General features: G+C 37.3%; 1 protein-coding gene across 1 annotated transcript; it reads right to left on the minus strand.

Annotated features, from left to right (window-relative positions):
- Nucleotides 1-2,624: 2,624 nt before the first annotated feature.
- Nucleotides 2,625-148,592, minus strand: LOC309791555 (bifunctional heparan sulfate N-deacetylase/N-sulfotransferase 3; the record flags this gene model as incomplete). The annotated part of the gene is made up of 13 exons (XM_082600396.1): nt 147,379-148,592; nt 100,443-100,530; nt 93,201-93,355; nt 76,205-76,390; nt 70,469-70,597; nt 34,476-34,658; nt 32,208-32,304; nt 27,936-28,059; nt 23,378-23,552; nt 20,206-20,376; nt 18,675-18,784; nt 8,119-8,221; nt 2,625-2,744 (listed from the first exon to the last, which is right to left on the minus strand). The coding sequence occupies exons 1-13, from the start codon at nt 148,399-148,401 to the stop codon at nt 2,625-2,627; spliced, it is 2,664 nt and encodes an 887-aa protein (XP_082456522.1). The 5' UTR covers nt 148,402-148,592.
- Nucleotides 148,593-288,358: the final 139,766 nt, after the last annotated feature.

The raw sequence follows: 288,358 nt of genomic DNA on the forward strand, positions 1-288,358 counted from the left end.
AAAGGAATTCTATACAAAGCTAGTTTAAAATCACATTATCTCTCAATCTTTTCCCATATGTATTTATGTTCCTTCCAGAAGAGCATAACAACCAGCTGGAGTGTACAATGCAGAAATTATGTGTCCTCTAGAATTTGAGTTGCCTCCCAGATATACTGAGTGGTCAAGATTCCTTGCAAAGGTTTGCTGCTCTAGGTAGCATAATATCTGTACTATGAATGAGTAAATTTTGATATGATCTCTTCTTTTTTCTCCTTTCGTTACACAAGCATCCAGTGTGTTTTTAACATTTCTTAAAGGGTGAGCTGTTTAGTTGATTCAGTGTACCCAGGCAAAATTATGCCAATAGCAGCTTTGTTTAGAAGTCTAAATGCACACCTCATCCTTGAAACATAAATGCGTTCTTTTTCTTTTTTTTTTAAATCAGTAGAACTGTTGCTGTTGAAATGAAAACATAATACCATATGTAATTACTGGGGCGTATTCTCACTATGTATGACCCTCTTAAGCTAGTTTTCTGAAATTAGTGGAGATTAAAGGCTGTATTTATTTTCCTGGGATGCTGGGCATGTGCTGCTTCAAAAATGGTAGCAGTAAGCATGAAGACTGACTTTACCATGTTTGTCCAAATGACTTTGATTTTGCTTTTACTGTCAGGAATCTTAAAACCTGGTTCTTTGTCTAATTCTTTCTGCTAATAGCTTGTTTGTTTTAAAATTAATATATCATTTGGGTATATAAAACAAAGTTAAATTAATAGTTATAATGCAATTAAAAAATTTATAGTTAGTGGAAGTGTCTCAAAATTTGTTTTCTAATTAATGCATAATTGATAGAGTTTAGTTTCACACATTATAATGGCAATGAAAATATTTGGGCATATCTTTTTTTCCCTAATCATACTTTTTTTTTTTTTTTTTTTCCGTACGCGGGCCTCTCACTGTTGTGGCCTCTCCCGTTGCGAAGCACAGGCTCCGGATGCGCAGGCTCAGCGGCCATGGCTCACGGGCCCAGCCGCTCCGCGGCATATGGGATCCTCCCAGACCGGGGCACGAACCCGTATCCCCTGCATCGGCAGGCGGACTCTCAACCACTGCGCCACCAGGGAGGCCCTAATCATACTTTTGATAACATTTCATAAAGGCTTATGTAATCATAGCAGGGAATTTATTTACTACTTAAATTTTTTATGTGCAGAGTACATTTAAAAACTAAGTAAATATAAGCACAGGAAAATAAGTATGACATTCTTTTCTTTTTTTGAATACTTCATTAATCATATAATCATTAAAAATTTAAGTGTAAATATATTTTAAAACCATGCCTCGCTCATCTTTGTACTTCTTCCATTTAATTTAGTAGATAACTCAAAAATTTAACTGTGTTCTATTGTCTTCCATGAGAGTGATGTATGAAATGTTCTTAAAAAATCGGACTGGGCTTTGCTTATCTTTTTCTGCCTTGTATCATTGCAAAAATCATATGTTAGTTTGTTTTCTGTAATAAATCTCTACATTACACAATTTCATTTTGAATTATCTGAAACGATGTAGTTTTTCTATAATTTAAATGTAAATAACCTAACATATCATCTAAAGAAACGTCCTTAGTTTTCATTTAATAGGTTTTGTTCTTGGGAACGTTAAAAAAAAATTATTTACATTGAAAAGTCAGTCTGTTTCTGGAGATGACACATATGTCAGATTCTATGCAAGCGTTTCTGTAGAACCAGTGAGGACTACCGGAGTTGATCTGCAGCTCACAGAAAAGGGACATAGTTTGTCAATCAGATATCTTACGACCCCTACAGTTTCTCCCTTTTAGAGGATTTAGTCAGTACACTTTCCATTACTTCTTACTGTTTTGGTATACTTAGTGTGTTTCTATTTCCAATCCAATGGCTTTACAATGCATCTTTCAGAATAACAATTATGATAGAGAAGTTAGTAACTTTTACATAAATGTACTAGACTATGTGGATGAAAACTCACATTTTTTTCTGCTATAGCACTTTTTTTTTTTTGGATGCAGATAAAGCTCATATATAACTTTTCCGCTCTTTGATCTAGCACAAGCTGTAATTTATAATTCTAAATACTTCAGTGGATTTACATTTTGGCAAGCATTTTTCATTTTTCATGGATGTTAGGCCTTTAGCGTCTTATGCTACATTGTGATGTTTGCTTCTTGTTTTGTAGGACACTTTATAGAATCGAAGAATAAGAAAACATTGTACAGGCAAACAGCAGCCTAAAAATCTACAGAGACCCAATCTTGGTTGATATATAAAAGTGTAAATATTACTACAAAATGGGACAGTTCTGCATTTGTGTTTGATATCTATATTGGTTGCTATTGATTTCCACATGAGTGCACAGTAGTCTCCAATGACCCCACAGGCTCCAATGTTAAGAGAAAGGCCATAGGCCTCAAGGCTTGTAACAGATACTTCTTTTGTTTGTTTGTTTTGTTTCTACTCATCCACATGCCAGCATATGGAAGGACCTTTGTTCTTTTTTTCTCATTTGAAGAGGTATGTTTACAAACCGCCTTTTGGTAGCCCCTGGAAGCTCTGGGAGAGGTGAGCATTCCACGGAGATGCATTCTCCAGATGTCTCTCAGTGCTATCTCACTTTCTGCAGCTCCTGTCTCAGCCAGGACGGCAGGGGATGCCCCAGTCTGTGCAGCAGCTTGGAGAGTTCCACGTTGTGGTCCCGATAGTAGCTGGATAAAAACACTCTGCTCTGAGATGGGAGGAGGAGATGAAAGGACATTTAATTTTGTTTTTTAAAGTATACTTCATATACTTTGACGATGTTTACATCTGTGTCAAGTAAACCATGCTGGTTTAAAACTGATATTAAGCATGTGGACTATTTGTTTAGCACAATATAAACACAGTGACTCTGTTCTTCAAAATACACACTCCAAACACATATGCTGTTTTCACTAGGGAAAGGGTTTTCATATTAAACATGGGATTTATTTGTGCAGAATTAAATGTTCAAATAACTAGATTGAATTGCTAGAAATATAGCTGTAATAACTGATTGAGTCTAATATTATGCTCTATTAAAACTATCCTGGCTTTGGAATAAGAGTTGGGTTGGTAAATCTATAAAATAAAATACTCCTTTGGCATCATTAATTTACATTTAGCTTTTAAAGGAAATATTTTCTTAAGAGCTCTTTTAAGGCATACACAAAATATTCACTGCTAAAACAGTACTATGGTAAACCTTAAAAATATAATAGGTAAACTAGGTAAACCTATAACCTGGTATATTTGTACTATTTGACCCAAGGAAGGAAAGGAATGCCTTGTAAACTATCCTGACTTATAGGGAAGTAGATTTCCCTTCAATAAAGAAAAATAGTTTAATAATTGAAATTGTCAGAAATGGAAAGTGCTGTATTGTAAGATGGTGTTTAGTGGGGTTTATATGTAGTTTAAATGACCATTGTTGGGAATGTTGTGAAGGACGGATTTCTAAATCTGTATTTGTACCTCCCTGCTTTACACTATTCTGAGGTTTTTATTTTATTTTATTTTTTATTTTTATTATTATTTTTGGACCACACCATGTGGCATGTGGGATCTTAGTTTTCCCACCATGGGGTCTTAACCACTGGACCACCAGGGAAGTCCCTATTCTGAGGTTTTTAGTTGAGTTGAATCTTTAAAAAGTTTTTATTTAATTCCTTGTGCTAGTCTTTTAAAATGTCATATCTGGTACCCCATTTTAAAGGCCATAAAAAAACATCTTGTTTTATACTGATAATTGCTATGTAACATAGTGGGTTTTTTTTTTTTTTTTTTTTTTTTTTCGGTACGAGGGCCTCTCACTGTTGCGGCCTCTCCCGTTGCGGAGCACAGGCTCCGGACGCGCAGGCTCAGCGGCCATGGCTCACGGGCCCAGCCGCTCTGCGGCATGTGGAACCTTCCTGGACCGGGGCATGAACCCGTGTCCCCTGCATCGGCCGGCGGACTCTCAACCACTGCGCCACCAGGGAAGCCCAGAAACATAGTGGGTTTTGTAGTCATTATGATCACTGGAACCAGACTGACATTTGTGCTATATTCTAACCATCACTGAGATCAAGGGAGAACCCAAACCTTTGTCTCACTTCTGTTTTTGGTCTTCCATGGTCATTAGCTCTAAAACCACTGACAGGCCCAGCTGGTACACCCAGGCCAGAGAGAGGTGGAGACAAATCATATTCCCAGATACTCCATCTGGGGGCCTGATCATTTTGTGCCTCCTTTGCTGCCAGCCAGACCTGGAATCCAGGGCTGAGCCCTAGGCCTTTGTGCAGAGGCTAAGTTTCCAAACTTCCCCACTGTGTTTTCTCTTAAGGTCTTACTTTGCATTGTTCCTCTTTATGAGAGAAGCCCTGGAACAACAGCAGCCCCGGGGCTGCCCAGCGCCTGCCCTCTTGCTCCCTAGTATTTTCCATATGGCAAAGGATTCTCCAACATCTTAACTAATTTTAGAATTGAACTTCCTGGGATCAATACCTACCACACATTCCTTTGCAGTTTGGATCGTACCTCCTGATACTGAGGATTATCTCAACTATACCTCAACTTTTTGGTCTTTTTGGCATTATTTTCAAACCTGGCTGCCTGTATCAGTGCTACCTCTGTAGCCAAACCCTTGTCCTGTGCCCTATTATTTGTGTATGTTGGTTCCTGTAATCATGTCCCTATAATCAAGTACCCTTTCTTCTTGTTGCTCTGCTCTCTCATATGGCAAGATAACTGATATGAGATTTGTAAAGTACAACATGTCCTATTTGAGAGTCTAATATATTCAGGCCAAAAGTTACTAGGACAGAACTCAGTGATATGCAGGATTTATTGTACATACATTGTTATCTGACCATCATTCAGAAAGGGACTATTTTATTTTATTTATTTATTTCTTTTCGGTACACAGGCCTCTCACCGTTGTGGCCTCTCCCGTTGCGGAGCACAGGCTCCGGACGCGCAGGCTCAGCAGCCATGGCTCACGGGCCCAGCCGCTCCGCGGCATGTGGGATCTTCCCGGACCGGGGCACGAACCCGTGTCCCCTGCATTGGCAGGCGGACTCTCAACCACTGCGCCACCAGGGAAGCCCCAGAAAGGGACTATTTTAGATGATAAATCACAGATAGGATATATGCTAAGTATGCCAACATAGTCTACTTCATGCAAACTCATGAAATTAATGTAATAAGAGGGAATAATAATATATGGTAAAAGAAGGAATCGTATAATAAATTCAATATCAGGTGGTTTATTGGCCTATTATTAAAGAATCTATTAAATGCTTTTGATTTGGAGAGGTCATAGACTTAGTGGTTCATTTAAAATGTCAGTTTTTATTCCCTTTCTACTATATATATATATATATATATATATATTTTTTTTTTTTTTTTTTTTTTTTTTTTTTGCGGTACACGGGCCTCTCACTGTTGTGGCCTCTCCCGTTGCGGAGCACAGGCTCTGGACGTGCAGGCTCAGCGGCCATGGCTCACGGGCCCAGCCTCTCCGCGGCATGTGGGACCTTCCCGGACTGGGGCACGAACCCGTGTCCCCTGCACCGGCAGGCGGACTCTCAACCACTGTGCCACCAGGGAAGCCCCTCTACAATATATTTTGATAAACAAAGTCAAAGTGGAAGTAGGGTAACAGCATTCTTAATTTCCAGGATCAAATGCATCCTATGATGTTTTGGTGATACTTGTGAGGAAGGGTTTTGGTGTTTTTCTGTAACAGAAGGAGAAGCAAGCAGTGTGGTGACAGTACTGCCTATTCTAATCTGTGTACACATTTGTGTTTCCATTACCTCCAGGAAGGACCCTTTACTCTTGCCTCCTCTCTGGGCACTATTTGCACAAAATCAGCTATTCTACTCCCTCAAATAAATCCAGTATGTATATGATATTGTGATATAATAAGAAATATATATTTGGTTTTTGACTCTGGTTCCTGGCACAGAGCTCCTAAATCCTTTGTAATTTCCTGAGTGACAGGGGTGTAAAGAGTGTCTTTTCTTATTTACAATAAGTTCCTTTAAACCTTATCTGAGTTTCTGAGTTTCTGCTAATGACGACTCTTATGGGCCCCCAGATAGCTTCAGATGGGAGCTGGTTGCTATAGAGGAACCAAACATATCATTAGAGGGTTGGAACTTTCAGCCCCTCCCTCCGACCTCCAGGGGAGGGAAGAGGGACAGGGAATTGAGTTATTCACCAATAGACAATTATTTAATCAACCATGCTTGTGCAACGAAACCTCCATAAGTCAGGGTTGGTAAATGCATCCATGTGCTGGGAGGGTGGTACACCCCAGACTCCACAGGGACAGAGAAGCTCCTGTGCTCAGGACCCTTCTGGACCTTGTCCTAAGTACCTCTTTGTATATAATAATAGGAAGTAAAGTGTTTCCCTGGGTTGTGTGAGTCATTATAGCAAGTTATAAAACCTGATGAGGGGGTCATGGGAACCCCTGATTTGTAGCCAAGTTGGACAGAAGTGTGAGTAACCTGGGAACCCACTACTTGTTACTGGAGTCTGAAGGGGGCAGTTCTGTGGGGCTGAGCCCTTAATCTGTGGGGCTACACTAACCCTGAATAGTTAGTGTCAGAATTGGATTAAACTGCAGGATACCTAGCTGGTGTCTGCAGAAAACTGGAGAATTGCTTGGTATGGAAAACTCACACATTTGGTGTCAGAGGTGTTTGAGAAAAAATATCTTAGGGATGTATTACACAGTAATCTTGTTGGGAGATATGGAGATAATGATATCCTGAAAAGTTATGTTTTTCTTATCTTTCTCTACCACAAACTTAATATTATGTCTCAGTATGTGTTTGATAGGAGTGAAATAAAATACTAAGAAAGATGTTCTACAGTGTCTTGAATGTTTTAGTTTTAATAAATATATAGAGAGATAGCTTTGACATACATGAAAATGAGATACTTTATATTACTATCTTGAAATACAATGGGAATTGCCCTTGAATATTTATTAATATGTAAGGATTGTTTTCATAGTGCTCTGAAGGTATATTTTAATAACCCACCAAAGAAAATTGGAGTTCTGAGAATGCAATTTGTTTATCAAAAGAACAAGAACCTCCACAATGCCTTTTAGATAGAATTTAATTGTGAGCTTAGTGAGCTTAGCTTGATAGAGGCTCTGTCTCTATCAGGTTGGAAAAAAGGTCCTTAAAGTCTTCAAGTATTAAAAAGTATCCAGACAAGTTCATACCATGTTAGGATTCTCAGACCACTGCAGGATTCTTAGTTACCATAATATATTAAACATTGTGGGAAAACGATGCCAAATAATGTCTTAATTTTTGAGTTAAAAAATTTTTTTTACAAAATCAATCTACTTGCATTCTTATGTCCAAACTATATGTTAACTGGACTGATTATGAAATCAAAATAATATTAATAAATTTTAATATATGTGAAATAAACTTTAAAGTAAATATATAGCATCTACAAAGTGGGAAAACTGTAGCTTTAAGTGATCACTATGTCACCATTTGGAACAGAATAAACACAAAACGCTACATACCTACTGCTAAGTTTGGGTGTCTCCATTCTCCAGAGCCTAAATTATCTGCTAGTATGTTATACATTTGGGAAATATATTCATTCTTTCATCTTATTAATGTATTAACAGTTCAAAACTTAGTATACCAATAATTAATATTATTATGCAGGCCACACACTTACTACTAGAGAGTGACTTAGACAGTGAAAATAAAATCTTTTGGGCCTATTTTCAATTTCCAGTTGATATATTTCCTGCCTTGGTTTCAGTTAACATTTTTAGTGCTAAAATTTCTGTGAATGTATCATTCTTTTTGGAATGAGATGTTGCCTTCTTCGTTCTGATTCAAAATGGCAAATTCTATTGTTTTCTTTTCTTCTTGCATGACAGGTAAGATAATCACTGGAAAAAGCAAAACAAGCAACCTGAATGCATTCTAATCCAAATGTCACTTTTAATTTTTATAAAGGGTGAATTTTTATTTTAATCACTTTTCTAAGAAAATAGATATATTTTTATGTATCATTTTGCTTATTTAGTTTGTATTTTTAAGCTCTATACTTACCTCAGGATCCATTGGAGGGTATTTTCTTCCTTTGCTCTTTCCAAGGCATTTTGTTTTACCTTCTTCCAGTAATTGACACCAGAAACCTTTATGAGAATCAAACCTAAAAAAATAAAAAATACAAAGAACAAAAAAGTATTTTTCAAGCAAGTATTTTTAATTATTTGGATATTAATCTATAACCAAGGAAACTGGCATATTTTTTGACTGCATCACTTTACATAAAGTCTTTTGGCATACTTCTGAATTCTCAGTCCATCTGTCATATTTGTGAGTTTGCCAGATTTCTAATAGAAAAACTGTCAGCAGAAGGTCTCCTATTAATAGAAATTAATAAGCCTACCTCCTTCATCTGGAAGGAAAAAGTTTTATAAATTTCAAGCCCATTCTTTCCCTTTGCAGGTTTTAAAAATGACAAGTCAGTCTTCATATCTATGGATTTACACAGTACTTGTACCATTCAGTTACAGGTTAATAGAAGAAGAGGTTTTGGTGTGTCATGGAGTGATGAATTTCAGGAGTCTCTAGCTCTAATCCATTAAATTTTTTTCCAGAGACACTTCCTTATTTTGGTATGAGCTCTGTATTAAAGTAATAACACCTATAAAAAAGATTTTCATGACATAATTGTAATAAACGTAATAGTAGCACATTAAACTTATATTTTAGTTTACCAAAATTTTTCATATAACCCTTTCTCATTTGAGCTTTTCTTATAACCCCTTAATGATATGGAGTATAGCATTTGTCGCATTTAATGGCACTTAGCACAGCGTCTGGCTCTTTGTGAACACTCACCAACTGTTAGTTGAATAAAAAAATGAGAAAGAAGGAAGTGCTTGTCAAGGTTTATTTACCTTGGACTATATACTTTTTCAGTATGCAGGTGACAACTCAAGTCTAAGCCTCCTGACCCTAGGTAGAGGGCGTTTTTTCTTCACTGGTCTCTGGGTATGTTCTGTATTATCATTCATTATGAATAAATAGTAATTTCCATGCTTGAATATAAAAGTGAAAGTAACAGCAATGATGATTCTTTCACATGGCTTTTGTTATTCAACAATTCTATTGCTATAATTTTTTCTTCATTAGAAAGAATTATCATTTAGGGCCACCTTTTCCTTTTGTCTTTAATTCATACTACTTCCCAGAATGCTGCTTCCAACTTTTTCTTAAAACTATAGTGTAAACAATGAACAACTGGAAATTGAAATTAAAACATTTAAATTAGCATAAAAACATGAAATACCTAGGGATAAATTTAGCACAAAATGTATGGAAGATCTGTACAATGAAAACTACAGTTGTTAAGTGAAATTACAGAAGACATAAACAAAAAAGAGCTATACCATGTTCACAGATCAGAAGACTAAATATTTTAAAAATATCAGTCTCATCTCCAGATTTATCTAGATATTCAATGTGAGTCCAAAACTCCAATGGACTTTTTTTTTGGTAGAAATTGAAAAAATGATTATAAAATGTATATGGAGATACAAGCTAATAATTTGTTTTAGACAAACTAAAACAATTTGAAAGAGAAGATCAAAGTTGGAGATCTTATACTATTTAGTTTCAAGATTTACTATAATGCCACAGTAATCAAGGCTGTGTAGTATTGGCACCAATGGGTCAATGAACAAAATAGAATCTAGAAACGGACCAACACATCTACTGTCAACTGATTTTCAAAAGTAGGTGCCACAGTAGTTCAACGGGAAAGGACAGTCTTTTAAATAAATTGAACTGGAAAAATTGGATATCTATATGGAAAATATGAACACTGACCTCACACTGTATATGAAAATTAACTTGAAATGAAATCTCATTTCATGAATGAGCTAAGAGCTAAACTGTAAGAATTCTGGAAGTAAACATAGGAAAAAACACATAGAAAATTTTTGGGTTAGGCAAAGACTTCTTAGGATGAATGATAAAAGAATAATGATAATTTTGAATACATCAAAATTTAAACTTGCTTTTCTAAAACACTTAAGAAAATGAAAAGAGAAACCACATGTTGGGCAAAAATATTTGTAAAATGTTAATCTAATAAAGGACTTATATTCAGAATATACAACTGAACTCAATAAAAAAAGATGACATTACCAATAAAAATTGAGTAAAAGATTGGAATAGACACTTTATCAAAAACATAGATGAATGACCAATAAACAAATGCAAATTTCCTCAGTATCATTAGTCATTAAGAAAATGCAAATTAAAATCACAAATGAAATACCACTAGATACTAGAATGACTTAACTTAAAAAGACCAATACCAAGTGTTGGCAAAGATGTGGAACAGCTAGAACTGTTACACCTTTTGGTAGAAATTTAAGATATTACAGACACTTTGGAAAGTTTCTTATAAAGTTAAATACGTAATTACTATATGACCCACTAATTCCATTTCTAGGTCTTTATCCAAAAGAAATGAAAATATATGTCCACACAAAGATCTGTACACAAATGTTCGTGGTAGCTTCATTCATAGTAGCCCCCAAGTGGAAGCAACCCTATGTCCATCAACTGGTGAAAGGATAAACAAATTGTGGTATATCCATAAAATGGAGTACTACTGAACAATAAAAAAACCCCAATTACTGATAGATGTAACAACAAGGAGGAATGTCAAAAGCATTATGCTAAGTGAAAGAAAGTAGAAGAGTGGTTGCTAGGGCTCAGGGGTGAGGGGAAAGGACTGACTGCAATAGAGCATGTGGAAACTTTGGATTAATGGAAATGTTCTATATCTTGATTGTGATGGTGTATACAACAGTACACGTTTGTCAAAATTCATCAAACTGTACAATTAAAATGGGTGGATTTTATTATATGTAAATTACACATCAGTAAAGCTGATTTAAAATTATATTGTGATTGAATGTGTGATTGGAGAGTAGTCTTTCTGTAGCTAATGTTGTAGACTTTGTAACTATAGCCCTATGAAAAGAAGGCAAACCTATATCTCTGTCTCTGCCCTGCTTTGGATATTAGAGACACTAAAGGATTACTCGCATCCTACTTGTGCAAAGCCCATTTCTGATCATTATTAAAGCAATTGTGTGGGATCAAGACACAATATGATATATCTCCATGTTGTTTATATTCTTGTTTGCATCTGTAAGGCAACTGAATAAATGTTTCATAGTCAGAGGTTTAAGAAAGGAGAGCATTAATAAATCAACTAACGTCAATAAAATCAATAAATTTAAAAAATAGAGACGATGATTGAAATAATCTATACACGAAAGCTGGGAAGCTCTAACACGTCAACATTTCTGGAAGTCTGCTATTGATAAAACATTTTTCATTAACATTTTGATATTGGTAATTTCCATAACTGAATTATGACTCATTTTAAGTATTTAAATGATCAAAATCCAGAATCCAGACTAGCTATTATGTTTTTTTTTTGCTAATATACCTAACTATAGATACATGTCTGCAACATACACATGCCTTATGTTAAAATGAGCAGATTTCTGACAGAATGTTTCTTTAAGAAACACTAACTTCACACATATTAAAATTAAAAATCAAAAGAAAAATAGGTTTTTCTTTCACCTCTGCTAATTGATTACATCTCATGCAGTGGGCTGTCATGCTGGGCTTTATTGATAAAAATGTGTGTCTGTGGAGCTGACACCTAGCCCAGACATCTGTAAGTTCTGTAAGCATAAGTTCACAAGCAGTGGTGTAACCATATCATAGTGGAAACAAAAAGGAGAGGAAGGTAGAAGGGAGATCATATTATTTTTCAGGTTGCCTGAGAAGGTGAGGGATTGATGATGATGAAGGACCTTGTGAGCAATTCAGAGCCCAAGTGGAGAAGCTTGACATGAGATGGAGAAAGATCTTCTCCCACATCTTTTCAGAATATCAGCAGTGTCCCTCTGAAAATTAGCCTCAGGACTACTAATATCTGGTAGAACAGCAAGGAAACAACCTTTTTGTGTAGGCACTGGCAGCTAGTCATTTCGTGTGGTAACTAGTAATGGCTAGGATCCTCTTTAAAGGCTTTCAGGAAAAGAACATTTTGGAGAAAATTTTATGTGTTGTTTAGTGTCTCTCCATGGTTATCCCTTCCTAGAGGTAGGGATACTTTATCATTGTGTACCCAGAGTCATGCCATAATAGTCATTCAATAAATCTTTGTTGAATTAAAGAAAAAGCGAGAAAGCACTGGTTCTTAAGTTTGTGTGGAGTATTACCTGGGGATGTTTAGAAATAACTGGAAGAGACTTGTGGGCATGAACAATCAAGATTCTCCAGTGATTCAGCCTCCAACTAGTAACATCTCTATATTAATGAAAATGTGACCTTCATTTTATCCTTGGGCAGGTGAATCCCAGGGAACATTCAGATTACACTTAGAAGGTGCAAGAATGTTTGAAATGTCTTTACATTGAAATAACATTTCTGTGAACGAATACTAAATTGTGTGGATATGCCAAATTTTCTTAAATCCATTTATCAGATTGATTCCAGCTTTTGGCTATTATGAATAATGCTGTGGTGAGCAATTCTTTGTGGACCTAGGTTTTCATTTCTTTTGGGATAGATTCCTAGGAGTGGAATTGGATTATTTGTAAACTTCTGTTTAATTTTTTAAGAAACTGCAAAACTGCTTTTCTAAAGTGGCCATATATTATACATTACCATCAGCAATATATGAGGTTTCCAGTTTCTCCACATTCTTACCAACATTTGGTATTGTCTTTTGGATTATAGCCATTCTAATAGTATCTCAATGTAGCTTTAATTTGCATATCACTGTGATTACACATTTATTATGCAAAGTGACAATGTGTCTGGAGATGGATTATTTTTATTTATTTTTTAGCATGTTTCAAAATTTATTCTTTTTTATTGCTGAATAGTATTCCATTGGATGTACTGATATATATCACATTTTTATTTGTTTTTTTAAATTGAGGTATAGTTAATTTACAATGTTGTGTTAATTTCTGCTGTACAGCAAAGTGACTCACTTATACCTACATATACATTCTTTTTTTTTTTTTTTTTTTTTTTTTTTGCGGTACGCGGGCCTCTCACCGCTGTGGCCTCTCCCGCCGCGGAGCACAGGCTCCGGATGCGCAGGCCCAGCGGCCATGGCTCACGGGCCCAGCCGCTCCGCGGCATATGGGATCCTCCCAGACCAGGGCACGAACCCGTATCCCCTGCACCGGCAGGCGGACTCTCAACCACTGCGCCACCAGGGAGGCCCTACATTCTTTTTTATATTCTTTTCCATTATGGTTTATCCCAGGACATTGACTATAGTTCTCTGTGCTATACAGTAGGACCTTCTTGTCCATCCATTCTATATGTGATAGTTTGCATCTACTAACCCCAAACTCCTAGTCCATCCTCTGCCCTCTCCCCTTCCCCTTGGCAACCACCAGTCTATTCTCTATATCCGTGATTCTCTTTCTGTTTCATTGATAGGTTCATTCCACATATAAGTGGTATCATATGGTATTTGTCTTTTTCTTTCTGACTTACTTCACTTAGTATGATAATCTCTGGTTACATCCATGTTTCTGCAAATGGCATTATGTCATTTTCTATGGCTGAGCAATATTCCATTATGTGTATATACCATATCTTCTTTATCCATTCATCTGTCAATGGACATTTAGGTTGTTTCCATGTCTTGGCTATCATGAATAGTGCTGCTATGAACGGCTGCATGTATCTTTTTGAATGATAGTTTTCTCTGGATATATGCCCAGGAATGGGATTGCTGGATCATATGGTAATTCTACTTTTAGTTTTCTGAGAAACCTCCATAATGTTTTCCATAGCAGCTGTACCAACTTGCATTCCCACCAACAGTGTAGGAGGGTTCCCTTTTCTCCACACCCTCTCCAGCATTTGTTATTTGTAGACTTTTTTTTAATAAATTCATTTATTTTATTTATTTTTGGCTGCATTGGGTCTTTGTTGCTGTGCGTGGGCTTTCTCTAGCTATGGTGAGTGGGGGCTACTCTTCATCACGGTGCACAGGTCTCTCACTGTGGTGGCCTCTCCCGTTGCGGAGCATGGGCTCTAGGCGCATGGGCCTCAGTAGTTGTGGCTCGTGGGCTCTAGAGCACATGCTCAGTAGTTGTGGCTCACGGGCTTAGTTGCTCTGCAGTGTGTGGGATCCTCCCGGACCAGGGCTTGAACCCGTGTCCCCTGCATTGGCAGGCACAGTCTCAACCACTGCGCCACCAGGGAAGCCCTATTTGTAGACTTTTTGATGATGGCTGTTCTGACTGGTGTGAGATGGTACCTCATTGCAGTTTTGATTTGCATTTCTGTAGAAATGGATTCTTTTTATAATGTCTGAGACAACTTAAAAAGCTCATTTTAAGGTTTCAGTTTTTTAAAGGAAGTATTGATACCTCCTCTTGTTATATTATTCATTAGTAAAAATTTACAATATTGTTTTTCTCTGGTTCTTGTGCCAATTTTTAAAAAATATTTTACTTATTTATTATATTTTTATGGTGGGCATGGGGGATCTTTGTTGAGGCATGATGGATCTTTCATTGTGGTGTGCAGGTTTCTCTCTAGTTGTGGCGTGCAGTCTCCAGAGCACGTGGGCTCTGTAGTTTGCGGCATGTGGCCCCTCTAGCTGAGGAGCGCGAGCTCAGTAGTTGTGGTGCGTGGGATTAGTTGCCCTGTGCGCGGCATGTGGGATCTTAGTTCCCCGACCAGGGATTGAACCCATGTCCCCTGCATTGGAAGGTGGATTCTTTACCACTGGACCGCCAGGGAAGTCCCTCTTGTGCCAATTTGAAGAGCTTAATAAATTGGCAGTGTAGGCTCCAGAGGAATGATTGTGTTTCAATCCTGCCTCCTCAACTTACTTGCTGAGTGACTTTTGGCTAAGCTTTTCTGTGCCCCAGTTTTTGTAGCTGAAAAGTGGAGCTAATAGTGTCTATCACATAGTATTGTTATAAAGCAATATATATAAAATATTTAGAACATATAAACATATACTGATTTTGAAATGTTATAAGCACTTTTAAAAACAAATTTATATGAAATTGGAGTAGATTATTTTCTTCTTTTTCACTTCCTAGCATTTCTAGCTGTTTCATAGGTAATCTAGAGAACCAGCAGATTTTAGCTACTATGGCTACTGTTTTTTGCTACTAAAAAAAGTTTTAATTTGGCACAATTTTACTCAAACTCATCTAAAAAGGGAAAGAATTCCTAGACAATATAAATTTGGTTGCCAGGGGAAGTAATGTTAGAAACAGCTGAAGCAGCTTCAGTTCTTTATGACTTAGTTAAGCCCCATCCACAGAACAAAACAAACAAACACAAAATCTTCATTCAACTCCTGGCCTTCAAATCCTTATTGTCCATTTATTGAAATTTTCATTGTAAATTATTATTAAAAATTCATATAACTCAGTCTGGTTTCATTCATGTTAATAAACAGGTTAATTGACTGAGAAATAAAGATGTCAGGTTCAGTATTCACTAGTATTTAACTAGTACTTGTAAGTGGGAAGACTCCTGTCACAGTCATTGATGTCTGGTATAATTCTGAATGGATATATTCATGGGAAAATTAAAAGTTTACATTTTTCATTTTAGTTTATACAAATTAGCACAATTCCATGCTGAGCATTACTTTTCCTGCTTTTTCTTAAATGATTAGACAGCTTTTAAACACTAAAAACATAATATGCAAGCTAAAATAATGTTAGTATTATCAATGTTATTTATAATTTAGGGATTAGGGTTATGTTGAACAAGAATTGTAAAATGTGAATTTACTTAATTGAATGAGAGAGTTCCCATTTATATTTTTTAAAGCTTAAACTGCTTATTTCAGATCACAACCACACTCACTAAGAAAATCAGATTTTTACGGATTCAATATATCATTTAAAATCCATGATGACAGTACTAAGTGATTTTAAGATATCATAGACCATCCATGACTGTGTGAAATTTGGAAGTCTTGAACACTTCTGTAGTGATTGTGGAAAAGAAAAAATAACACTCTTAACAATAGAAATTTATTGCCATTTTTCTTGAAAATAGTTTTGAAATTGGAGCTTTTTAAATATTGAAGAAAATCAATTTATAGATCTCTTAAACTGGAGTACTCTTTCATGCCAAGACTGTATGGTAAAACCTTTGCATAGACCTAGTTTCATTCATTTATTCTACTGTGTGCAAAGAACTGGATTTATGTGGTTAGTTGAGAATTCATATCTGTTTGCAGTGCAGTACATTCTTCGAAGGCTTTAAATAATTTTTTTTAAACTACCAAAGAGGTAGTCTTCACTATCATTAGCAGGAAAAATATGAAGCAATAAATGACATTCCTGTGAACATACATTTTCTACACCCAGTCATCTCCAACATCTCCAAGTAAGAAACAACTTACCAGTACAATTAGTTTAATAAGAATAACTAAATTTTGAGGGCAGGATTCAGAACAATTGCAAAGGGCATGGATGAAGGAGGATTTAGACCTAAGTCAATGACATGAAGTTCCAAATATTCTACAACAGGTACAACTGCTGGTTTTTACAAGGTGTGTCAGGCTAATTGATTGACAAGAAAATATAAAAAGAAACGGAATGGCAGTACATTATCTATCAACAGGGTGAGTAGGCAGCCCTGCTGGACCAGAAACTGTGGTTTCAGAGACTACACACATCTTATCTTGCTACTTCACCCACTGAGCCCCCAATAAGGTTACAGAATCATATAAGGGGTAATTTTAGCCAGATACATCCCAGGTGCAAAGTGACCCATAGTCCTTTGTATACAGTACGTTGCTTTGATATTACTTCTCTTAAGTTTACACTCCCTTTACTTTACCCTTGGAGGTGAATAAAAAGCTTGCTGCTGAGCTGGATGCTCAGGGGACAGATACACAGCATGCAGGTCAAGGACCATTCCATAAGAAAAAGAGATTATGTTTTTATATGAGTACTCCACTTCTTTCTGAAATACAGTACTTTGCTATATACTCTATAAAAAAGACCCAAAGATAAGCCAACTTGAAATAGAAAACTGTTTAGAAAATAAAAACTTTCTTTTCTAAGAGATACTTAAAAGGATATAAAGCAGAAAGTGGACTCTAATTTCTAACTAAAGCTGAATTCACTCAGCTTTCTTTAAGGTCAAGCTGAAAGTTAAATACCTAAGGCTTGTGTCTGTGTTGGTACTTTAACTAAGCTCTCCAAATCTCTGATAGGATTCACACTATAGAAAACAGAGAGGTTAGAAGGTTAATAGTAACAACAAAGTAAATGACTCTCAGGAAGGAAGCGCAAAACTCTCGAGTTCCACCTACTCCTTTGTCCTCTAGATCAACATATCTCTCTTACATGTGTCTCTACATATGATTTATGCAAGATGTACACAGTATTTGATGGTTTTCTGCAAACCTTTTTCTGTAAGGGACAGTGAAAGGTAAAGGAATCTTGTCTCTCACTTTCTAAACTGCTATAGCATAAGGAGTACAATGAAAAGAGAAAATCAGCTGATCTACAGAACTGAGTTTTATACTGAGAGATACAATGGAAGAATTCCACACTGCAGTCTTAATCGGTTTTTTTAAGGCTCAGTCTATGACCCTAAAATTAAATATATATATTACAGTGAGAGCCAAGTCCACAGTTCATCCAGGTCAGGATCTCCCAGTTGCTTGTTCCAGTTGCACGTGAAATAGGAACAAACACAACCTTGAGACATAGGATTGCCAACCATTATAAATGGACAAAGTCAGATGGAGGTCTTATTTAAAATGCTAAATGAACCCCAGAGTCAGGATTAAGGTGAGGCAAGAGAGGCACCTTGGCTGAAAAATTTTAGGAGCCGCTTACTCTCAGGTATTTGTGGGGTCCTGAGGGTGAGTGCCTCCTTAAATTCTAGTGCTTCTCTTGCCTCACCCTGGCCCCCACCCTGATGGAGTTGACTATCTAAGAAAATCAGTGGGAACCAGCAAAAGAAAACCAAACCAGAGCTGTAACTGCTGAGGCCTCTGAAGAAGAGGTGGCAGGGTCAGTCATACAGTGGGTAAAGACCAGCAAAAAATGGAATTAAGTGTAGAAGTAATAATAGCACCTTTCTCTCTGCCTGTTCAGTCGCCTATTGGGCTATTTCTTGCTGTATGACATTGGTTTTTGAAAATTACACAGAAGAGAGAGGAGTTCATAAATCACCTAGTTCAAGAATTCTTTTTAATACTTCCAAGAGGTCTCACTATTGTCTGTTAAATAGGCTCAGTGCTTACCAACTTAAAGTAGCCTCTTTTAAGGTTAGTTGTTGCTATTAAGATTTGCAACTGTTTTGTTCCTCTCTTTTCCTTCCAGGGGAAATCTTTCCTAGTTAGAAATCAATAGAGGATTTTGGACATTTCTTTCCAAACTGTTGAAATGTTCTTTCTCAAGTGGTTAATATCAACTGGAAAATAATCAGTGTGTAAGGAACAGCTAACTTGACAGCTGTGTCACCAAACTACAATTTCTTTAAAATCAGTTCTCTGCTGAAACTTCAATAAACTAATTAGAATATAAACTTACGTTAAAGCTTCTGAGTAATTATAATGAGGAGAGACTCCTAGAAACTTCTGTACTTCATCCATCACTGTAGCAGGATCAGTTCTTAGCTGTTGCCCATCAATAATTAGCAACTAAATTAACAAGGAAATAAAAAAAACAATGCACATTGAAAAAAGACATGTAACTGCATAATTTAAAAATTCTGCACTCTGAATTTATTCAATGAGAGACTGAGGGGACTTGTGTGCATTGTTGTTAAGACTTAACCAGGCCATCCTCATTAATGACCTGGAACAAAAAATAAATCACACTAATTAAATGTGCTCACGTTTTGTAGTCCGAGAAGTCCTGCAAACACTATGAAAACAAAAAAGCCATTTGAGGGTAACAAGAGAGCTTAAGAAATGTGACTACAAAATCACAAATGGAAACCAAGTTTAAAAACAGATAAAACAATGATTCCATGATTCAAGGTGGGAAGGAGCATTGCAGGAAGAAGAAAAGTGACCAGATCAGGTACAGTGAGACAGAGGACATGGCCATTCTCCATGATTCCAGTCAAAGGAGTAGCACTGTAAAGTTTTAAGAAATATTTTGATAATCCATTTGGAGAAAAAGATAAGACTCCCAGAAAGCCTGAAAGGAAACAGAAGTTCCTCAACAGACTAAAGGCAAGAATTTGCTTGTTACTCTGGTGAGGGAAGGGGGTGGTCCCAGCAAGATAAAATGACAGGAGGCCATGATGAAGGGCCATAAAGCCTGGAAAGCAGCTCTTGCTCACACCTCTTCTCCAATATTTCTATTTAGTCTCTACCAGCATCGTTCATTAGAACTTTCTCTGTTGATGGACACGTTCAACGGCTGTAGTATCTAACTGGTGGCTATTGAACATTTGAAATGTGGCTAATGTGATTGAGAAACTTAATTTTATATAATTTTAATAAAAATTTAAATAGCCATATATGGTTGCATATATGGTATCATTATGGCTAGCATGTTTCTAGACACACAGGCATATACTGTGTCTGATGTGACAAGACTGCTTTATGCAATCCAGTAGGGGCTGATTTTGTAATCTAGGCTAATGCTAGGCAAAAGAGAGAAGCAAGGAAGCCAAGGAAAACATAGGACTTGTGAAAAATACAGCAAGGTGGTTCAAAGGGAAATAACGGCACTTAATTAAGCAAAACAATATTTGCCTTGTTTGGTTAAGAGGTTCTCAAGCTTTATTCTCAGAATAAGAATCAGGAGTATCAAGCTTCTGATGCTCTTTACAATCAGGAAGGGTATGCACTAGAAAATAGGGCAGGGAGAATTAACCTGAAATACTTCTAGAAAGAAGAGTAGATAGTTTTTCTACCTCTGCCTATTACTGTTTGCCAGAGTCTCATTTACAACTAAAGAGTAAAGGCTAGTAATGTTTTAATGAGTAAAAATTTCCTCTAGCCTAGAGGCAAAGTCACTAGCCTAGAGGAACCAGCAAAAGAAAACCAAACCAGAGCTGTAAACTTAATGAGATTGTAACATGATGTAGATTCTTATTGCTCAGTACCTGAAAGGGAGGGAAATAAATAAGCCATCTCTCGATGTGGCTGGCATACCACCCTGGGACCAAACATCTCTTCTGCAAGGCTCTAAGTTCAGAGGATGCACGGGGCCCAGCTGAGATCACTTCGTAGAAGCTAAACTTCAGAGCTGCGGGGTCTTCATGTGATCGCTGATGCTATGATGAAAAGGTGGATAATTAAACCGACTTGAATCATAGGCATAAATAATTAAAAATCAATCTCTGTGACAAGTCTCAAAGCTAAAGGAAGGAGTGCCTCACTGCTGGAGAGTTATTTGTTTTGCAATTAATAAAGGATGAAAATGTTTGCTTGGAGCATCAGGATTAAAAGTTATGACATTGATGAGAGTATATATTTGAGAATTAATTGGTAGAGGTAGAATTCTTCTTCATAGGATTCCTTAACCAGTTTTTCTGAGTCGTTTCCTTAGTGTATACATATTATTCTGAAAGTAAACTTTTGAAAGTTGCCTTAATGCCCCCTTTTCAGCCCATAAGAAACCATTTATCATGTCCAGTGAATATCCATAATGCACAAAGCGCTCTACTAGTTCTGCCACGTAGTTTTGCTCCATCTAGTAATGCAGTTTTAGATTAGAAAAGCCCTATCGGCTATTTAAATGGAGAAATTACTGAAAACGCTGACGTGCATTATCTGAAACCCACAGCTTTTATAATATACTACCTAGCATCTCAGAGCCAAGATTATTTTACCTAACGGTAACCTTTGTGACGAATCAGAATCGCTTATTGTACGGAAAATGCAGAAAGCAGCAATCCAAATAGGAAAGCGTTTCATAATGGCTCAGGCTCACGCCCAGGGGTTTGAGGAAATCACCTTTCTCCTAAATTGACCAAAAAATATTCAGGCTTAGTGGTGGGTTTGTGGATGTTTACCACATCTAGTTGAATAGCAAATTTGCTGCAATTGAGATTCAAATGACTATACTACAAACTCCACTAGACTTTGTGAAGCCCTGCATTTTGCCACTGTGGTGCGATTTATTTGTAATATTTAGGATGTTTTGTTAGCTTGCAGCCTTGAAACTTCCTTTTTCAGCAAATTCTCAAATTTTCAGGGGCTAAGTGGTTGCCAAGCTCCAATTTTCTTGTTTCTTGTTGAGTCAATTAAGGCTTATTTCTTTTTTCTCTAGATACCTAGTGGAAAAGGTAAAAGGTGCAATATCAAATCAGTCAGTTTGCAATTTGCTGTATTTTTGATTTAAAAGATGGCTGTAGGAGTTGGGCATGACTGATTCATGTGGAGTTGTGGATTCCAGCTTTCCAGGATGTCTCATTCCCTATCACGCAGATCATTATCAATATGCCTGTCTAAGATCCCATGACCTTCCTCCAGTCTGTCCCAGCCACGAAACCTTTCCTGACAATCCGTGCTTCCTTTTGTGAACATGGAAAAACTGCTTTTGTTAAAAAAGACCCCATGCTGAGAAACTTTATTCTCTAATATCATAGATTGTCAGGAATTTAGATGTTTGAAGTCAGTGAGAATGAAACATCCCAGTCTTGCCTGGAGGATCCGAGCTATGTGGGTCACTTTAATACAAAGAAGCCTTATTTCCAACCTAGGTGCAGAGTTTCAGGTAAGTGATTTTTGGATGTAACATTCCACATTTATCCTAACTTTATAGTTTCCAAGGAAATTGGACCGTTAGTCTGCTTTTCAGCCCTAACCTACTGATAACCAGCTTACACACAGCCCTGCCTGCATCTATCAAACACTTCATGTTAATTTTACCTAAATTTCTCCCCTTACAAATCCTTCCCTTCTTTAGGGAAGTGCCCAAATAGTTCTTCCAGTGTTCAGGCTCCTCTGCTGGAGCCAATTAATATACCTAACTTGTTGTTCCTGGTTGTCTTTATCAGATGGGCTTTATCACTCTGTAGGAGTCTACCTGTCACTTAACACTTTCTGATTTATACACTGGTTATTTACACATATTTCTCCAATTAGACTGAAAGTGGTCTCAAGTGTAGCATCCACATTTGTTAAATTTACCTGTAGAAGATACTTAGAACAGTACTTTGTACTGGTAGTCATTAAAATAATTTAATGAATGGATGAACACATGAACATTAGAAAAGTGGTGTTTAAATTACAAAACCGAGGAATGATAACTAAGGATACTAGAGACTAAACACACTGACTCTATTAATTTTGTTATGCTATTATATTTAATTTTGACTGCTTTTTATTGAACTTTTTCCACTTGATGATTAATAAAATATCACTGGGGCAGTTTTTTTCCTATTATTTTTAGTATTTATTAAAGTAAACATATATTTGATGTGTAAGTTTTATTATTAGAGTCTGTTAAATTATCTCAAAGTGATCGTTTCTGTGCTAGGTTCTAACCAACAACAGAAGCATAATGGCAACCCTGGAGTGTATGAGAAAGAGGCTTAGAACAGGGAACACTGGCTGGGTTTTCAAGGATGAGGAATTCGTTCTTATATTTAGTTTTGCTACTAAGTTATTTCTTCAGTACAGCAGTTATTTAAGCTCTTTTAGAGTCAGGGTCATCAATCTATGGCTAAAGTTTGCTGTTGCTTGTTTTTGTAAATAAAGTTTTATTGGAACACAGCTAGGCTCATTAAATTCCATATTGTCTATGGCTGCTTTTGCAATACAATGGCAGAGTTGTAACCATATGGCCTGCAAAGCCTGAAATATTTACTCTCTGGCCCTTTACAGAAAAAAAAAAAAAAAAAAAGACCTGTGATTTTTGCTTTGGGGAATCAGTTATATTCCTTATCTGTAAAATTGAGATAATAATAGCAGCATTATACACATATTAGATGAAAAATAATGATTTTAAGTTGTAACACTTTACTTTTAAAATGCAGATATATAGAAGCAGAATACATACAAGCATATACTATTTTATTTGCTCTATTTTAATTTCTTCATTGTATTAATACATTTTATTATATACATGAATTAAATGAATGCAAAATTAAGAAAAACTTAAGGGGAACGTTTCTCCATGGAAACAAAGAAAAATTTATTTACCTTCCTGAAATATAAAGCTAGCAAGTCTCTTCTGTTAAAACCCGAGGTGGTGGCTATTGCTGAAAACCACCCTCCCTTCTCCATACTCCTCTTCTGCTTGCTGGATTCTGTCTGTATTTTCCTTACCTGGTACCAGGAATATGCTCGGTCTGATGGGTCAATGAGAATGGTGATGATCTTGGCTTTGGGGACCAGAGAAGCTGCTCTTTTAGGCGCTTCCTCTGAGTGGAAGTAATTGGCGCTCTTCTCAAACAGAAAGTCAGTGGTAACATTAGATGGGACTGGGAAGAAATCCATATACCTAGAAAAGAAATATTTCTCAAAATAAGACTGGTTTATACTCATACCCTGGTGACTGAAGATGTTAAAAATGTCCCACAAACAAAATTCATTTGTTTCCTAAACAAAAGCCTTTTTCTTTAAGGCATTTGTCCCACAAGACTGTTGGCAAGAAAAAATATATAGAACACTAATAATGTATTTTGAAAATGCTTTTCTAAATACATTTTCTTTTTGTTCTACTTAATATCAAGAAAAAAAGGTATGGGAGATAACAAAAATGTACACACAGAGTGATCAAATGGCAATAATAATCAACCTAACTGTATAAAATATATCTAAATGCAGAAATATTTTACAGAGAAAAATGTGAGTGCTCAACCAAGAAGAAAATTTGATCGAAACAAATGATGTGTTCAGTTCAAAGGCATTTTGAAAAATCTTAGACAAAACAGTTTTTACTTTGTCACAAGAAAAAATAATTTCATTCCCACTAATGTATTGTGCTGCTATTATATTCAACTATAAAGTATCAAAGGGCAGAACAGATCTGATATAAACACTGCCCATTTCCTTAATTTTTTCCCATATAGAGCCATTTATATTCTTTAGAAAAATTATAGAAGTTTAAAAAGTATGTATATATTTTTAGATATAAAATACTATCAAATTTTCCAAGGTCAGGTCCTGTATCCTTAAGTGTGGTGAGAATTCAAATCACCAGCAGAGTGAGCACAGGAATACCTGTAGCCTCAAGCACAGAAAGGTAGGACATAATGGGTTTTGTATAATATTCCATTTGTACAAAATGTCAAATATAAATGAATTCAGCGTATGATAGTAGGTATTTCTAAAGCACCAAGGAACATCTTTAAAGGAAAAGGGGCCTTTTTAGAAAGAACATGCAAATTTAACTTCTAGGGTTTCTTACATTTTATGATAATAGCCTCACACTCCACCCACACCTTCTTCAATTCATAAGCCACTATGACTTTGGGTTACCAAGACAAGGTAGTTCAGTAATTACTGAACAAGAGAATCATTAACATTTATGTGACGACTTCTTTTTGCAGTGTGTTGTTTTTAGTCACACAATAAAGCTTCTAGTAGGATTCCAGTTGTTACCGTATTACAAAGTTTGGCTGATGCAACAAAGTGATGTTTTGAAACTCAGGGCAGTAAAAAAATCCTTTTATGTTTTCTGGAAATTGCCTTGTTGGTGATATATCATTCTGGCATCCCTTTCTTTTAGGGGTAAAGACATATAAACATTTCTGGAAAGTCTGATCTGTTAACTGTTCTGGTGTACACTCTATTTATAGAAAGTGCCATATTTCAGGATACTTTTTAATTTAGATGCCCACACTTGTTCCAGGGGTGCTAAGGTTATATCAGGTGTCTAGTGGTATCTTATTTGGTCCAAGCTTGTCTCAAGCTTGCTTATTCTCAGCAAGGGTCCAAGAATCACAAAAGAAGGGCAGGATAACTTTTAATTTCTAAAAACTGTACCACCTTCCCAGTAGTCCTCCATACCTACAACACTTTGGGCCTTGAAAACTTCCTCCAGCAGTTCTGGATCTTGGACCCACAAGGCTCCAGAGGCTCACAGAGAAAGCAGGGGCCAGTTCCTGTTTGCCTATATGCCCATGTTTTTTCTAATATAGTGGCTGGTAGTAATAAGCACTTGAAAAATGTTTGATGAATTCATAAGAAAATAAAGAATTCAGCTTCATATTTCCAGGGTGGAAATACGTCCATGTTTGGAATATGAATTCAGGTTATTCAAAGAATTGGTGAGCAAACTAGAGTGGTTTAACAATATGTAGGTTAAAAGCGAATGCCGGCCTCATTTAAGCTTTGCTACTCCCATAACAGCTCAGCGATTTTTTTTAACTGAAAGACATGATTTTTTGCAGCACTCCACATTTATTTGTTTCTTGGATTGACCCTGTATTTTTACGTGATTTTACTCAAAGCCAAATTAAGATGTTTAGAGGTTCCAAGTGTTAACAGGATTTTATGGCTCTCCATGTGCCACTTCAACCATCCACTGCCTCCCCAGGTAATTATAAAAAATAACACCAAGCCATGAAACATAAAACTTAACTGTATGCATAAATCAAACATTTTTCTTAGAGATTCTGATCACAAATCTTGGCTATTTAATCAAAGATGGAGTTTTCTCATTTTCATTTGCCCTGCTTTGCTTGTGCCCTAAGCCTGTGTTTAGGCTGCCTGTTAGTTAGGGCAGCCCTGGTTTTGCCCAGTTCTCCAAGAAGAGCAGATCCATGTATCCAGATTAACTAACTGTGCCTGAGCTTCTGTAAGTGACCTTGGCATGCTGAGACACATAATCTTCAACCTTGTGGCTCTGTGGTCCTAAAGGGACTGCTGAGGTGCTGATGCTTCAGGGAGGGGTAAGGCCAGACCGAAGACTGAATACACTGATGTCTTTGAGAGCAAAGCTCTAGTTATTGCTAATAGATTGACATTTGCAGTTACCATTATTTGCTCTTTGTGTTAACTGCCTTTTATAAACACACAATTGTCAATCAAAAGTGTTTACAATTGGGGTATTTTAGTGAGTTATAATTAAAATCTTTAATTGTCTTTAGTTTTCTACTTATTTATGCCATCTCTTTGTAGACTACTAAGGGACTTTTCATTTCTGTTATAGTGCCTGTACACATTACTGTCTAAGAACACCTTTTTTTTTTTTTTTTTTTTCGGTACGTGGGCCTCTCACTGTTGTGGCCTCTCCATTGCGGAGCACAGGCTCTGGACGCGCAGGCTCAGTGGCCATGGCTCACGGGCCCAGCCGCTCCGCGGCATGTGGGATCTTCCGGGACCGGGGCACGAACCCGTGTCCCCTGCATCGGCAGGCGGACTCTCAACCACTGCGCCACCAGGGAAGCCCAGCTTTTTTTTTTTTTAATTGAATATTCTCACAGATATTCTTAAGTCCCAGGGAATCCAAGTATTATTATTTTTTAAAAATTTATTTATTTATTTTTGGCTGTGTTGGGTCTTCATTTCTGTGTGAGGGCTTTCTCTAGTTATGGCGAGTGGGGGCCACTCTTCATCTCAGTGCGCGGGCCTCTCACTGTCGCGGCCTCTCTTGTTGCGGAGCACAGGCTCCAGACGCGCAGGCTCTGTGGCTGTGGCGCACGGGCTTAGTTGCTCCGTGGCATGTGGGATCTTCCCAGACCAGGGCTCGAACCCATGTCCCCTGCATTGGCAGGCAGATTCTCAACCACTGCACCACCAGGGAAGCCCTCCAAGTATTATTGAATTCCTCTCCACTTCCAAAGCAGTTTTTAATCACCCCCTTTAGTCCTGATGTGAACTGTATACAAGCATGTATATTGATATTTGAGTCAGTGGGAAAATAGTGGCTGAAGTAGTTGATGGGTTTCTTGATTCTCACAGTTGTTATTTAACACTACTGCAATTAATCAATATCAAGCACTGTACTGAAGAATTCTCAGGGAAATATATAACAATTAGAATATATGTAAATCCTAGTAGGTGCTCAACTTATACTCAATCCATTTCTTCAGCTTTCCGTTTGGATGACTCACAAGCAAAACTTGAGGGGGTTGATACATATAAAACAGAGATTATGTGATTTGACAACAGAAGTTAATATACACCTTTTTGCTAAACTACATGCAGAATGTTTATGTTCATGCTCTAGAGTTATTGTAAGAATTTACTCTTTTATACCACTTTCTGCCCAGAATTTATATCTTAAAAGAAAGACTTCTAGATACATTTTATGATTAACATGTCTGTTTGCAACATTTATTCCTGCTCCATCACATATTTTGTGTATATTGACATTTTAACTTTTAATTTTAATTTAACTCTTTTACTTAGATGGTTGATATGGTTCTAATTTCAAAGGCCAAAAATTAAATTTTGTATACTGTTGATAGCTTTTTTATAGCTTTCACTACTCATAAAATGCATACACATTTCTAGTTCTATTTATTTACCTTTTGTACCAAAGTAAAAATTGAAAATTATATATGTGAACTGTAGCATCACTTAAATGCAAAGTGCATAAGAACAGAAAGTTATGAAAGTGTTTTCTTAAGCGTAGAGAGAAATGAAATTCCTGTGTATTAGGTATTTCTCTGACTTTTTATCTGTAATTACCATCAAAGATAATTAATGCAAATTAAAATTACATGTAAGTCTCTTGAGGCGACAAGTCCCTTCATAACCTGAGAAGAAGTTTGTTATGAATAATTTACGTGCTTCTTCTATTCAATCAGTTTCTAAGGCATGGAGGATGACTTTTATTTGTGGCTACAAACTTAAATGTTTATAATTATAAGCACTAATTTTATACTGTGCACAGTACATATACTTTTAGATTTATACTAATAACCCATCTTACCAATCAATCCCCCTGTGGTAGTTATTTCTATTAAAGAACTGTACCTCCTCAAAGGTTTTTGGGCTGGGGGAGTTACTAAGGATGGAAGGATGCATAACCAGGAACAAATACAAAGCAGTGGTTCCTGAAAAGATAATAGAGGTTCAGAGATTAATTAAACAAAAACACAGTTTCCTATTATTAGCATTTCAAAGTCATTAACTAAGTGTTTCAATGATCCAAACAGATACATATAAATACTCCTTGAAATAAATTGAATAGATAACCAGCATCTTAAAAGAAGCAAATTCTAAAAAAATGAGGTCAGTGTGATGTGAGAAAAGGCCTGTGCAGGAACTGGGAGAACTGGCTTTTGACCTCAGTTCAGTCACTGACTTGGTCTGTGTCTTCGGCTTTTAGCTTCTTTGTCTTGACTTATTAGTGGAAAATCTCCTGCCTTGATTATTTCCTAGGCCTTCTCTGAGGACAAAAAGACATATTGTATCTGAAGATATTTTGATATTAATAAAGTACCATATAAATGAAAGCTATCATTATTTAATATGAGATGTTACATTATCAAATTAATACTTGGGTTTCCCTATAAAGTTCTTCCTGAGGCCTATGAAAGCTTATTAATTTGAGACAGAATTTAAACTTTTAACCAGTTTAAGTTTGAATGCATTTACATACCTCTAAAAAGTAGTGCCAAAATTGTTTAAATTGCTAAATTTGAAAAGAAATTGGTGCCCTTTGTTAGTGACATGACAAAATTTGCATTTTTGGGAAGAGAATGGCACATCACAGGTACTCATATAGATTTGTTAAAATAACTGTCAACAGCAATATTCTCTAAAACAATGAATTGGAAGAGGCAGTGTTCCTAGATTATATCTGAGCCAAACAATGAATATTTTATCTACAATCACAGATAACCTATGATATACAAGGTAAAAATGTTCTTCACAAACTTGACTTAAAACAGTGCTTCTCAAACTTTAGCGTGCATCATATTCACCTGGAGGCTATTTAAAACAGAGAGCTGGGCTCTATCCCAGTTTCTGATTTAGTACACTTTGAGAATCACTGACTTAGAAGAAATATGGGACAAAATCTAAAACTTATTGGGAAAAAAAAAGTTCCATTACTTGGAATCCATAGTAAAGCTTTCTAGAGCATGATCTTTATTTATTTATTTATTTATTTAATAAATTTATTTATTTTTAAATTTTTGTATGCGTTGGGTCTTCGTTGCTGTGCTCAGGCGTTCTTTAGTTGCTGCGAGCAGGGGCTACTCTTCGTTGCGGTGCGTGGGCTTCTCATCACGGTGGCTTCTCTCGTTGCAGAGCACGGGCTCTAGGCACGTGGGCTTCAGTAGTTGTGGCACATGGGCTCTAGAGCGCAGGCTCAGTAGTTGTGGCGCACAGGCTTAGTTGCTCTGCGGCATGTGGGATCTTCCCAGACCAGGGATTAAACCCGTGTCCCCTGCATTGGCAGGCGGATTCTTAACCACTGGGCCACCAGGGAAGTCCTAGAGCATGATCTTTAGAGTCCGATAACTTCTAGGATCAAGAGTTTTATTTCCAGCACTTACCAGCTGTGTGAACTTGAACAAAAATATCTAACCTGAGTCTTAGTTTTCTTATCTGTGTAGTGGGGAAGAAAATACTTAGCTATCAGGGCTCTCTGAGGGTCAAGTGAGATAATCTACGTGAAAGTTACCTAAATAGCTCCATATCTAAATATTAGTAAGGTATTTTTAAAAATAATTTTATTGAGATAGAGTTCAGTAATGCATTTTTTAAAAATTGAAAAGAATATAGTATTTGTAAAGACAGAAAGAATAGCTATTACAATGTGAAAAAAGAAAATAGATTAATTCCGTTATCAGATCAACTGATAACATTCTTTTCTGAATTTTATTTTTAAGAATTGTATTAAATCATGTTATTTGCTTTTAATAGCATGATGAGCATTAATAAAACAAAAAATGAATAAGATCTAATCATTTGTATAGTCAGTAAAAGGCATACTGTAATTTATCAGTGGTCAAAAAATTGTTAAGTTGTGGTGTTTGAATTCTGTCTTTATCTACTCATATTCTTGGGTCTGAATAAACTGTCCTGTGTGTTTGTGTGTGTGTGTGTGTGTGTGTGTATCTCAACTGCATAATCATAGACACACATGTTCAAAAAAAGCTTCAGTTTTTATATTTGTTAGTTTCAACACTAAAAATATTTGAATATCCAGATGACTATACATCCATGCAAAATTATTCAGAAAAATACTTTTGGCAAAACTAAAGATAAAAATGAAGCTAATTAATTTTTATGGAACTGATATAAGAAGATATGTTTGCCCATTTAAAAAATAATCTCATAAAATATCGATATAGGGCTTCCCTGGTGGCGCAGTGGTTGAGAGTCCGCTTGCCGATGCAGGGGACACGGGTTTGTGCCACAGCAGTGAGAGGCCCGCATACCGCAATAAAAAAAAAAAAATCAATATATACAACAATATGGATGAATCTCAAAAGCAATATGCTAAGTGAAAGAAGTCCAACACAAAAGGTTACATATTTTATGATTCCATTTATGTGAAATTCTAGAAAAGGCAAAACTATAGTGGCGGAAAGGGGCTGTGGCTGAGGATGGGGGAGAAAAAGACATGGAGATCACGGAAAAGACTCTGACAAGTACAGGTTTCTGGTAACTGACTATACTGCTGAACTGAATGAATAAGCATTTTCAGAACTCTAATAGAAAACTGATGAATTCATAAAAGTGCTAACAAAAGGTCAAGATGAAAAAAAATTAATTACATGGGACTGAGTGAACTGATGAGGATGATTATAATTTTTGTGACTTTCTGTTTGAATTAAAAAAAAAAATCCCCCAAGGACTCAGAAGAAAAAGACATGGAGAAACTTTTTAGGGAGACAGAAGTGTTCTAAATCTTTAATGTTGTAGTGGTTATACCACTGTGTGCAATTTCTAAAATTCATCAAACTGTGCATTTAAAATGGGTGAATTTTACTGTGTGTAAATTATACCTCTATAAAACTGGGAAAAAATTCAATTTCTATAAAAAGGAGATAAAAATCCCCTTCCAAAGGTAAATGTCATCTACAAATTGTAACATAAATATTTGGAAACCCAGATGAGTTGAAGATGACAAGTAATTATGTCATCTAACTATGATATTAAAATGTCTGCATACCTAGCACAACACAAGAGGAAGCATATCCTGCAGGGCTTTCTGAGGCAAACTTGATCTGCCAAGCTTCAGAGAGATGTGATTTGTTAATGACAAAGCTATGTGATGACAGTGGGAGTTCGCTAAAGAGACTTTAAATGTCTTTCTAGTTGCTTCTTGACTTTAAATAGATAAGGACAAGCGAAATAAATAAGGATAAGAGAACTATTTGTCATATTTATTATTGTTTTCAGATTGATATTTGTAAATGGGACTAAGAGAAAACGAATAGGCTAAACTTACTGTGTGCATTACGTAGAATTCTCCCCAGTTATTTCTAGAGAAATGAGGAAAGGGAATGTATTCCCCTTAGGAAGGGTTGAAATGGCTGTTTTCGGTGAAGCTAGAAATGAAAAGCCCCAAATAATTTATCATGCAGGATACAGCTTGAATGTCCGGCATTTTAAAGCTTCCACTGGGCTTCATTTTAATAACGATTCTTACAGAGACAAGAAGTTTAAGGGAAAAAATTGCACACCAATTTAAGAAAAGGTGCCAAAGATTTCTCCTGGGTATGAATAAATATCTTTCTTAGCACAAAGTTTTGTTTACGTCTAGGAATTCTGCTTGTCAAACATCTTTTATAGACTTTTAGAAAATAGTCATTTCTGCAAGAAATAGTCTAGAAATAAACTATATCAGGAAGATGGCAGGAAGAGGCTAAATTTCCAGAAGAGTTATAGGTACTTACATGTGTCCATTTTGACTTTTGATGAAATCCTGTCAGTCACTCTCCAAACACATGATTAGTTTTGATTTTAGAAATGTTAATAACACCACTTTTCAATTAAGGTCTTTGGAAAAAACATAACTTTTGCCACCACATTGACTGCTGGATATTCAAACTGTGTGACATCTATTTTCATCCTTTTTACTTTAAAAAACACATTATTGAGCTAAACAAAGATTACGTCGGAGAATAAAATGTTATTCATTCATCAATATTTATAGGCAGTTTGAGAAGTCATTGTGACATGAATTCACTGTCTTCTCATCAGGATTTTTACAGTTTGGTTAATTATAACAAAAATTTCTCACCAGTTTTCTGGGGTCCTATTACCAAGAATTTTGGTAAGCGATCACAGGTTTTTTCTTTAGACCAAATGTCTCTGTGGCGTTTGTCATCACAAGGATTCTAAACAGGAGAAGAAAATAGAGATGTATTTTTGTGGGTGCCCATTGTGTGCTAGAGTTTTTCAACTTCTGTCCTTGAAAAGATATCCCAGGAAACAAGGCTATGTGTCTCCTTCTTTTAGTGAAAGTCTTGAAGTGGCATCATGGAAGATTTCAAAGAACTCCTTTCCATACTGAAGTTGAGTGCCTACTGAGGAGGTGAGGGAGGGGAGACATTTCCATTATGGGAAAACAGCTTCATAGCACTGCAGGTTTAATATTTTTTCTGCTATTGGCAGTTCTATGTCTTAATTGTGGGTGTGTGGTTTAAGTTTTAAAATAATGAGCTTGTTGGGCAGAGACTGTGCTTGCGCTAACCTAAAAGAAGATACACTCTCAGCATTCAATAAGTAACTGAAATTTAAGGTGTCAGACTTTTATTCTAAGTAACTTTGAGCTTTTGTGCTATGCTTTTAAAGGGAGATGGATCTGGCTGTAATAATATTTAAAGAGACAGCAGATTCCTTTCAGCTGCCTTTAAAGGTCAGTAAATGTATGTCTAAAACTATAACTTTACAGACTGTGATACTAAAAAGCACTAAATTTCAGTGAACGGGTAAAATGAGGGTGAATTACTACCTTAGGGAATCTGCTTTTGGTCTATAGTAGTTAAACCAAACCCACTGTGCAAGATGTATCTAGAACATCCTTAATTTTAACCTCTAAGTGCATATTATGTAAAGAATTAACAGCACCTTTTAATATTATTCAGGAATAGGCAAACAGGACAACACTCTATTTCTATTCAACTAACACTATAGATACGTGCAGTTAAATAAACCTGCTTATTTAGCCTAAGCAACAGATTTTAAGATTAAAGTAAGGGTATTCTTTTTGGCTGTTGGTTTAGAAAAAAAGTGGTTTGACCTGAAATAATAATGATTTCAGTTTAAAAATAAGGTGTTAAATTAGCAGGAAAGTTTCATGTCTTTCCAGTGGCTAACACCAGGTGATGTTCTGTAGTGGTTAACATAAAAAGATGGGTGTTTTAAAATCTTAACTGCAAAATAATATGCAGTGATAATTTTATAACCACCAACTTTAACCTACTAAAATGTGTAGTTACGTTTCTTCTTGGGGTTATCTGTTTGTGCCCAGGAGGTAATTAGCTCAAGTTCAGAGCTAAATGAATAGAATATAAGTGCAGAGCTTACTGTAACTTCAATCTGTGAAATTTACTGAATTCTGCTTCTGAAGATCATTATTATTATACCATCAGCTCTGTCAGTAACTCTCATTTAGAACATTGATTCAGAGCGCAGTGGCCTGGAATTCTTTCCCACTCTGTCACATAGCAGCTGTATGACCTTGCTTAAGTGTCTCAGCCTTTCTGTGCCCCAGTTTCTTCATCTGTAAAATGGCGATAATAACTATACCTACCTCAAAGGGTAGTTGTGAGGATTAAATGAATGAACATATGTAAAGAACCCAGTCAGACATGTAGTAAGCACTATGTAGTTATTTGATAAAGATTATGACTTTCTCCAGATCATGGTGTGGGGAATCTAAGCTCAAAGTATGTTTTTGCAATTCTAGACACATGAGAGTGTAAGCTTTGAAATCTGGCTCATGCCTGGAACAGTTTGAATATGCCATGTTTATGTGACATTTTCTCTTAAGAAGCTCAGTGATTTTGCCACTAAACACTTTCCTCATGTCCAAAGTAATTCCCGATAATACTTTTGAAAGCTGACTATATTCTGCAGCTGCTGGTGTACCTCGTGGTTCAGAAGCAGATGTCAGTTCTGAACTCTTCTCACCTACCCCTGTAATGTAATTTAGTCATGAGAGGTGATGTGCTCAAGGCTGACCAGCTGGCTACCTGTCTAACACACGCCTAAACCATCTTCTGCTCTTTCAGCCTATTGCAATCTGCAAATTGATCCCTCAATCCTGATTCAAAACATTATATCCACTGAACATCTCACTGAGCTTTCAGAATTCCATAGTTTCTAATGGGAACAGGAACAGAGAATATGGCCCACTATGAAGTTTCTCAAATCTACTAACGTACAAAACATACGTTATTTTTTCCCCAGGATGTCTTCACTTTTCAGATTTGGATTACCTCATGAAACTCCAAGATATGTTTGTGGGATTCATTAATAATACCAATCATTGACCCAATCTTACCTGCCAGAGAGGGTCTTTTTGATCAGGAAAGAGCTCAAAATATTTATGAGCCAGCTGCACTGGAGGCAGAGTCTGAAGTCGTAAGTTGGTCCAGCTCTGCACGAAGTTGGCTAGATTGACAAATGTATATAATCCTAGTCGGTCATTCCCATAGTTAGACAAATGGGTCATGAAAATGCTGATCTGGAAAAGGCAAATGAACTTCAATGTAAACACAAGTTATCTTAACCCTAGGGGGCAGTGCAATCACAGCAATGCTAGTTTTTCTTAAGAAGTCTTTGCACAGGGTTTCAGTTCATGAAATGTTTTTGAACTTTGGACATATCTCAAATACTCTCACTATATTAATGCACTCTGGAGGATGTGTTATTAAAAAAATGAGCATTTTTTTCCTAAGGTTTTAATGTATTTCATAACAAAAAATGAGTCTAACTGCCACAGACCCACGTTGGTGCAATTCAACTGATGCTGAATAACACATCCTAGATGTTCACACATAGTGGCTTCATGATATGTGAACTATTCCAAATTTGAGGCAGCAGGAGGTTGGGATTTTGTAATTTCAATCAACTTAATCTGATTTGTAACATAGTATGTAGAATTAATAGATATAAATAATCAATGAATTGTGATTATTAGCATTAACTGAATATCCTCTGATTTGTATTTATTAGAGGCCATAATGACAAAAAACTAGTGAATGAATTTTTACTAAAAGAACTATCAACTATTTTCCATCAATGACACTCTGAAACCCTTTTCCATATTTATTGAGTCTACTATTTCCAATATCAAATACCTCCTTTAAGAAAAGTTTTCAGTGCTCAGCTAGATAAACTATTCCTATGGAAGCAGGTGTCCTAGATTGAATCCACCCATTGAAAAAAAATTATAGCAAACATGGGGATCTTTTTATAATAAAATAAATTTGAATTCTTTAGGAGTTGGTCAGGAATGTAGAATGGGCTTTTTTTGTTTGTTTTTTTGTTTTTGTTTTTTTGCGGTCCGCGGGCCTCTCACTGTTGTGGCCTCTCCCATTGCGGGGCACAGGCTCCGGACGCGCAGGCTCAGCGGCCATGGCTCACGGGCCCAGCCGCTCCGCGGGATGTGGGATGTGGGATCTTCCCGGACCGGGTCACGAACCCGCGTCCCCTGCATCGGCAAGCGGACTCTCAACCACTGCGCCACCAGGGAAGCCCAGAATGGGCATTTTTAAAGCTACTGCTTAAAGTGAATGCAAATAGCTTTTGTTGGTTAGTGTTGACAAATGGAAATAATTCTGCATGAGATTTTCAATGGCAATGAAAACCACTGTGGCATTTATGCTGCTATAAAGAGATCATAAACGTAATTCATGGGGTAATAGTATGCTCCTAAAATATATAATGTCATATGAATGAATAGTAATAATGGTTATTATAATCATCAAAATAATGAATATAATAGGTTCATTCATTAAGAGACTGGCTGAGAGAAGTATTTAAGAAAATTTATTGAGGTTAAGTGGCAGAGATGAGAGAAAGTTCTGATATAAAAAATCAGAAAAAATATAATTACTTACAACTATGAATAAAAGGAAGCAGTAATATCCTATATTATATAGAACAAATCACAGACTTTAACATGAAAAGCTTCAAGTGTGATCAAGAATATTTAATCATGTGTCTATTCACTCTGCCTGAATATATTTTAAATCTTAGAACTTTCACAGACAAAATACTTTAAGGGTGATTTTAAATAGCTACCAACAGACTGATGCAGTCATGGAATTGATAAGTAAGACTTTTACCATTTGGGGTATTTGTGAAAAATGAGACTTTTAAAACCTAACCTTCTGGTTATTTTTTATAGTAGGTTCAATTGTTTGACCTTTCTCACCCCCTCCTTTGTTTCCTCCAAAATTTATCAAAACAGTAGTCTATTGAGAGATTTAAGAAAATCATACTTAAATTTGGAAGTTCTTTCCTGATAACCATTCGAAGCAGTCTTTCATCATTTGTTTTATATGCTACATTTTTCAGTGTGGCCCAATTACAATGGCAAAATGATACTTCAAGTGTCTTTCTATTAAATTTTTTTCATACAATGTAAAAAAAATATGTTAACCTAGTTAGCCACTAATTCAAATTTATCGCTTTATTTTTCTGAAAGATTTATCAAAAAATCTGTGTCTATATTTCACCTTAATATCTGCACTGGACAGAAAATGAAAAACTTAGAGATACTGTTTGACTTTCTGATACTAATACATTTGACATCCCTTTGAATTTACTTTTCAACCTTGGAAAGCATTTTATGCTGTGACATTTAAAGCAGAGTGCCACTTTTTTACTTGTATGAGTGTAGAAAGTAAAACATGCTTCTCTCTCTGGTAAAAACAGAAGTGGCCCAAAGTGAGTATGAGCTGGTTGATGACATTGCTTTTGCTGAAACTGAACCTGACTGGCAAGAATTAAGGTAATACTTATAAGATGTTGAACTTAATCCTGTAAAAGAAAAGCTACTTAACCTCCAACCAGGGAAACTTTCCTAGGTTTTCAATTCTATTTTTGTATATCAACTTTAACATAATACAAAGTGTACCATAAGCAAAAGTACTGCTTCAAAGTGATGGTTTTGTAATGCATGTCACCTCATGACACTTTTAGGCTTTGGACTCAAGCCTGGGATTTGTTTTGTGCTCCTAAAGAAATACAAGGCCATAAAAGGAATATATAATTGTTCAGGACATAAAACACTTCAATTTCTTTTTAAACTTTTATTGGGGGGTGAATCACAATATTCTCTCTACACATGGAACATTGTACATATCTTTTGCTGAACATGTCACCTCTCCAAATTTTCTTATTATTTTTGTTAGGAAGGTATGCACAACAAGCATCAGCACAGGTGGGAACAGATATATAAAGAGAAGGTTTTGGTCAAAAATTAGCTTGCTTTCCAAATAGTATTTCTTCTTCTGTTCTAATCTGTGACAACTATAGTGTCACCTTACTTCTTGGCACTTCCTCATCTGACAACAATGTCTGCATGGAATAGAAAGAAACAAAGAAGCAGCTTGAAAAGGTTGCTATTTCAGGGAAAGTAGATATTAGTCGTTTCCTAAAGAAGATGCCTTTATAATTTTAAGAGTGTTTCAGAACTAAGGGGTTTTGTTTTGTTTTTTAAAAAAGGATTGAATGTGTCAAAATAAGTTATCTTTACATGCAGAATCCAGTGAGAAGGAAAATGTCAAAAGAAGTTACAATTGCATTTCTATAACAGTTTTTTGCTGTAAGCAAACTGCAAACAATTCTCCTTGTTACCCAAAAGACTAATCAGCTGCTTAAAACTCAAATCATTGGAAACTGCCAAAGACATAAAGTTTATCTGATTAACAGCTGAAAAAAATTCTAGCCCGATAAACATAGTATTGTATAACAAGATACTTATCTATGATTTTTTTCTATAAGAGGCAAATGGTAAATGCCAAATATCTTATATACTGGCATTTATGAGAAAGGAAACAGATACCAGTTGTAAAAGTATGGCTAAGGGAAAGATGTGGGAAGCTTTATCTATACTTTCCAGCCTCTGATAAGTTCCAGGTATTGGAGATGGATGAATCACTACCAAGAAGAATAAGGAGCGAAACATGGGTCCTGGTGCAAAAGCAGTTGACAATGCAGTAATTATTCTGTTTGTTTTGAGAAGGTCAGGGGGGAGGGGAGAGGAAGTTAGGGTATAAAAAAGTATGTTATAATATTTGCTATAAACTATGCCATTTATGACCATGCTGCTTAGTTAAAATCCATAAACATTTTTCTTATCCTATTTGCCAGATGCTCCGATTGGTTCTGGAGGGGTGCAAATATAAATATGATGCTCATTCTTTTTAAGTCTTTTTTGTGAAAAAATTTAGAATTCAAAAGACACAAAAGAGTTTACAGTGAAAAAACTTTTTCCTCCTACCTCCATCCTTTAGCCAACCAGTTTTGTTTTGTTTGGTATCCTTCCAGGTGACCAAAGGTTCAAAAGCCTTAGCATATATACAGATCACCTAGGAAGTTTATAAAAGTTCAGATCACCAGGTCTTACACTCAGAGATTCTGATTTTCTAGATCTGGAGGGTGGCCTTGTACCTGCATTTTAGAGGATCATCCCTAGTTGTCCAGATGCAGGTGCCACTGGAATATGATTTGAGGAAAACTGGCCAGACCCATTGTTTATTCCCATAGAAAAGATTTTTTTTTTTGTTCACCAAAAGCCATCAGCTTTTCTGTAGTGATCCTTTTGAATACATTTAAAAAAAAGAACATGTAAAGTTTATGAATATTTTGATGTTCTAGGCTTAGAGCTAACCATGGCACAAAGAACAATTTGGTAAGTGCCCTTGGCTTTGCCTTTGGAGGGCTTCTGCACTGCTGACGTATGTGTGGAGACACAAAAGAGAACTGGTCCGTATAGACATGCGCAATTGGTTCCTAAATCCCCTTCAATCCTGTGTTGTTTTTTTACCAAAGCAAAATTCTTCTCTGTTTCCTCATGTACCTCTCAGATACATATTGTCTTATAACTTCTCTATTTAATAGGCTGCTTTTCATGTTCATTTTTACTTTATTTCATAGCATTTAAAATATTGTCTGGAAGAGGACAAGCATACTGTAATTAACTTCTTTAGGGGAAAAATAAGGAAAACAGTTTATTTTTTATGGGGTAGTGATCAAACTGTGGAAGTTTTATTACCATGAAAAATATATGAGTTTCACCACTGTCAAGAATGGTACTTCATTGCATGAGTTTGTCTCTTTCTGGAAAATAAGCTAAAAATTCTGAGGAGAAGACTCTTCTAATGAGGCATTGGGCCTGAACCTCCAATTCTATAATTTCCCAGTTCAAACCATCTAATAGTTCCTCACTGCTTTCTGAACTAAGTAAAATTCAGGATGTCATCCTAAATTACACCATGATCTCAGGTTACCTTTCCAATCTTATCTGTGCTCCGGGTACCAGTCAGTTGCTTTGCTTACTGCTCCCCAGTGTTCCCTAGACTCACCTACCTCAATGCTTTGTTTATGCAGTTTCTTCTCTCTAGAATACACTGCCTCACTTTTCTACTTCTGTCTGTCCTAGGTATCCACAGGGTCACATCTACCTTTTCAGATCTTTCTAGGCAAATGAAATCTTTAATAAATTTGAGCCTCAGAGCATTACAGTTTAGTCTTTCTGACATTTTCTTACTCTGACTTGTATTATGCTTTTAAAAAGTGCTTGTTTTATTTGTGTCTAGATTGTAAGTTCCTTGGGGGCAGGCATGGGGCTTTCTCAACTTTATTCTCTGAGCTGCCTATGATATATAGTATGTGCCTTGAGTTGGCACCAATTAAAAAGTTGGGAAATCTAGGGTCAATTGTTTTTACAGTGCCATTCATTCTGGTAATCCTTTAGCACCATTCAAATTGTGAGACTCCTCAAGGATTTATTCTTGTCTCTTCCAACTTTGTCCCCGTTCGCTCTGTACTCTTTCCGCGGAACTCTGGCCTCCCAGTCTCCGTTTATTTATTTTTTTTACCACCCATTTCCTTCTGTTTCCTGTGAAACTTCCTTCCTTTGTAAATAAACGATATCTTTAGGACTTTAACTTTGACCTTCATGGTGGTTAAGAAAGTGGGCTCTGCCACATACTGATTTAACAAGTTATTTAAACTCTCAGTACTTTAATTTACTTAATTAAAAGGAAAAAAAGGGGTAGAATAATAGTAACTACTTCACACGGTTGTTCTGATGATTAAATGTAATAAAACATTTAAAGCACTGCTTGACACAGTAATTGCTTAATAAATATTGCTTTTGCTGTTATATTACTATGGTTTTGCAGGAACATCATTTCTCATTTATAGCTTCCTTCCAGCAGCTCATCAACCTTATCTATACCTCTAGTCTCTTAATCCCTTCATTTTTTTCTGCATCTGTCAATGTTCATCTGATCACTTCCTCCACCAGGCAAGATTCTAGGGTCAATAATTTGAACTTCTCTCCCACTATCACCCTCAGATTCCCAACCTTCTTTCTGCTTTCAATGCTCTGCAGGTCTGAGACTTTGGATTAATTTTCCATTCAATTTCTTCACACCCACATATGAACTTTTCAGCACAGCTAAAGAAAAAAATATACAACAGGAGCTATTCAGGTCACGTAAGCTCACGGCCCCCAATTTCAATGGAATCCTCCATACTACTGGCTATTCTTTTTATTCATTCTTTATCTCCTTGCTCTTCAGTTTCCTTCAGCAGCTATTTCAAAATCTCATTCTTCCCTGAGGCCTTTTGCTCAGTCTTCACTCTCCCTAATCTCCCTAGTTTGTCCCCATGATTAATGGGGAGTAACGGTCATGAGGCAGGAACTCTTTCAACTTCCTACCCCTCTCCATAGATATTTGTCTTCTAAAAATTCCTCCTGACACCTTCAGTGTCAGGCAGCGGTGTTCCATTTTGTTTTCAAGACTAATATATCTCCAAGTGCTTTTTATCCCATCTACTTTCAACTCCCAAGAGATCTCATTCTATCACTTATTCCTGTGTTTTCCTCTATTTTTAATCCTCTCTACTAGTCCTTCCCTAATGCCTGAAAACACGCTTGAGTCTCTCTCATCTTAGGCTCTGAGTTTTTTTCTTTTCTAGACACTGTCCTTCCCAGCCAAGGTCTTCAAAGGAGCAGCGTATACATGCTGTCTTTACTCCTCATTTCCATTCACTTTTTAGTCCTTTGTAATCTGTCTTTTGTTCCCACCATTCCATTGAAAATGCCTTGTCAAAGGGGAGCAACTCCAAATATAACATCTACAATCTTAAAAATCATTGTGTAATTCATACATTAAACACTTTAGATTCATGGGATATAATCATTAAACTAACCCATCGCTTTTTTGCACTGTCCCTTTAACGTTTATTCAGTGTGGGCGGTTTTCCCCTTATCCCTGGATGAAGGCTAGGGAAGGCAGCATGGCCTCCCTAGTTTCTTCAGTGAACAGAGAGCTCTCATGCAGCTTTAGGTTGCTAACACAATCTTGATTTAGTAGTTTAAATCTCCTGGTCCAGAAAATAAAACTCCAAACTTGTTGCAATATTAAATCTTCTCCTGTCTCTAAGCTGCGACCTGGTATAGGAGAGAATCTGCAAGAGAGGCTGGGAAGAGAGCCTGATTGATTCTTCTCCAGTGGGTGATTTTATTCTTCATCTTGCTAGCTGAGGCTTCTGATCCCTTAGTGTTTGGGACATGGAGATGAAGGAGGGAGAGGGAGACAGGGATTTTTTTTTTTTTTTTTTTTTTTTTTTTTTAATTTTTTATTAGTTTCTGCTTTATAACAAAGTGAATCAGTCATACACATACATCTGTTCCCACATCCCTTCCCTCATGCATCTCCCTCCCTCCCACCCTCCCCATCCCACCCCTCCAGGCGGTCACAAAGCACCGAGCTGATCTCCCTGTGCCATGCGGCCGCTTCCCACCATCTATCTACCCCACGTTTGGTAGTGTATATATGTCCATGCCTCTCTTTCGCTTTGTCACAGCTTACCCTTCCCCCTCCCCATATCCTCAAGTCCATTCTCAAGTAGGTCGAGACAGGGATTATTACGTGATGGATAATGTGTCAAAAGATGGCATATGTGTAAAGCCATTTGAGATCTTTGGAGATATTCCTCCTAGCCCCCAGCAATGCAATTTCCTTTACAAGGCTAGTGCCTCCCTCAGTTCCTTGTCAGGAGCCCTTTTAAAAAGATTCCCAGTTAACATTCCTACTAAGAATTCTACAGCTGGGCCCTGAGATTTAGGGGCCTTTGATCTGACTGTGGAAAAGAGGGCACATACTCTTAGATGTGGCTCCCTCCTCTTTTGACAAAGACCATTTTAGCCAATCTCTCTCTCATGCTTTAGTTTTATGAGTCATGAGGCAGACAGCAGCCCAATATGTCCCTCTTCTGGGAACACATACCAAGAGCTCTCTGACTGTTCTGGTGACCCTCGTGCCAGAGCTGAGATAAGCAGCAGGGCAGCCCTTCACCCTCTGCTCCCCAGTGGGGAGAAAGTGGTGGGGATCACGCTCACTGCACAGCACAGCTCTCTCCAAAAGTCTTCCTCACAAATTCTCCTTATTTCCAGAAACTTGATCATTTTATCTGGGACGTGGGTGAGACATTTGAAATTTTTTTCACGGTGGTCTCACTCACAGCTCACTTTGTTGCTTATATCTTCCATATTTTTGTGCTGTTACAACTGTTTTACGCTAAAAATCATTTTCATTAATTTTGTCACCTTGCCCAATGGAAGTAAAAAAAATGTCACTTTCATTTTTAAGACTTAAATTCATTGAGTGCCATTTTTCTACCTGGCTTGTGCCTTAGTCATCATTTAAGAATCTCAAAGGAGGGCTTCCCTGGTGGCGCAGTGGTTGGGAGTCCGCCTGCCGATGCAGGGGACACGTGTTCGTGCCCTGATCCGGGAAGATCCCGCATGCCGCGGAGCGGCTGGGCCCGTGAGCTATGGCCGCTGAGCCTGCGTGTCCAGAGCCTGTGCTCCAGCAATGGGAGAGGCCACAACAGTGAGAGGCCCGTGTACCGCAAAAAAAAAAAAAAAAAAAAAAAAAAGAATCTCAAAGGAAAGCTCAACTGCAGAATAATTTGGCAAGGGACCCTTAACATTTTGAATCTGGGATCTGATGGGCTTTACAGGGGAGCTGGAAGGGTAAATCAATTGCTCTCAATTAGGGACAGGTTTCAAAGGTACAGTGATGAGGTCAATGTAATTTAAAGCAATTTAGCTTGGAACATTTGTCTTTTTTATAACATTTATGTCTCTCACTTAATTTTTCTGGCTATACATTCAGAACTGCAAATTCAGCCCTTTTATTACAAGCTAATGATTTAACATTTCTTTCGGGTACCAGAGGAAGTAATTCTATTGGTTTAATGCATTGCCATTACTTCAGCTGCTGAACAAATGTTTACACGCACAAGAGTGCTTACAGCTCTCAGACCACCAATTTTCAGTGAATTTTGCATTGTGTACCTTGGGTGTGCTGTTCTGATATTGTCTCTGCATTACTCTGAAAGACTCTGTTGCAGTTATTTAGAGACTAGACAACAGCTGTTCTTGTTCTATTAGACTTACAAAGTGACAGGATAATGAATAGTTACAGCTTATTATAGATTTAAAAATGATTAATTAAGAGAAATCCTTATTTAAGCAGCAATGTAGTACAAAGGTTATATTTAATTTTGCAATGAAAACCTTTTTTTTTTCCTAGTGGAAAACACTTTGTTTCTTAGTTTTAAAGCACTGCCTCCACAGCATAATGAAGATGTAGAGAGGAGATGAAATTAAACCTCCCTTAAGGTGTTTAATTTAACGGAAAAAAACCTGACAGAATTAAAAAAAAAGAATCCTTCAAGTAAATGGACCCACATGAAAATCTGATTTTGGCTATGTGAATGAATTACATTTAGGTAATCACAAAGATCAGCTTCTGATCATCAGGAGGTTTCAACTAGCTGTGTTTGCTCATAAAGCTGAATTCACCCTGGGGGCAAAAATAACCATGCCAAAGAAGTATGTTTATTTTGTAGAGAAAAGCTAGGTTTTTAAAAGCTAGGAACTAATTGTTGTCCTTTCTGAATATTCAAAAACATTAAAAATTTTCTTTTTAATTATTTATTTTAAGGCAGGTCCTCTAATAAAGTGATTTGTAAAATGCGGACAGATTTTGGGAGCATCTATTTTGTACAGAAATTTATGAAGACAGTGAGAACTCAGAGGACAAGAAAGAACAATACTAAAGAATAAACACTCAACCAGGTATTAACTGAGTCACTGAGGTCTCTATACCTTCAATGAGAGGAAAAATACCAGGGCTTGCTTGACAGGCCACAGCTTACTATTTTGACTAAAAAAAGACATTTTAAGAATAAAATGTTTGGCACAAGATAGCAGAAGTGAAGTAGTTCTTTCAGGGCTTTGAAGGAGACCAACCCAGATATAAGAGTCAGCTAAGGTGCCTAATGAAACTTAATTAAAAGCAAGATAACTAGAAGGGCATTTCTGAAGAGATGGGTAAAGAGAAGAAATAGAAAGGATTCCAAACCCTTATGAGTCAGCACAGCTAGAGGCCACCTACTGCCAAAGCTGCTGGCAGGTGGAGGGCCTCTTTCAACTGTAATGAGAACAATACCATGACAGAGGTTTCTAAAAGGTGATGAGGTCATAAAAGATTGTAACTAAACCAAGTATCTATTTAAAAAAAAATTGTAGTAGGAACCCCACATTTGGTCTATAGTTTCTTATTATAGCTATAAGCTGTGAGTCCTTTAAAATAACTTATTTATAGATACAAATCTATAAGTAAGACTGTTATGTAATGAGGAGTTACATTTTCTAAAAGTGAATTATCTGAGGAATTAAGTAAATCAGCTTAAGAAGAACTGGAGTTTTAAAATGTTTCCTGTCAACCCTTCACACAGCAGCAACTACCCAGAGCTACACATAACAGGTACAAGGAGATTTAATGAGGTTATGAAATTTGAAGTGTAGGTTCCATCTTCTACTAAGGTCAACATTTTCATAGTGACTTAAAGGAAAATTCTAAAAATATTTGCCTGGATATCATCGTCATCATCACCATCACCATCACCATTACAATCAGGCAAGCCTCAGACAGAACTTTGAAAGAATTGCAGGGGTTTTTAGAAATGGTTTCATTAAACACCAATGTCTAGGGAATAGTGCCTGCTGAATAAGAAAATTTGCCTTATTTGGTGGATTACTAGGCAGAGGGGAGGAGGGCAGGTTTCTCCTGTCCCTTCCAACTATGAAGGGAATTTTCTATACTTTTCTAAATATTGCTCCCATTTAAAGCTTTACATAGACTTCTACTATGACACTCACTTGTTACTTTGGGTGAAGCAGTAAACTTCCACATGTTCAGATGCTTCATCTGTAAAGATGGGATGATAATTATATTCCCCAAAGGCTCAGGCTGCAATGCATGATTTCTTAACTTCTCTCTCTGCTTAAAGCGCACAAACTAGTACTAGACTTTCCACATATTTCTGTTCTTGGACGTCTACATTCTTCCTTTATAAAAGTTTATCCCTCACTACCAACTTCTGATACGTTCTCTCTCTAACCGTATAGCTACCACTCTGACTTTAGGCCTCACTGCTTTTAAAGCTTATTTTGGTTAGGTAATATTGCGTCGTATAAAATTCTAAAGGCACAACAAGGTGTACAGTAAAAAATCTTCTTCTTCCTCCTGTCTTTCAGTCACTCAGTTCTTTTACCAAGAAGCCACCAATATCATTGGTGTGTGTGTTCTTCCAGAAATATTCTATGTATACAAAACCAAGTATGTATATGTATTCCTCCTCTTTTTTAATTTTTAAAACACAAATGGAAGCAAACTGTACACACAGTTTTATGCCTTGATTTTTTTTTTTTTTTTTTTTGCGGTACGCGGGCCTCTCACTGTTGTGGCCTCTCCCGTTGCGGAGCACAGGCTCCAGACGCGCAGGCTCAGCGGCCATGGCTCACGGGCCCAGCCGCTCCACAGCATGTGGGGCCTTCCTGGACCGGGGCACGAACCCGTGTCCCCTGCATCGGCAGGCGGACTCTCAACCACTGCGCCACCAGGGAAGCCCATGCCCTGATTTTTTTAAACTTAAATCTTGGAAATTGTTCAATGAGTGCATAAGGGACTTCCTCATTCTTATTGTATAGATGTACTATAATTCTGTTGTATGGATTGCTCTAATTATCCAGTGAGTCCTTGTGATTTTTATGCTACTATGAATAACCTTGTGGGTGCATCAGTTCACTCTTTTGCAAGTATATCTGAGCATAAATTCTTGCAGGTAGAATTGCTGAGGAAAATATGTGCATCTGTAATACTGATAGATGTTGCTAAGTTGCCTTTCATAGAGATTGTACAAATTTACACTCCTACTAGCAATGTGTAAGGGTTAGGCCCTGTTACTTTTTGCCTGAACCACTCTAATAACTTCCTGAATGATCTGTTCACTTTTATTTCTCCCAACTCTGTTATATCCCTTATGCTAACACCAGAAAAATCCTCCTTAAAGCAAAACTCCTTTGCTTAGAAAATAGTAACAACTCCTTATTTTCCACTAAGTTAAACTCCTTTACCTGGCACTCAGAATCCTTGATGAAACAGGCCCATATTCCTTCTTGAGTTTTATCTTCCCCCACATATACTCTCTAAGGAACAAATGGAACTACTCCTTATTCTCCAAATGCTCATGCTTTAGGCCAGGTATCCATTTCCTCTGTAAAGGATGCTTCTTGGGACTTCCCTGGTGGAGCAGTGGTTAAGAATCCACCTGCCAATGCAGGGGACATAGCTTTGATCCCTGGTCCGGGAAGATCCCATATGCCACAGAGCAACTAAGCCCATGTGCCACAACTGCTGAGCCTGCGCTCTAGAGCCCACGTGCCTAGAGCCTGTGCTCCACAACAAGAGAAGCCACCACAATGAGAAGCCCATGCACTGCAACGAAGAGTAGCCCCCCACTCGCTGCAACTAGAGAAAGCCCACACGCAGCAATGAAGACCCAACGCAACCAAAACAAAAACAAAAACAAACTTAAAAAAAAAAAAGAGAATGTTTCTCTACCTATGTGTCTTTCAGGCTAAATTCTATCCACCTTTCAAGGACTATCTCAAATATTACCTATTTAAAGGTCAAAATTGATCAGCCCTTAGACTTAATTCTTTATTCTGCTAATAGTCAGTGTACACTTAGAATTGTTTATTCTAATAAACATTTCTATTATAATCATTGACTTTTGGTTCAGACATAATTCAAACCTTCCTGGTTGTATAGATGCCTAGATCACAGATGACAGGAAGGAAGAGGTCAGAAGCAGGATGGTGCAAGGTTTCTAGTGTGAATGTTGTAGAGGGTGGTGACAGGGAACACATATATATTGAATGCTCAATATGTGGTGGCTATTATATATTTTTAATCTCATCACGCATAAGGAGGTGGATATTACAATCCCTCTTTTATAGTCAGACAAGCCAGATACCTAGAAGACAGCTGAGCTAGTATCTAAACCCAAGCCTATCTGGATGCAAAGCCTAGACTGTCTCACACTGCACTACACTGACATATCTGGCAGAGAACAGCAGCCAGAAATGGCTAATATCTTGAGCTTTATCTCTGAAGATAAAGAAAGAAAAACCTACAAAAAGCTGATATATGAACATTAGCATCACTGACTGGAACCATCTAATGTAAAGTGCCCTATACTCTGTGGATGTCAGTTTATTAGAGCACAAGGAGATAAGCAAATTATGTGCAGAACAGTCCGAGTTAGAAGGCAGGGAAAAGTTTACTGTATCTAGCAAGACTTCCATTCTATTTTTTAAAATGACATGTGAATGAGTTAACTGTATCTGGAAAATGAACTCACTTGTCTGTCATTTTGTAAGCAGAGGATCAAATGGGTAGGTTGTGTGTGTGTGTGTGTGTGTGTGTATGCTCTTGAGTTTTTCTCTTTCTCTTTGAGTGTCTGTTTGTATGTCTTGAGGCCCATCTGCATAAGTGAAAATCTTCCCTATTTACACGTAAACTGTTATCACTATAAATTGGGAGGTAAGGCTGCTCAACTTCAGAGAAATGTTAGATACATAGAAAATAGAAGCAACGATAATATTAACGTTATTGGGCTTCCCTGGTGGCGCAGTGGTTGAGAGTCCGCCTGCCGATGCAGGGGAGACGGGTTCGTGCCCCGGTCCAGGAAGATCCCACATGCCGCGGAGCGGCTGGGCCCGTGAGCCATGGCCGCTGAGCCTGCGCGTCTGGAGCCTGTGCTCTGCAACGGGAGAGGCCACAGCAGTGAGAGGCCCGCGTACCGCAAAAAAAAATAAAAACCAAAAAACGTTATTATTATTAAATTAAAAAGAAACTGAACAAAATTAAATAAATATTTCTAGAATTGACAGTTTTTTTGGAGTTAACAGAAAGTGAAGTTAAAAGCCACTTTAATATGAGGCCAAGCAATTGTATACAGGTATAGAGTGAGTGAATGCTCAAAACCGTTAGGTTTGTTGACTCTAATTTCAGATTAAACTTGTTATAAACAACTGCACTCATGTAAGAGTTAGTTCAGCTAACTCTCCTTGCCTTCCAAACTTATCAAATCCATTGCTTTTAAGTTCTAAATGGTATTAAAAAACCAGCTAATAAGAAGTAACAATATCTTAGAGCGTTTTTTTGTATTTATAGATCTATATATCTAAATACACATGCACATATATGCACATTTATATATGTTATAAAATTATATTTTATAATAAATATAATAAAATTATTTACCATTTTGATTTAATCTTGTACTTATTGACTTTAATTGACAGAGATTTATCATTTCAAATCTTACATATTATGCTAATTTTTGGTAGTTGATTTCTTTTCCTTTTTTTTTTTGGCGGTACTTGGGCCTCTCACTGCTGTGGCCTCTCCCGTTGCAGAGCACAGGCTCCGGACGCGCAGGCTCAGCGGCCATGGCTCACGGGCCCAGCCGCTCCGCGGCATGTGGGATCTTCCTGGACGGGGGCACGAACCCGTTTCCCCTGCATGGGCAGGGACTCTCAACGACTGCGCCACCAGGGAAGCCCTCTTTTCCTTTTAAAGTGAACTAAATTTGGTAAGCTTTTCTTATTTATAAAATAATTAAAATGAATAGAGACTATTAAAAATGTTTTAGTTTGCACATATACATAAAGTAAAATGCTTTCTAGAATATTCAATGAATATGATAAAACACTTCAAGTATTCCTTGAAATTCAATAGGCATTTAAAAATACACTTTAGCATATGTATCCATTATGTTTCAATTACATTTTAATGAGCTTTGAAGATGTAACTGAGTGGCTATTTCCCATTACATGTTTCTTTAGCATTGTTACTTCTTAAAAAACATAAGAAACCAATAGGATATTTTGTATAGAAATTTGGTGATTCATACTTACTGTCCTTGAAGTAAAGTATAGAAGTCTTACTTCTTTGTGCCTCATTTCATTTGCCAGTTGAGTAAGAATGCAGGAAAAAAAAATTGATAAAGAACAAGGCACTTCATGGGAAATGTAAAGGCCTAGAGATGGTTTGTAACCATTCTGCTTTCATGGTCAGAGGGCTCAGGTGAGAATGCAGACCATAAATACGGACATGCTCATTATTAGAACAGGTAAGTATAATTTATTTCTTTGGTATGTAGAATAAAAGCGCATTTATAGTAATCAATTATGGACACTTGATATTGTGTTATTACACAATATTGAGTGTATTAGTTAGCTTTCTCCAGAGAAATAGAACCAAAGGACATGTTCATGCGCATATGTGTGTGTGTGTGTGTGTGTGTGTGTGTGTGTGTATGGTAGATGGATATATTGGAGGCATACCAGTATACAAGGGAAGAGTTGCAGTTTGAGTTCAAAGACAGTCTCCTGGCAGAATTTACTCTTTTTCTGGCCTTTCCTCTTCCATTCAGGCCTTTAATGATCAGATGAGGCTAACACACATTATGAAGGGTAATCTGATTTAGTCAATCTACTAACTTAAATGTTATCTCATCAAAAAGTATCTTCCCAGAAACATCTACAATAACGTTTATCCAGCGTTAAATGTTATCCTGGCCTACCATGGAATTTGTAAAATTAGCCATCACAGAGAAGATGATACTTTTTTTAAAAAGGGTTCATCTTCTCTTTCAATACCAAGTGTAACAAAACAATTCATTAAACTATTTTGTGTCATGTGCTTTCTCCTTAGAACTAGTTTTATGAGAGAGTTTTGCTAGGAAAGAAGAGGGAGAGAGATGTGCAAAACTCTGCAAAACTCAAACTAGGACAGAGGCTCTGTGAGTGAGGAGGTGCCTTAGCCACACTTTTACTACCCTGGGTAACTGGCAGGACCTCCCATTTGAGCGAAAGCCTCTGTGGTACATCTATGCAGACTGGGGCCTAGGCTTCTGAGTTTCCAAACTCAGTCCAGATTCCCCTATCCCAGCCTGACAAACATAGAAGCCACAGCCTGACAAACATAGAAGCCACAGATCTGCTGGATTTTGCATAATCATGCAGCTTAGCCAATGAACAATTAAGAGGATGTGAAAATGCAATTATTTTAGTTTCAGTTTCATCTGAGGTCCAAAGATAAAAGCTGTTAAATCCTAAATTTCAGAGTGAGAGCCTGGACCATTTGTCTTGCAAGGGAAGTGGTAAAAAAATCTTTGGCTATTCACCATCTTGAGGATTGTTGTTACTAAAGAATTTGACAGATCTTTGTCTCTGGTTCCTGGGAGGAAAACTCTAATCCCTTAGAATTTCCCTAGTGATAGAAGTTCTTTGTTATTCATGGTGGGTCCTAATAGTTTATGCTTTGGACCCTACATAGTTTATGCTAATGAGATGACTCCAAATAGGGATAGGCTAAACCAGAAAGACCAGTCATGTACTTAGAGGGTTTGAAGCTTTAACCATGTGATATCAAACTGAGCTCCTCTGAAGGAGAGGGCTGGAAATTGAGATCGATCATGTGGCCAGTGATTTAATGAAACATGCCAATGTAATGAAATCCCAATGAAAACCCTGGGTACTGAAGGTCAGTGGAGCTTCTTGGTTGGTGAACACACTGATGTGCCCAGAGGGTGATATGCCCTGATTTCCCCATGAGCGGGCAAAGAAGCTCTGTGTTCTTTCCCAAACCTTGCCCTCTGTGTATCCTTGATAGTAAAACTGTAATCATAATTGTAGTGCTTTCCTGAGTCTCTGTGGGTCATTCCAGCTAATTATTGAACTTGAAGAGATAGTGGGGACACCTGAATTGGTAGCCAGTTGGTCAGAAGTATGGGTGGCTGGGGGATGGGGGTGTGTCCCCTGGCCACTTGGGGCTGGCATCTGAAGTAAAGGCAGTTTTCTTGAGAACCAGGCCCTTAAACCTGTGGAGTCTGATGCTAATGCCAGGTGGTTAGCATCAGAACTGAATTGAATTACAGTACACTCTGTTCAGGTGGACGAAGAATAGGATATAAAAGAGACAAATATTGAAGTAATTGAGGGAGTTTGAAAATTAGAAATTTTCTTTAATGAAAATGATCAGTGTACCATGAGTGCCCTCCTTCTGACTCCTGTGGAGGAAGTGGTGCTATTTCTTTGTCTTAAGACTACAGCATCAAGACCACACGGAGAAATTAATATATATTTTCAAAATTAGGGAACTGCAAGTGAAAGCTTAATAGAAGAGACAGCAACTTTTAAACCAGTGAAAATGGTAAAAGTGGGCAATACTTGGTGATGGATGAGTAATAGTTACTAATATATGATATTGGAAGAAAGAAGGGAATTACATGGAACTGAGAGCAAGAGAAGCCTTAAGTTAGTAAAAGAATGAACACTGAGTGAAAACTAGGCAAGATAAAGGTGTGAAAAAGAAGAAATCAGAAGAAAAACTATCACTTCATGGTTAAAGGGAGTTTAGTTGGTAGTACTGGCATGGATAGGCTATTAGATAAAAAAGGCAGACAGATTCAGGTGGAAGTCTTTAAGTACTCTCTGTGAGGCAAGAAAACAATCAGTGAGATCAAGGCTAAATGCTGGAGCACTGAATTGATGAAGTGAGCCGAAGGGTGTATAGCCAAATCTGAGAGAGGGCTGAGGGTAAATATATGGTATATTATAAAGGCAGCATGAAGTCCTCCGTAGACTGTGAGGAATGACCAGGGTTCTGGGTATGGGTTTCAGCTGTTAATCTTATGAGGGCCATGGAATGGTGGTTCAGAGCAAAAGAAATGTCAAAATTAGAGGTGACAGTGGGGAGGCAGGTAGAAAGGAAGTCACAGAAAGGGATTCTTAAAAAGGCTACTGAAGGTGAACTCAAGGATATTTGCATCTGGATGAGTGTCTATGCTGAGGCTCAGAGAGTCAAGGAGAAGTAAAAAATCAGAATGAAAACTGTGCCAAACATTTTGTGAATGCTCATGAGTCTTCCTTAATTGGAAAGAGTGGTGGGAGCAGTTAAACACAAAAATGACATCCGACAGAAATGTTTAAGTTAGCAGCATGCTATCAAAATATTCCATCTCCTTTCACTTGGAAGCATAAATGCTTAGGAGCATACTGGGCAGCGCTGTTGAGAGCTCTGTTCAGTGATGGTTAGTTCACAGTCCAGGCAGCCATTCAGAGTTATGAATATATATTAAAAAATTCTGAACAAAATGGTGTGCTACTTCCTATATATCACTACTTCATCAGATCTGATTTCTCTTGTAAATATAAGCAGGGATCATTTGCAAAATAACACAGTAGAATTTCCTGTGCAGACAGATGCTTTTTATATTTATAAAGCTTGAGCTCCTTTTTTTTTCTTCTTAATGCTCTGGGAAACTGGAAACTGATATGATATTTTTCATATCAAGTTTAGTTTAACATATGGCAAAGAGCTCTGTGAGACTATCTCCAAACTTCGCAGTTAACAGTTTCCAGCCTACACAGGAAGCGAAGCTGTGCTTCTGACGCATTCCCATTATATGGGAAGACCGCAGAGAACAGCCTAAAGTTAAACCACAAAAATTGTGTTTATACAAGCGCAACATTCAATTGAAACCACAGTAGCACAGAAAGCTTCACTTGATGTTTCAATTCCATTTCTACATTGTTCTAGCAAAATATTTCAAGGTATATCAATAACTAAGTAGCTGTTAAGTCTATTCTTGGCTTTTACTTAAACAAAAAACAAGTTCTATATTTGGATACTGTCTATTCTGAGGTGCCTCAGTTTAGTAATCACCTTGTGTTTGTGAGTCTTCTACTAGATTCTTATGTATAACAAAAACAGCAAAAGCAAACACCTCATCCATTCAGAACCCTTGGAGAAGAGAATTAGGATGACCTTTGTGCAAAATAACTTGTAGGTACTACATTCCTCCTGTATTACAGAGTATATGGAAAATAAAGTATTGAATATAACAATTACCTCAGCATTGCATAGAGTTGTATGTCTTGTCATAAAGCTGTTCTATACTACCACATAACTATGGTTTTTGAGTTTTTGGGTGCTTTGTAATAGGTGGGTTTTTTTTGGGGGGGATGTCCTACTCCTTTGTCAGCTTTCATTTTCCACTGCCATTGCTCTAGTGTTCTTTCTCTCATGTTCAAATGTTTGTGTGTAATATGTCCCTTAGGATGAGAAACCAGACTAAGAATTGTGGCTTAATTCTGTTTAAAAATGAGGCTATTCAAGGCTCTGAGTGTGGGTCAGGGGTATTCTATCAATGAAGCACAATGACAGTAGAATGGAGGACCTTTCTCTTACTATATGTTTATCTTTGGTCAGATTAGGGAATCTCTTTGAACCCCAGTTTCCTCATCCATGACATGCCTCATAGGATTGCTGTTAAGGTCAAATAAGATGATATACACAAAGCCTCACGGAATTGTTGCTAGAATGAAATAAGGTCCCTTCTAAAAAGCATGGCCTAGTACAGAGCAGGTTCCCTTTGTCTCCTTCCCTCTTGCTCAAGGGCCCTTCTTGCTTATTGCCTTGTTCTTGCTTCAGTCCATACACTTGTTAAAGGGAAAAAGCAGAATTACAGAAATATAATTATTAGTGTTTCACCTCTTATCCTATGGAATTTTACAAGGTGTTAATATTTTGAAATTTGAAGAAAAAGATACTCAAAAAGTACTGCTGAACCGAATTCCCTAATATGATACCCTTGTCTTAAAATAATTTGTTTAAATGGTAATTCATAATTAAACTGGTTTGATCATTCTCTGCTAATAGGAACTCTTGTGTTAGTACTTTAAAAATCAGTGCTTTACACTTCTTATTAAAAAAGATGTTGGAAACTCATTAAAGAAAAATTATAGGACGAAGTGAGAGAGTAGCAATGACATATGTACGCTACCAAATGTAAAATGGATGGCTAATGGGAAGCTGCTGCATAGCACAGGGAGATCAGCTCCATGCTTTGTGACTACCTATAGGGATGGGATAGAGAGGGTGGGAGGGAGCTGAAGAGGAAGGGGATATGGGGATATATGTATACATATAGCTGATTCTCTTTGTGGTACAGCAGAAACTAACACAACATTGTAAAGCAATTTTACTCCAATAAAGATATTTTAAAAAAGAAAAATATAAAATACAGAAAAGCAGAAAGAAAAATACCAAAATTTCAACATCCAAAGATACATTTCTTTTCAGTATGTATAGTTTATATATAGTTTTTTAAAACAAAATTTTGATACTTTTGTACCCTATTTATACATAATATATCTTTTACTTCTTATGTTATTGCCTAATTATTCATACACATAAATTTTAAAATCTGCATAATAACCTAAGTGGACATAATTTATTTCTACATTTCCGTTCAGTTGGACATCATTTATTTCCATTTTCTTTCCTCATTACAATTAACACTTTTTTCTAAATATAAGATAGATTCCTAGAAGTGGAATTACAGTGTTAAAGGATATGAAGATTTTTTTTTTTTAAGGCTTGCCAAATTGGAAAATGGAAATCTCAGAATTATAATTTTAGTACAGACGACACCTAGCCAAGCCTACCTGGCATTTAACTGTCCCGTTTCCTCCAAATGATTGTCTTAGCCTGTTTCACTACGGATAGCAATCTCACCTGGGGTTTGCTCACTTTACTGATGCCAGTACAGTGAACATTCAGATAGCCTGGTTATATATATATATATATATATATATATATATATATATATATATTTTTTTTTTTTTTTTCCCTGTACACGGGCCTCTCACTGCTGTGGCCTCTCCCGTTGCGGAGCACAGGCTCCTGACGTGCAGGCTCAGCGGCCATGGCTCATGGGCCCAGCCACTCTGCGGCATGTGGGACCTTCCCAGACCGGGGCACGAACCCGTGTCCCCTGCGTCAGCAGGCGGACTCTCAACCACTGCGCCACCAGGGAAGCCTGGTAATATTTTTTGAACTTTAATTTCTAATGTCTATTAAATATCTGGCTTCTAATAAGAGGTACCTGGGTTGTTGTTATTATTAGCTCATTGGCCCCTTATCTGGCTGTGAGTTCCTGACACACTGAATTTACCAACAAGCCCTACTTAATACATTGTTCACTGGTTTGGAAGGAAAGATGTGGCCAACCTACTCATCTTGGAAATCAAAAGGCCCAATTATCTGTGGGACTAATACCTCCCCTGAAAACAGTATCATATGACCTTCAGAAAGAACCACAATTCTGCTGAGACCTAAGACCAAAACATCAGGAACAAATATATGCAATGAAAATATGGCTTCTGTGAGGGCCTCCAGCCAAGACAGGAAATTACTAATGCCTGTGATAGGCAGCACCATGGTGTAGGGCCACAGGCAAGGGAGGTCCAACCAAACACTGAGCTTTAGCCAAAGGCAGCCAAGCAAGAAAGCCAGTGGGTTAAATCCTGCAAAGTAAAATCTTGTTAAGAACCTACTAGTTACTACAGGGCATGCTTAGACAATCTAAACTTCAAAACCAATACAATACAATATGCCTTGGAGGTAAGATTGAAACGATCCCAGGCATCCTGAGGGGAATATCAAATAGGTGAAATTCCAATATGAATGTAACTGGGAACCTTCTTAAATTTTCCTGGCTGGATCTTTTCCCTTTCCTAAACAGAATTCTCAGGTATTTTGGGGGGTAGTGAGAAATGATCTGGCTTTGACTGAGTTCTTCTAGGGCTGAAGTTCCTACAAACAAGAAAGAAGTGAGTAGGCAGGGAACTGAGGTTTCACATCAAACCAGAAACAATGCGTACACAAAGATTTATGAAGAAGATGTTTAAGAGGCATCAATTAAAATAGGACATTGTAAACTACCTGCTGTTTCTAAAACATGCCAAGCACACTCCCGGGGCTTTTGTACTTGCTGTTCCCTCTGTCTGGAGATAATATCAGGGAGGTAAGGGTTCGGGTCACACAGGTCCTGTAGGTCATGGTAAGGAGTCTGGCATCTACTCTGAAGAGAGAGGTTTGGAGGATGTGAGCAGAGAAATAATGTAATAGGACTTACATTATTTCCCACTCAATTATTTGAGAAACATGTTATAAATCTATAGAAAAGCAAAAAATTAGGACAGTGGACATCTGTATATCCTTCACTTATTCTCCAGTTGCTTACATTTCACTACATTTGCTTTGCATTTTCTGTGTTTCTTTCACTCTTAAATATACCTGTTAATTTGCTAAGTCGCTTGAAAATAAGTTGCAGACAGCAGGACACTGCCACTAAATCCCTTAGCATGCATCATCTAAGAACACGTACATTTTACTGTAAAATCAAATATCATCACGCCTAGGAAGACATATTTCAGTATCATCTATTGTGCAGTCCATATTTAAATTTCCCTAATTGTTCCATAATTGTCTGTGGTAAATTATATTTTCCAAAGATGGCCTCCCACAATTTCTCTGTCTTCTAGAACTTTGTTACTTCCCGTAAAGAGATGGAATCTAATTCTCCCTTTGAATGTGGTCAGGCTTTCGTGAAGCAGAAATGCTGCTGTGACTTCTGAATCCCAGGCAGTTTTGCTTCTGCCTTGGTTGCTCTGATGCTTGATGAGCCCTAAAGCCGCATGACTGCCTGAGGCCCTCCTGCTGTGAGGAAGCCCCCTAGAAGCCCTTGGGGAGAGATCACATGAAAAAGCCCTGAGACACTGTGAAGAGATGTCCTGCCAGCTCGCTGCCTGGTTTTCCAGGTCCAGTCACCGTCTGACTGCAACCTCATGAGACACTGAAGGCCAGAATCACCACCCAGTCCAGCCCTCCCTGAATTCTGACCTACAGAAATCATGAGTGATAATAAAGTAATTACTGTTTTCTTTTTAAGCCATTGTGTTTTGGGGTATTTTGTTACCCAGCAGTAATAACTAGAAAAGTGATTTTTATAGATATATTAAAAAAAAAATTGAGGATCCAAAGAAGGCTTAAGATTTATAAATTGTATTAGATTATTATGTCTTTTAGTTTCTTTTAAACTAAAATAATCCTCCTTTCTTTGTTTATTTTTTTGTAAATTTATTTATTTTATTTTTGGGTGCGTTGTGTCTTCGTTGTTGCACACGGGCTTTCTCTAGGTGAGGCAAGCAGGGGCTACTCTTTGTTGTGGTGTGAAGGCTTCTCATTGCAGTGGCTTCTCTTATTGTGGAGCACAGGCTCTAGGTGCACAGGCTTCAGTAGTTGTGGCTTGCGGGCTCTAGAGTGCAGGCTCAGTAGTTGTGGCACACGGGCTTAGTTGCTCTGAGGCATGTGGGATCTTCCCAGACCAGGGCTCGAACCCATGTCTGGCAGGCAGATTCTTAACCACTGCGCCAACATGGAATCCCTTCTTTATTTTGTTAAACGTGATATTTTTTTTGAAAAGTCTAGAACATTTGTTTTATAGAATATACCAATTTTGGGACTTGTGAGATTGTTTCTTCATGATTAGATTCATGTTTAAAATGTACTGTCAAAAATACAAAAAGGTATTTTTTAAAGTTCTTTCACTTTTTCAGAAAAAAAGACCTGTACTCAGAAAACTATAAGATACTGATGAAAGAAATCAAAGACGACACAAACAGATGGAGAGATATACCATGCTCTTGGATTGGAAGAATCAATATTGTGAAAATGACTACACTACCCAAAGCAATCTACAGATTCAATGCAATCCCTATCAAATTACCAATGGCAGTTTTCATAGAATAAGAACAAAAAATTTTACAACTTGTATGGAAATACAAAAGACCCTGAATAGCCAAAGCAATCTTGAGAAAGAAAAACGGAGCTGGAGAAATCAGGCTCCCTGACTTCAGATACACTACAAACCTTGCAAGACAGTTATCAAGACGGTATCGTACTGGCACAAAAACAGAAATATAGATCAATGGAGCAGGATACAAAGCCCAGAGATAAACCCACGCACCTATGGTCACCTAATCTATGACAAAGGAGGCAAGAATATACAATGGAGAAAAGACAGTCTCTTCAATCAGTGGTGCTGGGAAAACTGGACAGCTACATGTAAAAGAATGACATTAGAACACTCCTTAACACCATACACAAAAATAAACTCAAAATGGATTAAAGACCTAAATGTAAGGCCGGACACTATAAAATTCTTAGAGGAAAACATAGGCAGAACACTCTTTGACATAAATCACAACAATATCTTTTTTGACCCATGTCCTAGAGTAATGAAAATAAAAACAAAAATAAACAAGTGGGACCTAATGAAACTTAAAAGCTTTTGCACAGCAAAGGAAACCATAAAAAAGATGAAAAGACAGCTCTCAGAGTGGGAGAAAATATTTGCAAATGAAGCAACTGACAAGGGATTAATCTCCAAAATATACAAACAGCTCATGCAGCTCAGTATCAAAAAAAACAACCCAATCAAAAAATGGGTGGAAGACCTAAATAGACATTTCTCCAAGGAGAAATGTCTCTTCTTTGGAGAGACAATGTCTCTCCAAAGAGAAATGTCTATATGTGGACTCATACAGATGGCCAACAGGCACATGAAAAGATGCTCAACATGACTAATTATTAGAGAAATGCAAATCAAAACTACAGTGAGGTATCACCTCACACTGGTCAGAATGGCCATCATCAAAAAATCTACAAACAATAAATGCTGGAGAGGGTATGGAGAAAAGGGAACCCTCTTACACTGTTGGTGGGAATGTAAATTGATACAGCTACTATGGAGAACAGTATGGAGGTTCCTTAAAAAACTACAAATAGAACTACCATATGACCCAGCAATCCCACTCCTGGGCATATACCTGGAGAAAACCATAAATCCCAAAGACCCACGCACCCCAATGTTCATGGCAGCATTATTTACAGCAGCCAGGAGAATGAAGCGACCTAAATGTCCATCGTCAGAGGAATGGGTAAAGAAGATGTGGTACATGTATACAATGGAATGTTACTCAGACATAAAAAGGAATGAAACTGTGTCATTTGCAGAGACATGGGTGGACTTAGAGACTGTCATACAGAGTGAAGTAAGTCAGAAAGAGAAAAACAAATATCATATATTAATACATATATGTGGAATCTAGAAAAATGGTACAGATGAACCTATTTGCAAAGCAGAAATAGAGACACAGACGTAGAGAACAAACGTACAGACACCAAGCGGGGGAATGGGGGGGTGGGATGAATTGGGTGGGAGATTGGGATTGACATATATACACTATTAATACTACGTATAAAATAGATAACTAATGAGAACCTACTGTATAGAACAGGGAACTCTACTCAGTGCTCTGTGGTGACCTGAATAGGAAGGAAATCTGAAAAAGAGGGGATATATGTATACATAAAGCTGATTAACTTTGCTGTACAGCAGAAACTAACACATTGTAAAGTAACTATATTCCAATAAAAATTTTAAAAACATTTGTGGCCAAAATTAACATGAAATCTACCCTTAGCAAATTTTTAAATGTACAGTACAGTATGTGCACATCATTGTACTGCACATGTCTAGAGCTTTCTCATCTTGCATGGCTGGAACTCTATACCCACTGCATAGCACCTCCCCATTTTCCCCTCCCTCTAGGCCCTGGCAACCACCATTTTACTTTGTTTCTATGAGTCTGACCACTTTAGACACCTCAAACAAGTGGGATCATATAGTATTGTTCTTTTGTGACTGGCTTATTTCACTTAGCATATAATGTCCTCAAGTTTCATTCATGTTGTAGCATATGACAGGATTTCCTTTCTTTTTAAGGCTGAATAATATTCTACTGTACATATGTACCATATTTTCTTTATTCATTCATCTGTGAATGGACAGCTAAGTTGTTTCTACCTCTTGGCCATTGAGAATAATGCTGCAACAAACGTAGGAGGGCAAATAACTCTTTGAGATCCTGTTTTCAATTCTTTTGGACAGATGTCCAGAAGTATGGTTGCTGGATCATATGGTAGCCTTATTTTTAATTTTTGAGGAAACTCCATACTGTTTTCCATAGCGGCTGTACCATTTTGCATTCCCTCAGTAGGGGTTGCACCACTTTGCACATCCACTAGGATGTATGAGCATATCTGTTTTCCCATAGCCTTGTTAACAGAATATTTTACCAATCTTTTGAATTTTTGGCAACATGATGGATAAGAAATGGTATCTCAATATGTTTAACCTTGATTTTTCTTCCTATGAGTGAAACTGACCATCTTTTCATAAATTTAATGACTTTCAAAAGGATCTCCCTGGATGCCATGTTGGGAGAAATGAAAGCACAATAATGCAAACTCTTGAGTCAAGTGAATTCTGTGAATAAGTATTTCCAAGGCAACTAGATTTTCCTTCAAAGGATAGTACATATACATGCATGGCAAGTTAATGCACTGTCATTTATTGAGAGCCTACTATGTGCTAAAATTTTGCATATATCTTGATTACAAAATAAATAAGACATGATGCTTTCTATCAAGGAATGCACAAACTACTGGATGAGAAAGATAACTGATTATAGTACTGGGGACAAGTTATGTTAGGGTTATGCCTGGGTGCTATGAGAACACAGGAGAAACTGAAGAGTTGGGGGAGGTCTTCTGTAAAAAGATGACGTACGAGCTCGGATTTGCTGGAAGGCATTCCAACCTGAGGCAGTAGCACTCTAAGGCACAGAACAAGATAACAGGTCCTGTTTAGGGAACTACAAATTCTTCGGTATGGGTGGATTGAAAGGTGCATATATGAGATTATTGAAAACAGAGACCATAAAGGTGGGTAGGAGCCAGACTTAATTTTTTTTCCAAGTGAAGGATTTTTTGTTTGTTTGTTTATCCTATAAGTTATCTGAAACTATGAAAGGATTAAACAAGAATAACATAATATTCATTTCTCTAACTTAATATCTATTTTCTTAAATTTCTTAAAAATATCCATCTCAATGGCTTGAGAGTTTATCATACTCCTATTTTTCTTAACTGTAGAATCAAGACAATCATGCTTTCTTATAATATTCTTAATCTCACAGTGGCAAGTAATTATATAAAACCATAGTTAATCATGAAGAACACTGATAGAAAAATAGGGCTGATATGGAAAGCAGGAAATAAATGAAATAAAGTGTTTTGGCTTTACAAGTTTAAAAGTCTAATAAAAAATAAATTTTAAAAAAATTTAAAAAAGTCTTATCAATATATAAGTAACATCAATAAGATTTATTGTTTTAAGATAAAAAATATATAGCTTATTATTCATAGTTCTTTAAAAGTACATTTGACATTTTCCCTTAGCTATAACTGCTTATTATAGCTTTTTTCCAAAAGCACTTATTTTTTGTTTTTTACTCCATATGGAGATGGGTTGCTTTTTCTAAATAATAGCCAGAAATTTTAAACCATTTGCACATTTTCCTGGTACCAGGTAACTGAGTCACATTAACAGGTAATGTGCGTCACATTAAGGCCAATTTACCCAGGAGTACAGAAGCAGCATGTTGTAGTGGTAGAAGCACCAAACTCAGAGTCAGGAAGGCTGGGTTCTCAACAGAAAAATACAGAAGTGACCTTGAGCCTAAAATTAGGTGATTGAGTAGATGAATTCTGTGGTTCCTTCCAGCTTTAATTGTCCATTGTTCCATGTCAGGCTAATTCATCATCACTTGTAAAAACCTGCCAAATGTTTAGGGCCACTTGAAAATTTCCTGGATCCTGAATTTCACTCTCTTGAAAGCAGAGAATCTGCCAGAATGTAGTTTTGTTAAAACCAGGCTTGTTATTATTCACATTTGGATAGGCCATAAGTCAAGTGATGCCCCTAAAACATAACTTCTTACATTTAGTCAATCATTTAAAAAACATTTAGTGACCATTTATTAGATTTAAAACATTGATCTAGACACCATGGGAAGCACAAAAATGAAACAAACACAGATAATTCTGCAAGAATGCCCCCTCATATAGGAGAAATGATGTATATGTACACAAATAACCATGCAGTGAGGTAGGTGTTAGGTGATATACGAGACAGATAGGGAACAACTGGAACTGAGTAAATACTAATTCTACCCCTGATATATCACTAAATAAATAATTGCATTTTACGTCCTTCACTGTTAGTGTTAGATAATTTTTTATTATTGTTTTTAATGTAGCATTTTGCGCGCGCGCGCGCGTGTGTGTGTGTGTGTGTGTCTGTGTGTCTGTGTGCTGGTTTTAAGAGTAATAGACAGGGCTTCCCTGGTGGTGCAGTGGTTGAGAGTCCGCCTGCTGATGCAGGGGATGCGGGTTCGTGCCCCGGTCTGGGAAGATCCCACATGCCACGGAGCGGCTAGGCCCGTGAGCCATGGCCGCTGAGCCTGCGCATCTGGAGCCTGTGCTCCGCAATGGGAGAGGCCACAACAGTGAGAGGCCCGCATATCGCAAAAAAAAAAAAAAAAAAAAAAAAAAAAAGAGTAATAGACATTTAATGTAGACATATTATAAAAATCAAACAAACATGACAAAGAAAATCATCTTTAATCCTGTTATCTAGGGCAACCATTGCTAACATTCGGCTGAATTCCTTCTAGTTTATTTCCATGCTTGCATCTAATTTTCTAATAACATACTTTTTCACTGAATATATCATGACTATTTCCATGTCATCAAAAATTATTATACAATGTGTTTTTTTGGTTTTTTTTTTGTTTTTTTTTGCGGTACACGGGCCTCTCACTGTTGTGGCCTCTCCTGTTGCGGAGCACAGGCTCCAGACGCTCAGGCTCAGTGGCCATGGCTCACGGGCCCAGCTGCTCTGCGGCATGTGGGATCTTCCCGGACCGGGGCACGAACCCATGTTCCCTGCATCGGCAGGCGGACTCTAAACTACTGCGCCACCAGGGAAGCCCACAATGTGTTTTTTAATGGCTGAATGTATTCCTCTATGGGGGGGAACATAATTTGCTCTTTTAATATCCCCATCCCTGTTGTTGGACATTTAACTTCATTCATCCACTTATGAAATATTTTGTTAGCACCTGTGACATGCCAGGAACTCTTCTTAGTTTGAAGATGTAGAGTAAATAAAACACAAGACGTACATGCTGTCTTGGAACTTGCATTCTAGAAGCAAGATAGACAGTAAAATGATGAATGAAATTAATTGGTCCTATATCTAACAGAACTACTCACTTAAACTTTACAAGCTTCAAACTTAATCTTGAGGCCTTCTCCAAAAAGGTTTAGCTTCCTCCCAAATCTCTGGAATTGGCTGAGACCATACTGACTATTCCCACAGGATTCAGATTCAGGCTAGACAGCAGTCATAGTACCTGCCTCTTCCAAGCTTTTGCTGAAAGGATAGCCCTTAGGCAGCCCATTGCCCAGTCATAGTGTAGAATGGAGATTGGAGGTAGTTGTGGGGTGCCCATAGCCAGGAGCAGTCAGTTCACAGCAGGCCAGGACTGATATTGGCTGACTCAAAAAAGTAAGCTGGGACAAATAGATTCCCTTGCTTGGGAATTTGATCTGCGACACCACAAGAGGATGAGATAATTAGCAAGTTAGAATTGAAGCTGAATGTTATATGGAAAACATTTGATGCAGTCACATTGGGTCATGTGTAAAATTAATTAATGAGGGCACAGAAGCCATTAAACAAGCAGCACTTTTGAGGCAGACATGTAATATATAGTCAGTAGTAGAAAAATGAGACACTCAGACACGTGAAAAGCACCTGTTGTGTTGTATTAAAGCACTAAGGCAAGATCAAGATCAGTAATTCTCATTTTTATGGGCCCTGAAACTGCCTTGGACTCAGAAGAACCCTCCAGGTCCAATGGACTTTGATTGTTCTGCCTTCTGGAGTCCCACACTTCCATTATTTGAGGTAACTTGAGTGGGTCTCTAGTTCTTACAGCCAGAGGAACTCAATGAAAACAAATCTATATAGAGAAGAGACAACTACATATGTGAAGAGTACATACAACAGTACTTAATTCAGCCCCATCAAACTCATGATACAGGTTTTACTTATGCTTTTGATTCAAGAATTATCTTACCAGGACCCAGATGTCCTTTCCTTTCAGATTTATTGTGTTTGTTTTTGGTATCAGGCCATTAGAAAAGTCAGTTTCTCTTCCTTAATATGTGTTAAATAAAAACTAGGTATAAGGCATCATGTTTAGGCACTGGGATGATTTTGGAGATGAAAGACACATTTTCTGCCTCAAGAAGCAAAGAGCCTAACAGCAAACCCACAGTCACAATGCAAGATAGTAAGTACTTAGGAAGAGTCGGCAGAGGATGCTATGGGAACACAAGAAGGTACTTCTAAACCAGAGCAGAGAGTGTTTCCTGAGGAAAGTGACCCTTAAGCCATCCTTAAAGGATAAACAGGAGTTACCTCTATTTTAAACTCCAGTTCAAGCTAGAGTTCTCTGGTCATTAAGAAAAAACATTCATTCTCATTGGTTTTTAAAAAAATCTTACTGCAGATTTGGACTCATTTTCAATTCTGATACCTTGACCATAGGTCCACAATTTCTATAGCAGTTTTTGGTAATCTTCGATTACCAAAATTATTTCTCCATTTTCTTTCTCTGCAGTATTTCCCAAATTTGCCTGATCATAAGAATCACCTAAAGTTCATGATAAGTATGCAGGTCCCCAAACTGTCCCCTGCAGGTTCTGATGCATTAAGTCTGGACTTTTTAAAATCAGTTGTCCCAGGTAATACTCATTATTAGACATGTTCAGGAATTGTTTTTCTACTATCCAAAGTTGTTGTTATTATTAGCATTTATTTTTCAATAAAGAGTTTTCTGTTATCACAATGTTTTCCAGGATTAGTAAATAAGAAAAGAAAGAAACATAAAATTTCCCATTAGGAAAAAAAGCTGTTTTCTTTTAGATGAATTCTATAGATAAGCACACATAAGCCATATACATGTAAATTATAGTTTTAAAAAAAATTTCAGTGTGGGTTAATTTCTATTTATACAAAGTATCTTGTATGAATTCTGTTGTTTTACTTTCATTGTAATTCACTCATGTGTTACCCAGTTTGAAATAGTCATTCTACTCACCATGTGTAATTGTAATTAGAGAAATACAATTTAGATTTAGCTTTCAGGGATTTGGGTAGGAGGGTATGGAGAGTATGGTGTATAGATGCTATATCAAATTGAGAAACATAGAGACAAAAAGCATTTAATGAAACATGGGCATAAGGGGATTAGCTACTGTTTGTATGGGATGTTTAACAGTTTGATGAAGGAAGTATAATATTGCTATGCTGTCAGGGATTTGCTCCACTTGAATTCCAAACAAGTGTGGTAAGAGCATGAATCTTGTGGCAATCCACAACTGTTCTGGATTAATAAGTAAAGTAAGCACTGAGTTTATTATCAAGCATGTTGGAGGGAGGCACAGATATCGGTTGTTAAGGACTCAATACCTAGAGTCTGTTTATTGAACAAGAGTGTAAGCAAAGACTCAGACGTTTTGTAATTAGAAATAAGAATACTGGAGAAGGAAGGGGACATCCTTTTTCAGAGCAATAGAATATAATATGGCTCCCAAAAGAGGAACAATCATGTCTAATTCAGAACTATTCCATTTGTCACACTACTTAAGTATTATCACATTTACCTAATGTAGGCAGAACTGGAAACTCACATTAAAATGGACAGTATACTCTTAGTAGTGTTTTTTTTTTTGTATAAGTATATATGTCATAAATTTATAGGGTTCTGTTTATTGAGGGCAGGTGCAGTCACTGTGAATTAATATTTTTTGTCATCTTCATATATTTTAGTTCTTAGTACCCATCTACATATTATTTTATATAGGTATGTAAAGTAAAGTAGACTCTTTCTCACTATTTTTTAAAGTATATACAAGGGTACTTGGAGCATTATGAATTGATCAAGAATATTGTGTGTGGGTGTATTACATGTTTGTGTAGAAATTTTGTGCTTCTACCAGGCGTAAGGTAGCTAGCTAGTGGGAAGCAGCCGCATAGCACAGGGAGATCAGCTCGGTGCTTTGTGACTGCCTGGAGGGGTGGGATGGGGAGGGTGGGAGGGAGACGCAAAAGGGAGGGGATATGGGAACATATGTATATGTATAACTGATTTAATAATAAAAAAAATAAATAAAAATATATTAAAAAAAAAGAAATTTTGTGCTTGTGTGTGTATAGCTAACAGTGACTCTGGGATAGTTCTAGTGGCTCTCTCCCCTGGTATATCCATAAGGTAATTCATTACCTTCCTGAATTAATCAACAAACACTTCAGGGCCTGTTACTTAGCCTGATGGGCTCCAACACCTGATTGAGTACACTGACAGTGTCCATTTCTGGGGGGCAGAATCAAATTAGCAAAGACAATTGAAACTGATAAATAAAAACAGAATTTCATCCATTAGTTTAAAATGGAGAATTATATATTATAGACGAACTGAAATATTAAAATATATACAATTGGAGGGTCCTCTCCTGGTTATCAGGTTAAATGGGAAGTATTCACCAACTGAAAGATTTATAAAATTGTGCTGCAAATTACTGTTCTAGTGAGTACAAGTTCTTATGATGGACATATTCTTTTCCTATAGTAGGATTTATATAGGAAAGCAAACTATATTCAGGAAGTTGCTGGTTGAGTTTAGAATCAGAAAGGGAATTAGAAGAATTGAATTCTTAGTGGTCTCAGTCTCAGATAGCCTGATGGGCCCACCTCTCAAATGCACCTGAACCTCAGCGTCTAATAAAATCTCTGCATCCAACCCACATCCGTGGTGTGTGGCCTGTGACACTGGAAATACTCATTTGGAAAAGGCCAAGGTTTTCTCTCTCTTATGCAGTGCTAACATTGTCTTTGAAACTCTTTGTGTTAAATTTCCAAGGTTGACACTTTTTTTCTTTAGCAGTGAAAACTACTTTGGTAACAGTAGAACATTTCAGGCCAGAGAGTTACTCTGTTTAAGGAACATACTTATCTTTGCTGTGATTTATTCTAGTTTAACTCTGAGAGGTACTTCATTGTAACCACCTCTCACCACAATACTGGTAAAAGTTATTGGAATACCTTGATATTATGTTGACATATAGGAAGAAAATTTAGAAGCACATTAAATAAAATCCTGCTTATACTTTCATTTTCAACTCATTCAAATATATTTGAATATATTTAAAAGCCATATGTATATTTCTAATGCACATCTCCCTTTTTGAAGTAAACAGCAAACTCATTCAGCATTCTCAGAAAATGATACTTCTAATCGAGGCCTGGAGTATTACTGAAGCTCACAATGGCTATCTTTCAAATCCACTATAATTAAAATTCTTATCTTTCTTGCGGCTAATATCTACTTTGATTCCATCAAGGGTTTCTCATTCTCATTCTGGCCTAAAAAGAGTGTCATCTGCCAAATTACTAGTATGCCTAACTGCACCTGGACCTTTCTTAATTTTAACACAAACTTTATCTAAACATTTAATTTTGGGATGTAGAATTCATAGGAAACAGACCACTACTCCTCACTCTGTTCTGCAAAGCAAACATCACTAGCTAATGATAGTAATCTTTCCTTGGGTAAGACTTGGGCTGAGTCTAGAAGTGGGCTTCTTAACCACAAATCTCTAGGGAACTACAGTTGTTTCCAAAAATCGTAGTTCACATGCCAGATGAAGTTAATTTGGATTCCTTGCATGTCTTATGGTGTCTAACAAGATCTGTCATTTATTTTGAATTCCAGCATTTATCTGAAAGTAACTGTCTACTGAAAGTTTTCTGAATCAGAAAAGAACAAGTTCATGAAGTTTATTCTCCCCTTTATTCCCTGTGGATCTCCTCAGCAAGACAAACAAAATTGCCAAATATTATTGATAAAGGCCTGAAAAGTAGCAAGGTTTACTAAACTTTAAAGTGTTTGTTCAGTTAGTTTAGTCCAAGTCAGTATCCAAGAATAACATAAGCTTTACCACAAGATCTTTTTTCAATTAAGAAAATACTTTGGGGCTTCCCTGGTGGCGCAGTGGTTGAGAGTCCGCCTGCCGATGCAGGGGACACGGGTTCGTGCCCCGGTCCGGGAGGATCCCATGTGCCACGGCGGGGCTGGGCCTGTGAGCCATGGCCACTGAGGCTGCGTGTCCGGAGCCTGTGCTCCGCAACGGGAGAGGCCACAACAGTGAGAGGCCCGCATACCGCAAAAAAAAAAAAAAAAAAAAAGAAAAGAAAATACTTTGGTTTTTAATTAGTAAAAAATATAATATTTATTGTAAATCTACTGAACATGAATGATCTTATTTTGAATTTCTTCCATGGTAAATAAAACTAATTTGGTTTAGAAAGTTTTGAAATTACAATACCACCAGGAATTTCTTAAGTGCCAAAGCAACTATTGGTTAAAAAAATCAAATAGATGACTTACTTGTTCACAGTTGCTCTATGATGAAAGGAAATATAAAACATCAGAATTTTACAGATTATAGATTAAAGAGTCTTAAAATTATTGATGAAAATGTTACCATATTAAGAATATTATAACTGAATTTTCAGTTCATCATTAGGCATTAGTTTAATTCTTTTGCCTGTGTGTTACTGGCTGAATTGATAAAAAAAGAGAACAAAACCATATGAGATGATTCCAAAGATACTTCCATTTGTTAAGAATAGAAAAGTTAGAAGAACCAGATTATTTCTGATATATAACTCAGAATTATTTATATTTTTTTGGGGTATGAAGAAGTTTATTAACTTCAAACTATGGTGATTTTTGGATAGACATGTTGATTTTGCCCAAAGATGAGTTACTCTTACTTCTGTCTCATTTTCTAGGAGCTGAGAAATAGATAGCGATTGAATACCAGTAGATAATGAAAAATATCTGAAATTTTATTTGCAAGACCTGTAAAATTAAGGTCAAGAGAGGGGTCTTTCAAATTTTATTCTCTTTATCCCTCTCTTCTCTAACTTTTATGCTGATAGAATTTTTTTCACATTTGGAAAATTACTTTTTTTTTCATCTTGAATATTGCTAACATCAGGGACAAATTTACTATAAATAAATACAGCTTTACTTTTTTTTTTTTTTTTTTTTTTTTTTTGCGGTACGCGGGCCTCTCACTGTTGTGGCCTCTCCCGTTGCGGAGCACAGGCTCCAGACACGCAGGCTCAGCGGCCATGGCTCACGGGCCCAGCCGCTCTGCAGCATGTGGGATCTTCCCAGACTGGGGCACGAACCCATGTCCCCTGCATCGGCAGGCAGACTCTCAACCACTGCGCCACCAGGGAAGCCCCAGCTTTACTTTTTATGTCAGTGATCTTCAGAAGGGAAATAAAAATCCCTTCTTTTCCTTATACACCTTACTTCAGTTAGTTCGTTTTCTATACAACTTTATAACACTGGCCTCAAGCAGAAATAAGTACAAATGGTTCATTTGGGAGCTGGCACCCTAGTATTAAGAAGTAAAGGAGGAAGAACAGTAGCCCAATAAAACAGGCTGCTCTGCCCTGGCCTGAGATGCAGCAAGATAAGATCTAATGTGAATGTTCCAACAGTGACCCTATTTGCTTATCTAATTCCTCTCCCATTTTGCTTCTACTTTTATTTTAAATAAGAAAAAAATAGAATAGTCATCTAAATGAAAAACTGGTCCCATTGGGAATTGGAGAGTTTTATAGGTGAAAAATCTTACTCTGCATAAAAAGCAAGAATCTCTAAATTTTGATCACTTTCCAATGCAGAGGAGGGTTTGCTAGAGCACTTCCTTGGCTCTTCCATAAGTTCCTCATATCATTACTACTTGTAGAATTAGTTTGCCCCCATTACTAGATGTGGTTCCATTTAGTTTTTAACTACTGTTTTAGAACTGAAACTTCATCTTGATTGGCTGATAACTACCAAAACCCTGGCCTCTTTGTCATTTGCCCTGTCATTTTTCATTATTTATTTGGAGAATAACTCAAAGTACTTACTGGGTTGAGGACCACAGTGAAGAAAAGTTCACCTCCTTCGATACTCTTGTCCAGCTCTTTAGGACCTCCTGGATATTCTTTATAGAAAATTGTGTGAGTGAAAAGCCCACAGGTTTGTCTTGGAAGAACCTGAAGGAAGAATGAACAGGTAAAGAAAAATTTCCTTTCAACCAATTAATATGTTGAAACTTAGCTTTTTCCCTCATGGAAAATAATGTACAAGCTGGTGTCATTATTCAACTCTTAACTAACACCCCCAAAGTTCTTCACAATGTGGGAAAATGGGGATGACATCATGACAGCAGGAATACTGAAGAGAGTGGAAGAAATATGTTAAAACTAAGATAGACTTTGAATTATTTTAGCCACTTATCTATTTTAAATCTCCAAGTCATTACTTCTGTTTTGAAGCCTAGTATGTTCCAGCATCTTAAGAAATAAAACAAACAAACAAAAAGTACAAATTAGACTTTAAAAATACTGGACTTGGGCTTCCCTGGTGGCGCAGTGGTTAAGAATCTGCCTGCCAATGCAGGGGACACGGGTTTCGAGCCCCGGTCTGGGAAGAGCCCACATGCCGCAGAGCAACTAGTCCCGTGAGCCACAATTACTGAGCCTGTGCGTCTGGAAGCTGTGCTCCGCAACAAGAGAGGCCGCAATAGTGAGAGGCCCGCGCACTGCGATGAGGAGTAGCCCCCACTTGACGCAACTAGAGAAAGCCCTCACACAGAAACAAAGAGCCAACACAGCCATAAATAAATAAAGAAAAAAATTAAAAAAAAATACTGGACTTGCCTGTGCTGCATTGTAATTCTAGTAGGCAAAATTTTTAAGGATAATACTTCTATCAAATTCTACGCGTGCATTAGAAAATGAAGTCAATTATTAACTTAATGTGATTCTTAGGAAATGACATTTTAAATTAGAACAAATATTTGAGACACAAATCATAGTTCCTGTTCTACTCTGAAAGGACTACTGTAGGTTGTAGTAATTGCCCCAAATTCTAAGTCTGAAGCCTGCCAGTTCCAAAAGTAAGAAAGAGATGATGCATTTGGCTAGTAATTTTTATAAAGTGTCAGAAACAAAATGATAAAAAGGTCACTCAGTAAAAAGTCTTCTTTGCATCCTTTGTATATAAAAGCCATTATTTACTTCAGTTATACATATTTGTGATAAGGATTTTTTTTCAAATTCTTACAGCTTTCCTGGTAAAATATCAGTACAATTATAAAAGAAGGGCTGAACAAAAGCTGTGCAAGATGGTACAAACTTTAGCTAAATTTTATATAATGACTTCTTTATGAAGTCATTACATAATTTGTCATTTGTCATTACACCCTTGAAGTAGCAGAAAATGAATTACTATACTTTGGAGGGATACAAGTTTTATAGAATCTTACACAGGCAGGTCTTCTGTTTATTGTCCTAAGCAAATGGATCTTCTTTTTTTTTTTTTGGTCTTGATTCTTAAAGCACAATTGATTCAGTAAGTGCTTTCAAAATGTTACCTGTACAGGAATCCCCATGTTTTGCAACCTACTAGAAATACACTGAATATGTATTTAATAAATTTCAATCTAGTCCTTGGAAAGTTTTCTTAGAAAACATAATTCCCAGCTCAATCAATAAACTACATATTCAGTGTAAATCAAAACTGTATCTATCCTATTTATTTTGGTAAACTGGTGAAAGTTATATCCTTAGAAGCTATTTTATCTTGATGAAATCATTCCAAGAACTTCAGTTTAATTGCAGAGTATTAGCTCTGATGATGTTTATGTTTAAAAGCATTATGCATTCTCATAACGTTATGCACAAAATCAACAACAAAAAAGAACTAAGTGCAGAGGTATTCTAACTGAATCAAATATATCCCCTAACAATTCATGAACATGTAATTTCCTGGAAATTAAATTTTACATAGCAGTTATTTATTTAACAAATACTTATTCAAAATTCTTTGCAAGTCCAGGTGGGAGAACACAAAGATATAGCCTTTATATTCTTGAAGGATTTAAGGTATATTGGGATAAAGAGAAATACCCCAAAGCTAAATAATGAAATGCCTACATGTAATTAAACGCCAGGTTGGTTTTACATTTTAACGTGCATTATTCTGAATCGCTTTTAGGATTCAGTTTGAATATCTTGCTTGAAAAACTATGGCAACATACAGAGCCAACTTTGGGATTTGATTGCCTAGCTGATTCTATGCAAAAGGGAGAGAGAAGTGAAAAGAAATTTGAATTTCATTTATTTCTCAAATTATTTGAGTTTGAACAGAGGGAAGGGGAAGTGTCAGGCTTTACCCTGCAACTCTGGGGAGGATCACACTTGTTGAGAGGATGAGTCACCATGAGCCCTAGGATGGTCAGTGGACCACCAAAGGAGGCTGAGGAGATCATCAGAGTGTAAGAGAAGAGGGTCATATCCCATTGCCTTGCTCCCTAAATCCAGTGCTACAGGACACTGAACATGTTCCTTGAAATGGCTCTCTTGTGTTAGAGAAGGAATGAGAGGTTTTAGGCATTCTGCTGTGAACTGCTCTCTAGAACTGTTTCTGGGAGTGTAATGCTATCAAATTCAAACTTTGAGATATTGATGAGCCCCTGGAAACCTTTTAGCTCCTGACAATAACTAGGAGATGGTTATGAAAGCCATAGTCATAAGAATCTCGGCCAGTGGACCTAAAGCCAATATCCTGTACATAAGGCTTGAATCTAGCTTTTATGTTCCTAATGGGGTTACAAGAGGATGTGTTATAAGAATTCAGAGGAGAATAAGATCAGTGTAGGCCTGACCTAGGTATTGAGCTGCTATATATATACCAAGGTGCTTTACATTAAATTATATAAGATATGGAACTTGATACTGAGGAATAAAGGGAATAGGAATAGGTAGAGAGTGATCAGAAAGTGGTCTTTCAAGGTGGAAAGAATGACAAAGGTATAGACACAGTGATATTGCTGCAGACCTTTTTGTCTGGACTGAGTCTGTGTTAGCTACGGGACAACAGGAGATGGAAAGGTAGACAGTTTAAATTGTTTTCAGGTCCCTGAAGAGCAAGTTAAGGCGTATGGAAATAACTGGAAAGAATCAGGTTAGGAAGGCAAGATGAGGCAGCATTTTAGGGTTAAAAGGTTGGCACTTGGGCCTCCCTGGTGGCGCAGTGGTTGAGAGTCCGCCTGCCGATGCAGGGGATACGGGTTCGTGCCCCGGTCTGGGAGGATCCCATATGCCGCGGAGCGGCTGGGCCCGTGAGCCATGGCCGCTGGGCCTGCGCATCCGGAGCCTGTGCTCCGCAACGGGAGAGGCCACAACAGTGAGAGGCCCGCATACCGCAAAAAGAAAAAAAAAAAAAAAAGGTTGGCACTTTCCATGGTATGGACTGCAGTGAGTGGTGGATAGAAGCTGTAAATAAACGAAGTAGAAACCAGCACCATGGTTTACAAATGAAAGTCAAGGCAGTGAATTAGGCTGTGGGAAAGGAAGTGAAATTTAAAAATATTATGAAGGAATTATTGATGGAATGTAGAGACTGATTGGAAATGGGGGGTCAGTGTGATGTTCAAATTGCAGAACTGAATTAGGGATAGCAGGACCAATAGCTAGTTCGAAGGGAAGATAATAAGTTTCATTTAAGGCCTTATAAGTTTGATTTGTGAATAGATCATCAAAACCCAGTTTCCCTCATTCATACAACAGGGTATGGGTGTGATCTAAGTAACGTTTGTTCCTCAGTTCCCTGCTCTTTTTTCTTTGCAGTCTTTCCCTAGGAGGGCATATTGGCTATTGTGGTCTCCACTTACAACTCTATTAGGATGACTTCAAGCCCTGTCTTCTCTAACTACACATCAACTTGGAACATTTCCCACTAGGAAATTCTCATACAAGGGTCCACAAAGCAAACAGAGCTTCCACGGATTGCTGCATAAGTGGAACCTCAGGGACAGTTCCCTCAAAACAGGAAATCTGTTAGAGCCTTTAATACCTGCCAGATTCATGCATTTATAATACAGGTAAAATATGTTTTCAGGAGAAACAAAGATGAACATATGTCATGGGACATATCCAAGCAAGTTTTCTGGCACTACAGAGAGAAACAGAAACAAAAGAGAACACCATTGAATAAAGTCCTTGGAGACTTAAGTTTATTATTGTACTAAGACTGCATATGATTTAAACATGACAGGAGAGTACTGGCATACTTTTATTTTATTTTTATTTATTTTTTTTAAAATTCTGTCTCAATTATCCTTTATTTGTAGTTTACCTTGAATTACTCTGGTAACCTATTGAGGTTTTTTTTTTTCTCCAATTCGCGCTGTCTCGGCGCACGTACGTGTCACCAGCTCTTTTTTTTTTTTTTTTTTTAATTTATGGCTGTGTTGGGTCTTCGTTTCTGTGTGAGGGCTTTCTCTAGTTGTGGCAAGTGGGGGCCACTCCTCATCGCGGTGCGCGGGCCTCTCACTGTCGCGGCCTCTCTTGTTGCGGAGCACAGGCTCCAGACGCGCAGGCTCAGTAATTGTGGCTCACGGGGCCAGCTGCTCCGTGGCATGTGGGATCTTCCCAGACCAGAGCTCGAACCCGTGTGTCCGGCATTGGCAGGCGGACGCTCAACCACTGCGCCACCAGGGAAGCCCCCTGGCATACTTTTAAATTATAATATAACCCAAGTCAAAAGACTGGCAGCTTGCGGCACAATGAGTTCATTTTCAGTAAGGAGGAATGGCAGGTAGGATAAAATGTGGCCATTATGTCCCCATATAGCATTTACAACAGTTTTTATTGAGGGAAAAGTTAAGGTGGAAGTTGATCCAAGTTCATTATCCTATCTGTAGTAATACAAATGTCATTATCCAATCTGTAATTTTTGCTGACATAGGAAAACTGTCTGAAAAGGAAGTCAGTTACACCTAATTCTAGAAGGTAGACATCTGTTCAAACACAGTTTGACAGTGTGATGGTGCCTGACCACATAGTGTTCTGTGTGGTGTTCCTTTCCAGTGTGTGTCTAAATCAGGAGGCCTACTCCTAACTTCACTAGTGCTCTTTAGATTTTCTGATTTCGGAAAAAATTAGGATTTAATTACTTACTTTGAGAGGTCTCACAAAGTATTAGGTAATATTATATCTTGACAATATACATTTGTCACCAGTGTAAGAACACAAAACAAAATGGAGAAGCTCTGGAGAGAATTCGACAATGAATAGAAATGACTTCATTAACATCATCTCTCATTTGTACTCTATATTATGATCTGTTAATGATTATGCAGGATATGTGGCTTCTTGTTGTAAATGGTTTTTTTTTTTTTTTTTTTTTTAGTCTGATATGATAAAGAGGATACAACCTGGCAAGAGCGGCATGGTTTATATATAGAGAGATGGTGTTAGTTTTACATGCTAAATAACTTTTTGAAGAAATGATGGCTTCTGTAAATTATCTGCAAGTTAGGTGTAATGTTTCCTTAGTATTTTAATGTCAGTGCCTGCTTAATAGCAAGAGTGTTAGTCAAAAACATTTTAAAGTTATATTTGAAGAATTGAAAAGAAGTGACTTTGATGAAAACGTCCTTTGCTTGGGTATGAAAAAAATATGTTTCCTGCTGTGTGGAGCATTTCCTTCTGTTAAGCTTTTAATATTTAGTTCTTCTCTTTTGTTCGTTCTTCAAATGAGGAATTAAGTCTGGCAGAATGAGGTCTACCCTATGCATACCAGAGGAAGCTCACCATGATGTTTTTGTGGATGAAGCCCCTCCGGTATCTAGCTGGTTTCAGGTGTGGGTATTCTTCAGTGCTGGTGATTCTAATATTCCAAACCTTCTTCCAGGCCTCGTACAGCTGAATGTGTACAGGGTAGACGCCCGAATGGTGAGGGGCCACCGCGTAGCCCATGTCAGTAGGAATGCCATGCTCCTAAGGCCAAGCAAATGTTAGTTAGCATGTGGGAAGATTTATCTGGATCCTATTTTTATCCCAGGATTTTCAAATGTACTATAAATACATTTGTTTCACTCCATCATTATTTAATTGTATGGCAAAATTAAAGTGATAAACATTAAGACTTCTAGACTTCATGAGGCCTGATAGCCACTCCACCAGTTTTGATGATGATACATGTGTGATACATGTGTGTTTAAGAGGTGATGGGACAGGACATTTAATGAATAATGTGAAAGAGCCTGCATTCAGTGCATCCTGCCACAGTCACCTGTGACTCACCTATCCTCACGATCTCAGTAAGTTGAATGACAAACACTCGCTACAGACAACACTCAGCACTCCCCACAAAATAAAACCAGCATTTCTTAGAGGGCAGAACACATTCTGCATTCACTAGACTTGCTAACAGGATTTTATTTTTTCTATAGCCCAGTTTCTACCAAGTTTGCCATGTTTCTGTTGTTCCCTCAGCAAGAGGGCCAGTAATAGACAATGTTCCCTGCCTTGTTAGAAGCACACACTTTTGATTAGAAAATGTGGTAAAATTTTATAGAGCAATTTTCTTTGAAGCCAAAGCCCTGGTTATAGTGAAAATAGGAGGTACTGAATGAGCCAAACAATCTGGAAATTTAGTTGATTTGAAATCCAGCTTTAGTATATAAAATGAGTCCAGTTTTAAAAAAATCATTTCAAAATTACTCTCTCTCTCTCTCTTTCTCTCTCTGTCTCTCTCTCACTACTTCCTCTATTCACTTGGTCCTGACCAAGTCTGGAAATTCTGAAAATAAATCTACGTGACAACTAGACTATTTTGGAGAGGACTTGGGGAAACTTTGTATAATTGTGATTATTCTTCTTCATTTGAGATGGTCCATTATTCCTGATAAAGTCTCTTTAGCATAAAAGATGAGATGTCTTTTATTAAAAGAACACTCATGGTGTCAGTAGTAGACATGTATTTTTTCTCCTGAATGATATTTTATTTTTCTATCTGTATTTTTCAACTGCTTTATATTCTTCAAAAGTTCTACCCAAATAGACTTCCTCTGACTTGGTCATCGCTTGTCTTCATGCCAAAGTCCAATTTCACATACAAAGAACCATAGTATTAAGCTGCTAAATGCACTGAATTGTAGAAATATGGATATGGAAGAAGTGGAAAAGGCATGGCTAGCTTTGTTTCTCAACCTAAATAACAGGAGGTGAAGGAAGTGTATGAGCACTTGAACGCAGAAGAAACAAGGGTTGCCATTACCTAAGTATCTGTCAGACTCCTTCAATACGGCATAAAAGGCTCACAACCAACCTAACATAGCCGATCTCCTGTCAGCATTCATCCTCCCCACCCCAGTTTCTGATGATTTCTTTCATGTCTTTGCTGTACACTGTACATATTGTCCACCCAACTGGAATGCCCCTTTCCTCTTATCTTGTAAACTGTTCATCATTCAAAACTCAGCTCAGACAGTTGTAGTTGAGGATGCTGGAAAGGGGAGATGCCACACTGTTGCTATGAGGAAGAGAATGGGTGGAGTAGATGATACTTGTGTTCCTGAAGGGTGAGAGGGAAGTTTCATGTTCTTCATTTTATTTTCATCTTTGTTAGAAATTACCATAACTAGGCAATTATTATTATCATTTAGAATTTCACTACAAAGTGAATTGAAATATCTCATTGCTTTCTTTCCCCCGTTTTTAAAAACTCTAAGGCAATTTTTTTCAACTAAAAATTACTTACCAACACATACTTTGTGTTAGAAAAGGTCAGTGAAGTATTCATCTGAAGTGGTTTAAGAATAGGGGTGCAGTTATAATGGAACAGTTGAAAGAAAATGAATTTCAATCACAGAAATTTAAAGAAAAATTGTGAAGAATTATGGGTTATCAGTTTTTAAAAGGGTATAGGAAGAAGCAAGAATGAAATTCACAATGACAGGAACTACATTATAAAATTCAAATATCTCCAAATTTGTGAGAAATTATGCTGACAGAAAGCTCAGGGTAGTTTTAAATACCTGTAAGTGGTGAGCTATCTCTTCAGAACACTATGTAAGAAAAGGACGGTCCAGCACAGCAGAGACATTTCCCTTATTTTGGAATATTCCCAAATATTTGCAAACCATCGTATACAAAATTTGTGTTTTTCTTTTTAGCTTTTAACACTAAAGAAATACTGAGGTTTTTCAGTCTCATCTTTTATTTGTGTGCTGGTGCATTGTGGCACAGTGGCAGAAAACTCCCCCCCTGGAGTCAAACACAACTGGCCATGTCACTCTTGCATTTACGAACTGTGTGGCCTTTGGAGAATGATTTATGACCGCTAAGCCTCATAAGAGGTTAAGAGGAAATTAAATAATATAATACACGGAAAGCATTTAGTGCAGTTCCTGAAACATGATACACATTCAATGAATGTTGTTTATTATTGTTGTCATTACTGGCCTGCCTCCATTTTAAAATAAGCTATCATCCTACTTAACTCTAATGTGGAAATTATGAAAATACTGGGCCAACCTTTTTTTCAGTAAAAGAAAAGGGTAGATTTGGGGATTCTCCCTTGTGAGGCTTCTGTGACTTCTATCCCACTATCCCTTCTTGGGCCTGCTTTCCGCCTGATCCAAATACCCACAACCATGTGCCTCCAGCTTGTGAATCACTGAACATTAGCTAGTAGGTGGTCTCTTTTAAATGAGATGAAGGCAACATAAATTGGCCCCCAAATTTGCATTCAATACCAGGGAGAACACCTGAAATCTTATTGGGTAGAAGACTTGGGGCTAAGATTGCAGGTCTGTATGTTCTGGGATGCAGACTATTATGTTTCAGAAGATTTAGTCCCAATGCTAACTTCTTTTTAAAAATTTTTTTTATTATTTTTAAATTTATTTATTTAGTTTTGGCTGCATTGGGTCTTCATTGCTGCGCGCGGGCTTTCTCTAGCTGCGGTGAGCGGGGGCTACTCTTCGTTGCAGCGTGTGGGCCTCTCATTGCGGCAGTTTCTCTTGTGGAGCACAGGCTCTAGGTGCATGGGCTTCAGTAGTTGTGGCATGTGGGCTCAGTAGTTGTGGCTCGCGGGCTCTAGAGCACAGGCTCAGTAGTTGTGGCGCACGGGCTTAGTTGCTCCGTGGCATGTAGGATCTTCCTGGTCCAGGTATTGAACCTGCGTCCCCTGCATTGGCAGGCGGATTCTTAACCACTGCACCACCAGGGAAGCCCTGCAATGCTAAATTTTTGACTGATTATTCTCTTCCAGATTTTTAAATTTGAAATTAAGTAATTATTATTTTGGACTTGGGGACAAAAATTTTAAAAGAGTAGATATTTTAGCTTAAAAAGTTAATTCTCTTTATTCTTTTTATGAGTCCTTGATTGAAACTAGCATCTTAGATCTAGGAACTCTGTAACCTATGTAAAAATTTCCCTAAAAAAGGAAGTGGACCAAAAAGACTAGGGAATATGGCTATTTACTATAAAATGTATGTTAAATACTTAGAACACAAGTGGGATTAATTATTCTCACAATTGAACCCTTCATCTCCACCTCTCAGCTCTACCAGAAATGCTCTTTCCCCAGGGTTCCTCCATGCCACTAAATGATGTGATTAATTGTCAACCAACTAGTTGCCATGTCAAAAAGATAGAGGCTATTCTTGACACCCGTTTCCTCATTCTCTCCTAAATCTAGTTCATTATCATGTCCTATCAGTATACCTCTAGTATAAATCTTAAATCTATCCACTTTTCTCCAGTTCTATCATCATCATCACCATCACCCTAATCCAATCTAACATTTTATCCCAGGTTCAAGCACAGGTTCCTAACCATTCTACCCATTTCCTCTCTTGCCTGCTTCCAATCCATTCTCTACATAGCAGCCAGAGTAATACTTAAAAGACCCGAATGTGACCATGTGACTTTCTACTCAAAATCCTTCCATGGTTTCCCCTTGCACTTAAGATAAAATACAAAATTCTTAGGGTGGTCATGAGCCTTGCATGGTATGACCGTGCTTCTCTCTCTTGCCTCATTTTGCACTACCCTCCACCTTTCACTGTATTTTAGTCACATTAATCTTTTCCCAAAACTCACCAAGCAATTTCCTACCTCAGCATCTTCCCATATGTGGTTTTCCCAGACTGGAATTTCCCTACTCCAATTCTTCACTTAGATAAATTTGGCACCTCTTTTAGGTACTTTATTCTGTGATACCTTCAGAGAAGCCTCCATTGACAAGTCTCAATGTAAATGAAGTCCACATTAAGACTTCTCTTAGCAGCATTCATTTGTTTTTCATGGTACACAGCACAGTTTGTAAGTGAGTATTGCTTCATGTAATTGTTTTTTAATGTCTCTCTTCCTCATTAAACAATAAGCTCCATGAGTTCTGGGTTCTGTCTTATTCACTGCTATATGCCCAGTGCCTTGCCAACAATAAGCAGTCAACAAATATTAGTGAACAACTGTGTGAACTGATTCTGACTACCTTCCTCTCATTCTGACTTTCACTTTCTCAGTTATCTCAAACTGTCAGTTCATCTGCAGAATGGACATACAGTAACTCACAGAGAAATTTAACATCTAGATAAGTAATAATTGAAAACACTTTTGAGACTGTAGTTACAAATGATTCAAGTGAAAAACAGACACTTATTATAATGAATTTATATTTAAATTATACTGTATAGAATTAAAAATTGCAAGATTTTCCTAAATTGTTTATTCAGATGTTTCCACATGGAGAATGTGAAGATAACACAATTTTATCAAGCAAAGAGTGATATTTGATATTCAATAATGATATTCAAAATTTGTTAGAAAAACTTCCCCAAAACTAAAAAAAAAAAAAAATTGGCATTTAGGTATTTGAGAAACACAGTAACTTCATTCCTGAAGAAATCATTGTTTTTTTTACTATCCTTGATAATATTTCTTTATTTAAATTCTTGCTAGTTATCAAGAATGACACTTTAATATTTTTTTCTATTTCAATCTTTCTAAAGAGAACATTTTAAATTTATGCTAATGACCTGAAGATTTGTTGTCTATCTCTGTATTTCTCAGATTAGCAAGAATACAAACTAATGTAATTAAAAAAATGCACAGTGATAGGAAGTCAAACAGACATTCTATACTCTACAGTCGAAAAAATCTAAAACTTCATTACCACATAATTTCAAAATACTTCTAAATGCTTTCCTATAGTACATTTGGGTTAGAATGTCCCATTTCCTCAGTATGTAGAAGTTCATGCTTTGGTTAACTATCTGATAGTATTGAGAATTTACATTTACAATTAAAAATGGACTTGCAATAAAGTTTCCCGATGTTTATATTTGGTGGTATATTTTGGAGTTGTTTCTAGAAAAAATTGCTTTTTAAAAATAGATTTTTAAAGTGACTTTCTTAAAAGCTGTGGCTGTTTGAGATATTATTTCACATAGGAAATAAAACATTTTTCCAGATAATAGGAGCTCGTTTGGAGAGTGGAATTAGAACCTTTTCACTAAAAGACACATGCATACACATACACATATGCATGTACATACACATACACACACAGTATATGAAGAAAACAAATTTATGAAACTATTCCCTTGAATTTGAGGAGCACTTTAAATCTTCTAAAGACTGTTTTCCTAAGGTAATACTAATGAGCCACACATGAATTTTATGAGAAACTGTGGGGCCTCTGGCACTTAAAGGAGTCCTATAGCAGTTGCTGTGACTCAGGAGAAGTAAGAAATGGCAGTGATGGTGACCCAATGTACCTAAAGTTACTATTTGAAGGAGTCTTACTTCCTTCTTCATCTAGGACAAAACCAGGCAAGTCAGGATTTATCTTTAGGTTAGGGAATTAGGTTTGGTACTGAATGCTAAGAGTGTAAATATTAGAGTATGTTCCTGTGATAAATGGAAGTACTTCTGGCGTGGTATGAAATGAAAGATCCTGAAAGAAATAATTACCTTAGTATAAGAATCTGATTTTTCATTTTTTTCAACTGTGAAATAAAGGGGCTGTACAAGTAGTCACTAAGATTCAGATTTAAAATCCTATGTTTCTTTGACATAATCTTTGTGGTTTTAGAAGCAGTCATATTTGGATGCTAAATATAAATGCACTATTTTTAATCCATGATCTAATCTTAAACTAACATGTGTACTTTTCTTCCTACATATTTAAGTAAGTGATAATGCTCTAAAATGTGATAGGCATATTTACATAAATTTGGTTAATATTTATAGAACTGGCCCCTAGATTTCTTTCTAGTTTTTTTTTTTTAACAGGGTGCTCTTTAATTCATAATATAAATTCTGTTTGCCAGCTGGTATGTGAAAAATCTGCAGTGATGATCATGTTGTTTTTAATAGATTTGGTTTAAGAGTTTAAAATCATCCTCTGTTGACAGCTGTTGTATAATTAAAAAGCTGGCTGGTCTTTATCATCTCTGGTTGCTGGGAGGTAAGCCCTAAATCCTTTGAATTTTCTAAGTTATAAGAATGTCTTGTTATTCATGGTGGGTCCCTGAGACCAAGGATCTGAGTTTATGTTAACAGAATGACTCAGTTCAGAGTTTGGCCATGCCAGAAAGACCAACCATTCAATTAGAGAGTTGGGACTTTGAGCTAGTTTATATCAGACCTCTAGGCAGGGGAGGAGAGTTGGAGATTGAGTTCAATCATGCAGTCAGTCAGTCATCATGTCTATGAAATGAAACTCCAATAAAAACACTGAACGTCAAAGCTGAGGCAAGCTTCCCTAGTTAGTGATATTCCTATGAGTCCAGAAGCCCCAGGAAGGTGATATTCTTTGTCTCACAGTTTGGATTTTAAAAAAACATGGCTACAGTAACAAAAGGTACAGAAGTCTTTGGATAAAGGTGTTAATAATGAGGTCTTGTGAAACAGAATGTCATTACAGTAACTCATAAAACAGAAGTATGATCTCGTCACTCTGAAGTCAATCAGATCTGGAGAAGAGTCTGTAGTGTTTGATTAACTATATAGTGAGAAAATAATCTTATTTTTTCCCATATTCAAAGAGATTCCGGGAGGGAGGGATGGATTGGGAGTTTGGGTTAGCCGATGCAGACTATTATACATAGGATGGATAAACAACAAGGTCCTATGGTATAGCACAGGGAACTATATTCAATATCCTGTGATAAACCATAATGGAAAAGAATATGAAAAAGAATATATATGTGTATAACTGAATCACTTTGCTGTACAGCAGAAATTAACACATTTTAAATCAACTATACTTCAGTGAAATTTTTTAAAAATGTAAAACAAAGTCAAACTCATGACAATAAAATGATCAGTATCTATCAGGGAATCCTGGGGATAGGGAACAGTTTAGTATCGTGGAGGAAGCACACATTTAGAAGTCCTGGGCTCAGTCTCAGTGCTGCCCTTCATTAGTTGTAGAATCTTGGGCAGGTTATACAACTTCACTAAACCTAAATTTCTTTATTTTCCAAGTAGGGGTAATAAAACAAATTATCTTACTGAGATGTAGAGAATGAAAGATATAAGCAACATTATAGATCAAGTGCAATTTAATTTCCTTTCATCTTATTAATATTATTCTCTTTCTTATTGAAACAACAAGTAAAACACGGGAACAGAGGTAAACTAAGAATCCTTCCACCATCACTTCCAGCCACTGCCAAAACTCAGGATTCTTATTTAAGAGAAGACATCCCTTAAAAGAAGACACACGGGACTTCCCTGGTGGCACAGTGGTTAAGAATCTGCTTGCCAATGCAGGGGACATGGGTTCGAACCCCGCTCCAGGAAGATCCCACATGCCGGGGAGCAACTAAGCCCGTGTGCCACAATTACTGAGCCTGCGCTCTAGAGCCCGCGAGCCACAACTAATGAGCCCACGTGCCACAGCTACTGAAGCCCGTGTGCCTAGAGCCTGTGCTCCACAATAAGAGAAGCCACCGCAATGATAAGCCCCTCGCACCACAATGAAGAGTAGCCCTCGCCTGCAAATAAATAAAAGATACACTCTCATTATCAGCCTTATCTAAAAAAAGTTTCACCAAACAGTATACATTTCTTCTGGAAAAAGTAATTGATATTATGTATAAAGTAGGAGGTATAAATATCCTTGGTGAGTCCTTTCCCCTTCGTAGACAAGTTCATTTGTATCATTTTTTTTTTGCAAATGAAACAACAAAGGATTAATCTCCAGAGTATCATTTTTAATAGACTCCTCATATAAGTGATATCATATAATAGTTCACTTTGTCTGACTTACTTCACTCAGTATGACAATCTCTAGGTCCCCAAACTTATGGTTATGGGGTGGGGGCAGAGGGGGAGAAGGGATGGTTAGGGAGTTTGGGATTGACATGTACACACTGCTGTATTTAAACTGGATGACTAACAGGGACCTACTGTGTATAGCACAGGGAACTCTGCTCAATATTATGGAACAACCTGAATGGGAAAAAATTTGAAAAAGAATTAAAAAATCCTCGGTGAACCATGAATTTGATAAGACCATAACAATGACATCAGCAAAAGCCCTTTCTTGACACTACATCTTCCCCTTCAAGTACTACCCCAAGTTAATAGCTGAATTATTTGAAGAACTTTAATGAAATTTAGTAAGCCAAATGCATTAAGAAATTCCAGAAACACGTGTAAAAACATCAAATTACTATGTTGTGTAACAGGAACTAAAATGGTGTTGTAGGTCAGTTATACTTCGAAAACAAACTCATAGAAGAAGAGATCAGATTTGTAGTTACCAGATGTAGGGGATGGGGAGGAAAGTAGTTAAAAGGTACAAACTTCCAGTTACAAGATAAAGGAAGTACTAGGTATGTAATACATGGCATGATAAATATATAATGAAAGTTGTTGAGACAATAAATCCTAGGAGTTCTCATCCCAAGGAAAAACATATTTTTTCTGTTTCTTTAATTTTGCATCTATATGAGATGATGGATGTTAGCTCGCTGTGGTAATCATTTCATGATATATGTAAGTCAGATCATTATGCTGCACACCTTAAACTTATACAGTGCTGTGTATCAATTATATCTCAATAAAACTGGAAGAAAAAAAAAGAAATTCCAGAAATGAAAGTTAAGCTAATAATTCAGTACCAATACAGAAAAAGGTTTACAAAAGGTGTGTATACTCAGCTTTAACCTTCATTTTCACTTGTAACCTCTCAGAAAGAATTATTTCGGGGAGAGTGACAGATTTTCTTCTAGTCCTCCCCAATAATTATGTAGTTTATTTCAAGTTAGTTTCATTTAACAGAGCATGCTGTTTTCCTCTCTTAGAGTTCCCTTCAAATGTTTGAATTATCATCATATCTTTGTTGAGTGTCTCATAACTAAACACACCTCTAAAGGGTGTGCTTTTTTAAGAATACTCAAAAGACTGATGTAAACACTTGTACTTTGCACAGGCCAGGTTGATTTTTTTGAATTGCTAAAATTTCTTCAAGTAAACACATGAAGGAGTTTGTAGAAATGTAAAAAAATGAATCTATGAAGGTTTATTTTTTTATGCTATAGCAAAATAACTGAAAATGAAATTATCTAGAGACGTAGTGGAGGAATTGAAGCATTTAGTCTAATCCAGCTTTCTCAGAGTTTGAAGCCATGAGTTTAACATGGACCTTTGGGGTACTTGAGAGGTAATAAACCTATAAATAATTCAGACACAGGCTTAAATTCCCAAAGTATTTGCAAACACATTTAATCTTTCTGAAAATATATAAAAGGTTGATTAGACTAGGAGTCTTTAAGTCTGCATGGTATTTTAACTGAAGTAATATTACTGACAGAATAGAGAAGTTGATATTGATCTTTGTTTGTTATAACTATTGCATACTCTCTGGTATTTATAATAGCCGTCAGGACAGTGATGTTGCACCATACTTGTGTGATGGTTGCACAAACACAAGAAATGACATGAATCATATAAACAGCGACTAAAAGAAAAACATTGTAAAAGTCAGATTTTAATGTTCTGAATTTGTTTAAAAAATATAACTCTTCAGGAAGTAATAACATTCTGGTTGTGAGGTTTTTGTAACAGCAATCGATAGCAGTATCAGTGGCATGGCAACTTTCAGTTACCCAAACCACGTTGGTTATGGTGGCTTTGGAACTTGATAGACCTGGGATCAAATCCTTTCGCCAGCTTTCACTGGCAACGTGATCTTAAGAAAATTACATAAGCTCTCTGAGCCTCACTTTTTGCATTTTAAATATGGGAATAACTAGGCTCACAGGTGGTTGTGAGGATTAATTGGGGATAGATGCGTGGAAAGCACTAAGCACAATGTCTGGTAGATATCTGGAGTTCTCTTCCTACATTTCCTCTGGAGAGTCAAGAATCTTTCTCACTGAAATGCAAGGTTCTGTTTCATATAGGGAAAACAGGATAATAGAATTTCAAGTTTCACAGTTTTCCCTGATCTGAGCATAAATTAAAGGAAAAGAATGCGGAACTGGGGAGACTAGTTTGGATGCTGCTGCAATGAACCAGATGTGGGATAAAAAATTTGGAAGTGGAGTGGGGATGGAAAGTTTTGAAATGGAGTAGGATATGGTACAAAAGGAAGAATTCACAGAAACTACTGAATGATTGGGAACTTGGAGTGGAAGATACGAAAAAGCCAAAGCAGACACAAAGTTAGCAGTTGTGAGGATTTTACTTTCATTGATTGATTAATCATATTCAGGGGTGACATTCAAAATATTTACCAGCCAGCATGCCATCCACTGATCAATCAGACCTTTTGCCAGCTGTAGAGCTGGAGCTGGATGTTGGAGACCACAAGCCAGGTCCCTTCAGTTCCCAACTGAAGGTATTGACGCTTTTCAATATTGTAATAACTGGCATTGCCATACCAGTACTTTTAAGTTTAATATTAACCCTGATAATATATCCCTTAGTCTTCTCTTCTATTTCTTTCTTTTTTTTTTTTTTTTTTTTTTTTTTTTTTTTTTTTTTTGCGGTATGCGGGCCTCTCACTGTTGTGGCCTCTCCCATTGCAGAGCACAGGCTCCGGACACGCAGGCTCAGCGGCCATGGCTCACGGGCCCAGCCGCTCCGCGGCATGTGGGATCCTCCCGGACCGGGGCACGAACCCGTGTCCCCTGCATCGGCAGGCGGACTCCCAACCACTGTGCCACCAGGGAAGCCCTTCTCTTCTATTTCTTGCCCTCTCCTAGTTCCTTCAGACATTCTTTTTGTGAAGTAAATTATATACTTCACCATATTGGTCATCCTGCTCTGAATAATGGCTAGTGTCTTTCTTAACTGTGCAGTTTGCATTAGTCCAGAAATGGTCTACCAGCTCAGACTAGACTTTGTGCATCCTGAGTTGAGCTCTATTTCTATTAGGACCATTAGAATTATACTTTGTTTTCAATATCAATAAAATGAAAATCTAATGTCCCTTTTTTTATAAAGTGCTTCTCTGAAGTAAAAATGATACTATTCAGTCATTCTCTAGCTGGCAAGCAAACTAATTAAAAGATTATTATATATTCCTTAAGCCAGCAAGTCTTTCAATATATTTTAAATTATATTTGATACTATAATCTTTATTTCCATTTTAGAAAAGTTAATGTGCTCACTAACCTAAGGAGTTGCATAATTGATACTAGACATTTCAGCTAATGTAAATTAGTGGGTTCTGCTGAACTTGGAAAAGAGGGGGGAAAAGGATACTGTTTGAAAGAATAATGATAATACAATCAAAAAGTACAATCTTGGGCAAGATTTTATGTTTTCAGGATCGGGAACATTGTTTCACTACTACTAATTTTAATGGTATTGTCTGTAAACAGTGCTAAGTATCATTGATATTGGCAATGAGTTGTATGATAAAATTTCTAATTATTTTATCTCTAAAAATTAAACTACCATAATTCACTAAAATGTAAATCCAATTCTCTAACTGAGAGTATATATACTGATGATATTTTTTGAGGTTTAAATGCAATAAGTTATTTTATTTTTCCAATGGAATTTTAAAAACTGTATAATAGATATTTCTACTGTGTTGTAGGTCAATAATTAATGTTACAATTAATCTTTGCTTCAAAAATGGTACCTTTCCAAAAAAATCCCCTGTTGAAATTTCATTTTAATAAGTGAATTAGCCCATATTTGATAACTAAAAATATTTTTCTAATCAACCTCTAAAGCTGTATTTCCTGATGGCTGTAATCATCAAATGCAAGTTTGCTTAAAGGATTTGCTTGACCTTCCACAGTAAGCAATTAGACAGAGCTTTCAAAGTAAATTAAAACAGACATTAAATTCCCTTGAGAGATAGAAGTGTCCACATTGTGCAAAAGGATTAGTAGGTCAGATACGTTTGCTAAAACTCAATGAAAATAGCAGGTGTTTGCCTGTAGATGGTGATAGAGAAGGCCCAACCAAAGAGTCTTACATCATAGTCTCAGATTCTCTGAGCTGGAAAAGTATTTAAGTGTCCTCTAACTCAATCACTCATGTGAATACTACATTTTATCCATGGCCTCTAGTCTTGTTTGAACACCTAGTTGCTTCTTTGTATGTCTTTCAGTTCCTTCATTGGGAAACACGCATGTTCATCTTTAAATTTAGAGCTTCCAAGCTGGTGGAAAAAAGCAGAACGTGACCCAATTTAGAAATGCAATATCAGCACAATACTGCTGGTTCTTAGATCTAGTGAGACGAGAGTTGAGGCAGAATTCCTCCAAAATAGTTTCTTTGAATAAGAGTAGACTCTATATCCATACATGATAAATGATAGTCATGTGGAAAGTTCCTCAGATTCAGTTGTTTGTCTCCCTTCCCAACATTGTAGAACCTCTGCCTACTGTAGGGAACCTTTGGGAACCTAAGGGAAAAGTTGCCCTATTAGTTCCACCTCTAGCGCTCAATTCCTCTTATGTTAGCAGAATTACCAGATACCCCCTTGGATTACCAGGCAAAAGAGAAATCTAGACTTACATGTGTGAATTGGTTTGGGAGGCTAGTGAGGAAACTTGGAGATCACAATTTATGCAGTTTTAGAAAACCAGGATTTCTCGGGTTTTCTGTTTGTTTGTTTTGGCTGCGCCACGTGCCCTGTGGGATCTTAATTCCCCCAACTAGGGATCGAACCCGTGCCCCCTGCAGTGGAAGCATGGAGTCTTAACCACTGGACCGCCAGGGAAGTCCCCAGGATTTCTGGTTTTAAATTCTACGACTAGTGAGCTTTATCATCATGAGTGTGTCACTGTATTTCTCTGACTTTTCAGTTTTATTCTCTATAGTGTGAGAATAAATATACTTACAATTCAGGGTTGCTGTAAGAATTAAAGGAAATAATACAGATTATATAAAAAAAAGAAAATAAAACACTTGAACTTTTCTTATTACATCTTTAAATTTAGCAGCAAAGCAGCTTTGTAATCCTAATGCCTTAGTGGGAAGTAAAGGAGTTACCACACATTAGAAAATGTGTAGAATTCACATGAACCAAATGTCTTTCCAATACAAAATAAGCTTTTAAACTTGAGGATTTTTGTCCCTTTTACCTGTCACTCTAAACACCTCAGGAACCTAGGTAAAAACTGAAGATGGCAGTTTTATGATACTGAATATAATGATAATAAAAACAACAGCTGTTATCTACTGAATGTGTGTTATGTACTAATCACTGTTCCCAAATGCTTTTGTTCTCTTTCACATTGTTATGTCTGGGGAGGGACTGACCCTGGATTCAACCTCTTTTCATGTGTGTCCTCTTCTGACAAAAAAGCAGACCAGTTCTGTATTTGATTAAACTTTTATGAATGTTCTCTACTGCCTCAAGGACCATAATTTGGCTTGTCAACCTGAAGCTAGGAATGACATTTTTAAGAAATATCTTCTGCTTGGCACTTGAGGTTAAGAATGACTAAATTTCAATTTTGAATTATTCTTTCAATTCATGATGCTCTGTAGTTGAGAATTCCAAAAAATGTATAACTCCTGTGCATCGGTTCTTACTGTATGTACTTTCAAGTATTTACATTTGTTAGGTGTAACCATAATATTGGCATGCATTGATTCATTCATCCAAGTCATAATAGAATACCATTATTTTAGATAGTGTTCTATTTTCAGGAGAATATAACAGTGAATGTCATGTCTTTCATCAAATCTGCCTTGATAAACTTTTTTTGAAGGCTACCTAAACAATAACAACAAACCTAAAAATCTTCCTCCTCACTTCTTAATTTATCTTTTATTGGCACACTCTTTTACTTTATGTATTTTCTTCTTTTACAAATTCCTCTCTTTCTCCACAGATTTAAAAATAAACTACAAAGTAATTTTCTTCTCCACATCCTCTCTTGCTGATTAATGTTGCTAATATTGGCAGTCTTTTAGACTTCTGAAGATCATAGAATTAATGTTTGCTGCATTGAGGGGATTTTTAGTGCTCTGTATTACAAACTGTGGCAATGTTTACCCACTTTCACATGCTGTTTACTATTCCTGTTTATACTTTTGGTGAAAAAATACTGGCTCTCCATCTCACAGGAGTTTGCAAATACTGTCAAAATATATACACAATATTAGCATGTAGGACACTATTCTTGCTTTCTTGACAAAATATCAATGCCTGGCAAAGGTATACTTGAAGCTGTCTATTTTGGGGAATAGACTGAAGTTAAAAGGTAAGTATGAGCTCCTGATACTACCCATAAGTATTTGGTCTTCTATATCCTCATGGAAAAAGCAATATATTTTATAAATTCTAACCTTTTCTTGTACAAATTTGAGTAAGGTATCATGTGTTTCAACTAAAACATCTTGGAGCTTTACAAGTTTATGTAGAATACATTCCATGGTAAGTGGGCAAGTGGGCATCAGTACTTTCTTAAATTCTGACTAGCCAAAAAAACTAATAGTTAACATGGCTGGGTGGCCAGCCAAGGGAGATGTAACACGTGCTCTTGTTTCCACAGAGTACAGCCACAATCTCTCTACGCCATTTTAGAGTATAAATATGTTAAGGGCAGGTATGTATGGAAATAGTATATCTTCAGGGTTTAGGAACTATAACGTTAGGAAAGGCATGTATGTGTAGGAAATCTCAAAATTGAGCAGATTATACTTCAAATCAGTCATTTCTAGTTTTAGGGTCAGGACTTCAAATCTCTAGAAAAACATTTTCTGTCTGTCAGTGGAGTGGTTATATTTTAGAATTTTCCAACTCATATCCAAATTAACCAGTGTAGTGTATTTTAATTATTTTGCACTCTAGGTTTAGTCTACATTTAGTAGAATTTACCTAGAAACATGATTTGATGTTTTTAGATTTATTAACAACATAATCTGTGAACATTGTAATGTAAGTTTTGGGGTTTGCAAATAAGAGAAATGCTGTAATACATAAAGATATATTACACTTCACTTGCTTTTTGAGTGGTAATTTCTGCTGCCTTGATCATTTATACTACACATACTCACGGAGTACGTTTATGAGCAAGGAACTGTGATAGACAGAATATAGTTCCTGCCCCCAAAGTACTCCCTGCCCAGGGAGGGAGAATGCTGAGTAAATAAACAATTACTTGTCTGGACTCCCTCTACATGTTTGTGTGCCCATTAGAATAATTCATAGAAACAAAGATAAAACATCTTCCCCACCCCAAACATAAGCCTTATTGGCTTGTTAATCACTGTATACTGTCTCCGCTCATCACAAGCACATCTTACAATGTAATGTATGTATTAGAGCTTTTACTGTAAATTTTCCTGTCCAGAATCAGAATCCCTATAGTATAAAACAGTGTATCCTGCTCAGTCAAGTGAATGTTCCATCCTATATTATAGGTGTGATGTCTTTGAAATAGTTTTCTTCCCAATTCTATTGCCTTTCTGGATCGACTCTTCATTACCTCATACCACAATATGGTCTTCTACCTGGTGTTTTCCCTCAGCCTCATTTAACTACAAATCCTCCCTGACGCTTAAATCTTATTCTTATTTCAGAGTGTACCTAAACTCCTATTTGCACAGCATTTCCCTGGGCACTCCCAATGACACTTACTTCTCTGAACTGTAGGTTTTATGTCTACACGGTTTGGTACTAGGTCCTGGAATATCTCATTTTATTGGAGACTTTTAAAAAAGATTGAACTATAGTTGATTTACAATGTTGTGTTAGTTTCTGGTGTACAGCAAAGTGATTCAATTTTATATATATATATATATATACACACATATTCTTTTTCATATTCTTTTCCGTTATGGTTAATTACACGATATTGAATATAGTTCCCTGTGTTATACAGTAAAACCTTTTTGTTTATCTATTTTATATATAGTAGTTTGTATCTGCTAATCCCAAACTCCTACTTTATCCCTCCCCCATCCCCTTTGGTAACCATAAGTTTGCTTTCTATGTGGAGAATTGTTTTATGTGTATATTTTTCTTTTGAAGTGCAGCAGGAAGCTCCTTCTGGATGGGAACCATCTTTTATGAGCTCTGACTATAATGTCATGTAACTGAGTCCTGTGAGTGTCTTGCGAAGTTCCTTTTAAAGTAGACCCCTCAAAGCATTAAGCATAGTGATGAGCACCCAATACAAAGTCAAAAGTCACATACTGAAAGGATGCACTACCAAACTGTTCCAATGATCACATAGAAAAGCCTGCTTAAAAAGTGCAATATGCCAAAAATCTCTAAGACATTCTCAGTATAAAAAGCTGGTCATTTCTGTAGTCATTGCACATTAGTTCAATGTAGTGTTCAAAGTGAGTTACTTACTAAGGCAAATTTTTTGTTAAGAATCATCTGCTCCACCAAAGATGACTCATTATGGAAGAGGTGGGGCTGCATGTGGCTCCACATATGTGGAAACCACCAGAACTCATCCACAGACCCCAAAAGACGGTCATCCCCTTCATCTTCCTCTTCAGTTCCTTGGGTGGGGGGGGTGGAGAGGAGAAAGATTATTCAATTAATTTTAGTTATACTGATTGTCTCTTTATCTGTATATCTATCTGTCCATCCACCCATCCGTCCATGCATCTAATTATGTAATCGTATATATATATTTAGAAGGTACCATTTATACTATCTTAGATACATATAAGACTTGGAACATGAAATGTAACAAAGGAAAATCTGTTACTTGAGGAACAACCAGAGACTGTGATACAACTCTTTTTAAAGTTTTAAAACATGAGACATGGATATAAAATCACTGCAAGATGGAAGTACACAACCATTCCAAAGGACTTTAGAACTTCTAACTTTTAGGATATTTATATAATTTGCAGTTTGGAGAGAATGGGGGATAAGTCGGGAATGTAGTCAAGGGAATATGAGTGAGGAAATGTGCAGCAGAGCTCTAATGGTTGATCATTAGACATGGGTTGTGACACAACAGTTGCAACAAAACAATTCCATAATTTATTTGGGTTACTCCTTAAGTCTGAGAAGAAGGTATTTAGTATATATTTAGTGAAAACTAAGGCATAAAAAGGAGAAAAAAGGGAAATGTAGGAATTATTATTGAGAAAATGAGAGAAAACTGAAGGAAAGAGAAAGCAAAGACAGTGATAGAAAGAAGGTGAGAAGTGGTGAAGTCACTGTAAAACAATCCAAGTACCACCATGCTCCCTGGTGCTACTTATGTTCCTCATGTTTGCCCTTTCTCTCAAGTTCTTGGAAGCAAACTTTCCATCAAGAGACCTCTATTTCCTTGAGAGTCAGCTTTGTTGTTGTTCCTCTGATTTTTCATATTTGAGCTTGTTTTAATGCCTCCCTTTTCCACGACCTGCAGTTTAGTTGAGTGTGAGAAATTACACAGTTCTCTAACTTATGTGAGGGGGTAGGAGTCTCTTTTTGTATTTCCCCAGGCAGAGTTTCTTTACTAAAGCATGAAATGAGAGCAGTGTAAGGTGCCTGTCCTGTCATATCATAAAATGATATTAATCATCACAAAATTATGCAGCCACACTTTAATTTCAGCCACAACACTGAATCCAGTAAGGTCCTAGAACAGGGGTTTCTTCAAATCATGTCCCTTCTTTGTGGAGAAAAAACCTCCTCTCATATTTTCAATAGCAGTTCTGATGTGACCGGTTCTAATAGGGTGCTAGGGGCTAAAGATGGAGGGTGGACTGCTTCCCCGGCTCAGCCAACTGAGCCCGGTGCTTGTTACCACTCTTCTTTCATTTAATTTTCCAAGAGAAGGAAGGCAGAGCCTATTGATAGGAAAAGAATCAGATCCTATGATTTACTGTGCAGTGAAGGAGACCAAAGATAAAGGTGTAGTATGAGGCTGTATGGTTGCTCCACTGTATGCAGGAAGAACAGAATTAGTGATATAGACTGAGTGGAATAAAATAATCTTTCAACAAGGAAAGTCTTCAATTTCACTTTCATATACTTAAGTATCAATACTCTGCTGATATGAAGGAAATTTTTCTCTCTCTGTAAAGGGCATCTTTAACTTGAATCTGTTTTATTTCCCTTATTTTTTCCTCTTCATCATACACTCATGTTACCACAGTGTAGTTGAACAAGTATAGCCTTTGGAGTCAGAAGTGTTTAGTTTATTTGTAGTTTCCAACACATTTGAGTTGTGTAACTGTGGGCAAGTCACATAACTCCTTTAATGTTGGTATTCATGTAGGCAAAACACACGGATAGCAATACCTATTTTATTCTATTTGGGAGGAAGTGTCTACACAGTCCTGGCACATACTGGGTAATCTAAAATGCCCACGTCTTTCCCTCCTGTATTTCTTGCTCCTGTTCTTCTACATGTCTCTGTGTTTTTTTTTTTTTTTTTTTCACTATAATACTGCATGGGGGGGGCACTGACATGAGTGTTATGTGGCAGAGGGAACACTGTATTTAAGAATGTAAGAACTGATCAAGCCATTATATTAACTGACTGGCCTGATAAACGAGTCACCCACATCGAGCATTCTTGGGGCTTCTGAGTGATTATCTTACAGCTCTGGGAAGCCATCTAGAGAGGAATGCAAAGGAATAGGAAAATGGAGGTAGGGGCTTAGAATATCTGATGACCCCAATCATGGCAAAGTCTTGCACCCTGCTACCTTTTAGGTGGTAAATAAGGCAGCCCTGGTAAAGAAATATTAGCTATGTGCGACTGGTGATGCTTAAATACATGTTGGGTTTTTTTTTTTGTTGTTTTGTTTTTACATAAGGATGATGTCATTTGGTTTCCCTGCAATTAAACATCTCTACTTACATACTCTCCTCTTGTTTAACATTTTGTTTGTCCTCAGGACACCGTATTAGTTAAGATTACAGTCAGTTACTTGTTGCAGTTTTACTTTCCCATACTGAAAATAGGCAGATGTCTCTTGGGGTTTCCCAGTAATCAGTTCATTTCTGATTTCCACCTCCCCTGGGAAAAGTGAGCTGAGATTTCCTAGTTTATGAAAAGCCACCCTTCCTACTACTTTTAATCTTTATTCCCCGACTCCTATAACTCCTATCTTTACCTGCATCCTTCTTCTTATCTCTTTATTTATTTTTCTAGTTGGCCTTTACCCAAAGTTTATTTATGAGGACAGCAAAACAGATTTCAGAATTCTTTGGAAAGATTGCTCAGGTATTTGGTGTCCTTTCCTGAATATCATGGTGAAATCTGCTATTAAAATATTCATACATTTTAATCATGCAAGAGTCAGACAAACAATGTCTGCCCTCTGACAGACATATAAAATCATAGTAGGCATAATTGTATGCCTTTCCTTTTTTCTTTATAACTCTCTCTTATCTGATTTCCTTTAATCCTACTTTGGGGATGTTTTACATCAGAATTAATTATATTGAGAACAAGTGTCTTTGCCTAACACTTTTAAACATCATGATAAAAAACAGCTGAAACATAATTATTCATGGTTGGATTGTGCTGGCCTCTTGCCACTCCTTTATTCCTCCACTTTACACACTTTTGCCAGAACTGGAGAGAGAAGAACTAGAAGTCAAATTCCTCAATTTTAAGTGTCATTTCTTAAGTTGTTACAAAACTACACTGAAATTTTATAGTTAATGCAAATTATTATTTTATTATATATCTATTTAAATAACTTATGTCTCTTCAGTATTTTATCTGTAGTATTTCCTACTCTGATATTATATTAAAAACCATTATTGATTGAGACTGTCTTAAGTGTTTTTCAAGTATAGTCTCATTTAATTCTCACTACAACCCTATGCGCTAGGGGCTACTGCTAATGCCATTTTACAGATAAGGAAATTGATATTTGGAGAGGCAAAGTAATTTGTCACAAGTCACTGGGAATACTGGGATAGAACCTGAATTCAGAACCTGAAATCTAACCCATATTACACAACTCTAAATTCAGGACCCTTAACCATCATTCACTGACCAAATGTGGAGTTTAGAAATAAGATTAGCATTTACTAATTCATGTAACATTGCTCTTCACATTGTTAATTAATTCTGTGATAGAATTTACAAATACTCTCAGTGATTTGGGAAAATATACAAACCTAGAGAACCTATAGATAAGGGGAAGGAACCTTTTGCCATTCAGCTTCCTTAATCAAGGATTGCCAATTAAATGATAAAAACCCATTTTTTTTTCTAATACATAAGACTTGGGCTCTGACTTACCTTAAGAGTATTTTTTGACACTTAAGTAGCTATATGACCTTGGGCCCCTCTAAGTTTCTCTGTTATTATCTACAAAACAAGGTAACACATTCTTTAACTCCTAGGATTCAATGAAAAGGTACATGAAAAGTGCTTAGCTAAGTACCTAGAATATGGTGCTGCTCACTAAAAGGGAACTATAATTTTTATCCTTTCATCTCTCTATTTCTCACAAAATGCACAAGTCTTTCAAAAAGTAAAGTACATCAAACAAGATGAAACCCTCTCCTGAAATGAAGTCTTACTAGTATGACAGTGCTGTTTTTCTCCTTCCCTTAAAGACTGAATAAAATAGAATTTTTAATAGAAAAAGGAGTTACTCATTTAGAAAGGAAGGCCATGTAATTCAATTAAACTTTACAATATTTAATTTTTGAAGGATTCAGAGTATTAAATTTTATATCTGTTCCCATTGAAAACTGATTTTACTGGTTTTAGACAAGTCTAGCTAAGTTTTTGTGGAAGCTTGCAGGTCTTATACAGACAACAAAACTCTTTTCAAGCCTTCTCCTTAGATTCCTCCTGTGTTCTACTGTCCTTGGCTTACAGAGAGGATATACCTACCTACTGTGAGCTGTGGGAAATACCCAAGTAAGGAAAGAAGACAAATCTTTCAGAAACAAGAATGAAGGAGAGCCACTGGCTACAGTCATTCTTAGCATTCATCACTGGGCAAAAAACTGAGTTGCCAGGAGTGCTTTATTATATTTCTATTATGTTTGGGAAAAAGTTTTAATTATTCTTAATATTTAGAGTGATTTTCTTTTATAACACAACATGGTCACATTTTATTCTCTGACCTTGTTCCATATAAATACTAATAGTTAAAATAAAGGTAATTTCATTTTCATTCAATCATTTATTCATTAACTCATTTTTTTTCAATAGGCACTGTCCTACTTGCTGGTGTTACAGCAGTAAAGCCTTTGTAGAGTTCATTTTAGTGAGGGAAGAAAGACAACAGATAATTTAAAAATAAAGTACATTCAACATCCATTCATGATGAAACATTTAGAAATCTAGGACTAGAAGGGAGCTTTCTTAAGCTAATAAAGACTTTCTATAAAACTGTCCATTGAAAGAATTCCCCTCAAGAAAAGGTAGAAAACTACTGAAGGATTTCCCCTGAGGTCAGGAACAAGATATGAGTGTTACTATCACCATCTTTAATGTTTATGGGAGATCCAAGCTAGTGCAATAGGCAAGGAAAAGAAAAAAATTCATAAAACTTAGAAAGAAAGAAATAAAATTTTTACTATTCAAAAATTATATGATTGAATAGGTAGAAAATCCAAAAGAATCTATAAACTATAAAATTAATAAGTGAATGTAGCAAGGTTGCTAAATACAAGATCGTATACAAAATCAATTATATTATTATTATTATACTAACAACAGAGAAATGGAAAACTTTAAAAAAAGACACCATTTACTATTGCATCAAAAAACCCCACCAAGGAATTAATATAAAAACAATAAAGTTGTATCAAGTGTAGTTAAAGAGGTCCTAAATGTGTTCAAGAATAGGAAGAATCAATATTTAGGATAGCAATTCTCCCCAAACTAATTAATAGATTTAATGTAATTTAAATAAAAATTTAAGGTTTTAAATTTAAATAAAATAAAAAATTTAAAATAAAAATTTGAGGTTCTTTGTGGATATTGGTAAGCTGATTTTAAAATTTACATAACACTGCAAAGGGCCAAGAATTGCCAAGGCAATCTTGAAGAAGATGAACAAACTTAGAGGACTTACAATAGCAGATATTAAAATTAATTATAAAATTACAGTAAATAAGACAGTATGATGACACAAATGGAACCAATGGACAGGGGAGTACAGAAACAGAGTACACATATATATGGTCATCTAATTTGTGACAATGATGATACCATGGTACAGTGAGAAAAGGATGGTCTTTTCAATACTTGGTACCAACTTGACATCTTTATGGAAAAAAAGAAGGTATCTTGGCCCTTATCTCACACATACACAAATTCCAGATGGATCAATTCCAGATGGATCTCAGATACATACATTTTAAGCATGTAGGAATATATTTTCATGATCTTGTGGCATGCAGAGATGTCTTTAAAAAGACACAAAAAAGGAAAAAAAAAGATAAATTGGACTACATTAAAATGTTTGTTCATCAAAAAATACCAGTAGGAATGTAAAAATGATAAACCACACATTAGGAGAAAGTATTTGCAACACAGATAACTGACAAAGGGCTCATTAAGAGTATATAACGAATTTCTACAAATCAATAAGTAAAAGCAGACAACTCAATAAAAAAAAAACACTGAAGTATTTCAAAACAGAAGATATCCAAATGGTCAATAAATATATGAAAGAAGCTCCATTTCACAACTTAGTGAAATGTGCATTTAAATCATATATAATGTGATATCTCTACTGCCCACCAGAAAGGCTAGAGTTAAAAAGACAAATAATATTAAATACTGGTGAGAATGTAGAGCAACAGGAAAACTTACATACTGTTGGAAATAAAAACTGGTACAACCACTCTGAAAATCTGTTTGGCATTTTCTACTAAAGCTGATCATCAATGTACCACATAACTAGCAATTCTAACTCCTGGTTGATAACCAACAGAAAAGAATACATATGTCCTCTGAAGGACAGGTACAAAAATGTTGTTAACACAACTATGCAAAAAAAAGCCAAAGACTGGAAACAACCCAACCATCCACATTGGAGGAATGGAATAAAGAAATTCTGGTAAATTTAAAAAATGGAATACTACAGAACAATGACGATGAAAGAATTACAACTATACACAATGATGTCTGCAAAACCAAAATAATGTTGAACAAAACAAGCTGTATATAGAAGAGTCCATACTATATAAGAGTCCATACTTTTATACACACCTCAAAGCCAGGCAAACTAATTTATGATATTAGAAGTTAGGATAGTGGTTTTCTTTGAGGGAAGCTAGTGACTAAGGCAGCACAAAGGAGGGGGTGTGTGAGATTCTGGAAGTATCTCCTTCTTGATCTGCATGCTGGTTATGGAGCTCTGTACACTTTGTGAAAATTCATTGAGCACTATACCTATTATTTATGCAGTTTTATATATGTAAATTATAGTTCAATAGAAAAAAGCCCATTAAATAATAATATGGTGAATAAACTTTCCAACTATTAATTTTGTAAAGGTGAAAAAATAATAGGTTAAATGAAATTGAATAATATGAAGAAAATAAAGTAGGGGAGAGACACAGGGAATACAGGAAGGTGTGAAGAGGGGTCATAATTTTAAAAAGAGTGGTCAGAGAGGCTTTAATGAGAATAGTTAATCTCCTTTTTCTTACCTGTATGGTAAAATTTCCCTGAAAATCCCAGGTTGAATGTAAAATTTGTGATTTGTGCACGCAAAAGATTCTGAGTATCAAGCAGGGCCTGAAATACATAATTAAAAAAATATATATCAGGTAGAGCATGGCCTTGAGAAGATATCTTCCTTTAGCATTCAAAAGGTAAAACTACTCCTTTAGACATGAGAGAATTAAATGATGGAAAGTGGTTTCTTTACCACCTTACAACTAGCAAGAAGCTTCTGAGATTACATAAATACATACTTATATTTATCCTTTAGCTGCAATAAATCAGCAAAAAATGTCAGCTATAAAAAGGAAGTTAAATGAAAAGTTTATTCTTCATGTATCAAAGGAAGTAGTACCTAGTACATAAAATACATCTCCCTTTACCCCTCAGGGACGTAGTTCACCAGAAGGACATTCTGTTTAAGTGAAACTATGCAAGAACATATATTGAAAGAAACAGATTGTTTTTTTTCAGATATATCTTTGGTCTTCAAAATATAAGACTTTTCAACCTTTAAGTCTTAGATTCCCCAAAGATAGTGATTATTCTTCAAAAATGGATATCATGGTAAAGTAAATCTATAATTTATTCCTCTCTCCCCCTCCCCCAGACTCTGGTAGTTGAGTGCCCACCTCAATGAGGCAAAAAGTAACACTAAATGGTAGATTTGTAAAGGATCTTAGTCAACATTTCTTTTATATATGAAGAAACTAAGGAGAAATGACTTGCCCATTTTCAAAGATAAAATTAGTGGTAGATCCAAGGTTAAGGATATAGATCACCTGATTCCATATTAGGTACTCTTTTTACTCTACCACACCAAATCTTTCCCCACCCTTCCATAGTACTGCTGGATCCACAGCAAAATCTTTTCTTAATAGTGTAGCTGATATCTGGAAGTTCTGCCCCATCATGTTCACGGTCTCAGTGTTTTTTTGGGGATAAACAGATATACATATTATTCAGAGACCCTCTCATGATTGTATGTGTTCAGCAATTATTAGTTGCCACCCCTCTATTATTGCTGCTGCTACTATTACTACTCCTAATATGGTTGTTGTTAGTGATAGATAATACATATCATCTCTCTGAACTTTTCCCTTCATTTATTAAAGTCGAGACAATTATCTAACTCAGAGAATTATGATGAGGAATATTAAAGAGATACTATATGTGGAAGTGCTTGATAAATTTTTTTAAAAGTGGCATAAAATAGATAAAGAAGATGTGGTACATATATACAATGGGATACTACTCAGCCATAAAAAGGAACAAAACTGGGTCATTTGTAGAGACATGGATGGACCTAGAGTGTCATACAGAGTGAAGTAAGTCAGAAAGCGAAAAACAAATATTGTATATTAATGCATATACATGGAATCTAGAAAAATGGTATAGATGACCCTATTTGCCAAGCAGAAATAGAGACACAGACGTAGAGAACAAATATATGGATACCATGGGGGAAAGGGGTAGGGTGGGAGGAACTGGGAGATTGGGATTGACACATATACACTATTGATACTATGTATAAAATAGACAGCTGATGAGAACATACTGTATAGCACAGGAAACTCTACTTAATGCACTGTGGTGTCCTAACTGGGAGGGAAATCCAAAAGGGACGGGATATATGTATATGTATGGATGATTCATTTTGCTGTGCAGTAGAAGCTAATACAACATTGTAAAGCAACTATACTCCAATAAAGATTAAAAAAATATTATCAGCAATATATTATATATTAATATAATTATATGTATATAATTATATATTACTGATAATTATATCTATAATTATCTATATCTGTATATATATCTGTATATTATATATATCTCATCTACTTATTTTTTTAATTGAAATATAGTTGACATACAATATTATGTTAGCTTCAGGAGTATAAAATAGTGATTTGACATTTATACTATGAAATGATCAACACCTGAAGTCTAGCAACCATCTGTCGTCCCCACACAAAGTTGTTACAGTATTACTGACCATATTCCTTATGTGAAAATTACATCCCCACGACTTATTCATTTTATAATCAGAAGTTTGTACTTCTTAATCTCCCTCACATATTTCACTCATTTCCCCCACACCCCTGCCCTTTGGCAACCACCCATTTGTTCTTAGTATCTGCGAGTCTGTTTACATTTTGTTTTGTTTGTTTGTTTTGTTTTTTAGACTCTACATATAAGTGAGATCATATGGAATTTATCTTTCTCTGTCTATTTACTTCACTTAGCATAATACCCTCTAGATCCATCCATGCTGTCCCATGGCAAGATTTCACTCTTTTTTATGGCTAATATTCTACTGTATATACATACCACTCTTCTTTATCCATTCATCCATCAATGGACCTTAGGTTGCTTCCATATCTTGGCTATTATAAATAATACTACAATGAACATAGGGGTGCACATATTTTTTAAATTTATTTTATTTATTTTTAACATCTTCATTGGAGTATAATTACTTTACAATGTTGTGTTAGTTTCTGCTGTATAACAAAGTGAATCAGCTATACATATACATATATCCCCATATTCCCTCCCTCTTGCGTCTCCCTCCCACCCTCCCTACCCCACCTCTCTAGGTGGTCACAAAGCACTGAGCTGATCTGCCTGTGCTACGTGGCTGCTTCCCACTAGCTATCTGTTTTACACTTGGTAGTGTATAAATGTCAATGCCACTCTCTCACTTCGTCCCAGCTTACCCTTCCCTCTCCTCGTGTCCTCAAGTCCATTCTCTACATCTGCATCTTTATTCTTGTCCTGCCCCTAGGTTCTTCAGAACCATTTTGTTTTCTTAGATTCCATATATATGTGTTAGCATTTGGTACTTGTTTTTCTCTTTCTGACTTCACTCTGTATGACAGACTCTAGGTCCATCCACCTCACTACAAATAACTCAATTTCATTTCTTTTTATAGCTGAGTAACATTCCATTGTATATATGTGTCACATCTTCTTTATCCATTCATCTGTCAATGGACACTTAGGTTGCTTCCATGTACTGGCTATTGTAAATAGAGCTGCAATGGATATTGTGGTACATGACACTTTTTTGAATTATGGTTTTCTCAGGGTATATGCCCAGTAGTGGAATTGCTGGGTTGTATGGTAGTTCTATTTTTAGTTTTTTAAGGAACCTAAAAAACTAAAAACTAAAACTAAAAACTAAAACTATTTTTAGTTTTTAGTTTTTTTTAACTGTTCTCCATAGTGGAGAACATTCCCACCAACAGTGCAAGAGGGTTCCCTTTTCTCCACACCCTCTCCAGCATTTATTGTTTGTAGATTTTTTGATGATGGCCATTCTGACCAGTGTGAGGTGATACCTCATTGTCGTTTTGATTTGCATTTCTCTAATGATTAGTAATGTTGAGCATCCTTTCATGTGTTTGATGGCAATCTGTATATCCTTTGGAGAAATGTCTATTTAGGTCTTCTGCCCATTTTTGGATTGGGTTGTTTGTTTTTTTGATATTGAGCTGCGTGAGCTGCTTGTATATTTTGGAGATTAATCCTTTGTCAGTTGCTTCGTTTGCAACTATGTTCTCCCATTCTGAGGGTTGTCTTTTGCACATATGTTTTTGAATTAGTGTTTTTGTTTTCTTTGGGTAAATACTCAGAAGTGAAATTGCTGGATGATATGGTAGTTCTATTTTTAAGTTTTTGAGGAAGCTTCGTACTGTTTTCCATAGTGGCTGCACCAATTTACAATCCCACCAATAGTATATGAGGGTTCCCTTTTCTCGATATCTAGCACTGGCTATTTCTTGTCATTTTGATGGTAGTTATTCTGACAGACATCTTTTCATGTGTCTGTTGGCCATCTGTATGTCTTCTTTGGAATAATGTCTATTCAGATCCTCTACCCATTTTTAAATGGATTGGGTTTTTTTGGTATGGTATTGAGTTTCATGAATTTTTTATGTATTTTGGATATCAGCCCCTTATTGGATATGTCATTTACAAATATCTTCTACCATTCAGTAGTCTGCCTTTTCATTTTGTTGATGGTTTTCTTCAAAAAGCTTTTAGTTTGATATAGTCCTACTTGTTTCTTTTTACATTTGTTTTCCTTGCCTGAGAAGATACATTCAAAAAATATTGTTAAGACTGATGTCAAAGAACGTACTGCCTATGTTTTTTTCTAGAAGTTTTATGGTGTCAGGTCTTAACATTTAAGTCTTTAATCCATATTGAGTTTATTTCTGTATATGGTATGAGAAAGTGCTCCAGTTTGATCCTTTTGCATATAGCTGTCCAGTTTTCCAAGCACCATTTATTAAAGAGGCTGTCTTTTCCCCATTTTATATTCTTGTCTCCTTTGTCATAGATTAATTGACCATCTAAGTGTGGTTTATTTCTGTGTTCTCTATTTTGTTCCACTGTTCTATGTGTCTGTTTTTGTGCCAGTACCATAATATTTTGATTACTGTAGCTTTGTAGGACTGCATGAAATCAGGGAGCATGATACCTTCAGCTTTGTTCTTTCTCAAAATTGTTTTGGTTATTTGGGGTCTTTTGTAATTCCATGCAAATTTTAGAGTTATCTGTTCTAGTTCTGTGAAAAATGTCATTGGTTTTTTGATAGGATTTGCACTGAATCTGTAGATTGCCTTGGGTACTCTGGAGATTTAAACAATATTAATTTTTCCAATCCATGAGCACAGTATATCTTTCCATTTGTTTGTGTAATCTTTAATTTCTTTCATCAGTGTCTTAGTCTTTGGAGTACAAGACTTTTGCCTCCTTGGTTAGATTCATTCCTAGGTATTTTATTCTTTTTGATGCAATTGTAAACGGCATCCTTTTCTTAATTTCTCTGATAGTTCATTACTAGTGTCTAGAAATGCAACTGATTTTTGCACTGATTTTGTATCCTGAAACTTTTTTGAATTCATTTATTAGTTATAATAGTTTTTTTGGTGGAGCCTTTAGGGATTTCTATATAAAGTATCAAACAGTGACAGTTTTGCTTCTTCCTTTCCAATTTGGATTCCTTTTATTCCTTTTTTTTTTGGTCTCTTTGCTGTGGCTCAGACTTCTGATACTATGTTGTGAGAGGGGCATATCTTTGTCTTGTTCCTGATCTTAGAGGAAAAGTTTTTAACTCTTCACGGTTGGTTCTGATGTTGGCTGTGGGTTTGTCATATACGGCCTTGAGTATGTTGAGGTACAGTCCCTCTATAACCACTTTGTTGAGAGTTCTTTATCATAAATGGATGTTGAACTTTGTCAGAAATATTTTTTGCATCTAGTGAGATGATTATGTGATTTTTATCCTTTATTTTGTTAATGTGGTGTATAACATTGATTGAGTTGTGGATTTTGAACCATCCTTCCATCCCTGGTAAAAATCCCGCTTGATCATGGTGTATGATCCTTTTAACGTATTGCTGAATTTTGTTTGCTAATACTTTTTGAAGATTTTTGTATCTATGTTCATAGTGATACTGGCCTGTAATATTCCTTTTTTTGTGGTGTCTTTGTCAGGTTTTGGTACCAGGGTGATGCTGGCCTCATAGAATGAATTTAGAAGCGTTCTCTCCTCTTCAGTTTTTTGGAATAGTTTGAAAGAGATGTTAACTCTTTAAATGTTTGGTAGAATTCACCTGTGAAGCCGCCTGGTCCTGGAAATTTTTTTGTTGGAATATTTTTGATTACTGATTCAATTTCATTACTCTTCTGTTCAGATTTTCTATTTCTTCCTGATTCAGTCTGTGAGATTATACATTTCTAGGAATATATCCATTTCTAATAGTTTGCCCAATTTGTTGGCATATAGCTGTTCCTAGTAATCTCTTAGGATCCTTTGTATTTCTGTGATGCTAGTTGTACCTTCTCCTCTTTTATTTCTGATTTTATTTATCTGGGCCCTCTCTCTTTTTTTCTTGATGAGTGTAGCTAAGGTTCATCAATTTTGTTTATCTTTTCTAAAAACCAGCTATTAGTTTCATTGATTTTTTCCTGTTGTTTTTTTAGTCTCTATTTCATTTATTTCGACTCAGATCTTTATTATTTCCTTCCTTTTACTAATGTTGGGTTTTGTTTGTTCTTCTTTTCCTAGTTCCTTTAGGTGTAAGGTTAGATTGTTTATTTGAGATTTTCTTGTTCCTGGGGTAAGCCTATATCTCTATAAACTTCCCTGTTAGAACTGTTTTGCTACTTTCCATAGATTTTGGAACACTGTGATTCCATTTTCATTTATTTCAAGTATTTTTAAATTTCCTCTTTGATTTCTTCAATGACCCATTGGTTGTTTAGTAGCATATTGTTTAGCATTCACATGTTTTTATTTTTTGTGGTTTTTTCTTTTAGTTGATTTCTAGTCTCAGTATTGTGGTCAGAAAGATGCTTGCTACGATTTCAATTTTCTTAAATTTACTGAGACTTTTTTTCGTGGCCTAGCATGTGATCTATTCTACAGAAAGATCCATGTGCTCTTGAAAAGAATGTGTATTCTGCTTTTGGATGGAATGTTCTATATATACATCTACTAAGTCAATTTTATCTAATGTATCATTTAAGGCCAGTGTTTCCTTAGTGATTTTCTGTCTGGATGATCTGTCCATTGTCCCCTACTATTATTGTGTTACTGTCAACTTCTTCCTTTATGTCTGTTAATATTTGCTTTATGTATTAAGGTGCTTCTATATACTTACAGGTGTTTGCATATATACTTACAAGTGTTATAGCTTTTTGTTGGATCGATCCCTTTATCATTATGTAAGCTCTTCTTTGTCTCTTGTTACAGTCTTTGTTCTAAACTCTATTTTGTCTAATATAAGTATTGCAATACCAGCTTTCTTTTTGTTTCCATTTGCATGGAATATCTTTTTTCATTCCCTCACTGACAGTCTGTGTTTTAAATCTGAAATGAGTCTCTTGTAGGCATATATATTTGGGTCTTGTTTTTTAATCCATTCAACTCTATATCTTTTGATTGGAGCATTTAGTCCCTTTACATTTAAAGCAATTATTGATAGGTATGTATTTATTGCCATTTTTTATTGTTTTCTATTTTTTTTTGTAGTTCTTTGTTCTTTTCTTCTTCTCTTGCCCTCTTCCCTTATGATTTGATGACTATTGTTAGTGTTATGTTTGGATTCCTTTCTCCTTATTTTTTATGTATCTATTATAGGTTTTTGGTTTGTGGTTACCATGAGGTTTATATATAACAACATTTATGTATGCTTATTTTAAGCTGATGATCTCTTAAGCTCAAACACATTCTAACAGCCTTATATTTTTACACACCCCCAGATTTTATGTTTTTGATGTCATATTTTACATCATTTTATTTTATGTATCCTTTAATTACTTATTGTAGATATAGATCATTTTACTACTTTTGTCTTTTAACCTTCCTACTAGTTTACATGTGATTAATCCACTACCTTTGCTATATGTTTGCTTTTATCAATGAGATTTTTCCTTTCATACTTTTCTTATTTCTAGTTGTGGCTTTTTCTTTTCTGCACAGTAAAGTGCCTTTAACATTTCTTGTAAGGCCAGTTTAGCAGTGATGAACTCTTTCAGCACTTGCTCATCTGTAAAACACTTTGTCTCCTTCAACTGTGAACTTTAACCTTAACGGGTAGAATATTCTTGGTTGTAGGTTTTTTCCTTTTGGCACTTTGAATTATCATGCCACTCTCTTCTAGCCTGCCAAAGCATCTGATGAAAAGTCAGCTCATGGTCTTAGGGCAGTTTCCTTGTACATAACTAGTTGTTTTTTCTCATGCTGACTTTAAGATTCTCTCTTTAATTTTAGTTAAAATGTGTATTGGTGTGGACCTCTTTGACTTCATCTTCTTGGGAACTCTCTGTGCTTCTTGAAACTGGATGTCTATTTCCTTCCCAGGGTTAGGGAAATTTTCAGCTATTTTTCTTTTCTTTTTTTTCTTTAATATTTATTTATTTGGCTGCATCGGGTCTTAGTTATGGGATCTTCACTGAGGCATGTGGGATCTTTCATTGAGGTGCATGGGCTCTTTGTTGCGGCACGCGGGCTTCTCTCTGGTCATGGTGCACAGGCTTCTCTCTAGTTGTGGCGCATGGGCTCCAGAGCGCATGGGCTCAGTAGTTGCGGCATGCAGGCTCTCCAGTTGTGGTGTGCAGACTCTAGAGTGCACAGGCTTAGTTGCCCCATGGCATGTGGGATCTTAGTTCCCCAACCAGGGATCAAACCCATGTCCCCTGCATTGGAAGGCGGATTCTTAACCACTGGACCACCAGGGAAGTCCCCGGCTAGTTTTTCTTAAAAAAAGTTTTCTGCTGTCTTCTCCTCTCTTCTTCTTCTGGGACTCTATAATGTGAATGTTAATATGCTTGATGTTGTCCCAGAAGTCTCTTAAGCCATTCTTATCAAAACAATTTTTTTCTCTTTTCTGTTCAGCTTGGGTGATTTCCACTACTCTGTCTTTCAGATTGGTGATCTGTTCTTCTGTATCATCTAATCTACTGTTGATTTCCTCTAGTATATTTTTCATCCCATTTATTGTATTCTTCAGCTCTGCTGGGTTCTTTCTTATATTTTCTAATTCTTTGTTGTAGTTTTCACTGTGTTCATCCATTCTTCTCCTGAGATCAGTGAGCATCTTTATGATCATTACTTTGAGCTCTTTATTGGGTATGTTGCTTATCTCCATTTTGGTTAATGTTTTTACCTGGGATTTTGTCTTGTTCCATCATATGGAACATATTCCTTCATCTCCTCATTTTGTCTAATTCTCTGTTTTTTTCCTATGTATTAGATAGTGGTATTATGTCTTCCAATCTCAGAGAAGTAGCCTTATGTAGGAGACATCTTATGGGGACCAGCAGAAAGCTCCCTGCTGGCCACCTAAGATAGATGTTACAGAGGTGTCTCCTATGTGGGCTGTATGTGTGCCCTTCTGTTGTATCAGGGCCGACTATCATGGCTGTGCTGGTAGGTGGAGCTGGTTTCTGGCCCAGCTGGTTGCCAAGGGCCTGCTGGTGGGCAGGGCAAGTCTCCCATGATAATGGGCTAGAAGGTGGATTCCAAAATGGCACTTGCCAGTGCCTGTGTCAGCACTGTACAATGACATTTCAAAGACGGCTGTTGCCAGAGTCTCATGGGGAGTCTCAGTTGCCTTTTGCCTCTCTGAGAGGCTCTCCAATATCAGCCAGTGGTTCTGACCCAGGCACTTCTCAAATTACTGCCTCAACACTGGGACTTGGACTGTGTGAGATTTTGTGGGTGCCCTTTGTGCATGTCCTTTAAACACAGAGTTCATTATCCTATAGAACTTTGGCTCTCCTGAATGTAAGCTCTGCTGGTTTTCAAAGTCTGACTTTCTAAGGGCTTGTCTTCATAGTACAGGACCCCTGGGCTGGGGAGCTTGATATGGGGCTCAGACCTCTCACTCCTTGGGGAGGGGAGGAACTCCTGTTTATGGGTCATCAACCAGGGGGTGTGGGTCTTGACTAGATAGCATCTCTGCCCTTCCTACCCATCTTGTTGTAGCTCCTTCTTTATATCTTCAGTTGTGGAAGCTCTTTTCTACTACTCTTCAGGTTGTTCTATAGATAGTTGCTCTGTAAGTAGTTGTAATTTTGGTGTGCCCATGAAAGGAGGTGAGTTCAGGGTCTTCGTACTCCATCATCTTGAGATCTTATTTATTTCTTGAAGGTTTTTTCCCCTCATTTTATTTACCTTCAGTATCCTCCTACCCTTCTTTCTCCCCTTCTTCTTGCTTATTTCTTCTACTCAGCTGAATATTCTAGTTGGCTCTTCCTATCTTTCCTTCCCCTTAGATCTTATCTTTCTTCTTCATCCATCTTACTTCATTTCATTCTCTTATTTTTCTCCTTTCATTGGTGAAAATATGTATTCAAAAATCCATTTTAAAATCATTTCTTGTGTGTTCACTGCTTTATTCTTAAAGTTAGAAATTTTTTCTTTTTATATCCCTGAAAATAAAATCCCCAAACTACACTTGAACTTTACTTTGTGATTCTAGATTGTTTTTAAAAAATTTACATTTACAATATTTAATAGGAAAAAACCCAAACATATCTATCCTATGATTAGACCTTGGAAGCAACTTCAGTACCCGTTAACTAACCTCTAAATCAGCTACAATACACTGACTCAAATTAATGAATTAGCTCTGATTTTGCAGGCTTGACTTGGCATTTTACATATTTATTCAATGTTCTAGAAATAAACATTAAAACACATAAAAGATATATTGAAACAGATGGCAGCTACTAATATTATGACTACGTATAGTGAAGAGGGAAGTTTATTTCTAGATAATAATTTATAAAGTTAAGTAGTAATATTTCTTATTTTTTACATTGCTTTTATGAACCAGATTTTGGGAGTGTCTATGAGAACAATGTTATATATTCTCCCATTATTTCTGTCTTTTCAAAATATGCTTTTGTGCAGGAAGCTTGAATACTCAGTATATTCTTAAATCATATCCTTTTCATTAAACTCTTCATTGCTAGAATGTTTTTATTCATCATTATTCTATTTACAACTGATATAGTCTATTATTCCTATGAACATTTATATAAAATGATATAAAATAATACTTTATGTGCAACATGTCTAAAATGCTTTATCCTTTATGTGCAACACATCTAAAATGCTGTAATAATATCTAAAATCTAATCATAATAATCTAATTCAATATTCCAGTACCAAATTCAGAAAACCACATGTATTCTGGGCAAGGAAACACTCTCTGGTATGCAAACTACTTTGGCCATGGAGGAGGTAATTGATCACTGCCACATGCAGAGGTATTATTTACTGGTCTCCTCCAATCTAAGAACCCTAAGAACATAGATGTGTACTGTCAGAAATGGTCTGATTATTGAAAAATGGTACTTTAAGTGTTCCAAAACTTTGAATATATTTAGCAGGATAATTCACAATTCTACGTGTCAGTGATTATCTTTAAAATATCACTTTTTTTTCTAATTAAAATCATTAATAAATCTACCTCTCAGGATAAATTAATATTATGATGTAATCCCATCCCATTTTTACCAAAAACTACATATACCTATGTATATGTAGCTATATAGATGTATAAGTGAAATTAGAGCCATAAAGTAAAGATTAGAACTGTATCAATTATGATTAAAAATACAGAGTTTTGAATTTTGCCTTTTCCATTTAACAGTATATCATGAGCTTTTTCCTGTCACATTAACCATCCAAAACCAAAATTGTTAATGAATGCTGAATATTACATCAAATGGATATACTATAATTTTTTAAACTATTTTATACTACTGTTGTACATTTAGATTATTTAAATTTTTTGTCTAATATAAACACTGCTCTGTGTATCAATACATATTTATATAGCAAAGAAGTAACCATTTCTGCAGGAGAAAATAATTTTGCTTACTCTTCAGTAAACAAAACAGTTTCTGAGCAAATTTGAAAATACTTATAAAAAAGATCTAATTTAAAGGAATTGAACTCTTGAGAACTGAGCAAAATGGGAGATTTTATATATCTTTGGATTTTCTCCAACTTTCTTAAACAGAATGAATATATCAATTAAAGCAAATAGAAGAGACAGAAATTTAAAAATAACTGCAGAAGAGTTTTACATGGAGATTCATGTTAGGACTCATTACATGTGTGACATTCTGGGGAAATATCTGCTAGCTTTTCGTTTCTTATCTGAGCTTCTTAGATTATATTATTTTGACCTATTTTATATTTTGTAAGTTAACAAAAGTATTTGGCGACCAAATTAAGACTGGGAAAGACAAATGGATAAAAAAGATGTGGTACATATATACAATGGAATATTACTTAGCCATAAAAAGGAACTAAATTGGGTCATTTGTAGAGACGTGGATGGATCTAGAGACTGTCATACAGAGTGAAGTAAGTCAGAAAGGGAAAAACAAATATTGTATATTAATGCATATATGTGGAACCTAGAAAAATGGTACAGATGAACTGGTTTGTAGGGCAGAAATAGAGACACAGCTGTAGAGGACAAACATATGGACACCAAGGGAAGAAAGTGGCAGGGGTGGTGGTGGTAGTGGGATGAATTGGGAGAGTGGGATTGACATATATGTACTAATAGGTATAAAATAGATAACTAATAAGAACCTGCTGTATAAAAAAATAAATAAAATAAAATTCAAAAAGAAAATGACTGGGAAAGAAATTTTAGTGTTAAATATGGTTTTTCAGCAGTAGGCAAAAGTATGTTTCAGCACAGAATTTTTAGAGTTAATATTTCCTTAATCAACCAAATGATAATTATAAATATATATAATGTATCCATATCTGCTAAAGTAAATGAAAAGAATTTGGCAGCTAATTATAAGCTCCTGTATCTATTGTGTGTACACACACAAACACACACACACATACACACACACACACAGGCATCAGAGATGCTCATGGGTATGGTATGAAGATCAAATGTGAACGTGGACACATGGCCCTAAAACCTTTTCTAGCACACAGAAGCGGAGCTTTAGCCCTATGAATGGAATTCTTTGTCCCTTCCTCTGTCAACCTTAATATTTCCTTATCATCTTGTCACAAAATGCCATCTTGTATTTCTTACTGCTGCCCGCTTGGAGTAAAATCAGGCATATGCCTAAAATTTTAAATATTTTCAAATTAAGCCTTGGCACTTTTGGAGTTATCTAATCAGCACTGAGGATTTTAAACAAAAGAGGAAGATGGTTCAAGTAGCTATATTATAGTAACTTTCACAAGGCTTTGTAATTCTTTCTAAGTGACCTTACTGAATTCTTTATTCTCCATTGCAAGGTTCATGTATTTTATTGTTTGTATTGGAGTAATAGTGGAAGGACAAAGGTTTTTGTGAAAGCCAAGGAGAAAAGAGTAGCATAGTAATCTTGAATTATTTGTTACATACTTAAACTGTCAGAGCACACATTATACATAACCTCTAAATTGTACAGGTGAGAGATGGTTTTGCTAGAACGTTTGTTGAACTGAAATTGGTAAATAATGATAAGTGAGTGGGAAAACAGAAAGCAGGTAAGTACTATTCTCATTAAGCATTCATTTGAAATTGTTATACATATTCTATTTAGCTTATGGTTGATATACTTAGTCAAAATACTAATGTACTTTTTTAAAAACAAAGAAATAAAAATAAAAGGTAGTGGGCTTCCCTGGTGGTGCAGTGGTTGAGAATCTGCCTGCTAATGCAGGGGACACGAGTTCGAGCCCTGGTCTGGGAGGATCCCACATGCCACGGAGCAACTAGGCCCGTGAGCCACAACTACTGAGCCTGCGCGTCTGGAGCCTGTGCTCTGCAACAAGAGAGGCCGCAATAGTGAGAGGCCCACGCACCGCGATGAAGAGTGGCCCCCGCTTGCCACAACTAGAGAAAGCCCACACAGAAACGCAGACCCCACACAGCAAAAATAAATAAATAAATTAATAAAAACTCCTACCCCCAACATCTAAAAATAAATAAATAAATAAATAAATAAAAATAAAAAAAAATAAAAGGTAGTTCACAGTTCCTTACAATGCAGCATCTTTAGGCAACTGTAAGTTATATCTCACTCATTCAATTATAGAGAAAAGGTTTTTATGTGTTGTAATAAACATAATTTTAACACCTTAATAATTTAAAATACTTGCTTCGAGCAGCAAAGAAGGAGAGGTATAAGATTCCATATGAAGGGACTGAAGCATCTCAACCCATGTACTATTATTCCAGAGCAAATTAGGTTTCCTTTAACAGTTGCAGAGTTATGTTGGAAACCCCTTAAGTAGCATATCTGTTCTGTTGAAGAAGTGAAAGTGCTAAATACTTAAACTGATAAAATGTTCCCTAGTCACCACTCCCCACCAAATAAATTTTGGGTTATATGTTAAAAACAAAATGTGAGGCTGGGGCCTCCCTGGTGGCGCAGTGGTTGAGAGTCCGCCTGCCGATGCGGGGGATACGGGTTCGTGCCCCGGTCTGGGAGGATCCCATATGCCGCGGAGCGGCTGGGCCCGTGAGCCATGGCCGCTGGGCCTGCGCATCCGGAGCCTGTGCTCCGCAACGGGAGAGGCCACAACAGTGAGAGGCCCGCATACCGCAAAAAAAAAAAAAAAAAAAAAATGTGAGGCTGAAGCTAGACTATAAATTCCATGAGGTAGTGACTCTGTCCAATTCACTTTTCACCACTAAAGTTCAGCATGATGTCAGGAGCAGAAGAGGGGCAAGTAACTATTTGTTGAATGGGGACATTAATGAATTTCTGATTGATCTTATAGTGTAATAAATTAATAAAGACAATAATATTGTGGAACATTCTTTTGCTATTCTACTTTCATAAGCTGTTTTGAATCTTGATGAATTAATTTCAACATATTTCATATCCAAAAAAGTAATTATAAAGCATTTGATTTTCAAATTATTTGTAAAAGGGCTAAAATAAAAGCATTCCCTATATCAGTGCTTCTCAAACTTCTGTGTACATGAAGATCATCTTAAAAGCTTAATAAAATGCAAATTCCTGGGTTCTAACCCAGAGATGCTGAACAATAGTGTCGAAGCAGGCCCAAAGCATCCCAGATGATTCTGATATAGGTGACATTATACCACACTCTAAGAATCACTGTCCTATTCCTTGATTTCAAATAGCTCAACACAGGTTCTCATTTACTTATAGGCATGTTTTTTCTTTGAGAATATGAAATCTTTGATGTCCACTATATAGCAAAATTCTTGGTACACAGGAGGCATTCAGCTAGTCAATGATTTTACAAGCCACATAAGTAATGGGTACTATGAATTCTAAAATCAGAAATATTCTGGAATACCTAATACCTAAACTCCTCAACAAAGGCAAAACTGATGTGTCAAGGAAGTTCCTAGCCACTTTGTTCTTTATTTCTCTGTTTGAAAATATGTACGTTTTTCAAAGTGGGCTTTAGAAAGGCCCTCCTTGCAAACAGACGAGAGTCTTTGTGTTAGTTTGAATACAAACATTTCAGAGATTAATGAAGTCACACAAACTGACAAAAACTAAATTACAACTTCTTTGGTTCGTAAGGTTGTTACTACAGATTGTGTAAAATTAACATTCTAAGAAACACTGTAAATATGCTGATTGGACTGAGAGTAGAAGAGTGTTTCTTCAGGGAGCCGGGTCCTGGGAGCAGCACAAGGTAGAGCTGGTCACGTCCTGGCCACGCCCCATTTTGAGTCAGCTGAGGAGAGCAATGGGCACTTATTCAGATCATTTTGAGCTTCATATTTATTTGTATTCTGTGAACGTTAGCTTGCTTGCCATGCACAATTAGATGCCCTAGGACTAGCCTAGGGAAAAAAACATATATTTTATTTTGACCATGGTTTTAGTCACTGCAGGTAACCTAAAAATCTGCTTTTATCAAATTCTGAATAGTATTATTTTGATAAGGAATGGTTTAAAACACTATTTACAATTCTCTCACTGCTATTATTTTTATTCTCAATATTAAAAAAAAAATTTACCACTGGAGCTTACCTAGATGACTGTCATTTCTGTGATTTGACTGGTACCTTCACAGAAAACCCAAGCGGTGATTAAGGTTTTATTGTCAATGGTTCCACTTATTTTCAACTTCACTCTGAATAAGGATGGGAATTGAAACCAAAGAAAGAAAATGATGTAACATTATAACTCTCCTCTAACAGCCCTAGTATGATGAGTTTCCTTATGTCTGACAACATCCCACAGGTTGTACTTGGGAAAGCCTATCCTAGTTGAGAACTGTTACGGTCAGTCAGTCTCCCTTCCATGAAAATCTACCGAACTTGGAATTGTCTCTCCTCATAGAAGTAAGTCTGGATTTGGCTATAAGTGTGCACACTTTTATTGTCCTCTGTATGCTGTCCTTTGTAACATAGAGAGAAAGCCTGACATGCAGATTGAAAAGAATCTCTAAAAAGCAATCATCCTCAGTACAATGATTTATGCTTTTCAGAGATGCCCCCCACTCCCCTAACCTACCCCACCAAAACAGGCCATGTATGAACACTGGAGAAGGTATGGGTTGGCAGCCAAAGTTCCGGTTCTAATTGGTGGTGATGATTGGTGTCACACACTGAATTCCTAGGATAGTATGGAATTGAGTAGGGCTACTCATGGCTGAGAGAAATGCATACTCTGAGATATTATGGTAGGGTGTCTGGACAGCCTCAATGGCACTTTCTTTGAGGTTCCATGAATTTGTGAATGCGGGGGAGGGGTGGGCTGGTAAGAAAGAAAGGAAGAGAATATGGAATACACGGGACCTCCCAGGATCCTCTATCAGCTAGAAAGGGTTATTATGACTTTCCCAGCCTTTCTAGTGATCCTCACAACTGCAGCCAACTCAGGGGTCCCATCGCCAACCCTGAGAAATGCCAAAAACTACAAAGGATACAAAAGAGAGAAAGACTGAACTGGCACTCTATATTTTGTGCCACCAAGAGAGTAATGACTGAAGATACTAGAATGCTGCAATTCTGATTCTGAGATAAAGATAATATAACTTTACATTTGTATTATTGCTTATAATTCTCAAAAAGCTTTCATTTATCATCTCGCCTGACCTTTACAACAACTTAAGAAAGTCAGGGTAAGCACTATTATTGCCACTTTAAATTTAAGGAAAGTAAGGCTCAGATATGTGAAGTGACTTGCTAAACCCACACAGTAAATAAGAGGCAGAATAGGGGATTTAAACCCATATTTCCATATGGTATAAGCTGTCTTGTCTAGAAACAAGAAAATGAAAAATATCTTGACTAATATGCTTTCCAGGTATAATATCTTATACAGAAAAGTCTTTCAATTTTTTTTAAGACTATGAAACAGACTTTCCTGTCACAAACCATGTCTTTTAAATCTTCCCACACTTAATATTTTTGTACTGCTGAGGAAACATAGTGTGTTTTGTTTGTATGTTTATTTATTGATCTATATTCTCTCCCTGTATTCATTTTCTCTCCCTCCCTTTCTGTGTGTGTATGTGTGTGTGTATATATTTATGTAATCTTTCTTGCGTATGAATTAGCCTTTCACTTATCTATCACAAAAAAAGCATTTAAAATGGAAGAAGCTTAGACCAAACTGATGAAAGTACAGCATTTATAAGTTCACTCATTTATAGTATAGAGTATAGATTAAGGCTTGATATCCTGAGAGTTAAGGTCTTAAAAGTCCTCTATTGTGATTTTCCACAAGCAAGAATGTCTTTCACATTGACATGAAATGTGATTTTCTGTCCTCAGGCCAAGTTGGTAGGCAGATTGCTTTTATGTAATTCCTGTGAAGCTGGCAGGAGGTGACTCATATACATAAATGCCTCTTTCAATCAGGAAGAAGGTGTCAGAGGGCGGGTGGGTGGTGTCTGAATGACTAAGTTTTAGGATGTTAGGCGTACTGAAAAAAATCTCCTAAAATGAGAGTTTCTAGGGAGATGCACACATGAGGATCTGGATCATGTCAATGAATCAAAGGAAAACTTTGAAAAGATTTTACTACATTGTTTGAATCTCAGTCTTTACTTCATAACTCAGTGAAAAGAGAAATTCCCTCAACTACTCATAAATTAAAAATAGCTCAGATTTTAAACAATCTCTTGGAATGAGACTTGATTCTAAGAGGCTCAAATTGAAATATTAAGTAGATTGTATGAAAGGGACAGAGGAGTTATGGGTATGAAAAAGTCATGAGAAAGTCACAGAAATTTTTAGAAATAACCACAGTAGAGGAAGAGTACGTTCCTGAGAAAATAAGTGACTACTCACTATCTCATTCAAGTAAAATAAAACTTTCCTACAAATGGTAGTGCTATGGAACAGAATAAAAGTCTCTATTGAAATCCTTGAAAGGATTTCAGATAAATGTGAAGTAACAGTATGGCCAAGTATCTAGGTTGTAGTCCATAATAGCCGATGTTCTCAGTAAATGCTCAGTGGAACAGATAAAAGCCAATACAGTAATTGAACTCCTAGGGAAAGCTGAACAGGTCGACAGAGTGAAATTCTTCATTTCATGGCTTTATGTTTTGGTTTTCTCACAAGGCCATGTTATATATCTGATGTTTCTTCCTCTAAAAAATTTAGAGGGGGCAGAGCAGAAAACAACAAGAGTAGAGCATGTACGAAGTTGTTGACAGTAACCAAGAGCGATCAATGTGAGTGGGAGTAGGATCCTGGATTAAACAACGTTACCAACAAAAGGCTGCAATGCTTTTTTCACTCACTTATCACTCTGTGTGTTATGTTGGTTGACTGGCTTTCCCTATATTATAACATCAATTTATTATTTTCAGGGACTATATAACTACTTTCAATTAGAGCACCAGAACAGTTTCTATTAGTACTTTTCCCACCTTCATATCTGTTTAAGATTATATATGAATTCTAAATTTCTTCGGCAGTTCTGGACTGTTGTCTAAACTTTTCTAACAGACTTTTTTTTTTTACATCTTTATTGGAGTATAATTGCTTTACAATGGTGTGTTAGTTTCTGCTTTATAACAAAGTGAATCAGTTATACATATACATATGTTTCCATATCTCTTCCCTCTTGCGTCTCCCTCCCTCCCACCCTCCCTATCTAACAGACTTTAAAAAATTTTTATTTTGGAGTTTTCTTGAAGTGGTGAATTTCTGAGAGAGCTCAAAGTATTATTTCAGAAGACTTTTGATATGGTCTACTAAGGTCAATAAAGATTTCAGAAAATACAGAATCTTAATTCTGCAGCAAATCTATAGCAAACTTTATTCCAGTGTTAAGAAGCAATCATTATTTTCCACAGCCTGATTTTTATATGAGTTGCTTTAAAGAATGTATAATCGATTTTCCATGCAGTGTTCCTAAAAAAAAAATTCCTATGGAACTGTTAAAAAGGCAGTTGACCTTTATTTTAGTGTAGCATTAGGAGTCTATCTTCTAAAGTTAAAAGTGAGTTTGTATGATTTACCTGAATGAGGGTTTTGTTATTATTGCAGGCTTATCATAATTTACTTTTATAATTTCTGTTTAATGTAATGGCTCTTAAAAAAGCCAACATACTACAGAAGTTGTCATGCTTGCATTTCTCAAATATGTCACACTGTCATTAAGATTTCTTTTTTTTTTTTTTTTTTTTCTTTTTGCGGTATGCGGGCCTCTCACTGTTGTGGCCTCTCCCGTTGCGGAGCACAGGCTCCGGATGCGCAGGCCCAGCGGCCATGGCTCACGGGCCCAGCCGCTCCGCGGCATATGGGATCCTCCCAGACCGGGGCACGAACCCGTATCCCCTGCATCGGCAGGCGGACTCTCAACCACTGCGCCACCAGGGAGGCCCTGTCATTAAGATTTCTGAGAGAGATTTGAAAATGAGTAAAACCAGGAATCATATATTCAAAATGACTGAGAAAAACATGTTGATTGAGCCTATGAATCTGGCAGTAGGCCATGGTACAAAAAGTGGCATTTAGGCCAGAAGTCCAGCTCAAACCTAGCAGGTTGCATATATTATTGTTCCTAAAGATAGGGAGATAGTTGAGGGAAGTAAGATCAAATAGTTAAAACTTAAAAAGGCACAGAGTCAGACTAGTCAGACAGGGTTTTACCCCTGCTCTTCCATTTACAAGCAGTATGACCTTGATAAGTCTGAGTCACAGTCTACTCTTTTGTAAAATCATACCTCCTTTATAAGAATGCAATGAAGAATGATTGAAACAATTCATGGAAGCACTAGATCAAATAATCAACCTTGGGGAGGGATAAATTAGGAGTTTGGGAATAACATATACACACTACTATATACTTATAAAATAGTTAACCAACAAAGACCTACTGTATAGCACAGGGAACTATACTCAATATTCTGTAATAACCTATAAGTGAAAAGAATCTGAAAAAGAATATACATATAAAAGAATATATATATATATATATATATATATATATATAACTGAATCACTTTGTTGCACACCTGAAACACAACACTGTAAATCAATTATGCTTCAAGTAAAAAAAAAAAAACCAAAAAAATCCCAGCAAAACAAATAAAAACAAATAATTAACCTAAAACACATAGCAGGTCTTCAGAAATGCTAGTTCCTTTTTTCTCTCCCTATTCCTGATAAATGCTTCAACAGCAACAAAAGGCAAAACAGCACCCCCAAGATACATTTGGAAATGGGTCCAATGGTGTTGGTGTAGTAAAAGAGGTGTTTTAAGTACCTCTCATCAATTGCATTTATAGCCAGTTCTAATTAAAGCTAACATTTATTGATCAATGGGCATTTAATGTTTACTAGGCTCTGTGCTAAGGATGGACAATCTCATTTAACCTATTCAGCAACTCACTGTTATTGGATTATCTCACTTAATCTATTCAACAAGCAGATACTATTATTTAATTCATTACACACATAAGGAAACTGAGGCACACAGAGGTTAAGTAAATTAAGCAGAAATTAAAAACTGAATCTTAAGGCTTCCCTGGTGGCGCAGTGGTTGAGAGTCCGCCTGCCGATGCAGGGGACACGGGTTCGTGCCCCGGTCTGGGAAGATCCCACGTGCTGCACTAGGCCCGTGAGCCATGGCCGCTGAGCCTGCACGTCCGGAGCCTGTGCTCCACGACGGGAGAGGCCACGGCAGTGAGAGGCCCGTGTACTGCAAAAAAACCCCACAAAAACATCCCCCCCCGAATTTTAATTTAGTTAAAAAAAAGAATATGGGGTATTCCTTTGCAAGAGGACTTATGTGATTTGGGGATTATATGTTCATAGCACTAAATCCACCTTAACTTTAAAAGGATGTATTGAAAACATTAATAAAATGTAACACAAGTCCATGAAGAAAAGCTTCGTGGTGTTGGAAGACAATTCTCCATGGTATTCTTGCATGCCTGCATGTCTTGTGAGCAGAGGCATTGACTGCCCTTGCTTGGAGCTGTCTTTTCAAGGATGTTTATAGAACAGACAGCTTTGTAAAACAGAGATAGTATCTTCCTTCAGAGCAAAGGGCAAGTTGCTTACTTTCCAGTATAAACAAGATCTTGTCTACCCCCCAATGCAAAGGTCATGCAGGATATCACCCATTATAAAAGATTCGGGTTCCTCAACATTAGGGTTCCTCTCCTGTAATGCAACCCACTGCATGTGCAGGTGTGAATCAACTAGACCTTTTCACATCACCCTATAGGAAGTGGGACTTGGAGAACCAGCTCAGATGTGGATACTCTGGCTGTTGCTATTGCTGTGAGTAATAATATACTTTCTCTCTGACTCAGAAATCTTGTACCTTCTAATAGCATCCATGAGACTGTGGCAGGCTGACTTGCTGGCTTGCAAACAGGATGAAATCTCTGCCACTTCCTAGTTCTTAACAAGTGGAGAAGGGAAAATTGTAAACATGCAAGGACAGGAAAAGATCCAGTTTATTTAAGGTGCTATCTAAAGCAACTGCATGAGGATGTATGTGGGAAAATAATCATTCCTGAAGGCCGTGTTTCACGATGAACCAGAGGGGCTTTGGGATAGAAATTTGTGTGTGTGCATACAGAAAAACAGGAAAGGGCAAAGAAAACATATTACCTGAAACCATGGAAAACTAATAAATATACATGACTGTAAACAACTTTCTAAAGACAGGTACACTGTGCTGCACATGATTTATATGTTTGCTCCTGGCTTAAAAATGAGTGCCAGTACTAGATTCACAAAAGCTGTTAAATTCTTCTGATGTTCAAAGCTGCAGGAAATAGTTTCATATCCATATTCTCATGAAGCCAGTAGGCTGGTTTATAACTTTACGCAACTATTTTTTTCTGGCAAATTGAGCAGAGAAAGAAGGGTTAATTTACTATGAGTTATAATTCATAGTTAATAAATTGTTAACAGACAACAGTAAGTAAAGCTTAATGGGGATATAGCAAAGAGGCATTTTTTTCACTTTAATTGAACTTCATTAACAGAGTTCATCCTCTGGGGGGCAGGCAATAATGAGACCATAACAGTCCTTGCTGTGGATCTTGCTAAGTCTGTTTTAAAGAAACAAACAACCTAATTTAAAAATGGGCAGAAGACCTGAATAGACATTTTTCCGAAGAGGAAATGCAGATGGTCAACAGGCACATGAAAAGATGCTCAACATCACTAATCATCAGGTAAATGCAAATCAAAACCACAATGAGATATCACCTCACACCTGTCAGAATGGCCATCATAAAAAGGAACATAAATAACGAATGTTGCAAGGCTGTGGAACCCTTGTACACTGTTGATAGGAATGTAAATTGGTGTAGCCACTGTGGAAAACATTATGGAGGTTTCTCAAAAAACTAAAAATAGAGCTACCATATGATCCAGCAATTCCACTCCTAGGTATATATCTGAAGAAAACAAAAACACTAATTTGAAAAGATACATGCACTACAATGTTCATAGCAGCATTATTTACAATTGCCAAGATATGGCAGCAACCTAAGTGTACATCAACAGATGAATGGATAAAGAAGATGTGGTATATATATACAACGGGATACTGCTCAACCATAAAAAGAATGAAAATTTGCCATTTGCAGCAACATGGATGGACTTGGAGGATATTATGCTAAGTGAAATAAGTCAGACAGGGAAAGACAAATACCGTACATTATCATTTATAAGTGGAATCTAAAAAGTACAACAAACTAGTGACTAAAACAAAAGAGAAGCAGACTCACAGATATAGAGAACAAATTAGTGGTTACCAGTGGGGAGAAGGAAGGGGGAGGGGCAATATAGCAGTAGGGGATTAAGAAGTACAAACTATAATGTACAAAATAAGCTACAAGGACATATTGTATAACATGGGGAATATAGCCAATATTTTATGATAACTATAAATGGAGTATAACCTTAAAAAATTGTGAATCACTCTGTTGTACACCTGTAACTTACATGATATTGTACATCAACTATACTTCAAGTGAAAAAAACTAACCAAACCAAACCAAAACAAAACAAAAAAAGCAACAAATTACTGGCCAGCACAGATGTAGCTCTTAACCCCAGCTGCAATTTTCTGCAAGCCAGACAAGTGCAAGGTGCTGAGGAGGTGGTTCAAGATGGCAGCATAGTAAGATCCTGAACTCACCTCCTCCCACAGACACACCAAGTCTACAGTTACATATGAAATAACTCCCTCTGAAAAAGACCTGAAAACTAGCTGAACTGTTCCTCTGCAATAAAGGATAAAAGAGCTACACTGAGATGGGTAGGAGAAAGAGAGATGCAGTCTCACCAAACGTGCCCCCCTCCCACCCAGTGCAGCAACCTACAGTTGGGAGGGAGCTCACAAAAGTGGCACTTCTCCTTGAGGAGCCAGAGGTTTGTGCCACATGTCAGGCACCCCAACCCTTGGGATCTGCACTGGAGAGACAAGCCCCCCAAACATCTGGCTTTTAAAACCAACAAGGTTTATGTCCTAGAACCCCACAGAGCTGTAGGGAACTGAGATTCTGCTCTTAAAGTGCTCATGCACAGACTTACTGGCCCCAGGACCCAGCACAAAACCAGCAGTTTGAAAAGCACCTAGATCACATGTGAAAGAGATTCATTTGCTAATCTTAAAGCATCTGTTGGAGGGGCAGGGGCCTGGAGGGACTCTCCCTGGGCACTGGCAGGTGTCATTTTTTCACTCTCTTTCTTCCTTGCTAGCTCTGGCGGGCATGTAGTCACAGCTCTCTAGGCTGCCCCACTAAAGCCAGCAAGCATGCCGCACCCCTGAGCTCTCCTGCTCTTGCTAAAACTGGCTGGTTATGTCCCAGCCCTGTGTTTTCCCACCGCCTTGATAAAACTGGCAGGCATGCCCCAGCCCTGTACTCTCCTGCTGCCTTGCTAAAGCCAACAGGCAAGTGCAGGCCACACAGGGGACACCCCTTGAACATCAGATTGACCTAATAGATATATATAAAACATTCTATCCAAAAGCAACAGAATACACATTTTATCTTCTCAAGTACACATGGAACATTCTCCAGGATAGATCATATGCTCAGCCACAAAACAAGTCTAAATAAATTTAAGAAGACTGAAATCATATAAAGCATCTTTTCCAACCACAATACTATGAAACTAAAAATCAATTACAGAAAGAAAACTGGAAAAATCACAAATATATGGAGATTAAACAACATGCTACTGAACAACCAGTGTGTTAGTGAAGAAATCAAAGGAGAAATGAAAAAATGCCTTGAGACAAATGAAAAATACAACACACCAAAATCTCTGGAATGCAGCAAAAACAGTTCTAAGAAGGAATGTCATAGCAATACAGGCCTACTTCAAGAAACTAGAAAAATCTCAAATAAACTAACTTTACACCTAAAAAAACTAGAAAAAGAAGAACAAATGAAGTGCAAAGTTAGTAGAAGGAAGGAAATAACTAAAATCAGATTGTAAACAAATAGAGACTAAAAAGACAGTAGAAAAGATCAATGAAACTAAGAGCTGGTTCTTTGAAAAGAAACAAAATTGACAAACATTTAGTGAGACTCACTAAGAAAAAAAGAGAGAAAGCTCAAATAAATAAAATCAGAAATGAAAGAGGAGAAGTTACAACTGATACCAATAAATACAAAGGATCATAAGAGACTACTATGAACAATTATAGGCCAACAAATTGGACAACCTAGAAGAAATGAAAAAATTTCTAGAAACATACAATTTTCCAAGACTGAATCATGAAGAAATAGAAAATTTGAAATGACTGATTGCTAGTAAGAAGACTGAATCAGTAATCAAAACATCCCAACAAACAAAAGACCAGGACCAGATGGTTTCACTGGTGAATTATACCAAACATTCAAAGAAGATTTAATACCTTTCCTTCTCAAACTGTTCAAAAAGCTGCAGAAGAGGGAATGCTTTCAAAACTTATTTTATGAGGCCAGCATTACCCTGATACAAAAACCAAACAAGGACACCACCAAAAAACAAAATTACAGGCCAATATCTCTGATGAACATACATGCAAAAATCCCCAACAAAAATATTAGCAAACCAAAGAATACAACAGTACATTAAAAGAATCATACACCATGATCAAGTGGGATTTTTACCAGGGATGCAAGGATGGTTCAACATTCTCAAATCAGTCAATGTGATACACCAAAATAAAGGATAAAAGTCATGTGATTATCTCAATAGATGCAGAAAAATGTTGACAAAATTCAACATCCATTTATGATAAAAACTCTCAACAAAGTGGATATACTCAATGGTGAAAAGCTGGAAGCCTTTCCTCTAATATCAGGAGCAAGACAAGGATGTCCAGTCCCACCACTTTTATTCAACATAGGATTGAAAGTCCCAGCCAGAACAATTAGGTGAGGAAAAAAAAAAGTCATCTAAATTGGAAAGGAAGAAGTAAAACTGTTACTCTTTGCCAGTGACATATTATATATAGACAACCCTAATGACTCCATCAAAAAACTGTTAGAATAAATGAATTCAGTAAGTTCCAGGATATAAAATTGACACACAAAAATCTATTGTAGTTCTATACACTAATAATGAACTATCAGAAAGAGAAATAAAGGAAACAATTCCCTTTGCAATTGCATCAAAAGAATAAAATCCTAGTAATAAATTTAATCTGTACATTGAAAACTACAAGATGTTAATGAAAGAAATGGAAGAAGACACAAATAAATGGAAAGTTATTCTGTGCTCATGGATTGGAAAAATTAAAATTGTTTACATGTCCATACTACCCAAAGCAATCTAAAGATTCAGTGCAATTCCTATCAAAATTCCAATGGAATTTTTCAAACAAAGAGAGCAAACTCTAAAATTTGTATGGAAGCACAAAAGACTCTAAATAGCCAAAGCAATCTTGAGAAAGAACAAAGTTGGTGGTGTCATGCTCCCTTATTTCAAACTATATTACAAAGCTATAGTAATCAAAACAGTATGGTATTCCATAAGCACAGACACATAGATAAATGGAACAGAATGGAGAGCCCAGAAATAAACCCACCCATATATGGTGAATTAATTTACAACAAAGGAGCTAAAAATATACAATGGGGAAAGGAAAGTGTCTTCAATAAATGGTGTTGGAGGGGGCCTCCCTGGTGGCGCAGTGGTTGAGAGTCCGCCTGCCGATGCAGGGGATACGGGTTCGTGCCCCGGTCTGGGAGGATCCCATATGCCGCGGAGCGGCTGGGCCCGTGAGCCATGGCCGCTGAGCCTGTGCGTCCGGAGCCTGTGCTCCGCAACGGGAGAGGCCACAACAGTGAGAGGCCCGCGTACTGCAAAAAAAAAAAAAAAAAAAAAAAAATAAATGGTGTTGGAAAATGAACATTGACATGCAAAGGAATGAAATTAGACTAATATTTTACATCAATCACAAAAATTAACTCAAAATGGTTAAGGACTTGCATGTAAGACCTGAAACCATAAAGTTCCTAGAAGAAAACAGGCGGTAAGCTCCTTGACATTGGTCTTGCTGATGATTTTTTTGGATTTGATTCCAAATGCAAAGGCAACAAAAGCAAAAGTAAGCAAGTGGGACTACATCAAACTAAAAGGCTTCTGCACAGCAAAGGAAACCATCAACAAAATGAAAAGGTAAACTACTGAATGGAAGAAAATATTTGCAAATTATATACCTGATAAGGGGTGCATACCCAAAATATATAAAGAACACATACAACACTATAACAAATAAAAAAACTACATAAAACAATCCAATTAAAAAACAGAAGATCCGAATAGACATTTTTCCAAAGAAGACATACAGATGGCCAATAGGCACATGAAAATATGCTCAATATCGCTAATTATTAGAGAAATGCAAATCAAAACTACAATGAGGTATTACCTCACACCGGTCAGAATGGCCATCATCAAAAAGTCTACAGATAATAAATGCTGGAGAGGGTGTGGAGAAAATGGAACCCGCCTACACTCTTGGTAGGAATGTAAGTTGCTGCAGCCGCTATGGAAAACAGTATGGAGGTTCCTTAAAAAACTAAAAATAGAGCTACCATATGATCCTGCAATCCCACTCCTGGGCATATATCCAGACAAAACTATGATTCGAAAAGGTATTACATGCACCCAAATATTCATAGCAGCACTGTTTACAATAGCCAATACATGGAAGCAACCTAATATCCATCAACAGATGAATGGATAAAGAAGATGTGATATATATATTTACAAAATATATAAACTTATATATTTTATAAATATATACATTTACAAAATATATAAACTTAAATATTTTGTAAATATATATATTTGTAAATAACTTATATGAACTTATTTACAAAACAGAAATGGACTCACAGATGTGGAGGGCAGGCTTGTGGTTACCAAAGGGAATAGTGGGAGGGGGGGATAGATGGATTGGGAGTTTGGGATTGGCATATACACAGTGCTATATATGGGGTGGGTAAGCAGCAGGGATCTGCTGTGTAGCACAGGGAGCTACACTCAGTGTCTTGTGGTAGCCTATAATGGAAAAGAATAAAACAAAAGGAAAAAAAAGCACAAATTACTACACACGTAACAAGTCTCACCTGTTACATATGAAAGATCTTGTCATATATATATATTTGATTTAGAAATAAGTAAATTTATTTATGTAAAACTAAACAGCACATTTTTATAACTCAGTGTACTTTTATATCTACAGATAACACATAATATACTACTTGCATGCATCATTTAAAAAAACTGCATTTTATATGTATGTAATTGTGATGAATATGGAGAATAATGAATGCATAAGTGCAAAAAACCTTCCATTAGGTTTTAAAAAATATATATATAAGGCAGTATAATTTTTTAATATTAATGAATTAGATTTTAATTATAACCATGAATAAATCTCAAAAATATAGTATTGAGTGAAGAAATTGCAGAATGATCAATAGACGATGATACCATTCATATAAAATCTAAAAAGAGAAAACAATATGTTGTTTATATATATATATATATACACATACATAGTAGAAAATATAAAAGCTTGTTTGGGAATGATACACACCAACTTCAGGATAGTGGTTACCTCTGGGGGAAATGAGGAAGAAGGGGAAAGGAATTGGGAGGGGGTGCTTTTCCCTGTATCTGAAATATTTTATTTCTTCCACAGTAACAACAAAAAGATTTAAATCAGATACAGCAAAAAGGTAATTAATATCTATTTAAGATGTTGAGTACTTGAATATGCCAAATTATTTTCTTTATAGTTTAAAAAGTTAAAGAAATGCTTATTCACTGTAGAGTTAAGAATGAAATAAAACTCACATGCAATCTCACCATAGTGAGATTTAAATCTAACTGACTGAAACAAGTTCCAAACTTTTATCAGAGGCCATTCTCAGTTAAGTGATACTGTGTTTAAGGGCTGTCAAGTTGAATTAGTTTTTAGAAGATAAGGCAGTATAATTTGTAGGAGAGAAAAGGAAATCAACGTGTGAGTATCAAAGCACAGTCTCCTTTAAACTTCTTCAAATTTTATTAGGTAGGTATTATCATCATCCCTACTTTAACGATGAGGAGACTGGGGTTCAGACAGGTTGAGTAACTTGTTCAGGTCTCACGACTTGCATGGATCTGAGATTTGAGCACAAGTTTGCTTTAGTCCAAAACCTCATTATCTTTTCATTTTAAATCTATTCCTTGTGCAATAGAGAAAGATAGATTCTAGGAAGATAAATTTATTCATGAGCCGGGATTCCTGTTTGGTTTTCCAAAGGGGTCATATATATATTTTTTCAATTAAACTCTTTCAGTTAATGTTCTTCCTTAGAGCAAAAAATTCATGTCCTCAGCAACCAGTCCTTCATATGGTAAGATGGAAAAGACAAATTATTCATTATAATTCTTTAAATATCTGATATCCAAGAGACATTTATTGAGAGCGCCTATGTGTATTACTCTGTAGTAGAGACAGAGAAGGACATGAAAAAATGTATGCCAGATAATCTTACCATGAGGAGCCTATAATCTGATGGAAAAGCATATATGTGAAATGGGAAATGGAGGACAGTTTGTGATCCAGAATGAGACTTTTATGAATTAATTTAGGAAAAAGATGTATCTAAAAATAACAAGTGAGATAGAATTCATTCAGACTCTCAGCCATTTCTCTGACATCTAAATTTATCAGAGCTGTGAACTTAATGGTGAAGCGGCCCAGGGCGGGTCCTGTTTTATTCTCTTCTCTACTGTCTTTTCCTAGGTGATTTCTTCCAGTGCCAGGACTTTAAACGCCATCAATATGCTATGCTAATGAGCTCTCGATTTATATCTTTCCGCCTGACCTCTCCCTGAACCCTAAGCCTGCACACCCAACCTCCTGCACATCTCTGCTTGGACACCTAAAAAACATCGTAAACAAGTCCGAAAGAGAACTCTTAATTTTTCTCCCTTAATAGTAACTAACACCAGGAGACAGGCACTGTCCTAAGTGCTTATAATTATTTAATTAAATTATTTAGTTATTTAATCCTTAGGGTACATCTATGAGATGGGTGCTATGATGGGTCTAATTTTACCCAAAAGGAAACTGAGGCACAGAGGCTAATTAATTGTCCAAAGTGATGAAGATGCGATTCCAGCTCAGCCTGTGTCCACAGTGCCTGCCCTCACAGCCACTGCAGGATACTCCTCTTCTCGCTGTGGTCCCCAACTCAGGGTACACACCACTGTCAGGCCAAAATCTTAGGAGTTATCCTTGATTCAACCCTTTCTTGAAGCTCCCCACATACCATCCATTGGCAAGTTCTTTCAGTGATATCTCCAAAATAGATCTCAAACCTGCTGTTTTCTTATCATCTTTCTTTTTTTTTTTTTTGCGGTACAAGGGCCTCTCACTGTTATGGCCTCTCCTGTTGCGGAGCACAGGCTCCGGACGCGCAGGCTCAGCGGCCATGGCTCACGGGCCCAGCCGCTCAGCGGCATGTGGGATCTTCCCGGACCGGGGCACGAACCCATGTCCCCTGCATCAGCAGGTGGACTCTCAACCACTGCGCCACCAGGGAAGCCCCTTACCATCTTTCTTACCACCATTAGTACTTGCCTGTCTGGCAGTGGCCACTTACCTGGGTTCTCACCTTTATTTTTCTACAGTCCATTCTCCATACAGGCAGTATGATTTTTTAAAAAAAAAAACCCTAAATTTGACCTTATTACTACTTTGCCAAAGATCTCCAATGCCTGCTCTCTGAAATTAGAATAAAACCCAAGCTCCTCTCGAGGAGGAAGGCAGGGGCCTACCTTTCTGAACTAATCTCACGGCAGGCTCCTTCATGGCCCCTGTGCTCCACTCACACTGGCCTCCCTTTTCTCCCTCTTGACCACATGCGGCTTGTTCCACAGCATCCTCTGCATGGAATTCTCTTACCCTAGGTCTTTGATTCATTCCTCTTTCAGGTCTCAGTTCAAATATTCATCAGAGATGATTTTCCTATCCAGCTTCTTCCAAATCAGAACTCTCCTTGTACCCTCCTCCCCGCCCCCGGCCCCTGCACCTTCCACCACTCTTGATCTCACAGAACCTGTTTTATTTCTTTCATAGCTCTCTTATCTCTACCTGAGATTATTTGTTCATTTGTATACGTGTTTATTGTCTGTTTCTCCTCATCAGAGAGGTAAGATGTACATGGGCAGCGAACTTGTCTGTCTTGGCCACCACTACATCACCAGCTCCTAAAAGAATGCCTGGCACATAGTAGACACCAATCAATATTTTTTGAGTGGATAACCAAAAATGATCTCATTTTCCTCTAGCTGATTTTGTATCTCTCAGGTATTTAGAAGAACTAATTTTACTCATTTTAGAATTTTATCCCAAATGCTGCTCAAATATTCTCTCATTGTGCATGGTGTGTTCATAGTAAAAAATAGCTTAAATTTATTGAGGGTCTACCGAAATTAGGCATTTGACATACACTGTCATCCTCACAGGTGGCATACATGCTGTGAAGTAGGTATTGTTCTCATTTTAAAGATATGGAAACTGATGATGAGAGAGATTAAGAAACTTGCCCTGGGTTACTCAGCTAGAAAGGGACAGAGTTGAGATATGGACCCAGGCTGATTTGTCTGACTTTAGGTCCCAAACTATTTTCACCAGGAATATTATGTTCAGCTATGCAACTTACAAGAAAAAGTAAATAATCAGAAAGATGAAATGATAAGTTTTCCAGTCTATGAAAATGTGAAAGCCAAAAGGAGAATGGTTGAGGTCTACAAATGGTTGAGATTGAACAGAATGATCAAAGATTTCATAAGAGCTCAGGACTGGGAAATTTATTTCACATTAAGAGTAAGCTTACAGGGACTTCTCTGGTGGCGCAGTGGTTAAGAATCCGCCTGCCAATGCATGGGACATGGGTTTGAGCCCTGGTCCGGGAAGATCCCACATGCCATAGAGCAACTAAGCCTGTGCGCCACAACTACTGAGCCTGTGCTCTAGAGCCTGTGAGCCGCAACTACTGAGCCTGCACACCACAACTACTTAAGCCCGTGCACCTAGAGCCCATGCTCCGCAACAAGAGAAGCCACTGGAATTAGAAGCCCGTGCACGGCAACAAAGAGTAGCCCCTCTCGCTGCAATTAAAGAAAGCCCGTGCACAACAACAAAGACCCAACACAGCCAAAAAAAAAATTTATAAGTAATTATATAAATATTTTAAATGTTATGTTATAAATGTATAGTAAGTTATTCAAGGAAACCAGAGTGTCTTGGAATTATATGTCTCACCTGAAGAGGCAGAAGTGTATGGAATGTGAAATAAAAGGAAAAATGATAACTGACTAGAGAGACCTATTAACATAAGGAAAGTAAATCCTCCCTTTAATTACATGAATGAATGAAAGTAACTTATGACATGTTAAATTGGGGGAAAAAAGGGAGAGACTATCACTTGGTATCTGTCTTTTTCTTTGTGAAGAGATAGTATGCTACAGATCAATAACAAAAATAAACACCTTAACGGAAAACTAGATAAAAGGTAATTCCCAAAAGAGAAATGCAAATGGGCAATAAAAATATGTGACCAAGTTAATCTGCTTTCACAATTAAATGAAGTTAAAAATTAATGAAATAAAATTTTTTACCTATCACATTTTCAAACATTAAAGAATGACTAAATCCAGTGTGTAGTGGGACTTAGGGGAGACTATTTTTTTGCTTTCTTCTTTATAGTTTTCTACATTGTTTGATTGTTTTTATTACAAAGTGCATGTATTATTTACCTACTTGAAAACGAAGAAAATTTATTTTTGTTTTGGACAAAATGAACAAACAAGCCTAGCCCACTCGAGCTGTAGCTTATTAGAGACAAATGTTTAAAGCTTCCTAAGAAACTTTAAACCTTTTCTTCATTCAAAAGTACTCCACTTCTTAATGATTTTTAAAAATCATCTAGTGGGGTACCTCTATTCCACCTATAATTCAGCCCAAACCTCTGTGATTTCTCTGATATCGTATTATACGCACATTCACTTAGACTTGAAACGCAAAGAATATATCTCACACTTCTCTCCCTCTCTCTCTCTCTGTCTCTCTCTCTCTCTCTCTCTCCCCCACCCTACTTCCTGTCTTTCTTTGGTCCTTTTTTCCTCTCTCCTCTTCCCTTCCCCCGCAAAATACCACTTATCCTACTTCTTATAAAACTCTTGCTTATGGCCCTCTTTGCCTCTGGAGTCCTTCTTCCTGAAAGATCACAGAAGCAATGTACCTCTCATTACTTTACTTTGTTAAAATTATCCATTGTCTTCTTACTAGGCCACACTAAGCCATCCATTTATTGGAATCACTTTCTCAAATCCTCTGCTTCTTGTGCCTTCATATAAAATCTACTTTATTCAACTCCACAAGAAGTTTCACATGTATACACATTGACTAAAGTATTGTTGAACAGTCTTGATGTATGGCTCAAAAATAAGTGAAAATAAGAACTCTTCCAGCATTAGGTTGAAATCAGGCACAAAACTATTAATTCTATTATGACCTCTTTCCATTATATATATGCTTATATAGAGAGAGTTATTATAAATATTTTTATACAAAATTATTTTAACATGCTTTCTTCACAGAAAGATAATAGGGCCCATGTCTTTGTATTTTGCAGTAATACTGAATGCAGTTTTTTTAAACCAGTATTTCCCCAAACTTGCTTGTCTGCCATCTATATTAGAATCATCTAGGTGAGCATATTAAACATAGATTCCTCTGCTCTCCCTAAATCTACCAAGTCAAAATCTGTGAGTGTGTGATTGGGAAATGTGCAGTTTAAACAAGCATTTAAAATGAGTATTTTGCCTTTTCTGATTTGGAAACTCATGAAAATGGGTCTCATCTTGAAAAGTGATTAAATACATCTAAATATCTCTGAGTGAAAGATTGTCAAGATGAAACTAGTGGCAAATTCTTGGATTGTTCCTTTAAAAAAATACTAATAGCACCCTGCTTTTTGTTCATTTACAAGTTATATGTTGTACATGGTGACTTTAAAAGTATCTCTGTTTTAGGCTCATCAACAATAGAGTTATAAACTGTTGACTTTTGTTATACATAAGTGGCTTAAAGGGGTAGCTTAAGTAATGATTTTGCTCCTTAGAGGCATTCAATTATAATAGAGAACCAGTGTGAAAATGTAATGGCTTAAAAAGGAAGATGTTCAGTGAATCACCTTCCTAGGCTGCCCTTGCTCTTGAAGATGTTACATTGACATTGTATCAATTTCCAAGTACACAGCACTGAACACTGGCCTCTACTAAGGCTCTGAATTATCCTGAAGGGTTGATGAACAGCCTCCTGTCACTGGCATCCATTAAAGATTGATCCCATTTAGGGAAATGGAACTTTTCTGAGTGCAATAAGCTACTGGGTCTTCACTGAGAATGGCGTTTGAGTATTCATTAGCTCTTGTGAAGTTGCAAGTGATAGTGATTTTGGAGATCTAATTCTAGCAATAAACTTCTAACAAGAATGAAAAATACAGCTTTCCTTTTCCATTATTCATTTGCCCCTGAGTCAGACCAATGACAGTGCTCCTGTATCAGATAAGAAATATCAAAATTGGGGAAGTGTTTTCTCTTCTCCTTTTACTCTCTTTAAATGCTTATTACATTTCTAAAGCAGATTAGCAAATCAGGCAAAAAATATTTTGAATATCCACCTAAACTATTTTTTGGCAAAGCAAATACACTAGAATTAAAATCAGTCTTCATTATAATGCCTTCTTTCTCTTGAAAATATTGTCAGATAATTTTTGTTAAAAATTTTGTAACATACAATATCTCTTAAAGGTATTTTTCAGTAGTGTCAATAGATCAGAAATTCAAGTCTGACAAGATACAAGTGTTAACTATTTTTGATGACAGCAACTCTAACCTTTGAATGGTTTATTGTCAAAACCACTCAATTCAGTTACTCAAGGGTATCAAGTAAGTTGTCTTTCTAGGTGAACTCAAATACCTTGTTTCTTAGGATTCCTGAACAAGGAATGACTCTGTTATATGTTGTTCTGATGTATATATTGATAGATTAATCCAAAATGAAGAATAGAATAGTGAAGAACTATTTTTTTCTTTTTTCTTTTTTCCCAAATAGATCATTGTTCAATGCCCCAACCAGCTGGCTTAATTTCTACATGCAGTTTTTTCTTTTTTTGGAAAGCTGATTCTACTCAGTATATATAGTTCAGAGAAAAAAAACAGAGACAGTAAGTTACGTAAAAATAAATATGTAAATCTAAAGGGGGAGAAAATGAACCATGGCTCTACAAATCCAAACACTGGGAATCAAAGCAGGGGAGTGGAGGAGAGAAAGGATAAGCAGATGGAATAGAATTCCACTGTTGTTTTTGGATTGGGGTAATTAGAGGAAGGATTCTAAAGAGGGAAAAGCGATAAAATAAGGGCTGAGGTAGGTGCAGGAACACAAGATATGTCAAAGACAATAAAATGGAGAGAGAAAAAATGTATGATAAAACTGGTGATCAGTGCTTAAGTAACTGTGTGGTAGTCCTAATAAACTGGCTTTTAAAATTGTTTTTTAGTTAGTTTCATAACGGATGCACTTTTAGAAAAATGACCTTGGAAACGACTGAAGTAGTGAATTGGTGATAGTCACAAACTGCTCCTACTGAGCAGTCTTTGGAGAGCTAAATTTCTTAAACTTCCCAAGTGAATAAAGGGTTACTTGCTTGCCGGTGTCAACTTGTAGAGTGTAAGGGGTAGGAAGAGTTTATGAGCACAATAATTTAATTTTCCCTAATTAATTACCATTGACTCAGCTAAATTTATTGTTCGATCATAGGTATGGCATCAAAGTTTCATTTCCCAATGAGAACAGTAGTAAAGTGTTTTGGGGGATTGAGCAGCTGTAAGAATTGCTGACATGACTACATGAAGAGCATAGTTTGTGGCAGAATAATGCTTCCTTCCTCCCCTTCCCTCCCCAAGATAAACGAGTACTAAGCCCTGAAACCTGTGAATATGTTATGTGATATGGCAAGAAGGATTTGGCAGATGTGATTAAATTAAGGACCTTCATATAGGGATTATGTGGGTGGGCCAATCAAATCATGTGGGTCCTTAAAAAGTGGAAAACCTTCCCAGTTTTAATTAGAGGTAGATGTGGCTATGAAAGAAAGGCATAGAAGGATGTAACGTTGCCAGCTTTGGAGATGAAGGAAGGTAACATGAGCCAAGGAATGTGGGCAGACTTTGGAAGATGGAAAAGGTAAGGCAATAGATTCTCCCCTAAAGCCTCCAGAAAGGAACACAGCCCTGCCAATACCTGGAACTTAACTCAGTGACACCCATGTGGGACCCCTGGCCTCCAGAATTGTTAAGTGATAAATCTGGGTTGTTTTAAGCCACTAAGTTAGTGGTACTTTGTTACAGGAACAAAAGGAAACAAACACATTTTAGTAATTGGTATATTACTGGTATACTGGTATATTGCTATATATATATATATATATTTTTTTTTTTTTGGCTTTGTTGGATCTTCATTGCTGAGCATGGACTTTCTCTAGTTGCAGTGAGCAGGGGCTACTCTTCGTTGCAGTGCACGGGCTTCTCATTGCGGTGGCTTCTCTTGTCGTGGAGCACGGGCTCTAGGCACACGGGCTCCAGTAGTTGCAGTGCATGGGCTCAGTAGCTGTGGCTTGCGGGCTCAGTAGTTGTGGCTTGCGGGCTCTAAAGTGCAGGCTCAGTAGTTGTGGCACATGGGCTTAGTTGCTCTGCGGCACATGGGATCTTCTTGGACCAGGGATTGAACCCATGTCCCCTGCATTGGCAGGCAGATTCTTAACCACTGTGCCACCAGGGAGGGAAGTCCCAGTAATTGGTATAATTAATAATTATAACTATTATTATGTATAATCATTCTAATTATTAATATGAAAATGAAGACACCTAATTTTTAAGGTAAAATTCCAATATGTACCAAATGAGTAATTTTAATACTTTAAACATTTTAGCCCACTTTGAAGTTTAATAAAACCAGTTAACTATGTTTCTGTTGTCTATAAATAGTCCATAAATTATGTCAAGTAGATCTCGTAATTTATTTTATATTTACATTGTGATTTTAAGAGCTATTTAGTATCTGAGGCTACAGTTCCATATGCATAAATGGCCTATAAAAGTTAAGAATAAAAAGTGTTTTAGGGCTTCCCTGGTGGCGCAGTGGTTGAGAGTCCGCCTGCCGATGCAGAGGACACGGGTTCGTGCCCCGGTCTGGGAAGATCCCACATGCTGCGGAGCAGCTAGGCCCGTGAGCCATGGCCGCTGAGCCTGCGCGTCCAGAGCCTGTGCTCCGCAACGGGAGAGGCCGCAGCGGTGAGAGGCCCGTGTACCGCAAAAAAAAAAAAAAAAAGTGTTTTAGCTATTAATTAATGTCTCCCAGAGACTAAGACAATATACCAGAATTTACTTCATTTAAAAAAAATGTGTGTGCTTAAAAAAATATTAGGAATACCTGTATAACGCATAGTAAAATATCATAGGGACTGTAAAATCTGAACGTACACAGAGAGAAAAAGTTAAATTATCTGAATTATGGAAAATTTCTGTACTTTAATTGAGCTAGCACCAAAAGTATCTGTCATTTTGTCACCCTAATTCAATCAAAACTGCTTAAATGATGACAGTTACCAGAACTGAGGCAAAGTGCCTGGAAAAAAGACATTAGTGCATAGGAAGGTGAACTTGTTAACTCAAATCTTCAAGTAAAATCTGCCTTGGCCAAATCACTGCAGTTACTTAAGTCCAAGGCATTTCAAGAAGTGATTGATAATTTTTTCCAAACTTATAATTAAATCCAAGGCAGAGCTTCAGATATGACCCATCAAACTATAATAGACTCTGTCTTGGATCTAATTTGCTATAAAGTAGAGTAGGAATGATTTGATATGGACACCACAGTACTGTGTTAGGGGGCAACTGGGGAGTAGTGTGCGGGGGAAAGCTCAGCTTTTGGAGCAGGTGGAGCTGCATCTTGTATCCTGGGACTGGCTCTTGCTGGTTGAAAGATCTTAGGCAACTTAATCTTAGACTGTGAACTTCAGTTTCTTCATATGAAGTGATGGTACTTACAATCATTGTTTTATAGGATTTTTTAATGAAAATTAAATAATAAATATAAAACACAAAACAATGTATGTACTCAGTGTTACCCCTCTTGGGAGTAGCTAAGTACCCCCAAATATATCATTATAAAATAATTACATCTTTTATGTAATTATTATAAGCCATCAGTACAGAAATATAAAAGAAGACCCATTTATATTTTGACTTATTTCCAAGAATTATGGAATGTTTGAAAAAAATCAATCCAAAGAAGGAAATAACCCAGTAAAATTTTCTCCTTTGTTCTTCACTTCCTTTATAAAAAACATGTTTCATTATTCATCAATGTACCCCTTGAAATCCTTATCACGGCACTTAGAGTAGATGTTCATAATTCTCTGAACTGAATTGAATATCTCTAGCATCTAAATCTGTACTGAGAGTTTTCCCCTTGTAATCTTCTGCTCATCTAGTGTGTAAAACTTGTCATTGCCTGGTTGAGCTTTAGTACCATCTATGATTGCCCTGCTCTTTATCCTGCTTGGGAAGAATTCATCACATCGGACCTTTAAAAATGTAATTAGTCACCAAATATTGTTTATATATTCATGTGGTGTTCAGAAACATCATTTTTTCTCCTTTAAATAATTTAAAACTCAGTCTTTTAGAATGTCATTGTGTAACAAATGACTCCTTGATATTAATAGTAATAGAGATACATTCCATCTCACAATGTAACAAATTTAATAAAATTTATTAAATGTAAGTAGATTATGGAAACAAAAGTTTTTCCCTTTGCTAAACTATTTTCTTATTTCCCCATGTTAAATTATTGCCAAAACCTATTTCCAGAAAATTATTTCCTTAATATAATTGTCTTTATAGCTGCTAGCACACTATGGCTATTTAATTTTGATAATAATATTGAGAATGATGTATTTTCTTGTATATTATAAATCACATTATCTAAAATTTAGAAATAAGTATTCTACCAAACTGAAAGAGAAACATTTCATATACGTTCATAAGAACAGTCCCAAATTGCCTAACTTTTTGACAATTATAAAACAATATAGGGCCCAGAGGGATTCAGACACATTTTACTACCACAAACATTCAGGTGACTTGTAGGGAGCCCTATTTTTCCTAGTATGAGCAACAATGGTTATACATGAAGGAACTATCAACTAAGCATTGTAAATTCAACAAAACTATCTTTCAAAGACAAGGGTGAATAAAAACATTTACATTTCATAAAATCTGAGAGTTTACCATGAATAGACTCTCACTAAAGGAACATCTAAAGGATATGCTCCAGGAAGAATGGGATTCATCCACTCAACAAATATATAAGGAGCCAGACACACTTTTAGATGCTGGGGATACCTCAGTGAACAAACAGATGAAAATCTTGTCCTCATGGTGTTTACATTTTAGTAGCCAAAGTCACAAACCAACAAAAATAGGTAATTACATAGAGTCTGTCCAGTAGTGTGCTATTAAACCTTTAACAACTGGCTCTTTGAAAAGAAAAAAGCCTGAATTTATAGAATTTGCCAGTTTCTGTGGTAATACTACGCCCATGCCAAAATGCCAAACTACTGGCCATGTTATTGAAGCTGGGAAGAGATGTACACAATTGACCTGGTGAGCATGTGCCAATTTCAGCACACTATTGATGATCATAAGTGCTAGGGAAAAAAATTAGGAAAAGATGGGAAGACTTAGAGTGTTGCAATTTTAAAGAGAATGGTCAGAGAAGACGTCACTGAGAAGGTGACATTTGAGTAAAGACCTGAAGGAAGTGAGGAAGAGAGCCATGCACCAATTTGGGGGAAAAACATTTTAGGCAGAAAGAACAGCAAGTACAAAACCCTGAAGCAGGAGCTGGAACAGCAAGGAGGCTAGGGAGGTTAGAGTGAAGAGGAGGGGAGCAGGACATGTGATCAGGGAGTTAAGGAGAGGGTATAAAAGACTAAGAATTTTGGCTTTTAGCGTGGGTGAGACTGGAAGTCACTGGAGGGTTCTGAGAAGAAGGACATGATCTGAATTATATGTCAATGACATCTCTCTGGCTTACCTGTTGAAAAGGAGTAGGCCAATCTCATTAAACCATGATGGTAGTAAAAACAATAATGTCTAATAAACAGCCATAACATAGAAAGGCTCATTGTGGGGTGGGGAGGGCTTGGGAGTTTGGGATTAGTAGATGCAAACTATTATATATAGGATGGATAAACAACGAGGTCCTACTGTATAGCACAGGGAACTATATTCAATATCCCGTAATAAACCATAATGGAAAAGAATATGAAAAAGAATATATATATATATATATATATATATATATATAAACTGAATCAGTTTCCTGTACTTCACAAATTAACACAGTATTGCAAATCAACTATACTTCAATAAAATAAATTAAAAAAAAAAAGAATGGCTTATCAGCCGAAGGAGAGTGGACATGATTGGAGACAAAGTACTTTGCACTTTTTGACTGAGGTGTGAGAATATTAATATTACCCCTTGCTTATTAGCACATATGTTTAAATTTCTGGAGAAACCACTAGTTTGATATATATTAAAAATAAATATATAAAAAATATATATATTATATATATATATTATATATATATATTTCAAACCGAGAATGGGTAGAAAAGAGAAGGAAACTGACAATAAAAGCAATAAAGGACAGAGAGAAAGAAAAGAAGATACAGAACAAGTGGGACAAATATAAAGCACAAAATAAGGTAGCTGAAATTAATCCATACACATTGATAATCATATTAAGTGTACATAGACCGATCTTGTTAATTAAAAGGCAAATATTGACACAGTAGATAAAAAGCAAAAGTCATAGAAAGTTGTTCTCAAAACTAATTTATAGGGCTTCCATGGTGGCGCAGTGGTTGAGAGTCCGCCTGCCGATGCAGGGGACACGGGTTCATGCCCTGGTCTGGGAAGATCCCACATGCCGCGGAGCGGCTGGGCCCATGAGTCATGGCCGCTGAGCCTGCACATCCGGAGCCTGTGCTCCACAACGGGAGAGGCCACAACAGTGAGAGGCCCGCGTACAGCAAACAAACAAACAAACAAACAAAAAACTAATTTAAAATGTAAAGACATGATAGAGCAAATATAAAAATGAGATAAAGTATAATTTTTAAATAGTATCCCCCCAAAAGCCAGTGTAGCTCTACTAGTATTAAGATAGCCATAGAATAATAAAATATTAAATTAATATGTAAATATATACACACACACTTAATTAACATAGCTTCAAAATATGTAAGGGAACAACTGACAGAAAAACAACGAAATATTTACAATCCACTATTAGAGTTGGAGAATTAAACATACCACCTTTGGTAACATCAAGTAGTACACTCTATTCCTTCCTCTCCATCCAAAAAAAGATCAAAACAGGAAGAATACAGAAGCTCTGAACCACACAGTTAACAAAGTTGAGCTAATAGATATACCTTGACTGTACAATATATGTTCTTATAAGAATATTGTATCCAGTCATAAAGTGATTCTAGCAAATGGAAAGTATTGGTATCAAAGAGACACATGCTTCCAGAGCACAATGCAATTAAAGTGGATATTAGCAAATAAAAAATAAGAAACATCACAGAAAATGGAAAGGAATTAGAGAAATATGAGTTTAGGGGGAAACAAAGATTGGTGCTATGTACATGCCTTAACATCCATCAATAGTGAGCTATCTGGAGAAATGTTTCCTTTCTATTTTTACTTATGACAGAGTAACTGGTTGCAGTTGCCTTTTCCCTGCAAACATTTGGTGTGTCAGTTTCTTTTTCAATGACTTTACGAAACCTCTGGCTTGACCTTAGCTGGGGCAAGGAAGGTTCTTGTGAGAGGGTGAGGTCAGGCAGCACGAAGCTCCCCTTCACTGAAGCTTCCATTTCAGCCTCAGGGGGGTCAGCTCCCCCTGCATGACAGAGAAGTCAGCTAAGTCTGTCTTCTGAGCCTGATACCACTCACTTCTCAGAGCTTTACGGCGTCCTACTTCTATTTTCGGCACTTTCTTTTCCCTAGGCGCTCTGGGACCTTCAGTTAGCAGGGAAAATAATGATAAAGTCACTCATAGAGAACTGTCCTCTCTTATGAGGCCACTTACAAAATGTAGATTTAAGAGGTAATCAACAAACAGCCAAACTAAGGAATAGTGAAGCATAAGGGAGCAGTGGGAAAGGTTAGGGTAGTGAGGACGGGGAATGGTTGCTGAGTCCCTCCAGTCATGCTCAGGCCCCTGTTTAGTGTGCTCAGATACAGCTGGGCTGGTTCTTCATTTTCTCACGGATGTTAGAAAGTTTGTCAACGTTAGAAAGAGCGCGTGTGCCTATTCTAGAAGGAGAAGGAGGGAGAAACATAGGCATGAGAGTGATAGCCAGCTCTTTTATTTGTTGCACGTATACCTGCAGAGAGTTCAGTAAAACCCTTAAGACCACTTTTATCAGAGCCTCCTCCCTGTTCCACTTCCTACCTATCTTAGGGCTGAAATGTTATACGAAACGGTCTAAGTCTAAAGGTATAATGCATCTTAGGCCGAGCGAATCCATTCTTCTAAGAGAGAATTTGAAATTGTTAGTATTCATTTGGTCATGCTGTGCTTTCATGTATAACTTTAAAATGCTTTAATGGGAGAAGTATCTATTTATATACCCACTTTCCCTCTCCAAAAAGCCTTTCTCCAAAAACCACTAGTCTCAGGATGTTTGAGGACAGGTGTTAGAACACTAGGAACTTGAATTTTCTAACATCACAAAACTAGTCCATGGTAAATTTGAGAAAAGTCTTGTCCATTTAGTTCAATACACACACAGACACACACACACACACACACATATGTCCTTCCTGACTTCAGTTTTACTGAATGTAGTATAATATTTGTCTACACTATGTTCTTTGGTTCTTTAAGGGCTATGGCTTGTGGCTTGTAAGTTCTCCAACTAATGAAGATAATACCTTAGGTTCATTATTTATCTTCTTCCTCTTGAAGAGTCATATATTTTGTGCCATGTCATAGTTTCTTCTGTAGCTTTGAGGCTCTTTGAAACGTGCTCATATTATTCAGTAGCAAGGCAGGTAAAAACTGATATTGCATTGCTAATTCTAATCTTCCGATTAAATAAGGAAACACAGTTTTTTTGTCCCACATAAGGAAAAATAGCACGTTTGCAGTGATTAGCATCATAGTTAAAATTTATGTGGTATGCAACCATCCTTCTAATTTTGCAAGAAACATTCTATGTCACCTTCAATTTCCTCACATTCTTTTTAATTTTCCTAATACATCAAATAGGGTAAGTATAATACTTGTTATTTTTAGTGGTAATAATTAAATAAAAGAGCTTTATGAAAATATTTCTATTAATTATGTACTATTAATCACCACATCCATGACCTTTTCTTAGACCACCTGCTCTTGGATCTTCCTTCCTAGGAAAAAATCCTTCCCTTACCCTAGTTAGTTAGGGAGACCTAGCATTCCAGTTTGCCTGGGACTCTGAATTTTAGCATTGAATGCCCTCAGTGTAAGTAAACCAGGATAGTTGGTCCCTCTAACTCTAGCCCACCCTCCAGCTAATTTCTCTTCTCTCTTTTATATCAAAATTTCTCCACTGAGTACTCCACGTTCTCCTTCTTCGTATCTTAACCCCCTAATTTACTCCTGAACTTACTTCAGCTGTGCCTCTGCCTCGATCATTCCATTACCCTGGATCTTGTAAGAGTCCCCAGTGACTTTTTGTCTTTTGCCAAAGGAGACTTGCCATCTCTTACCTCAGTGGACCCTGCTATTAGATCACACCCTCACTGAAGCTCTTGACTCCCAAGGCTTGTATAGCATCACAGCTTTCTGGTCTCCGACTATTCTGACTCTTATTCACAGGTTTTTCTCTCTCCACTTATTTTCTGACTCTTATTCACAGGATTTTCTCTCTCCACTTATTTTCTGAAAGATGATTTTCCTCAAGATTCTACACTCTATCTTCTTCTCTTGTCACTCTATAAACCCTTTCCCTGGCTGATCTCACATACTTTCATGCTGAAAGTGAACCATCCCCTAATTAGAATGATAACTTCAAAAACTACACTTGCTACCCAGACTTCTCGGGAGCCAACTACCTGTTAAACATCTATACCTGTATGTCCCAGATGCACTAAAATAAAACTGAAAATTTTAATATGACCTCTAATGACCTTCATTATGATCTTCTTGCTCTCTCCTCTTTCTTTGTTGTTGGAATAATCAACTATTATTCAACTACACTAAATATCATTTTTTAACTTTAAAAAATTTTTATTGAAGTATAGTCGATTGACAATGTTGTGTTAATTTTTATTGTACGGCAAAGTGATTCAGCTATACATATATATATATATATTCTTTTTTATTATGGTTTATCCCAGGATACTGAATATAGTTCCCCTTGCTATACAGTAGGACCTTGTTGTTTATCCAGTCTATATATAATAGTTTGCACCTGCTAATCCCAAACTCCCAATCCTTCCCCCTCCCCCTTGGCAACCACAAGTCTGTTCTCTATGTCTGTGAGTCTGTTTCTGTTTCATAGATACGTTCATTTGTGTCATATTTTAGATTCCACATATAAGTGGTATCATATGTCTTTCTCTTTCTGACTTACTTCACTTAGTATGATAATCTCTAGATCCATCCATGTTGCTGCAAATGGCATTATTTCATTCTTTTAATGACTAATGTTCCACTGTATATACATACCACATCTTTATCCATTCATCTGTTGATGGACATTTAAGTTGTTTCCATGTCTTGGCTGTTGTAAATAGTGCTTCTATGAACATAGGGGTGCATGTATCTTTTTGAATTATAGTTTTGTCTGGATATATGCCCGGGAGTGGGACTGCTGAATCACATGGCAACTCTATTCAACTACGCTAAAAATCTTAATGTCATCCTTGATTATATTCTCTTTCATCTCCATTGATCCAATTACTAAGTTTTCAACTTTACCTTCAATATTGTTCTGATATTGGTCATTCCTTCTCCATTCTTATTCTCATTTCCTAGTTTCAAGAAATCTTCTTTTGTCTGAATATCATCTCTACAGCCTCCTAAATCATTATATCACTATAGCTTTGCCTTCTAAATCTGTTCTGCTTAATAGGACTTAACAGTTCTGGTACACAGCACACAGTATAGTGTTTCACACAGCATTACTTACATAAAACCACACAGGCACTTTTCCTATTGTACTCACCATATTGCAAGCTATCTACCTATTTATCACTCCCACTCCACCCCTACCAAGACAGTGGTACACTCATTAAGGGGGAGCCATGCTTTATTTATCTTTGTATCCCTAGTGCCTACCTCCATGGCTGGTGTGTGATATGGCCGTTCCAAGTATTGAGCAGGAAGATGCTCAGCACAATCTTCACCTGTGTGCTTTCTGAGCTTCTCTAACTTTACCCTCCCCACCCTCTCTTCTAAAGGGATAAGACCATGGTGTATGTTTCTATTTACATATCACCAAAACTACTTCACATGTAGGACATGCTTAATAACTAGTTACAGAATGAATCAATGAAGGAATGAATGAATGGATGAATGACTATGTCTAGAGACACAATCACAGATACAATTTAGAAGTAGTTCAAAAACCCAAATAATTCAAAACATACTTTCTTTTAAGCCTTTAGGTTGGTTAGAAAATATATTCCCATCTAAATGTGAGCAATTCATAAAATATTTTACACGTTAAATTCTTATTGAATTTATTCAGTAAGGTTTTAATTTTTTATAACACTTAAAAATGGCTTAACCTTAGGAGCACTAAAGGCATTTTGTATAATTTTAGAGGATATAGTAGAATTTGCATAAAAAACTCGGAGATTTATCTAGCATATTTTTAATGACATAACAACATATTTTGACATTTTTAAAGACTTGTATTTTAGAAATAAAGCCTTAAAATTTTTTTATCATAATATTTTGAAATGGAAAAATTAGAGAATTATATATTGTTTGTAATTTTCAAGGATATAATAAATGTTTTTTTCATAATAAATGTTTAAACTATCAGCTTCATTTAATTTAGCTACATTTTCAAAGACTATTTCAAAAGACTAATGAAAACTTAAGTACAACTTCATTAATTAATTTATATTGACTTAAAAGGAAGAGTCTAAAACATTGCCAAGAATATGAAAGGTTTTTTTTTCTTTTCAGTCTTCACACTCTCTTATGGTAACATTTAATAGTCCTTCTGGTATTCTTAGCTCATTTAAGTAGTGTGATGAACATTACTATTATTTGCCAGATGCTTAGTGTCTGGAGAAAAGAATGCAGTTTCAAGACTTTTTTTCCATCTGATTCAGTACTTTATATTTTACCAAAAGGTCAAAGCTATATAGAATAAAAATTATGTATCAAAATCTCTTCTTTCACTTTTATGCGAAATCAATATGTAGTATAACAGAGATAGAATCCAGTGGCATTTCGAATGGGAAACTAAGATCAATGTAGATCATTTTAATCTTAAATTCCATTAATATTAAACAGCCAGTTGTTTATGTAATATAATCCCTTCACAATGATAACCAACTATCTTCAAATAATTGTTTTCTATCTAAGGGCAGCAGTTTTACACAGTAAGAAATCTAATCCAATATAAATGTAGCATGATAGGTTTCATATATGAACCAGAAGTGTTCAATGAATTTTGAAAATTAATGTAAATTCTTATGTGTGTATGTGAATAGGTATGCTTGTGTATTCATAGCTTTCCATATTTAGTAGTGCTAATTTTCAGAGTTTCAAAAAAGTAATAAGAGAAAATGAGTCACACATTTGACTTCCAGAAACATCTGAACTTGCTACTTATGAGATCTTTAATTCTTGAAAATTTGTGGGAGTATTTATTTTCATTAAAATAAATTCACCTTGATTTCATAGCTAAATGGACTAAAGTCTTAGATTAGTAATAGTTTACTGAGGTAGATAGTTTCTGGAAAGTAATTAAACAAAGTGGTTTCCACTCTGTAGTTTTAAATACACACAGAAATGCATTTCAGGATTCTGCCACACTCAATCCTTTAGTACAATCTTCATTTTCTTCTTGATTCAGAGAAAAATGTATTATCTACTTAGTTGTTCTAGGGCTGAGATATAGCCCCATATCTCAAAAATAGCTGAGGGTAGCCAACTCATCCCAGTTTGCCTAAGAATTTCCAAATAAAATAAAAATCCTATGTCCCAGGAAATCCCTTAGCCCTAGACAAACCTACTGAGAGATGAACCAAACTTTGAGATAAAGAGCCTTACCTTAACATCATTGGTGTTCATTCTTGTTCCTTCCTTTCCCACAAAAATATCATCAATATCCACGAGAATGTACCTGTCCAAGGACAATGTGAGCCTCTTCCCTGACAAGAAGGAAACAGCATCTATGAAGATGAGCTTATGCAACCAAAAGTTCAAGTTGCTGCCAAAAAGAACTCTGTGAATTCCATCATGGAGCCCCAGGTCGTGTATGACAGTGGCATAAAAACTGCCTTTAGGGATGGGAGGAGAAAGGTTTTCTGGGGTCTTTACTTTGGCAAATATTACTGGTTGGTAGGCTGAGTGATTAATCTGGAAAATGGTCCAGTCAGTTCCAGGTAAAGAACCTTTTTCAAGCTTAGAAGATTTGGTCACATGAAGCAATGGAGAATGAGGATTAATACAGCAATCTTTTACTGCAAGGTTTCCATATACAGAAAAAGGGAAACCTTTCAACTGAAAACTCTGTAGGCTCTTCTCACTAGTTTTGTGGAATCCAATGACACCCACACCATATTCAACACAGTATTTATCTAAAAGGCTTCGATTCCAAGAGTCCATATTTATATACTTTAAAATATTCTCATAAATAATGAGAATGTATTTGCCTTTAGTTTTTTCTATAAGTGCTGGGAGATCCCCTTTTCCAGGAGCAATTTCAATGTGATAATGGAATCTGCTGGATTCTAGAATCATAACGATGTCTTGACCGAGCGATGAGTACTGGCTCTCCACAAACACCAGGACTGTGGGTTCTGTCCTTGAGGCATCAGAAAGCTTCCTTGTCTTCACTTCCATCAGCCTGTATGGTAGGTGCTGGAAGTCCCCACAGTCTACTTCTGAAGCCATCTCAGACAGTTCATTTTCCTGTTTGTAGCCACTGTACAGGTAGTAAGCAGAAATAATAATGCTCACCATACAGAATGTGGCAAGCAGAATCACCGTCCTTTGAAAGTGTCTGTGCAGCTTCATGATAAAACTCATGTTGTATATACTTCCCTCAGACTGTTCCAATAGAGGCACCATAAAAAAATAAAAGAAAAAAAGAAAAGATGATGTTTCAGACACTTTTCCAGCCTCAATCAATAGTTTATGTCACCATTGCAGCACATTTGTGTCACTTGATCAGGACTCACAGAAAATATAATCTGAAAAGTAGAATAAAATGCAATAGAATATCAAACATTCAGTCTGCAGCATTAAAATGAGCAAGTTTTTATACTTGTGACTGGCACAAGTGGCAACCTGTTAGGCACATGAACTGGTGTTTGGTAAGTAAGAAAACCACTCTTTCCTTCTCTCAGATCTTAATGAGGATGTGGGAGGGGCACAAAGAGGGAAAGGGCTCCATTGAACAGAGGTCTCTATCCCTAGTATAGAAAAGATGTTGGACTAACAAGGAATTGCCTCTTACTCCTTGAGCTTTGCATCAAATTCTGCAGATCATATAGACTTAAGATCACAGAGAGGTCACCTGAGCCATACACTGCCATATCATGTAATATAGGCTCAAACTATTTGTTTTTAACTGCATACACTGAAAATTCATAAAAGCTTGGATATATTTCATTAAATGCTACTATTAAGACAACAGTTTCTGCTTTTTAGAAAAAGTTCAGTAATTATATAAAAAACTACCATAAAAGTGTTTTTAAAAAACATAACGAAAACAACTGCAACTTCATGAAACACTTTGTTATGCTATAATTTCAAATCCTTTTCAAGTTTCAGTAACCTTTGAAAAATTTAGTAACTTTTGAAAAATAATAAGAAAGAAACATGGGTGCTTTTTAGATTAGAAGTTTATTAGAGTCTTACAGTCCTGGCACTTTTCATGGAAATATCATGGAATATAAAAAAATTTAAGAAAGGTATTATTATTGTCCATAAGGCAGGCTAAAAGCTAGCTGAAGACAGCTGAAAGCGCTAGTGGAGAACATCGTAGTTGACGTTCTTCATAAGATTAGGGTTTATTACACTTCTGTCTCATATTAATTGTCACTTTGGTCCTGGTATCTTCTAAGTAAAATGATAAGGTTAGAATAAATGATCACCAAGAACATTTTGGCTCTAAAATTCTGTGATATTCACCTGTGAAATAAGCAGTGAGCAATATTTTGAATATATATTTATCTTTATGAAGAATATAATATTCTGGAATGTAACTGCAGGATATTTATAGGATAAATATCTTATTTAAATTATATATTGTGCTTCATTCAAATATTTAGGGAATCTATATCATTCATTCAAATAGTTATGGGATACTTATCTTTCTATTTAAAATATAAACGTTCAGCAGAGTGACTTTCTTTAAAGGAAACAAAATTATAAGGTAGAGACAGTGACTAGAATGCAAACAATAATGTATGGGTTGTTGATTGGAGACAAACGATTGGCACAGGATGAGAGAACACAGACACCATGGCAAGTGGGGGAGTCTGCAATGTGTCGGGGGTTGGATTTGGGCAGAGCCTTGAAGGATGAGGGTAAAATGAATAGGCATCTGAGACAGAGGTAATTTTACAGAGGCAGGTGTGAGTACAATACTGGGTAAGGGACACTCTGATGAAGAGTTGAAATAAAGAGTGAGGAACAGCTAAAAATAAACTGAATAAAATATGGGTAACTCAGATTATAGAGAGATTAGAGAGCATAGAAGTTCATTGTTGAGAAAGCCTGTAGGGAGCCATTAAACTTTCCTGATTTGGGAAATAACACGATAAGGGTGAGATTTTGCGGGGTCGGGGGGAATGAATTAATCAAGAATGTGGAATATATCCCAGAGCAGTGTTAGAGTCAACTCTGGCAAAAGCCAGTATAGGCTCATTTCTCACAGTCCAATCACGGACTGTTAATGCTCACACAGCAGACAGAATGTAGGCAGGGACAAGTCTGAGGGACACTGCAAAGAAAGGAGGTGTTGAACTTCATATTTCATGGGAGGTCTCTGGTACACCACCCTGCCAAGTAAAATGCCATTAAGGGCTCTGACATGGTCTCAAAGAAATCCTACTCTTTTAAACATTCTCACATAGGTTTAGGTGTAACTTAAGCAAATCAAAATTACCAGGACAACAGAGAGTTTTCATTGTAACTGTAGTTATTTCATTTTAAAAAGTAACTGTACTTTTAAAGTTAGGTACATGTTTATGAATACTATAATAGTCTGAGGTATAATAGCAGGATACAAAATCTCACATCTCTCTAGGCCTCTGTTTCAATTTTAGCTGTGAAGTGTTTTTGACTGGATACAAAACGTATTACCACATTTTGCATTTCAGATAGCTGTGTCTCATAGTTTGTTCCTATTTTCAGAAGTGAAAGGCATGTAATTCATAAAATTCTTACCTATGATGAGGCAGAATGGTGAGGAATATTTGGTCTCACTATGCAGGACGATTATTAGGAACCTATCAAATTATCTTCTCCATTAGCAAGTATAAAATACTGAAAGACATGTCTTTTCCATTAAACGCTTCCAGTGTCCTCCTGAAGCCAAAGGGAATTCCAATGTGTACGTCCCTGAGCATAGGATTTGGTCTAACATATTTAAATGGATACATTAAGATTCTCTAAGTTTTCTGCAAACCTTTTTTGGCTGCACATCTCACTTCGCTGTGGTCAAATTTAGTCTTTGGGGTGGACTCTCAAAACTTCCTGTTCCTACTGCAACCTCGTCCACCACCACCAACTTCCCATGCTCTCTCTGTCTCCGTTAGCTCTGAAAATCTCGGGATGGACTGAATTGTTGCTGTTACTCCTTCTTCTGCATTAGATGGCCCTGTAGCAGCTTCTCCTGAGCCTTTCACCAGTGGGGCATCACTAAGAAGACAGTTACATGAGGAAAATTAAACTCCTCCACACAATTCCCTTGTGAAAACTTCTCAGCGTGGAGCTGACCTAAACATGGTAAGACTCAGCAGTCACACACAGCCATTGTGGAAAATATCTTTCCTTTGTACTTCTTGACACTATTATAATTAAAATTCTGTTTAAAGTCAGTCTCCCCTGTTTATCTGTAAACTCTAGAAGAGTAGAGATAATGCTTCTTTTGTGTATCACTGAGCCCCTAGGGTCAGGCACAGAGTAAGCACCAAATGGCTATTTGTGGAATTAGTTGAATACAATGGCATATTAACCTTAAAGGTTAATTTGACCCTTCTACTTTATTCTAATGCCATAAATTATTTTTAAGGCTACACATCACTATTAATGGTTACAATTATCCATAAATTTGCTGGATTTAATGTCTCTGTTTTATTCATTACTAAGAAATATATTCATACCATCCCAACATGGGACAAAAGAGCAACTATGGTAGATATTAAGTCTTCACCCACCCAAAGATACCTTTCAATTAATCATTCTGCAAGCAGTCTTTAGGTATTTATTGAACACCTGCTTTGGGCTTAGTGCTGTACTAGGTGCTGCGGACACCACAGAAGTAATTTTAGGAATGATTCTTCTCTGTAGAAGCATGGTCTCTATGGGGGAAATGAGACTTGTGAAACAGCAGCCAACACTATGTTACCCATAATAAGTAGTGATTTGTGCTCTACAGACTATATCTATTATAAGTTTCAGAAGAAAGGGCAAGAGAGAGTAATGAAAGGAAAGTCAGTGGCACTTTCTAAGAGACATGGTGCTTGAGGGGGACATGGCATGATGGGCAGGATTTGGGTACCAGGATGAGTTGAACACATCAGGCATAAAAACCTGGCAAAGTTGAAGAAGTGAAATGGTTACAGTGTGTTTATCTGAGAGTCAGCCTAAACTAATTATAAGGCACTGTGTGTTGGGTTGAAAATGGGAATAACATGTGATTGAAAGAGTACTGCAGATTGACAAACATCCTTGGAAGTGACTGTGAACTCAAGAGTGTGAAACAGCATTGGGTGTATCTGAACAGAAGAGAGACAATAAAAATAGTGTTTACAGATAATTAGTGTAGCAGTGACATCCAGAATGGACAAAGAGCAGTAATATGAACAGAGAGAGTACACGCTGCACTGCACGCAGTGAAGAAGCAGGTGGAGTCTGGGTAGTCCCAGCTAAGATGCTGCTGCATAATCCAGGTTGGGGGTGGTCTGAGTCCAGACCAAGGTGGTTATCAGGGAGAATGAAAACAAAGAGAGACTTGGGAGGAAAAGAGAAAAGGAAACGATTACTGGTTGGGGAAAGGGCCGGCTGGCTTTGGGACTAGAAGAATAAAAGTGCCAGTAATAAAAACACCTTGGAGCAGAAACTGACTTGAGCCAGTGATGGACACTTAGGGTTCAGGTGACTAAATGATGTGTGGGGAGAGAGCAAAATCACAGTGTTCTAAAAAATAGTTGGATGTTGACAAATAAGAAAGTCAAGGAAATGTTTGAAATTGATGGGTCACAGGTAAATCTCAATATGCTACACAAACTCAGTTCCTCAGAAAAGTCTTTCTGACCAACTCCACTCCTCTCCTCTTTAGGCCAGGTCTCCAGATTATATACTCTAATTATAATTACTTTTCCCTTGGGGCCTTTATCAAAACTCTTATTAATATTAGCAACATGATTTGTTTAATGTCTCTCTGTTTTGTTAGACTGAAATTTCCAAGGGTATAGGATTTGTGTTATTCCCAGTGATCTTTCAAACAAGACAAAGGATAAAAACATATTTAAAGGCCAAAAAGATCAACAGGTAAACCCTTTAGTATAATGACAACAGTGTTCTTGAAGTGCTCTCACAAAAATATATTGAAAATTACAGACTTTTGCATGGTCTGAAGGGTTCTGTGAATGACTAAAGAACAGGCACACGAGCCTGCATGTCAGAGAGTTTCCTGGACACAACTGTCTGTCTTAGAAGCATAGAGCTGACAGCTGTGGTTGGACTTGGCCACCCATTCGACCTATGATGAGGAATATGCTGAATGACCAAGAAACTGATTATGAAATTTAGAATATCAACAAACCATTTAGGCAGGCATTTTGGAAGAGTGACAGTAGATACAGGAAAGTTGCAAGGTTGGGCTGGTTATAAGCCTCACCACCTCATCAGGATTTCCTATAAGGCACACTGAAGGAAATTACATCCTGTGGGAAGGCAGAATAACAACAGCAACCCAGCTAACATTAAAGAACACTTATTATATGCCAACACGGCCTTGGGCCCTTTAAAGGCTAAGTAACCTGCCCAAGATGCCTCAGCTTGTAGTAGCTGAAGTGATTTCGAACCCGACAGCCTACATCAAAGATACCGTCCACCTAGGAAGAGAAGTGCAACACATCTCTTTCATGCTAGGGACATGCAGGAAATGGTTATCAAGCACCTCTTCCCTTTAGATGCTGCCGTTTCCTCATGAAATGGGGGATACTTGTGGTACCTACTTAATAGGGTTTTGATGAGGGTTATGAGTTAAAAGTATAAAAAGCTCTTAGAAAATTGTCTGGCACAGAGAATGAATATATTAAATGTTACCTGTTATAATGATGATGATGATGATGATGATGATGGTATAAATAACATAGTAAATGAGAGCAATATCCTGAAGATGGCGAATAAAAATGTATTAAGGGTTCATACAGGGATAGCTACAAACATTCTAGTATGAGCAGAGTGGTGGGAAGTACAGGAAGTCCACTTCTGATGCAGAAATCTAAAGTCAGATGGATCTCACCTCAGAGTAAGAGGCCCAATGAGAGGCATAATTGGCACCGTGTCCATCCTTGGCCTTCTTTTAATCCCGCCTCCCCCTTTCCTAGATAAGCTCATATACTCCCTGGCTTTCATTACCCTCTATGCTCCCCCAAATTCCAAATGTTTATTTGTAACTCAAACCTCCTTCCTCTGAGCTCCAGGACTCCAAATTGAACTATCGATTTGGTATAATAACAACTCACAGTAACTGTGCCTTTTCTTATTATAGACCCACCACTCCTTGGCTCCACTGGAATCATGTCACAAGCAAGCTCAACCTGTCCATAACTGAATTTGTGATCCACCCTCTAACACCATCTTCATCTTCCCACAACCATCTGGTGGCTCACCCTTGACATCTTCTCTTCCCTCACTCCTGCTTATCTAAATAGACCCAAGAGCTCTCATTTCCATTTTCTAAAACTCATCTGACCCAGTGCTTTTCTCTCCTTTTCCAGGCAATGTCCCTCTCACCTGAACTACTACAACCACTAGCCCCGCCATAAACACTCTTGGCTCCCTCTACACTTTTTTCAATCCAGCATCATAGTACAAATCTGATTGTTTCTTCCCAGCTGAAAATACAACAATGGCTGCCTATCTCACTTACGGATTAAAACCCAAATTCCTATACACATCCCACAACACACTGAGGTATGCTTCCCACTCTGACATCTCAGGCCTGATTCGATGGTGTGCTCCCAGCTAAGCTCCAGGCAGGAGCTCTGCCTGGAGCTCTTTACTGACTCAGGGTCTTCTTACATGCTGTCCTCTTTGTCTCGAAGTTTTCTCTGCTCTTCTCATTTGGCTTCATTGTCCAAATCCTGTGGCTCTAAGCATAAATGTCCCTGCCTCACAAAAGCCTCCCTGATTCCCTAGATCTGTCAGGGCTCCCTGTAACACACTCTCACATCACCATCTACTTGAACTCTGCAGCACATTCCATAGTTATAATGTGATTAGTCATGTTCCATAGTTAGTCAGTCATGTGATTTTCTGCGTAATATTTCTTCATAGTTGGGAAGAATCTGTAAGTACTTGCCCTGTTCACTTCTGTATTCTTGATATCAACACAGTGCCTGAAGTTAAAACATCCCACTGAATACTTGAAAAATGAGTGAAAAAGAGCCTCTACTAAATTTTACAAATAGCAGCTGCATTCACAAACCAGAGCAGTCACGAAGTCAAACCATCTTCCATGAATGAACACCCTCCATCAGTCATGCTGGCCTCAGTCAGGGTGATAACATAAACACCGTGAATGGCAGTGACCACATTGACCACAGCCACAAACCAGGCACATCCACAATGTGCCTTTTACTGACTCTTACTCAAATACCGATTTCCCCCTTTCTGATATTTTTCAGAATTGAGAGTGGTTAGGGTTGTTTTGCAATGCATCTGTTTTTAAAAAGGAAAACATCTGTTTTCCACTGAAAACAGTGTTTTCCACTGTTTTCCATTATTTAATTATCTACATTAATGAAAGGCAGAGGGAGCAATTATTTTTTTGGAATCACAGGCCATGTCATATACATAGTGAAGAACTGACTACATACAAACATACAGTTTGCAAAACATTGCAAAATCTGCAAGGAGAAGCACCTACTTGTCACTGTAACCTAATCTTTTTTCTTCCACTAACACCCAACATCATCCCAAAGTAAAAATCAATTTCCAAATGGAATAGAATCATGTTGGCAGCACAAGAAATGTGAAAAAAAGATTGCCATCTGGAAAATGAGTATTAATAACTAAAGAACTTCAGGTTCTAACATAAATGAAAGAGATTTAAAAGATCTTGACAATATTCCTCTTTCACAAAATTAACCATATTTTATAGTGTTGAAAAACTCATTGGGAGGCCTCAAATACATTACATGAATTTGCTAAAAGTAATTCAGTGATACTAAAAAATTGACAAAGAACATGCTTTTCTCTGAGAAAGAATGTGTGAAATTGTGTCATATTTATTGAATCCTGCTGTGGTAGGCAAGTAAGATGCTGATATGCATGGAGTACAACCAAGAATAATACCCTGTCACTAGAACTGGTTTTTTTTGTTTGTAAGATGGATGGGAGAAAAGCTGCACTTGGGGATATTAGCTTTGTTTGATATATTGATGGAAAATGACTTTCTAGTGCAATTTTCCATCCTTCTGTGTATTTTCCATCCTTCTTATGAAGGAAAGAATACATTTTGTTCAATTCCCTCAGTGTTATGCCATCCAGTGAGGCAAGAGAAGAAAACTATCCCACTGCTGCTTGCTGTTTGCTCTGCCTGTATGACTTATAGGGGAAAAAGTCTGCCTACATCCTCTTAAATTCAGCTAGAATGTATGCATCAGTGCATGCCTAACAGCAGGGCATTATGATACTGCAGTGCAGTTTTCAGGATATAATCTAACCCTTGTCATTTAAATCCTCTTCAGACACTTGGGAACAAGAGATTATTAACCCAGTCTCTTACAGTTTGCCTAGACCATAAGATGTAAAGTTACATAAAAACTCTCCAGAAAGTAGGCATAGAGGGAACTTTCCTCAACATAATAAAGGCCATATATGACAAACCCACGGCCAACATCATCCTCAATGGTGAAAAACTGAAACCATTTCCACTAAGATCAGGAACAAGACAAGTTTGCCCACTCTCACCACCATTATTCAACATAGTTTTGGAAGTATTAGCCACAGCAATCAGGGAAGAAAAGGAAATAAAAGGAATCCAAATTGGAAAAGAAGAAATAAAGATGTCACTGTTTGCAGTGACATGATACTATACATAGAGAATCCTAAAGATGCTACCAGAAAACTACTGGAGCTAATCAATGAATTTGGTAAAGTAGCAGGATACAAAATTAATGCACAGAAATCTCTGGCATTCCTATACACTAATGATGAAAAATCTGAAAGTGAAATTAAGAAAATACTCCCATTTACCACTGTAACAAAAAGAATAAAATATCTGGCTTCCCTGGTGGTGCAGTGGTTGAGAGTCCGCCTGCTGATGCAGGGGACATGGGTTCGTGCCCCGGTCTGGGAAGATCCCACATGCTGAGGAGTGGCTGGGCCCGTGAGCCATGGCCACTGAGCCTGCGCGTCCGGAGCCTATGCTCCGCAACGGGAGAGGCCACAACAGTGAGAGGCCCGCATATGTCACACACACACACACACACACACACACACACACACACACAGAGAATAAAATATCTAGGAAAAAACCTACCTAAGGAGACAAAAGACCTGTATGCAGAAAATTATAAGACACTGAAGAAAGAAATTAAAGATGATACAAACAGATGGAGAGATATACCATGTTCTTGGACTGGAAGAATCAACACTGTGAAAATGATTCTACTACCCAAAGCAATCTACAGATTCAATGCAATCCCTATCGAACTACCAATGGCATTTTTCACAGAACTAGAACAAAAAATTTCAAAATTTGTATGGAAACACAAAAGACCCCGAATAGCCAAAGCAATCTTCAGAAGGAAAAACAGAGCTGGAGGAATCAGGCTCCCTGACTTCAGGCTATACTACAAAGCTACAGTAATCAAGACAGTATGGTACTGGCACAAAAACAGAAATATAGATCAATGGAACAGGATAGAAAGCCCAGAGATAAACCCATACACATATGGTCACCTTATCTTTGATAAAGGAGGCAAGAATATACAATGGAGAAAAGACAGCCTCTTCAATGAGTGGTGCTGGGCAAACTGGACAGGTACATGTAAAAGTATGAAATTGGAACACTCCCTAACACCATACACAAAAATAAACTCAAAATGGATTAAAGACCTAAATGTAAGGCCAGACACTATCAAACCTTTAGAGGAAAACATAGGCAGAACACTCTATGACATAAATCACAGCAAGATTCTTTTTGACCCACCTCCCAGAGAAATGGAAATAAAAACAAAAATAAACAAATGGGACCTAATGAAACTTAAAAGCTTTTGCACAGCAAAGGAAACCATAAACAAGACCAAAAGACAACCCTCAGAATGGGAGAGAATATTTGCAAATGAAGCAACTGACAAAGGATTAATCTCCAAAATTTACAAGCAGCTCATGCAGCTCAGTATCAGCAAAACAAACTATCCAATCCATAAATGGGGAGAAGACCTAAATAGACATTTCTCCAAAGAAGATATACAGACTGCCAACAAACACATGAAAGAATGCACCACATCATTAATCATTAGAGAAATGCAAATCAAAACTACAATGAGATATCATCTCATACCGGTCAGAATGGCCATCATCAAAAAAATCTACAAACAATAAATGCTGAAGAGGGTGTGGAGAAAAGGGAACACTCTTGCACTGCTGGTGGGAATGTAAATTGATACAGCCACTATGGAGAACAGTATGGAGGTTCCTTAAAAAACTACAGATAGAATTACCATATGACCCAGTAATCCCACTACTGGGCATATACCCTGAGAAAACCATAATTCAAAAAGAGTCATGTACCAAAATGTTCATTGCAGCTCTATTTACAATAGCCAGGACATGGAAGCAACCTAAGTGTCCATCAACAGATGAATGGATAAAGAAGATGTGGCACATATATACAATGGAATATTACTCAGCCATAAAAAGAAACAATATTGAGTTATTTGTAGTGAGGTGGATGGACCTAGAGTCTGTCATACAGAGTGAAGTAAGTCAGAAAGAGAAAAACAAATACCGTGTGCTAACACATATATATGGAATCTAAAAAAAAAAAAAATGTTCTGAAGAACCTAGGGGCAGGACAGGAATAAAGACGCAGATGTAGAGAATGGACTTGACGACACGGGGAGGGGGAAGGGTAAGCTGGGACGAAGTGAGCGAGTGGCATGGACATATATACACTAACAAACGTAAAATAGATAGCTAGTGGGAAGCAGCCGCATAGCACAGGGAGATCAGCTCAGTGCTTTGTGATCACCTAGAGGGGTGGGATAGGGCGGGTGGGAGGGAGGGAGACGCAAGAGGGAAGAGATATGGAAACATATGTATATGTATAACTGGTTCACTTTGTTATAAAGCAGAAGCTAACACACCATTGTAAAGCAATTATACTCCAATAAAGATGTTAAAAAAAAAAAGATGTAAAGTTACAGATCAGTTTGGCTGTTTTAGGGCAGGTTACATGAACCAGAGAAGCAGAGGCAGCCAATCTGCAGAGTTGATAATGCAAAAAGAGCAGAGAGGAGCAATGAAAAAATATGATAGGGAGTCCTAAGGAGTTCTGAGGTCCTGGTTCTCTTACTCTCTACCCTATGGATGCATCAATGAAGAAGTCAGACAAATTCTTCCTCTGTTGCCTTTGGCATCTTTTAGAACAAGTGACACAACTCAATTGGGGAAACGAGGAGAAAGAAATCACCTAAACTAGATTATATATACCCCATTAGGGAAGGCACCACATATTAGGGTTCTGGGAACCGCTTTAAGTCTGGTACAATAATAGGTGCTAAGTAAATTTTTCTTGAATAAATGAATGATCATTTCATATGTAAGGGTAGAAGTGGTGGAAATAACTAGAGTGGTACATGAATTTCCTATGTTATATCAATAGGCATATCAAGCACAAATATTTGAAACATAGAGTTACAATGTAATTTAGTTGTTAAGGGCATGTGCATTGGAGCCAGAGTCAAACTGAATCCCAGCTTTACCACTTGGCAAGGATGCCATCTTAGACATGTAGGTAACCTCTCAGTGCCTCAATTTCTTCATCTGTGAAGTGGAAATAATTACAGTATCTACCTCAAATAATCTTTGTGAAGATTGCATGAGCTGAAAATTAGTAAAGTGCTTAGAACAGTGCCTGGTACACGTAACCATTCTGAGTGTTAGCTGTCATTTTAATGACTTAACATATCTACTACTAAAATTCTAGACTGTAGTACTCAGTAAGTTTATTCTCAATAAGTTATTCTCAATAAGTTTAGTTTTGCATTATTCTTTACTTTTTTTCATGTCTTTTTGTCCTGTACTCCAGAACAATTTCCACAGTGCTGGGCAATAATGAGGATACGAAAGGATCTCTGAGATCCTTATTTTCCAGGTGAGGGACCAAGGCCCATAGTCAGCAAGGGAGTTGTCCAAGACTACAGCTCTCACGGCAGAACCAGACCTAGAATCCAGATCTAACTTCATGTTATTCTCAAACATTGTAATCAAAGAAAAAGATTTAAAAGGGAAATGTTTGTAAAATGGATACCCATCACAGAGATGCTAAAAGGTTTTAGTATAGAACTTTAATACTTGATTTTTTGGCAACAGGTAGTGAAGTTACAGCCCTCATTAATTTGTAGGAGTTTTTGTAAAATAATTTATTATACAGGATACTTGCAGCAGGGCCTGACTTTTTTTTTCTAGTTATGTAACTTACGTGAAATTGATGAAAAATGTTTAGCTCAACTTGAAGCGATAAATCACTCATTGTGATGTCCCAGAGCCTAAGAATATAGTTTTTATTAAAAACAAATAAGCAGACAAATAAGTCAGTAGGTTTTCTAAAACCAATTCTTGGGTGTTCTAAGAGAAACTTCAGTTATAAAACAACTGTGAGCATTGTTCACAACTGTGAGCATTGTTCACACTAGTTACCATTATAATGCAAGCTCTTACTTTTGTGGGCTGGCAGCATCCTCGAATATGGACAGGTGTTCAGAGTTCGTGCATTTCAGCGTGAATGCTCATCGCCAACAGCCACAGCACAGGATAAGTAAACTTCCAGTCTTTCCCCTATTGTCTAAACTGTTAAGCAATTAGAAGTCCAAGGCATTTACTTAGTTGAGAATAGTGTTTTTATCACCAATTCTATGTCCCCGTTTTTCTAGCGCATACAAATCACCAAAGTATTTTAACCTCAAATTTTATTTAAATTTAAAAGTTGCCATTAATCACCAAAGAGCAGTTGAGATTCAACCAGGATTCAAGGAAGTCATATAAGATTCCCCGAATTAAAAGAAAAATTTGTAATTTCTTTATCATTTTAAAATTCTTATTGACAAGTCAACCTTTGAATTTATAGATTCTAGCTCATAATAACTTCTTCAGCAGGATATATTGTTCAGAAAAAAAGAACCTCAAATGCCTGGGTATCTCTTCCACTATATTTTTTTCAACAAACCTTTCAGTTATACCACAGATTACTCTAATATTTGCCATAATCTTCAGAAACAATAGTTTTCTCAAGAAAATGTATTAAAAGAAATGGTATACTATAACTCAACTGAACTGAACTATAACAAATTTCTCTAGAAAGAGATAAAAGTTTTATTTTATCTAAAATATTTTAGTAATGTGAGAATCTTTATTCTAAAGACTATGAAGAAAATTAACTCATGTGACCAGTTTAATATCAATATTTACTTAGACAAAGAAAGAAGGCTTCTGCTTTACCATCAAGACCATAAAGAAAAACAATAAAAATATCAGAGAGGTGGCAGATACTGTCTGTGTTAACTGGAGAAAGAAAAGGAAAAGAGTTTCTGTTAAGGCAAGCCTCTTGATATGTTCAGTACTATTTTCCAAAAGAATATCTTTCAAATTTACTTTTGAAATCTGCTTCTCAAATACAATGTTAATAGGGAGCTATGGCTAAAGAAAAAGGGAAAAAATGCCCTTCAGGTGAATATCAGATGTTTGAGAGTTTCTCTTCCACATCACTCTGCTCTCTAGTGGTGAACAGCACTGTTCAATAGTTGATAATGTATTTTCTAAGAAAAAGAAAAAGTGGATTTGAGGTCAGTTTCTCATGTGTCTCAATATCTGATTTGTATTTTAATATTAAGATTTAGTTGTTTACATTACTTAGGAATGAATTCCTTTAAACTCTTCCAGATTACATATGTTGCCATATTCCAATATGTTTATAAAGAATATGGATAAATTTCAACTTTAAATGAGTTTGAGGCTTAAATAGTTTCCAGATATTAGAAGAACTAGAAGAACTAGTTGGAAGATGATCTAGGTAAACCCCTTAAAAAAATGAAACTTAGTTCTTCCTCTTCAAAAAAAGTGGATATATTAAATGGAAGAATATGTATTTTCTTTTAATTTAAAGCTTCTGTATTCAATACTTAGGCTATTTCTTGCCAGTTGCATTTAATTTTATTAACTGTACAATTTTAAATAATGTTTATAAAATGAATTACATCAAATAGAAAGATTTGTTGAGGATCATTACTGTATAGTTAAATAGGTATAGTTTAAATCTCTGATGTTGCTTACAAATTTCTAGTCCATCAAGCAACAGACATTTGTTCTGTCTAACTAATCTACTGCAGAATAATTACAAGTTCTTGGTGGAGATCTTAAACAATTATAAGGGATCATCCCCTTAACACTTTAATTTTATAAAAGAGAAGCTTTAAAATTACACCAGGAGAAGACAGTTCTTTGTTTCACTCAATTTAATTACATGCTCTATTTCTTCTATAAAGATAAAATTAGGCACTTATTCAATCCTGAAATTCTTAGATTAATTAAAAACAAAGTTGCTACTCCTACATTTATGAGTGAGCCATTAATGTATAGTATAAATAAATAGATACACTTACCTGGAATGAAAACAGAAAGAGCTGAAAACGCTTGAGAAAGTTTCAATAGATAGAAAAGAAACTGAAACAGCAGTATCCACTACCACCGGCTCAGCCTTTTGGCTTTTGTAAAAAGTGGCAGCAATAACCAGTTCAGGCCCAGTACCCTTGTGTTATGTAACATCTCATTAATATTAGCCATCAAACTGCTACCAAGCTGCTGAGGCACTAGAGGGCAAGAGTGTCACATGCAAGACCGGTCGCCAAGGGACAGGTTTGGGTACCACTTCGGGAAGACAGATGCTAACTAAGCTGATAAATAACACAATGCCTGAACGCAGCAGCGAACTTGTAATGTTTCTCAAACAATATTTAAAATGTCAATTTTCTGTCTAGCTGAAGAGTTAACAGGTTAATAAATCTGCATAAGCAAATAACCACACTATGCAAAACTTTCGGGATTATATTTACAAACCTACAGTCATCCAGGAAGCTATTTTTATTTTTCTTCACTGTCTAAATAAACTTATTTAAAACAGTAGGGGAAAGGACAATTAAATAAAACGAGTGGCGGTTTCAGGACCCCTTCAAACCGCGAGAAACTTGCCCTGACCGTGCGCGCCGCCTCTAGAGTCCGCATTCCAAGTCGCCGAGGACCGCCCGGTCCCTGGTGGTTCTCTCAGGCTGCGGGCGTCCGCGGGATCCGCCTTCCCGGGTCCTCGGTCTCCGCGGCTCCTCGCGGCGGCCCCGCCGTTCGGGCTTCTCTCAGGGGCGACGAGGTGCCGGGAACCCGGAGGGGGCGGCCCCTCCCCTCGCGCGCCCGGGTCCCCGCGGCCGCGGCCGGTGGGCGCCTCGCGTATCCGGGAGCGCGGGCGGCGCCGGGCGGGAGCGGCCGCGGGGCGAGCGCGGCGGACGCGCGGGGGACTCGTGCGCTCGCTCCGACGCGCTCCGCGGCCCCGGAACCCGCCCGGCGGCGCCGGCGCCGCCCTCACGCTGCCTCCCGGCTCCCGACCCGCCCGCGCCCGCGCCCGCCCGCCGGCTTAAGGGGAGGAGGCGGGAGCCAGGGGGCTGGAGGAGCCTCTATCCGCCCGCCTCGCACCCGGGTCTGCCTGCCCGGCCCTCGTCTTGGGGACCCCGGGCGTCCCGCCCTGGTCGTCCGGTTCCGACGGCCACTGCGGGCAGTATTGGTAGCGGCCGCCAAGGATGAGAAGGGTTGCTCCGCGTGGGAAGTGGGTGCGAGTCCTTGAGGCGGCGCTGGGAAGGGGGGGCACACCCTCGTAGTCCCCTCTGGTCGCGCTCCCGCCAGTGACACTGGACCTGGCAGAGCACGGCGGGCGGCTTCGAGGTCGTAAGCCGGGAATTGCCTCTATTTGCGGGCTTTCTAAAGGCCACGTGTTCCAGCTCCTGAAGACAAATGGAAGGCCAACAACTGGAGCAACATTTTGGATACAAGGTGTGAGGTTACACTCTTCTTAACTATAGGTTGATCAGGAGCCTCAATCGAATGATTTTTTTTTTGTTTTTTCTTTTAGATTCCATTTTGACCCACTAACATAGCATAGTTTTACTAGTGGGGGAAGTGGATCTACTAATGATAACTTGTAGTGGATATTTGTGGTTTTGCTTCGCAGCTACTCGCTCCTCTTCATGGAAACAGTGCCCTCGTTTATTCTGAGGATCGTACCAGCACCCCTCGGCCCATAAGCTTCAGGTGATGTCAGCCACTACTATGATTCACTGGGTGACCCACGACTCAGGTATGACCATTAGAAGCATTATATCTTCCTGGTAGCTAGGACTAGTTTACAGAAAAGTATATGACCAAGTCTGGCCAGTCAGAGACAAGAAAGCACCGTTTTGGGACTTTTTTTTGGCCCCCTTAAGAAAGGGACTCCCTTCCATTGGACTTTGCAGAGTGAGTTGTGAGCTTAGAGCTTCTTTGTGTCACCATGTGAAGTCTGGGAATGAAGCAAATACTCAGGCATACCTGCGAGTTGGAGGAAAGCTAAACCTAGATGGGGATATTTGAGCTCTGAACCCAGCTGCTGCTGAAAAAAGGTCCTAACTTTGGATATTTTCAAATACAAATCACCAAATTCAGTTTTGTCTTAAGGCAGCTTGAGTTGAAATTTCTGCCTTGTTGGAATTGAAAGAGACCCAAATGATACAGAAATTAAACATTTTGGTCGTTTATTAGCTTTAAGGGAGCATTTGGATACTGTATAGCGAGATCTTCGATTAGATTCTCATGTTTTGAGTTAGCTTGGAATTTTAAAAAGCCTGAAAGTTGTGTATTCTTTTTGCTCTTTTGATAAAGAGGTTACAGAAGTAACTGAAAGAATTACTCCTTCTGGAAGCCTATGAAAATGTCAAGATGGTAGAATTCTTTTGCCAGATGACATGCATTAGATTGGTTTTTAAAATTAATTAATTAATTTTGTTGTGGTTCCCCCCGCCCCCCACCCCCTGGGAGTCTTGTGCCTTTCAGGAATTTTAAGAACTTACTTTTTTTTTTTAAATGCATCTTTTCCGGAGAACTTGCTCTGTCATCCAAGCACCTTTACAGTCTTCATTCCAGTTATAAAAATAAAAAAAAGAAAAATTATTGAACATCTACTAAATGGTCCACCTACTAAATATTAAATAATATTTTAATAAGAAAATAAAAGCAGGAACCTTCCCTGCTCTTCTGTTACTTATGTATTGATATAGGGGTAGGAGGTCAGGCTCTTCTACAAGATTTCAGGAAATAGAAAAGATTCATGAATCTTTGATTGGAGGCGCAAATTTCCTGAATCTTTGGGGAGAATTGCTACCTTCACCAGTGATTGCTACTCTAACCATCTAACTGGAAGTACAGACACCTTAGGATTCTGTGTTTTTTTCCTATGAGATAGTCAAGTCTTATAGATCTATTCCACAAGTTCCCATCAGTGCACATATGAAAGTTAACCCAGTGTAATAGCAGATAGATATGTTGCCTATATTTCCTTCCTCTTTACTTGCCCAGCAGAAGGTAAAGAGGCAATAGGTAGCAGTGTCAACCATTGTCCCTTCTAGCCTTTCCTTCCTGTCTTCTTCCCTAACCCAGGAGTATTAAGGCCAGGGAATAATTTTTCTTCCCAAGAGATTCCAGTTTATGCAGCACTCATTTTAGACAGCAAAGAACCTGTGGCAGTGGCGGAAGCAGAGGTGGAGAAGATGTTCTAGCCCAGTGTCTCACATTTGTAAAGAACCTCAAATTTAGTATAATCTCTAAATGAACTTATACAATATTTTTTAATGTGATAAATGTGTTAGCTTTGGTTTAGACTTATGGGATAAACCACAGTTTTTGTATCTACCTTTAGCATATCTACTATTACTATTTACGTAAATACTGGAGACCTCAAAAATGGAAGTTCAGGCTTCTGTCAACCTCTGAGAAGCCCTGAGGTAATATGAAATATATTTATCAGAGACCCAGCTCTGTAAATCAAATACCTGTGGAAACCATTAATAAGAAAGAAAAAGAACAAAACTATGCACTTTTATATATTGAAATATTCGACCCTTGTATTTAGTCACTCTGAAATAAGACACTGAATTATGGAGATTTAAGAATTTATGCTTTGTATAGTTTAAAAATTATTTGTATCTTTTGATGGTTTTTTTTCCCCTGCCTCTAAATACTTCTATGTGGAGGTGATGATTATGAAGGATTGGGAAACTCACTTCAATTTACAGTCTTCTTCTACTTTTCAGTGTCTAAATTAAAGCAACATACTATTCTAACAAGTTTTTTAAAATGCAAGTGTTAATAAAGAATACATCAGTATTTCTGACCTGAAATAACTAGTAAGTGTAGTATTACTTTTCTTGAAAATATTCAGCTTGGATCTATAGTTATAGTAATCAATGACACTGTTAAGCTGCTGAAAGGTAATGGATGAAGATTTGAAAGAAAGCATATTCTAGCTAGAAACTGCTAACTCAGCTCAAGGAAACGTACCCCAACTTTCTTCATTGTCTCAAGAGATGTTAAGTGAAAATAGATCAAAACCAAAAATCTCCCCAAGATGATTGGTTAGGAGGAAGAGAAATGGGAGTGGTATCGGCTTCTCAAAAGCCACAGAAAAGATGAATTTTACCTGCCTCTAAGTCTCCTTGCAGACATGCCTGTGAAAAGTGTACAAGGTTGAATTAGTAGTATGAAAATCTTGCCTTATTTTATAAAACACAAACTTAAACTTAATAGACTAGATTAGAGCAGTGGTTCTCAAATTCTAGGGTGCATCAGTATAATCTGGAAGGCTTATTAAATCACAGGTTGGTGGGCCCCACCCCAGAGTTTTGGATTCACTAGGAGTCCGGTAGGGTCGGAGAATTTGCATTTTTAACAAGCTGCCAGGTGAAGCAGATACTGCTAATCTGAGACTACACTTTAAGATCCCTTGCATTAGAGCATTATTGAGAACACAGATTGTGTCTTAATGTGGGTCTATAAGAATGAACATTTATTGTTGTATAAATTATTTGGTTTTCAAAACTAATTCTCTTTTTTTATGTTACTCATAATAAATATACAGTAAAGTCAGGATTTTTTTTAACATCTTTATTGAAGTATAATTGCTTTAAAATGGTGTGTTAGTTTCTGCTTTATAACAAAGTGAATCGGCTATACATGTACATACATCCCAATATCTCCTCCCTCTTGCTTCTCCCTCCCACCCTCCCTATCCCACCCCTCTAGGTGGTCACAGAGCACCAAGCTGATCTCTCTGTGCTATGCAGCTGCTTCCCACTAGCTATCTATTTTACATTTGGTAGTGTATATATGTCCATGCCACTCTCTCACTTCCTCCTAGCTTAGCCTTCCCCCTCCCCGTGTCCTCAAGTTCATTCTCTACCTCTTTATTCCTGTCCTGCCCCTAGGTTCTTCAGAACCTTTTTTTAAAAAAATTTTTTGTGGTACGCGGGCCTCTCACTGTTGTGGCCTCTCCCGTTGCGGAGCACAGGCTCCGGATGCGCAGGCTCGGTGGCCATGGCTCATGGGCCTAGCTGCTCCGTGGCATGTGGGATCCTCCCATACAGGGGCACGAACCTGTGTCCCCTGCATCGGCAGGCGGACTCTCAACCACTGCGCCACAAGGGAAGCCCCAGAACCTTTTTTTTTGTTGTGGTTGTTTTTTTAGATTCCATATATATGTGTTAGCATACGGTATTTGTTTTTCTCTTTCTGACTTACTTCACTCTGTATGACAGACTCTAGGTCCATCCACCTCACTACAAATAACTCAATATTGTTTCTTTTTATGGCTGAGTAATATTCCATTGTATATATGTGCCACATCTTCTTTATCCATTCATCTGTCGATGGACACTTAGGTTGCTTCCATGTCCTGGCTATTGTAAATAGAGCTGCAATGAACATTGTGGTACATGACACTTTTTGAATTATGGTTTTCTCAGGGTATATGCCCAGTAGTTGGATTGCTGGGTCGTATGGTAGTTCTATTTTTAGTTTTTTAAGGAACCTCCATACTGTTCTCCATAGTGGCTGTATCAGTTTACATTCCCACCAACAGTGCAAGAGGGTTCCTTTTCCTCCACAACTTTTCCAGCATTTACTGTTTGTAGATTTTTTTTAAACATCTTTATTGGAGTATAATTGTTTTACAATGCTGTGTTAGTTTCTGCTTTATAACAAAGTGAATCAGTTATACATATACACATGTTCCCATTTCTCTTCCCTCCTACGTCTCCCTCCCTCCCACCCTCCCTATCCCACCCCTCTAGGCAGTCACAAACCACATAGCTGATCTCCCTGTGCTACACAGCTGCTTCCCACTAGCTATCCACTTTACGCTTGGTAGTGTATATATTTCCATGACACTCTCTCACCTCGTCACAGCCTACCCCTCCCCCTACCCATATCCTCAAGTCCATGCTCTAGTAGGTCTGTGTCTTTATTCCTGTCTTACCCCTAGGTTCTTCATGACCTTTTTTTTTTCTTAGATTCCATATATATGTGTTAGCATACGGTATTTGTTTTTCTCTTTCTGACTTAACTTCACTCTGTATGACAGACTCTAAGTCCATCCACCTCACCACAAATAACTCTATTTTGTTTCTTTTTATGGCTGAGTAATATTCCATTGTATATATGTGCCACATCTTCTTTATCCATTCATCTGTTGATGGACACTTAGGTTGCTTCCATGTCCTAGCTATTGTAAATAGAGCTGCAATGAACATTTTGGTACATGACTCTTTTTGAATTATGGTTTTCTCAGGGTATATGCCCAGTAGTGGGATTGCTGGGGCATATGGTAGTTCTATTTGTAGTTTTGTAAGGAACCTCCATACTATTCTCCATAGTGGCTGTATCAATTTACATTCCCTCCAACAGTGCAAGAGTGTTCCCTGTTTTCCACACCCTCTCCAGCATTTATTGTTTCTAGGTTTTTTGATGATGGCCATTCTGACTGGTGTGAGATGATATCTCATTGTAGTTTTGATTTGCATTTCTCTAATGATTAATGACGTGGAGCATTCTTTCATGTGTTTGTTGGCAGTCTGTATATCTTCTTTGGAGAAATGTCTATTTAGGTCTTCTGCCCATTTTTGGATTGGGTTGTTTGTTTTTTTGGTATTGAGCTGCATGAGCTGCTTGTAAATTTTGGAGATTAATCCTTTGTCAGTTGCTTCATTTGCAAATATTTTCTCCCATTCTGAGTGTTGTCTTTTGGTCTTCTTTATGGTTTCCTTTGCTGTGCAAAAGCTTTTAAGTTTCATTGGGTCCCATTTGTTTATTTTTGTTTTTATTTCCATTGCTCTAGGAGGTGGGTCAAAAAGGATCTTGCTGTGATTTATGTTATAGAGTGTTCTGCGTATGTTTTCCTCTAAGAGTTTGATAGTTTCTGGCCTTGCATTTAGGTCTTTAATCCATTTTGAGCTTATTTTTGTGTATGGTGTTAGGGAGTGTTCTAATTTCATTCTTTTACATGTAGCTGTCCAGTTTTCCCAGCACCACTTCTTAAAGGGGCTGTCTTTTCTCCATTGTATATTCTTGCCTCCTTTATCAAAACTAAGGTGACCATATGTGTGTGGGTTTATCTCTGGGCTTTCTGTCCTGTTCCATTGATCTATATTTCTGTTTTTGTGGCAGTACCATACTGTCTTGATTACTATAGCTTTGTAGTATAGTCTGAAGTCAGGGAGCCTGCTTCCTCGAGCTCCATTTTTCTTTCTCAAGATTGCTTTGGCTATTTGGGGTCTTTTGTATTTCCATACAAATTTTGAAATTTTTTGTTGTAGTTCTGTGAAAAATGCCATTGGTAGTTCGATAGGGATTGCATTGAATGTGTAGATTGCTTTGGGTAGTATAGTCATTTTCACAATGTTGATTCTTCCAATCCAAGAGCGTGGTGTATCTCTCTCTCCATCTGTTTGTATCATCTTTAATTTTTTTCATTAGTGTCTTATGGTTTTCTGCATACAGGTCTTTGTCTCCTTAGGTAGGTTTATTCCTAGGTATTTTATTCTTTTTGTTGCAGTGATAAATGGGAGTGTTTCCTTAGTTTATCTTTCAGATTTTTCATTATTAGTATGTAGGAATGCAACAGATTTCTGTGCATTAATTTTGTATCCTGCTACTTTACCAAGTTTATTGATTAGCTCTAGTAGTTTTCTGGTAGCGTCTTTAGGATACTCTCTGTTTGGTATCATGTAATCTACAAACAGTGACATCTTTATTTCTTCTTTTCCAATTTCGATTCCTTTTATTTTGTTTTCTTCCCTGATTGCTGTGGCTAAAACTTCCAAAACTATGTTGAATAATGGTGGTGAGAGTGGACAACCTTGTCTTGTTCCTGATCTTAGTGGAAATGGTTTCAGTTTTCCACCATTGAGAATGATGTTGGCTCTGGGTTTTTCATATATGGCCTTTATTATGTTGAGGCAAGTTCCCTCTATGCCTACTTTCTGGAGGGTTTTTATCATAAATGGGTGTTGAACTTTACTGAAAGTTTTATCTGCATCTACTGAAGTGATCATATGGTGTTTCTCCTTCAGTTTGTTAATATGGTTTATCACATTGACTGATTTGTATGTATTAAAGAATCCTTGCATTCCTGAGATAAATCCCACTTGATCATGGTGTATGATCCTTTTAATGTGCTATTGGATTCTGTTTGGTAGTATTTTGTTGAGGGTTTTTGCATCTGTGTTCATCAGTGATATTGTCCTGTAGTTTTCTTTCCTTGTGACATCTTTGTCTGGTTTTGGTATCAGTGTGATGGTGGCCTTGTAGAATGAGATTGGGAGTGTTCCTCACTCCGCTGTGTTTTAGAAGAGTTTGAGAAGGATAGGTGTTAACTTGTCTCTAAATGCTTGATAGAATTTGCCTGTGAGGCCATCTAGTCCTGGGCTTTTCTTTGCTGGAAGATATTTTTTTTTTTTTTTACATCTTTATTGGAGTATAATTGCTTTACAATGGTGTGTTAGTTTCTGCTTTATAACAAAGTGAATCAACTATATATATACATATATCCCCATATGTCTTCCCTCTTGCATCTCCCTCCTTCCCACCCTCCCACCCCTCTAGGTGGTCAAAAAGCACCGAGCTGATCTGCCTGTGCTATGCGGCTGCTTCCCACTAGCTATCTATTTTACGTTTGGTAGTGTATATATGTCCATGCTACTCTCTCGCTTTGTCACAGCTTACCCTTCCCCCACCCCATATCCTCAAGTCCATTCTCTAGTAGGTCTGTGTCTTTATTCCCATCTTACCCCTAGTTTCTTCATAACATTTTTTTTTTCTTAGATTCCATATATATGTGTTAGCATATGGTATTTGTCTTTCTCTTTCTGGCTTACGCCACTCTGTATGAAAGACTCTAGGTCCATCCACCTCACTACAAATAACTCAGTTTCCCCTATTTTATCTTCCAGGTCACTTATCCGTTCTTATCCCTTAGTTATTCTGCTATTGATCCCTTCTAGAGTATTTTTAATTTCATTTATTGTGTTGTTGATCGTTGCTTGTTTCCTCTTTAGTTCTTTTAGGTCCTTGTTAAATGTTTCTTGCATTTTCTCTATTCTATTTCTAAGATTTTGGATCATCTTTATTATCATTATTCTGAATTCTTTTTCAGGTAGACTGCCTATTTCCTCTTCATTTGTTAGGTCTGATGGGGTTTTGTCTTGCTCCTTCATTTGCTGTGTGTTTTTCTGTCTTCTCATTTTGCTTATCTTACTGTGTTTCAGGTCTCCTTTTTGCAGGCTGCAGGTTCGTAGTTACTGTTGTTTTTGGTGTCTGTCCCCAGTGGCTAAAGTTGGTTCAGTGGGTTGTGTAGGCTTCCTGGTGGAGGGGACTAGTGTCTGTGTTCTGGTGGATGAGGCTGGATCTTGACTGTCTGGTGGGCAGGTCCACATCTGGTGGTGTGTTTTGGGGTGTCTGTGGCCTTATTATGATTTTCAGCCGCCTCTGTGCTAATGGATGGGGTTGTGTTCCTGTCTTGCTAGTTGTTTGGCATAGGGTGTGCAACACTGTAGCTTTCTGGTCGTTGAGTGAAGCTGGGTATTGGTGTTTAGATGGAGATCTCTGCGTGATTTTCACCGTTTGATATTACGTGGAGTTGGGAGGTCTCTTGTGGACCGGTGTCCTGACATTGGCTCTCACACCTCAGAGGCACAGCACTGACTCCTGGCTGCAGCACCAAGAGCCTTTCATCCACTCGGCTCAGAATAAAAGGGAGAAAAAGTAGAAAGAAAGAAAGAAAGAGGATAAAATAAAATAAAATAAAGTTATTAAAATAAAAAATAATTACTAAGAAATTTTTTTTTTGAAAAGTAAAAAAACAAAACAAATCAAAACAAAAACAAAAACAGACGGACAGAACCCTAGGACAAATGGTGAAAGCAAAGTTATAGAGACAAAATCTCACACAGAAGCATACACATACACACTCACTAAAAAGGAAAAGGGGGAAAAATAATAAATCTTGCTCTCAAAGTTCACCTCCTCAATTTGGGATGATTTGATGTCTATTCAGGTATTCCACAGATGCAGGGTACATCAAGTTGATTGTGACAATTTACTCCGCTGCTCCTGAGGCTGCTGGGAGAGATTTCCCTTTCTCTTCTTTTTTTTTTTTTTTTTTTTTTTTTTTTTTTTTAATTTTATTTTATTTTTTTGCTTTATAACAAATTTAATCAGTTATACATATACATATGTTTCCATATCCCCTCCCTTTTGCGTCTCCCTCCCACCCTCCCTATCCCACCCCTCCAGGCGGTCACAAAGTACCAAGCTGATCTCCCTGTGCTATGCGGCTGCTTCCCACTAGCTATTTACCTCACGTTTGGTAGTGTATATATGTCCATGCCGCTCTTTCACTTTGTCACAGCTTACCCTTCCCCCTCCCCATATCCTCAAGTCCATTCTCTAGTAGGTCTGTGTCTTTATTCCTGTCTTACCCCTATGTTCTTCATGACATTTTTTTTTCTTAAATTCCATATATATGTGTTAGCATACAGTATTTGTCTTTCTCTTTCTGACTTACTTCACTCTGTATGACAGACTCTAGGTCTATCCACCTCATTACAAATAGCTCAATTTCATTTCTTTTTATGGCTGAGTAATATTCCATTGTATATATGTGCCACATCTTCTTTATCCATTCATCCGATGATGGACACTTAGGTTGTTTCCATCTCCGGGCTATTGTAAATAGGGCTGCTATGAACATTTTGGTACATGTCTCTTTTTGAATTATGGTTTTCTCAGGGTATATGCCCAGTAGTGGGATTGCTGGGTCATATGGTAGTTCTATTTGTAGTTTTTTAAGGAACCTCCATACCGTTCTCCATAGCGGCTGTACCAATTCACATTCCCACCAGCAGTGCAAGAGTGTTCCCTTTTTTCCACACCCTCTCCAGCATTTATTGTTTCTAGATTTTTTGATGATGGCCATTCTGACTGGTGTGAGATGATATCTCATTGTAGTTTTGATTTGCATTTCTCTAATGAGTAAAGATGTTGAGCATCCTTTCATGTGTTTGTTGGCAGTCTGTATATCTTCTGTGGAGAAATGTCTATTTAGGTCTTCTGCCCATTTTTGGATTGGGTTGTTTGTTTTTTTGCTATTGAGCTGCATGAGCTGCTTATAAATTTTGGAGATTAATCCTTTGTCAGTTGCTTCATTGGCAAATATTTTCTCCCATTCTGAGGGTTGTCTTTTGGTCTTGTTTATGATTTCCTTTGCTGTGCAAAAGCTTTTAAGTTTCATTAGGTCCCATGTGTTTATTTTTGTCTTTATTTCCATTTCTCTAGGAGGTGGGTCAAAAAGGATCTTGCTGTGATTTATGTCATAGAGTGTTCTGCCTATGTTTTCCTCTAAGAGTTTGATAGTGTCTGGCCTTACATTTAGGTCTTTAATCCATTTTGAGCTTATTTTTGTGTATGGTGTTAGGGAATGATCTAATCTCATAGTTTTACATGTCCCTATCCAGTTTTCCCAGCACCACTTATTGAAGAGACTGTCCTTTCTCCACTGTACATTCCTGCCTCCTTTATCAAAGATAAGGTGAGCATATGTCCGTGGGTTTAACTCTGGGCTTTCTATCCTGTTCCATTGATCTATCTTTCTGTTTTTGTGCCAGTACCATACTGTCTTGATTACTGTAGCTTTGTAGTATAGTCTGAAGTCAGGGAGCCTGATTCCTCCAGCTCCATTTTTCGTTCTCAAGATTGCTTTGGCTATTCGGGGTCTTTTGTGTTTCCATACAAATTGTGAAAGTTTTTGTTCTAGTTCTGTGAAAAATGCCAGTGGTAGTTTGATAGGGATTGCATTGAACCTGTAGATTGCTTTGGGTAGTAGAGTCATTTTCACAATGTTGATTCTTCCAATCCAAGAACATGGTACATCTCTCCATCTATTTGTATCATCTTTAATTTCTTTCATCAGTGTCTTATAATTTTCTGCATACAGGTCTTTTGTCTCCTTAGGTAGGTTTATTCCTAGATATTTTATTCTTTTTGTTGCAATGGTAAATGGGAGTGTTTCCTTGATTTCTCTTTCAGATTTTTCATCATCAGTATATAGGAATGCCAGAGATTTCTGTGCATTAATTTTGTATCCTGCAACTTTACCAAATTCATTGATTAACTCTAGTAGTTTTCTGGTAGCATCTTTAGGATTCTCTATGTATAGTATCATGTCATCTGCAAACAGTGACAGCTTTACTTCTTCTTTTCCAATTTGGATTCCTTTTATTTCCTTTTCTTCTCTGATTGCTGTGGCTAAAACTTCCAAAACTAGGTTGAATAAGAGTGGTGAAAGTGGGCAACCTTGTCTAGTTCCTGATCTTAGTGGAAATGGTTTCAGTTTTTCACCATTGAGGACGATGCTGGCTGTGGGTTTGTCATATATGGCCTTTATTATGTTGAGGAAAGTTCCCTCTATGCCTACTTTCTGCAGGGTTTTTATCATAAATGGGTGTTGAATTTTGTCGAAAGCTTTCTCTGCATCTATTGAGATGATCATGTGGTTTTTCTCCTTCAGTTTGTTAATATGGTGTATCACGTTGATTGATTTGCGTATATTGAAGAATCCTTGCATTCCTGGAATAAACCCCACTTGATCATGGTGTATGATCCTTTTAATGTGCTGTTGGATTCTGTTTGCTAGGATTTTGTTGAGGATTTTTGCATCTATGTTCATCAGTGATATTGGCCTGTAGTTTTCTTTCTTTGTGACATCCTTGCCTGGTTTTGGTATCAAGGTGATGGTGGCCTCGTAGAATGAGTTTGGGAGTGTTCCTCCCTCTGCTATATTTTGGAAGAGTTTCAGAAGGACAGGTGTTAGCTCTTCTCTAAATGCTTGATAGAATTCACCTGTGAAGCCATCTGGTCCTGGGCTTTTGTTTGTTGGAAGATTTTTTATCACAGTTTCAATTTCAGTGCTTGTGATTGGTCTGTTCATATTTTCTATTTCTTCCTGATTCAGTCTCGGCAGGTTGTGCATTTCTAAGAATTTGTCCATTTCTTCCAGGTTGTCCATTTTATTGGCATAGAGTTGCTTATAGTAATCTCTCATGATCTTTTTTATTTCTGTAGTGTCAGTTGTTACTTCTCCTTTTTCATTTCTAATTCTATTGATTTGAGTCTTCTCCCTTTTTTTCTTGATGAGTCTGGCTAATGGTTTATCACTTTTGTTTATCTTCTCAAAGAACCAGCTTTTAGTTTTATTGATCTTTGCTATCGTTTCCTTCATTTCTTTTTCATTTATTTCTGATCTGATTTTTATGATTTCTTTCCTTCTGCTAACTTTGGGATGTTTTTGTTCTTCTTTCTCTAATTGCTTTAGGTGCAAGGTTAGGTTGTTTATTCGAGATGTTTCCTGTTTCTTAAGGTGGGATTGTATTGCTATAAACTTCCCTCTTAGCACTGCTTTTGCTGCATCCCATAGGTTTTGGGTCGTCGTGTCTCCATTGTCATTTGTTTCTAGGTATTTTTTAATTTCCTCTTTGATTTCTTCAGTGATCACTTCGTTATTAAGTAGTGTATTGTTTAGCCTCCATGTGTTTGTATTTTTTACAGCTCTTTTCCTGTAATTGATATCTAGTCTCATAGCATTGTGGTCGGAAAAGATACTTGATACAATTTCAATTTTCTTAAATTTACCAAGGCTTGATTTGTGACCCAAGATATGATCTATCCTGGAGAATGTTCCATGAGCACTTGAGAAAAATGTGTATTCTGTTGTTTTTGGATGGAATGTCCTATAAATATCAATTAAGTCCATCTTGTTTAATGTATCATTTAAAGCTTGTGTTTCCTTATTTATTTTCATTTTGGATGATCTGTCCATTGGTGAAAGTGGGGTGTTAAAGTCCCCTACTATGAGTGTGTTACTGTCGATTTCTCCTTTTATGGCTGTTAGTATTTGCCTTATGTATTGAGGTGCTCCTATGTTGGGTGCATAAATATTTACAATTGTTATATCTTCTTCTTGGATCGATCCCTTGATCATTATGTAGTGTCCTTCTTTGTCTCTTCTAGTAGTCCTTATTTTAAAGTCTATTTTGTCTGATATGAGAATTGCTACTCCAGCTTTCTTTTGGTTTCCATTTGCATGGAATATCTTTTTCCATCCCCTTACTTTCAGTCTGTATGTGTCTCTAGGTCTGAAGTGGGTCTCTTGTAGACAGCATATAGATGGGTCTTGTTTTTGTATCCATTCAGCCACTCTGTGTCTTTTGGTGGGAGCATTTAGTCCATTTACATTTAAGGTAATTATCGATATGTATGTTCCTATTCCCATTTTCTTAATTGTTTTGGGTTCATTATTGTAGGTCTTTTCCTTCTGTTGTGTTTCTTGCCTAGAGAAGTTCCTTTAGCATTTGTTGTAAAGCTGGTTTGGTGGTGCTGAACTCTCTCAGCTTTTGCTTGTCTGTAAACGTTTTAATTTCTCCATCAAATCTGAATGAGATCCTTGCTGGGTAGAGTAATCTTGGTTGCAGGTTTTTCTCCTTCATCACTTTAAGTATGTCCTGCCACTCCCTTCTGGCTTGTAGAGTTTCTGCTGAGAGATCAGCTGTTATCCTGATGGGGATTCCCTTGTGTGTTATTTGTTGTTTTTGCCTTGCTGCTTTTAATATGATTTCTTTGTGTTTAATTTTTGACAGTTTGATTAATATGTGTCTTGGCGTATTTCTCCTTGGATTTATTCTGTATGGGACTCTCTGTGCCTCCTGGACTTGATTAACTATTTCCTTTCCCATATTAGGGAAGTTTTCAACTATAATCTCTTCAAATATTTTCTCAGTCCCTTTCTTTTTCTCTTCTTCTTCTGGAACCCCTATAATTCGAATGTTGGTGCGTTTAATGTTGTCCCAGAGGTCTCTGAGACTGTCCTCTGTTCTTTTCATTCTTTTTTCTTTATTTTGCTCTGCAGCAGTTATTTCCACTATTTTATCTTCCACCTCACTTATCCGTTCTTCTGCCTCAGTTATTCTGCTATTGATCCCATCTAGAGTATTTTTTATTTCATGTATTGTGTTTTTAATCGATGCTTGATTCATCTTTAGTTCTTCTAGGTCCTTGTTAACTGTTTCTTGCATTTTGTCTGTTCTATTTCCAAGATTTTGTATCTGGGAAATAGAATCTTGGATCATCTTTACCATCATTATTCTGAATTCTTTTTCAGGTAGAGTGCCTATTACCTCTTCATTTGTTAGGTCTGGTGGGTTTTTATCTTGCTCCTTCTCCTGCTGTGTGTTTTTCTGTCTTCTCATTTTGCTTATGTTACTGTGTTTGGGGTCTCCTTTTTGCAGGCTGCAGGTTCGTAGTTCCTGTTGTTTTTGGTGTCTGTCCCCAGTGGCTAAGGTTGGTTTAGTGGGTTGTGTAGGCTTCCTGGTGGAGGGGACTAGTGCCTGTGTTCTGGTGGATGAGGCTGGATCTTGTCTTTCTGGTGGGCAGGTCCACGTCTGGTGGTGTGTTTTGGGGTGTCTGTGGACTTTTTATGATTTTAGGCCACCTCTCTGCTAATGGGTGGCGTTGTGTTCCTGTCTTGCTAGTTGTTTGGCTTAGGGTGTCCAGCACTGTAGCCTGCTGGTCGTTGAGTGAAGCTGGGTGCTGGTGTTGAGATGGAGATCTCTGGAAGATTTTCGCCGTTTGATATTATGTGGAGCTGGGAGGTCTCTTGTGGACCAGTGTCCTGAAGTTGGCTCTCCCACCTCAGAGGCACAGCACTGACTCCGGGCTCCTCAATTTGGGATGATGTGTTGTCTATTCATGTATTCCACAGATGCAGGGTACATCAAGTTGATTGTGGAGCTTTAATCCGCTGCTTCTGAGGCTGCTGGGAGAGGTTTCCCTTTCTCTTCTTTGTTCTCACAGCTCCTAGGTCTCAGCTTTGGATTTGGCCCCGCCTCTGCGTGTAGGTCGCCAGAGGGCGTCTGTTCTTCGCTCAGATAGGACAGGGTTAAAGGAGCAGCCTCTTCGGGGACTCTGGCTCACTCAGGCCAGGAGGGAGGGAGGGGCACGGAGTGCGGGGCGAGCCTGCAGCGGCAGAGGTCGGCGTGACGTTGCACCAGCCCGAGGCGCGCCGTGCGTTCTCCCAGGGAAGCCGCCCCTGGATCCCGGGACTCCGGCAGTGGCGGGCTGCACAGGCTCCCGGAAGGGCGGTGTGGGCAGTGACCTGCGCTCGCACACAGGCTTCTTGGCGGCGGCAGCAGCAGCCCCAGCGTCCCACGCCTGTCACTGGGCTCCGCGCTTTCAGTCGCGACTCGCGCCCGTCCGTGGAGCCCCTTTAAGCAGCGCTCTTAATCCCCTCTCCTCGCGCACCAGGAAACCAAGAGGGAAGAAAAAGTCTCTTGCCTCTTCGGCAGCTCTAGAGTTTTCCCGGACTCCCTCCCGGCTAGCTGTGGCACATTAGCCCCCTTCAGGCTGAGTTCTCGCCACCAGCCCCAGTCCTCTCCCTGCGCTCTGACCGAAGCCCGAGCCTCAGCTTCCAGCACTGCGTGCCCCGGCGGGCGAGCAGACAAGCCTCTCGGGCTGGTGAGTGCCGCTCGGCACCGATCCTCTGTGCGGGAATCTCTCCGCTTTGCCCTACCCAGGTATGTGGGGAGTTTCTTGCCTTTTGGGAGGTCTGGGGTCTTCTGCCAGCGTTCAGTAGGTGTTCTGTAGGAGTTGTTCCACGTGTAGCTGTATTTCTGGTGTATCCGTGGGGAGGAAGGTGATCTCCGCGTCTTACTCTTCCGCCATCTTACCCGGAACTCCCTTTCTCTTCTTTGTTCACACAAAGCTCCTGGTGTTCAGCTTTGTATTTGGCCCCACCTCTGCATGTAGGTCGCCGGAGGGCGTCTGTTCTTCGCTCAGACAGGACGGGGTTAAAGGAGCAGCTGATTCGGGGGCTCTGCCTCACTCAGGCCGGGGGTGGGAGGGGTACAGATGCGGGGCGAGCCTGCGGCGGTAGAAGCCAGAGTGACATTGCACCAGCCTGAGGCCCGCCGTGCGTTCTTCCGGGGAAGTTTTCCCTGGATCACGGGACCCTGGCAGTGGCGGGCTGCACAGGCTCCCAGGTGGGGAGGTGTGGAAAGTGACCTGTGCTCGCACGCAGGCTTCTTGGTGGCGGCAGCAGCGGCCTTAGCGTCGCATGCCCGTCTCTGGGGTCTGAGGTGATCGCCGCGGCTCACGCCCGTCTCTGGAGCTCTTTTAAGCAGCACTCTTAATCCCCTCTCCTCGCGCACCAGGAAACAAAGAGGGAAGAAAAAGTCTCTTGCCTCTTCAGCAGCTCCAGACTTCTCCCGGACTCCCTCCCGGCTAGCCGTGGCGCACTAGCCCCTGCAGGCTGTGTTCACGTAGCCAGTCCTCTCCCTACGATCTGTCGGAAGACCAAACCTCAGCTCCCAGCCCTGCCCTCCCCGGCGGGTGAGCCGACAAGCCTCTCGGGCTGGTGAGTGCCGGTCGGCTCTGATCCTCTGTGCGGGAATCTCTCCGCTTTGCCCTCTGCACCCCTGTTGCTGTGCTCTCCTCCGCGGCTCCGAAGCTCCCCCCTCCGCCATCCGCAGTCTCCGCCCGTGAAGGGGCTTCCTAGTATGTGGAAACCTTTCCTCCTTCACAGCTCCCTCCCACTGGTGCAGGTCCTGTCCCTATTCTTTTGTCTCTGTTTATTCTTTTTTCTTTGGCCCTACCCAGGTATGGGGGAGTTTCTTGCCTTTTGGGAGGTCTGAGGTCTTCTGCCAGCGTTCAGTGGGTGTTCTGTAGGAGCTGTTCCACGTGTAGATGTATTTCTGATGTATCTGTGGGGAGGAGGGTGATCTCCACGTCTTACTCTTCCGCCATCTTCCCCCTCTCCCTGTTGGATGATTTTTAATCACAGTCAATTTCAGTGCTTGTGATTGTTCTCTTTATATTTTCTGTTTCTTCGTGGTTCAGTCTTGGAAGGTTGTGCTTTTCTAAGAATTTGTCCATTTCTTCCAGGTTGTCCATTTTATGGGCATATAGTTGCTTGTAGTAATCTTTCATGATCCTTTGTATTTCTGCAGTGTCAGTTGTTACTTCTCCTTTTTCATTTCTAATTCTATTGATTTGAGTCTTCTCCCTTTTTTTTTTTTTTTGATGAGTCTGGCTAATGGCTTATCAATTTTGTCTATCTTCCCAAAGAACGAGCTTTTAGTTGTATTGATCTTTGCTATTGTTTCCTTCATTTCTTTTTCATTTATTTCTGATCTGATCTTTATGATTTTTTTCCTTCTGTGAACTTCGGGCGTTTTTTTGTTCTTCTTTCTCTAATTGCTTTCGGTGTAAGGTTAGGTTGTTTATTTGAGATATTTCTTGTTTCTTGAGGTAGGATTGTAATGCTATAAACTTCCCTCTTAGAACTGCTTTTGTTGCATCCCATAGATTTTAGGTTGTCGTATTTTCATTGTCATTTGTTTCTAGGTATTCTTTGATTTCTTCAGTGATCTCTTGGTTATTTAGTAGTGTATTGTTTAGCCTCCATGTGTTTGTGTTTTTTACAGATATTTTTCCCTCTAATCGATATCTAGTCTCATAGCATTGTGGTCAGAAAAGATACTTGATACGATTTCAATTTTCTTAGATTTACCATGGCTTGATTTTTGACCCAAGATATGATCTGTCCTGGAGAATGTTCCATGAGCACTTGAGAAGAAAGTGTATTCTGTTGTTTTTGGATGGAATGTTCTATAAATAACAATTAAGTCCATCGTGTTTAATGTATCATTTAAAGCTTGTGTTTCCTTATTTATTTTCATTTTGGATGGTCAGTCCATTGGTGAAAGTGGGGTGTTAAAGTCCCCTACTATGATTGTGTTACTGTCGATTTCCCCTTTTATGGCTGTTAGCATTTGCCTTATGTATTGAGGTGCTCCTATGTTGGGTGCATAAATATTTACAATTGTTATATCTTCTTCTTGGATTGATCCCTTGATCATTATGTGGCGTCCTTCTTTGTCTCTTGTTATAGTCTTTATTTTAAAGTCTATTTTGTCTGATATGAGAATTGATACTCCACAGATTTCTTTTGATTTCCATTTGCATGGAATATGTTTTTCCATCCCCTCACTTTCGGTCTGTATGTGTCTGTAGGTCTGAAGCAGGTCTCTGATAGATGGCATATATACAGGTCTTGTTTTTGTATCCATTCAGCCAGTCTATGTCTTTTGGTTGGAGCATTTAATCCATTTACATTTAAGGTAGTTATCGATATGTATGTTCCTATTACCATTTTCTTAATTGTTTTGGGTTTGTTATTGTAGGTCTTTTCCTTCTGTTGTGTTTCCTCCCTAGAGAAGTTCCTTTAGCATTTGTTGTAGAGCTGGTTTGGTGGTGCTGAATTCTCTTAGCTTTTGCTTTTCTGTAAAGGTTTTAATTTCTCCATCGAATGTGAATGAGGTCCTTGCTGGGTAGAGTAATCTTGGTTGTAGGTTTTTCCCTTTCATCAGTTTAAATATGTCCTGCCAGTCCCTTCTGGCTTGCGGAGTTTCTGCTGAAAAATGAGCTGTTAACCTTATGGGGTTTCCCTTGTATGCTATTTGTTGTTTTTCCCTTGCTGCTTTTAATAGTTTTTCTTTGTATTTACTTTTTGATAGTTTGATTAATGTGTGTCTTTGCGTGTTTCTCCTTGGATTTATCCCCTATGGGACTCTCTGTACTTCCTGGACTTGATTGACTATTTCGTTTCCCATATTAGGGAAGTTTTCAACTATAATCCCTTGAAATATTTTCTCAGACCCTTTCTTTTTCTCTTCTTCTTCTGGGACCCTTATAATTTGAATGTTGGTGCGTTTAATGTTGTCCCAGAGGTCTCTGAGGCTGTCCTCAATTCTTTTAATTATTTTTTTCTTTATTCTGGTCTGTGATAGTTATTTCCACTATTTTATCTTCCAGGTCACTTATTTGTTCTTCTGCCTTAGTTATTCTGCTATTGATTCCTTCTAGAGAATTTTATTTATTTATTTATTTATTTATTTATTTATTTATTTTTTGCTGTACGCGGGCCTCTCACTGCTGTGGCCTCTCCCGTTGCGGAGCACAGGCTCCGGACACACAGGCTCCGCGGCCATGGCTCGTGGGCCCAGCCGCTCCGCGGCATGTGGGATCTTCCGGGATCGGGGCACGAACCCGTGTCCCCTGCATCGGCAGGCGGACTCTCAACCACTGCGCCACCAGGGAAGCCCCTAGAGAATTTTAAATTTCATTTATTGTGTTGTTCATTATTGTTTGTTTGCTCTTTAGTTTTTCTAGGTTCTTGTTAAATGTTTCTTGTATCTTCTCCATTCTATTCCTGAGATTTTGGATCATATTTACTATCATTATTCTGAATTCTTTTTCAGGTAGACTGCCTATTTCCTCTTCATTTGTTTGGTCTGGTGGGTTTTTACCTTGCTCCTTCATCTGCTGTGTGTTTCTCTGTTTTCTCATTTTGCTTAACTTACTGTGTCTGGGGTCTCCTTTTTGCAGGCTGCAGGTTTGTAGATTCCATTGTTTTTGGTGTCTGCCCCCAGTGACTAAGGTAGATTCAGTGGGTTGTGTAGGCTTCCTGGTGGAGGGGACTAGTGCCTGTGTTCTGGTGGATGAGGCTGGATCTCGTCTTTCTGGTGGGCAGGACCGCGTCTGGTGGTGTGTTTTGAGGTTTCTGTGTACTTATTATGATTTTAGGCAGCCTCTCTGCTAATGGGTGGGGCTGTGTTTCTGCCTTGCTAGTTGTTTGTTATAGGGTGTCCTGCACTATAGCTTGCTGATTGTTTAGTGGAGCTAGGTCTTAGTGTTGAGTTGGAGATCTCGGGGAGAACTTTCGCTGTTTGATATTGCATGGAGCCTGGAGGTCTCTGGTGGACCAATGTCCTGAACTCAGCTCTCCCACATCAGAGGCACAGGTCTGACACCCGGCAGGAGCACCAAGATCCTGTCAGCCACACGACTTTTTGCCTCTGGAGCTTAGAAATCCCAGCAGTTGTTGTTCAGTCTAGTCTGCCCACAGCCCAATCCTTTGCTGTCTATCCTATAGATTCTTCTTGGTTTACACCAGTTAGTACCTCTTTCTTCACTCTCTGAACTTTTGAGAAATCTGAGGTCTTCTGCCAGCATTCAGTAGGTATTCTGTAGCAGTTTTTCCACATGTAGATGTAATTTTGATGTATTTGTGGGGAGGAAGGTGATTTCCACGTTACTCCTCCGCCATCTTGAAGGTCCCACTTAAAGTCAGGATTTTAATTTGCTTCTGATACAGTCGATTAGGTAAACTATCAATGAAACGGAAGTGGTTTGTTAAAAAATATAGGGCCTTTGGCATAGTAAAAAGTAGCAAGATTTGGAAACAGGTTAACAGATGCTACAGCCTTACCTCCTTGAGGGCTGTATCCCTCCCTGGTTCATTTTGTGTCTTCCACTGTCCCAGGTACAGGGCCTTGCACAACAGTGGTCATTTAAAATGAACTAAAGAAGAGAAAGAAGTTATTTTCTTAGATAATAGGTAATGTTTTACATTGTCCCTGATAAAGGAAATCACCTTATAATATTCTGTCATTAAAAGTTGTTTTTATTTCTTAGCCAAAAAACACCTCTACACATTATTTTCTATCATTTCTGTTTAATTTTCAAATGCTTTGTCCTCAAAAATAGCTGTTTTCCTAATGTGCAACTAGTTTAAGTTCTTCTGTTCTGATCATAATGTATGTAGTTAATTACCAGCCTTGGGTGATGACTATTTGGCAGTATAAACATATTCATATCTATAGGTTTAGCATAAAGTATTGAAATACTGTTGTTTTGTTTCATTTTAATGGGGAAATACAAGCAATCGTCAGATTGTAGAACATACTGTGTGAGTCTTCAAAGCTATCTCAATATTCAGGCAGGACCAAACATCATTAACATGTTTCTTTGATCTAGCTTGCAACATTAAAACATCATTTTATAGCTTGGCCTCATGCCATGTAGTACAAGAGAGATTCATTGTGAGAGTAAAATGGATGATTTCTCTTTCAATCTGTGTGAAAACAGCCTTCATAGAAAGACCCCAGAACACTTTCCCTACCTATAATGATGTTTCTCCATTATATCTGATCCTTCGATTTCAAGAGGTTGAAGAAAATAATAAATATTCAAGAAGTAGGAGTTGTATGAATTAATTTTGTTTTGCTCCTTTGAAAGTATCTTTGAAATAGTGATATAAAAAGTTGTTAGAAAAAAGAGAAATAGCAGAGAAAATTTAGATGCCCTGTACATTGTGGATTGACGTATCCAATATTCTTAGGCTTGAGGTGTTTGGACTGAATTCTCTGCCAAACATTTGAATTAGAGAACTGTGAGTATAAATAAATGAAAATTTAATTGGGATAGGAAAAATTTATGGTATAGTTTTTTTCCCTCAGTCATGAGCAAGAGCTCTCAGTAGTAATAGAAGAAATAGAAAATGGGAACTCAGCTCACTGAGCGTCAAATTTGTGTTGTTCAGCATCTTCTGCCTTCTGAGAAAAAAAATAGTAGATGCCCTCATTCATTTTTCTTAAAACTCACACTTGAAATCAAACACGTACACAGAAATGAAATGAAATTACTGGAATCTATTGGTTAAACCCAAACATTTTTCTCTAAAGTCTCATTTTACTCGGGAATCCATGATCATTTTATTTTCCCTCCACAAGATAGAGCTCAGCCCTCTGGAAAAGATAAATAAGTGTTGATTGGACAAATGAATCCAGATCTTAAAACATTCTTTTCCTTAAGCTCTGTATGTAATGTATATTTAAGAATTAATCTTTGAAAGATTCCATTCACAGTTTGTGCCTATGGTTTTATATATAAATTATACATTTAGAACTCAATTCTCTTGTTGATAAGGGCAGGGAATAGGGTTAGTGCAGACCCTCTAGAGTTCTAAAACTTGTCATAGCCTTGTATTTACAGCAAAAGAAAAAATCTTAAACTGGGTTAAAGGGCTTGGGATGATAACAGAAGTATTTTTTATCCAAGCCTGACTATTCTGGGGGCAACAGCTTTCTGGCTCTTGTGAAAAATCTTAACTTTAACTCAATATAGAAAACTATTACTTTTCATTATAGGATAGAATTTAAACAAAATGAAGCCAGGAGAACCATGTCAACTTAATTTATATTACTTTATAAATAATAGACTGTGTGTTAGCATTCCTTGAAGTCAGTCTTGGTTATTTTATATACATGTTTGTCTCTGTGAGTTTTATATAACTCCTTTACCTAAGAACTTGACAATTTTGACAAAAGTAATGATAGAACCTCTACACATTAATAGCAACAGGGATGGCAATGAGACAGAAAACAAGAACTTGTCACATGTTGGAGCTCTTTGTATGCTGTTATATAATGTATCAGTAGATAAAAGCTCAGCAAAATGTATTATAATTGTGTAGAAGAAGAAAATCAGTCTTAGGAAGTAACGTTCCAAAATAAGCACAGTGATAGTGACCTTTGAGGTAGATTGGGTATGGGGTGGGTAAGAGAGAGGGGAAAGAAAAAGAAAAGAAAAAAAGATGATTGGCAAAAATTTACTTTCAAAACTCAGGCTCATTTCATTATTGAATGAGTTATATTTACACCGTCATCAAATATATATGGGGTAGATATGTATTGATATATATATATAATGTGCTGTAGAAATGTAGTGGTGAGTTAGAAAGATTGCAGCAGACCCTGATCTCCTGACTTTCACGTTGTCATTACACAGCTAAATTGACAGTTAATTTAAGTACAACATTACTTACAATTATCATGTACTATTTTTAGTGCCGCAGTGAAAACATACAGGGTGATGAGAATGAGTATCAGGCAACCTGACCTAGTCTGGGGAGGAGTGAGGGTGTTTAAGGGGTCAGAGAAACTTACCTATGGGACTGATTTTCAGTGAATCATGGTACCTAGCCTGATTTCATTGTTTCATTTTGCAGAAAAAAAAAAAAAACAACCCACAAGCACAGAGTGTCCAGGGTAATAGCGAGTGAAGGGTAGGATGTGTATTTGTGAGTTTAATTTCAGTAGTCTAGCAGGAACCTGTTTTAGAAAAGTCTCAGTGTTTGCAACCACCTGACCCCACTTAATTGTTTTCTGGAGGATTGGATTGACTATGTAACTAATACTTTTTAATACTTAAAAATTTTCTTTATAGTCACATTCAAATGTTAAAGCTCTTTTAATGGTGCAGCATCCTCTAGCAACCTAACCTACTGTCCCTTCCTTTGACCTGCCTTCCTCTCCTTCTTTCCTTCTCTTCATCAGTCCTTTTGGTTGGGGCTATGTCAGACACAGCAGAGAGACACCAAACAAAAATCCATCAATTATCTGGATATATCCACACTTTTGGAGCTTGAACAACATCTAGCATTTGTTCAAATGTGTAATATACTCAAATTTTTGTTCTTCAACAAAATTGATTTCTTGACATTATAGTGTAGTAGAATCTATATAGAGGTATACAACCTGGGCCTCAGCTTGGGCTGTGCTATTTTCCAGTTACTTATCTTTGGGTTGGTCACTTAACTTCACTTGGTAAACAGAGTAATGGACACTCATTGAGAGAAATGAAAATAAAATGAGATATGTGAGAAAGTGCTATGCAATTTAAAAAGGGTTATATAGATACACAGTTGTTTTTTTTTTTTGCAGTACGCGGGCCTCTCACTGTTGTTGCCTCTCCCGTTGCGGAGCACAGGCTCCGTACGTGCAGGCTGAGTGGCCATGGCTCACGGACCCAGCCGCTCCGCGGCATGTGGGATCTTCCCGGACTGGGGCACGAACCCGTGTCCCCTGCATCGGCAGGCAGACTCTCAACCACTGCGCCACCAGGGAAGCCCACACAAAAATTTTAAAAATGGTAACCAGGTTGATCATGTTTAGAAGAAAAAAAAAAGCTATAACACTAGATCGAATTGATTTACCTGAGACTAGCTCTCAGTGTACAAGTGAATTGAACATTATATTCTTTTCAAACACTTTTCTTCTTTTAAAGGAATTTAATTTCTATTCTTCTAAAGGAATTTAATTTTTATTCTTCTAATAACCAAACTACAGCTAGTAGTCAATTTAGTAGATGTAATAAGGGAACATCATTTGGCCTCCTAATCTATGCCAGATGCTGTCGTGTTCCTCAGCTCACCGAATTGCTATAAAAGTTCTGATGGGAAGGTCTCTGATTGGAAGGCAATCTGCTAGTTGTCTCCCAATATTCCATCTCTCCTTATATCAGGTAATAACACTTGTATCAGGACATATGGCTAGCCAGAAAAAGAGGCTGCATTTTCCAACTAGATGTGGATCAGCTGTAGCCAATGGTATACAAGAGGAAAGGTTATGTGATTGTTTCTGGGAAACTTTCTGTGGTGGACAAGGCACTAGGGAAGCCCTCATTATCTCTGTCTTCTGATGTTCATGCCCTTCTAGAATCCTTTTCCCTGGGAGAGTGTGGTTAGGATCAGTGGCTTGTTTCTAACCAATAAAATATGGTGAAGATGATGGGATGTTACTCCCACAGTTAAGTTATATTACATAGGACTCCATCTTGCCAGCAGACTAACTCTAGGGGCTCTCTGTCCCAGCTTGGTGAAGTAAGTGGCCACACTGGGGAAGTCCATGTGTCAAAGAACTTCACGAGTCCTCAAGAAACCATGGGAGGCCTCTAGGAACTGTGGGCAGCCTCTAGGAACTATGGCCTCTAGGAGCTGAGGGCAGCCTCCAGGCAACAGCTAGCAATAAGCTGGACCCTCAGTCCTAGAAGCATAGGAAACAAATTCTGCTAACAACCTGGGTCATCTTACAAGTGGTTTCTTCCCTAGCTGAGCCCCCAGATGAGAATGCAGCCTGGCCAATACGTTCATAGCAACACTGTGAAACCCTAAGCCAGAGAACTAGCTAACTACTACATACTACATACTAACAAACTACTACTAACATACTTTTTCAGAGACTACTGGCACAAGCCCTTTGCTCTCGTTTTATTTTTCATGTCTGCTTCTATCCTTTTGCCTAAAACTCAGCTACAACTTTACTGGACCAAGAGGTTGAGGACCACACTTTTGAGATGCTGGAGCCTTGAGATGGAAGACATCTAGGTTCTTGAGGGGGAGGGGATTTCATGTGAGCATAACTATGTATCTTGTTTGAGCCGTTATTTTGCCTTTTCTAGTTTTCTATCATTATTCCAAATAATATAGTATTATCAACTGGAAGTTTCATTTTACTGTTTACTACAGTAAGAATATATGTTTATTATAGGAGATTTGGAAAGAACAAAGAAGAAATATCACTCATTAATATACACTCAGAAACACCCACCATTAACATTTGGTTTATTTCTCTTTAGTATTTTGATCTAAGTGCTGGGAAAATAGACTTCTATAGCAAATATTTGTGACATTTAAATGTCATGACTTCTCTGTCATTAAGATAAAGTTTATTGAAATTACTTTAAAACATCTGTTTGGAATGTGAAAAATCTAATCAAACAAGCATTTGGCAAGAAAGAGACAAAATGTCCCATCTTTTTCTTTGTCACTAAATTTCAGTTTTTGTAAAAAGTCAATTTAAGCCGTTTGTTTTTGTGTTCAGTATTTGACCTCAATAACTAAACAGATAACTCAGATGTAGACTTTTGCATTCACTGATGAATCTCAGATTATTGCTTAACTTTGTACATATATATGTATGAGCTGTGATTTTGCTAATATTTTCACATACTAGTTAAAATTTGTGTGAACTCAGGCTTGCCATATTATTTATTACAACTTTTTAAAAAATAATTTATTTTATTTATTTATTTTTGGCTGTGTTGGGTCTTCGCTGCTGCACGCAGGCTTTCTCTAGTTGCGGCGAGCGGGGCATACTCTTTGTTGCGGTGTGTGGGCTTCTCATTGCGGAGGCTTCTCTTGTTGCAGAGCATGGGCTCTAGGTGCACAGGCTTCAGTAGTTGTGGCATGCGGGCTCGGTAGTTGTGGCACATGGGCTTAGTTGCTCCGTGGCATGTGGGATCTTACTGGACCAGGAATCGAACCCACATTCCTAGCATTGGCAGGCGTATTCTTAACCACTGTGCTACCTGGGAAGTCCCTCATTACAGCTTTTCAAAAGTTGAAGGTTTGCTAATCTTATTTTGAGTTTTATTTTAAAAATTCTCAAGTCCAAGGTTCTTAGTAGTTATGGTCCTCTACTTAATGGGTCCAATCTGTCTTTACAAAAATATCTCCCAATCGACCCTTAGCTCCAGGTATGCTGATCTACCCCAAATAAGCTTTCTAAAGCTCCCTCCTCCACACCTTTGCTCAACTCCCCAGCTTATTATGATATTACCTCCTCTGCACTTTAAATGGCTCCGTCCTTTAAAGTCAGTTGAACTCTCAGCTTCTTCATAGAATCTCTCTTAGATCAAGTCAGAACTCCATGATTTCTCCATCCCCCAACTCAGATTATTTCCTCTGCACACTACCCAGATGGCATTAAGAACCTGCTATTTTCTTATAATTAGACTTTCTTACTCCTGCCTCTCTTCTGCTGGTAGGCATGGAATGGAGAGTTATTAGCATTTTTGTTGGAAAGTTAATTGATAAATATAGCTATTAATAGCTGTATTTTCCACTTATTAAAATGAATAGGATCATTTTCAATGAAAAGTCTATGAATTTACTTCATGCATGGGGAAAGATTTAAGAAGAAAGAAAACAAGGAAATATAAGCCTGAATTTTGGAAATCTATAACCTTATCTTCTGAACTAAAGTTGCGTTAAGGAGATACGGTTCAGGTCATTGTGTTTCATATGTATTGTCCTTGATGGGAGCAAATCTGTCCATGTGATCTTACTGTATTTCCTTTGGAAATGAGGAAAACTGAATAAAATGATGTGAGGAGTACAACATGACATTTTCCAAAAAATGAAATTTGTAGAGACTCTCTAATTCAAGTTGAAGGTGTCAGTTAACACTCAGCAGCTTTCGTGTTCAAGAGTACTTCTCAAAAAATAGATAACCAAATTGAGGTGCTCCTCTTTTGAAATCCTCCCAGGGTGTTTCGCTGTGTTTTTGTACTATAAGGCCACAAGAGCACCGATGGCAGGATCCCATGGTGCATGTTTCAGTGTTCAAGCATACCTTGTTTTATTGTGCTTCCTTTTATTATGCTTCAAGGAGTTGTGTTTTTTACAAACTGAAGGTTTGTGGCAACGCGGTGTGGAGCAGGTCTATTGGCACCATTTTTCCAACAGCATTTGCTCACTTCTTTCTCTGTGTCACATTTTGGTATTTCTTGCAATCTTTCAAGCCCTCCACCAGCAAAAAGATTATGGCTTGCTGAAGGTTAGCATTTGGTTGGCATTTTTTAGTGTGAAAGTATTTTTTAGTCAAGGTATGCATATTGGTTTTTCAGACATAATGCTATTGCACACTTAATAGACTGCAATATAGTGTAAACATAAGTTTTATATGTACTGGGAAACTAAAAAACTTGTGCGACTTGCTTTATTGTGATATTCACTTTATTGTAGTGGTCTGGAACTGAACTTGCAATATCTCTAAGGTATGCCTGTACTTAATGGAGTAAGCTGTACTTTTTAAAAGTTTAATAAATCCTCATAATTATGTTAGAAACTTTAAAAAAACGGAAATGGATTTCCTAATTAGAAAATCAAAATATGGGTGGGATTGAAAAATGTGACTTGCTGGTTTGCAAAATACTTTTATAATCCAATTTTATTAAACTCTTAGGTGATTCCATGCATTATCTATAGGTGAAGCAGAGATTCAAGGTACAGGCTTTCAGAGGTTCAAGTTAGTGGTAGAAAGAAGCCTTCAACTCTGATCCTTTAACTCCTTTGAATAAACTTCTCTCATTCTTGTGAAAAAGAACTTTTATTTGTGGTAGTGTGGCATTTTAAATCCATGCCAGGTTATTAAGTTAAAGAATAGAAAACTCTGTTATTTAATTGCAAAAAGCTGGTAATTATCCTAAATTGAACAACTCTGTTTACTCTCTCACTTTCTGAGGAAAAAAAAACTTTCTACAATGTTTCTTACACTAGGCACAATTTTAGATATAGTCACTTTTCTGCTTGATCAAGGTAAATAGAATGGGCAGGGGACTCTGCCTCTAGGAGATAAAATAGAAAGCTGGTGAAAGGGGGGATAATTTGCTCTTTCCTCTTCATTCATTGACAAGTTGCTTTATACATTTGATGTACAACTCCAGAATCCATTTTGTTGCAGTTTTATTTTCTAAGTTTCTACGTAAGGTAAAATATTCCAATGATTTGCCAGTTTAAGATTAATTTCCAATTTCAGAGAGATGCAGCACTTAAAAAAATTATATACATACATACATACATACATACATATTTATTTATTTATTTATTTATTACCAGAGCACATTTAATGATGGTAAATCAAGTGCTGTCCCTCATGTGATCCCAGGGTAGTTCTTGTTCAAGGTGGTGGTGTCCTTGTAAATCTCGCCACTGCACAGGGATTGTGTTCCAACCCAAGGGTCATGTTTTTAGTCCCCAGCTATATCTTTGACTAGAAACTACATATCAAATCTTAGTCGTCTTTCTCTGTAGCCAGAACCACAGTAATATGGAAATAGTCAAAGTGAGCACTGTGGAGATAAATAGGTAGAGATGAGTACTCCCAGGAGGAAAGGATGTCATTTCTAATGACTAATTTCTGTAAATCATGGTCAAAACTCAATGGACACTTTGTAATTATATTTCCAAATTATAACACCTTGTTTAAAAATGGAATTTAAAAATTCCATGAAAATCAAGGACCTTGTGGTATGGCAGAAATAATATTGAACTTGGAATTAAGGGCCCTGAGTTCTGCCCATTAAGTATTTCTCAAACAGACTCTCTGAATCAGAATCATTGGAAATATTTGCTAAAATGCAGATACCCCAAATTCTGACCAAATGCATTAAATTCGAATCTTCGATGGAGACATATGGGAAGCTGTATTTTTACCAATCTCCTTAAGTGATTCTTATGCACTCTAAAGTTCAAGATCCTCTCTTCCTATTTCTGTTTCCTAAATTTTCCCTAAGTTTCTTTTATTTCCTAGCTCTGTTGATTCCATTAGTCTTTAAGTACCATATAGTGGGGCACAATAGTTATTTTGTTTAAATTATTATCTCTTCTATAAATGAAAAAAATTACAACCTGTAAGTATAGTTAATGATTAACCTTAACAACACTGTAGTCGTCTTTTATTTACTTATCTGCCATTTTCGAACTAAAGTTTCAGAAGAATTTAGTGCTGTATGATTTCCCTTGCTCCTGATTTTTAGAACATACAAGAAGAAATTTCTTCCCATAAAAAGTATAGTACTGGTGTTATGTTATGCCCTTAGGAGAAGAAATATAACAGAGATGAAGGAGATATTCACACAATCTTAACGATCGCACTGCCACCAAATCCTATAATGATTCCACAGTCAGGTTTTATTTCAACGAGATTTTGGTACTGAAGAAAAGCACTGAAAATAAAACTGGAATGATTGAAGAGCTTTGAAGTGGGATGAAGAGAATAATAAAATGAAATTATTGAGGGAGGTACTAAAATCAGAGATGATGATGAATCTTCACTCCTCTGTAAGTATCACAAGCTTCATAAGGGCAGCAGATTCTTATAAAATTCCTCTGAGTAGCATTTTAGCTTGATTTAAAAATATATATATTACTACTTCTTATTAACATGTTTTCTTTTTCCTCCTCCCATGGTATCCTGACTGAATTGCAGGGGAAAAACACATAATTCCTTTGTAAAAATAAGGAAACTATAGTATGAAGGAACTTTTTATTTTTATTTTTTTTTATTTTTATTTTTTTTTATTTTTTTTGCTGTACGCGGGCCTCTCACTGCTGTGGCCTCTCCCGTTGCGGAGCACAGGCTCCGGACACACAGGCTCCGCGGCCATGGCTCGCGGGCCCAGCCGCTCCGCGGCATGTGGGATCTTCCGGGATCGGGGCACGAACCCGTGTCCCCTGCATCGGCAGGCGGACTCTCAACCACTGCGCCACCAGGGAAGCCCAACTTTTTATTTTTTAATGCAGATGAAGAAAGGAAGATATAGATGTGAAATCGAGTATGCTTTATGTGGTTGTCTGAGATAATATTTGAGTCCTATGACCAATCACACTGTGATTGGTCCCCATGCCCCAAATATCTTCATACCTCATTTGCCAAAAGTTTTACACTGGAGAGATCAGATTACAGTTTTTCATCAAAGATAATATTAATGGGAGAAAAATAAAAAGAGAACATTCAGCCTGAGGCCTTCATGGCAGCAGTAGGAAGGAAGAATATATTTACTTTTGTCTTGGGAATAATGTGATATATGTAGATTAGTCGTTTGTACAAAGCACTGGCTGAACATGAATCTTTCTTTTTCCTCTATCATTATGGTACTCTCACAACCTGGAACGCTTGGGTTAGATTTGAGAGTTTTAGCTTTAGTTATTGGCTTTCAATCTGGGACAGAATGGCTTTTCTCTTCTCCTAAAATGCATAGATAAAATAATAAAGAACTTAAATTGGAATACTAGATATACTTAAGAACATTTCAGGGTATGTTTATCAGGGCTTAACTATTGGCTTATAACAATCAATTAAAAAACAAATTAGAGCTCTAGAGTTTTTATAGTATCAGATGTCAGAAGCATTCTTTTTTGAAAGTGGATAAACAATTATGAAATATTTGTAAGAATGTAAACATAGCAAAAATCAGTAGAGTTGAGGTACTTTTTCTAAGTGCCCTTTTTAAAGAGCTCATCTATTTGACCTCTGTCTGTTAGACACATGACATTATTCAACATGTGTCTTCTACAATGTATTTCCTTCTAATCCTTCTGATAATAGATTTAAAGCAGATCTCCAAGGAATGCCCTAGTCAAAAGACATAAGTATAGTAAAAGAACAGCAAGAAGGAACATGGGGATAAACAGTTAAGCTACAGTTTCTAATAAATTATTAATTATTAGAAAATAATTAATGCATAATCTGCTGATTGTATATGTTATCAACAGGATAAGATTGTAAGGTTTTTACCCACCAAAATGATTGAATTTGTCTCTACTGTTATATTACCTAATAAAAGATATTACTTATGATAAATTTAGAACAGCTAGAATTTTTTTTAACATCTTTATTGGAGTATAATTGCTTTACAATGGTGTGTTAGTTTCTGCTTTATAACAAAGTGAATCAGTTATACATATACATATGTTCCCATATCTCTTCCCTCTTGCGTCTCCCTCCCTCCCACCCTCCCTATCCCACCCCTCTAGGTGGTCACTGAGCTGATTTCCCTATGCTATGCGGCTGCTACCCACTAGCTATCTATTTTACGTTTGGTAGTTTATATATGTCCATGCCACTCTCTCACTTTGTCACAGCTTACCCTTTCCCCACCCCATATCCTCAAGTCCATTCTCTAGTAGGTCTGTGTCTTTATTTTCCTGTCTTACCCCTAGGTTCTTCATGACATTTTTTTCCCCTTAGATTCCATATATATGTGTTAGCATACGGTATTTGTTTTTCTCTTTCTGACTTACTTCACTCTGTATGACAGACTCTAGGTCCATCCACCTCAGTACAGATAACTCAATTTCGTTTCTTTTTATGGCTGAGTAATATTCCATTGTATATATGTGCCACATCTTCTTTATCCAATCATCCGATGATGGACACTTAGGTTGCTTCCATGTCCTGGTTATTGTAAATAGAGCTGCAGTGAACATTGTGGTACATGACTCTTTTTGAATTATGGTTTTCTCAGGGTATATGCCCAGTAGTGGGATTGCTGGGTCATATGGTAGTTCTATTTGTAGTTTTTTAAGGAGCCTCCATACTGTTCTCCATAGTGGCTGTATCAATTTACATTCCCACCAGCAGTGCAAGAGTGTTCCCTTTTCTCCACACCCTCTCCAGCATTTATTGTTTCTAGATTTTTTGATGATGGCCATTCTGACTGGTGTGAGATGATATCTCATTGTAGTTTTGATTTGCATTTCTCTAATGATTAATGATGTTGAGCATTCTTTCATGTGTTTGTTGGCAATCTGTATATCTTCTTTGGAGAAATGTCTATTTAGGTCTTCTGCCCATTTTTGGATTGGTTTGTTTGTTTTTTTTATTATTGAGATGCATGAGCTGCTTGTAAATTTTGGAGATTAATCTTTTGTCAGTTGCTTCATTTGCAAATATTTTCTCCCATTCTGAGGGTTGCCTTTTGGTCTTGTTTATGGTTTCCCTTGCTGTGCAAAAGTTTTTAAGTTTCATTGGGTCCCATTTGTTTATTTTTGTTTTTATTTCCATTTCTCTAGGAGGTGGGTCAAAAAGGATCTTGCTGTGATTTATGTCATAGAGTGTTCTGCCTATGTTTTCCTCTAAGAGTTTGATAGTTTCTAGCCTTACATTTAGGTCTTTAATCCATTTTGAGCTTATTTTCGTGTATGGTGTTAGGGAGGGTTCTAATCTCATACTTTTACATATACCTGTCCAGTTTTCCCAGCACCACTCATTGAAGAGGCTGTCTTTTCTCCACTGTATATTCTTGCCTCCTTTATCAAAAATAAGGTGACCATATGTGTGTGGGTTTATCTCTGGGCTTTCTATCCTGTTCCATTGACTATATTTCTGTTTTTGTGCCAGTACCGTACTGTCTTGATTACTGTAGCTTTGTAGTATAATCTGAAGTCAGGGAGCCTGATTCCTCCAGCTCTGTTTTTCGTTCTCAAGATTGCTTTGGTTATTTGGGGTCTTTTGTGTTTCCATACAAATTGTGAAATTTTTTGTTCTAGTTCTGTGAAAAATGCCATTGGTAGTTTGATAGGGATTGCGTTGAATCGAACAGCTAGAATTTGAAACACTTTTATTTCATGTTTACTAAGCCAACACTGTTTGCCAACGCGAGGTATTTTCTGAGCATGAAATTTCTAGTTACACCATGTGTAATTTTTCTAATTCCAACAGCCATTTGGAACTTGTTGCTGATCATAGATTAGCAGAAGTGAATTTGGTGCCTTCAGAAAAGGAATATAACCTTTCTTTGTCTAACTGCTGTAATGTTTCTTCTCTTTGACATCAACAGTGTCCAAACTACTCCTATGAAGGTACATATGGTACAAATGGAACAAACGTAAAGTGATTTATACATACTTGAGTGTGTCCTATACTTTATTAAATGAAGATGAACTGCTATACTTTGCAGGGGTGCATTCTCTCTCTCCCTCCTTAAATTAATTCTTTGTAGATTTCAAGAGCTTGGTCTTAGGTCTACTGAAAATGTGTTTTAATATATTACCACTGTTTTTCTACTTTCTGATGTCTGCTATTGACTGATCATTGCAATGTTCTTGTAGGGAATCTTGGTTGGATTACATTTTGGACAGAACCCAACATATACAAGATTTAGATTTCTCTTTATATTACTTGTTCTTATGTGATTTCTATTGAAAGATTTCCAATGGCATATGTGATATTCAAGTTTTTGGTATATATATGATTTAACTCTCTATTTTCCTTTGTATGTGTGTCATTTTATGAGGTCACTAATGAACTTTCTATTAAGGCACTTTGGTTAAAGCACTTTAGTACAAAGAATGGCTTTTAGGGATCAATAATTATGGTGAATAAAGTAATGCATTAATGTAGAGAAGGAGCATTTATCATTAACTTCATAAATGCACATTATCTTGTAGTTTAATGGACAAGCTCACTTCAATCTATCACTCTATGGAGTATTACTGTTCATAGTCTGACTGCTGTTTTATCAGAAAAGTGTTAAAGCAAAGAATTAAGAGTTTTTGAGAAGCCAAAGAAGGACTATGTGATCTCACCCTTAAGCCTCAGGGAAATGTTTTGCATAAAATCTGTTTCTGATGCTTTTAAGTTTAGGATTGTGAATGTTCTTTGATTCTTCTTGTTTGATTCTGCCAATGTGCTGAAAGGTCAAATGAGAAAGACAATTAAGTAATTTGGCTACTGAAAGGCTTATTGTTCCAAAACTTAAGTAGTATACATTCTATTTCTAGAGAAGTTCATGATTGTTCATATTTGTGTAAAAGGAAAACCTTCAGCTAAAACTATATTACAGATATGTAGCAGTATAATTATCAATCTATTTAGGATACAAAGATTTAATTTAAAAGTACTTAAAAAATCTTTTAACCTTCTTCTATAATTGAAAGGTCAAAACATGGTCTGATGTGAACAACAGAAGACCTCTAAAACGTTTGCAGATCAGTGAACTGGATTTTCTTTTTACAGCAGTTCTTGTTCCTTGTACAGTAGAAAGGAGGGGATCCAACTGGTAAACTTGTTATCCACATCTTATCCCATTTTAATAATGAAGCCCCCCAAAATGGGAGGAATTAACCAACTTGTTGAACTTTACATAAATAAGTGATAGAACAATTCAAGTATTTTGATTTGGAAGGAAGATCTAAATGGCACAGAAATCAGAGGAAATTATAGATTAGTTAATCCCCAAACACAAAATAACAATAAGAGCTTTGTCTCCAGTTGCTTAGAAAAATCCTTCTACTACTTTCATGTATTCTGGAAAATTATCAGTCCTTAACTGTTCAGGACAGGTAAGAGATTTCCTTCCTGATGTAATTAGGAGTATGTTCTAAACTGAATAAATAGCATTAAATTAAAAATTTCCATTTCAAATAAGTTTTTTACTGAAGAATTATTTTTTTGGCAATAAAATATTTTAAAATATTTATTTTAATTTATATTAATGTTTACTAATTATTATTGATTATATTTTCTTGAACCTCTATATTATTTGGCTACAATTTACATATCCAGAGGTTTGTCTTTCATTCAGGAATATGCTTTCTTTTATTTCAGTCTTTAAAAAAAATCTGTCTCAGAATGCTTTTAAAATTTTCATTGTAAGTCCTTCAGATTAAGCTTATATTTTCACATTTCACATATTTTTTTGCTATTGTGAATGGGGATGGTCTTTTAAAATGTTATTACTGATTATTATAATCTAAATATTTAGATTACTTCTGCTTTTTCATCATGTGCTATTGCATTTAGATTGTTTTTAATCTATTTATTTGGTTCATTGCAGCTATGTAGAATAGTCCCTTGATTCCAACCAAACCTATTTGTCTACTTTTGACTAGCAGTAATTTATGAGAGGAGTGTATTTCCCACCAAAGGATTAGTCACATTAAAGACTATTTGTAGATGTCCCAAAATTATTTTTCCGTGTAGTTTTATTTGGCTACTTTGATGCATTTTCTTATTAAATCTAAGAGTTTTATGGTTGGTTCTCTTAGGTTTCCTAGGCAATCACATAATATAAAAAATTATAATTTTGATCTTTCTTTTCCAATTGAAATATATTTGTTTCCTTTTTTGATTTATTTTTAGCAGTAAACAGAAACTTCAGGATAAGATTTTAGCATTGATAGGTGACAGTCTTGACTTGTTTCCAGTATGAATGGGATACCTTTGATATTTGGCATTGGGTAATCTTTTTTATAGGTTGTATTTATCCCATTAAGAATGGCTCATTTTATTCCAAGCTTAATTTACTTTTCTTTTAATCAAAAGCCTTTTCAGCATCTGAGATTGTACTGTATTTTCAAACTTGACCTATTAATTTAATTATATATTGTAATTATTTATTGGAATACTCACCCCTTCCCTCCTTCCTTCCCTCCCTCTTTCCTTCTTCAGTAAAAAGTACATTATGTGGCTGTCATGGATAATTCTTTTTATGTAAACATTTTAATCTTTAAATAATGTTAGTTGATGAAATGGGTCCTTGATTAGATAATTTTTTCTTTGGAATATTCTTCAAAAAGTATGTGAAACACTTATTGAGTTCTTTTTCAGAAACTATATTCTGTGGTACAAATCATATGAACTAGATTTGTTGAGCCTGACAGTTCTACCAAAATGCAGTTAAGCTTTCTTTGATAAGACACATGGAAGTCTAGCAAACAAAAATAAAGAACAGTTTTTGCAAATTATACACTTAGTGGAGAAGCTAACCTCATTTTCAGCATTATAAAGATGCATTTAATGTCAGTCCACTTTAAAAGACTATTTTTAAAAAAAGGTAATAAATTTAGATAACTAATATTAATGTTTGGGTAGTTTTTTTCAAATCTGGAACTCAGTTTCATGACAGTTGTCTTTAAGCATGTTGTATTTATCATTCATTAATTATTATTATTATCTATTATTTTGGTTAAAGCAAACTACACAGAAAAATAATTGGGGGACATCTATAAATAGTCTTTCATGTGATAATTCTTTTGATGGGAAACACATTCTTCTCATAAATTACTGCTAAGTCAAAATTAGACAAATAAGTTTGGTTGGAATCAATTCTACATAGTTGCAATGGTAAATAAAGAACCATCCAACTGCAATAACACCTGAAGAAAAAGCAGAAAGTATGTGTCTTGCTGGTGGCAAATGAGAACATCTTGTCTTTGGTAACCCCCTTAAGAATATTTTGTGTTTAGCTGCAATTGTAAGGTTGAAGCTACATAAAATTTCCTCAGTTGTTTCCCAGTTATTGTGAACCTAACCAATGGAAAGCACTATTTATTCAAGGCAGCCATAAGAAGGAACTTTAAACACATCTTATTTTGAAGATTCAAGTATATAGAACTATTTTAGAACTAAATGAAAATGTCATGAACAAAGAATTATTTGAAAGGTGGGTATATTTAGAGTATATTAGAATATTAGACTGTTGAATATTTTATAGGTATCACCTTTAGGAAAATAATTCCACGTGGATGGGTGGTTTCATGACAAATTATCATATTCATGGCAGTGCATGTTGGGATAAACTGAGGAAAGTTCTTTCTTACCTCTTTTTTAAAATAGCTTTCCGGGGGTGTTAACACTCATTATGAGGGTATCTCCCTCTACTTTTTATTTAGGAAAAGAAAAATTGACTATCTAGCTTTTTGATCCAGTATACTGAGTCCCATGTTAAAAGTTTCGGCATTACTAATGTTCAAGAGAATGCAAATTTAAACAATAATGAGGCAATTTTAACATCTTTTAAATTGGCATAGACATTAAAAATGATAATAGGTTAATGCTGGCAAGTTCCTCACAAAGCTGGCACATTAAATGTGAATTCATATACCTCTCAGAAACCACTTTGGCTGTATATATCATAAGCCATAGAAAAGTTTATACTCTTCAACTCTGTAATTCTACTATTGAGAATTTACTCTGAGGAAACTCTTCAGAAGAAGAAAAAAAAAGCTATGAGTATTAAAAAGCTCATTACAATAATGATTATAATGAAAAAATTGAGAATAAATTTAATACTAAAAGCATGGGAATAATTAAGTAAAGCAAGGTATAGGCAGCGGATGTCATACTCTAGTGTCACTAAGTAAAAATTATGAAAATTGTTCAACATGGCAAAGTGTTTGGGATGTCAGACTAAATGGCAAAAAGTGAGAAGCAAAATTTTGTTTACTCACAGCTATAAACATGTAAGTCCATATGTACATATTCTGGAAAGAAAAGCTAAAAAACTGTTTTTAGATATGTAAATTATAGATTTTTGTCTTTTAAAATGTATGTTGACATTTTAAATGTGTTTATTGCATTTTAGTGGATAATTAGCTAATGGCTTATTGATAACATTGAAATATTCATGAAAAATAATTCCTTCCCGTAGTTCATATCTTAAGTCCCATGTGCTTTATATTTAAACACTATGGATTCATAACACTACCTAAAACATATGCAGCGTTGGATGGTTCAGTGAATCGGCTGTGAAGATATGTGTGATCTGGCATATCACTGAAGTTTGCTTAGCTGATAAAATATGCTCTATATATTTCATCTCCTTATATACATATAATTCATTATTTTCTCTAACACATTTGTATTTGTTTACAACAAAATCAAATATATATAATCACAAAGGTAGTTAAATCTTAGCGTGATAAATAAATTTGTAGAGCAATGTTATGTTATTTGATAAAGAAAAAGATATACAATGAAAATAACAAAATAAATTATTTATAGAATTAAATAAATACACACGTGTAATACATATCTAATCACATTCTATCCTTTTCTCAGTGTATATCTGAGGTACTTAGACATTTTGGAAGCTCAGCAATCATGTAGATTAGGGGTTATAAACTCAAATCCTATAAGGGCCAGACTCCTGGCACTAATAATAAACAAAGCTGTTTGGGTTTCATTTACAGTGTGTGACCCATCGAAAGAGGGCAGCAGTGAGCGAGGTCTTACTCATTGCTTTGGGAGAAAAGAGGCTGAGTGTTCAAAAGAAGCCAGACAGATTACCTAGAGTTTTATGTGAAAACTCCTTTTAGCAGTGAAATTAGTTCGTATGAAAACACAGTGGGCCAAGCAAAATACATTTATTTGCATGTCATACCCAGACCAGAGCAGCTGTTTGTGATCTCTAGTTCTATTACAAATCATTTTATTTTATTTTATTGTTTTATTCTATTTTAGAACTAAAGCATGACACTCAAAGAAGAGAAATGACTTCTCTAAGATCACAGCAAATTAGTTGCAGAACTGCCTCTAGAACGAGGTCTCCTGAACCTTGGTTCTTTGGTTTTTCTAGTGAAACTGATTCTTTTTTTTTTTTTTTTTTGGTCTGCTAAGGAAGAATTCTTTATTAAAAAGTACTTATAACTACAGAATATAGAGAATATTTTTATAGATCACTTAATTTTCGTGCTATACTTCTAAAACTACTTTTGCACAAATCTTCTGAAGCTCAAATTTTCCCTGAAAGTCAAACAGCAACCATCCCTACTTCCCTCACAAATATACATGTACAAACCCTGAATGTGAAGCATTCTGCCAATAATAGAGCAAATGATTCCTTTGAAAAGAGGGAATCATAAGGAAAAGTGGAAACCTGGTTGTCTTTCCACACCCCCAAATGACGTTGGTTTTTGAGAACCCATTTTAAATGGAGTTTTTGTGCTGCCTATGTCATCTGTCAAATGTCTGCTCTAAGAAGGAGGGCTTCAGAATGTTGAGCTCTGGATCTTCTTGCAGTTTCAGAATAATGAATGATTTGCCATAGTATTTACGTTTTAACATCTCATATCTAATGTCACATTCTCTAGCCCAAGACAGTGCTTGCTTTATAATATTTCCTCTCATTAGCATAGCACCCCTACTTTTGCCAATCAACTCAAAGGCCCTCCACATATAAGAAATTTTCATACATATTAAACAATGGTTATGGTAAAAAATATTTTAGCAGAACCAAATACCTAATTCTGAGTCTCCCTTCTTTAGTTTTCTTCGTTTTCAGCCTAGTCTGCATTCCAATTTTCAATAAGTCTTCCTAAAACATTGCTTTGATTAGGTTATTCCTCTGCTCAAAAACTTTGAGTATTTGTCATTAGAGATTAATGTGTAAGCCAATGGTTTCCAGACTATGAGCACCCAGGGCACTGCAGTGAATTCATAGGGATGCCACAGAATTTTTGTAAAAATTGAAAGAAGGATAGTGGACATTTGCCAGACACTGTGGAAACTACTATCTCAAGGTAGTTTGCAGTTTCAATATTTGATTGTGCTACAATTCCTTTTGGTGGCATCTTATCTTTTCAAAGGTGACTTTTCAACAATTGCTATGAAAAAATCAAATACCTCTTGGAAAACAATGTGGGACATGAAATGAGGATGGTAACATCCAGTCTGATTTTGACTCTTGAGAAGTTGTGCAGTGCCCAACAAGCATATACATCCCATTAGTAAATAATTACGGTTACTTAAGAATGAAAGAAAATGTATTTTTTTCTTTAAATGTGTTATATTTATTTTTCAAATGGTTACTGACTTGTTAGGACATAAATATTTATTAAGTTGTTTGAACTTAATTACTTAATAAATGGAGATACTAGGTATTTCTTTTGGTCTAGAGGTGTCACGAAAAAATTACTGAGATAAAAAGGATGCCATGAACGAAGATATGGAAATCTCTGACTAAGCCTTTTAGCCTTGCATTCAGTGTTCTTTAAATATTGCCCCAAATTCTTTTTAATTCATGTTAGACCATTTCCTTACTTTAATGCACTTTTATCTCTAGAATGGTGCATTCATTGTCTCTTGATAATGGTTTATCCAGTCAGTACTTTGCATATTTACTTCCCAACCTGCACTTTTGTCCATATACTTTCCACATGTATAATTTGTGGAAATATTATTTGCATTTTGATATATCTTTTTCCCTCCTTTGTCCAAACAGGTTCTCAGGCACTTGTAGATCCTTGAATAAGGGGGGAAAAGGGGTATCTTCCAGTCAGAAAATAGAAGCTGTTGATAGACAAACTGTTTTCCGGATTTTATTTTATTCAGAAGGTCAAAGTCCTTGAGAGATTTATGTTTGGGATTGAGGGAAAGCAGGAAGGGGACTGTGTTGGCAGTGGGGAAAAAGAGTAAAGGAGAGTGTATTAGTTCCCTAGGGCTACTGCAACAAATTAACACAAACTTGGTAGCTTGAAACAACAGAAATTTATTCTCTTACAGTTCTGGATACCAAAAGTCCAAAATCAACATGTTAGCAGGGTTGGTTCCTTCTGGAGGCTCCGAAGAAGAAGCTATTCCAGGCCTCCCTCCTAGTTTGCTGGCAATCCTTGGTGTTCCTTGGCTTGGAGACACAGAACTCCATTATTTGCTTCCATCTTCATGAGGTATTCTGTGTGTCTCTGTGTCCTTTCTTCTTCTTCTAAGGACACTTACATTGGAGTTTGGGCCCACCCTAAACCCAGGATGATTTCATCTCAAGATCATTAAATTACATCTGCAGACGGGCTTCCCTGGTGGTGCAGTGGTTGAGAGTCCGCCTGCCGATGCAGGGGACACGGGTTCGTGCCCTGGTCTGGGAAGATCCCACATGCCGCGGAGCGGCTGGGCCCGTGAGCCATGGCCGCTGGGCCTGTGCGTCCGGAGCCTGTGCTCTGCAATGGGAGAGGCCACAACGGTGAGAGGCCCGTGTACTGCAAAAAAAAAAAAAAAAAAAAAAAAAAAAAATTACATCTGCAGAGACCCTATTTCCAAATAAGGTCTTATTCCGAGGTTCCAGGTAGATATGGATTTTGGGGGAACACTATTCATCCTACTAGAGAGAGTAATACACTGGGAATGTTAGGAGATTGGCAGGTAAAGCATAGGGGAGGCCTATGCTTACTTTCTCCTTGGCAATGCTAGCCTGGGTGGCACAGTGTGGAAAGGAATGAAGGAGCTCCTACTTTACCAAGTAGGAGAAAACTTGGCTACCAGGGCTCTGGCATAAACCAAGATTCTCCTGTCCAAACTTGGCACAGAAATCACCTGCCTTCATGGAACCACACAGGCTTGGGTCATATTTGATTTAAATAAAGTAATTTCACAATTTTTGCACGTTCAAGTGTGTAAAACATAATATGTCACTACAACCACACTTATTCCACCCATCCTCCAAGACTGAGCTCAAATTCCCTTTCTCAGGGAAAACTCAGGCTGAAGTCAATCCTTTCTTCTTTGTAGTGATTGTGACTTTATTTTGGTAATTAATACTGTGTTGCTTCATCTCATTTCTTCCTCTTGGAGTATTTGCACTTTATGTACGTGAAACTATTTATCATTTCATGTCTTTTATTGTTTCCCTAGTATATTAGATTTTAGCTCCTTTAGCTCCCTATCCCCATAGGAAGGGACTATGTTTTATATATCCTGGTAGGCATCAGAATTCTCACCACCATTAGATATGGATTCGACATGGATTTAATTAGGTATGGATTTAATTTGATTTATTGCTTTTACCTTTTGTTCCTAGTGTTCACATCCCTTCCTATTTCTCCTTTGATATAGTTTAAATATATTTTTTAAAACATGATAGCATCTGGTATTTTTCTAATGCAAACAAATTATTTGAGTGTTTTAGCAGAGCTTTCAGCTGGTAAACATTCTTTATGATTTTGACCAACACATCCCAAGATAAATGACAAGTGAAAAAAGTGGGTTTTGTTTTCTAAGTCCCTCGGCATCTCAGGTGCACCAGAATTGCTTCCTTTTGTGTGGAAAAGCATTGCTAGCCAACCTTAGCAGTTTCTGAATTTCACAATCTAGTTTGTTTTATTAGAAGTGTATAGCAGTAAGTTCTGGGTAAGTGGGAAATGAATTACAATCTTATATACGAACAAATCCTCTGGGGCTCAATAGGTGTACTTATGGGGTTGCTCTGCTCTACTGGATTTCTTTTCCTTGGTGTGTAACTTTTATATCATATTGGAATTGAGAATAATACAAAACTTAGGAAAAAATTTAATCTGAAATACTTAAGTCATTTTCAAAGAAAACTCAATTGGTCTTCCATGTCTAGGACAAAGAAGCATGTTCAGTTGCTCCTGTTTTACTAAAAAAAATGGCAGACTTAAAACACAAAGTGAATATATGTCCATGCCACTCTCTTGCTTTGTCACAGCTTACCCTTCCCCCTCCCCATATCCTCAAGTCCATTCTCTAGTAGGTCTGTGTCTTTATTCCTGTCTTACCCCTAGGTTCTTCATGACATATTTTTTTTCTTAAATTCCATATATATGTGTTAGAATACAGTATTTGTCTTTCTCTTTCTGACTTACTTCACTCTGTATGACAGACTCTAGGTCTATCCACCTCACTACAAATAGCTCAATTTCGTTTCTTTTTATGGCTGAGTAATATTCCATTGTATATATGTGCCACATCTTCTTTATCCATTCATCTGTTGATGGACACTTAGGTTGCTTCCATGTCCTGGCTATTGTAAATAGAGCTGCAATGAACATTTTGGTACATGACTCTTTTTGAATTATGGTTTTCTCAGGGTATATGCCCAGTAGTGGGATTGCTGGGTCATATGGTAGTTCTATTTGTAGTTTTTTAAGGAACCTCCATACTGTTCTCCATAGTGGCTGTACCAATTCACACTCCCACCAGCAGTGCAAGAGTGTTCCCTTTTCTCCACACCCTCTCCAGCATTTATTGTTTCTAGATTTTTTGATGATGGCCATTCTGACTGGTGTGAGATGATATCTCATTGTAGTTTTGATTTGCATTTCTCTAATGATTAATGATGTTGAGCATTGTTTCATGTGTTTGTTGGCATTCTGTATATCTTCTTTGGAGAAATGTCTATTTAAGTCTTCTGCCCATTTTTGGATTGGGTTTTTTTTTGTTGTTGTTATTGAGCTGTATGACTGCTTATAAATTGTGGAGATTAATCCTTTGTCAGTTGCTTCATTTGCAAATATTTTCTCCCATTCTGAGGATTGTCTTTTGGTTTTGTTTATGGTTTCCTTTGCTGTGCAAAAGCTTTGACGTTTCATTAGGTCCCATTTGTTTATTTTTGTTTTTATTTCCATTTCTCTAGGAGGTGGGTCCAAAAGGATCTTGCTGTGATTTATGTCATAGAGTGTTCTGCCTATGTTTTCCTCTAAGAGTTTGATAGTGTCTGGCCTTGGACATATATACACTACCAAATGTAAAATAGCTAGTGGGAAGCAGCCGCATAACACAGGGAGATCAGCTCGGTGATTTGTGACCACCTAGAGGGGTGGAATAGGTAGGGTGGGAGGGAGGGAGATGCAAGAGGGAAGCGATATGGGAATATATGTATATGTATAACTGATTCACTTTGTTATAAAGCAGAAACTAACACACCATTGTAAAGCAATTATACTCCAATAAAGATGTAAAATAAAATAAAATAAAATATGAAAAAAAAAACCCACAAAGTGAGAACTCCTGATATCAATGAAACTTTTCTTCAGTTCCAGAACATTCTTTGCCCAGAGTGCATTTGAATATCTTCCAGGAAATCTGTAAGTCATGTTCTATGGGTAGACTGTCAGATTTCAGATCTGGCATTATCTTTGACTTGACAAAGGTATTTCTTGTTTAAATCTGAAAAAATTAAAAGGCAGTAGTATCCTTATTAAATACCTAATTGTGTTTATAACTGTACTTATCCAAAATGACTATTCTTAAAAATATCTTTAATCAACATAAGGAAAAGAAATATCTTAGATTTTCTTGCCAAATTATATTGAGTTGGCCACAAAAAGAAATAAGGATTTTTTCTCCTAATTCTAATATAAAGAGCCATTTCTCCATTAAATTAGAAAGGTGGATTTACTTCTCTACATTTTACTGATTTTTTACATGTAACAACCTCCCTTAATTTCTGCTCCTACACGTGCAGTCTATACAGTGGAATCCTTTACCTCTACCTCTAGGATGAGCAGTCCCTAAGTTTTGAATTGGTGGCCAATACTGAATATTTGGTAATTTTACATGAAATTTGTCTTCTCTTCAAAAGTTAGAAAAGCCAAAATAACATGTTTCACATTCCCCCAAAGCATTAATCTGACAGAGTTTACCCCTTTAGACAAATCCTGAAATAAATAAATCATATACATAGTCCAGGACTCTGGGGTCCTTTCTGCCAGGCTTGCACTGGCCTAGAGGAGGTAGGATGACTTTTGTCTTGATTCTAAGATTCAGGTTCCTTGAGGACACTGGCTTTAGTAAGTGATTACTGTCTTAATAATCTTAGTGATATCTTAATAATTTGTCTTATCCTTTAGTTTCCTTGCTTGTATTTCCATAATACCCTGTATTAACTACTGAGCTCTACTGTGTCCACTTGGAGCTCTGTGATGCCCTGCATTCCTGATCTCTGTATATGGACTTTTTTAGACCCATCCTTACACCCCCGCCGCTCTGTCCCTGTGCCTGCACTCTGCCTCATAATGATTTATTATTGATATTAGTTTCTATTTTGTGGCCATAATTTTATTCCGATATTCAGTTAAACTTACAGAGGGGATAAAGAAAATGTAAAAGAGGTAACAAGTAAGAGCACAAAGTAGTAGTATATGAAGGCAGATAACCCAAATTCAGAAGGGCTGGGGTTAGCATGGCTGACTGTCCATGGCTTTGACCACTTCCATGGGGCTACCTTTCACTAGCCCAGAGACTACGTTATTTCCATCCAGCTAACCAGCAGGACAGATGAAGACTCTAGAACCACTTGTATTGGATCCAACGTTTGCCTTAGACAAGGTGCCAGGACTGGTGTGCTTCCAGAAAACGTTCTTAGCAGCATATTTCTCCTGGAAGATGGCTTTTCCACCAGTGTCATTATTGTGTGTGAAATTACCACTCAGGTATGAAAACAGAGTAACCATTCTGTAAATGTAGAAATTCCTGTCACACAGTCCTTCCTCTCTGGTTTTCAGAGACCAAACATTTTCTGCTATTTTTAGAACTTTGTCTGAAAAGATCTTCATAAAAGACAGGAGCTCATTGTCAATAGTAATATTGAATCGTGCAACTGTGAGCTGGTCCTGAGTGGAATCAGCCTGGCGTTTACATGGTGGCAGCTCTAAGAGGTAGCATGTACAAAGTGCCTTGACACCTTCTTTGGACCTTCACCTAAGTCTGTTATCCTCTTCTGGATATTGAACTCCCTCCTGGCTGGAATCTTAACCACCTGAGGCTGATTCATGAGCCTCAGCACTTCTACCTCCTCAGCGGGAGAGGTTGGTCCCCAGGTTCAGACGTCCCTCATCTGCTGTAATCTACTGCATTGTGTACTTAGCTGGGTCAAGGGATTTAACAAACTTCATATTCCTAGATCTTGTGTTCTGGTTTAGAATTAAAAGAGATGGAGTGCATGCAGCCATGGCATTGACTGTGGAAAAGTGATAATGATTTGAAGAATGGATGAGTTACAGTGAAGATTTGGCAGTGGGGAAATAAAAGAGGACTGTCTTTTGTGGGCATGTAGGGAAAAGCATCAGTATATAAAACTTTGTTCACATGATCATTTTGGTAACTAAATATATAGTTTAGTGTAAATATGGACGATTAACTGTGAAGCCTGATAGAATTTCTTACGCTCATTCACTGAGTCTTAAATGTTCCACACTGGCATGTCTTGGACCAGGGCCCACTCCTGCTCTGTTGTTTACAAAACCAGTTTTCATTGGTGAGGAAATACTCTTCTCGCATAAAACACTGAGAGGTGTTAATAAAAAAAAGTAATAACTGAAGTTATGAGAGTGTTCATATTCTGACTTTTATGATCTCATCCTTACTTCTCTCTCTACATAGGTTTAGGGCTTGCACAAATTGAATGAAACTGAGTTTAATGGCCAAAATTGAAAAATTTACATAAAAGTCCTGATATCTGTTTTCTCTTGAAAAAAACTGGAAGCTGTGGCAATGCCTGGTCCACATTCCCAGGCTGTCAGTGTGGCCCCTTTAGGACAGGGCGTGTGCTTTCATGCCTGGAGCATCGCTGCCCTGGACACTTCTTACTGCCTCTTGATCATTCTTCCACTGGGCTTGCTTCACTTATGCATGTTACTCCCAAGCCCCTGTAGACCTTTGAGCACCACCCTCTTTTAATCATGTTAGCTCTGTGTTCTCTCAGAAAAACCTCACGTACATTTTACTTGTACAATACAGGTATTGCAGGAAACAGCAGCATTCTTAATATAATAATACCCAGAACCTCCAAACTGTGGTAATCTTCTGGGAAGAGGAATTAAGAGCCCAAGGCCCCAACTTTTTCTTTGAAATTTCCATGCTCTCCCAGCTAGTGCAAGCACCGTGGTGACCAACCCCAGGCCACACTGCCACCCTTAGTGGGCACTTGCCTCCCTGACCACTTGCATGGACTCGGGTTTTGACTTAAATTTTTTTCTTAATGCAACTGAGAAATCCTGAGCTTTTCAAACGCCTTACTCAATAGTGAGAAATTACCAAGAAAAATAGATGCAGCATAGAAGAAATCGAAACGTTCTTGTTTACAAAGGTATAGCTTGCTCCTTGGAGAGAACAGGCCCCATCAAATTCCATATGAAGTGATAATCACAGCTCCTATTTTCTGAGTGTGTACCATCTGCCAGATACTATATTGGGGTGAGATTTATCTAGTTATTCATTAAATCTTTACAAAAGTCCTATTGGGTAATGATATTTTCTCTCATTTTCCAACCTGAAACCAAGGTTGAGAGGCAAAGTACTTTCAGTACATCACACAACTTATTAACTGAAAAGCTGGGCTTTTACTCCAGATCTGATTCTAAGGCAGGCGCTTTCTTTTTTTTTTTTTTTTGGCGGTATGCGGGCCTCTCACTGTTGTGGCCTCTCCCGTTGAGGAGCACATGCTCCGGACGCGCAGGCTCAGCGGCCATGGCTCACGGGCCCAGCCGCTCCGCGGCATGTGGGATCTTCCCAGACCAGGGCACAAACCCGTGTCCCCTGCATCGGCAGGTGGACTCCCAACCACTGCGCCACCAGGGAAGCCTGGCAGGCACTTTCTTAGCTCACTATACTGAGAAAAATATTAGCTTAAGCCTTTCCCTTCTTTGCTACAGGCTTACATAGTCAACCAGACTGGCAGCCTCTTTAACATCTGTTGCCCAGGATGCCAGACTTGGTATTTTGAAATACAGAATGAATGATGCTGCACACTTCTGTGAAAGGCTTGTCTTTCCAATTGTGTTCTCTATAATAAGATGCATCCTTTTTGAATCTTCCAGCCCCACCGACAGGAAATTGGCCTTATATGGCCCTAATAGCTAACAACTGCCGTGTTGGCCTTCACCTTGTGGTAAAGGCATTTATGCTGAAATGTGTGGAAAGTGTTTCCTCACAGGGTCCAGACTGGGAGAGGGGAAGTCTGTCCATCCCATGTTGAAACCTGGGGGGGCTGGTAGGGAATATGACCCCTGTTAGAGAAAGGTCAGGCCTTAGTTGCTGAATGTTCTCTGTAGGGATAGGTGGGGTTAGGGGGACACAGGAAAAACACATTCCCTCTGGAGAGGGTCCTGGGCCTTCCTAGTTTTCAGATCTTGGAATGATATAACAAAGCAGCAGAAGCAGTGCCTCAGAGTGGCGGGAGGGTGTATTTTAATTCTGTGTTTTCTGGGTTTCTCTTGCATTCAGGTGTGATGGTGCTATGGTCTGAACGTTTGTGTTCCCCCCGAATTCATATGTTAAAATCCTAATGCCAGCTGTGATGGTATTAGGAGATGGTACTTTTGAGAGGTGCTTGATGATGAGGGTGGAGTCCTCATGAACAGAATTAGTGTTCTTATAAAAGAGACCCCACAGAGATCCCTTGCCCTTCCACCATTTGAGAACACCATGAAAAGGCATTGGCTATGAACCAAGAAAAGGGCCCTCACCCAACCATGCAGGCACCCTGATCTTGGACTTCTCAGCCTCCAGAACTGTGAGAAATAAATTTCTGCTGTCTATAAGCCACCCATTCTATGGTACTTTGTTATAGTAGGCCAAATGGACTAAGAAAAATAGTTACAAAGAGCAGTTATGCTGTTGTCTCAAGGGAACATGGAACCATTGCTTCATCATCCAGTGGAAAAGTATGGAGGGAAAGCAATGCCAACAACACACAGACCACATTGTTGCTGGAGATGCCTAGATAACAGAATTCTTGTAAATACTGCGTGCTAACAGATCGCACCCCTGGAGCTATGAGACAGCAGAATTCTGACCTGAATGTGACTTTCATATTAAGGCTTCTCGTATCCCTGACTCTCTTTTCAGTGGAGCGTATATTCTGAGGTCTTTGGGTAGCAGAATCAATGAGAAGATGGGGAATATGAATAGAGAGGAACAGCACAACCCTGTTCTGGGGGCCTACAGGGGTATTGGGGTGATACAGCTTTACCGACATAGGCCATGTGGTGGACACTGTGATAAGCCACCCAGATTTCCACTTTAGGATTGAAGGATTTACTCCCCCAGTTGCTAGAAGTGCTATAAGCAGAAAGACCTCAGCTGTTATCTCTCTACAGAATATGCTTCCGCTGAGAAGCAACCCACCCAAGGTCACACTCCATTTCTGGGGAGGCCTGTGTCCAGTGACTAATCTACATGGGAAATAAAAGTGTTCTCTCCTTAACTCAGGACAACTCTGAAGGATCATTCTAGCTTTACAACTTCCCAGAGAGTTGGCTGAGGCCTCCACTGAGATTGCATTCAACTTCTTCTTTTGTCAATTTCTAATTTTTCCCTCTTCCTTTCCATAGATATTGAGCCTAAGAGAACTTCCTAATAACTGTCTTACACATGAAACTCTGCCTCAGCATTTTCTTCCTGGGGAACCTGACATGTGACAGACACAAACAGGGTGTGGAGCAGAGGGGGCTGCTCCATTCACCACTGCAGATGGTCCAGGGATCCATGAGGGTTGTTTTGGCAAGGAATAGTCCATTGGCTGCAGAGTTGGAGGACAATTCTGCCTGGAATGATTACACGGGCAGGGGCTTTGTAATGTTCTTGCAAACACCATGTCCTCATTTATTTTCCCTACATAAGCTTCTGAGGATTTTGGAAATACACAGTGAGTTTATATCTTGGTTTATGTAGAGGTCAGTGGAGGAGACACAAGGATATCTCTGTAGAAGATTACAGTAGATTCTATTTGATGTATGAAACTTTCTGATTATTCAGTCTGTATTGATTTTTCTTGTTTCTAATTCTGCAGTTCTTAATCTGTATTTCAAAATTTGCTACTCATCTCTAGGCTTCTACCCTTTGCTGCTCTACTGTGAAGTCTTGTCTTCCTAATAAATTTATGCATTTTCTAAGGATATTTATTGTTTTGGTTTACATCTATCACAACAAATAGCTCAAAATGGGCACAGAGGAGACTTTAATAAATATTTTCTGATTAAGCTGAGATTAAGTTCTCATTAATGGTTTGAGCAATGGTTATGTGATTCAGAAAGCTAATTCATGTTAGGAGCAGAATTGGGCCATTGGGGCAGTTTGTCAAGGAAATAGCCTCGAGTCATTTCAAAAATTTATTTCCAAGTCTCTGTTACTTGCTTTCCCCTCATCTTTGCCTCTTTTCTTTAAAAAATAGTTTATTTTTATTTTATAAATTGCTGTGCAATATCAAGAGATTTTTAAAACACACACGCACGCCACCTATATTACCACAATACAAGTAACTATTGTTATATTCTTCTGTAGATTTCTATATTCATGGCCCTACATATTTACATCATACACCTAAAACAGTTTTGGGCACAGTCACCCTCAGTCACTGTCACTAATCTGGTGAAAAATAGTATATCATCATATTATATTGTATTTCTTTTGTTACTGATGAAATTAAACATTGTTTACCAGGTGTTTATTGATATTCCTTTCCTCTTATTGAGAAGCTACCAAGACCCAGACAATGTGCTAGATATCTAACACCTCTTAACTCATTTAATAAACATAACACTTTATCTGCTGTTCCTGTATTCCTGTATGTCCATTCCCCGGGAGACTTCTTTCCTCCTACTGTGTTATGATCTGGTAATACAGAAATAAAAGTTGCTATATATCTTTTTCCTTAACAACTGAAAAACCCTGCTCAACTTGCTGTTACTCAAATGAGTCTTGTAAAGATGGAAGTTCTCTTAGGAGAGAACTTCACCATTTTAAGATGTTAAACATCTCAAGAAACTGAGCCACTGAGAATGACAAGACCCAAGCTGCTAGGACTGGTTGGGGACTGGACTGGTGTCTGGGCCTCCTGATTGCTGTTACGTTATTTCTTCTTTACGCACACAGACACCATCCAGAGACTGATTGTAGGGAAGTCTGTAGATTAAAATTAAAATAACCATCATGAATAAAAAAAACAGGAACTATCAAGAAATAACTTGGAATTTGAGCACACAGAGCTTTAGAGCTAAAGGTCATGCTTACTTCACGGCACAAGTGGAATAAGCTTGTTAGGTGGGGAAATATACCTCTTATTCAGAATGGCAGAGATGAAAGATTTAAATGGCCTTTAAAAAATACTGCTTTCCCAAACTCACAGAAAACATTTGTCAAATGGCTAGTGCTCTTACTTTAAAAGTAACTACAGTTAGTAAAAAATAAAAGAGCAAATAGTTTGTGTACTATAAAGATGATAAATCAACAAAAACCATGTGGTATATATTTGTCTTTCAGCTGCTATCCAGCATCTGTTCCCATTTCCAATCAACACCTTGATTTTCCTGGGAAAGGTACAAATTTCTCTTGTTCTAAATAGTACCTTTCAAACTTTTCCACGGAAGTTCACAGAAAACAAATTACATCACTACCCACCAAACACATACATCATTTGTATAAAACTAAGCAAGTTTCAACAAAAAATATTACTAATGGTAATGCACGCTGATATTTTTATTTCTGTTCTATTCTATTAGTCTATTCTTTTAAAAAACTGCTTGCGGTCCATTGCATTGTGAGTGTATGGCCCACAAATGAGATTAGGTGCAGTCTGAAAAACACTCATCTAATTCGATATTATTTGAGTGTGGTTGAATCGAACTCAGGAGTGGCCAAATTACTAGCAATAGAGATCCTCTGAGGAATGGGTAAATAACACAGACAGAGCCAATGAGATGGAAAGAAACTTTTGTTGGGACATGAGGATGTGAATTTTATAAACCCAAAAGGACGTTACTACCATCGAGGTAGAGTGTCCCGTCGCCAGTTACTGTGTGGAGCCCGAGGCTGGTGCCTCCACTGCAGAAACAGAGTGGAGACTTGGTAGGAAACAGGTCCTGGGTGATAAAGTTGGAGTTCCTGTATCCAGTCACTTAATCACATTTCTACACAGTTCAGTTACATAAGCCAATAAATTCCCTATATTGTTAGGCAATCTCACAGGGTGAAAATTTAAATTTGCAATTTCTAATTTTATCTACTGCTTTACATTTGATTACAAAAGAACATGATTTTTAAAGGATCTAAGTCATGGTTGGGAATTATTCACAGGAGGTGGGATTAAATGATCCATTTCAATTCATTGCTTGCCTCAGTGAATTCCGGATCAAAATACATCTCAATGACATTGACAGCTGAAGCTCCTGAGGAGGAACATATAATGACTCATTCTTGGAAGAAGTGAGACCTCTGTTCTGAGTACAGGGGTCGCATCCATTAGGAATGAAGGTGATGCCACACTGGACATTCATCGTGGACAGTTCAAGAAGATTGAGTGTGTTCTTCTAAAGACTAATGGAAGTAATGTGAGGGAATGAAGGGTATGATCCTTCAGCTCTGGAAGGGGGAGTGGTTGATGGTGTAGGGGGACACATACCCAGTGCCTTGATAACACTTTTGAATGGATTACAGATCTTCAGCAGGCATCCTACCTAACGAGCGCTCAGTGACCCTTTAAAGCTTGGGACACTAGGAAGTTATAAAAGAGAAGGGTGTGTTGCTTTGTGTCATGGATGGATGATGTAACTAAACCTAAATGCTACTTTGTGTTCCAAGTTTGGTGGAACAAAGTTTAGCCAAAACATATATATTTTTGACTTCTACCAACACATAACAGTATAATTGAACTTGCTGCTTTAGGTTGTAAAGTTAAAATTACTTTTGAAATCTGAAAGTCATGTTGGGAATGAAGATAGTGAGACACTGGATCCATACTTACTAGTTTATAAACTTTGGTCTTTAATAAACCACTCAGATATATCTATTTGTAAGGATAGTGTGCTTATTTTCTAGGACCTTTCTGGGAAAGCAGCACAAGATATGGAAATCATGCTTGAAGTTAGGAGTCCTGGTTTTGCTTACTATCTTTGTAACAATCAGGGGCTCTTTATATTGTTATTTGGAAATGAGGATAACACCAGTACCTGTTCTACTGATTTCATTGAGGTCATTATGGCCATTAGATGGAAAATGCAGTTAAAAGTGCTTTAAAACTGTAAAGAACTGTATAAATGTAAGAAATTATTTATCTACATTTATAGGAAGAAACTTCGCCCTGCTTTTCACAAATGCCCTGTTAGTATTAAAAAAGAAATTAAACAAATTCTTAATTAAAGAGGACCAGAAATGAAAGGGTCTCCGTTTTTGCAAGTTCAATATCCTTGATTCTATCTGATAATGAGTATGTTATGATATTTTTGTTTTTAGGTGACACTGTCATTAATCTTGGCAACTAATTACTGAAAGTGTTAGAGAGTCAAAGCTTTTTAAAGGGTTGGTAGGTGTTTTTGTCTATTATTCTGTTCTTGTCAAAGTACCATCACATCACCTTAGTCAATCCTATGATATTAGAAATAGAAAGGCTTTTAGAGATTACTAATCCAATCTCAGCATTCTGCAGATCAAAAAACTGTTAGGGCAGTTAAGTGAGTTGTTTAAAGATACAGAAGTAATTTTTTGAGAGAGCTGGAACTGACATGTAGGTCTTTTTGTTCCCAGTCTGATATTTTTCTCAATGATCCATGTTGGTTCTCAAGCAGAAAACAAAATCCTAGCTACAGTGCTTTGAATTCTTGAGTATCTCAAACATAAATGCATACATAGTTTCTACTGTGAGAGAAGTAGCTGAGTTATAGTATGAAGTACTGTTACACTGTCACTGCTTCACATCTTCTACGTATACCAGTTGTAAAAAAGCTAGTGATCGTAGGCCTAGGGAGAAAAGTCCCATTAGAGGACTACTGATCATAAAGGCACTTTCAGTCTCATAATAAAACAATTAGCAAAAATTATGGTACTACTCCTTTTAACATTTTCTTTGCTCCAAAAGTCAGTGGTGATTTCCAAAGGTAGGGACTGACTGCGGAAACCTAGGGATTGTTTAGAAGTCCAAAAAGATCAATTAGACATTATGGTTCCCTCCTGTATTCTGTGCAGTTAGAAACCCAGCCCTCACTGATTTTGGCATGAGTCTGGAGGTTTCTTGTTTGGGGAAACTGAACCAAGAAACTCCAAGCCAGGGACAGCAGGAATAGCAGCAAGAGGTGCCATACCAAAAAGAGAAGATGATGTAAAAACCCACGTAATGAATACTGAGGCCACCCAGCTCTCTTGTACCTTTTGGACTTGTGCCTTTTGGCACAGCATTGCTGGTAGATTAAAGTAGATTCAAGAATCAACAGATTCTTCCCTGGAGAAATTGTAGCGCTCCTCAGAAAAGACACATGATTACTGACATCTGTGGATGGCTCAATAAATTGGCTGGGTTCCACTAAACAAAATGCACCCACGCCTGTAATACTTCCAATCTGCCGGCTGTTATCTCTTAAATATGAATAAATCAAAAATAATAATTAAACATGTGAGAGGAGTCTCCAACATAGAATACTGAAACCAAAACCAAATCAATAGAAAATGAAACTCAGAGAAAAAAGAGAAAATACAGGCAGTAGAAGAAAACTTCAAAGGAGATAATACTTATTCATAAAAATTTTAAAAACTCACAGGGATAATCAGAGCATATATACATATTAGAAATATATGGCTAATTAAAAAATCTATTAGTAGGAAGATAAAGTGAAATTAATCTCCAAAAAGGTAACCAAAATACAAAGAGATCTAAAATTGTAGGGAAAAGATAAGAATTTTAGAGAATGAATCTCAAGACATTAAAAAAAAATTATTAGGAGTACCAGAAAAAGAAAGCAGAGGAAAAAGAGGGAGAGGAATCTATTTAGAGACATACTGAAGAACTGAAAAACGTTCACTTTCACATTCAAAGCTTTCACCATCCAAACCATACCATCTCACCACACAATGTCACAGACTTGTTAATATCATTCATTAATTTAACAAAAATGTATTGCATGTCCACTGTGTGCCAGGTCCTCTATTAAGTCCAGGGATAAAGTGGAAGCCACGTTAGTGGGAGCCTCCCCTCATAAAGTTTACCCTCTGGTGAGGCAAAGAGACAGGACTAAATCATCCCACCTACACTGCAAAAGTCCGCTGAGATAAGGGAGCGTGTTGAATACAAGTGACTGAAAGAAATCCAGTGTGGATGAAATGGAGAGGACAAGTGGGGCACATGGGGTGAGATGAGGCCAGAGATCAGAGGCCAGTGGGGTGCTGACCGGGCAGAACTTTGTAGGCTATGTTAGAGTTTGCGTTTTTCCTATGGGCACACAATGGGCACTCCTTGAAACGTTGTAAGCAGGAGAGGAGATGGAGTAAAATTTGTGTTATTGTAAAGGTCACTGCCTGCAATGTGGAGAATGGATTGGAGGAAGGTCAGGGAGAGATGCTGTAGCGATGTTAGGCAGCTTTCACAGTTGCCAGGCAAAGGATGATGGTGGCTTGGACAAGTGTGATAATGATGAGAAAGAAGAGAAGAGCAAGTTCTTGAGAAATACTTAGCGGGTTAAATCAGCAGGACTTTCTGATAAGTTATATCAAGGGTTGATTCTTTGAATATTCTAAGAACAACAACTTGGCTAGTCTGACCAAAAAACCAAAGAGAGGGAAATATAAATTAAGGACATTGGAACTGTCAAAGCAAATATATGTACATATAACAAAAGTGTTCTAAAAAATTACCAGTGAGTGCTAGGTGTAATTCAATACAGTAAGTTTGAAAATCTAGATAAGAGGTCAATTTTCTAGGACAATAAAAATTACCATTTCTCTTTTCATGATTTATGACATCCTGGATCTCCAAGCTAGAAATAAAAGAATCAGGCTCAGTGGTGACTCCTGTGAGGATCTGGGTACAACTGGACAGTGTTCTAATCATGGCATCTGCAAATGCTCTAATCAGCTCTTCTGTGGCCTTTTAAAATAAACTTGATAATCACTCCATGGTCCACTTTTGCTCTCCACCCTAGTGAATAATAAACTTAGCATTCTTCTGGGGAGTTACTGGACAGAGGAACTGTGATCTCTGCAGAATCCTCTCCTAATCCAGAGCTTTTGGAGATGTGCTGTATTTCTCATGTACTTTTCTGACATTTCAGCAGGACTGTAGGGAAAGGGAAAATAACGTATGTTTTTTTCTCCTTTCATATTGAACCAGAAGGAGTGGATATTTTTCTAAATATATCTCTATAGTTAAAATTCATTATTTTCATAATTTTTGAAAATTAAATTAGTATGATAATCTTTGAATTAAACATTCAAAGAAAAATAATTTTCTTACACTTATCTTTGTCTTAGTATTCTTATTTATGATGAAGTTTATTTAGACATAAGGAACATCAATCACCATTACCTATTGGTACTCATATATTATTTCTGTATAATTTAGAATTATAGTTTGTGGAATTAGGAGTATAAGTTAAAGAATTTAAGAAAAAACATTCCATAAAGTTGTGAATGCCAAAGAAGTTTCTGTGTCTCAGAACTTTTGGTTTCTCTGTTTTAAAAGATCTGGCAGAAATGAACTCCAAGTAAAGCAGGATGAATAATTAAATTCTTCTTCATGCAACTACAAGGCATTTTGGAATAAAAAAACAATAACCATACAGCAAGTTACATATTTTAGAAGTTACAAATTTTGCGGTTATGCAAACCAACGTTGTGGTGTGCTAACTTGTCATTAAAAGGCTAACAAAAGCATACTGTGAAAAGATGATTTTATTGAATGGTCGTGACACAGCTATACTTAAAATCCTATAGCTTTTGCCTGCTTTCATAAATGGTGGTCTGGCTCAGCACACAAAACCAGGGCTCAGCCTAAAAGGCGAGGAATCACAATATTTAAAATATCCACACTATGCTACTAATTTGCTATTTGCATTGGAAGAAACTATGTTAAAATGCATTCTGTATCTTAAAATACTATTATTTAGGCTTCAGAAACTTTAAAAAAATTTTTCATTAAAATTTATTTATAATTGGAAACATTCAAAACATCTGGCTTAATGTTACTGTACTATAGACATACAAATATACTATGCAGATATTGAAATGTGTTTTTTGACATTTTTAAATTGAAGTATAGTTGGATTACAATGTTTCCAGTGTATAGCAAAGTGATTCAGTTATAAGGCCTCAGAATCTTTTATATGGATTTATTATATTTTATTTTATTTTTCCCAAATACTCTCAACTTTCTTTTGCTAGGAAATTACCTGTGTGTCACCAGAAGAGTCATGACCTACAGTGAAAAAACACAAACTTATACATCTCTCTCCATCACTGAGGACCATTGATTTTAGCTCATAAATATTTCTCAAGTCATTCTACATTGCCCCCTCTCCCTTGTATCCATTGTAGGCCAAAAACTCCATTGTGTGGCTCTTACACTGGTGAAATAGTCTCCCAATTGTTCTTGAATCCATTTTGCCCTAACAAGCAACTCTTTGGGAAGTAACTAGAATGACCTCTTTAAAATGAAAATTTTATTTTGATACTCCTTGCTTATCATTTCTTAATTTCCCATGCTCTTAAAATACAGTTCAAAATTCTTAGCATGTTCTGTAAAAGCACAAATGACAGCTTCTGAAAAAATGCTGAATGTTTCCTTCATGGTGCTTCTTATAGTTTATGATTGTATATTCATTTGCACAACTATTCCCCTTACTCTGTGTTCCTCATTTGTAATCATTTTGTCATTGATTTCACTTCTACATATATGTAAATCTCACAATATATTGTTACTATTTTAATTTTAGACAATTATTTTAAATTTTTTTATTGAATGAAAGATTCTTTAAATTCTATATGCTTTACAATTTTCAAAAGTTTCACACAGGTGATTTCATATAATCCCATAATAACTTTTTTTCTTCTACCCTTATATTTCCTCTACCTTTTTTTCTCTCTCCGCCCCACTGGTAACCACTAGTTTGTTCTCTGTACCTGTGAGTCTGCTTCTTTTTTGTTTTAGTCACTAGTTTTTTGTACTTTTTAGTTCCACATATAAGTGATAATATAGGGTATTTGTCTTTCTCTGTCTGACTTATTCCACTTCGCATAATGCCAAGTCCATCCATGTTGCTGCAAATGACAAGATTTCATTCTTTTTTATGGCTGAGTAATGTTCTATTGTATATATGTACCACATCTTCTTTATCCATTCAACTGTTGATGGACACTTAGGTTGCTCCCATACCTTGGCAACTGTAAATTATTTTAAAAAGAGACTTAAACGTCAGATAAAAATGGCTTTAAATATTTACCATAATTTTTACCATTTCTGTAGCTCTTTCTTTATGTAAATAAAAATTTTAATGTGGTGTCAAATCTGTTGCCTAAAGGATTTCCTTTAACATTTCTTGTAGTACAGGTCTCCTACATTACTCCTACTCATTTTATTGACTTTTGTCTGTCTGAAAAGTCTTTATTTTGCTTTTATTTTTGTAAGATATTTTTGTTAAGATTTCTGTTTTGACAGTTTTTTCTTTCAGTACTTCATTGTTGACTGGTTTTGCATTATTTCTGATAAGAAGTCTGCTGAATACTTCATCTTTATTTGTAGGTAATGTTTCTTATTATTTGCTTGCCTTCATGATTTTCTTTTTATTTTTTTTTTAAAAGCAGTTTGACTAGGATGTGTCTAATTTAAAAAATTTATCTATCTATCTATCTATCTATCTATCTACCTATATCTCCTGCTTGGGTTTCTCTGACCTTTTTAGATCCGTGGTTTGTTTGTCGTTCATTAATCTTTAAAAATTCTTAGCTATTATCTCTTCAAATATTCCTCCTGTCCCATTCTCCCTATTTTCTCCTCCCAGAACTAATTAATTATTAGTTAATTATTGGTTAATTTATTAGACCAATTGTTATTGTCCCACAACTCTTGGATGTTCTGTTCTGTTTTTGTATTCTTTTTTTTTTCTTTATATTTGGATAAATTCCATTGACCTGCTTTTAACTTTATTGATTCTTTCCTTAGCTTTATCCAATCTGATGAGAACTCATCCAAAGAATTCATATGTAATATCAATGTTTTTATTTCTTCTTTTTTTTAATGTTTTTATTTCTAACATTTCCATTTGACTTATTGTTTCCATTTTTCCTGCTAAATTTTCCCATTTATTTTATGGGAATTTTGTCATCTTTACCATTACAGGTTTTAATATATTAAGAATAGTTATTTTAAAGACTTTATTCGTTCTAACATCTTGGTCATCTCTGAATCTTTTCTGTTAAACATCTTCTCTCCTGATTGTTTTCTTTCTGCTTTTTTTGGTGTGTATCATAATAAATAACATTTCTTCCTGAAATGGTCAATCCTTCCTCTCCTTTCTGGTCATTAGTTTTGGGGACTGAATCCATCTAGTCAGTAGTTGAACTGGGTTTTGGTTTTATTGTTGCTATAATCAAATTTAGTGCTCAACAGACTTTAGATTTTTCCAGGCATGAACCACTGCTACATTGTGCTTAGTGTTGGATTTGGGGTACTGGCTAGGTTTCTCCATGTTTCTGGTCCATTCCCCACTATGAGCAGTCCCTGCACACGTGTGCACAGTGAGGGGTTCTCTCTCCATCCTCTTGCCAGCCTCCAATGATAGACTCCTGCTGCTTGTTACTCAGTGTTAGGTTCATGGTTAGGATGGAGAGTTCTTGCCTATCCTGGTCCAGCTTCAGTCTTAGGCAGGCCCTGTGTACTTGGGACTCGCTTTTACAATTTCTCAGCATTTCTTTCCCTCCCTCACATGAGAGCCAAATTCTTCCTTCTATCTATCTATGTGTGTATTTGTGTGTGTGTGTGTGTGTGTGTGTGTGTGTGTGTGTGACATGCACGCATGCCTGGGGGTGGATGGTCTTGGATGGGAGATGGTTTCCTTCTGCTGCCCTAACGTGAGCTGATTTCAGCTTTCTATCAGTGCACGATCCTAGGCCTGAGCAAATGTCCTGCCTGCCTGCAAGGGCAAACAGCTGTTCTTTCTACCGCACCCCCTGAGGCATTTTGTATTTGCGTAGACCCTGGGAGTGGGATGGTTTACAACTTGTCTCCCAGTAGATTAAGGCTTTTGCTTTGTGTGGGAGAAGGGTCTAGGGATTGGGTTGGGTTTTGTACCTATGTGTCACTGAGGAGTTTCTTGCAGTCTCCTCCCTGCCTGTCTTTTTCATAGCACCTGGTGGAGGCCCGGGCAAAGAACTCATGTGTGAGACTGAACTCTCCTAGTTTGTGTTAAAATTTAAACTATTTCTTAATATCCACTTTTATGCTAGTCACCTCTCCAAGCATACTGTGCCAGTGGTTCATGTCACTTCTCTCTCCTTGGAAGTACAAGGGAACTAGATTTTTCCCCGCTTGACTTCAAAAAGCCATTTTTTGTTGAGGTAGTTTCTATATTGGACAAAAGTAGATTTTAAGGAAACACTCTTAACCACAAGATAAAACCCAAAGCCTTTCTGTAATAGGATATTAAAAAAATAAACAGATGTGTTTAACGATAAAATGAGTCAGATGATAGTTTAGGACTCTTCTATATTGTTCCAAACACAGTAGTGGATTTTTGTAATCTTGGGAATTATGTGAAATTATAGGTAGTTTTGGTCTTCCATAATTATCTAAGGATTACCGATCAGTATCAGTTTTTAAATTTCTATGTACTGTTAAAAGCCTCTGCAAACAAGAATTTTCCAACTCTGCTCCTTAGTGTGCTTTAGAAAGTCTTTTAGAATTTCGTTCATGAAGTAAAGAAAGGTCAACCATCTCTGCTGTCTGTATTCTTTTTCTCATTTCTCTTTAAAACAACAGCAATAACTGTGATCATTTATTGAGGACTTATTAAGTGTCAGGAACTTCTCTGGATGCGTTGTTTGCATTAACTCAACAGTCTTAGGTGGTAGGTGATATTTGATCCCTTTACAGGTGAGGAAATAGTTGTGACCTGGCCAATATCCTGTAATCACTGAGCTATCTGACTCTGGAGTACTTAAGCACAACAGCGAAGCCTTTTCTTGGTTAATAATTTTGTGAAGATTTTATTTATTTATTTATTTTTTTGGCTCAGAAGCAAAGGAAAGATTTATTCTTTGATCAGAGAATGGAGAGGTATGAGCTCATGCTCTAGAGCACACATGCTCGTGAAGGCTTTAGTTTTTCTAAACAAATGAAAGCAGAGACACCATGAGAATTCAAACTTAAATACTATTTTCTCAGTGCTGTCTCATATAAAAAGTAAATAAAATGTATTTTCCCTATACTGTGGTTTTCTACCTTAGTAATATTTTATGCTTTACATTTTACTTCAAAATTTCTTAGATCTGAGAGTCTCTTCTGGGTATACTAGTATTAATTTGATATGTATTACTAAATACAGTTTGGGACAAATAGAAGAAATAATTATTCTCACTGACTGGATATTGGATGACATTAAGGAATAAATATTAAATTATTTTGGGTGTGATAATGGTGTTGTGGTTATGTTTAAAAGAGTTCTTAGCTTTAAAAATTCATACTAAAACATTTTAAGAGGAAGTAATATCATTCAGGGATTTGCTTCAAAATAAAATTGGTGGAGGTAGTGGATGAGGATATAGGTAAAAATGATTGCCATGAACTGATAATTTTGAAACAGGGTGAGGGGAGCATGGGGGTCATTATTCTATTCTGTTTGAAATTTTCCATAATAATAAACAAAAAAGAAGAAGAAATAGTTACATCAAAGGACATCGCTATAATATAACAATATTACGGTTTAGTTTAAGGAATTGTGATAGGTTTGTCTGCCTATATGTTCTAGACAATGGCAGTAGAAGGATGGCTAAGAGACACATTTTTTTGCCATGCAATTATACACTAGGAAGAGGGGAAGTAATAATAAGTGATATTTCAAGACAATATAGTATGGGTTATGATTTTTAAAAGTAACAGACTGCTAAAGGATTAGCACAAATCCAGACAAAATGGGTGAGTTCTCAGAAATCCTATAAGGATCTGCTTATTGTTGTCTCATACTTTAGAAGAATATTTGATGGCAAAAGAAAATTTTCATCGAAATTTTTAAGTAAGGAAAAGCACTTTTAAATTGTGTAATTAAAAATTAATTTTAATTAAGAATGTTTAAAGCCTGCATACTAAACTGAGAAACTTACTTTTCTAAACTTAGAAGATTAAAAAAAATTATTTTGAGTTTTCAAATAGTATGTATTTAACCTGTATTTTTATAATAAAATTATACATTTATTAATATTAATATAATTTTATTTACAGTGAGTTTTTTAGTGATATGTTTATGCTATAAAGAAAAAACAGCATAAGTTCATGTTAGAGGAATTGTAAATTTTTTATGCTTATAAGGAAGGGGACAAAAAGCCACCGCAAGTGGCAAAAAGTGTTGAAGTAAAATGTATAATCTCATGGGAGTGGTTAGTATGGTATTAGGTATTCCACACACATTGGAATTTTATTGGATTATACTTCCAATTCCTGATACCTAAAGGAGCCTAGAGAAAAGATGTTGCTCTCTCCTGAAATGGAAGTTTACACATAATCAAGTCAGATTAAGAAAGAGGTAAAACAATAATTACTTGTTGTGTTGAAATTTTATCATCTTTAAGCAAAAGAAGAATGCATTTGAAGCATATAATATAAAGATTGCCAGAATGAATTTGTCATAAACATGTCGATTTATTAATGCTACAAAATATATCTGAAGGAAAATTTTTAAACTGCAAATAACATGAAATAAACATTTGTCTTTATAAAAATGAAAATTCTAATATTATACCTCTTTCATCTGTATTTGTAACACCCTTTCATTTATCAAATATACTTTTTGTAGTGTATTTGTATATTTGTAGTATGAAGTAGTTTATTGGAGAGTTTACCATTTACATAACTCATTTTATCTTTCTGCAGTTGTATCAGTTTTACTATTTATCCTACTCGTGTGCACTTAAGTTTATTTTCATATTCTATTCTTTTTTTTTTTTAAGATGCTAGAAAAGAAATTTGGAAAGTATCACTACATTTTACTTTTCTAAATAAACAAAACCATATTATACTGTTTTGGACATAAATGTTAGCTTTAGAGGGAGTTGATTATGTTATTTTGTGCTATTATCTCATGAAGTGTTTTTAGACCAGCCAGACAAGCATTCTTGCAAAACAGTATATTTTTGCCTTTTTATTAAAGGTATTCAGTTTGCATAATATTCTGTTACTTGAATGATATTGGTATTTTTTTTTCTTAAAGAATAATATGGAAAGTGTCTTAGAATTATGTAAGAATTTGCACAGTCATTCCACTTACCATGTAATTTATATGAAAGAGTCAGCTTTCCAAATGTATTTTTAAAACTGTGGTACTGTTTCCAACCCTCTGCAACTCATTTTTTTTTTTTTTGTAATTAAAAAACTTTTTTTAGCTCAATTACTTGGCACTATTTTTAACCAAAGAATTTGCAGGATGTTTGTTGCCAAGTTGTGTTATGCCCCAAAGTGAACAATTTGTTTCAGTTTGGAGAAGTTCAACGCTTTTCTGTCTCTAAAGATAAATAGGAAGAATGATACCATTCTATGAATTTGCTACCCATTGATCATAACTCTGTCTAGCACAAATTTATTAAGATGATCTCTTACTGAAGCAGAATCTTAAAGTTTCTTTATTTGCAGATTTGTTTCCTCTTTTTAACTTTCTATATTATATATTAACTAGAAAATAATATATATCAAATATTCATTCACTCAGCAAATGTTTTTGAATGAATACTATATGCAGGGCATTGTTCTGAACACTGGAAATACAACTATGAACAAATAGGCAAAATTCTCCACCCCTCAAGGAGCCCACATTCTGGTGGAGGCTGGAGACAGTACATAAAGAAGTGAAATGGATCATGTGTTATGTGGTCACTGCCTTAGTCTGTTTGGGCTATTATTATAAGCTCCCACACAGTGGGTGGCTCCTAAAAATTTGTTGGTCACTGTTCTGGAGGTTGGAAAGTCTAAGATCAAGGTACTAGCATGGTTGCCTTCTGGGCAGGGCCCCCTTCCTGGTTCTCAGCCAGCACCCTCTGGCTGTGGCCTCGCATGATGGAAGGGGCTAGAGATCTCCTGGAGCCTCTTTTATATGCCACATTCTTAGCAATTCAGGACTATTTTAAAGTTTTCCTTAGAGCTAATGCATTCTTTCTTGGGCCTTGATGTAGGTCCTAGGAGGCCACATCTCTCTGTACTCTCCCGTGGAACACTGGATATGCTCCCTTTTCTCCTCCCCTCCCCTTTTTGAATCTATTTCCCTATTTCTCTCTGTTTCCCGCCACTGCTGTATTAGACCAGTTGGCCATGCTATTAATCCCCATGAGGGAAACTGCCTCATCTACAGCCCCTGCAAAGGAAGGAGGTCTCAATCATCCCAGAGACGGGGTGACCACAGTCTGTACCACGTCAACCCTTAGCCTTCACTGAGAGCATCTGATCTGGAGTGGGCACCTGACCAATCCAAAGCCTTACCCGTGAGGCGATCTGACATGTGAAAACTCTGCCCAAACAAGGATCAGCTGAGCAAATTAGACTCTTGTGAATTTAAACTGGAAATATGGACCAGGAGATTAGGTAGTTGAAGCAGAAGTTGAAAAAAGCATTCAGAGAAAGTGGTGGGACAGGAAGGCCACAAGGAAATACATTAAAACGTATGGATGCTGTTGATAGTTTCTGAAAGGAGAGAAAACAGAGACAGACAGGAGCTGAATATCATGCAAGCAGAGAAGCAATAAACTTCTGCCACCCAGGTAAAAAGAAAATCCATTCACTCTCTAGAACTCTGTCCGAGTCTCCACTTCTGAGTTTCAGTCTCTGTGACATTTTCTGCTCCAGGATTGCCCTGAGTTCATGTGGTCCTCATGTGTATGTTTATCTTTACAATACATTTATCATTACTTGAGGTAAATCCTGTATGAACCCAACTCATATCAGTTTTAACATTTTAGATTATTCTCTCTCCTTTATCCTCAAATGGTTATTCCTAGCTCTGAACTCAGATCCTTTCCCTCTTCAGTTCGTCACAGTTTAGTTCTCACACTACCATTTTTCACAGTTCTACTCCTGAGAGAGTTCCCTTTTACTCTCAACGTGGTCAGACACTCTTTAGTATATCTCTGCAAGGACTCACAATGTATTTGTTACAGCAAAACCCTCACTGGCTGCCATTAAACATTTAAACCAACCACCCACCTTCCCTCACTTCTCTGTTACCTCATATTTCTGTTGTAAGACACACTACTCAAAATGGAGAGAATTCCCTCATACTTCACAGTCTTCTGCAGGAACAGGACCAGTTCTCTCTCTCTCTCTCTCTCTCTGTATCCCTTTGTAGAAACAGATAAGTTTAACTTCTACAAACCTACTGTTGTCAAGTGGTTTATAAATAAGATCTTGGGATGCTGGAATGACTCACTGTGCTAAATTATATGCAGAACACATTAACAAAATGTGTCAAGGGATTTATGTTTTCGTTTCTAAAAACTTTTATGACATTGTCCTTAAGCCAGTGGTTGTCAAAAATTCTTAAACAGTTGAGCCATTTTTTCCAAATGTGAAATCCCAATGTGTAAAACATACAGAATGGAGCTGCTCTGTTGGGAACAGGAGTGAAAACCCCAAGACTCCCTGTCTTAATAGCTGATCCTGCCAAATCCCTTCTGGCCACTCCTTGAGGCACCTTCTCTGAGCCGTACAGCTCTTTGGAGTGCAGTTTGAAAACCATTTCCCTGAATTTTGAGACCTATAAACAAAGTGGTGTGCTGGGGAGCCCTGAGTCAGACTCTCATATTTCCCAAGAAAGGTATTTCCCCCTTGTCCACTCCCTACTTGCACCGTCGTTTTCTATGTCTGATTAGACCATCCTCACAGCTTTTGGACGATTCCAACGGACCCTTCATTTGCTTCTCAAGGGAGTATAGTAACTTGTTCTAAAGTATATTTGTGGTTTTCCCCTAGAGCACACTGGACACTACTTAGCCAGTTTCCTCCATATCTGCACCCCTTCAGAGCTGGGATATGTATCCTATCTGAGCCTCAGGTTTCTGTGATGTCAGATGCAATGGGAGGGCACCGAGACAACTAAGAGGCACTAAAGAGGAGGGGCACCAAAAGGAGGTGACTTAGTTGGTGTCCCAGCTCTGCAGACTGCCTGGATCTCAATGAACCATCACTGAATCTCTGACTTGCACCAGGATCAGTACAGGTGGGAGATGCCCTGACAGAGCCCCTGTCTCTGAGGGATTGCCATACTGTTTGGCTGGGCAAGAGCTTCATCATCACACGGCCGCAATACTTTGGGGCCTATCTTGGTATGATGCCCTCCTTTTCTTTCCTGCTCACATATCCTTCCTTCTTCCTTTTTCGTTATTTAAGCATAAGATACATATCTCTTTCACAGTTTGAGTGGCATGTAGAGCTCTGTACCAGGATGCAACTGTGAGTTCCCATCGCAGCTTTCATGTCCTGATCATCTTTTACTCTGTCTTTGTGGAAGGTGATAGCATAGCAACACAAGTTACCTGTGGGGACTCCTCTGACTACGAGTGGCAGTGTGTAAGCTCTCCCTTCGTGCGAAACTTGGGAGGATAAAGAGAAATCACTTGTGTGACCGCTTAAGGTCTGGGAGGTATTAGGGGACATGTCAGGGAATAAGGTTATGCTACTCTTGATAGAAGAGGATCTTGGGATGATACTGTGGACTGACATAGTTTGCTGTGGAAGCAGGATGAAGTTACATAAGGATTGATATAGAATACATACACATATATCTCACTAAACGCAATATTTAGGTCACTGATCACTCAGTGAATTGTGGTTATTATTATTATCATTATTATTTTTTAATTAAAAATTAGTTTAGCATCAACCTGTGTCAGATTGACAATATGACATTAGATCATTGTGAGGGCTAGTTAATTTTGTCTTTCATTCTACAGGAACATTACCAGCATCGTTTCCCTAGTACATAACATTATGACTAGTATGAAAATGGGTTTGAAACAGTTTTGTGGAATAGCGGAATGAGTTCCTAACCTTGGCATATTGTTTCCCATATTCTGGCATGTCATGAAGCCATGTACATCTATCACCGTGAATAGAAAAAGAAACCAGAACATCTTACTGTAACTAGTGTCATTTTAACTAAATTTTGGATTTCCTTTTGTCCCATTTTGTTTTAATGCCAACTTTTATCTTTTGTAGACCCTGCACTCACAGAGGGGACTTGGGCACTGCTATAGGAAGCATTAAGAGGGGAGTTACAGATGTTTTCAGTCTGTGTTTATTAAGCATTGACAGCCACCTGAGGATGGCTCTTGGCAAATGTGAAGTTGCTGAAACACAAAGGTTGCACCATATGCGAAGCATTGTGCCTCTGCCTGCACTTTCTTTGTTTTCTAACAGTTTGGAGCCAATAGCTTAGAACACAATGGCTGTTAAGGCTGGGTTTACAAGTCAATGAAAGGGGAAAATTTATCAGATGATAAACTTTTATAGTTCCTGTTCATGGTGTGCTTAGCAAAGGAATAATTAAAATTGACAACATATTCTTTTTTCTCAATCTATTTTCTTTTAACCCAAGGCCACCTAAAGGCCAAACTAGATCAGTCAGCTATGGGTGCAAAAAGTTTTCTCCCTGCATTATAGGTATTCTTTCACTTTCTTGGGAAAGTTACAGAATATTTCCACAGAATATCTACCTATTCTTGATTCTACTGTCTTTCAGGGCCTCACTGCCTGTGTTTGAACGGAAGCAGTGAGCCTTTACAGGGCAGAGATCAATCAGAAAAACCATATCCTGTTGAGTTTTGCCTTGTGGTTATGGGGATAGAGGAAGAGACAGGTGTATAAGTAACCGTTTTGCAAACCGCATTAGGAGAGGGGTCCAATTCCTTCACTTATTGCAAAAGCATCCTGAATAGACACCCCTAATATATTTATGCTGTTTTAATTTTTTGCACAATTTCAATTGTATAACATTGTTTGCCAGCTTTACATTTGGCTTCAGGTATTCAGTTCAAAAATAGCATGATTTACAAGTCCATTCTGTTTTTAAAAATTATCAAGCCAAGTTCTGCAAATACTTGTAAGCCTGACAGAATTATGAGGAGGGATGGGAGATGCCAAAGAACAGCTTAATATATTGACATTCACAACACAGGTTTTGGTCATGAAATTGTTATCCCCACTTATGTAAAAATTTAGTTAAGACTTGAGTTGGACCCTAGAAATATTAGATATTTTTCTTTAAAATGAATTAAGGATTTTTAAAAATTCCTTTTTAAAAAACAAATTATATTATAATGATTTGACAATAGAAATTGGATGATTAGTGCTGGGATTCTAATTTTCATGCTGCCACTAACCTTGTTAGCCACATAGATTAGGCTTTATCTGTATGGTCCAAAAAGCTATGTGTGGAGCAAGATAATATTTGCATGATTCTCAATTCCAACATTATGTATATATATAATATATACACAATATATACGTATATATTATATATATTATATGCATGTATATATTATATATTATATGTATATGTATATATATGAGAGAGAGAGAGAGAGAGGGACAGAGAGATAAACAGTCATCATCATCCCTGGCTAATCTATAATTATTCATTGAGCATCTGTTATGTGTCTAGAAGTGGAATATGAAGGGAATAAAAGAAGTGGCATGTACAGTTCTACTTTCTGGTAGAAATTCAAAGGGAAAAGATATTGAGTGTTTTGACTGGTGACTTTTAATAAGTGATCTGACGATCTTCATCAGTGCCACCCAACCCTCCTCAGACAAACATATCACTCAAAGAAAACCAGGGTCAGACGAAACTTTACCTCTCACTCCCCCTGCCGACCTTCCCAGGTTCCACATAATGAAGTCCACCAGCAGTTCTGGAGCTCTCTCTGATGCTGCTGTATTTTTTTGTAACTGAAAAATTTTGTTGGTTTTGTGTTTCATGTTTCCTCACAGAAGGAAAGATATCTTTATGAAATTCTCTAGACTCAGAGTGATAAACTTTTTCCATATCTAGAGGAGTGGCCCCAAATAAATGTTTTTGTTGACATAGTATAAGGAATTTTACCCAAAGAATAATTGTATGAATCTTACATGACAAGTGCTTTCTCTGATTCTCTGCGGGTAAATGACCTCTTAATACAAGATTAGGATGTATTAACAAAGACAGACTCACTCTGCTACCACCACCCTCAGGACGAGTGAGTAATAACTCTAAATTGTCACATATTCCAGAGTAAGGTACATTTCTTTAACAAGGGGGTCTCTAAATGTAAAGGTGATGTACAATTATCAGCAATTGGGGAAGATATGGCTGCATTTCTGGAAAAACCAAGAGCTTCATCCGAAAAGCTAAATATTATTTCAGATGAGGAGAACAATGTAAAAATTTTAAAGCCATAAAATGTTGATAAAATACATAAAAACTTCTTATAATAATACTATAAACACCTCAAAAGACCTATATATGAGGAAGACCTAATTACAAAATATATAGAAAACTACTACAAATCTATTAAAGGCAATTGAAACATGAATAAATAACATGGTCAGATTTTGTAGAAGAAACTAAAAATGATTTTTTAAGCAAAAGACAAGACAGTCAAATTTACACCTAATAAATATGTGAATTTATATTAAATCAAAACCCACTTTTTTTAACCTATTAGATCGACAACGTTTTTAATAACAAAATTGGTAAAAATGTTGGCAGGAGATTTACCGTTGTATTGATGGGAGTGTGAGTTGGTTAAAGCTCTATGGAGAAAAACTTGACAATAGCTATTAAAATTTAAAATGTATATATTCTTTTATACAGAAATTCTACTTTGAGATTTATTCTTATGGTTTATATATCCAATGCGTGTGCAAATATTAACTTCATTAACTGAAGAATTTTTGATACAGCAAAAGATTGGAAACCACCTAAATGCCCATGTAGATCATAAGTTAAATAAATTATGAAACACTGTAATGTGGAGTGCTAAGTCACCATTAAATGGTAACAAAACAGTTCTATCTCTACTATATGGAATGAGCCTTAAAATCTATGGTAAAATGAAAAAAAGACATAGAACAGGATGCATAATATGTGTGCTGTTTAAAAAATAATACACACATGTATATGTTAGTATAGGAATACAGCTAGAAGAATACACCAAAACTGATAATATTTATTGCACTTGGGAGCATGGAAAGGAAGAAAAGAGGACAGGGAGGAAGATTTATTTTTTCTCTATATATTTTTTCATGCTCCCAGGGTGAATGGGGTTGTGTGAATTAGTATTTACCAACCTTTGAATAGGCTATCATTTATGACACCATTATTATATAATTTAGAAATCATATTAACACAGATACTATCTTGTCTGTTTTACAGATGAGGAATGAAAGGCTAAGAAAATTTAAATAAGTTGCACAAGGTCAAAAAGCTTGTTGGAGGGAACCCTTGTACATTGTGGGAATGTAAGCTGGTACAGTCACTGTAGAGAACAGTATGGAGGTTCCTTAAAAAGCTAAAAATAGAATTACCTTATGATATGATCCAGCAATCCCACTCCTGGGCATATATCCAGAGAATACCATACTTCGAAAAGATACAGGCACCCCAGTGTTCATTGCAGCACTATTTACAATAGTCAAGACATGGAAGCAACCTAAAGGTCCATGGACAGATGAATGGATAAAGATGTGGTACATATATACAATGGAATATTACTCAGCCATAAAAAAGAATGAAATAATGCCATTTGCAGCTACATGGATGGACCTAGAGATTATCATACTAAGTGAAGTAAGTCATACAGAGAAAGACAAATACTATATGATATCACTTATATGTGGAACCTAAAAAAATGGTACAAATGAACTTGTTTACAAAACAGAAATAGACTCACAGACTTAGAAAACACACTTATTGTTTCCAAAGGGCAAAAGTTGAGGGGGAGGGATAAATTAGGAGTTTGGGATTGACATATACACCCTGCTATATATAAAATAGATAAATAACAATATTACAAGATATTCAATATCTTATATACATAGCATGTGCATATCTATCTATCTATATCTATATCTATATATCTATATCTGAATCACTTTGCTGTACACCTTAAACTAATACAACATTGTAAATCAGCTATACTTCAATAAAAAAAATAAAGAGGTTTGTTGGAGTCAGAATCAGGAAGTGACTCCTAAAAGCACTCACTGGGAATAGGCACAGCTGTCCTTCATGGCTGGGCCCAGTGTCAGTCTAAGTTTTGTCTTTTAGTTATTGCCACACCTCTTAAAATTCCTTAGCATGGTTTTCCCAACCAATGGCACATATTTAACTTTAGTGATATCAAAGGATGAGACCACCACTTAATCTCTGGAAACACACACACACACACACACATGCACACACTGCTGAATTTATTGTTAAGTAAGGGAGAGCTATGCTGTTTAAACACATCCTCTCTGAGCATAACATTGAACTGATTCTATACAGGGATTTGGGGGAATATCGAATCAGGGAGTGGGTGGAATTTCAGAGGATGTATTTCAGAGATGGGTTGATGTCAGCTATAGAAACATGGTTACTTGGGTAGGAGTGTATTTGATAGATTGGCTTTTAGAAGCTTGTTAATTGGGGTGAGTATATATCAAATTGGCTGACTGTCAAAAGAGAAGAACTGTCACTGATTAGTTGGATTACAGAAGTGTGTTCACCAAAGCAAGTTCACAGTGATTTATTAAAACCAGTTCTGGTGATTATTTGTTGTCCTGGCTACAACATAATCAGATTTTTCCTAGGTGTATGGGAACTTAAACTTTTTTTCTCCATATTATAGGTATTTCTTATTCCGGATGGCCTACCTAGCTTATCTTCTCCTTTCCAAACCATGTCTGCTCTGCCAGTGCCATACGAGTGTGTCTCCTGGGTCACTTACTATGTAGATACTCATGGTTTATGGCTCTAGTTCACCTTTGTTCATTTTTTTCCCTCTCACATAAAGAATGTATGAAAGAAGCAATGACATTTTGGGGTGTAATATTCTAAAATTATGACATCAGCCTAATCTTTATGTAGCCAGAATCCTTGCTGAACCTGGAGAGAATTCAGATTTCCTTGCCTCTATCTGAGGAATTTGTTTACAGGCTATTAGTCATCTATCTACATGGCAGCCTGATGATTTTGGCTGTGGGAGGAAAGGTGAGGGTGGTGCACAGGATCCCTGATAAAGGACAGAAAACACCAATGAAGGGGTCATTAAAGAGTCAAGTTCACGCTTTCTACACATTTTCTTGAGCACCTGTGGAAGAAGCATTGGATGAAGCACTATTTCATAGAAACCTTTTTTATATATGCTGAGAAGTAGCACAGTAGATTGACTTAGATCATCCAGGCAGCAGAAATTGATAAATATAGGAGCAGGGCAGTTCACCAGTGCCTTTCTGATTCTTGTAGATTGGTGGCTTTGGGACGCAGGAGACAGCATCCTTGATGATTTCTCACAGGAGGCACCATCAGGAATTGCAGCAATGAGGCCTCTTCAACCAGGTGAGAGACTAAATGTTATTGCCAAGGAGATACCAGGGCAAGAGAGAAAGGCAGAGAAGGTGTTACAAGGTTGTTACAAGGTATTTTAGCTTAAAGGAGTTTGAGAGCACAGGTGGCCTCTCACCTGTAGAGACCTAAGAAGCACCAGGGGGAACACTTTCAAGAAGGCTGGAGACTGTGGGTAAATGGGGACAAGAGCAGATTACTGGTATGATTGTCATTTGTGTCATTGTATTTGTGTAATTATTATTGACTCCCATCTGCATTGATGCGATTGAGTCCTAGGGACACTGAGTTTACATTTATTTAATTCGGATTAAAAAATAAGGTTGATCCTGTTCTGACTTTGTTGCTTCAAGACTCATAAGAGCTTATCTCTGTTTCTATTCGTAGCCAATTTATTCATTCATTCATTTACCTAGTAATTTATTCATTTAGGTTTCAGACATTTAATTGGTGCTTGCAATGATGAAAGGACAGTTTCTACCCTCATAATGTAGTGTTTGTGATCCAGTTGGGCACCAGCAGTCACACTGACAATTATAATATTTTGATGTATATAATGGAGTTATATGCAGAGTAAAAATGTGCAGAGAAATAGGAGCTCCAATCAGCTGGTCGGAGTCTGGGAAGGCCTCCCACAAAAGTGAAAACTGAGTCATAAAAGAAGATTCGTTGGTTTTTAGATGGTGATGGGGAGGGAGCGCATCCCAGGCAGAGGCACCTGCAAATGCCTATGAGATTTGTCAGGGAATAACAGGTGATTTTAAATTACCTGAGTATTGAGGGTAGAAGTGGAGTGGTGAAAAATGATGTTGGATAGATGTTAAGGACACATGTAATGAAATGATCCAGCTTCTCCTGTCCTCATTAGTGATATAATTCCCTTGGGTATCCTTGTATAAAGAAAGACATCTGTTTCTATTTTCTTCTTCCTAGAGAGAGGAACAAGATCTCTATACATCACTGCATAGATTAGTACCATGAGTGTTAGCACTTTCTGTGAGACATAAGCCCAAAGACCAAGGAGATTTGGGGACCCGGAAGACAAGATGCAAAATATTCTTCCCACGTCATAGGATGTTTTATTGCTGCTGCTGCTTAATCTGAAAAAATGCATTTTTCCTTTTTCTTTTCCCTCCGTCCCTCCCTCCTTCCATCTCTCCCTGCCTCTCTCCCTTTCTTTCTGTTCTTAAAAAAATTTTTATTATTATTTTTAATGTGCAGAGTTAGTAAAGAGATATAGAGGTATTCTACTTCCCCACAAAGTGTAAATTTACATGTATAGTTGGCTGTCTGCATCTGCTGGTTCTGCACCCGTGGATTCAACAACCAGGGATCAAAAATATTTTTTAAAAATTGTAGAAAGTTCCAAAAAGTGAAATTTGAATTTGCTGCTTGCAGGAAACTATTTACATAGCATTTACATTGTGTTAGATATTATAAGTAATCTAGAGATGATTTAAAGTATATGGGAGGATATGGGTAGGTTATGTGCAAATATTACACCTTTTATATAAGGTACTTGAGCATCCTTGGTTTTTGGTAATTGAGGGGTGTCCTGGAGCCAATTCCCCGTGGATACTGAGGGACAACAGTACATTCTAAATTAGAAAATTATAATTTTGTTTTCTATAACATCGGGCAAGTAAAATGTGTCTGAAATGGTTTTACAGCTCAGAAGAAAGTTATAAATCTAAAATTTTAAAAAAGTTATACAGGGAGAGAAAAGAGAATAATGTATGAGAAAAAAGAGGTGGTGTATTTGTGTCTCAAGCAACATGGCCAAGTCAGTATTTTTGTGATTCATGTTGGGTGAAGTGCACTTTATGAATTATGAACATATTCAGTAATAAGAGACTGATAAATTAGTTTACTATCACAAGCGAGTTATTTTCAAAAATATGCATAACTTCAGCTAGGTAAAAGTGGTTTGATCTTATGACTTTTTTCTTCTGCAAATTATTTAGTTCTATCAGCAGACCTTGTGAAAGTTCCCTTTGTTCTATACATCAGTCTAACTCTTAAATTTCATGAATATCAGGTAAGAAATATACCCTTTTATGCATGTTGCATAGATAATATTTAAAATATTTATATAAACAAACATTAATACTTGTTGTGTTTTGAAGAGAATGTTGGTTTTTTAAAAATAATTTAGCTTGAAGCTGACAGTTAAAAGCAACAAGGAAATAAAGGCAGACAATGAACTAAGCCCTAGATATACAATACATTACCTAATCCTTACACAAATTCTAAATTAGCTGTTGTTTCCTCCATTTCACAGATGAAGATGCCCAGGCTGAGAGAGGTTCAGGGATTTGGCACTGTTAATATAAAATCCAATTATTCACGCTTTAAATAAGATTCAAACCTTCCTGGCTTCAAATCCATGCTCTTTGTAGAATATTATGTAAAAGGTTGAAGACTGATGACTCTATTGAGTAAATTAAATGTTTTGTGCCAAATTCAGATAACTTTTCATACTCTCAGAACTTGTTTCTAAAGTAGGCTTATCCTAAAGTATGATTCAGTCATTGTCTTAAGCAGTCATTTCTTCAAGCTGGGGACTGTTTCATTTACTCAGCTTCACCTTGCTGAGGCTGAAAACTGGTGAGAAGCCTAGAAGCCCCTGAAATAGAAGGATTTCAGGATATCTGATGAGACCCTGGAGAAGGAAAGAGAACAGTGCAACACCGTTAACCTTTATGGCCGGTGGGAATAGTGACAAAATAACTATTTTCCCCTCTTCCAACTCCTGAGACACTTGCTGTTTGACTTATCAACTGCTATCTGATCAGACACACATTTACATTAAAAAAAATAAATTTATTTATTTATTTTTGGCTTCATTGGGTCTTTGTTGCTATGCGCGGGCTTTCTCTAGTTGTGGAGAGAGGGGGCTACTCTTCGTTGCGGTGTGCGGGCTTCTTATTGCGGTGGCTTCTCTTGTTGTGGAGCACGGGCTCTAGGCGCGTGGGCTTCAGTAGTTGTGACACACGTGCTCAGTAGTTGTGGCTCATGGGCTCTAGAGCGCAGGCTCAGTAGTTGTAGTGCACGGGTTTAGTTGTTCCGCAGGATGTGGGATTTTTCTGGACCAGGGCTTGAACCCGTGTCCCCTGCTTTGGCAGGTAGATTCTTAACCACCGCGTCACCAGGGAAGCCCCACATTTACATTCTAACTAAAGTTTTCTGCTGTGAGCTAAACGACTTTGGTGCATGGCTCCCAGAAAAGAATTATTAATCAATTCAGTGATTCAGGTACTATTGCCTTGTGTATTTTTATTAGCAGTAGATATCTAAAAATGAAAAACTACTTCTTTAATTCTAGGCTTTTTGTCAAAGAAATGAAGACATTTTTATTTAAAATTCCCACCTAATAATAAGTTTCATGGAAAGTCCTTTATAAGATCCTTTCCTTGGCCTTGTTTCTTAATCTGGGCACTGTTGACATTCTGCACTGAATTCTTTGTTGTGGGGACTGTCCTCTGCATTGTAGGATGTCAAGCAGCATCCTTGGGTTCTATACTAGATGCCAGTAGCATCTCCCCCTTCAAGCTGTGACAATCAGAAATGTTTCAGGTATTGACACAAATCCTCTGAGGGACAACCACATTGAGAACCACTGCCATAGGCCCCGTAAACTTTATTTCCAGTCAGTTTGGGGTAGGAAAGAGAAAGGCAGTCTTGAAGATATAGAGGGGAAAATAAGAAAAAAAAGTGAGATAAATAAATAAAATTAGATGAGAGATAGCAGGATTATTCCTAACATACCCAAAGTGAAAACAGTCCAAATGTTCATCAACTGGTAAATGGATAAACAAATTGCAGTACATCCATACAATGGGAATTTAGCAATAAATAGGAATGAACTACCGAGCCATGCAAAATGATTTTGGATTTTGAATGAATTTCAGAAACCCCATGCTTACTGAAAGAAATCAGATACAAAAGACTACATACTCTATGATTCCATTTATATGAAGTTCTAGGAAAGATAGAACTATAGTGGCAGGAATCAGGTGATGAATGCCTGAAAACTGGGCACGGTGAGAGGGACTGACCTCAGAAGGGCATGAGAAAACTTGTGGTGGCGAAAATGTTCTCTGTTTTGAATGTAGTGGTGGTTACATGACTGTGTACATTGCCAACATGCATGAAATGTATCATTAACATAGGTGAATTTTATTGTATGTAAATTATACCCCAGGAAAGCTGTTTAAAAAACAGATGTGAAGACAGAGGAAGAGAATACACTATAGAGGACAGGATGGGGAAGCCATTTTCAGGCTCATCTTTGTAAATAATCTGTGACAGATGACCTCGTGGAAGTGGTTGTGGATGCCAAAGGCTGGAGCTGACTGACAGGTCTTACTTTGCTTTGGGAAAATCCCCGGGCAACCTCTGTTTTTACACAGCAGCTTGTTCCAAACAGGGCCAATCAGAGTTGTCTCAAAGATTGTCTGGCAACCCTCAGATCCTTGGGACCTATCATCTAGGAGCCCAGAGGCTCCTTTCAGAAACTATGAATAAATGAGGTAGGAGGTTTAATGCTGCTACTAAAGTTCAGCACCTACAATACAGAGTCTGCCAGCAGTGTCTTCTTAGACTCTGAGGTGCCTAGCAAGCGTTAGGAATGATCTTTTGGTGCTTGTTCATTAACTAAGCAGATCTTCAATGTTTCTTTCCTCCTCAACCCACTTCAGAAGCTTTTGACATAAAATAATGTGAACTAACAGTATGAGAACTTAATGCACGTTTAACATAAACTTACTTTTTCTAGGAAATGGTAAGCAAATTGTCAGAAAAAAGCCAAAGAGACAGCTTCTGCCACAGAGTTAAAAGAAGGAAGGGTGATTTCAAGAAAAGGTTTAAAACTGACTTAAAAAAAGGCCTTAAAACTGGACAGATCTGTGTGTAAATCCTGGCTCAGTCACTCTCTAGCTCAGAGGCCCTGAGTCAATTACTTTCCTTTTAGAGCCAGAGTTTCTTGCTGTAGAAAATGAGCCAGTGTATTTATTTACAGTTACTATGAGAATGCTAAAAGTACTGTATTTGTTTCCTATGGTTATTGTAACAAACTACTATAAACTTGGTGGCTTAAAAAAACAAAAAATGTATTCTCTCACAGTTCTGGAGAAGAGAATTCCAAAATCAAGGTGTTGTCAGCGCCACACTCCCTCTAGAGACTCTAGGGGAGAGTCCTTCCTTCTTCCAGTTTTTGGTGGCTGTCAGGATTCCTGTGGCTGCATCATTCCAGTTTCTGTCTCTGTCTTCACATGGCCTTCTCCTGTGTATCTCTAATCTCCCTCTGTCTTTTTTAAAATAAGGACACCTGTCATTGTATCTAGGGCCTTGCTTAATGCAAGATGATCTCATCTCAAAGTCCTTAATTATATTGACAGAGACCCGTTTTTCAAGTAAGAGCAGATTCACAGGTTCTGAGTAGACACCTCTTTTGGGTGGGGTGGATGGGGGCACAATTCACCCTGCTGCAAGTCCTTCTGGAGAGCACACAGGGTCAGCTCAGTACGTGGTAGCTATTATTATGTTCATGATTTTATTTTTGTAATTTCATCAGGGCTAAAACTATAGCTTTTGTAATAATTGTTTGAATGCCTCAAAGTTCATGTAATTCTACTCCTGTAAGCCCAACGATGTATCAGGATGAATCATTTCTGAAATTAATGAAAATTCTATTATTAATTAGCCCATTCTCCAACACCGTGACAATGTTTTTGTCTTCTTCCAATCTTCTGTGCAGACTCACATTCTCCCAGTAGGGGTGAACATTAGGATATAGTCATTTTTATTTTATTTATTATTTTAATAACAAATATTTATTGAACAGTTTTGATGAAACAGTGAATTGGAAGACAGTACACAGTGTCAGCTTGGATAATCTGGGAATTTACTCTAGCTCCATGGAATGGAAGGGAGCTAATCTGTTTAGGGTCTCTATATACATTATCTTTTTTTAAATTTGCCATTCTGTATACATTATTTTGTTTGCTCCTCTATGAAGCTATGACGTACTCTTGCTTTACCAGTTTATACACAGACTCACTCAAGGTCACATAAGTTGTATGAGTGACTTGACTGGCTTAAGGGACATCCCTACATATGGAACTATTACTATAATACACAGAATATATAAGCCCATTTTCCCACCCCCTCTTTCCAAATCAAAAAATTTAATTACGTACCTCTAACATATAATACCTTTTGAAGTTATGACTCTAATGAATCTCTGCTGTGCTCAGCAGTGGGATTCTACCCAGTAGCTTAAATAAACTCCAAAGAAGCCTTTTTTTCTCCCTCTCCCTTTTCATGGGTTTGATAACCATCTTTTCCCCCTAGATGTCCCTTTGTAGTGATACACAGGCTCGGTATTTTCTGTAGATAACACAACACACGATCAAAATGTGCGGAAGAGAAATAAACGGCGTGTGAGCATCTTCCGTTGTCCGCAGGCAGCGCGTTGGTTTCACTGCGATTCGTTTGCTTCACTACGGGCTTGACAGGCATTCTGCTCACTGACAGCGAAGCCAACGCGCCTCGGCAGCGGCTGCAAAAGCAGTTTCGGGTGATTAAATCTCAGGCTTCTGTCAGGAAACTGCCTGTGATGTCTTTTCTCACAACTGCTTACGTCTCATTACAAGCCTCCTTTCTTCTCTGCGGACTCGGCTCTGGCATCGCGAAGAAAAAGTGCTCACACTGCAGTCTTGCTTTCAGATCCCTTACCTTTATATTTTAGGTGACAGGATGCTTTATTTGCTCATTAACAAAGAAGCTGAAAACAGAGAAAAGTATTTCTGAAAATACTGAAGCTTGCACATGCCTTTCTAGTCTAAATATAAATGCTCGAGGTTTTTTCCTCCCCAATAGATCATAAATACACGCCCTTGCTCTGTTTTCACTGATATTTTCTAAGCAAATGTTATGGTATTTCAGTAAGTATCTTAATGCTTGTTATGTAATGGGTTTGTGCTGTCTATATAAATATATAAAAAACACAGGAATTTTACCAACAAATTTAGATGTGATCCAGCAAAAGCATAGATTTATATTCACAGATAAATATTGTAAAAAAAAATACATGTACAGTCAGTTTGATATTAAGAACAGGCCTGTGGATGTAGGTGACTTGTGAAAAAAGCAAATACACCATGAAGGTTATGAATAACGCTGGCCTGAAGCATCATCTATATGACTCAGGAATTGGTTTATTTATTTAAAGAAAAAAAGCTCAAAACATTCACAGAAATTGAAACATGTGTCTCCCATCCTTTCTTCTATTTTACCTTCATTTCTTTCTTATTTTCATTGACAAGCAGAGGTGATGTTTTTATTAAATGAGTCAATTCAGCAATGAATGGAGCTAAATGTCAAGTTACCTTAGAAAAAACCAAGTATCCTGCTTTGGTTTTGTTCCCTAGAAGCAGAGCCTGAGACTGAGATTCAGGTACATGCGTTTTGCTGAGGGAATGGTCGTTTTCAGGAAAACCCTTTAAGGGAGTGAGTGAAGCAGGACAGAGGAAAGAGGACTGAGTAAGGATACGGTCTCAGGCAAAGCCCAGTGTGAGCCTGGCCTACAGGGGGCAAGTTCAGCAATGAACCTCATCCCGCAGCCCTTCCCTTGAGGCCGCAGGACTCCTGTATCATTATTCATTGGACTGGGTTTGTGTGTGAGGCTGGATGGCAAGGTGGAGGCATAACTTCGCTTAGTTCCCATCAGCTAAGGGCAGTTCGCTGAAGGAAGGTGCAGCTTTGAGCCTTTAGGAGCCGTTACTTACTCAGGGTGGATAGAGATGACTGTGCTGGCCCAGAAAAGGGGGTTCGAACTGGCACCTCACTGTTATCTACATATTACTTACTGGGGTCTATTATTTAAAAATTGTGTGTGTGTGTGTGTGTGGTAATTTGGCTGGAAAGAACCCCATATCTTCATATATATATTGGCTAAAACTTTGCTTTTTGGAATTCATTCTTTGAGCTAATGAACTCATTGTTGTTTAAAATGCTGACACCTTGGGGTAGATAATTGCAAACACTTCATCTCACTTTTGTATTAATTAATAGATTACTGTTCTTTTAAGAGCTGGATACATTTAGTTGAAGGAAATGGATTTGAATAACACATAAGAAATAACTTCAATTTGAACTCAAGATACTGGCATAAAAGATAATACAGTGAACATGTGTTTATTATTTTTTAAAATGTTACATTATAGATAAAGTTAATGCACTATTAATTTTAGTTCTTTGCCCTTGCCCTCAGAAATAATCACTCTTATGAGTTGTGTATCCATGCTCTTTTTTAATATGTACACACCCATGTTTGTGTGTGCTTTTCATAGAAAACATAGAGTATTGCTTGTAGTTTTTGCTTTATTGTGTAAATTAGATCATACCTATTGTTCTGCAGTTTGCTTTTATTTACTTAACAATATATTTTTATGGTAAATTCATACTGATACACACACACACAAAGATAATACAGTGGGAGCTCTGGGCAGTCAGAGGGATGAAAACTGGCAGGGTAATAGCAGCAGCCTCTTTGCTTTGGGTCAGGCTGTCCTGTGTATGGCTATATAAAAATATCTGCACAGTCATCATAAAGTCATAGGTCAACTTGTAGCTTATTATTAATTACTTTTTTTTTTCAATTCCACCGAGCTGGTATTACGTGCAATTAATTCAGACTGTATTATTGTACTTTTAATTGATATTACATTTTGCAAAGCTGTTTAGCAAACCGAGGTTGGAGGAAGTAGAAAAGGGAAAGCTTATGATGGAGTACCTGTATCTTATGAATCAGAAGCTCAAGACTGGGACAGGGGTAGGTTCGCCCCCATCCCTAACAGTGTATCTCTAATACTTCAGTCTAATTTAGGTCAACATTTAGATGAGTTAGACTACATAGTGTCAGTGTGGGCTGTAGATAAAGTATCTACAACTGTGTATGTATGTATTTTGGGGAGTGTTTCACTTCCTTTAATAAACTTTCAAAAATTAAAAATTTTTTTTGTAGATACAAGCGAACATGTGAAATATTCCATAATAAAAACTTTAAAAATAAAGAATAATATATTTAGATTCATTCCAATTTTATTATTGTTAATAGTAATACAATGAATATGCTTACACACCAACCTTTCTCTTTTATTTCTGATAATTGTATCCTCTTTGACAAATGGTATATCAATTATTTTTATTTTCTTTTTATTGGTTCAGAGCTTCTAGGAAAGATTGCAATGAAAAGAACATAGCTGGGCTTTCCTGGTGATGCAGTGGTTGAGAGTCCTCCTGCCGATGCAGGGGACATGGGTTCATGCCCCGGTCCGGGAAGATCCCACGTGCCGCGGAGTGGCTAGGCCCATGAGCCATGGCCGCTGAGCCTGTGCGTCCGGAGCCTGTGCTCTGCAATGGGGAGAGGCCACAAAAGTGAGAGGCCCGCGTACCGCCAAAAAAAAAAAAAAAAAAAAAACAAAAACATAGCTAACTATTAACTGTATTTCTTTTTTTAAAAAATTTTATTTATTTATTATGTTTTTTTTTGGCTGCGTCGGGTCTTAGTTCCTGCACATGGGATCTTTCGTTGAGCCGTGGGCTTTTCATTGCGGCATGAGGGCTTCTCTGTAGTTGTGGTGTGCAGGTTTTCTCTCTCTAGTTTTGGTGCCCAGGCTCCAGGGTGCGTGGGCTCTGTAGTTTGTGAAACGCGGACTCTCTCACTGAGGCACGTGAGCTCAGTAGTTGTGGTGAGCAGGCTTAGTTGCCCCACGGCATGTGGGATCTTAGTTCCCTGACCAGGGATCAAACCCGTGTCCCCTGCATTGGAAGGTGGATTCTTTACCACTGGACCACCAGGGAAGTCCCTTAACTGTATTTCTTTATAGTGAAATTCATCTATTGTTGGTACGTGCGAATATGTATGTGGTATTACATTTAGGAATAACATGAATTGAGCAGTTTTCCATAATTTTCTAGGCTCCAGAAATGATTATATGTTTTAGAATTTTCTGCTACTCAAAAATTTAAAAGAGCTTGTTTAAATTACTTCTATATTCAGAGATTTGTTTGGAACTTTTAAGGTACATTATTATATTTCAGTTTATTCCATAATTTATTTTTCATCTACTTAGGTTCCTATTTAGATCAGTTTTAGAACTTTTATTCTTTCTATCAAATGTCTATTATATTAGAATTTTCAAGGTTATCATGCCACTCTGCATTACATTCTTTTAAAAAAAATAGACAACTACAAATCTTTAAACAAAAACTCTCATTCATATCATCCATTTCATTTCTCTTTCTCAATTTTGTTTATTCTTTCTCTTTCTCTCTTTCATGATTTTTTATTCAGTTCCTTCTGCCTCAATGATTTCAGTATTAAAACAAAATTAATGTTTCAATTAAAAATTACCAGGTTAGGTGCAAGCTTGACACTTTTTATGTCACAAAAATTTTTTGGAATCCATTGAGCTTTTTTGGTTTGAAGAATCTGACTTTCTTTTAGGTGAGAAAATTTTCATTTTATTATGTCTCTGAATATTATTCTTCCATTTTAACATCTATAATTTCTAGCTTAAAATCATTTTTTACTTATGTTTGTTCTTGTCTTTTCTCTTTGCATTCTGAGTTTTATGTTTTTGTCTTTCTCATTTGCATTTCAATTTTAGGCTGTGTTTTTGTTTTTTCAGCCTTCAATGGACACTTAAATTGTCACTGAATTATAAATTCTTTTTTTTTCTTTTTCATGCAATTCTACTTTTATCTGTGATTTTTTTTCTTATTTTATCCTCAGGGCTAAGCTTCTTGAATTTTATTAAAACTGTATCTTGCTTTAAAAAAAAGTCAAGAATGCCAGGAAAACCTTTCTTAAAAAATTTTTTTTTTCATACATTTCCTGAATAAAGTCATTTTCACAAACTTGATTTTCATTTTCATCTGTGTCTTTAGGGAAGTGTTCCTTGCTGTTAGGCTGAGCATTTTTTACATTCCTTATTTTTCTCCCTTATTACTCATCTGCAGAGTGAGAGCTATCCCGGCAGCTTTGATGAACAGCCCTGGCAAGGTAGATGATGTGTCTTTAGCCCTCCAAGTAATAACTTGGTTAATGGCAGTCCCACCTTCCTGTTCTAATTCTGAAAACCAGGTTGATAACCTCATCTTTAGTATGCAATACTTGGTAGGCATTTCTCTGCTTAGTGTATTGAAACTGGATTGTCTCCTCTTAACAATTTTGGGGTTCTCTGACTTGCTTAGAGGGTTAGGGATCTCACACATCTCCATTCTTCAGCCTGCTCTGCTCTCAGTGCTTGTTCATTCTTTACCCCTGTTTACATCTTCCCTTGGGGTCTCTAAGTCTCAAAATTCTATAAAATTTTGTCCTTCTCCCTTTCCATTTTTCTGGACACCTGAAAAGCATTAATCTTTGTATATAAGTGATAACACTGTTGAAATTACCTAAACCCCTAGAAAATCCTAGAACTCCTAGAATTACCTATGCTCCTAGAAAACAGAAACAACATAAGAAATCCCCCCACCCCTTTGTGTTCTGGGAAATGACCTACTGTAAAGAACCACCCTTCCCATGTGACTTATGTAAGTCTCACAGATGCCCCTATGACAATTACCTATGACAAGGCTAGATACAGACCCTCCAAATTTCCATTCTTTCTTTGCTTTGTTGATCTGAAAGAAGTAGACTGTCAGATATTTCTCCAGCAAAGATGGGTTTATTTGGGATCAGCAGAGAATTGCACTTTGGGATCTACGACCATGGCAAACCCTGTGCAAGTCTCACAAGGCAAGGGAAGGAGAGTGCATCTTTCAAAGGGAGGAAGAGGAAGTTGGGTAGGCTGTAGTAAACAAAAAGTCCATGGCTTTTCATTAGCTGAGTCCTCCTAGGAAAGAAGAGAAGTCTATCTTCTTGCTGTTGGGCTCTGCCATTGTCCCAGGGCATAGCAGAGCCCTTCTGGTCTCCTGACTCTATTTAACTGAGGTTTCTTTTTATTAAATTTTTTTACAGCTTCATAAATGATTAGCTGAATTGTTTTGTCCCTATTGATTAATCAGAACAAGGTGCTAATATTAACCAAACTTTAGGAAGTTTCTCTTTTTCCCTTAGACCCTTGAACTTTGACCCACACTCAGCTTGAGCCATCCTCCTTATGGCTGTCTCCTGAGAGTAGTCTGACCTCAACGTAAAACATTTTCTGATCTATTGTCTGATCCCACCAGCCTTGGTCATCCCACTTCCCCACACCTGATTCATTCTAGCCTTGTTTATTCCTCTCTATAAAAGAAAATCCCCTTTCTGCCTAACCTCAAGAAGCTTGCATGAGGCTGGAGTGTTCTACATAATGCAGTAGTGAATTTTATTCCATTGAATTGTCCTGGTGCCCTTGTCAATAATCAATTGACCATAAATGTAAGGGCTTATTTCTGCACTCAGTTTTATTCCATTGATCTATATGTCTATTCTTATGCCAGTACCACACTGTCTTCACTTCTGTAACTTTGTAGTCAGTTTTGAAATCCGGAAGTGTAAATGCTCTAATTTTGTTCTTTTTCAAGAACGTTTTCAGTCTTCTGTGTCTGTTGCATTTCCATATGAATTTTAGGATAAGTTTTTCAAGTTATACAAAACAAACAAACAAACAAACAAAAACAGCTGGGGGTTTGATAGAGATTGCATTAAATGTGTAGGAATTTTTAGAAGTGTAGAAATGATTAGAAAATTTGGGGAATAGTACAATCTTAACAATGTTCAGTCTTCTAATTACTGAATGTGGGGTTTGTTTCTATTTATTTAGATCTTCTTTAAAGTCTTTCAACAATGTTTTGTAGTTTTCAGTGTACAAGTCTTGTACGTCTTTTGTAAAATTATTCCTAAATTTTTTTGATGCTGTTATAAATGAAATTTTCTTAATTTTATTTTCAAAGTGTTCCCATTGTCCTTTTAACATTTATTTAGTGAAGAAAGTTCTTCTCCTACTATGGTTTGAAAACTAAAGCAGACCCTGTATTAGTTTCCTAGAGCTGCCATAGCACATAACATAGTATCACAAATCAGGTGGATTAGAACAATAGAAATTTATTGTCTTACGGTTCCAGAGGTCAAAATCAAGGTGTTGGCAAGACCACGCTCCCTCTGGAAACTGTAGGAGATTCCTTTCTTAACTCTTCCTAGCTCTGGCGGTTTGCTGGCAATTCTTAGCATTTGTTGGCTTGTAGATGCATCACTCCAATCTCTGCTTCTGTCACCATGTGGTTGTTGATCCTGTGTCTCTCTCTTCATGTGGCAGTTTCCTCTTCTTATAAGGAAAGGACACTAGTCTTATTGGATTAGGGCTGACCCTAATGACCTCTCATACCTTAATTACATCTGCAAAGATCCTATTTCCAAATAAGGTCACATTCACAGGTGCCAGGGTTTGGGGCTTCAACGTATCTTTTTGGGGACACAGTTCAACCTATAACATGTTCCAGGAGGTTTCTAGGATCTCTTAGGCAATGGAAAGTCCACTGGTTCCTTTAAATTACAAAACCCAGGTTTTATTTAAAAATAGACTATCCAGCCCATGTCAAAGATAAGGTGTGGGGCCTCCCTGGTGGCGCAGTGGTTGAGAGTCCGCCTGCCGATGCAGGGGATACGGGTTTGTGCCCCGGTCTGGGAGGATCCCATATGCCGCGGAGCGGCTGGGCCCGTGAGCCGTGGCCGCTGGGCCTGCGCGTCCGGAGCCTGTGCTCCGCAACGGGAGAGGCCACAACAGTGAGAGGCCCGCGTACGGAAAAAAAAAAAAAAAAAAAAAAAAAAAAAGATAAGGTGTGTAGAAGACAAACATAACGTGGGCTCCTGCCCTCTAGAGACAAGTGGATTTCTTTTCTCTTTCTCCCTGGGCTACTTTCCCACTTACAAGCTGCTATTTCTGACCTTCTGGATTCAGAATGGAGGGAGAAAAGGAAAAGGAAGGCAGAGAGTTTTTATTTCGCCTGGATGGTTTGTAAGCTGCCATCATTTTCTCTAGGCCTAGATAATATTTAAAATCGACTTTTCATGGATTCTTTGGAGATTCCTCTGTGAGCCTCTTGACTATAAATCCTGGGGAGTCTTTTCTGTGCTTACTACTAATCTGGCTGTTTGCTCCCTCCTCAGCTCCTGGTTTTCCAGTGGTGACTCCAAGCAGATACTCACTGTTGCAGACCATTTACCCTTCCACTATGGAAATTTTATTGGGAAAAACTTGCCTCATATCACCTTTCTGTCCTGCGTGGTACACATCTGGTTCTTGGGAAATACTAAAGTATTTTTGTTCTGAAAATGTCAGCTACCTCTCTTTGAAGGAAGGAACTAGCTAGCTGTCTCTTCTCAGTTAAGATTTCTCAGGTGGTCCAGTGCTGCTAAATTACAGAAAACACATACCAACCTCCCATCACTGTAGCCCCTCTGAATATACGTTAGGTGAAGAGGTGACAAGGATACTCTCCTTGGCCAAACTCTGGCCAGTCTCCTTTGAGCCCTCTTCTTAAGTGGGCCTTGGCCTTGGCCTATAAAGACTTGAACAAACATTAGTGTAGTTTCTAACAGCTCAAGCCTCCATCGTTATGATGACCCCAGTCTTCCAAGTGCCTGCCTGAGAAAACTCAATGATGCCCTAAGAATTTACTGTTCCAGCCAATGCCTGAAGATAGGGCCCCTGACTCCCAGTCTTTGTGAGAGGGCAGAGGCCTAACTTCCAAAAGCACCATTAGCAAATCCAGATGTTTTCACATGGACCAACTCCCTCCTCCCTTCCTGCTTTTTGTAATTTTTCACTTTCCCGACTCTATGGAACCCCTGCTCAATCCCCTCCCTACTCCTTCATTCATCCCGTAAAACACCCAGTCACTTCTGTAGAAATCAAAGTTGGGTTCAATTCACACTGGACTCTTCCCTCTTGCAATAGCTATGACGGATTAAAATCTGTCCTTACCACTTTTCCTAGTGTCCATCTTTGTTTATCTTTGCCTGAGGGGTGCAACCTTTTCCTCTCCCTCTTTTCAGGAGGTGAGGCTCATAGCACTCTGATGTCTTTCTTCAAATGTTCTCCCCCACCTAATTCTCTTGAGTCTCCATGCTTTTATATACCTGCTCTAGGTGAGAAACTTATGCTTAAAGGGCCCAATAATCATAGAACTGGTTACTATAGTTTGGATTTCCCCAGAAGCAGCCCCTGAGACAGGGATTTGAGTGCAAGTAGTTTATTTGGAAAGGTCAGAAAACATCAGCAGGGAATAGGGGAGTGAGAAAAGGAAGAAAAGCTTATCTTCTAGAAAAAAGATACACTATTAAAACAGTTTTCATGATGGATAATTGAAGCTTAACCTTGCAGGAAAACTCTGGGTGATTGCGTAAAATGCATGCTTCAGAATGATCCCAACCAGAGGGGTGAGAGAGAGTGATATTTATGCACCAGAGATGGTCGAAGGATGTTTCTTTCTAGCAAGAAAGAGAAAGAAAAAAGGTGTTACTTTCCTGGCACTTCCAGCCTGCTGCACCTGTGAGCACAGCTACACTGTAGAGATTGAGAATAAGCCTTCAGACTCACAGATGCAGATCCCAGAGTTGGAAGCTTCCCAGATAACACTGAGATAGAAGGCTCAAGGGATATGGGTGGGGCACTGGCACTGTCTGCTACAGTCTACGCCTTGCATCCTCAGATTCCATGTGTGTCAAGGCAGTGGCTGGTCACAATTTCTTAAAAAAAAGAAAAAGCCTTACAATACAAAGATTGAAAGGCCAAGTTACAAGCTTAGTCCCTGCTAGGCCTTTGGTTCCGCGTCCAATTTATCATTTCGCTGTTTTTCCTCTTATTCATCATTTCTCTTTTCTACCACCCATTCTAGATTGTCTCACGCTCTTACCTAGCATTTCTGCTGATCTCAGCTGCTTGCCCAGTGGGGTAACCCAGACAGACTATAGCAGATGCCTTGTCCACATCCCGTCGGATCCTTTCACCACTTTTTTGTGTACGCTGAGATTCAGTGTTCTTTCACGTCCAACAGTCAGTACCTGAATCACTTTGGCACTGAGCTATCATTGGGCTGCTGGAACCCACTTTTCCTACAGACAAGGAGACTCAGAAGTACATGGAAATTTACATCCAAATGGGGGCAACTCTTAAACAATGACTGATAAGTTCAAGGATATAACTACTCCAGTTCTCTGACCCTTGCCTTGTTCAGTATCACTGTGAGGTGTCACATACACTGTCCCCAGAGCTTTCCTATGGGATGGAAACATTGTGTCTCTGTAGTGGTCTCTGCTTGATGTCGTACTGTTGCTTGGCCTTCCTCCTTCCCAGTCTCATTTCATCTACTCTCCTATTAGTTTTTCCTAGGAACATCTCTCTAATAAATAATTTTTCAGAAGAATCCTTGTCTCAGGCTCTGCTTCTGGAGAAACCCAGACCTTGATGTGAGTGGTTGGAACCCCTGGTTCCCATGCCTTTGTCAGGCAATTGCATGCTTAAGGTTTTAGAAACACTAATAAAACTAGTCAAACCCCTGAGTTGCAGAAATACTTATTCCTTCTCTTATTGTGTAACAATAACACTATCTTCTCGTGCTAATCAGGGTCAATTTCCCCTGCCATTATAGTAAATCTGTTATTGTGTTTGTTGGTTGGTTTTTACCTGCTAGTCTACTGGCGTAAAAAGCCCCAAATGACCAGACAGTTGCCTAGCCCTAAGTTTAGTTTTAGTGGATGCCTTAGCATGCCCTCTGTTAGTACCACTTTTCAAATGGGTAACTATGAGTAATGGTGAAAGGTGTCACTTCTAATTCTGTAACTTAGAATACTCTATTTTTCAGGATCATATAATGGCTATTAGGTTAAAGAATGTATAGCATATTAAATGACAACGTCCCAACATTGCATGATATCATCTCCAACCTAATGCCTTAGTTGAGCCTTTAACAGGCTATTCTAAAGTTCTGGAAGGCAGCTGTTTCTGGGTAACATGATAAATTGTAGGACCAGTGAATCTGTGATCATGGATTCACAGTGGCACCTATTTAGCAGAAAAAAATGGACCCCCCCTTCCCCCTACCCAGCCAGAGATGATATATGCAGGATCCCATGATGACAGATTAGGCAAGCCCTTAAAATGCTTGAGCTAAATCAAGTTACTGCAGGCAGGAAAGCTAAACCCAAAACTGGGATGAAAGTTGATTCTTGTAAAAATGAATTGCTGTTCTTTGTTACCAAGTGATTGATTCGTCTCCTTGAAGGGTAGTTTCATTGAGGTGGCTCAGCCTTGATCTCTGTTTTTGATTGTTAAGCGCTTGCAGTAGCTTTGGTGAGGTAGATCCCTTACCATTGAGCCCACCCATAGCCTCCATATCTGCCACCATGTCTGCTTATGCCTTCTCTTAACCTACTCTTCATCTATTTTGGTTACATAGTATGAGCAATACCCTTGCTGCCTGCCCATCCAGTTTGCCCATAGGAACACTCTGGACTATAACCAATCTATGGGTCCCTGAGGGTCAGGGCTCATTGATGCCATTCTGTCTTTATACTTGTTGTGGTAATTATGTTGACTTTGCCTCCAGTTAGTTTTAAGTTGACAAATGGCTTCTTTTTTGAAAAATGATTACCTCTGTTGACCCTTGGAATCAATAAATTCCATTGAATTTAATTGATACATATAATCCTTTCTCATTCAGACATTCTTTTATTAGTCTCATGTGAGGAGGACATGGGGAAAGGGGAGGAGGAGCTCCACTTAAATGTTTTTAATGGAGCATATTTTGCTTCCTATAAGGAAGCTCTTGGTATTTTTTCCAGATTGGATCATCCATAAACTTTATCCAAATAAAGTTCTGAGGTTTATCATTTTCCCTTCTTAATTTATTTAAAACTATCTAGTAGTCAGGGGTACTCTTACCAAAGAGGGATGATGAATATTCTAGCTGTTAATCATAATAGAAAAAAAATTTTTTTTCTTTTTCCATTTGTGGCACATCCAAATAAATTAAATGTGTAAACATTTAAAGAAAAAATAAAACTATTATTTGTGCAGTTTCTCATTTATGAAAAGAAAAACGAATCAAACTTAGTAGGCTAACAGAGAATTGAAAGATAAATGAAGTCTTCAATTTGCCTATTCCTTTCTAGGAACTCACTAAAGTATCACTTTAGTTTTTCAATTGTCTATTTAAGATGCTATTTCTTCTTGGTTTATTTCATTTGATCACTGATAATCTCCTTTACAAGTCAGTCACTGAGACTTCATCTTCTCTCATACTACTTTACTTGTAGATGTACTTCATTGCATGTCTTTCTCTGTCATAAAATCACCAACTCTCCATGGGAAGTAAGGTTATTTTTATTTCTGTATTTCCTCTGCCAAATATAATAGGTATTCAACAAATGTCTACTGAGTGAATAATTACCTGACTACATGAGACTGATGTAGACAATTCTCTTATGCCTTGTTTCTGGTTCACTAAACATCTTATATTCCTTTCATCTGGTTTTCTAGTATTGAACAGAAGTTCTAGAGACTAGATTGGAAGCAGCTCTGCTAAATATCCTCTACTCACTTTCTCACTGGCCTTCAAAAGTCTCACTTTTGCAAAAAAGTCTTCCATTGCCCACCCAGCTGAGCTATTTTATTTCTCCTTCACTTTTACTTTATAATGTTAAAACAGGACTCTTTTATCCCCCAGTTTCGGTTGAGATATTAATGACCAAGAAACATACAGTAGATATAAAGTAGTCATGCAAATACTCACATAATCTAAAATGAGTTATCTAGGGTAAGGTAGGAATCTATAAGTCAGATTCTGCCAATATTACAAGTCCTCTACCTTGGTCCTATGAAAGAGTAGGCATTGGGAAGTATCAGGAGAGGATTCCACTGGGGAGAATTTTTGGCATGCATGACATATCCTGCACCTATCTCCCACTCCTAACTATAGGAGAGGAGTGTATGTGTGGGGTTCTTTAACTTCACCTCTAAGTAAGAAAGGCATCAAGAAAACTACTCAGGAAGATGGACAGGTATACCCAGAATTTAAGGATACATAAGGGTTAATATGAAATACTGTGTCTAGATTAGCCTGAGACAGCAAAGCAGAAGGAAAGACGGGGCTGAGGTGGAAGTCAGCAGCATTTCCACCATCAGTGGTGGGGCAAAAGTCCTTATTGGCTATGGATCTGATATGGGCAACTTGAGCAGGATCTTTTCTGAGGCTTTCGCCCAGAGGGCTATTTAGATGGGTAAAGTGAAAGGGATTTCTCTGAAAGAGCTGTGTGGATGGGTAAAGTGACCCAGTTAAAGAAGGACAGACCTTCAGAATTAAGGTCCAGTTGATGCAGGGAAGTCAAAAGCATCTATCTGGGGGAATGTCACTCTGATGAAGATGCTTGCAGATGGACATCCCCAATGAGGACAATCATATGGACCCATCAGTGGGATCTATGGGACAAAGAGTGAGCTGTGAACATCTTCCAAACTCAGAGGACACCAAGGCTAGATCATAACCTTACCAGACACATAACTGTAACTTTTTCTTTTCTTCTTCTTCTTTTTTTAATGGGAAAGTCTGTTTTTTAAATTTAATTTTATTTATTGATTTTTTATACAGCAGGTTCTTATTAGTTATCTATTTTATACATATTAGTGTATATATGTCAATCCCAATGTCCCAATTCATCCCCCCCCCCGCTTTCCCCCCCTTGGTGTCCATACGTTTTTTCCCTACATCTGTGTCTCTATTTCTGCCTTGCAAACCAGTTCATCTGCACCATTTTTCTAGATTAATTAATTAATTACATTAATTACATTAATATACAATATTAGTTTTTCTCTTTCTGACTTACTTCACTCTGTATGACAGACTCTAGGTCCATCCACCTCACTACAAATGACCCATTTTCGTTCCTTTTTATGGCTGAGTAATATTCCATTGTGTATATGTACCACATCTTTATTCATTTGTCTGTTGATGAGCATTTAGGTTGCTTCCATGACCTGGCTATTGTAAATAGTGCTGCAGTGAACACTGGGGTGCATGTGACTTTTTGAATTATGGTTTTCTCAGGGTATATGCCCAGTAGTGGGATTGCTGGGCCGTATGGTAGTTCAATTTTTAGCTTTTTAAGGAACCTCCTTACTGTTCTCCATAGTGGCTGTATCAATTTACATTCCCACCAACAGTGCAAGAGGGTTTGCTTTTCTCTGCACCCTCTCCAGCATTTGTTGTTTGTAGATTTTCTGATGATGCCCATTCTAACTAGTGTGCAGTGATACCTCACTGTAGTTTTGAGTTGCATTTCCCTAATAATTAGTGATGTTGAGCATATTTTCCTGTGCCTGTTGGCCATCTGTATGTCTTTTTTTGAGAAATGTCTATTTAGGTCTTCTGCCCATTTTTTGATTGGGTTGTTTGTTTTTTTTTAATATTGAGCTGCATGAGCTGTTTATATATTTTGGAGATTAATCCTTTGTCCATTGATTCGTTTGCAAATATTTTCTCCCATTCTGAGGGTTGTCTTTTCGTCTCGTTTATAGTTTCCTTTGCTGTGCAAAAGCTTTTAAGTTTCATTAGGTCCCATTTGTTTATTTTTGTTTTTATTTCCATTTCTATAGGAAGTGGGTCAAAAAAGATCTTGCTGTGATTTATGTCAGAGTGTTCTTCCTATGTTTTCCTCTAAGAGTTTTATAGTGTCCGGTCTTACATTTTGGTCTTTAATCCATTTTGAGTTTACTTTTGTGTATGGTGTTAGAGGGTGTTCTAATTTCATTCTTTTACATGTAGCTGTCCAGTTTTCCCAGCACCACTTATTGAAGAGACTGTCTTTTCTTCATTGTATATCCTTGCCTCCTTTGTCATAGATTAGTTGACCATAGGTGTGTGGGTTTACCTCTGGGCTTTCTATCCTGTTCCATTGATCTATATTTCTGTTTTTGTGCCAGTACCATACTGTCTTGCTTACTGTAGCTTTGTAGTATAGTCTGAAGTCAGGGAGTCTGATTCCTCCAGCTCTGCTTTTTCTCTCAAGATTGCTTTGGCTATTTGGGGTCTTTTGTGTCTCCATACAAATTTTAAGATTTTTTTGTTCTAGTTCTGTAAAAAAATGCCACTGGTAATTTGATAGGGATTGCACTGAATCTGTAGATTACTTTGGGTAGTATAGCCATTTTCACAATATTCATTCTTTGAATCCAAGAACATGGCATATCTCTCCATCTGTTTGTGTCACCTTTGATTTCTTTCATCAGTGTCTTATAGTTTTCTGAGTACAGGTCTTTTACCTCCTTAGGTAGGTTTATTCATAGGTGTTTTATTCTTTTTGTTGCAATGGTGAATGGGATTGTTTCCTTAATTTCTCTTTCTGATCTTTCATTGTTAGTGTATAGGAATGCAAGATTTCTGTGCATTAATTTTGTATCCTACAACTTTTCCAAATTCATTGATTAGCTCTGGTAGTTTTCTGGTGGCATCTTTAGGATTCTCTTTGTATAGTATCATGTCATCTGCAAACAGTGACAGTTTTGCTTCTTCTTTTCCAGTTTGTATTCCTTTTATTTATTTTTCTTCTCTGATTGCTAGGGCTAGGACTTCCAAAATTATGTTGAATAATAGTGGCGAGAGTGGATATCCTTGTCTTGTTCCTGATCTTACAGGAATTGTTTCAGTTTTTCACCATTGAGAATGATTTTTGCTATGTGTTTGTCGTATGTGGCCTTTATTATGTTGAGGTAGGTTCCCTCTATGCCCACTTTCTGGAGAGTTTTTATCATAAATCGGTGTTGAATTTTGTCAAAAGATTTTTCTACATCTATTGTGATGTTCATATGGTTTTTATTTTTCCATTTGTTAATATGGTTTATCACATTGATTGATTTGCACATATTGAAGGAGCCTTGCATCCCTGGAATAAATCCCACTAGATCATGGTGTATGATCCTTTCAATGTGTTGTTGGATTCTGTTTGCTAGTATTTTGTTGAGGATTTTTGCATCTATATTCATCAGTGATATTGGTCTGTAATTTTCTTTTTCTTTTTTTTTTTTTGCGGTACCTGGGCCTCTCACTGTTGTGGCCTCTCTCGTTGCGGAGCACAGGCTCCGGAGGTGCAGGCTCAGCGGCCATGGCTCACGGGTGCAGCCGCTCCATGGCATGAGGGATCTTCTTGGACTGGGGCATGAACCCGCGTCCCCTGCATCGGCAGGCAGACTCTCAACCACTGCACCACCAGGGAAACCCTGTAATTTTCTTTTTCTGTAGTATCTTTGCCTGGTTTTGGGATCAGGGTGATGGTGGCCTCGTAGAATGAGTTTGGGAGTGTTCCTTCCTCTGCAGTTTTTTGGAAGAGTTTGAGAAGGATGGGTGTTAGCTCTTCTCTAAATATTTGATAGAATTCACCTGTGAAGCCATCTGTCCTGGACTTTTGTTTGTTGGAAGATTTTTAATCACAGTTTCAATTTCATTCCTTGTGATTGGTCTGTTCATACTTTCTATTTCTTCCCGGTTCAGTCTTGGAAGGTTATACCTTTCTAAGAATTTGGCCATTTCTTTCAGGTTGTCCATTTTATTGGCATAGAGTTGCTTGTAGTAGTCTCTTATGATTCTTTGTATTTCTGCAGTGTCCATTGTAACTTCTCCTTTTTCATTTCTAATTTTATTGATTTGAGTCTCCCTCTTTTTTCCCTCTTTGAGTCTCCCTCTTTTTCTTGATCAGTCTGGCTAAAGGTTTATCAATTTTGTTTATCTTCTCAAAGAACCAACTTTTAGTTTTATTGATCTCTGCTATTGTTTTCTTTGTTTCTACTCGATCTTTATGATTTCTTTCCTTCTGCTAACTTTGGGTTTTGTTTGTTCTTCTTTCTCTAGTTCCTTTACGTGTAAGGTTAAGTTGTTTGTTTGTGATTTTTCTTGTTTCTTGAGGTAGGATTGTATTGCTAGAAACTTCCCTGTTAGAACTGCTTTGGCTGCATCCCATAGGTTTTCTTTTTTTAATTAATTAATTTATTTATTTTTGGCTGCATTGGGTCTTTGTTGTTGCACGCAGACTTTCTCTAGTTATGGCGAGCGGGGTCTACTCTTTATTGTAGTGTGCAGGTTTCTCACTGGGTGGCTTCTCTTGTTCTGGAGCATGGGCTCTAGGCACGTGGGCTTCAGTAGTTGTGGCACACAGGCTCAGTAGTTGTGGCTCACGGTCTCTAGAGCACAGGCTCAGTAGTTGTGGCACATGGGCTTAGTTGCTCCACAGCAGGTGGGACCTTCCCAGAGCATGGCTCTTACCTGTATCCCCTGCATTGGCAGGCGGATTCCCAAACACTGCGCCACCAGGGAAGTCCCCATCCCATAAGTTTTGGATCGTTGTGTTTTTGTTGTCATTTTCTCTAGGTATTTTTTGATTTCCTCTTTGATTTCTTCAGTGATCAGTTGCTTATTGAGTAATGTATTGTTTAGCCTCCATGTGTTTGTGTTTTTTATGTTTTTTTCCCTGTAATTTATTCCTAATCTCATACCATTGTGGTCAGAAAAGATGCCTGATATGATTTCAATTTTCTTAAATTTACCAAGGCTCGATTTGTACCCCAACATGTGATCTATCCTGGAGAATGTCCTGTGTGCACTTGGGAAGAAAGTGTAACCTGCTGTTTTTGGATGGAATGTCCTATAAATATCAATTAAATCTATCTGGTCTATTGTGTCATTTAAAGCTTGTGTTTCCTTATTAGTTTTCAGTCTGGATTATCTGTCCATTGGTGTAAGTGAGGTGTTAAAGTCCCCCACTATTATTGTGTTACTATCAATTTCCTCTTTTATAGTTGTTAGTATTTGCCTTATGTATTGAGGTGCTCCTATGTTGGGGGCATATATATTTATAATTATTATATTTTCTTGGATTGATCCCTTGATCATTACGTAGTATCCTTCCTTGTCTCTTATTTTAAAGGCTATTTTATCTCATATGAGTATTGCTATTCCAGCTTTCTTTTGATTTCCCTTTGCATGGAATATCTTTTCCATCCCCTCACTTTCTTTGTTTCTTTTTTTTCTTCACCACATCTTTATTGGAGTATAATTGCTTTACAATGTGTGTTAGTTTCTGCTGTATAACAAAGTGAATCAGCTATACATATATCCCCATATCTCCTCCCTCTTGCGTCTACCTCCCACCCTTCCTATCCCACCCCTCTAAGTGGTCACAAAGAACTGAGCTGATCTCCCTGTGCTATGTGGCTGCTTCCCACTAGCTATCAGTTTTACATTTGGTAGTGTATATATGTCCATGGCACTCTCTCACTTCATCCCATCTTACCCTTCCCCCTCCCTGTGTCCTCAAGTCCATTCTCTACATCTTTATTGCTGTCCTGCCCCTAGGTTCTTCAGAACCATTTTTTTTTTTAGATTCCATACATATGTGTTAGCATACGGTATTTGTTTTTCTCTTTCTGACTTACTTCACTCTGTATGACAGATGCTAGGTCCATCCACCTCACTACAAATAACTCAATTTCATTTCTTTTTATGGCTGAGTAATATTCCATTGTATATATGTGCCACATCTTCTTTGTCCATTCATCTGTCGATCCATCCCCTCACTTTCAGTCTGTATGTTTCCCTAGGTCTGAAGTGGGTCTCTTGTTGACAACATGTATTGTTGACAACATGTATATGGGTCTTGTTTTTGTATCCATTCACTGAGGCTGTGTCTTTTGGTTGGAGCATTTAATCCATTCATATTTATGGTAATTATCGATATGTAAGTTCCTATTACCATTTTCTTAATTGTTTTGGGTTTGTTTTTGTAGGTCCTTTTGTCCTCTTGTGTTTCCCACTCTGAGAAGTTCCTTTAACATTTGTTTTAGAGCTGATTTGGTGGTGCTGAATTCTCTTAGCTTTTGCTTGCCTGTAAAGCTTTTGATTTCTCCATCGAATCTGAATGAGATCCTTGCTGGGTCGAGTAATATTGGTTGTAGGTTCTTCCCTTTCATCACTTTAAATATATCATGCCACTCCCTTCTGGCTTGTAGAGTTTCTGCTGAGAAATCAGCTGTTAACCTTATGGGAGTTCCCTTGTATGTTATTTGTTGTTTTTTCCTTGTTGCTTTTAATAATTTTTCTTTGTCTTTAATTTTTGTCAATTTGATTACTATGTGTCTCAGCGTGTTTCTCCTTGGGTTTATCCTACCTGGGACTCTCTGCGTTTCCTGGATTTGGGGGGCTATTTCCTTTCCCATGTTAGGGAATTTTTTGACTATAATCTCTTCAAATATTTTCTCGGGTCCTTTCTCTCTCTCTTCTCCTTCTGAGACCCCTATAATGTGAATGTTTTTGCATTTAATGTTGTCCCAGAGGTCTCTTAGGCTGTCTTCATTTCTTTTCATTCTTTTTTCTTTATTCTGTTCCGTGGCAGTGAATTCCACCATTCTATCTTCCAGGTCACTTATCGGTTCTTCTGCCTCAGTTATTCTGCTATGGATTACTTCTAGTGTATGTTTCATTTCAGTTATTGTATTGTTCATCTCTGTTTGTTTGTTCTTTAATTCTTCTAGGTGTGTGTTCTTTAATTCTTCTAGGTCTTTGTTAAACATTTCTTGCATCTTGTTGATCGTTTCTTCCATTCTTTTTCTGAGGTCCTGAATCATCTTCACTACCATTATTCTGAATTCTTTTTCTGGAACGTTTCCTGTCTCCACTTCACTTAGTTGTTTTTCTGGGGTTTTATCTTGTTCCTTCATCTGGTACATAGTCTTCTGCCTTTTCATTTTGTCTATCTTTCTGTGAATGTAGTTTTCGTTTCACAGGCTGCAGGATTGTAGTTCTTCTTGCTTCTGCTATCTCTGTACCTTTTTCATTTAATCTATTTTGTGTCTGTCATTAATAGAGGAGGATCAGAAGGTTGGGTGAGAAGAGGCTACTGTCTGTGAATGTGAAATTATCCCCAAACTGTTCTAGAACACCATATTTTTGTATGATACAATTTATAATCTCCTTCTAGTATATAATTAGTATTCTTGTTGAAATGCTTAAACAATTTTCTGGTACTTAATGGGATTAAGACATGTTCTGGGAAATAATTTATCCATCTACTCAACTGTCATTATCTAGTGATCCTTATCTGTTCTTTTCTATTTGAGTGTGGTCTAAAAGTTAATCATTATCAAGCCATGCTCTTTTCCTATAAAGTATCCCTATTAAGAGAAAATCTTTGAATTAGCCTACTAGGGCCCTTCTTTCTTGCAGCAAGATTATAATAAAACTTGGACACCTGTTCACAACTACCTTGTCAGGAGGTTTGTTTGTTTGCTACTATTATTATTATTTTTTCACCACACTTCCTTCCCACTCTTTAGTCAGAACTGGGCTGGGTGAAGAGGTGTTTATGTTGAACTAAACTTAGAGCTATAATGCTACATAAAATTGGATGGGAAATTTTAATTACTGAAGTGAGATGACATTACTCTTGTGACTAAGATGAGCTGTAAAGGCTAAAGGACTTAAAGAAAGAACTAGACCCTAGAGAGCTATTGACAGGGCAAAGCGAGAAAGAATAAAAAGTAGATTTTTGATTGTGCTCTACTAAACAAGCTCATTAACAGTAAGTTACCCTCCCATAAACACTCCTACATAACTGTGAACCCCACACTTAAGTAATGTCTCATTCTTTTGATTCATGAGCATGGCTCTTTTTGCATTATTTCAGCATATTATATGTCAGTATGTGGTTCTAGGTCTATTCACTTATTTTTCAGTGGTAGATGCTTAAGATAATCTACTAAATGCAGGAATTACCTATTAGTTGGTGGAGACTCCAGTATGATACAAAATCTTTGAGGTAATTTGTATAGTTAATAAAAACTATTAAACAATAATTGGGTATTCTCTCAGCTTTCAAATACTTCACCAGTTTTCAGTAAGACCTTTATATGCTTTTTGGACTCCTTACTATGATAATTATGGCACATCAAATTCAATTTGCAGGGTTTTTTTCTGGTGGAAGTTAAACGGAAGAAATGTTTTTAAAACTTCTGTTAATATTTTACCCCCTGAACTTCATTCATTCCTAGACCAATGTCTTGCCCATATCCTGTGTATACTTATTAACAGTTAAATTGGATGAAATAACATGGTCTCATAAGCAAAGGAAATCAAAATCCTTTTTCTTAGTTTTGGCTGTTAGAAAACCACAATCATTGCTTCTGTGCTCATTACTCCAACAGTATTTCACAAATCTGTCAATTTTATCAAATGTTTGCCTCCTGAGTTTTGTTACTCTATTATTTGGTGCATAAATCTTTGTATCTATATGAATGTTGGGGATTTATGTTTTATTGTTATTAAAAATCCTTCTTTATGTCATTAGTTCTTTGAACTTGAATTCCGTTTTCCTTTTGCTGGCATTTGTTTGATATATCTTTATCCATCTCTTTATTTTTAACCTTTAGAAAAAAACCCACTGTGTTTTAGAAATATTTTCTATAAACAGCCTTTAAGTAAGTCTTTCATTTACTTTTTTTTTTTTTTTTTTTTTTTTTTTTTTTTTGCGGTACGCGGGCTTCTCACTGTTGTGGCCTCTCCCGTTGCGGAGCACAGGCTCCAGATGCGCAGGTTCAGCGGCCATGGCTCATGGGCCCAGCCGCTCCATGGCATGTGGGATCCTCCCAGACCAGGGCATGAACCTGTGTCCCCTGCATCGGCAGGCAGACTCTCAACCACTGTACCACCAGGGAAGCCCTGTTTACTTTTTTCCAGTCAAAATTTTGATTAAACATGTGCTGTGTGTTGTGGGATACTTCCTCTGTTTTTCTTCCAGTACTCCAATTTGAACTTTGGTTCTAACTCAATCTGAGGGTCATGGATTTTGATAGGAGTGTTCAGCCTATTTATGGTTATTTGGTTCCTGGGTTTCTGGTTTGAAATTACCCTTAATTATGCTTTTTTTGTGTGTGCCAGTTTATATTTATTCTTAATTTTACTTTATGTTACTGTTTTTTCTTTCTTTATATTTTTTTATATTGACTAGGTTATATTTCATCTTCAACAACTTTTACCCTACCTCATCCATTTTGAAATTCTGTTTTGTACCCTCCCTTGCATTAAGAAGTTATTTTTTTCTTTCTTACTGGTTACTTTCCTATTTTTAACTCTCATATATGTATCTATATTCTCCAGGACAATTTACTTGCCACTTCCTCCCCATCCACCCAGTAAATCTTGACTTTTTAAACGTTTTTGCTTACCTACTTCCTCAGGTTGCACACTTTCCTGCTGTATACTCCTGGGTTTTGTTCAGATCATCTAGACTTTTAGTTCTAAACTACTATAAAATTTTAGCTTACAATATCTTTGGCTCCTAAAATCCTCACTTGTCACTTAAATATTAGTTTCTACTCATATTATCATCTCTTTAAATTTATTAAAAATGCAAGTGTCATTGCTCACCACTATTTTCTCTTGTATTTCTTATTCTCCCAGCTTGGGATCCTGTATTCGAATTCATTTTTATTTCACTGGAGTACCTCCTCAAGTATGCTCCCTAGATTAAATACATGGGTTGTGTACTCAGTAAGCTTTGAACGTCACATTGTCTTTTTTCTCTTTTATAAGAATGATATCTTGACTGCTGGGTGTAGGATTCTTCAATCACATATCTTTTCTCTCATTGCCTTAAAGTTATTTCAGTATTTTCTATGTTCCAGAGTTATAGATAAGAAGTCGGGTATTTGCACAGTTATTATTCCTTTACAGGTAATCTTTTGCATATATATTTTTTTCCATAAACTTATTTTTTTATAGCACTTTTAGGTTCAGAGCAAAATTGAGCAGAAAGTACATAGGGTTCTCATATACCCCATCACCTCTCACAACCTCTCCTACTCTCAACATCCCACATACAAGTCCAATATAGTTTTAAGATTTTTAATTTATATTTGAGAACACTCATCAAGAAATGTCTCAGGATGCATTAAGAAGTTAGTTTTGCCCAAGAACAGATGAGGTCTTTACATGCAGGAAGTTTTCATCCATCATCACTTTGATTACAACTCCCTCTATCCTCACTCTCATTTTTGTTTTGAAATTTCTATTACTTGATTATTTATACATTTGGTCTTCAATTTTATCTTCCAGTGTTTTGCCGAAAGGCTGCTTTCGATTTTAAGATTCGTTGGATTCACTGGCAAAATAACCACTCGTTTCACACAAATAAACAGCTTTAATCAATTCTTTAATAAAAGGTGATTTAGCTTAATTTTAATATATGATCATTAGAAGGAAAGGGATAAGAATGTTAGAGAAACGTAATAGGGTATACATCACCGAATTGGGCCGACACCTACTTCCAGATCCAAACAGCAGCTGGGAAGTCCCAAGTGACAGCAATATGGAGCCCCATATGGGAAGGGTCCCGGGTGGCGCATCCACCCCACGGGTGAGACTTCAGATTGGAGTTCTGGGGGCATCTGTTTATAATTCCTGGCCTCAAACTGATATCATCAGTTTGCATGCAAAAATGCAGCTCTGGATTCACTTTAACAATGCTCTTGGTTTCACCATGTGAGTCACAAGATTTTCTAGACCCTGGGGGACTGGCTAGGTCCCCAGGGCTCAAGAAATTCCAAGACCCCCTCCCTTTCTTATCATAAGTGCCTCTTGACTTGCTGCTGCTTGACTTGCTAGCAGCAATCGTTAGGTGAGCAAGCAGGCGTGCAGTCCAGGCAGGGTCATGGGCAGAGGCCTGCTTCTGCCTCTGAAGCCTGAACAAGACTATTTTACTAGTTTTCCCAACATTCGGCCTCTAGGATTGTTTAGGCTGAAGAGTATAAGAGTAAGGCAATATGACAACTCCAAACAGTCAGTAAAAAGAGTACAATCATAGTACAGGCAATGGATTAATCAAGGCAGAGAACAACTGTTTAGCTTGGGGGGACTGAGTAAAGAAAAAGTCCCACCAAGAATGAGCAGTATGCTTCTGTACGTTAACTCCCACATCCATTAATTTGTTAGCCACAATAGTAGCAACAACAGAGTGTTCTAACAGAGTACGATTACGTGTATCTATAAATTTTTGTAATAACTTTGATTTTTGTAATAATCCATTTCAAAGGTTCAAGTGACAGACTAATATTAGGAACAGAAAAAGTAGGAATTAGCACTTGAGTTCACAACAGTTGTATGTGTATAGGGGAAAAGAATAAGTTGCTCCTTTCCAATATAAGTTATCTACATGTACCAGACAGCCTGAAAAAGCGTTTCCTGGTGATAAGTAGAAAGTGTGTTAATATCATCAGTTACAATACATATAAACTGGGAGACTTCAAAAAGCATACTACAGGATTAAGGAAATATAGTCCATTCACAGTAGTTGATGGAATTCTCTAGTAAACAGGGTTCCCAGATGTGGGAAGTCTGGCCACAAAGCAATCCTTGAATAGTCTTTTCCCAGTCTGTAATAAGTGTGTGCAGTCACTAAAATCCAGGTAATTTCCAGCAAAATGAGGCAACCAATATTCATTCCCCAAAACAATAGGCAGGTGGGAGGGAGACGCAAGAGGGAGGGGATATGGGAACATATGTATATGTATAACTGACTCATTTTGTTATAAAGCAGAAACTAACAACAACAACAAAAAAACACAATAGGCAGTAACATGAAATTGACACATAGAGCTTGTATTAGCAGCCTTATAGTGATATAAAGTCCCTGAGCACCAGGTGTCTGTGCATTTAGTAATGCCCTCTGGAATAAGTATCCAATGGTTTTTAGGTATCCATTTGTTAAATAATTGTCTCTATGTATATTCATTAGTAGACATTAATATATCCCGGGCTTAATTCGACTGCAAGAGAGGAGGAATTAGGAGATCGAAGAAACCTTCTAGCCCATGGGTTGTCAGAGTTTACTCCAGACCAGATAGACAGGTTTTGTCCATAGAAAGGCATAATTAGAAAAGGGCGGGCCTCGTTTGCAGGGGAGGTGAAGTTATCTTGAGTTTGGGTCTGGCTCACATTTCTCCAATGGAAGATTCCCCAACGTTTTCGTTCATGTTCTTTTTTCCAACTGTAGCAGATATTCTGGAGTTGAGGCATGGGGGGTTGTTTCATTGTTTGACTGCAGCACAGATCCTGGGGTTAAGGCATGGGTGACAATCCACATTACGGTCAAGCTTCCAAAAACAGTTTATTCATGAGAATAACGATGAGTTAATGGCACATATCTCCTTTTTTTTTCTTTTCTGGGAAACATCACCAACACAGAGTTATCTTTTCCCTGTGCAATTATATCAGCACTTATAGGGGGACCATTGGGTTCTTTTACCCAGACTTTAGCTCCAATTGAATGTGCTTCATTTGAGGATCTAAACCCTCCATCACCCCTAATGATTAATAGGGTGGGAGGTTCTCCTTTCTGGACTTTACAAATTACACATGGAAGAATCAGTGGTTGGGCAATCTGATCACGTTTATTAATAAGCAGATCATTGTTGCCTCCATTTTGTAAAATCACTTTAATTTCTCCTTGATAATCAGGGTCAATCACTCCCCCGTGGACACAAATACCTTTAAGGGCTAAGCTATATGTTCCTTAATCAGCCCAAAATGTCCAGGAGGCATTTTCATGCCAATGCCAGTTGACATAGCACACACAAATCATCCTTTTAGTAAGCCTCTGCACAGTCATAGAATGCAAATAGAGGCCTGCAGCCTAGGGAGAGGCTAGAAAAGGAGCTAATGCTCCAGGTAAAATTTCCCAGTATTCAGTTATCTCTGGATGAACATCCGTCCTGTGAATTTGTAGGTTTGGTATAGTCATTCTCATTAAAGGACTCTCAGATTCCCCAATTAGACGACTGTTCAAAATATTTAAGGCAGTATATAAGTTAGTCCTCCAATTTTTATAAGAACCCCATCCCAATTTAAGCAGTTGTCCCTTTAGCAATCCGTTCATTCTTTCAATTAAACCAGCAGCTTGAGGATAATATGGAATATGAAAAATCCATTGTATATTATGTTCCTGGGCAAATTCTTGTATTAGCTTACCTTTGAAATGTGACTTTGAATTTGGAGTGAACACCATAGTACAAATTAATTACTTCTAATGTTTTAATAGTGTTAGTTTGATTGGCTTTTCCAAGTGGAATGACCACCAGGTATCCAAAATAGGCATCCACTGCAGTACACACATATTGGCAGCCTTTATCACGGATTAGTGGGTCAATATAATCAGTTTGCCATATCTGCCCAGGCAATTTGCCATGCGCCAATTGTCCTTTTACTAGTTGTGGCAAGCTCTTACGTTTAACACATTGGCAGATTGGACATTGTAAAATAACAGACTTAATGAGATCCATAGTTAAAGAAATACCTCGATGCTGAGCCCACCGCTATATAGCTTTTTCCTCCCAGACGGCCACATTTTTGGTGTGCCCAAAGTGCCAAGCCTTTGAGCTCACTGGAGTCTGGATCGAATTCCACTGTCTGGATCTGAGTTTGTTCGTCTGTAATTGAGTTATACCATCGTTCCGTGGAATTAGGAGTACTATGAGCATCCATGTGAAAAACTGAAACATTAGTTTTCTGCACAATTTCCCAAATATCTGCCCATAGTTCTTTTCCCCACAACTCTTTTGAATGAATTTTCCAATTATTTCTAACCCACATTGGAAGCCAAGTTGCTAATCCATTGGCTACAGACCATGAATCAGTATAAATATGACATTCTGTTAAGTTTTCTTGTTTCAAGACTTGATATACTGCATGTAGTTCAGCAAATTGGCTGTTTTTTCCCTCTCTAGTAGTAGTTAACAGTTTAGTTGTGACTGGATTGTAGGCTACTGCTTTCCAGTAATGAACAGATCCTATGTATTTTGCTAAACCATCTGTAAACCAGGCATTTTCTGTCTCGGTTAAAGAGTAAAAGGGCTTTCCCCATTTTACAGGCAACTCGGTTATCTCAGGTTTAATCATGAATTCTTGCTCGAGGCTTTCAGTGGGAATTTCAGAATTTTTTTTTTTTCTTTTGTAAGGCAACAACCCCATATGGCTTGGGTTTAGCCCGGTCCTGAATATACCATTTCCATTTGATTATATTAGACTCCTAGGCGTGCCCAATTCTATGGGTCTTTGGTGAACTTAAAATCCATTGCATAATCAGCACTTGAGGCCTTAATATGACAGTATGACCCATGGTTATTTGTTCAGTATCAATTAAAGCCCAATAACAAGCTAACAACTGTTTTTCAAAGGTAGTATACTTTTTCCTGGTCTCTGGAAACTTTCTACTCCAGAAGCCTAAAGGCACTCTTTTGCTCTGTTGCTTCTGCCATAAACTCCAGTTGGCATATAGGCCTCACTGATAGACACATGTAATCCTATGTCCCCTGGTTGAAGGTCACGGGGCATCTGATCTCCATCCAAAGATACACTACTGAGATAAGCTTTAGAATAATTCAGTTAAACTTTTTAGCAATAAAACACAACAACAAGGAACTATCTGGGAAGTGAATCTTGGTAAACACAGACCTCAATTAACAAAACTAGAATTTAATATTCAGTGAAACATTTTTTTTTTTTTTTTCCCCATTGTGAGGGCATTAACCCTGCAGCCAGGGAAGGCTTTATCCCATCAAAAAAGGAGAATGAGGTTTGTCAGGGAGCCTGGAAAGCCCAAGCCGCTGTCTTGGATTTCCCATAGCCCTCACTATTTGATTTACAGCTATTGTTTACCCATTTAAAATTTTCTGACTTATGGGAAGACCATTGCCATGTTACAAGGACAACAGGATAGCAAAAGTCTGACAATGAGGGGTTAATTTTTTGTAGAAGCAGAATGAGCTTTATCTACATGTGCCATAATCTTCACAGATCATTGAAAAATAATACTTACTTTACCAAAGTAACAATACAAGATTTCAAAGGCAAATATAGAACAGATCACTTAAGAGGTAAAGAAACTTAAAATCTGTTATCAAAGGCAGTTCAGCATCTCCAGAAAATTTGTACCATGCATAAAACTCTTTTCTCGGGGTCCACTTTCCACAAAACTTTTTTTTTTAAATCACTTTCTGTATCCATCATTTTATTTTTGCATTCAGAAACAACCACCTGTAAGTCAGACCTACTTTCTTTTTCCTTAATCAAATGCAACTCCATTCCTCATAACTTTTTTACTAAAAACACATGTCCTACATTCCTTAATATCAGCACTCTGTAGATTGGTAAACATAAATCATAAATCATTGGTAAACGTAAATCACCCGAAGCTCTTATCTCATTTGCATTTTCTTTCCTTACAATTTTCTTCACATTGAGTTACTTTCCTTGCTGACAAATTTGCTGCAGATATAACATCTTATTTAGCTTATATTAAACCTAGGCACAATAAAAGTATTATACTTAATATTGATGACTCCTATGACATGTCTATGTTAATTAGATTAACAAACATTAATACCAGATATTGATTCAATACTGAATATTTCCCAGTTCATGTGACCCTGAAATTCATTTAGCTTAATTTCTCTTGTATTTAGAATTGTTTGATTTGTAAGCACTTACTTTTCTTTAAGCCAATTAAATAGAGCTCATTTATCACTTAACCTTAGCAATATTATCCAAAGACACATACTGATACATACACATATACCCAGACAGACAGAGCTCTCATAGGTTTATTTCGATATTTAGCTTATGCAACCTTTATAGCAGCTTTTCTTGCTACCGACTGGAAAGTGGAGACTTAGCTAAGGTAATTTTGACATTGTAGCATGGACAGACATCCTTGCAAACCTCATAATTTTTCTCCAGTTTGGTTTCATTTCTACCACTTTTAATTTGGCTTCATGTACTTTACAGTAGGCAGAGAGGGGTATCCAGCCTCTCCGACGCAGCGCAGTACATTTTTGTCCTTTCTCAATTGGCAGGAGCCGTGAGCATTCAATGACTTCTAAAGGTTTGGCCAGCTTTAATTTAGACTCCCACTTCTCACACAGTCCTGTCGATATACCCCATTCTGCCGCTAATGAGCTGTAAGGGAGCTCGTCCCATCCTGGAATAAAAGCCTGATTAACTTTAACTTCCTTCTTTTTAAAGAGAGGCATTTTGCTCTGTGAGTCCTGCTCACGGAGCCAATTAATGTTTTGCCGAAAGACTGCTTTCAGTTTTAAGGTTCGTTGGATTCACTGGCAAAATAACCACTTGTTTCACACAAATAAACAGCTTTAATCAATTCTTCAGTGAAAGGTGATTTAACTTAATTTTAATATACAATAATTAGAAGGAAAAGAATAAGAATTTTAGAGAAACATAACAGTGTATATACATCACCGAATTGGGCCGACACCTACTTCCAGATCCAAACAGCAGCTGGGAAGTCCCGAGTGACAGCATTCTGGAGCCCCATATGGGAAGGGTCCCGGGTGGTGCGTCCACCCCACGGGTGAGACTTAAGATTGGAGTTCTGGGGGCATCTGTTTATAATTCCTGGCCTCAAACTGATATCAAATGCAGCTCTGGATTCACTTTAACAATGCTGTTGGGCTTTCCTGGTGGCGCAGTGGTTGAGAGTCCACCTGCTGTTGCAGGGGACACGGGTTCGTGCCCCAGTCCGGGAAGATCCCACATGCCGCGGAGTGGTTGGGCCCGTGAGCCATGGCCGCTGAGCCTGCACGTCCGCAGCGGGAGAGGCCACAGCAGTGAGAGGCCCGCATACCGAAAAAAACCCAAAAACCAATGCTGTTGGTTTCACCATGTGAGTCACAAGATTTTCTAGACCCCGGGGGACTGGCAGGTCCCCCAGGGCTCAAGAAATTCCAAGACCCCCTCCCTTTCTTATCATAAGTACCACTTGACTTGCTAGCAGTGATCGTTAGGTGGGCAAGCAGGCGTGCAGTCCAGGCAGGGTCACGGGCAGAGACCTGCTTCTGCCTCTGAAGCCTGAACAAGACTATTTTACTAGTTTTCCCATCATCCAGGTTTAAGATTTCATTCATTATTTTTTCCATTTGTTTTCCCCTTTGAATCATGCCATAATCTTTTCTATTTAACTTTCCCACATCTGTAGGAACCATCTGTTCTGGTTGCTCAGTTTGTTCCATCTTCTCCAACATTTTGTGTCTCCTTTAGTGGCTTGTGGTTTTTATTTACCCACTTCTATCAATCAGGATTTAATGTGACCCTTCAACAGCCATGCAAGCCAGTGTGTTCAGTTTCTTTGGTAGTAGGGGACAAAAGGCAGTGCAAGATGGAGTTGAGTTGTTGGTGGTGGCGGTGGTAGTGGGGTGTGTGTGTGTGTGTGTGTGTGAATGACCAGTAGGCAGTCTGAGATACTTCTTTTGAATTATTTTGGGAAGAACTGTTTTCAAGTAAAAGTGAGGTGGGGTTCTCCTAGGCACAACAACGTTATCTCCTGACCGTGCCACTGGTGTGAGGGAGAAGCAGGACAGAAATGGACAAGGACAGTGAGGGAGTCCCTCAGGCCAGCCAGCTGGCTCCCCTGGGTTGTCTTTCCCCACATCTGCTCAACAGGCAAGTGTCTTCCCACGCTCCATCATCTTGGTTTACTCCTTCTCCTGCTATAGCACTGTACTTGCTTTCCAAAGACATCCAAAAGCTCTCTATGTTAGTTACGGTGAAGTAGGGGTGTTGTAACAAAAAGGTCCGAAACCGGAATGGCCTAAAAAGCAAGTTTATTTCTCTCTCACTTAACTGAGATGAGTGATCTAGAGCAAGAACCAGCTCTGCTCTGCACAGATGCTTCCTTCCCTTGGGTGAGTGTCATCAGGATGACGAAGGCTGAGTTACCGTGGACTGTGCCTGTGGGAAAGGGAAGAGCTTGGGGTATATGCGTGATTGTAAGCCAGGCCTGGAAGTGCCACCCATCAGCCCTACAGACATTCCGTTCATCAGAACTCAGCCAATGGCAACACGTGGCATAAAGAATGCAAGGAAGTAAGTATATTCTCTGGTTGGCAGCCCTGAACTAGCTAAACTCTATTTCTATGGAAGAAGAAGAAATTAGACTTTTAGTCCAGTGAGACACCTTAATCATAGTATTCCAACTTTTCTAGAACTGAATCTAGTGATTCACTTGTTATTTTATGAGTTGCATCAATCACTCCAGCAAGGAGTTGGGAGGGAGAGAGGGTTGATAGCACCTCACATACCCAGAATATTGGATAGTTTCTCACTAATGACTACATGAACCTGCTGCTGGGATGGCACCTTATTATTAGGACCTATTAGCACTCTGTAGTGATTATGTAATTTATAGGATAAGTAGAACACCTTTGATATCAAGAGGGCACTACTAATAAGCACACTAGAACACTGGGAAAACTGCAGTGGCATCCTATCTATTAAGTTCTTGACTCTTAAGACTGAAAAAATCATTTTTCTTATGGTATTATTCTTTTGCTGTAAAATTTAAGCTAGGGATGGGGAGGTTATTATCAACCAAACAAGGGCCATTTCTGCAGATTTCCATTTTACTCCTACTGACTACGTGGTCTCTAGGACTAAATAGGAGAATCCTGAGTCACAGGCTTAAGCACAATTAGAAGAACAAGTCGTCTTGCAGCTTTTCAAGCTGCTTTCACATACACTGTCTCTTTTGACTGTCACACGAATGCTTTGTGGTGAGTGGTATTATTGTCTCTATTGCATTCATGAAGAAGAGACCCAGGCTGATTAAGATGATGAAATGGTAGAACCAGAACCAGACTTTACATCTCCTTCTTCCAATGGCTGTGCTCTTTCACTATAGCAGGTGGTTTGCTCTCATGCTGACAGCAGCCTTTCTTTTGAACGGATTTATCAGCAAGAATGAAATGTATTCAGCTCCTTGAAGTATTAGCTGAAGAGCAGATGCTGGAGGCTGGCAATATTGTCTTTGGAGTTAGGAACCAAAGAGACAGTCAGGTGCTCACCATTCTCCTCCACCTCATTTTCCATTATGGATAAATGTGTGGAATTGGTTTCTAGGAAGAGACATTTACAGTTTTCCTTCATTGTCATTCCTTCTTTATTAATAGTAATTGGTCATGTCCCTTAAATAGATACGTTTTGTTATTCTTTTTCCTCAGAATTTCTTTTCAAAAAAAGTTAAACTCTTGGGAGAATATTTTGAGGCTATAATATTATAATATAGTGTTTTGTTGAATATTTTATGAATACTTTTAAACTAACTTGAGTATGTCACAAATACAGATATTCTGATTACATTGCTATTGTTTGTTCTTCTATTTATTCATAGTTTCTAATACTATCTATTTTTCATTCTGTTTATAAAATTATAAAATACAACATCTGACAGAGATCTTAGAGATTAAATAATTTGTCTCCCAAAGCCCCATTTTATAGGTGAAGGCAGTATCCAGATATCTAATTTCCTTCCAAACAGGAAAAAAACAAAAACAAACAAGAAAGAACAACGAAAGCAAACCAAAGATACCCAATATTAAATGAAAAATAAACTGTAAGGATCATAAAATAATAAATCTTTAGTGTACTTCCTTTATTCAATTGAAATCCAACTCTTTTATTTCAGTTTTACTTGCTGGTATTGGAGCTATCCCAGACGTAGAATAGTTTCTAGAAACTACAAGTTTTAAAATCATTTGATTACATCTCTTTTACAACACCATCAATGGTTCTAATTTTTTTCATGTCTTTAACTTCCTGAAAATTCTCACAAATTCTTATAATCCACATCACCACAAAAAGAATGTATTAGAAAACTGGTCTTCATGTCTAGGAGACACTGTTAGTGCCTTGCCCGTATCTCTTAGGCATTTACCATTCCTGGGCATGCTGGTGTCTTCTTACTGCAAACAGCTGCCACTCTCATCCAGAGACTTTCTCTGTTTGCAGAAGTAACCTTGGTTTCCTGAGCAGGGAAAGCCAGAGGTGCCAGGCAGTAAAAGCTCCTAGGAGCAGCCCTCAACCTGTCCTAGATGGGAGTGTATTAGACCCAGGTTTTTTGAAAGTCCACAAATAGTGGTGCTGGCAGAAGTACTGCAAGCAGAGAAGACCATCTATGCCAAGAAAATATATGTAATCCTGTGAGGATGAAGCACTGCATCCCATGGGAAGGTTCAGTGTAATCAGTTAACCTTCTACAAGGTAGCTGGATGGTCCGGCCAGAAATATTGACATTTTAGGGGCTCAGTATTGGCCTGGCCTCTACTGCTGGCTGGTTGGGCAGTTAACACTGGTGGTATCCTGTAGCTGAACTCATGTATGGCCTCCATCCTAATGCCTTGATCAAGTCATGTGACGCTCCACTGAATAAGGACCAGAAGTGGCTGGGGAAGAAAACTGTCTGACATCCTTAGGATGGATCAGACTGTGCTCCTGTTACTGAGAGCCCACTCTGCATTGATTGTGCCCTCCTGTGGCATTCACATATCACATGATCTTTGTATTCTGAAACCATTCTGCCCCTATACATATCTTTCCCCAGACATCCTTATCACAAATTTTCCAATTTTATTTTTTCCAAGTTCATAATTTCCCAGGTAGCCCAAAGTTTTCCTCCCCTGCCTTTCAGGCTACATCGGAATGTGGTTGTAGCACAGTGACTCAAAGGATGAGTAGAGGAAGGAACAGCACAAAAATAGAGACAATTACGGCCTTCTCTTGGTGTCATATACTAGTGCCTTCTTCAGATCCTGTCAGTGAAATCTTACACAGAAAACTAACACTTTTCAAAAGGAACAACCAAAAAAAATCATAATAATTTTCAAACTTTCTGAACATTTAGCCAAGTTTTTATAAGTAGACATAAACTTTGTACACTTAAAAAATATCAAAACACAGCAAAGTACGATCACTTTTTCCCAGGTAAGAACCCCACCTTAATCAATTCAACAAATATTAGTTATTAATACATGACTAATACTCTATTGGTCTACTCTTTTTTTTTTTCTTTTCTGTATGCGGGCCTCTCACTGTTGTGTCCTCTCCTGTTGCGGAGCACAGGCTCCGGACGCGCAGGCTCAGCAGCCATGGCTCACGGGCCCAGCCGCTCCGCGGCATGTGGGATGTTCCTGGACCGGGGCATGAACCCGTGTCCCCTGCATCGGCAGGCGGACTCTCAATCACTGCGCCACCAGGGAAGCCTTGGTCTACTCTTTGAATACAGTACTGTACAGTAGAACTTTCTGCAATGATGCTAACGTTCAATATCTGTCCTGTCCAATATGATAGCCACAAGCCATATGTGGCTATTGAACACTTTAAAGTGTGGCTAGAATGACTGAGGGATTGCACTTTAAATTTTATTTCATTTTAATGCAGCTAAATTTAAAAGTAAATCATCACATGTGGCTACTGTCTGTTACAGAGCACAGCAATAGATTAATGGTTTTAAACATTTTGCTAATTTGCAAGAATTTTCTCCCATTTTGTAGGTTGTCTTTCCCTTTTTTGTTTCCTTTGTTATACAGAAGCTTTTTAGTTTAGTGTAGTCCCACTTGTCTTTTTTTTTTTTCCTTTTGTTGCCTGGTTTTGATGTCATATCCATGAAATACTTGTCAAGGCCAAAGTCATGAAGCTTTCTCCTATATTTTCTTCTAGGAGTTTTACAGTTTCAGGTTTAAATCAATTTTAAGTTGATTTTTGTGTATGGTGTAAGATGAGTCCAATTGCATTCTTTGGGATGTGCTATCCAGTTTTTCCAACACCCTTTTTTAAAGTTACTATCCTTTTCCCATTGTGTAGTCTTGGCACCCTTGTCAAAGATCTGTTGACCACATAAATGTGGGTGTATTTCTGGGCTCTCTATTCTGTTCCATTGGTCTATATATGACTGTCTATATGCCAGTACCATACTATTTTGATTACTGTAACTTTGTAATATATTTTGAAATCAGGATGTGTTATACCTACAGCTTGGTTCTTCTTTTTCAAGGTTTCTTTAGTTATTCAGAGTCTTCTGTGGTTCCATGTGAATTTTAGAATTGCTTTTTCTATTTCTGTAAAAAATGCCAATGGACTTTGGTAGGAATTGCATCGAATCTGTCCATAACTTTGGGTAGTATGGACATTTTAACAATATTAGTTCTTCCAATCCATGAACATGAGGTATCTTTCCAGTTGTTTTTTTATTCTTTAATTTCATCAGTGTTTTGTAATTTTCAGTATACAAGTTTTTTATTTCTTAGTTAACTTTATTCCTAAGTATTTTATTCTTTTGATGTTATTGTAAGTGGAATAGTTTTCCTAATTTCCTTTTCCAGTAGTTTGTTATTAGTGTGTAGAAACACAACTGATTTTTGTGTCCTGTAACTTTACTGAAGATATCTGATAAAGGGTTAACTTCCAAAATATATAAGGAACTTCTACATCTCAACAGCAAAAAACTAATAACTCTAATAAAAAGCAGGCTAGGGATTTGAGTAATTTCTCCAAAGAAGACATACAAGTGGCCAAGTGTATGAAAAAATGTTCAGTGCCACTAATCATCAGGAAATGCAAATCAAACCACAATGAGATATCACCTCACATCTGTTAGAATGGCTATTTTAAAAAAAAGACAAGTGTTGGTGAGAATGTAGAGAAATTGGAACCCTTGTACACTGCTGGTGGGAATGCAAAATGGTGTAGCTTCTATGGAAAACAATATGGAGGTTCTCCCCCAAATTAAAAATAGATCTACCATATGAAACCTACTTTTTGGTATTTATCTAAAAGAATTGAAATCAGAATCCTGAAGAGATATTAGCACTCCCATGTTAATTGCAGAATTATTCATAATAGCCAAGATGTGGAACCAACCTAAATGTTCATTGACAGATGAATGGACTAAAAAATAGGCATATACATACAATGAACTATTATTCAGTCTTTAAAAAGAAGGAAATCCTGTCATATACAACAATATGTATGAACCTTGAGGACGTTATGCTGAGTGAAATAAGCTAGTCACAGAAGGACAATTATTGCCTGATTCCACTTACATTAGATCTAAAATAGTCAAAGTCAAAGAAACAGAGAGAAATGGTGTTTGCCAGGGGTCGAAGGTAGGGAGAAATGGGGAGTTGCTCATCAGCTGGTATAAAATTTCAGTTATGCAAGATGAGTGATTTTTAAAGATCTGCTGTACAGCACTGTGCCTATAGATAACAATACTGTATTGTGCACCTAACAATCTGTTAAAGGCGGTAGAGCTCATGCTAGATATTCCTATCACAATAAAAGCAAAAAGAGTATTTCCATAATGAAAGATAAACTGAATAGGCAGGTTCAGAACACTTACTGTATTTCAGTGACTCAAAAATATTAACAAAGATAAAAAGACAGACATTTTCTGATAAACTAATTGATTTTCCTTTTAAAAAAACTGGCTTTATTTTTTAGAATAGTTTATAATTTACAGAAAAACTGAGAGTATAGTATAAGCACGTTCCCATATAACTGCCATCAGTTTCCCCTTTTACTAACATTGTACACTAATATGGTACATTTGTTACAACTAATGAACTGATACTGATATATTATTATTAACTGAAGTCCATACTTTATTCATATTTCCTTAGTGTTTAGCTACTGTCCTTTTTTCTGTTCCAGGATCCAATCCAGGACACATCTCATTTAGTTGTCACAATCTTGGAGGCTCCTCTTGGCTGTCATGGTTTCTTAGCCTTTCCTTGTTTTAGATGACCTTGACAATTTTGAGGAGTACTGGTCAGATATTTTGTAGCTAGGCAAGTATTTTTCTTTTTTTTTTGTTACAAAACTTAATTTTTTTTAATTGAAGTATAGTTGATTTACAATATAATATTAGTTTCAGGTGTACAGCGTGGTGATTCAGTGTTTTTATAGATTATACTCCATTAAAAGTTATTACAAAAGAATAGCTATAATTACCTGTGCTGTACAATGTATCCTTGCAGCACTATTTACAGTACCCAAGATATGGAAGTAACCCAAGTGTCCATCAACAGATAAATGGATAAAGAAGATGTGGTATGTATATATACACAATGGAATATTAGCAAAACAGAAATAGACTCACACATATAGAAAACAAACTAGTGGTTACCAATGGGGAGAGGGGAGTGGGGAGGGGCAAGATAGGGATATAGGATTAAGAGATACAAACTACTGTGTATAAAATAGATAAACTCATTGATTTTCAAATTTAAAGAAAGAAACTTGCAAGCATCCAAGGAAAAGAAAGAGAGGGTCACACACAGAAAGTAAGATGACTTTAGAGTTCTCAGCAATTTTTGATGACAGATGACAACAGAGAAGCCTCTACCATGTATAAAAAAAATAAATATAACCCAACATTCCTCTGAACTGTTGACTTGTCATCCACTGCAAACACAAAATGAAGATGAATTTGACAGACCCAAAGATCAGGAAGTAAAGCATTTATCTACTCACTGGTAAAATATATACTGGTGAATAATGTCCATTTAATAGAATTATATTTAAATAATCATGAAAAGTAAAAATATAAATGAAATGGAAAGACTAATTTTTAAAACAAAAATGCTTCCCATGAATAATAATTTAACTCTAAAAACAAAACAAAAAAGGATTCTTAACTATAATAGGATTTGCAATAATGGGGAAGTGGCTAATGAGAAGTGAAAACATTATAAAATGAATGAATGAATATCAGATATAATGAACATCATCTCCTATCTCTGGGCTGAGATATAGCCCTCTAGCACCCCCCACCTCCCACCCTTCACCTCAGCCACCCACCTTAGGCTAAGACTGAGACCTCCTTGGAGAGGTCAGGGCTGGGCTCAATGAATGATGGAGAAATCACTGAGGCTCTGCACTGGTGACACTTGTTGGGAATCTGTCTAGGGTTCTGCGGAAGTCATTTGCACGGATGAGCTATGTCTCAGGCCCTGCTATAAAGTCATTGGAAGAGATGCCATGGGAAGCAGCTGACTGGTGGCCACTTCATGCCTCATGGAATTGGAGAAGTTGTCCTCTGCAGAAGCTGGGTGCTGAAGAAAGCCACACACCTTGTAGGCATCCAGAGCTTGAGAAATGGTGTTTGATAGGAACTCAGCATTGGGCACATGGTGCTCTGCAGGGGGCAGAAGCAGAGAGAGATGCACCCTGCAGGACCCAGTGTTGGAGAAACCATGCTCTGCATGACCCGAGTGCTGACAGGTGGACATAGAAGGAATCATGGCATCAGATGCTTGCCTGATGGCAGAGCAGCACAAAAACAGGCAGGTGAGGTGTCCATGTCAGAAGGGACGCAATGAAGTGGTCACCAAGCTCAGCCTGGGACCGTGATCTCACTGAGGGACCATACACTCTGGGCATGCTGTTGGAGCAGAGAGACATTGGATGTCCTCATACATACAGCTAATGTCAACTGTAAAGTAGGTACAAGAAAACCCCCCAAATAGCAGCACACTGGAACTGGGAAGAGCTTCTTCCTTTTGCAGTATTCCTCCTGCTCCCTCTAATGATAACGCATAATGTTGTGCTTGCTGCAAAGGAAGGGTGCTTAAGAGGTCTAAGTCCATTATCACAGAACAGGTAATGAAGGGTGAATTTAGAGCTGAGAGGCAGTAGATGGATCATTGGCATGCAGGTATAGTGTGACTTTAGCATTAAAATAAATCTGTAGCCTCAACTTTTAAATGTATCTAATGTTATCTAAATAGCATTGTGATTTTCTACCGTTTTCATCCATTTTTAATTCACATGAACAAACTCTTCGATAGTCAGAAATTTTGTCATTCTTTTTATTTAAACTAGTATTTCCATTTCACTTCTGGATAACTTCATTGTATTTTATGCGTAATTCTTTTATACTTCACTGATACAAAATATGTTTGTGAACCGAAATGAAATATTTAAATTCTTTATTACCATAAGAGAGAATATGGAATTTTTAGGAGCCTTGTATTAGCAATGTTACTCAATCCTTTTCAGTTCTTCCTCATTAGATACTAAATATCACCTAGTGATCTATAAACTATTTTTAATACTTTCCCACCTGATGCCTTGACTAGGTTCTCCTTCATTTTGTTAAAACAAAGAACTGGAAATCACTGGTTTTGCAAAAGAATGTGTAACCTAGTCATTAGAGTCATTTGCTTTCTCGATTTTGCTGAAGTATCCAAAAAGTCTTTACAATAGACAGCAAAAGGCTCTAATTTTACCTGTCACTCTTTCACTTAGATTCTTATATTGAAAGATAGAAAAAACTGGGACAATATCAACCCTATAAAATTAGAAATTGTATTATTTTTCTCATGAACTGTGAACAAACACATACAGTTATGCCAGTTTTCAAAGTGCCATAAAAAGGCATAACAGATGGGCAAAGAAGATACTTGAGAATTTTTAGAAGTAGAGGTAAATTAATAATTTTATTTTACAGTTTTAAACATTTAAGATAATAATTATGCATATGAAATAATCAGAACAGCATAATAGTAATTGAGAGGGAAGACTTAACATTGTAGTGAAGGTGATTTTCTAAAGTGCAGGCCATTACATCTCAGATTGTTCTTTGCAATATTGTGTGCAACAATTGTACATAAATAGATGTTCTGACACCCATAGGTTTACAGTTTGGGTCAGGTTTTCAGAAATCTTGACCTGTAGCTATCGGAGATAAGTGTTTCTTTTAGAAACTCATAAAACTTTCTGGTCTTTTGCCCAGATTAGAGATGCCAGAAGAAAGGTAAGTTGACTTAAAGATAGATCAACTGGAAGAACGTAATTGGAAGAACACAGAGAAAAAAAAGATTCAGGAAAAATAAACAGAGCTGCAGTGATCTGAGCAACATATCAAAAGTCTTGCATATGAGTAAAGTCAAAAAATAAACTGAGTAAATAATTGGAGTAATAGCATAAATTTTCCTAAATTTGATGAAAAAAATCAACGTACATATCCAAATGGCTCAGCAAACCCTAAGCAGAATAAATACAACTAGGCATATCATAGTATAATTGTTGAAAACCAAAGATAAAGAGAAAATCTTGAGAGTAGCCAGGGGAGAAAAGAAATACTACATAGAGTTGAACAGTTTTATAGACAATATCTGACTTCACATCAGAAACAATGGAAAGAGAGGATGATAGAACAAATTTATTTAAAGTGTGGAAAATAACCTGTCAATCCAGATTTCTCTATCCAGCAAAAATGTCTGTCAAAACTGAGCTAAGGACTTCCGTGGTGGTGCAGTGGTTGAGAGTCTGCCTGCCGATGCAGGGGACACGGCTTCATGCCCTGGTCCGGGAAGATCCCACATGCCACGGAGCGGCTGGGCCCGTGAGCCATGGCCACTGAGCCTGCGCATCTGGAGCCTGTGCTCCACAACGGGAGAGGCCACAACAGTGAGAGGCCCGCATATCACACACACACACACACACACACACCTACCAAAAAAAAAAAAAAAAAAACCTGAGCTAAAATAAAGGCATTTTTATACAAATGAAAGCAGGGAGAATTCAATTCCATTAGACAAGCACTACGAGAAATGTAAGAGGAAGTTAGTTATTCATTCAGCTGAAGGGAAGTGACACCAGATAGCAATTCAAATCTATGGGAATAAAGATTTACAATGTGTTAATTACTGCTGTACAGCAAAGTGACTCAGTTATAAATATATATATGTATATATATAATATACATACATATACATATACTTTTTCATTTTCTTTTCCATTATGGTTTATCACAGGATATTGAATATATTTCCCTGTACTATACAGTAGGATCTTGTTGTTTATCCATTCTGTATATACCAGTTTGCATCTGCTAATCTCAAACTCCCAATCCATCCCTCCCCCAACACCCTCACCCTTGGCAACCCCAGTCTGTTTCCTATGACTGTGATTGTTTCTGTTTCATAGAAAAGTTCATTTGTGTCATGTTTTATATTCCACATATAAGTGATATCATATGGTATTTGTCTTTCTCTTTCTGACTTACTTCACTTAGTATGATAATCTCTAGTTGCATCCAAGTTGCTGCAAATGGCATTATTTCATTCTTTTTATGGTTGAATAGTATTCCATTATATCTATGTACCGCATTTTCTTCATCCATTCATGTGTCAATGGACATTTAGGTTGTTTCCATGTCTTGGTTACTGTGAGTAATGCTGCTATGAACATAGGGGTGCATGTATCTTTTTGAATTATAGATTTGTCTGGATATATGCCCAGGAGTGGGATTGCTGAATCATATGGTAATCCCATTTTTAGTTTTCTGAGGAGCCTCCATACTGTTTTCCACAGTAGCTGCACCAACTTACATTGCCACCAACAGTGTAGGAGAGTTCCATTTTCTCCACACTCTCCCGCATTTGTTATTTGCAGACTTTTTAATGATGACCATTCTGACTGGTGTGAGGTGGTATCTCACTGTAGTTTTCATTTTCATTTCTCTAATAATTAGCAATATTGAACATCTTCTCATGTGCCTATTGGCCATCTGTATTTCTTTTTTTGGAGAAATGTCTCTGTGGGTCTTCTGTCCATTTTTCAATTGGGCTGTTTGTTTTTTGTTATTGAAATGTATGAGCTGTTTGTATATTTTGGAAGTTAAGCCCTTGTCAGTCACATTGTTTGCAAATATTTTCTCTCATTCTGTAGGTTGTGTTTTTGTTTTATTTATGGTTTCCTTTGCTGTGCAAAAGTTTGTAAGTTTGATTAGGTCCCATTTGTTTAGTTTTGTTTTTATTTCTGTTACCTTGGGAGACTGACCTAAGAAAACATCGGTATGATTTATGTCAGAGAATGTTTTGCCTATGTTCTCTCCTAGGAGTTTTATGGTGTCATGTCTTATGTTTAAGTCTTTAAGCCATTTCGAGTTTTTTTTTTTTATTTTTTATTTTTTTTATTAGTTTCTGCTTTATAACAAAGTGAATCAGTCATACATATACATCTGTACCCACATCCCTTCCCTCATGCATCTCCCTCCCTCCCACCCTCCCCATCCCACCCCTCCAGGCGGTCACAAAGCACCGAGCTGATCTCCCTGTGCTATGTGTATGGTGAGAGGGTGTGTTCTAACTTCACTGGTTTACATGTAACCGTCCAGCTTTCCCAACACCACTTGCTGAAGAGACTCTTTTTCCCATTGTATATTCTTGCTTCCTTTGTCTAAGATTATTTTCTGGGCTCTCTTTTGTGTTATTGATCCATATGTCTGTTTTTGTGCCAGTACCACACTATTTTAATTACTGTAGCTTTGTAGTATTGACTGAAGTCTGGGATGATTATGCCTCCTGCTTTTTTCTTTTTCTTCAGGACTGCTTTGGCAATTCTGGGTCTTTTATGTTACATATGAATTTTAAGATTATTTGTTCTAGTTCTGTGAAAAATGTCATGGGTAATATGATAGGGATCACATTAAATCTGTGGATTGCTCTGGGTAGTATGGACATTTTAACAATATTAATTCTTCCAATCCAAGGGGATGGGATATCTTTCCATTTCTTTGAATCATCTTCAGTTTCCTTTATTAATGTTTTATAGTTTTCAAATATGTAAGTCTTTTACCTCCTTGGTGAAGTTTATTCCTAAGTATTTTATTTTTGGGGTTGTGATTTTAAAAGGTATTGCTTTTTTTTACATTCCCTTTCTGATATTTCATTATTGGTGTAAAGAAATTCAACTGCTTTCTGTATGTTAATCTTGTATGCTGCTACCTTGCTGAATTCAGTTACAAGTATAGTAACTTTTGTGTGAAATCTTTAGGGTTTTCTGTATATAATATCATGTTATCTGCATATAATGAAAATTTTACCTCTTCCCTTTCAATTTGGACATCTTTAATTTCTTCTTCTTGTCTGATTGCTGTGGCTAGGACTTCCAGTACTATGTTGGGTAGAAGAGGTGAGAGTGGGCATCCTTGTCTTGTTCCAGATTTTAGTGGGAAGGCTTTCAGCTTTTCACCATTGAGTATTATATTGGCTGTGGGTTTGTCATAAATAGCTTTTACTATCTTGAGATATGTTCCCTCTACATAACCCACTTTAGTAAGAGTTTTTATCATGAATGGATGTTGAATTTTGTCAAATGCTTTTTCTGCATCTATTGAGATGATCATGTGGTTTTTGTCTTTTCTTTTGTTGATGTGGTGTATCATACTGATTGCTTTGCCTATGTTGAACCATCCTTGTGAACTTCAAATGAATCCCTCTTGGTCATGCTGCATGATCTTTTTTGTGTGTTGTTGGATTTGGTTTGCTAACATTTTGTTGAGAATTTTTACATCTATATTCCTCAAAGAGATTGGCCTGTAGTTTTCTTTTTTGGTGGTGTCTTTGTCTGGTTTTGGTATCAGGGTGATGGTGGCTTCATAGACTATCCTTGGGAGTGTTCCCTCCTCTTCAGTTTTTTTGGAAGAGTTTGAGAAGGATAAGTATAAGTTCTTCTTTGTATGTTTGATAGAATTCACCTGTGAAGCCATCTGGTCCTGGACTTTTGTTTGTAGGGAGTTGTTTAATTACAGACTCTGTTCCACTTCTAGTGATTGGTCTCTTCAAATTATCTATTTCTTCTTGAGTCAATTTTGGTGGGCTGTATATTTCTAGAAAGTTGTCCATTTCTTCTAGGTTGTCGAACTTTTTGGCATATAATTTTTCATAGTATTCCCTTATTGCTTTTTGTATTTCTGTGGTATCAGTTTTTATGTCTCCTTTTTCATTTCTTATTTTGTTCATTTGGGTTCTCTCTTTTTCCTTCTTTGTGAGCCTGACCAGAGGTTTGTCAATCTTGTTTATCCTTTCAAAGAACCAGCTCTTGGTTTTATTGATTTTTTCTATTTGTTTTTAAATCTCTATTTTATTTATTTCCTCTCTGATCTTTATTATTTCTTTCCTTCTGCTGACCTTAGGTTTTGTTTGTCCTTCTTTTTCTCATTCTTTTAAGTGGTTAGGCTGTTTATTTGAGATTTTTCTTATTTTTTGAAGAAGCCCTGTATCACTATGAACTTCCCTCTAAGAACTGCTTTTGCTGTATCTCATAGATTTTGTATGGTTGTATTTTCATGGTCGTTTGTCTCAAGGTATTTTTAAATTTTCTCTTTGATTTCATCATTGACCCATTGTTTTTTTAGTAGCATGTTGTTTAGTCTCCATGTAATCGTTTTTTTCTCCTGTGGTTAATTTCTAGCTTCTTGCAGTTGTGGTCAGAAAAGATGCTTGAGATAATTTCTATCCTCTTAAATTTGTTGAGGCTTGTTTTGTGACCTAGTATGCGGTCAATCCTAGAGAATGTTCCAGGTACACTTGAGAAGAATGTGTATCCTGGTTTTTTTGGATGTAATGTCCTAAAAATATCAATTAAGTCTAATTTTTCTATTGTATCATTTAGGATCTCTGTTGCCTTATTGATTCTCTGTCTGGAAGATCTGTCCATTGATGTGAGTGGGGTGTTAAAGTCTCCTACTATTATTGTATTCCTGTCTATTTCTCCCTTTATGTCTTTTAGTATTTGTTTTATATATCTGGGTGCTCCTATATTAGGTGCATATATGTTGATGAGTGTAAGATACTCTTCTTGTATTGATCCTTTTATCATTATATAGTGTCCTTCTTTATCTTTCTATATGGTCTTTGTTTTAAAGTCTATTTTGTCTGATATGAATATTATGACCCCCACTTTCTTATCATTTCCCTTTACATGAAATATCTTTTTCCCTCCCCTAACTTTAAATCTATGTGTGTCCTTTGCCCTAAAGTGTGTCTCTTGTAGGCAGCATATTGTAGGCTCTTGTTTTTTTAATCCAATCTGCCACTCTGTGTCTTTTGATTGGAGCATTTAGTCCATTGACATTTAAGGTAATTATTGATAGATAAGTATTTATTGCCATTTTAAACCTTGTTTTCCTGTTGATTTTATATTTCTTCTTTGTCCCTTTCTTTTCCTTTTTCCTTTTGTGATTTGATGATTTTCTTGTCTGTTATACTTATGTTCTCTTCTTTTGGGTTTTTGTAAATCTATTGTATGTTTTTGATTTGTGGTTACCCTGTTTTTCAACTATGTTAACCTCTTCCTATATCTACTTGTCTTAGACTGGTGGTCATATAGGCTCAAACACATTCTAGAAAAAAAAATCTCCATTTTCTTACTGATCTCTCCCACATTTATGATTTTGATGTCCTATTTTACATCTTCATGTTCATCCTTTTGCTGTTCAGTGTGGTTATCATCACTTTCACAGAAAATTGTTTGATTTTATTTTTTAATCTATGTATTGGCTTATTTAAATGATTTTTTTTTCCAATTGTGATTTTCTCTTTCCTATAGGTTCTTCTTTTTTATTTAGAGAAGACCTTTCATTGCTTCTTTTAGGATAGGTTTAATATTGCTGTATTCTTTTAGTTTTTGCTTATCTGAGAAATTCTTTATCTCTCCTTCAATTCTAAATGATAATTGCTGGGTACAGTATCCTAGGTTGAAGATTTTTCCCTTTCAGGACTTTGACTATATCTTGCCACTCCCTTCTGGCCTGCAACATTTCTGTAGAGAAATCAGCTGATAGCCTTATAGGGGTTCCCTTGTAATTAACTCTTTGTTTTTATCTTGCTGCCTTTAGAATCCTCTCTTTAACTTTTGCCATTTTTATTATAATATGTCTTGGTGTAGGTCTGTTTGGGTTTATCTTGTTTGGGACCCTCTGTGCTTCCCTTTTCCTTCTTTAGGTTTGGGAAGTTTTAGCCATAATTTCTTAAAATACATTTTGATCCCCTTTTCTCTTTCTTCCCCTTCTGGAATCCCTATTATGCATAGGTTGGCATGCTTTATGTTATCCTATAGGTCTCTTATATTGCTTTCATTTTTCTTTCATTTGGCTTTCTGTCTGCTGTCCTGATTGGGTGATTTCCATTATTCTATCTTCCAGGTTACTTGTTCATTCTTCTGCATTATTTTATTCTGCCATTCATTGCCTTTAGCTCATCTTTCATCTCTGCAGATGAGTTTTATAATTTTTCTTGGTTCCTCTTTATAGTTTCTAGTTCCTTTTTACAGAACTCTGCATTTCTGTTTCTTTCTTAATGCCTTCAGTGTTTTCATTATCTCCTTTTTGAAATCAGTGTCTATTAGCCTGAAGAGGTCTGCTTCACTGTTTTTTTCAGGGGAATGCTCTTGGTCTTTTAACTGGGAGTGGTTCCTCTTCTTCTTCATTTTACTTATATTTCTCTTACTCTGTGAGTTTAGGAGAAACAATTATCTACTGTGATCTTGGAGGGCTATTTATATGTGGGGGTGTCCCTGTGTAGCTTATGTGGGTTTAATATATTTGGTTCAAGGGCTGTTTTTAGTATGGATGCCTGTCACCTCTTTCCTCAGTGTGTGCTGGTTGTTATCCCCTTGATAGGGGGTGTATAGATGCGTTGGCTGGTGCCTGGTCCTGGGGTTCTCAGCTGTGGTGGTGGCTCAGGTGTGCCCCTGGAGCATGTGATGGGAATGGTTGTG

Source organism: Mesoplodon mirus, assembly GCF_964341445.2.
Source record: "Mesoplodon mirus genome assembly, chromosome: 2".
Lineage (NCBI taxonomy): Eukaryota > Metazoa > Chordata > Mammalia > Artiodactyla > Ziphiidae > Mesoplodon > Mesoplodon mirus.